This window comes from Perognathus longimembris, chromosome 8 (genome assembly GCF_023159225.1).
Source record: "Perognathus longimembris pacificus isolate PPM17 chromosome 8, ASM2315922v1, whole genome shotgun sequence".
Taxonomy (NCBI): Eukaryota; Metazoa; Chordata; class Mammalia; order Rodentia; family Heteromyidae; genus Perognathus; species Perognathus longimembris.
This window is the reverse complement of record NC_063168.1, coordinates 54,066,796-54,355,153: the sequence shown is the minus strand read 5'-3', so window position 1 is coordinate 54,355,153 and position 288,358 is coordinate 54,066,796. Positions and strand designations below refer to the sequence as shown.

Sequence of the window (288,358 nt, the reverse complement as noted above, 5' to 3'; positions counted from 1 at the left end):
ATGAACTGAGTTATGTTTCTTTGTGATTTGCGCATCTGGAGGTCTGTGTAGATCTTCCCTCCCTTCTGTGTAGGCGTGTCTACGGCAGCAGGTGCTGTCGCTGTGGCCCCGCCCACCAGTGCAGGGCACGCCTACCAGAGCGGGCGCTTTCGCCGGGGCCCCGCCCTCCTGTGCACTGTGAGTCCCCTACAACAGGCACTTTAGTGGGGTCTGCCTCCCAGAGCGAGCCCTGGGTTGTTGGGTTGTGCTTGCGCCCTCCCGCGAGTCCGTTGGGGGGGGAGGCAGTATGTGTGGGGCCCAGTGGGATCGACTGTCCGGGTGTGGCTTGGCCCCCTCAGACCTCACCTCCGCTGCGAGGAGGGGGAACGAGATCAGGCTCAGGTGACCCTGCTGGGCTGGTATTGCCCACCAGCGCCTGTGATTTTAGTTGTAAGAGTCCGCAAGGTCTAGGCGCCTCGGGTGGGGCTTGCCCCGCCGGCCGTCCCCGACCCCTGTTGGGAAGGGGACGGGGCCGGTTCTGCCAGTTCAGGAACCTTTGGGGGCTTGGGGCTGTTCCGCCCTTCCCCTGCTAGACTGGCTTCCCAGCGCCTGATGGGAGCTTCCCGCCTGATTTGGGGGTCCTTTGTTCCCACGGGAGTGGGGAGGGGGAGGGAGGGAGATATAGCTTCTTTGTCGGGCTTGGGTCTCCCGTTGGGGGAAGGGATTATGGGGGACTCACTTTTGCTGCTTTGTGTGTGTGTCCCGCGCAGCCGTTGGCCCTTCAGGGGTTGGCGAAGTGTCGTGGTGGCTTCCCCCGTTCCCTCTTTCTGCCGCGCTGGGTTCCCTTGTCCGAATCCGGTGTGGACCCGAACTTCTCGTCGCTGCCGGGTGTGTCTTGGTCCGCACCCTGCCTTGTGTCCGTGGGGTCTCCCACTATATGGATTCTGCGCTCCTGGCAACCTGTCTGCCAATCGCCGGGTTCCCCTTTCCCAGCCTGACCCTGTTTGGGCCAGGGTCGGCTGGTGGGGGGAGGGTGCCCCAATGAATCTCCGGCTCCGTGTAGGTTTTCGGTTCTTCTTTTTTGCTCCTTTTTGTTTTCCTGCGTTTCTCCACTGCTTCTGGATGCTGGTTTTGCTGGGTTCTTGGTGGAGTGTTGGGTGTTGGAGTTCCCAGCTCGCTATTCAGTTGGTGCGAGTCGGGGTGCCTCCCTATTGTTTCGGCGCCGTCTTTCTCCTAAAAAAAAAACCTCAGTTTCTAACACTTATAAGAGTCTACTCTGATTAAAAAAAAAAAAGTCTACTCTGTTCACACTAAATTCAGGGCTTTTAGGCCCTCAGTGGTGGCTCAGTGGCCTGATTTCTTCCATCTCCTGGCATCTCCTTCTCCACACATACCCCTGTTCCCATGGCAGGGGAAAGGAGCATTCAAGATTTCTATATCACAAATAAAGTACTTCCACATAGAAATGACCTGCATCTCAAAACAAAACTCTTTCTGCAAGGCAGGCAGAGTAATTCTTTCATGTTCTAAGAACTGGGTACCAGAAGTAAGTGAGCACTCGAAGTATCTAGATGCTAACTCTAAGTACATTCGCTCCCATCCTTTCCTACTCAGCAGAACTAACTCAGAATCGGGATTGTAAACATGGCACCAACCTTACCACCGCTGTCATACACTTCTGTCCCTTGATGATACACAATGAGCAATCTAAGAAAGGGAAGCAGCTTGGTTGTGAAGCTATCAAGCCACTAGAGCAGATGTCTTGATCATTCCTACGATTTTTTTCTAACAAGTATTATTCTTCTACTCCTCGTTGGAGGTAGATCAAATGCCTACTTGACATGACCAGTTATGTGTCTAGTATATATCCCAAACTAATATTTTTCCAAACCAAACATCTGATCTTAAAAGAAATCTGTTCTGTCTCATCTCAGCAGATGGCAACTTCATTTTTCCACTTGCTCTGACAAAAACCTTGTAGCCATTCTTCACACACTCTTTGTATCACATTCCATACCCAGTCCTTTAGGACATTCTTTTTAAACAAAATAAATCATTTTTATTATCTTTACATAGTTGTACCAAAGGGCTTCAATTCAACACATCAAAACTTGTGTCTAGGGTCCAATGATCAGTGTCATCCCTTCCATCTTTCTCCACTTCTCGCATCTATCTCATCCCCACCTGCATCCTCAAGTTGCCTACTTCCTTTTGCACATAGGTACACTGAGCCTTACAACTGCTTTTTCCCACCATCCCTCTCTCCATTCATCCTGCCACTCCTCTTAAACAGGACATTCTCTGGCTCTCACTTCAAAATATAGCTATGACTAACAAAATTTGATAGAGTCATCGTTTTGGTTTTTAGAGCTTTTTCCACAGGGAAAATTCCAAAATATATAATAATACATGACACAAGCAGCTCTACACTCTTGCTACTCCCCTGAGCAATCTTCAAAGCTCTTCCCCAGACCTCTTGGGCTGTTTTACTCCTTCTAGGACATGATCAAAGAACTAAGACATTTCATTACCACCCATAAGTCTCCATTTATCCTAACCTCTCAGTTTCTCTTCACAGAAAGTGTTCTTCCAAGCACAATGTTAAGAATGTTCACTGGAGAATTTCCCCACCTCAACTACCTGTCAGAATCCTTCTCAAAAGGGATGATAGGCCCAGAGCTTGTGGCTCATGCCTGTAATCCTAGCTACTCAGGAGGTTATGATCTGAGGATGGTAGTTTAAAGCCAGCCTGGGCAGGAAAGTCTGTGTGACTCTCATCTCTAATTAACTACCAGAAAACCAGAAGTGGTGCCCTAACTCAAAGTAGTAGAGAGCTAACCTTGAGCAAAATAGCTCAGTGACAGCACCCAGGCCCCAAATTCAAGCCCCATGACTGACACACACTCAAAACAAAACAAAACAAAAAAAGGAGGATGGTTATGGGAGGTTATAATCAATGTTGACATTCACCTATATGATAAGATAGCCCATCTATGAACAATCTGGTCTTGACAGACTGCCCATGAGACCTAGGTTTGAGCCAAGAGATTGGAGTTTGTGCAACTGTGGGTGGGTGGCATGGAAAGTGCAGCTTTTGTTCATGAGACTTATCTATACTGTCTACCCCTGTTCAAGACTACTGACACATTTGCTGCTTAGGTATCATAATAGATTACTGAGAAGTCCAACTTGGTGAATCCAAAAGTATCTAGCTTATGACAGGCATTTTTTTTTTTTTTTTTTGCCAGTCCTGGGGCTTGGTCTCAGGGTTTGAGCACTGTCCCTGGCTTCTTTTTGCTCAAGGCTAGCACTCTGCCACTTGAGCCACAGCGCCACTTCTGGCCATTTTCTATATATGTGGTGCTGGGGAATTGAACCCAGGGCCTCATGTACATGGGGCAAGCACTCTTGCCACTAGGCCATATCCCCAGCCCCATGACAGGCATTTCTGTATTCTCAATCTCCCCTGCTAAAGGAAGACGAGACCTCTTTTCCAAGAAATATAGTTCTCTTCTGCAGGTAACATGGGCTTGTTCCAGAGCCCTTTGCCTCTACTTGAAAATTCTTCCTGTTGGGAGCTTGGCTCAAACTTCAGTGAAGCATCTTTTTCTCCTATAGATACTCAAAGATTGCCAGAGTAATTATTATACTTACAGTCCAAGAATTCTAGCCAACTGGAAGTTCTCCCTACATGTCTTTGTGTATAAAATAAATATTATTATTTGTCACTCGTTCCTCATTGCCTCCCTGAAGTAACCCAACCCCCTTCCCCCAAATCCAAACACCAACTTTGGTTCCTCTACTTCTGAGTCAGTAAATTCTATCTTCCACTTTTATGCTTCTGTGGCTTCCATTCAGTATCACTGTCACTTTCCTCACCGTCATCATGTTCCTTGTTATTGATTATAACCTCCCAACTGGTCTCACTGCCACTGTTCAACTTTGTGTCCATCTTCTACATAACTGAGAGATAAGGTTTTCTGTGGTTCATCTCTATCACAGGATAAGGCTTTGCCAAAACTGTCAATGATAAAAGCCAAGTACAAGGACAAGATATGGTTGTACATCCCTGTAATTCCAGCTACTTGAGAAGTGGAGACAAAAGGATCAAAGTTCAAAGCCAGTCTGGGAAAAAGTGAGCCAGATTTTACCTCAGAAACAAACTGACCATGGTGGCAAATGGCTGCCGTTCCAGATGCTCAGGAGGTAGAGGTAAGAGGTACATGGTACAAGGCAAGTCCAAGCAAACATGTGTGAGATCCTCAATGAAAAACAATCTAAAAGCAAATGATAGGCGCATGGCTGGGGTGCTTGTCCAGCAAGTACAAGGACCTGAGTTACTCCTCAGCACCACAAAACAAAAAGTAAGTTAAATCCATCTAGAAAGCAACTCCATCTCCTCTATAGCCCATCTCTTACCTAGCACTATGTAAACTTCTATTGTTGTTTACAATTACTTCCTTTTGTAACCATGTTTCCTAAGAAGTGTGACTTGACTGTCGATATTCACCTTGCCCTTTCCTTCCTACTGCTTCTCTACATGCTCTGCTAGCTCCATGTGGGAAATAATTACCTCCCATCTCCAGGAGACAGCTTAGTGAGCTATGTGTTCAAATGGCCAGACTTTAGGGTCTAAGTATTGGCCATTTACTGACAAATTTTGTGATCTCTTTATGTTGTGGTTTCCTTGCATGGAAAAATTAAAGGGATGGGGGTAAGAGACTAATGTCCTCTAGTTCATAAGGTGTTTCTCTTTTTTTGCAAGAATTAAGATTATAAGAGCCTGGAATTCAGTTAGTAATTGCTATGTGTTGATTATTCACCCTCAGTGAAAATAATCTCTTCCCTCTCTCACACAGTAGTACAATGACCATTTTTCTCAGCTTTTCTAATCATTTATATCACACCTACCATGGTATATTTATTTCCATGGGCAGTCTATTGCCTCTAAAGAATACAAGCTTCCATTCACAGTTGTACATCCCGGCTCCATCAATTTGACATCTTTAGCATTATATTGAATATATAAACTGTTGGTTAAATTTAAGTGGGACAAGAAGGCTAAGATTATACACATCCCTGACACACCCTGTTAGAAGTTATCCTCATTGCCACATTCTGGAGGAAAAAAAAAAAAAAACAAACAGCATTTTCTAAAAATGTCTGCACATCCCATCCTTTCCTAGACTTTTGCATTGACTAATATTTCTCAATAAAAAAATGAGCTATTTGCACGAAGTAACAGTGACAGTGAATCATTCAAATGTTGCCATCAACCTCTCCTCAACTCCCCATATCCTGCACAACAAACGAGCCAAATATCAACCAAGAGGTTCCTGTGGTTGCCTTCTCCTATTTGTAATTTCTATCATGGGTTGCATCTCAAAAAAGGTACTTTTATTCTGCCTCCTATAATCTACATCTATGTGCAGGTTTAGTCTCACTCCTTTGCCATTGAAATCAAAGTCCCCAAGGTTATCAGCAACAGCTCATTTATTTGGGCATCCCCTGCAGTGCCTTGCATTGTGCCGAAAATAGTTTGGCTCAATACTATATATTTGAATTACTGAAAAAAAAAATCTTGATTTGTGCAGAGGCTGAACAGTGTTGAAATTGGATAAGAGTGTAGGAGGCACAACATTATGCAGAAAGAGAAGCAAATAACATAAAAGCAGTGTTGGGCCATCTATCAAGTAATTCAGCACTCAAAAGGCAAAGTTGTCCATCACTACAGCCGTGAAGAAACATGGACCTCAGTTGAAATGAATTCATTTTGATGATGTATCTGCCATTCATTCCATGTTTAACTTGGAGCACATTATTTAAGCTTTCTGAGTTTTTTAATCTCTTACTGTGAGAGAAAGGAGAAAGGAGTATCTATCGTGCAACCTTGAGACAAGACTTCAATGAGAAAACCTCTGTATGTGTATGTTTTGATATATGTGTGTATGTATATATTATAATATAATATGCTATTACATTAATATATTATATTATTTCTGTTATATGTTATATATGTATAATAACAATACACTATATTATATATATTACATATTATGTGCCTGATGATATGATAATGGTAGTTCTGACCAATAAGATTTAGTATGTAAAAAAGTAAGCAATGCAGTTGCTAGAAATAACCAAGATTGAATGAAATGGGACAAGATGCATCAACACAAGACACAATAAAAATGTGTCTTTGTGAATATGGGTAGATCTACAGTCTTCTAAGTTATTCAAAGCATTAAAGCTCTAGAATAGAATCAATTTTATCAAAACAATGCACAAAATAATTGAGCCAGCCAACACATGTTTCCCTTTTTCAGAGATGATTTGTTAAAATGCTCATAGCTCATATAAATTCCTTCATGGAAGAAAAATCCATCAAAGTGACATTGTAATCTATAACCACAGAGGGGAAGAGTGGAAAGAAGGGTGAATTTTCATTATGATTTAAAATCAAATGATTAAGGTTAACCTCAAGAATAGCCCCATGTTTCCAAGCAAATTAAGAGAACAAACTAGACATAGAGAACATTTGCTATTCTGCATGTTCTCTTCAATCTCTGCTATTCAATCTCTGCTAGTTTATCATTGGGTCCCTTGGTCAAGGAAAGTGGGATCCATCCCAAAGAAGAGTATTACCATATTACCACCATCACCACTCATCTACCTTGCCCAGTTCACTTCCATCACTACTCTCTCTCTCTCTCTCTGTATCAGACTGTGACTGTTGCTTCAGCAAATAGGAAAAGCTCTAGTGTTGTCATCAAAGAAGGACAACTATATCTAATGCATTGAAGGATATACCAGGAGTTTCACAAAAGGAAAAGTTGTTTCCTAGAAGATTTCAACAAAGATGGTGAGAAGAAACACTAGGCAAAACAATGATATGAATAAAGGAATGATGAAAGTAAGTTATGAACAGCTAACAGTAGCGGGCTTTTGTAACTGGAAGTGACCACATAGGCAATGTGTTATGGCAAAATAAATCATGAAATTGTAAGCCTATTTTATCCATAGATTTACACATGCCTTTGGCCAACTATCTCAAATAATAATAAGCAATTGGGAGCTGGTGGCACATGCCTATAATTCTAGATACTCAGGGGGCTGAGACTTGATAAGCATGGTTTGAAGCAAGTGTCAGGTACGTCTGTGAGATTCCTAACTCCAACTACCCAGTGAAAAGCCAGAAGTGGAGCTGTGGCTCAAGTGGTAGAGTGCCAGCTTTGAACAGAAAAGCTAAGAGACAGTGCCCGGGTCCTGAGTTCAAGCCCCAATGTCAGCACAAAATAATAGTAATAATAATAAAATAATCACTCAAAATAGTAACAAATAAATATATTAAAAGAAATTTCAAAACAAGCATTTTAAATTTCCATATACACATTGCACAGCTCAGTCATGGAGAAACTCTCAGTCAGTTCCATATTATGTGGTATTTAAATGATTATGTGACCTGTATTTTCTCTGCCCTTAATTTATATGAAAATCTAACTCCCTGAAAGCAAATGTGCTCAAAAAGCCAGGGAAAAGTTAATGTACTTAATTTAAAATAAAAGTCTGAGGTTTGTTGAAAGATGACATATCTGTTTTTTCAAATTATATTTCTATCATCTATAAGTAATTATACAAAGGAGTTACCATTCAACAGGCCAGCTAAGGACTACAAAGGAAGATAATCTATTTTTCATTGTTCACCCAATTTATGATGTTAAGAGAAAACCAATTAAGCCCCCATGGGACACTATATTTGTGGGGGTCTCCTTGGAATCATATGCCCGTGGATATCAAGGGGCTACTATAAATTCACAAAAGTGGAATTTTGAAGCCTAATAAGCTAGTTAGTCATGGTTATGCAGACAAACATTAACCATACATTTCCTTACATTGGTAAGATAGATACACCTGAAGAGTCTGTTGTTCCCTCCATTTCAAGCTTTCTTATCTAAATACTTTCCTCAGCTACAGCTTTTATATTTATCTTAGCAAGGCAGATGTTAGGATCTGCAAAACTCAGACCGGTTGGCTCATACCTGTAATCCTAGATCCTCAAAGGGCTAAGCTCTGAGGATTCAAGTTCAAAGCCAGCCTTGGCAGGAAAGTCTGTGAGACTTTTATCCCCAATTAACTACCAAGAAAACCAGAAATGGAGCTGTGGTTCAAAGTGATATAGCACTAGCCTTGAGCACAAAAGCTCAGGAACAGCACCCAGATCCTGAGTTCAAGCTGCAGGACCAGCCAAAAAAGGAAAACCCTGAGGATAATTATCTTACCCTAATGGATCCAACATTTTGCCAACTAAGTAGCCATCTGTCCACAGGCACATTGACATTACCTCTTCTCTTTCTCTAAGGGAGAATGCACCAAACTGCAAGTAGATGTACTTCCCCGAGGCCTAACAACATTCCACCACGCAGAAATTGAAAAGCAAAGTGAAAATGGTCAATATAAATGTATGTAACTTAATATGTACAAGTCCAGGTAGTTTGAAATACATATTAATTATGACAGAGAGATCGCCATTAAGATAACTTTTCAAATTACCAAAGCCTATTAGCATATAAAATAATGTTAGAAATGAGTATGTTTAAGAAAACCAAATGAAACTACATTCATTTAGTACTATCTCTATATGACTTTAGGCAAATGTTTATTCCAGAATGATGACTTAAAATACAAAGGTTTTATAAAAAAGAAATTATGTGCCCTTAATATATTTATTATTGGTATTCCAGTGATTCCTGAATTAGTGTATAAAACATGTTTATTCTATAAAAATCTTTTGTGCAATGATTTAAAGAAAATAAATAAATGTTTTCAATGTGTCTACTCTAAAATTCAAATATTCACTGATTAAATTTCATTAGATAGTCCAGCAGTCTCTATTTTATGAGATAATTAGAGACACAGCAAGACTTAACCAAGGGCAGAGTTTAAATTTTTGTTTAATATTACACAATACTGAATAGTCACTCTGTGTTAGGCACTAGCTGTGAGTGATCTCATTTAATGCTGCAAACATCACTGAAGTTGGTAATACTAAGGATCCATCTGACAAAAATTAGGGTACCTGGACACTTGGACATGGCTTTGCTTGCCCAAGGTAATATTATTAGCAAATGGCAAGCCAGGAAAATCATTTCCTGTCTCTCTGCATGCTCTATCAGACTTTGACAGAAAGGCTAAGCTATCCAGACATAACAGGATTTCAGGTAAATTGTGTGTGTCACCTAAAACTCATACCTTCCCCTTATATTACTCTTCAAGTATTGCACAATCTTAAATTGTCCCATTCATATATGACAGTGAATGACTTACAACACCAATTAAGGCAAAGAATTAGTTTATTGGTTTGGAATGTAAACAAAGTACTCATTAACTAGCAACTTTGGTGTTTAGTTGGCACATGGAATGCATTGCAAGATTACAGTTAGCTGGATTTCTTGGCTAAAAGCTGAATTAAATCTTTCAATTTTACCATTTATTAAAGCCTTCGAAACTTGGCTGTCTTTATTGGTGGCCATGTAGTGTCCTTGCATGAGATGATACAAACACATGGGGATCGTAGGACTGATAATACAGACTTACTCCTCCTTTGGAATAGGAATCTGGCCCTATTCCTGGACCACAGAAAATCTTGCCGATCTCTGTTGCAAATACCTGCTACTGATTACCAGTTTGGCCAGGCAAAAACCTACAACTGAAATTGCCCAATGCACACCTCCTTTTAGTGGTGGGTTAGTAATAACTTTTCTGCATTTGACTTCTCATTCCTTGATAAATTATTATCGAAAGCCACTAGATAGACGGCCTTTACATATGAAAATAAATATTTATTCTCAGCTATAGTCGTTGCTTCTCACTTTTGATTAAGTTCTCTTCTCACATCTGTTTTCAGACAAGGGTCAGCTTTAGAATTATAATACAAACACTTCACAGGGTTCCATTCCTCAGAGAAAAACAAAAATAAAGCCTGAGGGCTCCAATTAGCTGTATTAGAGTGCCTGGAAATAAGATCGCATTGCTGAAAAATGCCCTGAGATATTACTTTTTGAGTCAGAAGTATTAATATTTGAAATGAGAGACCTGTGCTATTCTCTTAAATATTCACTCCAATGAATTCTGGAAACTGATGTAGTCCAAACCCTGCAGCCTTTTTAGTTCTGACTGGCCTGTGTATTCTAACAGAGTAGAAATGACCAAAAGTGAGGAACAAACAGATGGAGGTTAAACTGTAACAAACTTTTAAGGCTCATAAGATTGTTTGCATTTAATAATTTCATCTGTCTCATCTATATCATTACTATTAAATTCAGTGCCAAAGAAATCAGCTACATCTAGGAACAGCTTTCATGGTCATTATAAAACGAAGACTTCGGCCCTGGAGAGGGAGAGGAGAAAAGAAAAAAAAATAGCCTCAAAAACCTGACAAACAAACCTTGGGTATTCCAAGCAGGAACATCCTTTTATTTCTGGACATAAGTATACACTGAGTGTTGAAGACAAGTTTCTCTTAGCTCACTGCCATTCATTGAGACCAAAGGCTGTGTTAGGTAACCCTATGAGTCCAATAGCAAACTCAATGAAGTACAGTGAAATGGGAACACTATCCCTTCCTCCTCACTTGGTAAAACCCTCTTCTTAACTTCAGAAATGCAAGCTGGTGAGTCTGTTGTGCTATGTCCCTTTCACATTCCCCTGTCCTTTGCTTGAGTAGAGATATAGTAGGCCCTCCTGGTTAGAAGATGGGATCCCCAGTTCTGATCTGCATTTAACAGTTCTGTCTTTTCTACATAAAATGCATATCATTACAGTAATAATATTTTTCACTATTGCTGTGAGCCAGACAATTTGCTAAATGTCTGGCTCAATAATAGTTAGCTATTACAATTACTAATTGTTATCATTCTTACTGTTATTCTCCTCACGTGTTGAAGTCAAAGTCCCTGGATTCAGCATCTGGATTAGAAAAAAAAGGAAAGATTGATCTAACATCATAAAGATAAGACACTTACGTTCTCTGGACTATGCCTCACTTCAATTACACTTCCTAAGAGTCCATTTACAGGGGCTGGGGATATAGCCTAGTGGCAAGAGTGCCTGCCTCGGATACACGAGGCCCTAGGTTCGATTCCCCGGCACCACATATGCAGAAAACGGCCAGAAGTGGCAGAGTGCTAGCCTTGAGCGGGAAGAAGCCAGGGACAGTGCTCAGGCCCTGAGTCCAAGGCCCAGGACTGGCCAAAAAAAAAAAAAAAGAGTCCATTTACAAGCATAGTTTATACAGAGATTCTGGTTCTCTGACTCAGGGGTATGATTTGACAATCTTGATGTTGACTTTCAGTCTATGTACAATGAGCACTACAGGTGTCTAATGGTGTCTGAGGCTTAGGAATACCGCTCTAGACGACAGTGCTCCCTCAAGCCACAACTGATCAGAATTTTCTTTCCACTCCATCAATTTCTTCCTTCTGCTTCCAAGACCACCCCATCCCTTACCTCCTTGAAAATTTAAGGCAAGGTGCAAATGATTTCTTAAAAAACTCTCAGTTCTGTCCATGTCAAGAGAGGTTGTTTTGCCACCATAATTCATGAGCTGTGATAATGAGAACTATGTTTACCACATAGTTCCCTTTATAAAGGAAGTGTACTGTTTTCATTTTACAGAGGAGGAAGCTAGAACACCAAGAAGTTAAACATTTTGTCCAAGATCACACTATGAAATACAGAAACAGCTTCATGTCTATAAGACAACAACAATGAGGCCTTTTCCACCATTCTAGTAGCTCTTCAAATTTTAATGGAGGTGTAGGATATGTCACCAGAAGAACTTTGTAAAGATCTGATTTTTCTGAGATCCCCTAAAAAGCAAAGATTTTGGTTCAATGGGCTTAACCAAGATCAGGAAACTTACACTGTGAATAAGCAGGCAGCCCATGTCCTTCTAATGCCGGAGGTCTGAGCTCGCATTTAGGAAGTACAACTCAGTAGCAATTTGTCTTTGATTTTTCAATCTCTTCAACCCTAGTGAATACAAAGAGGTTTCAATGAATCCCCAATTTTCCCTCCCGCAATGACTTCAGGTTGATTTTTAAAGGTATGGATAGAAGTTATATGATTAGCATTTGCTTTGGGAAAATCTTGACTCTAGTTATCTCCTCAAACAGCAGGAGATAAACAACCAAGGTCCTGTTGAGGTTATGTCTGTAGTAGAGATAAAAGAAGATTAATTGTTTGTAGGAGGGGGGATGGCTATTGCTTTTTTGTTTTCTGGATATGGTACATGGGTGACATACACTTCTTTTTACCTTACCTCAAAAGTAGAAATTGGGTTTAGGCTTATGAATAGAAGTCACAGACTTTCTCATTCTTTTCTTTACCCTAAAGTAACAACAACAACAAAAAAAAACACCTTTTAAACATCTGCAGGACAGATAAATAGAAAGGTGCTCACATTTGCAACACAGCACACAATAATATCAATAAGGAAATGTATGCATGGAACCAGAAACACAATGACTGCATTTAACCTCAAACATCAAACGGGTCTTAGTGTGATTCTGGTTGTACAGGCCGACAATGAACATTTGTTTCAGGCAAAGATCATTAGCTGTATTCCTACAAAGCACATACCCCACCCTTGACCCAGAGAAGACCCTGATCACAGTCGGTTAAATGATGAAAGAACTCAAGGTGTGATAGTGAGTCAAACTAAGAAGTGTTCAAAATACCCTATTCTAAAGCTCCCGCTTCTTTCCTCAGAAGCATCAAAGAGGGTCAGATGGGCCAGACAAGCAGGGAAAAGCAAGACTTCAGCCAAATATCGTAACTATTCTGTTCCTCATCTGTGAATTGAGGCTAATGGCTAGAGAGATGAGAAACACTGCCTCCCTCGTAGAGTTATTATTATACGAATTAAATAAGATCACTTTTATGGAGCTCTTACCACATTGCCTGGCACAGGACCTGGGGAGACACTCTAAAGAAAATGTTGCTATGGTTATTCCTCCAACAATAAGTAAGTTGGAAAGGGGGGTGGGGGGTGGGGGGGAAGCCACTAGGCACAGTAAAAAGAAAAGGGAAACTGTTAAATAGTGTTCTCCAGAAGTCTTTTAACAGTGGTGACATTGCTCACATTAGCAAAGTGCCTGCATTTAAAATAAATGGCTTCACAGTCTGACCCTATATAGAAGCAGTAGTCATTTACAGCAGAGGTAGCCTGGGGAGTACACCTTTCATTGATGTTTTGGGCAACAAATTTTACCTAAATACAAATGAGTTCACATCAGGCTCTTCTGAGGTGTCAATGTTCTCTGCTACAGGAAAGCAAAGAAAATCTGTTTGTGTTCTTTTTTGTAGCAAACACCCACTAATCGAAGGTAAAGGATTCTCTCTGGCCCTGCTTCCCTGATTAATGACCCAGCAATCTGCAATGACTGCAAAGCCAACATTCTCTCATTCTAAGAGAATCAGCTACCTCTCTGCCCAGGTGTTAAACGAATGCCTGCTTCCTGGAGGGCATGTGGTAATTAGCAGGACCAGCAGGTGTTTGCATTGCTGCTGTTACTGGTAGTTGCGCATATGTGTCAGGTCCCTGTTGGGGGGAGGAAGAGGGTGAACTAAATGATTCTCCCCAGCTCCAACAAGGTCAGCTTCTCCTAGGAAGAAAAGACAACCTTTCTGCTTCTGCATCAAGCACTATCCCTGCTCGTCCTCTTCAAACCTTCAGCCAAGTTGGTTTTGGCACTTTCTCCCACTCCCATTTAGAGAAACCTCTTTATAATGGATCTTACTAACAGCTCCCTTGAAATTTGCTGAGCTCTGGGCCTTTACTTATCTGATTTTCTGCAATGAAAATCTCTGTCCTGAGTCTTACCACATTCTCTCAGACCCTGCTCTGACTTTAAAGGAAATCTTCCATGAAGCTGATACCACTAAAGTATAATGCACACAGAAGTATTACTGGAAAAGTTTATCCCAGCCATCCCAGGGGACCATGAGGAGATAGTCACAGACAAGTGAAGAAGGCTTATAAGGTGTTTTATTAGTGGGGCCATATCTCCCACGGGAGAGGTAGCAAGTTGGCTTATGGAGTCTGCACCTTATTCAGGTGGTGGCTTATATAGCTCTGGGGCTAAAGAGGAAGTAGGTAGGTCTAAATGGTGAGTGGGAGTGGCCCATTATAGCTCTAGGGCAGGGAGTTCAGATATGGGTAGAGCTAGGGGCTAGTGGGAGGGACTGAGGACCTGAGGTGGGGGAAATACTAAGAAATCCTAGTCCCACATTAAAAATCTTCTCACAGAATATGTTCAGAGATCTGCTGGGGGAAGATTTGTACTATTTGCCAATTTCCATTGTATAAATACTTTTGTCAAGGCCAATGTAATGCTACCAGTGTGGCAGAGTTGGGAAAGACACACAGGATTGGTCCTTCAAACTGGAATCTGTAAGCCACAACATAGCCTGAACATTACATGATTCACGTGTAGTGGTTTCCTAAAAGAAAGTGTCATTACTACCAAGAAGTGAAGATTTAATGACTAGACTAGATTAGCTAAGAATTGTTTTAGGGGGGAAGAATCTTGTACGAACACTTAAGATTGCACTCCGGTTGGGTGTGGTGACTCACACCTAGAATCCCAGTATTTGGCAAGCAGAATGAGAAGACTCCAAGGTTAAGGTCAGCTTGGGCTACACTGTGAGAACCTGCCTCCAAACAAATTAAAAGATGAAAAATAAGAAATAAAAATGATTGAACTGGGGCTGGAGATATGGCCTAGTGGCAAGAGTGCTTGCCTCGTATACATGAGGCCCTGGGTTCAATTCCCCAGCACCACATATACAGAAAATGGCCAGAAGTGGCGCTGTGGCTCAAGTGGCAGAGTGCTAGCCTTGAGCAAAAAGAAGCCAGGGACAGTGCTCAGGCCCTGAGTCCAAGCCCCAGGACTGGCCAAAAAAAAAAAAAAGAAGAAATAAAAATGATTGAACTGGGGCTGGGAATATGGCCTAGTGGGAAGAGTGCTTGCCTCACATACATGAAGCCCTGGGTTCAATTCCCCAGCACCACATATATAGAAAACTGCCAGAAGTGGCGCTGTGGCTCAAGTGGCAGAGTGCTAGCCTTGAGCAAAAAGAAGCCAGGAACCGTGCTCAGGCCCTGAGTCCAAGCCCCAGGACTGGCAAAAAAAAAAAAAAAAAAATTGAACTGAGGATTCTACAAGATAAAAACAAACAAACAAATATTTATGCTTACTTTCTCTTCCTTCAAGGAATGCCCTAAAAACAACTAAAAGATAAACACTGCAAATGAGGGGGAGGGTGTGAAGAAAGGCATCAGAGGATGATAGATCCTAACAAATTTCTGTGACTCAGAACCAATAGTTCAGTGATAGACAGATAGATAGCACAGCCCAGAGGAAGCTGCCCCGGGAATCTTTGCAGAACAACTGGGTAGAGAGCTGATCCAGCCTGCCCAGTCTCCCTAAGGTTTGCTTCACTCCCTGGGAGGATAAGAATTGTGGAGTGAATGACATATGACTGAAAGTTATAAAGATATCATACACACAAAAAAAGTTGAATGGTATGCCTATTAATAGAAACACCTGGTCTCTTTTGGCTGACAGATGATTGGGTAAAGATAGAAGAGAGGGAATGCCAGCAAATCTGGGAAAGTTTGGAGTAATTCCAACAAGATCAAAGTCTTAGAGATACTATGCTGCGGACTCAGATTCATCACAAAGCACTGGGATATCTATCCAGTTATATCTGCATTGGGGAGTGAGTTTTCCAAATGGATATATAGCAGTCAGCAGCTGTGTTCATGTGCCTCTGAGCAAGAGTACCCTCAACATGTTATTGTTATACTGCACATTCGAACAGAAAAGAATGTTGGAGAAGATAATCAAGAGACTTCAGGGTCTACATAGTGTTTTGTGAAACACAAACTTTAGGCAGCAGATAGTGCTGCTCTCAGGTAAAAGGCTATGACCCTGAAGGACTTGCCCATTCAGCAAATGTTCTCATTTGAAAGATATCAATGTCCTGTGCATCTGTTAAACAAATACAGATGCACCTACTAAACAGGTACCAGTTCTCTGCTATATCTTATGAAGACAAAGAGATTGACAAGGTGAGGTTTGACTCCAACATGCTTCAATAGAGGAGACATGATAAAAATCTCCATGTAAACCAGGTGTCAGTGGCTCATGCCTATAATCCTAGCTATTCAGGAGGCTGAGATTTGAGGATCAAGATTTGAGTTAGCGTAGGCAGGAAAGTCTGTAAGGCTGCCATCTCCAATAAACTACTCAGAAAAAAAGCCAGATGTGATGCTGTGGCTCAAGTAGTAGAGCACTAGCCTTGAATACAACACCCAGGGAATTCAAGCCCTAGGACCAGCCAAAAAAGAAAAATCTCTGTGTGTAATTTTAAGTCTACAAGGGAGCCACGATGCCTGAAGAGAAGAAGAGGATGGCATGGTGGTACTTAAGAGAGATGAAATGTTTCCAGCTGGGGACAGACAGTAGGATGTTAGGATTGTCAGATAAAGAGATAAGATACCCTGCCAAATTTTATTTTCAGGCCAACCACAAATACTTCCTTTAACCTAAGTATACACATGACAGACATGAGAGATTAGTTTTGTAAGGCAGTGTAGGATACTGAATTTTTGTAGACATTGGAAGCAATATGTTCCGGGCAAAATGGGAACTACAGCTAGTTATTCTTTTTTTTCTGCTTAAAATATAGTGTTTTTCTCCACAGCACTTCTCAGAACATGGCATCAAGTGTGCTTGTTTATTGTTTATCTGCCCCCTTGTAGAGTTTTATAGCAGAAAAGGCTATTTTTGTTTAATGTTCTCTCCCTTGTTTCCAATCACGGATGGCAAAAAGTAGGTACTCAATCAATATATGTTGACTGAGTGAATGACAACAAATGAACAAGAAAATGTATGAAGAAAATTGGCAGGAATTGATTCATTTTTCTTTTTCTTGTGATTGACATTTAGTTGATGCTTGCTTTGGGTTTGTTGAACCGTAGCTCAAACCTGTAATCCTAGCTAAAATCTGAGGATCAAGGTTCAAAGTCAGCCCAGTAGGAAAAATCTATCTCCAATTAATCACCAAAAAAGCCAAAAATGGAGATGTGGCTTATGTGGCACTAGCCTTGAGCAAAAAAGCTTAGGGACAGCACCCAGGCCCTCAAGCCCCAGGACTGACACCAAAAAGAAGAGAAAAAAGAGGAAGAAGAAATTTGAGAATATTTACACAATCCCACTTCTACTATTGTATTCAAATTAAATGGGGACAGAAACAATACAACATAAAAAAACCTATAGGAACATAAAGAAATATAAACCTAATGGAGAATCATGTATATGCGAAACTTCTTTCATTTCTGTCATACCACTGACTGTCATAGTACTTGCAGCCACACTGTGGGAGTATGGACCTGAGTAGAAATGTTTTAGACATAGAGGAGGCAGAGCTTCTAGTCCTTCTGGGCCTCCAGAATAGTGAGATTCTTGGCTATGAGGCCCACTTTCCTCCAAAGGCCACATCTCACAAGGCAAATAGGATCAAATTAAAAATCGAAAATCAAGCAAAAGAGAAATCAAACAGCCTAGAATCCCACAGATGAGCTCTGCCAGTCATTGTCCAACCTTGCACATGTACTGCAGAGATAAGAAAGGAACCAAGTGCAGGGAGAGCATGTGTTCTGAGAGGAAATGATGATACATGAAGACAAAAAGCCAGAAAATGTTTCTGTATAGCACCTACAGGAGTCGGAGATTGTTGAAAGGTTTCTCAGAATGGAAAAGATGCTGTAAATTGTGGTCATGTTTCTTTCTCTCCATCTCAGGGAAAACATCCATAAAAAAGGAAAACTCCAACAAATAAATCCAGTCACTGTCCTTGGCAGCTGGTCTCTCATGTAACACACTTTCTGTCAGGTAAGAGCCCTGTGCCTGCGAATGTTAATTGACATGTCGATTTAAGATAGGAGAATCTCAGAAAGGAAGAACTTGATGGGCCTTGCACTAAACAACTACACTACTGCATCACTAAGACCCTTTATCACTTGGCTAATGTAGTAAGTGTAACCTTTAATGCTTCCTGAATGTACAGGTCAACAACAACAAAGTGGCAAGTATAGATCAAGCTCTGTTTCTTAAATGATAGTGCATTTGTGCCTCTAGCTTCCTGTTTCTCTGCTTCCTAGTGACATCTGAAGACCTTAATTTTCTGTTATTACACTGTCAGTCACTGTTCTGAGGTGCTCATAACACAGACTAACACTGTTAGGAAAAAGAAAAGAGAGAAAGGAAAAGGAAAAATTAAAAGGAAAAAAGAGGGAAAAGGGAAGAGAGGTGAGGGAGGAAGGAAAAGGAAGAGGAAGAAGAGAGGTGAAGTTTCTGTCAATGCTTTACTGTCTGTGTGTTAGGTGGCCCAAAGGTGTTGAATTGGAACAAAAGCACAAGGTAGTAGCTTGTACTTTGTCATTTTGATATTAAGCTACAGACTACAGTTAGGTCATTAGAGAGGATTTGGAATTGCTCTCAGGCTTCTTAACTCAAAAGATTATTTTGTGTTGTGTGTGTGTATGTGTGTGTGTGTGTGTGCGTGTGTGCGCGCATTGAGGAGTCAAGTCCTTCCATGGTGCTGAAAATGTGATAATGCTCATAATTACGTTAACCTGATTAGTGATAAAAATAAACACAATGACTCCAGTGTCATCCATGCCCATGGTAACCCAGGTGCATAGATATTAATCCAATGCTGCCATTAAAAAATGTTGATGTTGAGCTGGGAATGTGGCTTAGTGGTAGAGTGCTTGCCTAGCATGCCTGAAGCCCTAGGTTCGATTCCTCAGCACCACATAAACAGAAAAAGCCAGAAGTGGTGCTGTGGCTCAAGTGGTAGAGTGCTAGCCTTGAGCACAAAGAAGCCAAGGACAGTGCTCAGGCCTTGAGCTCAAGCCCCAGGACTGGCAAAAAAAAAAAAAAATGTTGATGCTAACACCATATGAAATAAGATGCATTAAAACCAATATATGGTATGTTTATTGCCTTCCCTTAGGTGCACTACCCAAAAGAAACTATGGTCTTTTGACTATGGCCTTCTGAGAACTAGGTGAATATGAAGGATTCTCCGGTCTGTCTTCTACTTATCAACTGAAGATTTTAATTCGTTATGATCTCATATCAGAACCATATAAACTCGCTGGTGATATTTTGTCTAACTCGGCATAAACTGAATCACTAGAGGCTGTTCACATTTAGTATTATTGTGGCTGTGGTTTGCGATTCAATATTTTCCTTATACGTTATGTAAACTCTTAAAACATAACCCTTGAAGCCTGCATTCAATCCCTAGCACAAAACAATAAATTAATTTAAAAAAGAAAACATATGTTCCAATAGCTTCAATTATAATACAAAGAAATTTTCCCAGCCTGGAACCGGTGGCTCATGCTTGTAAATCCTAGCTGCTGAGGAAGCTGAGTTCTGAGGATTCATGAAACAATTCTCTCCAATTAACCAGCAAAAAAAGCCAAAAATGGAGCTGTTGCTCTGGTGGCAGAGCTCTAGATATATGATATGTCATATATCATATGAGCTAGATATATGTTATATAATATATGTGCTATATAATATATAATATGTTATTTGACTATATAATATTATATAATTATTATTATATAATCTATACACTATACACACATAGGTATGTATATAGTATATAGATGTGTATAGTATAAAGGTGATGAACAGGGGGTTCATTACAAAAGTAAGGTGATGAGTGCATTTCTTTTTAAACACTATTACCAGGGCTGGGAATATGGCCTAGTGGCAAGAGTGCTTGCCTCGTATACATGAAGCCCTGGGTTCAATTCCCTAGCACCACATATATAGAAAACTGCCAGAAGTGGCGCTGTGACTCAAGTGGTAGAGTATAGAGTGCTAGTCTTGAGCCAAAAGAAGCCAGGGACAGTGCTCAGGCCCTGAGTGCAAGCCCAGGACTGGCAAAAAAAAAAAAAAAAAAAAAAACCCACACTATTACCCCCTCCATCATTTTATCCCACTTAACCACTCTCCACTCCCTCCCCCTAAAGTTTTAAAGATCATTTCCAACATAGTGTCTAGTGAGCATCATCGTTGCATTAGTCCATCCTCCTATTAATTCACACTCTTTTAATTGACCAGTTATTAATATCCTTATTAAGCTAACTCAAAATAAAGTAGCATTGATTTGGACACTCACACCAATCTGGAAATCCTGAGTGTTTAAGAATGCATAATTTGGGCTGGGGATATGGCCTAGTGGCAAGAGAGCTTGCCTCGTATACATGAGGCCCTGGGTTCGATTCCCCAGCACCACATATACAGAAAACAGCCAGAAGTGGCCCTGTGGCTCAAGTGTCAGAGTGCTAGCCTTGAGCAAAAAGGAAGCCAGGGACAGTGCTCAGGCCCTGAGTCCAAGGCCCAGGACTGGCCAAAAAAAAAAAAAAAAATGCATAATTTGGCCAACCATGGGTGCTGGTGGCTCATGCCTGAAATCCTACCTGCTCCAGAGGCTGAGATCTGAGGATTGTGTTTTGAAGCCAGCCTAGGTAGGAAAGTCTGTACTCCCCAATTAAACACCACAAAAGCTGGAAATGGAGTTGTGGCTCTAGTGGTAGAGCTCTTGCCTTGAGCTAAAAAGCTCAAGGACAACACCTAGCCCTTCAGTTCAAGTCCCATAACAGGCACACCTACACACACACACACACACACACACACACACACACACAGAGAGAAAAAAGAAGGCAAAGAACACACAGTTTATACTATTATCCCAAAGACTGTAAGACCCAACAACTTCCTGTCTAAACATCCCGTCTAAATATTCCTTTACGCTCAAAACGGGCAAAATTAACACACTGAACATGTATTGTGATATGCATGTAATATGATATGCATGTTATATGCATAATATGACACTTAACTAATTGAATACTGCTTGTGGTAAGGAAATAATAACTAAGTTCAGAAATATAATTGCTGCTGTATCAAATTATGCATAGTCACGATGTATATTATGCTCTTATTTTCAAGCAGCAAAAGGAAAAAGAGCCCCCAAACACAATTCTAAACAAACACATACACGATGCTATCCAAGTCTCTCTTCCAGTCCACATTCATTCCATGAAAACATGTATTTTCATATTGGAGCAGAAAATGGCTCTGAAAATTTCAAACCATACACTTCACATGAATTTTTGAAGCAAATTAAATAGACAGTGGTCTCTTTTTATGCTGATCTCCTCACCCCTCTAACAAAGTCTTACAACTCCTCTTTGTCACTCCAGCCCAATTCCTACCTCTTCTATGCTACTTTCACTGTCTGCTCATACACCCTCACATACATGCATACAGATCATACATGGATGTTTTATAGAGATTTCACTTGAGATCCAATTGCAATGTATGCCTTCCTCAGCATGCCTTTCTCAGTACCTTGAAGGGATCATAATAGGATTGTTTGTAAGTGTGTCTCCACTAGTTCATAAGCAAAAAAAAAAAGTATGCATTGAATGTATATATTATTAACTTGTATCTTTACTGTCTAGCACAATACCTGGCATGGGACTGACAAGCATTCAATAGACATTTGTTAAATTTGTTAAATAATTAATTTTAATTAAAATTGATGATAGTCTCATTTCTCATCTCTAGCAGAGAAAATGGATAGAATTGATCTGATACTTTCACACCTGACTTCATTAAGTCAGTCTATACTTCTATTTTATAGTTCTCAATTATTTTGGAATACTTTACTTGACATTACTTTGACCTAATCATGTATATTTTTATGGAAGTGATTACCTCTCATTTGATGGATGAACAGTGTGACATGAAGAAAGGAGGAACATATCATTATATGACCAAAGAACACAAATTACTGCCCAAAAGCATGGCTCAAACCCTGCCACCTACAGATTCATAAGCAGGTTACTGAAGTTTGCAAGACTTCAGTTTCTGATTTGTAAACTGAAGATAAAGATGGGTATGATTTGTATGAATCTGCTATTAACATGCAAAGCCCTGACATTGCACATAGTACAAGGTAGATGTCTACAAATCATAGCATAGAAAGTGCTTCTACATGAAAGTACTGTCTAAGCTATGGAGCACTATATATAAGTTTGAGTATTATACCCTCTTGGTACCTTTGTTTATAGATTTATCCTAATTGTAAACTGTAGATAACCTTCTAGGAAGAAGCTATGACAAAGCCCAATGCTATTGGTTTAGTAACTAAAGGCAGGAAAGCAGAAAAAGAAATACAACATAGGCCTGGTTGATTTGGGTTGTATTCATCATTCTTTGTGGATAAGCCAAAGTCTTCTCCCCTTTACCACCTAATTGAGTCTTATCATGATTAACTATGTTTTTCTACTCCTGAAATCCTGAGTAATTGCCAGCCTTTTTTTTTTTCAGGACTGGAGATGAAACCCAGGGTATTGGTATGTTATACAAATACTCTACCCCCTGAGCTTCATCTCCAGCACTCCAGTTCAAACAATGAGCATCACCTCCAATGGTGGGACTTCAACTGTGGCCTCTTCTTAAGTCTCTCTGGATCTGTTCCTTTCTCCTACATTTTTATTAGAGTCAATTACTTGCATGAGGGAGTTTGACTCTGATCTGTCTATATGTGCATTCGATATATCTTGATCAAACTCACCTTCAGTGTCGTTCTCCTTCAAATTCATGCTTTCCTGCCCAAACCAATCTTAACAAGTTCCATTATTTCATTTGCACGCTGGTACACAAAACAATTGGATCATATTCACTTTCCTTCATACTCTGTTTTCCTACACACACACACACACACACACACACACACACACACACCCCTAGCTACACCCCACAGAGGCCCTGTTTTGCATTCTTGTCATTCTTTTTTTCAAGTGTATGTTGTATTCAATTCTTCTCTTGTCAATTTTCAATCCTCCTCTTAGTCCATTAACATGTCTAAAACACAAAAACAAAGTTCCATATTCTGGATAACTTATAATCAACAAGATTTATCTGACAGTTCTGGATGCTAAGAAGCCAAGAATTTACGTACCAACAGATTCAGTGGCTAGGGAAGATCACTTTCTCATAGATGCCATCTTCCTTGTGTCTTCATATGGGGGAAGGACTATCTAACACCCTAGGGTGCCTTTTAATAATGATACTAATCCCATTCATGAATGCTTATACCTTAAATGCCTCCTGAAAGGCCCAATTCTTCTTATTATCACATTGAAGATGAAGTTTCAGCAAATGAATTTTGGGATAGACAGGATATTCAGACCATCCATCCTCCAAAGGTGAGAAGTGGTGTCAACACTGAACTGTAATGGAAGTGACACATATGACACCTTCCAATGCACACAATTCAAAGTCCAAACAACTGGCCAAAAAGGAATCATACTTTCGTATGGGAGTAAAAAATAGACATTGAAATTACATTAGGAACCCAGAAGACTCATTTTCTCAACTCTGTTTGCCTGATTCACTCATTCTTTTTTTTTTCATTTCTTTATTGTCAAAGTGATGTACAGAGGGGTTATAGTTTCATACATAAGGCAGTGAGTACATTTCTTATCCAGCTTCCCCCAGGTACATCTTCTACTTTCCCACCAAGGCTGTTTTCCCATAGACTTCAATTCTGGCCACACATAAAAACTAAAGTGGTTATGCACTTGTTCTCATCCACACTGGTGGGGAAAGAATGAGATAATATTATGTGGTGTAAATGTGGGAGCCAGGATTGCTTTTGTAGATGCATGGGTAGTTCTCAGGAATCATGATGATTATAGAAGAGGTCAGGTATACCTGCAGAGAGTATAGGTTTATACAAGATAAGGTATTTGAGTGTCCAGAGTATAGGCAATTACATGGTAACAGAATTTAATCAAATCAGGTCACGCGGGTTTTAATATCATTCAATACCACCCCTTTCCCCTGTCCAATGAGAGCTCAAGTTTAAAACCATCCATAATTTGCAAAACAGATGTTATTTGTCACAATTCTATTTAGTCTTCCCTGTCCATGAGACTCTTATCTCTGATTAACAACAAAAAAAACCAGAAGTGAAGCTGTTTCTCAAGTGGTAGAGCATTAACCTTGAGCACAAAAGCTCAGGGACAGTGCCCAGACCTAGTTTAAGCCCAGGACTGAAAATATATACACATAAATTCCTTTAATATGTATGTATGTATATGTATGTATATATAAACTTATTATATATTCATATATACTTATGTGTAAGACTATTATATAGAGAGATATGTATATTTATTCATATATATAGTTCATGTATATCTCTATATACATGTTTAAATGTGCACATATACAGACCCATATATAAATTCCTTAAATACACATATATTATATAAACATAATATATTTAATATATAACATATGTTTATATATTATATTATATGTATATAAAAGGAATTTGACGCCTCAGACTTATACTTACTCAAATCCTGATCTCATTATAGAACAGACAGAGGAAATTTCTCTTCAGTTTCTTATTATTCTTTGAGTATATCCTTGGTTCAGAGTCCTGTATTTTTTAGGTTCATCAGAAAATGAGACATAGAAAATAATAACCAAGGTAATGAATAAATCCTAAACCTATGAGGTTTTGAAAACTGGAAGTGTTTTCCTTGACTATATAAACAGAGTCATGATTAAGTATATTATGCATCTATTATAAAAAAAAAGCTAGTTTTTGTAACTATTCAAGAGGAAAATCATCTAAGATGATTTATAAGACGAAATGGCAAGAAGCAAAAGTTGATGTATGGCATTAGTTTGTTTTTTATTTTGAGATAGGGTCTCACTACTTACTGTGTTATAAAGGCTGGCCTCAAATTTCTAGAATAAGCTTCTTGAGTCAGTTGTACTCCAGGCATGAATCACCATGTGCAGCTATAGGCTTATTTACACACACACACACACACACACACACACACACACACACACACACTTTTTTTGTCTAGGAAGGCAGACTTCCTCTCTTTTGTTCATTGATTTAATTTCATTGTCTTAAGCATTGCTTGGTATGGTGGCCAGACACTAAGATGGCTCCTAATAATCCTCATTTCCCAACACTCACCTTTGTGCAGTATGCAATCCTCTCTGCTCCACCGTGGGTGGGGCCTGTGACTTGTTTCCAGTGAGCAGATTATGACAAAGGTGATATGATCTCACCCTTGTGATTAGATTAGATTTGCTTAGGTCGTGTTAAGGGAAAGTACATTGGAGCTAGAGATTCCTCTTTGGAGGCCTGACAAATCAAATGGCCTTGATGAAGAAACCCCTGTGTTAAGGCACTGGGAGCAGCCTCTAGGTCCAGGTGGTTCCTAGAATCCGAGATGTTCCTCAGCAAAAAGCACCACTCATAGAGCACAAGAAATAAATTCCGAGAGAAGAGTGGAAGATGCCAGGGAGCTGTTTCTGGTGTCGTAGCCAGGGCCAGTGCAGCGGCGCAGGCAAAGGGAGTGGGGAAAAGTAAATGAATATAAAATAAATTCCTCTTGGAACCTGAACCACTTAGAAGTGGATTTGTTTCTAGACAAGAATGTATGTAGCCTAGCTGACACTTTGATTACTCTCTTGTGAGATTCCGAGTATGGCACCCAGAAAAGTCAAGGGTGAGCTCCTGAGCCAAAAAGCCTGGGAGATCATACATGTGCTCTATGTGGGGCACAAATACAGTGGCATTTGTGAATAGTAATGGAGTAGGGGTTGGTGGAGTTAGGGCTACTACCAACATCTGCCTTGTTGAGTATACCTCCTTATAAAGAACTGCACACTGGAGATTTAATGTATCTAAAAAGGAATAATCAGTATTGTTGTTCTTATGTGTTTGGGGAGAAGAGGAAAGGGAAAATATAAAGACTAAAGTAAACATGACCGATTTCTTCTTTGCCTTTTTCCTTTAGAGCTATATTATTCAGGTATCAGAAAGAACCTTGTAACCAAAAATCTCTCTCTTTTTTTTTTTTTTTTTTTTTGGCCAGTCCTGGGGCTTGGACTCAGGGCCTGAGCACTGTCCCTGGCTTCTTTTTGCTCAAGGCTAGCACTCTGCCACTTGAGCCACACCACCACTTCTGGCCGTTTTCTGTATATGTGGTGCTGGGGAATTGAACCCAGGGCCTCATGTATACGAGGCAAGCACTCTTGCCACTAGGCCATATCCCCAGCCCACCAAAAATCTCTTTACCGCCAAATATTATGTTTTAGTGGCTAGCTTTGCCCAGTTTCAATAGGTGTCATCAAATCTGCTCATCTAACCCAGTTTTCTCATTTAACAATGCTGCACATTACGAGAGCTTGACCAAGTAATCTGAGTCTTTGTGTGTCATTTTCCTTATCTAATTCAGTGGCAATTTAACTGGATTCATCTTCTAAAACATAGTGTCACTTCATGCATCCCTCATCCCTTCTTGTGAAAGATGGAGAACACTGACCTCTTAGCTCCTTAATAAGGTAGCTTTTTAAAATGTTTTCTGTGTCCTACTCCTGTCCAATTTGATTGTCTTAACCAAGATCTGTTCATTCTTCCCTTTATTTTACTTACTTGGTTCTTTTGATAGTTAGGGGGTTTAGGTGCTGTCCCTGTGTTCTTTTGCTCAAGGCTAGTGCTCTACCACTTTGAGCCACAGCACCTCTTCCAGTTTCCTGGTGGTTAATTGGAGATAAGAATGTCAACGACTTCCCTGCCCAGGTTGATTTTAAACCATGATCCTTTCAGACCTCAGCCTCCTGAGTAGCTTACAGGCATAAGCCACCAGTGTCTTGTCCTTCTTCCCTTTATTAAGTGAAGCATATACTCTAAAATTCAGTCTTTAAAGAGATAAAGAGAAAATGTAACTTCAACTTAATATATTTATATAACTCAGTTTAATGTTCATGTACTGTAAGAAGCATCATGTAACAGATCTCTAAATGGCATGGTGTTTATTTACCTGATTTACATGACGCAGGGTAAGATTTGACTGTACAATCTTCACTCCTCATAGAAAGTACTCACTAACGAAATGTATATTTGAAGTATAAAAAATTCTGAGAGACAAAGCTTCAACTCATACCAGGAAGTTAATTCCAGTTCTTTTATAATTTGCTCCTTGAAAAGGGCTCAAAAATCTGAGAAGCCGGTCACTGTTGGTTCACAAGTGTAATCCTAGCTACTCAGGAGACAGCCCGGTAGAAGTCTTTGAGACTCTTATCTATAATTAGCCAGCAAAAAGCCAGAAGTGAAGTTATGGCTCAAGTAGTAGAGTGCCAGAATTGAGTGAAATGTCAAACAAGAACCAAGAACTCAAGGTCCTGTGTTCAAGCCCCAGTACCAGCATACTTACGCAAAGAGAGAGAGAAAGAGAGAGAGAGAGACGGAGGTAGGGGAGGGAGGGAAGGAAGGAAGGAAGGAAGGAAGGAAGGAAGGAAGGAAGGAAGGAAGGAAGGAAGGAAGGACCTAAGAAGATGCTACCTACTTGACCTGGTGTCACTTCATAGAGTGTGACTAATGAAAGCACATACATGCACAGAGAATAAAAGATAGAGTTCATGAAGTATATTTTCTTCATTCAAAAATGGCTTTTCTTTAGCTGTGAAATAAGCAGAAAGGAAGATGGACATGAGAAGTGGAAAACAAAAGGGTTTCTTTCAGATCCAAATAAGGGGTAGAGTTTCTCTGAGAAAGGTGAGGAAGGGGAAATCACAGTCAGTGGGTGCAGCATGTTTTCGGTATCCTGCAGCAAAGGAGAACAGCTTCACCAAGGAACCCAGTTCTTTCTTGGCTTTGCTCCTCCAAGCACAGGGATCTGTGCAGAGTGACACCTAGTGGCTGCCAGAACTCCCTTAGTAGAAAGCATGATGAAGACTGTGCACACGTGTGTCTGAGCATTTGTAAAGGAGCTTCTTCCAACATCTTCGTAAGTTGGGGAAAAAAAAATCAGGTTACCAATTAGGATTCATTCCAATACCACAGATTTATTGTCACATGCCCACTCATTGTCAAATCATAGAGAAAATTAATAGTTAATTTTGAGTAGTCCATAGTAATCACTGAGTGGGAAAGAACATTGATTATGATGTATGCCAGAAACGATTCTGTCTAAACCTAGAATCTGGAAAACACAGTATTAAATAAAACCACGGGATCCATATCAATATATTTCAAAGAACCAATAGCTTTTTGTAAATCGGCTCTTGCAGATGAATGTCAGAGTTTATCCTCAGGAATCCTTCCTTTACCTTTAACACTCGTGCTGAGTGGTTCCACTCAGTCACTCATCTCTACTCCCCGTCAGACTGAGGAAGTCAGAGACTGAGACATGAATAATATTCTGACGAAATCTAGCTTATCCTTGAGGTCTAGCCTAATCCAAAAAGCACTTATAGAATTTCTCTGTAGAGCAGTAAGAGAGTGGTTTATACTTCCTTTTACCAACAAAGTATGTTCTGAAGTACTATCCAGAAATTACGGATTCCAAGGTCTTCTAAGGTAATAAGTGAAATTAAAATAAGCAAAATGTAAGAAGGCATGGAGCGCCATGCCTTGTCTCAAATTTAACTCGTCTTATAAATTTCATTTCAAGGATCACAAAAATAGGACATAATAAATATGTCAGAGTTTGACCGCAAAAGCAGGTAATAGAGGATAAATTCTAGAAAATAACAACTAGTAGACAACCTTTGGGAGAGTTTATATTCTAGTGGAAACCTGGGACAAGGGTTTTCCTTAACTTCATAAAGTAAAGAAAGTTTAGCTGGCACTAAAGTTTACAGGTTCTTGGCCATGTTTTATTTGTGATTTGATATATTTCCTTCTTAATGGCTATTTTTTAGGTAGAAACCAGGGTTTCCAGCTACCAAAGAAACACATCAGAAGGATTTGAGTTCACTACTAGCCAAGGAAAAAAATAATGAGACCTCAACCCAACCAGTAAGCTGGTTGTAGTGGCATTCACAAACTGCCAAAACTGACTCAAGAATAAGTAGATGTCTGAGAAGACCTACACCAAGTAAAAGAGTGAAATGATGGTTTAATGTAAAAAATAATCTGGGCTTGGAATGTAGCTTAGTGGTAGAGTGCTTGCCCAGCATGCATTAAGCCCTGGATTGGATTCCTCACTATCAAATAAACAGAAAGAGCTGAAAGTGGCGCTGTGTCTCAAGTGGTAGGGTGCTAGCCTTGAACAAAAAAAGCTCAGAGACAGTGTCTAGGCCCTGAGTGTGAGCCCCAGGACTGGCAAAAATAAAAATTAAAAATAATACTCTTAACAGGATGAGACAGCTTCACTGGAGAATTCCATACATAAAAGAAAGATGAATATCAATCCTTCACAAACATTTCCAAAATTAAGAAGAAAGAATATTTCCTTTTTTATGGGGTCAGTATTATCCTGATTTCAAAACAGAAAACAATATTGCAAGAAAGGAAAACTACAGGTGTATGAATATAGTTACATAATTTCTCAGTAAAATGCTGGTGGCTCATGACAATAATCCTAGCAACTGAGGAGACTGAGATCTAAAGATAGAAGTTCGAAGCTAGCCCAGGCAGGAAACTCCCTGAGATTAGCTCCAATTTACCAACAAAAAGCTAGAAGTAAAGAAGTGACTCAAATAGTAGAGCACCAGCCCTGAGCACAAAAGCTAAGGGGTAGTCCCAAGGTCCTAAGTTCAAGCCCCAATACAGGCATGAACACACACACACACACACACACACACACACACACACACAACCAGCCACATATATAACATATAAAAAGTACTACAACCTAGTGAGTTGTGTCCCAAGAACATAAAGTTGATTCAATGTATCAAAGAAAACAACACATACCATATTAAGAAAATAAAAGCTACATGATCACTTCAATACATAGAAAAAAAAACATTTGACACAATCTCTCACGGTTTCATCAATTAAAATACTACAGATTAGGAATTTCTTCAACTGGATAAGGAGCATCTATGAACAACTCATAGCTAACGTTATACTCATGGGAAAAGACTGAACATTTCTCCAAACACAAAAATAAGACAAATATGCCCACTTCCTATCTTCTGTTTGGCAATCTACTGAAGCTTCTAGCTGGGGCAATTAAGCAAGAAAAAATAGTCATTTATATTGAAAAGGAAATAAAACTATGTCTATTTGTAAACAAAAATCAATGTCACAATTTGGTACACAGAAATCCCTGAGGAATCTACAAAAGAGAGGAAGGGAAGGGAGGCAAGGGGTGGCGGGGTGAGGAGGAGAGGAAAGAAAGGAAAAGGAGGTTGATTCAATGTATAAAAACAACAACCTATGCCATATAAACAAAATAATATGAGGATTGGGGAGAGAGGAGAAAGAGGGTGGGGAGGGGAGGAATAGAGAGGAGGGGAGGGGAAGGGATGGTAGAGGAGGGGAGGAGAGGAAAAGAGAAGAGAAGGCTTTAGGGCTAATTGAGAAATTCAGCAAGATTGCAGAATGCATGAACAACTTGCAAACGTCAACTGTATTCAAAACTAAAATTATGAAAGCAATTCCAGTTATAATAGCATTAAAAAACAATAAAATATCTAGGAATAAGTTCAGTGAAATATAAAGCTTGTTTTCTGAAAATGATAAAATATTGTTGAAATAAACTAAAGGCTAAAGAAATTGGGAGACATCCACGACCATGGCTTGGAAAAGTTTTATACTGCTAAGGTAGTGCTATTCCCCCCGTCCCCCAAATTTATAGATTAAATGGAATATCTATCAAAAATCCCAGATGATTTTCTTTCTGAATGACAAACTGATCATGAAGTTTGTATGAATACACAGCGACTCAGAAGAGCCAAACACATCTGAAGAACACAGCTGGAGAGCTGAACCTTCCTGGAAGGCTAAACTTTCATGATTTCAAAACTTATCACAGGGGCTGGGGATATGGCCTAGTGGCAAGAGTGCTTGCCTCGTATACATGAGGCCCTGGGTTCGATTCCCCAGCACCACATATACAGAAAATGGCTGGAAGGGGCGCTGTGGCTCAAGTGGCAGAGTGCTAGCCTTGAGCAAGAAGAAGCCAGGGACAGTGCTCAGGCCATGAGTCCAAGCCCCAGGACTGGCCAAAAAAAAAAAAAACTTATCACAAAAGTGTGAAACTCAGAGTATAATGGTAACATAAGGGCAGACATAAACATCCATGAATAGATTTGAGATCCCAGAAATAAACCCTACATTTTCTGTCAGTTCATTTGGAGGTAACTCTGTTGAGATAGAGAATAGATTGGCGGTTGTCAGGAACTAAAGGGAGGGAAATGAAGAATGACTACTAATAGTAATGGAGTTGCTTTTCGAGTAATAAAAATAGTGTGAAATTGCATCACAGTGATCGTTGTACAACTTTATATTCAAAACATGAATTCTACACCTTTAAAAATGAATGGATGAATATTTCAAACCATTTCTCCTACTTCTTGACATTTAGCAAAGTTTATCCTATTACATAATGACTTCTAACCATCTGCATTCCCATATGTAGATTGTATAAAGATTGAGGAAATGGCTCACCTTTGTGTCAAGCAAAATATTTGAACCTGGTGGAAATCAATAAGCCCTTTTTGAATAAATTGGTTTTCCCAACCCTTTGAGCTTTCTAACATTCACATTTCCCTGAGAGCCTTCAAGATGGCTTTGGTAGACTCCAAACTACAGATACAGTCTTGCCCACTTAACTTCTTTGAGATTCTCTGCTTTGCTTACCAAATGATTAGAACCAACTGCTTAGTTATGTCATTGCTGGTTTTCTTCTATTTCTTGTCTGAAGAGCTACTTTGCTTGCATGTTCATCAATTCCAGGTCTCCCAAGTCTCACCTGATCAATAATCTAATCTTTCCTTTCCCTCCCCCACCACCACCCACCACCCTCCCACCACTCCAGTCCTTCTTAATCCTGTCTTTCTACTTCTGGTTTCTAAATTTTTACCTTGATTCAAACAATATAAATTGGTCCATTCTTATGGTTTCCATGTTTATATTTACCTCCACCTTCTCCTTTGACAGTTATTCATTCAGCAAGTACATATCAAAAACCCAGAATATACCCTGTACTGTTCACGTTGCTCAGATGCCCTGATTACTTTCTGTTTATTCATTGATGTGGAAACGGAGTGTTTGTTTACTTACGCAACTGAAGGAATTTATGTCGCACAGGTAATAATGTGAGAGGAATTTGCTGTTTGTCTGTTCTAATACCTAGAGATAAACTAGCAGACTCCCTGATTAATAATTTCCATATCTGAAGGATCTCGGAAAATGAGTCAACTCCTTTTCATCTGCTATATGCACCAGTATTTTAATCAATGCCAATTTCAAATCCATTTTGCAATTTAAGCAAATTGCCATCTGTTGCTGGGGTTGTCCTACTTATGGCTTCCATGTAGCTGTTACTGTCACCCCTTAAGTCAATGAAAAGAAAAGGAACCAGGAAACAATGGAGCCATTACATCTTGCTTGTCTGTCAGTCACACACTATAACATTATAGGCAGCTCTCCAGAAAATGTGACCTCGTTTCTGGAACCCTCTTCAGTCCATCATATTCAAAAATACGTGACAATTTAACCAATTAAGGAATTTAAGAATCTGCACCTATCTCTTCTTAAACAGTGCAAGAAAACGCTTCAGTCCCATTTAGAAGGGACTAAGGCTGATGGCTTGTTACACAATGACAGCCTCTGTAATGAGGTTGTCGTCCCCCGGAATGACTGCCTGCTTGAGGACTGCAGCTCAGAGTCTCCAGCTGAAGCCTGATGGTCCCCCTTCAGAAGAATGCGTGTCTACTCACAGTGCCTTCTCTAGCCTGCACTCTTTCCCCATTTCACCTCAGACATAGTCTTCCTCTTTTTGTTCCCCCCAGCCCCTTTTTGCATCGAAGACTAACCAGAAAGAATTAAGTTAAATCTCACTCCATTTTTGTGGACAGCTGCCTGGTTGCTTAAGCTCTCAAATCATTCAGGAACTGGCCACCTTCCACCCACACAAATCTCTCTCTCTCTCTCTCTCTCTCTCTCTCTCTCTCTCTCTCTCTCTCTCTCTCTCTCTCTCTCTCTGCCACTCTCAATCTCTCTGTCTCTCCAATCTGAAAGTGAATGTCTCCATTGGAAGGTACAATATTTATTTTTTTTCACTGTATTTTTGTCTTTTCTTTCTTGGTACTGGGGATCCAAACCCAGTATGTTGCACTTCCTAGGCAAATGCTTTGCCACTGAGCTACCTCCCAGCCCAGGGTTCAATATTTTTAAGTCATATAACAAATCAGGTTATCGTGGGGCTGGAAATAGACTTAGAACCTGGATATGCTAAATGTAGCCCGTGGGCAGCACACCCCAGACCCTTGGAGATTCACGGAAATGCCAGCTGTTGGGGTGTGTTCTAGAACCTGACAGAATCAGAATCTTAGGGGGCTGAGTTTTGCAAAGCCCTCCCAATGATGCTGATGCAAAAATCAAGTTTCAGAAGCCTGGGTATGGTTATTGTCTGGTTCTTAATACTCTGCTCCCTTGCCTTAAGCCTATCTACCTCTTTCTCCCTTCCCCAAGGCATGAATTTCCGTTCCATTCGTTCTTGTCCCTGCCATGCTGTTTTTCTTAGATTAGGCCCTATTGACTGGCTGTACCAGACCCCACAGCAGGAAGCACATTCCTCCATTACTTTTCTGCACTGTCTGCCTGTGAGAGCTCTGTTCATGCTTTACCTTACCTTCTACCTATACTTGTGCTCTTCTCCTCTGACTACAAAGGTGGGGAGGGGGAAGAAAACAACACGTGAAAGCCTCCAGGGCACGTGGCCCATGAGCACATGTCGCCATCATCCCTCTGTGGCATCTCTCCCCTCCTGGTGCCCTTGATCTTCAAACTAAAGTTTCATCCAGATTTCTACTTTTCTGTTTCAGGTCCAAACTTGTTAGCATGACTGTCTAACTGACTGAAACTGAGTTTCATCCTGGAACTCCTCTTGCCCCCACCCCATCACACTTGTCTCAACCCATTTGTCAGCCTCACTTACCTGACAATTCACTTCCCAGATGTCTCAGGGCCTTTGCACCTGCTATTTATTTCCTCTACCTGGGTTGCTCTCCTTATTGTTCGCAAGGAGAATGGTAGATGTCTTTCAAGGCAGCTCATTTACCATCCAATTCTTAAGGTCCTGACACATCATCCAGGTTGAGTTATGTGCACTGTGCCCTGGGCATAACTGTTAACAACTCTCCCCTAGTAACCTGTCATATTGTGCTTGAATCATTGGCTTACACACATTCACAATCTAGAAGTTGGTGATAGGCAGAGATAATGTTGGGTCTTCCCTGAAATACCTAGAGTCTAGTATAGTTAGGAGCTCATAGTAGAAATTCAATCAATACTCTCAAATGAATGTTAAAGATTCTAAGCAGGCTTCACTAACCCCAGCTACTCAAAAGAGAGAGAGTAGAAGGATCACAGAGGCCAATCTGGGCAAAAAAGTTAGCAAGGTAGTATCTCAACAAGTTAGCCAGGTATGATGATACATGCCATAATCTCAGATAAGCAAGAGAATTAGGTAAGATTACAGGCTGAAAGTAGTCCTAGGCAGAAACATGAGCTTACCAGAAAAATAACCAAAGCAAAAGGTCTATAGACATAGCTTCAGTGGTAGAACTCCTTCCCAGTAAGTGCAAAGCTCTGAGTTCAAATCCCAATGCTGAAGAAAAGAATCACATTCTTAAGAAGTGTACCTCAAGAAATATATTATTGTAGAACAAGTCATTTTATATTGTAATAAGGAATCTTGCTTTATAAAAGTGCATGAGGGGGCTGGAAATATGGCTTAGTGGTAGAGTGCTTGCCTTGCATACATGAAGCCCTGGGTTCGATTCCTCAGCACCACATATATAGAAAAAGCCATAAGTAATGCTGTGGCTCAAGTGGCAGAGTGCTAGCCTTGAGCAGAAAGAAGCCAGGGACAGTGCTCAGGCCTAAGTTCAAGCCCCAGGACTGGCACAAAAAAAGAAAGAAAGACAGAGAGAAAGAGAGAAAGAGAGAAAGAAAGAGAAAGAGAGAGAAAGAAAGAGAGAAAGAGAGGAAGGAAGAAAGGAAGGAAGGAAGAAAGGGAGAAAGAAAGAAAGAAAGAAAGAAAGAAAGAAAGAAAGAAAGAAAGAAAGAAAGAAAGAGTGCATAAGGTATAACCCCCTTTCTAAACCAGATACTCATTTGGAAAGGAAGTAATTGTCAGACAGGAGCTAGTGGCTCACACCTGTAATCCTAGCTATTCAGAAAGCTGAATTCTGAGGATCACAGTTCAAAGCCAGCTCTGGAAGGAAAGTCTGTGAGACTTTTATCTCCAATTAACCCCCAGAAAACCAAAAGTGGTGGTGTGGCCCAAGTGGTAGAGCACTAGCCTTGAGCTGAAGAGCTCAGGGACAGCACCCAGGCCCAAAGTTTGAGAAGGAGGAGGGGGGGGGGAGGAGGAGGAAGAAGAGGGGGGAGGAGGAGGAGGAGGAAGGGGGGAGGAGGAAGAGGAGGAGGAGCAGATCTGCGGAATCCAGTTCAAAGCCAGCCTAGGCAGGAAAGCCCATCAGACTATTATCTCCAATTAACTACCAATAAAAAGCCAGAAGTGGAATTGTGGCTTAAGCAGTAAAATACAAGCCTTGAACATAAAAGCTCAGGGATAGCACACAGGCCCCAAGTTCAAACCCCAGGACTGGCGCATGCACGCGTGCTGGTGCACTCACACGCACACACACACAATTATAAAAGAAAAAAAAGTCCTGTAATAAAATACAATCCTAGGTTTTCTCTATAGTAGGCATTGTCATGTCTTAATATGAAACCATGACTAGTGTTTTTTGAGCATTTGTAGGCTCTAATGTCTTTCTAATTCAAGAAGTTTCTTGCTTCTTTGGGCACCTCAAGATATGTTTCATTCAAGTTTCAGATAGACTAGGATTTCTTAGAAAACCACAAGAGGGTTGTGAATTTGTGAGTATTCTGGATTTTAATTTTTAAAAAATCTTTATAAAGTTTAATTTTTAATACATGCTATAAATCTTGTAGCCCTCTATGAAAAGAGATACATCCTGAATAATTTAAAGTACTACTAAACTGAAGTTGTTTAAACAAAAATGTCATGTTTGTAAAATGTGGATGTGGTATTTTCACATGTAATATTACAACATCCAGCCAGCAAGCTTATGGTTGCTATCTGGTAGGTAGAGAATTGCTCAGAATCTTCATGACTAGCATTCTCTGGGTTGCACAGCATGTACTCTGAACAACCAGCCTCAATGGCCTTGATTTAAAGTAAAGAGTCTATCTTTCTTGATTTAAAGTAAGGAGTCTATCTTTCATCGAAGACAGCCTCTCCTCACTCTTGTTTGGGATTTCTTATACTAGTAGCTAAACTGAGGCTTCAAGTTAAACCAGGTGTATAAAACTGTTAAGCTTAAGAGAAATAGAATTTCTGAGGAGCAGGTAAGAGTATTCAAAAAAATTCCCTGTGTTTTATTTTTCTCCAGCATTTCTACCAATATCATCCCTTGGTTGTTTTCTCAGAGTTTCTAATTAGTATTATTGAAAAGAACGAATTTGATAAACCAGAGAAAAGTGGATAGCAAGCAAGGTTCTTAGAAACCTTCTAGGAAAGAAGTATTCTTATATAAATAAGCTAGATATCAAACCAAATTTTGAATATGATCTTATTTTCTCATTTTAGGTTATTTGTGTATATATGAATATATATATATATATATCAATCTGAACAGAGAGATAAAGATTTCATTTTGTGGTTATTGATCAATGGCTCTTGATTCTCCTGTGCTTACTATGTATTATCTATGCATCAAAAAAGCAATAAAATAATCATTTTAAAAACAAAACAAATGCAAAATGTTGATCTTAAAATGGAAACCCTAGAGTTATCTTTCCTAATATTAATTATGCCCACAGTGGGTTTGCATGATATCTGGGATCTTATCACACTGATAAAACTAACCAAAAACTTCTTAAACCGTTTGCACATTCATGTGCACATCCACGTGTATTCATGGCCAAGCCTGTCGTGGTTTTGGCCTTTACTCCATTCCCATTTATCACTTCAGGCCAGTTGGTATCATTTCCCTGGGCTTCTCAGCAATTGTGACATTTCCAATTCCATCTGCAGATTTAATTAACGTACTGCTTATGCAACTCTTCCACTGTGCTGATGACTAGAGACATAAAGCTGGACAGGGGCTGACTGCTGCACCACCTCCACACCTCCCTCAGCCGGACACCTCTGCCTGCTTCACCTACTTCCTGAGCCATGCTGATTGAAACTGATTTTGCAAGTAAAATCCACTCAGGCATTGCATCAAATGATTTATGAAGTCCACACAGCCGTGTGGTGTCCCATTAATCACAGACACTACAATAATCTATTTGTGTGCAGCAGTCCTCATAAATCGGAATAAAATAAATTCCACAAGCGCATCTTCAGCTTGTGCAACAGGGCACGTGGTGTTATTCAGGGCACCAGCCATATAATGCAATGTTAGCAGACTTGCAGATTCCTGAGCTTGGTCAAGCAAGTAAAAATATGCATTCATTTACCAACGCATGCCAAAGCTAAAGAAATTATTGCTTGTTCATCCACAGGGTGAGAAAATGTCTTTAGGACTCAGCCCTCAAAAAAAGTTTTTTATAGAAGCTGAGGTAAATAAACAGAACAAGTGAGGTACAGCCATAAAGATGAGAAGATGGTTTTGTTAACAAATTGACCAGAATTACACCTTCAGATAAAATACTGAGAACAGAAGTGCCTTTTGGAGTCTCTTGCTTCCAATGTTATGAAGGAATCATGGAAATTCTCTCTTGAAGTTGAACTGCGTTTTACGTAGCTAAAATGGATCTTCAGCACTGGAAGGTTTACTTCATTTCTGAACTGATTTCATTTCTTGAAAATGATATATAATTTTCTAAGGCTGCATCCAGTAAAGATTGTGAAAGAATGACCTGGCTAGATAATTAATAAGTTTTCCCCAAAATATAAGCAAAGATGTTGCTTGTGTCCTAATTATGAAAAAAAGATTTATTATAAGATAAAGACAATAATAGATATACACAGAAGAAAATAAAAATTGCATGAAATTCTAACATACAAAGACAGTAACTCTTCAAGTGTTGATGAATATTTTTTTCCAGAATTTTATTTATATGTGTGTGTTGGAGTGGAAAGATAGATCTAGAGATAAATGCAGATGTAAATAAAACAAGACATGGTAAGATTCTACTAGGATTATCATATTACTATATGCTTTTTAAAATTAATTTACTTCATTGTTTATTATAGAGGTGATGTACAGAGGGATTACAATCACATGAGTAAGGTAATGAGTATATTTCCTTTCGTAAAAGTTCTTCTGTTCCCTCCCTCTTTTCCATTCCCTCCCTCCCGCCTCCACCCACTTTCATCATGTCCAGTGAGGTCCACTGCTGCACTTTTTCATCCTTTTTCCCTTGAGTGCTGTACCTTCCCCCAACCCTCTCGAAGATATACACTTGAATATACCATACATAAGGAAAAGAAGACTCATCAAAAAATAAAAATATAAAGAAGAATAAAAGAGAAGATCTTATTTCCATATCTTGGAGTTCATATATGTATAATTTTATGTTTATACATAATTTTATGTTAGTATGAAAAGGCATGCCTTTGTGCTTCTTTTTCTTTCTTTTTTTTTTTTTTTTTGCCAATCCTGGGCCTTGGACTCAGGACCTGAGCACTGTCCCTGGTTTCTTTTTGCTTAAGGCTAGCGCTCTGCCACTTGAGCCACAGCACCACTTCTGGCCATTTTCTATATATGTGGTGCTGGGGAATCGAACCCAGGGCTTCATGTATATGAGGCAAGCACTCTTGCCACTAGGCCATATTCCCAGCCCCAACCTTTGTGTTTCTTATGCATATCCTCTTTGGATCTCATGATGTGCATCTACAATCCTGTATAATTTATCGTATCTCAGGGTATTTCAGATCTAATTTCTGCATATCAGAGAGAACATGTGCTGTTTGTCTCTCTGAGGTTTGTTTACCTTACTTAACATGATTTTTTTTCTAGTTCCATCATCCTTTTCCCTGAAAATGGCATGATATTATCCTTTTTAATGAGTGGGTAAAATTCCATTGTGTATAGGTATCCATGTTTTGACCCATTCATCTATTGTGGGACCTCTGGGTTGTCACCATATCTTAGCAATTGTGAATACTGAAGTAGTGAACACTGATGTGCAGGTGTCTTTAAGATCAATGGAACAGATTAGAAGACCCAGAAATAAAATCCACACTTACAGTTACCTGATATTTGATAAGGAAGCTAAAGACATACAGTGGGGAAAACAATGGCTTCTTTGATAATTGGTGTTGGGAAAACTTGGCAACCATATGCAGAAAACTAAAAGTGAATCCCTCTTTGTCACCATGTGCTAATATCAATTCAAATGTTGGACCTGGAACTTTGAAACCGATGCAAGAAAGAGTAGGAGAAACATTAGAACTTATAGGTATAGGCAAAAACTTCTTGAAAGGAGCCCCAGGGGCATATGAGAGAAGAGAGACTTGGCAAGTGGGATTACATCAAAATTAAAAGGTTCTGCACAGCTAAGGGCACTTATTAAACTAGAAAGACAGCCAACAGACTGGGAGAAGATCTTTACCAGCAATATATCAGACAAAGGCCTAATATTCAATATATTATATTCCTTTTAAAAAACAATAATATAAAGCTGGGCACAGGTGGCTCACACATGTAATGCTAGCTACTCAGGAGGCTGAGGTCTGAGGTGTTGGGGTCCAGCTGGACCCCAAAATGAGGATCTCAGTTCAAAGCTAGCCCAGGCAGAAAAGTCATTGAAACTCTTATCTCTAATCAGCTACTCAAAAAAAAAAAAAGCCAGAAGTGGCACTGTGGCTCAAGTGGTAAAGCACTAGCCTTGAGCACAAATAAGTTCAGGCCCAGAGTTCAAGCCCCAGGACCAGAAAAAAAAAATCTATAATATACTATAGATATATTTTTAAATAGAGTAACTATACAAATTTTCATAGACTGAGCATTGGTTCCTAGATATTTGTACATTTGTCCTTATTTCTTTCTTAGTAAAAACTATTCTTAGCCCACACTGATGGCTAGCTACTCAGGAGGCTGAGACGTGAGGATAGCGGTTCAAAGCTAGTCCAGGCAATAAAGTCCCTGACACTCTTATCTCCAATTTACCACCAGACAACAGGAATGTAAGCTGTAACTCAAAGTGTTAGACTGCTGGCTTTGAGCAAAAAAGCTCAGGGATAGGGCCCAGGCTCTGAGTTCAAGCTCCACCACTGACCTCGCCCCACCCCACCTGCCACCAAAACAACCTATTCTTAGAATAACCAATTCTTTTACAATAAAATATAGCTCTTAGGATAAACTCTTTCAAATTGTAGTTATCTGCTTTAAGGTATACATCCAGATACTATTTGCCATAGAGTGTCAAGCTTGTTTCCAGAAAAATATTTACCAAAGCATACTCCTCCATAATTCATGAAAGTGTTTCTTGTGCCCTACCTTACCAATCTGGGCATTGTTAATCTTATAAATGTTTTGGCAAACTAATAGATGAAAGATGTTTTCTCATGATGTGTGTGTGTGTGTGTGTGTGTGTGTGTGTGTGTGTGTGTGTGTATGCATGTGTGAGATGGTTCTTGGGCTTGAACTCAAGGCCTGGTTGCCATCTCTGAGCTTTTTTGCTCAAGGCTAGCACTCTACCACAGCTCCATTTCTAGCTTTTTGAAGGTAAGTGTTGGTTAGAGGACTTTCCTTCCTGGGGTAGCTTCAACCTCAATCCTCAGATCTCAGTCTCCTGGTTAGCAAGGATTACAGGTGTAAGCCACTGGCACTTGACCAAAAAACTATCTTTATATAAACTAAATTAATGGTGCTTGGTGCTTTTTAATCAAAAAGCAAGCTATGGTTCTATCTTTGTTTGTTTGTTTGTTTGTTTGTTTGTTTGTTTGTTTGGCCAGTCCTGGGCCTTGGACTCAGGACCTGAGCACTGTCCCTGGCTTCTTTTTGCTCAAGGCTAGCACTCTACCACTTGAGCCACAGTGCCACTTCTGGCCATTTTCTATGTATGTGGTGGTGGGGAATCAAACCCAGGGCTTCATGTATATGAGGCAAGCACTCTTGCCACTAGGCCATATTCCCAGCCCCCAAGCTATGGTTCTAATGAGCCAAATTTCCTTGTATATTTAAGATTGAACTGAAGGTCAGTCACAAAAATATTTTGAGAAATATCAACACTCTAAGGTGTTACAAATCTTAAAAAACAATATCCATCTGTTAATCAGATTTATTTGCTTTTTGGCAGTAGAATTGAGGTTTGAACTCAGGACCTTGCACTTGCTATGCAAGCACTCTACCACTTTAGCCACTCACCCAACCTTGATATACATTGTTTAAATAAAATATTATACTTCTTTAGGTTTGATTAAGTGTTGTACTCTTGAATCAGACAGCCTATCATAAAATTCTCATGCTCCCATTGATAACATATAATCTAACTAAGATATATTACTTAACTTTTTTGAACCTAAATTTCCTCATCTGTAAGACAATAGTAATGCCTGTCATATAGAGTTGCTGTGAAAGTAAGATACATATAAATGATTTAGAACAGAATTGGGAATCATATAAATAAATATTCAATAAATATCAATGACCAGCTTAAACCTAGATAGATTACCAGGTTTATTTTAAGGTATTTTTTTATTATTTTATCACCCTGTTTTCGGATAAGTTGCTATAATACTACACTTAGACTCCTCAAATGTAATGTTAGAAACTTAAAAGAAAAGCTCAGAATGAAAAGCAAACCAGAATGGATTTTTCTTTTGGTCTTTAATCCTTTGGTAGATTATAGAAAGGAACCAGGAGAGATTAAAAATGTTCAACTCTTCACAGAGGTCTGATAAGATTTAGTTAGATGAAGAGCAAAACATGAAAAAAACTAATGGAAAAGGAAAGTTTGGGGAGCCCAATTGCTCAGTAAGACTAAGCTGAACTTGAGCTTCTGACTGGGTAAATAAATACTACCCTATTCATCAGGAAGGGCATGCAAGCACCCTACAACCTAGCAAAGACCTTCTCATATGGAATGAGATGAACTGATCAGACTCAGAATACAATCAGTTGATCCTGGATAGAAAGCACAATAGTGTCGAGGCATAAAGATAACAAGACCTGGACCTGAATTCTGGCTCATATACATGGCCTATGTCATTTGGATTCTTTTTGTAATTTCTCTGAGCCTCAGTTCCTTTTCTGTAAAAAATATGTCTGGTCATAACTTACAATAAGATTGTCGTAAGGATTAGAAAAGATAAGATATCCAAAACATTTAACCATATATTCAACTCCATGTGCTCCACTAACGGTTACTAGGCAGCATTGTAAACATTAAAATATTTAATTAATTCTTAAAATATTTAAAAACTAATGTGTGGGCAGTGATCAATTGTCCAATGATCAAGTGGTAGAGATGCCTAGCTAATTGTGGTACCACCAAACAAAAGTACAAATGGCTTATACTCCCTCAAAAAAATGTTGATCTTAATAGATATTAGATATTACTATTTATATGTAAATTACTCAACTGAGAAAATATGGTTCTAAGGGAAAACTACCATCATTTTTAGGGAAGTTCCTAACATTGCAGCAAAACAAATAATGAAGTAGAAAGCCAGAAGGCATATTTAACCCATTATACTCAGGAACTCCTAGCCTAATTTGCAAATTCAGAGTCTGCTGTGGCACATTTTCTTTTGCACCACAGCGCACTACATCAGAGTTATGCTATGGTATCCTTCATTGTCCCTCTGTTACTCTGTCCTAATTTCAATTTTTCACTAAGTGTAAGATGACATCATTCATAAACAACAACACTATTTTTGTATAGTCATCCCTCACTATATAGCAGTTCACATACTACAGCTTCACCATAACATAGCTTTTAATATATATAATGTATATATATATATATATTTCTGTGTCACAGAGTTTTCACTATAGTATGGGATTTTCTTGTATATAGGTATTTATATAATATTTATGATTTTAATTATTTCTGCCTAAAATTTAAAAATATAAATTGAAATAAAATACAGTATGCACTGTAAACCACAGAGACAGCAACTGAACAACTATCAGAGAAACTGTGACATGTCATTCATTATTTTCAGAGTTGTTAGAATAATTTCAAATTGTGTCTTGGAATGATTGATATATGTATCATTCTAACAGTCTAATAAGGTTGTCTCTAAAAGCTCCAAAAATTCCCACATAGCAGAAATTTTGAACTTCACTATCCAGCCCAACCAAAGTATCCTTGTCTCATAACACTTTCTACTGAGTACCCAGTAGCCTCCAAGTTAACGTTTTCTTCTATTGCAAAGTCACAGGTGCTCTCTTCCTTCCTTCTTACTTACAAAGTACCTACTATGCTCCAAGCCTGATTGCAGGCACTTCACTATTCTCTTTGCTTAGAAAATCTCCCCCTCCTCCACCTTGCTCCACCTCATATGTTAAGTGACAAGATTTCCTTCAAGATCCAATCACCTAGATTGATGAAACAAGTTTTTTGAGACTCCCTTCAATTTTCTAGACTTCATTTGATAAACTTTTCATGCCCTATGTTGAAATTATTGACTTATCAGTTGCTTGTTCTAGGCTGAGGCGCCTTCAAGCACAAGGAAAGTGCCCTTTACGTTAGCAATCAGAGTAGCAATAAAGACAGCAGCATTCAAACTTTCTGGCTTCAAAGTCTCAATTTTCCCTATTGGAACTCCTACATTCAAAGTGAGAGGACAGGCAGGGAAAGTGTCAATTTCAGGAGAAAGCACAGACTGCTAGGAGCTAACTGACTGTAAGATGGAGTTCTTGTTGATCCTCACACAAGCCTAAATTCTACAACCATAGACTAGACCCTCTACTATCAAGCTTTTAATATAGCAAACATTCATTAAATATCTAGTTCTGTTACAGCTTAAAAAAAAACGTTCACCAAAAAGTGCCATCATTGCCTGGTGCCAGTGGCTCATATATGTAATCCCAGCTACTCAGGAAACTGAGATCTGAGGATCACAATTCAGCCAGTCCACATAGATAGATCCAAAAGGCTCTTATCTTCAATTAAACAAAAAAAATGTAGGCCATATAAGTATGGTTCAAGTGGTAGAGAGTCAGCCTTAAGAGAAAAGGTTGAAGAATCAGAACAAAATAAAAAATGCTATCATTAAGACTTATTGAATACAAATGAGGAAGGGGATAACAAATATGACAAGAAATGTATTCACTACCTTACATATGTAGCTGTAACCCCTCTGTGCATCACCTTGACAATAAAATTAAAACAAAGACTTATTGAATATCTACTATACACACAGAATCTTATAGCTGCTAATTTCCTAAGTGACTGATAAGTAAAATGAAACTCAGATTGCATACCTTATTCAAGCTCACGCAGACATTAGCAAATACAGTCAGAATTTGATCTCAGGTTGATCTGATGCCCAAGATCATGTTCTTTCCATTAGAGCATTTTATGACCCATAGCTCATCATCATTGAGGACATTCAGTTGGTCAATTGTTTGTCAAGTGAATAAAAAAGAATAGTTTTCCTCTTCAAACACCTGGATTGGCATTGTTGATTAGTTAATCTCCTTGGCAAACTCTAAATGGGAAACATGACATGATCTTTGGCAATAATCACCTCATGATGGAAAGATTTTTGGAATCCATTTCCTATATTGTTTCTCTATACAATTTCATGCTAATGAGCTCAGTATTCCACTTGTTCTTGCCAATCTCAGGCTACCAGTAATTCATATAGTCACAGTACATTGGCAGCTAGCTTTTGGTTAATGATCTTGTTGTAGTTTATGAACTTCAGTTTGAGCCTGGAAAAGCTGGTGGAGTACAATAGATATAACTCTATAAGATGACCAAGACACATTAATCTATCCAGGATACTTAATGATAAAGATTATGAGAAGATCTTGGAACCCAGCATCACTATAGTAAGATATTTTTTGTCTTCAAACAATCAATAAAAGGAGATACTATGTAGAGTTCATAATAAATCTTAAGATCATGGTTCAGTGAAACATAATACTGGTAGGAAAAGTGTCAAAGAGGAAAACACGTGTCGGTATTACAAAGGAAGTTTGAAGAGGAAGCAATAGATTCTGAAAGACTGGGGAGGGGGAAAAATGAGGGTTTGGAGGGCCTTTCTCTCCTTTAAGCACTAGGGTCTTATTTTCCCCCAATGAAGGATTGGAAGAGGCAGTCTGATAATGTAGACACTTAGGGAATAAAATTTGCTGCATATCATAAAACAAACAGCTATCCTCACACTTAAGTGGAAATTTTTCATATTACTTATTGTTTTCACTTATCTGTACTAATAAACTGCTAAAAATTTTCTTAGAATGTTATAATACTGAAAATATTTTCAAGATGGGGATTGGTAACCTAAGCAACTTTAGATTATTATTGTTATAGCAACAAACAAATACAATTTAGGAGTGCATGTCAAAATGGCATTTTGTCTGAAAACATACAAGAACAAAAAAGACAAGGTCCAAATAAACAGTTAATGTATTTTTATTTAAGCTAAAACATTATTTTAGGATAAACTGACTATGGTAACAAATAAGCCCCCAAATATCAGTGACTTGTCTTAGTAAGGATTTATTTCTCATTCTAATTAGACTCCATTGAGATTCAGTGAGGTTGTATGTATGGGAATTTCCTACCTGAAAACTGGTCATGAATCCTCATTCAATGGCAAAGCAGTTGTGAGATAGAGAGACTATGAATAGAACATCAGTATTCTAAGGAGTATTATCAACCCCAAGTTTCTATTAAAAGAGAGTGGTATCTACCAATGCCCACTTTCTTTGTTTTCCAACTTTGGATATTTTCTCTAGGACATGTTTTGGCTCTTTCAACACTGTCAATATTGCAAATCTTCCTTTAAGGATGAATTTGATAGCAATTATAAGAAGCAAACTAGAACTACTTCTGATGAATGCAGAAGATAGTTCACTTGTGTTGTAACTCGATAGTCACCTATGACAATAAGCCTCATATGTGAGGCTAACTTCATTAAGATACCAAGATACCAAAAGATGCCAAGAGATTCCAAAACAAGCATTAGAAGGATGGTTGAAGACTGGGACTTGATCATATTTCTTAACGTAGATACCATATAAATTTGAGGAAGAATGGCAATTTGGATCTATGAATCATCCAATTGTTGAGATTATGCAATAGAAAAGGAGATGAGTAGAGAAGTCAGAAGTAGATGGCATGTTGCAAGGGGAAATTCATTCTCCTCTTTGTATTATGTGGCTAGGTCCTCTCAATTTTCTTACACTTGCTTTTTCTCTTCTATTTATTGTTTTATTTTCATTCATTCATTCATTCACTCATTCATTCTCTCATTGATTTTGCTATATACCTCATCCTAGCCTCAAATTTGTGATCCTTCTTGCCGTGTGAAATCCGGGATTACAAACGTAGGCCATATAACCTGACTCCTACTCTTGTTTTTTGCTGGCTACCCATAAGAATTGTAGATCTCTGTCTCTTCAAATAGCTTCATCTTTGGGAGAAGGCTGTCTCAATAATTTGTCCAGTTTTAATAGTTTAGCTTTATGAAAAGCATTCCTTCTTAGTACAAAAATCCAATTGAGTATATATACTTTCTCTTGAAAAAACACAACACATAGTTTTCCAGATTAAGATCGGCACATTTGACCTGGCAAAGCATGTGGAAATACGTCACAGCTTTATGACACTGAAAATGTAAAACAAAAAAGATATGTTAGTATGGCATTAGTTTAACATAATGTGATATACATATCCAAGAGATGTTATTTAGCAGAAAAGGATGTACTTATTAATTCAAAAGTTTGATTATAATTCATGAAGCTAATTATGAACTACTTCCATAATGGTGAAAAAGCAATTCCGAAAAAAGATGTAAATCTCATTTTATATTTTATACTTTAAAGGGGGAAATGGGTTGTTAAAGATGTCTAACAAGTATTATCAGTGGTTATGTCTCAGTGATCAAATTACAGGGGTGGTGTTTCTCTCCCTCCTTACCTCCTTCTCTCCCTCCTTCCCTCCCTCCCTCCCTCCCTCCCTTCTTCCCTTCCTTCCTTCCTTCCTTCCTTCCTTCCTTCCTTCCTTCCTTCCTTCCTTCCTTCCTTCCTTCCTTCCTTTGTTATTTGTCTTCTTTCTTCCATTGTCATACAATCTTTGGATGTATGTTCTTATTTTTTTCCCCCAGTAACCATGTACAATACTTCTAAGGAGCATTTATTAGTTAGTAGTACTGAATAAGATGGATTCTATAGCTATACTCCTTGGGCATGAATGCTAATTTTTTCCTCTTTTTCACTTTTTTTTTGCGGGGGGGGGGGGGGAGGATGATTGTTTGTGGACTCGAACTCAGACCTGGATGCTGTCACTATGCTTTTTTCACTCGAGGCTAGCATTCTAACATTTTCACCCACAGCACCACTTCCGGTTTTCTGGTGGTTAATTGGAGATAAGAGTCTCGTGGACTTTCCTACCCAGGGTTGGCTTTGAATCATGATCTTCAGATCTCAGCCTCCTGAGTAGCTGGGATTACACTGGTGCCTAACCCCTAATCTTTCCTCTTAAAGAGGTGTGACATTGGGTATATTATTTAACCTTTCTGTGCCTCAGCACCCTGCCCCGTAAAATGCAAGTAATTCTAATACCTACTTCATTTGTTTACAGGGAGGATTAAGTAGAGATAATAACTAAGGTAACTAGCAAATATGAACATTAACAAACACCATAGAAATTTTCTTTATTCAGTAATTAGGAAAATAATAAACCTATTCTCATTTTTTAAAAATATTTATCACCATTTTAACTATTATATGCAAGCAACCAAAGAAAGTAAACTATTGTTATAATGTTAGCAATTTTACATAAGTATCACTAATAAAACAATAACAGTAAAAAGAAAGCAACTCACCATGGCTCAACTTGCTGTTCCAACAGGTTCCTATCATAGAGCAGGACTGAGTTTGAAACCTTACATTCATATGCACAGACTTCTATGCTTCAGATTCCTCAACTTTGAAATGAAAACAATAGAAGACCTTGGAAATAATATAAGACTTTGTACTGACACAGGTATTCTCTTAATTACAGTAACCCATATGATGAGTTTAGTATGCTGACTTGTAAAAATGTTAACTTACCATTTATTATTTCCATCATCACTCATTAATGCCCTTTAAAATAATTCTGAGATTCAAATAAGAATCAGAAAATATTACAAAGGCTAAAATCCCAAGATTTGACAGACTGCTAATGTAGAACCAACAGAAAATCTTAAGATGAAAAAAGAAAGGAAGTTCCTGATCAGACAGATGTCAAATAGCAATGGGTGCTATATATCAACTAGCAGTGATTCCTATGCAAGTACAAATAAATGTGAGGAGACATTCAATAACTAGGACTTAAAAAATTATAGTAGGAGAATGGCATATTATTCATATGTCAGGTTGGGATTCTTGTCTCCAGTTTACAGAGGGGAAAACAGATTCAGAATGGATATTTACTTAAACATGGCAGGGGTGGGGGAGGGAGTAAGAGGTGGGGGTGGGAGGCCTTAAAGTTGAACTTTATGGAGAAACTGTGTAATGTGCATAGATCTTGTTTGTGTCTTTGGAGCAGCTTCTGGAGACTATTAGAATGAGGACAAGAATTCCTTTAACAAATACGAGTTAGCTGACAATAACATAGTCCAAGAACAAGCCCGGGAGACAAAAGTAAAATGATTGACCTCCCCACCACAGGTCTGCCTACATCATTGAAGTAGCCTGAGTCTTTCAGTTAGAACTTGTATGTAGATGATTCCTACAGCTCTGAGGATAAGAAAGATGAAGGAAGGGGCCAGTTATTCTCGTTTCTTTGTGCATGTTTGTGTGTGTGTGTGTGTGTGTGATGAATATATATGCAATGTATTTTATGAGGCTTTTTCTCCTGTATAACTTAATTCTGATAACATATATATCCAACTCAGAAGGCAACTTACACATTTTTCTTTTCACTTCAGGAAAACACAAATTGCATACACATCCCAGTGAATAGGACTCCAGTGGGCAGGCTGGGGTAAACATTGTATCAGAAAGAAACCTTTAATACTGGCATTTGGTGCTGTCATTTTCACTTTATACAAGGCCTCCAACTGGGTGCTTTGATTTTCAGAACTTTTCAACAATTTGTCCATCCCCTCCCATCCAACCTGCCCAGTGACCAATAGAGGGCAGAATGCCTCTTTCTCTAGACCTCTATCAGGAGGATATTCTAATCTCCTTTCCTTATTTATTTTTTCCCCCCAGTTTGGAAGACACCTTCCTGCCCTAACCATCCTTTTCAAGTGCCTGTTTTACGGGGTTAGACAAAATATTCAAATGACCTTTTGTCTGTAACTCCTCTTGCTCCTTTGCAACACATTCATGTAGGCATGCATTCTAAATCCTGTGTCCTCCAATGAGCTGACATTTAACGGGGTCTAGAGCTACTTAAAGAACTATTTATGAAAACAAATGATAAATGTGACAAGCAAAAGTATTTTCAAAATGTTGTAGAACAGATAAGGGAACAAGTTCGAGAAGTCTTCCCAGACAGAAGCATGAAATCATATTCCTTGTATGGCTCAAATTCTGATATTTGCACATGCCTTTCAGGGTCCATGTAACCCTTCCCAGTCTTTTCGTTGTTGTGGGGAGGAGGGTTGCTGGGAATTGAACTTAAAGCCTCAAGCTTGTCTACCAGTTGAGCTATGCCTTAAGCCCTTTTTGCTTTTAGTTTTCAGGTAAGACCTTGGGCTTTGGCCCAGGGCTGGCCTCAGACTGTGGTCCTTTCTCTGCCTTCTGAGTAGCAGGAATATGCTACCATGGTTGGCTTCCTGGTCCACTTATTTTTTTTTTTTTTTACATTCAGTAGTTACTCAGACACCATAGCGAATATCCAAAGACTTATAACAAGCAAAACTCTTGCTTAAAATGAGCAGGTAGATGATGAACAAATAAATATTAACTCTTGTGTCAGGTGGAGAAAATTATGGGTAGGAAAAAAGCAGATTCAGATGGATTGGGTGCTTTGAAGTAGTACTTGCTACTTTTATGTGTAAGCTCAAGAAAAACCTATTAGGTGACATCTGAGCATGGACTTAAAGAAAGGGAATGTATGATGTGGTTTAATCAATGGAATGGGGATTCGGGCAGGGAGAAGAGCAAGTGCAGAGTGAGAATTAAATGTGCCTTAATGGCCCAGTTTACTTCCTTCCTTTTATCAGCCTGGGTTTACCCTACGTTTTTCTGTACTCTCAGTCTGATCTCAGAAGATGAGGGAATCTTGTTTGAGTTGGAGCCTAACGTCACTGTCTGGGCTTCTGATTACCTGATAGTCTCTGCTGGACCCCAGAGGAAAAAGCTTAACCTCCTAGCTCGCATACAGGTTTCTCACTTGCCACTAGTTACTGGCTTCAGGAAATCTTGTTTACTTCTGTGACTATTCATTTTTATGGTAAATAGCCACAAAACACACCTAACTTGATTCTTCTAAGTGGCTACATTCATTTTAGTCTGAAAATCTTTCTAGCTCCTCCTAAGTCTGACTTGTATCTTATCAAAGCCTTGTATCTATCACTCTCCAGGTGTGTCTTTGGAATCCTGGGAATGATGAATCGTGACCTCCGTATTGTCCCTTGCCCATGCTCAAATTGGCAGCACTCCTTAATTCTTCACATATTGCCTTCAAACACGAAAAATCACACACAACGAAGGCAAGACTTGGACAAGGATTATTCCGGCCTAAAAAAGAAAAAAATCTACAGTGGCCTTTGTGATTTCTCTTTTAATTCCATCACTTACCCTTGGCTTTTCCTGAGCCTATCATGTTATCGGCTACATTTTAATAGTGTCTTTATACTTGTATTTGAACAGAAATATAATTTCTTCTGCAAAAGTGGAAAGGGCCTTCTAACACAGGACAATGATGACAGCTTGTTGGCAGATTGCATAGTAAAGTGTTGGAGCCTTGTTTGGTTACAAGAAACCATCATATTTAGCACAGTAGTCTGTTTTATTATTTACCCTTGCTACTAGAAAACCTACTACGTTTTAAATGATTTTATCAATTGATATTAGAGAATGAGAGTGTGAGGTCTTGTGGAAGTCATCTGATCTGACCTTTCAAGCCACTGCAGAAACTCTCCATATCACTCCTGTAAGTTAGTCCTCCCAGTAACTCTTGGAGCCTCATCCATAGAAAGTGGTATACTCCCTCACCCTTTTCAATATTGAACAGCTTTCCTCCTATCCTCTCATAATCAATGATAACATAATTAATGGTCTCTTTCTTCAAGACAATAACATAGGATGGGAGGTATGTTTATAATTTTCTGATGCCAGTGATGGGGTAATATTCCATGGGTAACTGTGGCTTTTGGGTTGAAGATTAGCATGGTTACATGAAAATATGCATCACAAATACAAATTTGTTCCACAAACAGATTTCAAAGGTATCTTTGTTTCCTCTCTCCTTACACTGCTGCTATTAACTTCTAGTCCATTAGTCATGACTTTTAGGATCCACTTGGTTGCTTGCTGCCTTCCTGCATCCAAACAGAGGTGAGAGGGTGGACAGTCAAGCCCACTTCACAGATGCCAAAGGATCCGACTTCCCCCCACCCCCCATGTGGATCCAAGTCACTTTGTCAATTCATTAGCTCTACTTATCCTCTTGTGAATGGTGGCCCACTACCCAAACCATCCTTGTTCTTCCTACCTGATCACTGGGAGGGCCTTGGCTGAAAGCCACAGATGAAAACAAATCTCCACATGAATTTCCTCACTTGATTCATCATTCACCATGATCATCTTTATTAGTACATTCACATTATTATTATTATTTTAAAGGGAAGCCCACCAGTTTGCAGTGAGCTTGAAAACCAAAACAGTCAGAGAACATGAAGGCACCAGATCTACCGGGCTGGCCTCACAAGAAGACGCGTAGTGAACTGTATTGGGCCTCCAGGGAGAAAGGTTCGGCTGTGTTACTTTGCAGTCACCCCTTCCTATAACACAGCACCCCGGCCGGCATAGGGAGCAGAGCCACACAGTCTATAGTTCAAATGCGACTCATGCCACAGTCGTCCCCCAACAGTCCTCTCCCCCCCTCCAACCCATCCCACCGCCCCCCTCGGAATATTTACCGAGACCATTTAAAGCACTTAATTAATTCTCCAGCAGCCTCGCTGGAGACGTCTCGGGCTCCCTGAGACTCCATTACATAATATCTTTTACAAAGTCTATTCCCAGCTCGAGTTGGAAGATGGATTCTCATTCCACTTGGCGAAGGCTCCGCGCATTCGCTCCCCCTGGCCTTGGGGGGCCGCGGAAGGGGCGCGGTTTCCATCCAGCGGGTGCCCGGCTTGGGCGGCAGCGATCGCCCCGTCCCGGGAGCGCCTAGGAGAAGGTACGGGGCTGGGGGGTCCCCCATCAGTGTTGGAATTCAGTACTCCTCCCTCTTTCCCCCCCCCCCCAGGAGGTGCAGCGTTCTCGCCCTCGGCGTTCCTAGGCCGAGGGTGGACACTCGGGACGCCGCGACTCGGAGTGCTCGCGGTGCGCCCCAGGAGCCGATCCGCAGCGCGCCCGCGGGGCCGGGGCCCGAGCAGCCGGGGCCGGCTCCAAGCGCCCGGCTCTGAGAAGAAGAGGAGCCCGAGGAGGGGGGCAGCTGGAGGCGGAGGAGGAGGCGTGGAGGGAGGGAGGGCTCGGCGGGGAGGGCGCGAGCGGGGAGGGCGGGAGGGGGAGGGGCGGGGAGGGGGCCGGCCTGGCCCGGCCGGGGAGGGGGGGGTGTGTGCAGCCAATGAGCGGCGCGCAGCGCGGGGGGGGGGGCGAAGTCTGGGGGAGGAGGGAGGAGGGGAGGGCACAGCCCGAGCGGCGGCGGCTCCAGCCATAAACAAGCGCCCGGAGGAGCCGCGCAGGAGTGAGGCGAGCCGGGCGCGCGGAGCGGAGCGGAGCGGACGCGGCCGACCTTCTGCTGCTGCTGCGCCACCGCGCCCACTCGGTGGTTTCGGAGGCGGGCACCGGCCCGGAGGGAGGCTGTGGTGTTGCCGTCGTCGCCGCCACTGCCGCCGCGAGGCCGGCCGGCCGACCCGGACGAGGGAGGAGGAGAAGGGAGGAGGAGGCGCCGCCAGCCCCGGCCGGAGCTGAGCGCAGCCACCGCCGCCGCCGCCGCCAGAAGTTTGGGTTGAACCGGAGCTGCCGGGAGGAAACTTTTTTTTCCTCCCTCCCTCTCTTTCTCTCTCTCTCGCTCTCTCTCTTTTCCCCCTCCCTGCCTCCCGGGAGGAGGAGGAGGAGGAAGAGGAGGGGGAGCCACCGCTGCCGCTGGCGCCAACGCTAGTGGGCTCGGGGTCGGCTCGGCCCGCAGGAGGGGCGGGGGCCTCGCCCCGCGAGAGGAGGCGCGCCCCGGGGGCCCCGAGGGGGGCGGCGAGGACCGCGGGCTGCGGGTGCCCCGCGCAGGGGACGAGGGGACGGCTCCAGCCCCGCTCCCGGCCCGGCTGCGAGGAGGAGGAGGCGGCGGCGGCGGCCGCGCAGGAGGATGTACTTGGTGGCGGGGGGCAGGGGGCTGGCCGGCTGCGGGCACCTCCTGGTCTCGCTGCTGGTGCTGCTGCTGCTGCTGGCGCGCTCCGGCACCCGGGCGGTGGTCTGCCTGCCTTGCGACGAGTCCAAGTGCGAGGAGCCCCGCAACTGTCCGGGGAGCATCGTGCAGGGCGTCTGCAACTGCTGCTACATGTGCGCCCGCCAGAGGAACGAGACCTGCGGCGGCGCCTACGGGCTCTACGGAGCTTGCGACCGGGGGCTGCGCTGTGTCATCCGCCCCCCGCTCAATGGCCACTCCATCACCGAGTACGAAGTGGGCGTCTGCGAAGGTACGGCCACCCCTCCCCCGCCTCCTCCCCTGCCCTCACCCCCACGCCACCCCTCCTACCTGGCCCGCGCCGCCCCCTCGGCGCTGACTGCGCCCAACAAAGTTTGGCTGAGACCTCCCCGCCCGCCGCCCCCCCCCCCCCCCGCGCCTCGGAGCGGGGCTCAGCTGGAGGACCGGGGCCGCCCCCCGGGATGGTGCCAACCCCCTCCCCGCCCAGTAACCCCTGCGGGGTGATGCCCCCACCCCTAGTGCTCCTGCATCTTCGCTTCCTGTCCTCCCCGACCCCTAGCTGCTTCAGATGAGGTTGGATGTCACGGGGTGGGTGGGTGGGTGTGCAATCGCGCCCCTGGATCCCCGCTCTGACCCACACCCGGGTGACGGTACCAGCTTAAGCTGGTGGGGGTGGCCCGGCCCTCGCCCCCGAGCTAGGGGTGCGGTGGGCGGAGGGCACTGCAGAGGCGCGGGTCCCTCCCCGCATAGCGCAGTGTGGCACCGGGCGCCGTACCCCGGGCCGCCGCGGAGCGCTTTGCTGTCGGCCGGCCGGCCGGCCGGGACGTGCCTCCGGCTCACACTCCCCTTGTGTGCCTCTGATGATTTTTCCCTTGCGCTCTTCCTTCACTCCTACACCTCCTTCCTCCTCCTTCGCCTATAAATCAGTTTCAGCTCCGGAATCTGTCAGGCCAGGCGAAGTTACGTTGGGTGGTTACTCATTTATTTGCCTATTGTAAGCGGTCAAAGGCTTTTCCTCGGCTAGGAGGAAAGGGGGTGGGGTGGGGGTTGCACCTGGGAGTGCAAAGTTGTGGCTGACTATTGGAGACGCCACGTTAGAGCCGGTCTCCGCGTGTTTCCAGGCGTATGGCCGGTGGCACCTTTTTGTTTGTTTGACAGCCGGGGAGTCTGCTCTGCTGGCTTCTCCACCGCACCGCGTGCCTACACGGATAGAGAGGGAGAGATTGGATAGCGGAGTCTCCCTGATTGGAGGACTCCTGTGGATGCCTCTGGGCCTCCCTCCCAGCGCCTGCTGCCTCCACCCCGGGGTGGACCCCAAGCCACTTGGGGTCCAGAGAGAGAGAGAGAGGCAAGGAATTCTTTTTATTTGACTACTAGGCAGGACTCACTGAGCGCCAGTTAAAAGTGGGGCCCCTGCTCTGACTGATACTGGGCCAAGGATGTGGTTCTCACAGGGCTTGCTGGGGAGTGGTGAGGAGAGACAGATGCCCTTTGCCCTCACTACCCACAGACAGCACCTAGGAGACTGGGAGGGGTTTATTCTGGAGCATCCTTTGTGTGTGTATGTGTGTGCGTGTTGTGCGTGTTGTGCGTGGGGGATACTGAAAAGAAGGTAGCAGCCTGAGGATAAAAATGATTGTTTTTTTTAAAAAGGCTTCAGTGGTGTGACATTCTTTAAATACACTCGTATTTATTTTTACCTTGTAGTTGTTAGAGGTTTGGACTGTTGGAAAGCTGAGGGGACCTTTCTGGCTTGAAAGTTAGTGGAGGCAATTCTTCTGGGAGGGGAGGGGGCCCTTCACAGCTGCAGTCCTATGTAATGTGGACATTGTTAGAAGACCCTGTTTGCCTCAAACACAGAAGCAAGCCTCCCACCCCTGTGTGACGCCCTATTCTGTGACAATGGGCTTGTTTCTCCTATCAGGACAAATAAATGGCCATCACACTGACCCTGATACAGTTTTATGTGTTTGACTTCGGGAGTTGTGAATGACTTAGACTAAAGCGTCTTTGAACTTTACCACTTTGGAGCATAACTTGATCCAGCCTCCCATAAATCTGCAAAGAACAACCAGCAGGAGACAAGGTTAAAGGCAGTGGAATCTGCTGTGCTCCGAGGACTCTTGGAGGTTCTAGAGATTCTAAACCCTGTTTGTTTCCTCCTCGTGTGTTTCTGGAGAAGGAACTGTTCAGGAACATTTACAGTAATCAAGTGTTTTGGCAGCAACATTGCGTGTCACAGTATGGAGTTATTTTGGCAGTTTGTTGGTGAGCCTTTCATTCCTCTGGAATGATGCGATCCCTCATGGCTTCCTTTCTTCTGGTAACACCCGTGCACTTGGTGTTAGCTTTGAAAATGCTTGGAAAGTATTTCTTGACATGATTATATTTCAATTAATGTTCTCTAGAGATGCATTTTCTTTTAGTAGGCCTGTTTTCAGAAACCAAAATAGCATTCTCAAGGTACTTAAACATTTTATTTTTTAATTCTAAGAATTCTAAAAGCAGCAGTCAAGTTTCATTCTAGATCCATGAAAAAGGACAGTGCTTTCTGGCATGATAGAATGGTTGGATGTAGACAGATATTGTCAGCTTTGTGTCTAAAATTACAAACAATTTCACATTATTACATGATTTATGGAAAGCATATATGATTAGTGTGTAACCCTTTTTCTTTTTTAAGAATTAGAAGTCTTTAGGTGTCACTAATTATCTAGAAGGTGCTGACTTTGCCCGCTTATTTTTTTCCTGCTACTCTCTAAGAAAGTTCTCAATGGCCAGCATTTCTCAGTTTCCATTTTTATTCAGAAACTTATGTATGATTATCATAACTAATATGAATAGGAATTGGTATATTCATGTAAAACTCTTGTGCTGCAATTTTTGCACTAAAATGACCCCTACTGGTTGTATCTGTTAATGAAAAGTCTTGAAACTTTGGCTATACTGAGAACACATATTGCATGTTACAGAAATATTATCATGACTAATCTACCTGCTTTCAATGACAAGATTTGAACACATTATATCGCTGTTTGCCAACTTGAAGTGATGTTTACTCCCATGTTGGCTTTGTGTGTGGGTAAAGACAGGTTTTCAACAGCAGCTCACAAAATGAGTTAGATAAATCATGGATCAAAATAGACCTGTTTTACCACTGGCTCACATGGTAGGTTCTCAGTGATGAACAATCTTGGCCAGAGAAAGAACCCCAAAGGAAAAAAAAATAAATGGCTGAAAGCTAGGTAAAGTGAGGAGTTGTGTCCTGTGACTCATATGAGATGTGTACTTCGATTTCTTCACAGCAGAATGTAGATTGTTATTAAGTAATTTTGACTATGTGTGCAAACTCTGGAATGGAGCCAGGTACCTAAAGTTCCTTCTGTGCTTGCAGTCTTAAAAGGGGGCTTTTGGCCCCTGGGAGGGTACAGTCCCCTTCTGTCTCCATTGCCTTCTGCAGAACCTGCTTTCTTGGCTAGGCAGTCTGCCTGGGGTAGGGGTGGTGGGGAAGGCAGAAGAGAATCACCTAGAGGCCAAAGAAACAAGTTTGGCTTCTAACCCCAGGGGAAGCAATCTGGATGGGAGATCTCTTTGGGGGATTAGAGGTTTGGAAAACTAATGAAGTGAGATTGTCTAGAAAGAATGTTTTGATTGGACAGGGAGAACTGTATTTTGAACTAAAGGAATGAAGGCCAGTTTTTGAGGATTAGTATTTTATGCTTCTGGAAGGGGTGGGGCAAGGTGAAGAAACTTGACAGCCTTTTTGTCTGAGTAGAAGAAGGGCAAGTTGATATCTTGAATTTGACAATTTGTAAGGACAGAGTGATTAGGAGTCAGTGGACCCTCTTGAGTCCTCTCTGAGAACCTTGTTATACCTACTGCAGGTAGGTAAGTACCAACTTCCCCTTCCCACCTCCCCCCATGTGAATATTTACTCTGTGGCTTCAGTCTTTACAGAACTTAGTCTCCTCCCCCCCTTTTTTAAACCACTGCCATTTAAAAGCTCCTCTTTCAGAAAAGTCTTTTCCTTTTCTTTCCCCTCAGCTATTTTAGCTGTTTCTTCTCACCATTTTTCACAGGGCAGTGAAGAGAACTAACTCAGTATGTGTAGTGGATACTTGCAGCAAAGAACAGGATTTTTGTTTTAAAAACTGGCCATGAGCTCCAAGTTTCTTTGCTTATCCCTGGAGGACAGTCAGTGGAGGTGGTGGCCATAGGAAGATGTGTAGATCTGAGCTGAGGCCCCTTTGGAGTGGCTCCAGGAGGCCACCCAGTGTGGGGCCCTCCACATCAGTCGCTTGTGCATAGCCCATGTCTGTAGCCTGCTCTCCTTGGTCTCTTGGAGTTAAGATTTCATGAATTTTAGTTTTTCATCACTAAAGGTGAGGAAGAGCAAATTTAATGCTTTATACTAGAGTTAGAAAAGTTTAGCAGTCTACATCTGCAGACTTTGAATAATGGGGTTTTGAGTAATGGGTTTTCCTCTCCATCTCAAAAGTCTTTAGGTAGAGTGAACTCTACCAGAGAGAACACAAACACGGGGTATATAAAATTATGGGTATGAGAAGAGAAACTAAGGGGTATGTAAAATTATGGGTATGAGAAGAGAAACTAATACAAGTAAACAAGGAAGTAATTAGTTCCTCCCCTATGTAAATATTGACAAAACATGGGGAGACTAGCTATTCATTGCACTTGTACCAAAGATAGGATTCAGTCTCATAGAATCCTCATTGTTATTAAGGAGTCCTGTCACATAAAACACTTAGCAAAGGACAATGAGTTGCATACTTTATAGCAGAAAGGCAGAATAGCAAGCCTGGAGTAGTTTGCTCCCATTAACATGGTTATGGGTGAGCAGAAAACCTGTAAGAAATATTTTGTTAGTACAGTTTAAGCTTTCAGGTTAATTTTATAGGAAAAGTGAAAAAAATCCTAAAACTGGACCTTATATATATAGTGGTTTTAGTGATTTGGTACGGTTTCTGTGTTTTTCATAGCTTGAGTAGGGTCCAGTAGTCTGAATGAACAGCTTGAGACATAGGAGGCAAGCTAAGGGACTGAGAAAAAAGCTGGGCATGGTAGCATACCTGTAAACCCAACCTTCAGCAGAGCAGATTGAGTCAGGAAGGTGCAGAATAACTGAGTGGATGAAAGACTGATGGGAAAAAGGAAAAAAAAAATTCGAGTGCCTCCTAGATAATATATCATTCTTTGAAGAATAATATAAAACATTCTAGATATTAATTGTCAAATTCCTGGAAATGTTAGATATGTTTAGCAACTTCCAGGCATTGGTGCTGGCAGGAGAGGTAACTGTGCAGCCGTAGGATGTAAATACAGTATGTTGAAAGGTGAAGGTGAACCACGAGTTTCTGGAAGGTAAGTGTCCTTGATGAAACAGGTCCTCCAACACTGTGTTCCAGATGGCACACTTCACTTAGGATTTTGGATTGAGGCAGGTCAGTAAAGCTCGTTTAATTATTGGAAGAAGACAGGGTAGGCTAGCCAAGTAGGCATGAATAACACATTGAAAGCCTGCTGTCTTCAAGATCTAATTCTCCAAAGCTTGCATTTGCAAAGGTCTGACTACTTTTGCATAGAAATCAATCACTGGTTCATTGACTTTTTTTTTTTTTTTTCCAACTCTGTACAAGGCCTTCGGTTGGGGTTTGGGGTAGTTGGGATCCTGGGAACTCTCACAGGGACCAGAAAAATTTGACATAATCATGTAAGTTCAAGCCAAGCAGAAGTGATTTTTGTGAACCTGTGTATGATTAGTGGGCAGTGAAACATGCGAAATCTGTTCTAAGAACTGCAGGATCTGAGGAGAAAGTGGAAAAGGAGAATTTGAGTTTGAATGAGGCTTAAAAGTATGAGTAGAAGCTCAGTTTGGATAGGGAAAGGGGCCTTTCCATTCTTAGAGCCTGTGCGGCACCACGCAGATTGTTTCTTCATGTCTGAGGATGAGGCTGCATTCTTCACATGATTCACTGTGGCAAGTTTCCTTTTAAGAGTGTTTTTCTCTTTGTTCTAGCTTGTTCCCATAGGCACATGAGTGGGAAGTGAACTGGGCGGTGACTTGATGAGCACTTCTCACCTCCTCCTACTCTGCCACTTGCCTGGCCAGTACCTGGTCACCTCTCCAAACACCTCATACTTTCAGAGTTAACACTGACATTTTAAGTGTTCATCCTAAGTCCAATTGGGGATTAAAAGTAAAAAAAATCACAAAAACTCTGTTTTTCATTAGTTGCAAGTTAAGAGATCTTAGTTCCTTACCTCTCTCCGCCAACTCCAGTTAATTCCTTGTGTGAAATACCTATCCTTGGTAGGAGAGTGCAGTGAGACTTGGTCTCTGGGGTAGAGTCTGCACTCTTGTGTATATCATTTACTTATTCATAGAATGGGGTTAATAGTAGGGTAGGAACTGTATTGGTGGGGAGAACTAGGAAGTATGATTGGCTTGTGGAAAAGGCTTTCTGTCAGCAAGCCTCCTAACCAGAGTAAGTAAAACAACTTGATGTAGGCTTACTCCTTTGCTCTACATTATCCCGATCTTCCTGAGTTCTTGATTGTCAGTAGTGAAGAGTTAGAGTTTTTACAAAGAGGTGAATTGTTCAAGTTCCTCCCCCATTCAACCATAATCCAACACCACAAATGCATGAAGATAAACTTTAAGGCCTCTGAAATTGTTACCTTTCTTCCTTAACCCCTCTTTGTTATCTTGTTTATTTAAGTAGCTACTGCAAAATCTCCATGTCTGGGGTAAAATGTGGGCTCTGAAATGTTCTGTTATGGGGTGGGAATTGTAAATTTAACCACTTTCATTTTCATTTGGGGAGGAAGGAGGCCTAATCTCACTGTAATCAGTAATATCCAGTTTCCTTCCCATTATATTCTGGAAGATGTTGCAGCTAACTCTTGGAGGGCTCACTTTGGTGGTGACCACAGGGTTGGGCCTGCCCTGAGCTAAGGAAACAGCTTGCTCTGGCACAGCGCCACCTCCTCCCCAGGCCCACCTGCTGCAAAACCAAGCTCTAACCAGTCTAGTCCTTTGGAGCTTAACCGTGTATTCTCCCAGCTCAAGCTTGTTTTCCTGTTGAGCGACGAATTCTCCTTATGCTGACAAAAAGTTTATTGAGAGTGTCTGCTGTGGGTCTGGTCTCCGCTAAGAAGTAGTGACACCACTCGTGTAAAGGCGTTCACGCAGGCATGCGGAGTCTTGCTACTTAAAGTGTGGTCCTGGGCCATCAGCACTGGTGAGTGTCACCTAGAGTTTATGAGCTGTGCAGAATCACTCACCGCCTTTAGCCCAGGGCCTGCCTATTCTCAACCTGCTTATTGTTTATTTGTTTTCCTTAACCCAGGATAGCAACAAGTTAAGACCTGGCGGCTTCTCTCCCACTTGCTTTTCTCATTCCTCTTGTTCAGAATGTTCAAGGAAAAAGAAACTAGGCCTTGGGGCTAGACAAACTGTATGTTCAAATCTCAGCCCTGTAACTTCTTTTTAACCATGAAACTAAAATTGCTTAGTTTTTGTGGGCTTATTTTCTTGTGTGAAAATGGATGTCAGCTTTCTAGCAAGTACTATTGTGAAGATTAGAGATGGTGCATATGTTTATGTATGACTGCATAGATAATGTGTAAAAGAAATTTTATTGTATATACCTAGTTGCTAGTACTGTGTGTTTAGTACCAAATAAGCTTTTTCTAAAATATTTACTCCCGCTTCGCTTCCATTCCTTCTCGTTTTTCTTTGTTGGCTTTCCCCATATGTAAATTTAGAAATCTCCTTTGTGGACACACATAACTCTGGGGGGATTCTGGCCTCAGATGTTCGTCCCAGAGAAAAGAACTGGTACCCAGAACCAGCCATTCCTGGCTTGACCTAAGTGCAGTTGTAGTTAGTTCCCAGCCCCCTTGCAATTACTGCAGAACATGAACACTGATTGGTTTTGTGGCTCTGGGCCTTTTCAAAGAGCTATGCCAAAATTACATATATTTTTAAAAGGTGATATCTTAAGCTTGATGGGATATGATTTTCTGACAGTGAGGGCCAGAGCATATCTGGGGTGCTCTCCTCCTGCCCCCCCCCCCAGGGCAGTTTGTCTTTTCACAAGAGTATTGCAAGTTTACTATGGATTTGCTTTGTGTGTTCATTGGAAAGTGTGGTACAGCTCAGGGTGAAGCTGAAAAGGAGAACTGCTCTGAATTAAAATATCCTCTATTCTCAGTTCCTAGTGTAAGTGTGGTTTCACTGTACTGCTTATTCTTAACTGTGACGCCTTCCTTTACTTGGGGACTAGTATCGTTTTTATCCAGTTAATGTTGGCTGAGAATTCTGTGAGAAAGAACTTGGAGATAAAGTCCTTGGAACCAGTACATTCAAGCTGACTTTTCTTCTCAAAAGGCAAACCTTCTTTTCTTTTAATAGAAACTGTTTTTTTTAGGAGACACTCACTCCTTCAGCACCTGTCATTGTAGTAAGCTCTGTCTTCCTGTTAAGAATCTTGGTGTTCGAACAGGTAACCTGATGAGCAAACTGGGAAAATCTGCAAAAATAGTGCCAGGGTTTCTTTTACATATATATGTATGTATGTATGTGTATATATATGTTAATCAAACCCAAGTATTACAGACCTATGTGAATTATCCTAAGTGTATTCATCTGAGGAATATCTAAGGAAGAAATTAAGTGCTAACTATATTTTAGAATTTTGTCATTTTTACATTTCTAGTGTTTGAGAATTTAAAGCATCTACTTTGGGGGGGGAATTTTAGCTAAGTCTTCAATAATTAACTACTCTGGCTATCACAAGGTTAAAAAATAGATATAAGCTGTAACTAGAGATGAAGCCTGTCTTCTGTAGCATTTCAAAACAAAAACCATAAACAAACAACTCAGATTCAAAACAGAACGGAATTTCTGGCGAGGCAGGATGAAACCTGAGTCTGCTGAGCCTCATCTACTGGCGGTAACTTCTTATCCAAAGGCCATGAACAAACTGGTTCAAGCTGTGATAGAACAAAAAGCCATTCCCATGCTAGAGAATTGTAATCCTTCCTTTCAGGATTGCAGAGACTTGCCCAAATGAGGCAGAGCTGCCTTGAGATGTTCTACCTCAACTAGACTTTGTTGTTAGTTAGTCTGACCCCTTTGGACCTCATAACATGAAGTATCCCTATATGTAAGCTGTGAGATCGAAGGACAAGGCTCAGTGTAAAGACAAATGTCACTGCAATTGAGAACCTTGCTTAAACAAAATACAATTATTGAAATACAGGTTTAGGACTACATAGTTCAAATGAAGAAAAGGATTGAGTTTTAGGAACTGTTATCTTTAGAAATCAAAATAGGAGTATTGTTTTTTAACTATCCTGAAAAAGACTGGCCATGCTGTGTGCTTTTCAAAAGCAATGAGTTCCTATACTTCAGGCAAATTTTAGGAATACTTATTACCACTGTATATGACATAAAAATGAGAGACCTAATACATTTCTGAGCTTCAATCAGAAGAGTGTGAGTATGTTTGTTATGTCCTAGCTTGTCTTGTAATGGATTTTGAGTTGTGCAAAAAGGCAAATATCATCAGATACTTATGTGTGAGAATAACATTATAAAAGAGGGAGAAGAAAAGCCTCAGCCATGGTTTCTGGATCCCCCCTCCATCTCTTAAAGGCTCAGTGATTTAAATAAAATTCCCTCAGCAATCTCAGCTTCCTTTCACCTTAGTTTGTTTAAAGGAATTCAGTAGTTACCTACCTAAAGTCAGGGGAACTGAGTCAGATGGCATTGTTCTGACCTTCTCCAGTCATAAGATCTGTGTTTTTATGATTGAGAAATGCTGGGCAGAGATCAAGTATTGCCTGCGTTTACAGAGCCAAGGAAGAACTGGTGGTATCTTACCTGACACTTTGCCAGGTGCTGTGGACAGAAGGGCTTAGGAGTAAAGCCTAAGAATTCTATTATTGTTATGAATATTGGGAACAGTGGAGACTGCATTCCCATTATTATTGGGAAATCAATGACAGCTTTTACATGCTTGCCATCTGTTTAATGTATTAACTTTGGCCAGTCTGGATCCAAGGTAGACCTTCAGCCTCTCTTCCCTGTCAGAGCTGGCCTGCTGCCTTCATTCTTTCTCCTTTGCTTCATTAATTATTACAGCTATGAGGTAGGTAAGTGACACACTGCAAAGGGAGAAGCTTGAGCAAAGACAGGCCAAAACTTGCTCAGATTCCCATGCTCCTCTCTGCCTCTGACACTAAGAGAGAGTTGAGTAATTGCTCTTCTTCCTAATACTGCTGGGAGCAGCCAAATTCTCCGCATTCTTTTACCTTTGCTGCTGTTTTCACTTGCCAGGGAGTTTCCTTAAGGAGCAGGCTGAATTTAAAGAAATATAGCAGTAATAATGCATGAAAAAGGGGAAGGCAGTCACCGACTAAATGTGGCCCCTCAGTCCTGGGCCTCTAATTGGAAGGATGAAATGATTTGTCCCTGTAGGGAGCTTGGGGGGGGGAGGGCGCTGAGCCACCCACCAAGGAACTTTTTGCTTGTTTATGAGACAACAAATACTCACTGAATATGCTTTCAAGTACTAGCCTACTTTGGGGCTTGGAAAGTTGTTTCTTGAGACGTAAAGAAACTTCACTCTTCTCTCTGCGTATTGTTCAGCAACGGGATACAGTGAGGTTTGATGGCATGAACATGTGGTCCTAAAAGTTGATGTAATAGGTGTTACTCTAAAGAATGTGGCTGGCTTAGTACCAGCCAACTTGTTCTGCCTTGTGGACATGACATTTTTGCCAGGAGCACCCTTCCAGAATGAGGCACTGGTTAATTCCAGTCGAGAGCATTTATTTGTTTGTTAATAAATCTGCTGAATGTTAAATACCCCTCTTGGGTTATGTGACTTGAGAAAACTCTGTAGCTAATTATTATGTAGCTCTCTGCACAGACTCTCACCTAAGCCACCATCCCTACTTAATTTTTTGTGTTTTTTTAAAAGAATATTTTGCTTTTTACCCCCAAATGTATTGTTTTGTTTTCCGTCTATAATACAGTTAAATGTTTTATTCTACTGTGGCTTGCTTGCTCTTACTTTTCATTTTCTTTCTTTATTTAAAAAGGATATTGAAAGTTAAATCCTGTTCCGGATCTTATCATGTCTCTTCCAGGCTAGATTTCTGGATAGCTAATGGTAGTGGCTGTTTAAAATAGCCATTGAGGAGTGGGCGGGCAGTGTTACTTGACTAACCTGAGCTTTTGCCTAAGATAGGTTTTCCTGTATTCTTCTCTGGTATATAAATAGGTCTTTATTTGCTTTTTTTCCTGCTTGGTTGCTGCATATTTAGCTTTAGAACTTGGATGAGAGTCTGAATGCCTGGGTCCTAACACTTCTGCTTTGAAAGCAGCCAGGGAGAGCTGTATGTATTTGCATAAATATAAATACTCACTGGGAGAGTTTGTACTGCTGAAGTCCATTAGATACCTCCCTTTCCCACTTCTCTACAGGGTGAATTGCCCTCCTTCATTACCAAGTCCCTGCTGGGAACCCAGTGTAAACTGGATCCCAAGTGCTTTGAAAGCCTTTGGAAAGATGGGATCCAGCCATCTAACATTTGCCTCCACATTCTTCTCAGTATGTTTGCCATAGAGTCCTCCATCAATATATAACTTACTGTTATGGGTGCCAGGATCCTGCCCTGTGAAGACCCCTCCCAATAGTGGTGTCTGCAGTAACTGCTAAAGGATTCTGTCTAGTCGGGCAGTATTGACCAGCAGGTGAGATTAATTTATGTTGTGGAATGGAGGAATATAGGTCGGAAAGTGATAAAAGTTCATAGAACAAAGCTGGGCACTATGGCACATATCTGTATTTTTAGCTACTTACGAGGTTAAGATTGGAGGATTGTGGTTCCAAGCCAGCCTAGGCAGTAAAGTCCATGAGACTCTATCTCCAGTTTATCAGCAATAAACTAGAAGAGGAGCTGTGGCTCAAATAGCAGAACACCAAAAAACTAAATGGAGGTGTTTCTACTTCCCTGTTAAGGCCTATATAAATAAGCCCACTCCCAAATCCAGTCCCTTGCACAACCTCCAAACCACAGGAAGGTCTGTGCCCCTCACTGGCTATAAACAGTTCTTGCCTGTTGATAATCCAGTCTGGCCTATTCCTTTTTCATGCTCCTCCATTTTCCTAAAACCAGCCTTGAGTGAAAAAGCTAAAGGACAGTGCTTAGGACCTGAGTTTAAGCCCTAGTGATGGAGAGAAAAACAAGTTCATACAAGGATCTTGACAAGGTTGTGGGAGATCTTCTGTTCTTCTGGCCTAAATAGTGCCTGGGACAATAAAATATTTCCATAGCACCAGCCCTTGGACCCCTGGAATGTTAATGTTATAGTGTCTTTGAGAGGGCAGAAGCTGTAATAATGGCTTTTTTCAGTTTGTAGTTGACTTTGTGCTTTGAATATGACAGGTATTCCTGTATCACTTGTGTTTTCTGTTGCAGGAGACACAACAAAGAATATTCTGCATTGATTGCCAGTGTGCTATCAACATCTCCCCAGCTTGAGGCACGTTTAGTGTAGTCATTACTACTCTGTGGATCAACAAACCAAAACTGACTTCTTTTTTTTTTTTTTTTTTTGGCCAGTCCTGGGCCTTGGACTCAGGGCCTGAGCACTGTCCCTGGCTTCTTCCAGCTCAAGGCTAGCACTCTGCCACTTGAGCCACAGCGCCGCTTCTGGCCGTTTTCTGTATATGTGGTACTGGGGAATCGAACCTAGGGCCTCGTGTATATGAGGCAGGCACTCTTGCCACTAGGCTATATCCCCAGCCCCAAAACTGACTTCTTAATAAAGGTCATACGTTGTTATACTTATTACATCTGAAAAAAAGAACAGTTCTAATTAAAGTGTGCTTTGACTCTTAACTGCCCGTTAATTGGAATATCTATAACTAGGCAAGCAGAACTTAGGAATATTATTTACTTTGTTTCTTGGTGGTTGAGATAAGTTTCGTTATGTTTGTAACAATGTGGGATGACTATGGCAGGCTATTAAACATAGCTTTTTAAAAAACCTATAGGAAGTTTGGATGTGATAGCAGAAAGAAAAAGTTGAAATTTCAGGGTGAGAAATGGAAGACATCTGTAGGGAAATAAGCAAAATGAAAGAAGACAAAGTGTGTTTTTTTGTTTTTTAATAAGATCAAATTATTTTCAAAGACAATACTGGGAAAAGGTGAGCTCCCAGCAACCAAGTTTATTGACTATTCCGGAAATTATATTAGATACTTTGGAAAGAGAGAGGAAAAAGACTGTCTGCCAGCAGAGGTTGGAAAACTTGAGGAAGATAAAGTATTTACATCCAAAAGAAATATATAATTGCATCTGCATTTGGCTCTGAATATAGTCTGTGTATTCTATTTTTTAAATTGTGTGTGAATATGTAACCATATGCCCTCCAGTCAAAAATGCTTGGGCGATATTTCTTGAGAGAACGGAAAGGTAGAGGGTAGTAGGAACTAAAAAGAGAAGGAATAAGCAATGATTACTAGCAAAGGAACAACAGTAAACCATTTTTTCTAACTTTAGAGAGGGGGATGTATTTCATAGGCATGATTTTTCCAACTATTTCTAATCTTCATATAATAAGATTTTGACCATAGTAATTTGCATGCTGTTACTGAAAGCCCATAGGTAAAGGGAAAATTAGATTCCTAAATTCACGTTCTGATTACGCTGCTCCTAGAGTTTGAGGGTTTTTTTTTTTCCAACTTTATTTCAAGCTTATTTCAGACAAAGATTTGTAGTGAACTGAGGGAATTAGGAGATAATAAGTCAGCACACATCTCCTAATATCTAGCCCTACCAAAGGCTTGGAGGCAAAGTCAGCAACTGGAAAAATGGGTGTGGTGTCCACTTTCAGATTCCCCAAAGTTGTCTTTATAGTCTTTAAAATGTGTTTTCGTCCTTCAAGCCTTACACTTTATGCTGCTTCCTTTGTGAAGCCTTACTACTCCACCCAGGAAAAAGTAATGCCATCCCCTACCCCCAGTGCCCCATAAATAGCACTTTCTTCTCTTGTTATAGAGATTTCCTACTGTGTTAGAGTTCACATTTCTGTTTCACTGCCTCTTCGTTGTGATCTACTTGAGTGCCAGGATTGTGTGTTATTCTAGTGCTTGGCATACAGGAAGAACTCAATGAGCATTTGTTGACTAAATCTAGACTCAAGGTCATCCAAGATATTATACACAAACTTTTCCATCCGAACTGTTTGTTTTGCATTATGGAAACAGAAACAAGTGGTACTTGCTTATCTGTACAGAGATCCCAGTGAAAAATCCTGACAGGGCAGAAGGTAGTTGAACCTGGTTAACTCTGTCCACTTAGTCTTTTAGATTTTTTTGTAGCTTTTTCATGATTGACTAGTTTTAACAGAATGTATTTTGGTAAATATTTGAAGGTGATCTTCATTTCTGCATTTTCTTGCCAGCTTGTCACATAGGTGCCATCTCTTATCCCCTCATCCACCTGTAAGAGTCTTGCTTGTAGTGGTTGCTGGTAACCTTACAACCAGGCATCTGTTCCACTGATCAGTAATCAGGTGCTTGTAAGCAAAACTCATAACTCATAATCGTATTACTTTGTAAACATACTTCCAATGGTCATAGATTACTTGATGACAGTTAAGAGAGACTTTCAGATTCTTCAATCTAGGATGGTGTCTTAAACATACATGCTACTAATGTGGAGGGAATTTAATTTAACAAAGATGTAGTGAATGTTCAGTTTATGTTAATTGCAGTGAAGAATGTTACTCACTTCTCCTGATGGCCTCCAACTGTCCTAAGGAATTTCACTGAACCACAACCCCCCCTCAACCAGGAAATCTGAAGCCTTTCACCAGGATGGTGGAAGTGAGTGACTGAACAGTAAAAATGCCTCACAATAGTTTAAAGAGGAAGTGTACAGGAATGCAATATAAAGAATTTAGGAAAAGCGGAGTCCTATTTGGATTTGCTCCAAACCTTGTAATTTTAGGGACTGATGATTAGTGGCGGAAGTCCTGACTTTCTGCATTTAATAGCAAGGGAGTTGTTTTTCCTTTAACACCAGTCTTGAACTCTTTGTTTGTTTGTTTTTCTAAAGGTCTTAAAGTGCTTTACAAATGAAGACAGAATACAACCTAAAACGCTTACAATAGCTAATTAGCCTTGGAGTGATACAGTGGGGACTAAGCCTTTGAAATGCTAACAGAGAAAGGTTTAACAAGATAATGTATGGAGTCCTACATTCCTACAGAATTATTCCGTAGTTGTAGAATTAGGCAGCTCTGCTATCCTACCACCTAAGCAAAAGAACCCTGAAAACTTCGTTTTCTAGGTCTCTACTACATCATATTCGTCAACTTCCTCATGTTTAAGATGCTTATCTCTCCCTTGATGGAAATTGTTGATAATATTCAGGTCATGGGAGGTGTCTTTCCCATTTACTTGCTTTAAGATCATTTTGTTGGTGTTACAAAAGGTTTAGGAAAGAGAAGCTGGAAGCTGGAGTAGATGGCTAAGTTCACAGCTGTAGCGTTTTCATTGGTGCTTTAGTTGGCAATGGTTTCAAAGAAAGGTAATGTTTTGAACATGCACTGATGAATTTCCTATAACTCTTTACTATTTTTAACCTTTCTATGGCTTCCTTATTGTTGAAAGTTCCAAAATCATCTTGGGACTTAGGGTACACATATGCTTTCCCTTTGGGGGTTGCCCCCTTTAAGATTCGCTCATCAGGAAGAGTCTCTGAAATGAGATTCTGTAATTAACTCAAGGCATTGGTGAAGGACCCCAGCGCTGTTGTTGCTGCTGACTTTGCACATTTGTCCTCAGTCTTCAGCAAAAGAAATGAATGGAGATCTAGCACTGGGAAGCACACTTGAAGAGGGAGTGCCCAACAAACTGTAAGCCAAGGTAAACAGTCCTTGCAACTGAAAAACAGACTTCCTGGAAGGAGAGAACTGGAGAAGTGGTGTGAAGTACAACCAGCGAGTACCATTTCAGCCAGGTAGATAGCTGCTTGGCTGAGTCCTGAAAAGATTCCCTCAGAACTGTCTGGGGAGGGAGATGCCTTTGACTGGCCTGCTGCACCTACAGTTGGGCCAGAGGTGGCATTTGAGGAGAAGAAGTGATGTGTGTGTTGGAGACAACAAGCAGATGGGACTTTCTGAGGGGGTAACTTTCTGTAAGTTATCAGTTACATGGGGATGGAACCTGTGGAGCCTGTGGACTTGCAGCATGGTTGTGGGAAAGTGTCCCTGGGTCTGCATGTGTAGAAACAGATGTTCTCTGTCACTTACTCCAGTGGAAAAATGTGTCATCAGAGTAGACAAGTGCACGCATGTTACAGACATGGAAGTGCGCATGTTCTTAATACATATGTCCATGTCTGCAGCATGCACACGTGTGAAAAAGATTCCTCACAGGTTCTGAGCCTTGGCCTGAGATACTCTTTCTTCTTGTCTGTTCCACAATTGTACTGGGTTATTTTCCCTCTGCCCCCTAACTGGAGCTATTAGATTCTGTTAGTTCCAATAAAAAAAATAAGATTTGCCTGACTGTGGCCATCATTAAGTAATGTACAGAGATATATGTAGGTTATTTCTAGCAGTGTATATAAATCTGTGAGCTTGTTGTTCCTGTCTTGTCTTCTGCCATGACTGAGAGCCTCCCTAGGTTCGTACTTGCTGATGTGTTAACTCAGGCTCAATTTTTTTTTTTTTAAAGTAGAACATACATTGAATTCTTTGCTGCATTCACCATCTCTTCTCCTCTTCATTTGTCTACCCCCCTTTCCCTTTGACTCCACCCTTTCAAGTACCTTTCAGCTTCCTGGTATTTATTTTGTTGAACTTTGACTTTGGCCTTTCTAAGGAATTAAACTGTTTTGAATTCTCCCTTCAGTCTACCATATTTTAGTTAATACATTTATGTATATTTGGATACCACCCAAGGAAGGAGTAGGTTGGAGAGAGATATGTGAGTGTGTTGAAAGGGGTGACATTGATCAAAATGCATAATATTCATGGACTACTTTATTAAATGACAACTCCTTTGTACATCTACTTAATGATAATAAAAAATCGCTAAAAAGAAAAAACCCTAGGCCACCAAATTCCTTTTAACTTTTCCTACTAAAGCTTACTTTGTATATAAAAGGCCTTCTTGCAAAGAAAGATCCAAGAGCTATGAATGATCATTCAAAAAAAATTATCTAAATTCTTTCTTTGTGGTTCAGTTTTTGAATATTTTACATTTATTCATTTGTATATCCATTACTAGGTATGTGTGCTAACCATCTTTTTAAAGAAATAATTATGACAGCAATATATGAGTTTGGGAAATAGAGAAGGAAAGAGTGCTTTTGTTCCAAACAAAAATACATTTATTATTTTTATATGCATTCCTTCCTACTCTTCATATATATGTATGTATATATATACATACATGTATGTATATATGTATGTATATATATATACATACATATATATGTATGTATACACACACACATTTTCCCCCCTTAGCTTTTTTGTTCTAGCACTTGAGTCACAGTTCCACTTCTGGTTTTTTTTGTGTGTGTTTTGTTGTTGTTATTTTGGTGATGGATTGGATGTAAGAATCTCATGGACTTTCCTGTCTTGGCTGGCTTTTGAACCATGATCTCAGTCTTCTGAGTAGCTAAGATTACAAGCATGAGCCATGGGTACCTGGTTACTTTCCTGTTTCTTTCTGATGAGCATAATATCAACTGCATTCTCCTATATTGTTTCTTGGTCTGTCTCTTTCTCCCTTATTGTAATGTAAGTGGAGTAATGAAGATGCACAGATTAAAGCTGACCACCCCATTTCCTTTCCCTCTTTATTTCTAGGCTACATGAAAAGAAAGGTAAACTGAATAGAGAATTTCATGTTGTCTTAATAGAATTTTATTTTCCTGAGTGCCTAGATGCTCCAAGTAGATGACTTACTTCAGTTATGTCATCTCTCTCAACTAAGGACTGACCACTTCCCACTTCCGAGATTGCTCTTTTATGTGTAGTGTCAGGGCATGAGTGTGGGTCTTTGGATTGTTGTGTATTTGCTACCACCAGCTCTGCATTGACTCCTAAGAGCATGGAAATTCTGTAAAGTTGACTAATGATGTGTAGTTATCTGCAAATAACCCCACTGGGTAGAGACATTTTAATCCCACTGCTTCTTCCTTCTTTTGCAGCATATTATACTATTGCACATGTTTAGTGTGAAACATGAATATAATTAAATCCTAAATAGGGATGAGATATTAACTTCAGAATGAATTCTCAACCCTTATATTTTGCATATACCATATGCTGTTGTTTCAAGGATTTCATGTGAGGATTTAAAGCAGTTTTTTGTTTCTACCATTTTATAAGTCAAATCTGGAGGCCTTGAAGTTAATCTAATCTAGCAAGGCACCTGCGGAATGTGGCAAAACTCAGATCATTGTTAAGACAGAATCTGGTGAATCTTACCAGGAAAACAGACCTTTTTTCCCCATGTTATTGAATTTGAGTATTAGCTTTGTCATTATTGACTGTTTTTATAACTCAGTTTCTAGTTTCATATTCAACAAAAACATGGAGTTGTAATATTTCAGATTCATTTCTTCAATCTTTATTCAAAGGTAAAGTTTCTCAAAAGCATTTGCACAAAAAAGTATGCAAAATAACAACCAGTCTTCAGATGTATTTTGAACACATTTTGAGTGCTTTTTTATTATCAAAGGAAGAAAGAATTTATTGCCTCTTTAATGTTTATGGTTTCTGAATTATAAATTTTTGAGAAATGTATGCATGTTTGACATACTAATCAACGTATTTAGTTCATAAACTCACCATTTATCAGGCTCCTTGTTATTTGGAGAAAGAGCCTATTGAGACATTTTTCAGTGTATATTACTTTTATAAAAGGGGTTTCATTGTGCTGTTCCCCACATGCTTATTTTTACCCCCTATTACTTTTAACTGTTTAGACTTCTTCAAGCAATACTATATATGCACCCCTAGACTAGTTTTTGGAGGGGTCCTTGGGCCTGGACTTGGGGCCTTGAACTTGCTAGGCTAGGCTACTTTACTACTTGAGCTATTTATCAACCTCTTTTTTTTTTACTTTAGTTATATTTCAGACAGGGCCTCACACTTTTTGCCTGGACTAGCTTCAGATTGTGATCTAGGTATCATCTCTTCATGTTAACCTATGCCTTTTCCTGTAACAGATTATAAGTATGCTACACCACCACATCTGACTTTTTTGTTAACATGAGTCTTAGCAAAACTTTTTTCCCTGGGCTTCAACAGTGACCTTCCCAATGACTACTGGCTGAGTAAACTGGTATCCAGCCCCACTGGAATTTAGCAGTTACTTTTTTAAGGAATAGACTGACTGAAAGGAGCACACGTGTATGAAAGTACTTTGAAGGTGGAATAATACCAAGTTAAGCAGTTTAAATGTTGATATTTTGGGGAACTTTACTGAGTAAAATTTAGGAAAAAACATGAAATGTAATGGCCCCATTTCAATAACAGCACACAAATAATCCCACCAAAAATACGTATGCTGAAATCATATCTCCAAATGAAAAAAAAAAGGTATATGAAGAGGTTGATTATGGCTCTAGAAAGGTTTATAAAAGGGAAAAGGCTTGGGACTTTGCTGTGGCTTTAGCCCAGTGTAGGTTCTATAATTGCCGTTGACATACATCAGTTTATGAAACATCAATAGGGTATCTCTAGGACTATATTATAAATGTTTAAATAATTGATTCTTATTATCATTCTAAACAACAGTGTTTTGTTTTGAAAGACTTAATAATGTAGTTGTAATTGTATAAATCCGCTTCTAATGAGATCCATTGATGCTCTCCCTTGTTAGATGGAGGGATATACTGTGAGTAAGATACCTGTTGAGCAGTATAAGCTGTTTGGAGACTGATGATTGAATAGTAAGTTTTAATGTAGTATCTTTGGGCTCTACTTCTGGCTTACAGAACCTTGGAGCTTTGCCATCTGAGATGTTGGGGGTGGGGTGGGGAGCAGGAGCTCAGTTCTGAGAATTTATTCTCTGGGTTTATTTCTGGCTGTTGGACTATGAGACTGTAGGAGAAGGCATAAATATAGTTTGAGATTCCGGCCAGTGGTAAATGCTGGATAGATATATATATTTTTAATGGATTTGTTTTTCTTTATGGCTGCTTTACACTTTGACAAGCTCTTTTTTTTGGGGGGGTGGGGTTCAGTCATGGGGTCTGAACTGCAGGCCTGAGCACTATCCCTGAGCTCTTTTTGCTCAAGACTAGCACTCTATCACTTTGAGCCACAGGTCTATTTCCAATTCTCTGATGCTTAATTGGAGATAAGAGTCTAATGGACTTTCCTGTCTGTGCTGGCTTTGAACCACAATCTTCAGATCTCGGCTTCCTGAGTAGCTAAGGATTGCATGCATGAGCCACTGGCACCTGGCTTTAACAAACTTTTGGAATTGGTATTTCCAACTGGTGATCTCAGTGTCTGGATCTCCTCTTGCTATGGGTATCTCTGAAGTTTCTATCCGTGTACACCTCCAAACCATTCTCTTCCTTTTCTTTCTGTATTTGTATTTCAATACTCACTCAAATGACCTCCCCTGTAGTGAGAGTTGATTTTCCTTTTAAGTAAGGATCACCATGCTTCAGAAGTATGGAGGTGCAGGATTTGGGAATTTGTGGTTCTGTATCTGTGTGCCACTGACTTCAGAGAGCTAGGGCAGTGGTTCCTGAGGCCTGTCTTGTGTCTCTTGATGTGTTGATCACTGAGTTTTCCTGTTCAGAGTTTGAATTCCTTCTTTTCTTTGCCTCTATCCATGTTGTTCAGGAAGACCATTGACAGTTTGAATACTCTATTCCCTCTTCATTCTTCCCCCCTCTTCAGCCCTGCCCATAGGTGTTCTTTGGACACTCTTGAGCTAGTGACCACAGTTCTCATCACTGAAATTTGTCTGCCTTCAGGAGTAGCACTATTCTCACTTCCTGTGTATACTCCCCCAGGTAGAAAAATCACCACTTTACTCACCTCTGCAACTACTATACATTTCTTCTATCTGCCAGGGAGTGCCCAGGATACAGTTTCAAAGAAAGGAAAATAGTTAATGGAAATGGCTTCTGCAGGAAAAATCTATGTAGTAAATTCCTTAGGGAATAACCACATTTTATTTATGAGAGGTAAAAGTATGTCCTGATGGTAGTCAGCCTGTGATGTCAGTTCACAGCCTAGCTTGACCACATGCCTAGTATATGGCACATTGCCTTGGCCAAGCTACTCACCCTTGTTCATGCTTTTTAAATCTGTAAAATGGGAATCATAGTAGTATCTCATGTGGTTGTTATGAGGAATGACTAAGTTAACTCACTCCTGTAAAAGCATTCGAGTAGAGGCTCCATTCCACATAGTGAAGCTCTCAGTTGTCATAGTATCTTTGTACCTCAACATCAAACACTATGGTTTTTACATAATAGGTGTTCCTTAAATGTTTTGTTAGATATAATATTCAGACTGTGTGAAAGTGATTTCTTCTTTTCTTAATATAAAATATAAGTACTGTTTGGTTGTGGTTAAATGCTGTAGTCATGAAAATGACTAACTCCCTGGATCTGAGTTCCAGGTTCTGCATTAACAACATGATTTGTTTATTGGTTCTACTAACATACCAATCTGTGAGAAGTTCCTTTACATAGGCTGGTTCCTAAGATAATTGAAAACATGAAGCTGTTTCACGCGGGATCATAGCTTTCCAATGAATATTATTATTCAGACATTCACAACTCCCAGACATACACACGGACATACTAAAAAGATTCTTCCCTTTCTATATGGCCTTACTTTGTGTCCTACTCAATGTTTGCCATTATGGTGGAAGTTGAGTAGGTTGATAGCCTTAGAGTTTCCTTGTAGTATCCAAAATGGACTCATTATCCAGAATGGAACTGTATAGGGATTTTTTTTGGTCTGTTGTGGGACTGGATGCTGTCCCTGAACTCTTTTTGCTTAAGGCCAGTGCTCTACCACTTTGAGCTACAGCTTCACTTCCAGTTTTTTTTTTTTTTTTTTTTTGTGGTTAATTGGAGATAAAAGTTTCATGGACTAGTCTATTCAAGCTGGCTTTGAGCTGTGATTCTCATATCTCAGCCTCCTGAGTAGCTAGAATGATAGGCGTGAGTTACTGCCACTCTACAGGACTGTAGTTTTCTTCCTATCTGTGGTAGAAAGTGCTTGTGAGGATGTCTTGTTAATGATTTTCCTCTTAGATGGGGCACCACTGACATGATTTGTCATGGAGGTTGAAGTATTGAATTGGAGAGCAGTGCTCAAGAGTGGCACTGCTCTTTTCATACATAAGAAAGAGGGACTTGTTCTACAAATGGTCCAGATGAGATGATAAAGGAGTGCCATACTAATCATCTTGGAGGTGTCTGGGCCTTGCTCCTAGTGAAAACCACAGCTCTAACAGAAAGACAGTGAGTCAAGTTTTGTTGTTTTTTTAAGTTAAGAAAGTTCATTTAAAGGTTTTGTTGTTTTTCTTTTTTCTTTTTTTTCCATTGAAAGGTTTTTGTCCTGTGTTCTCTGGGTTGGAACAGTGATCCTAAGAACAAGAAATTTGATCCCCAGTACTTGGCATTTGCAGTTTGGAAAAAAAGTGATTAAAAATGATTATATCCTGAAATGGTGACTAGAACATGAACCCCACATCTAGTATCAGTGTTAGTTATTCTTAAACTATTAGTATAAAAAATGGTTCATGTAACCAGGTACTGGTGGCCCACACATGTAATCTTTTTTTTTTAATCACTTAAGATTTATTTCAAGGCCTGAAAACATTCAGATTAATCAGTCTGGAACTCCTATAATTCATGAACAGATCAACACAATGGAAAACTTTTGAAAACATCAATGACCCCTAAACATACTATGTGATTTACCAAAGCAATGGCTATGAGAATGCAAGGTGATAGGACAAAGAATGTGCCCGCAGTGATAACATATCAGCACACCATCCAGACTAAATATATACAAATTTGTGCTTACATTTTCCATGTCTGTGTTTAACTTTACTTCATAAGGCCTCTAGTGATTGAGGCTACCTTTCAAGTGGGATTTCTAATGTTATAATGATGTTTAGGGCTTGGGCTGGATGTAGCTCACAGATTATCTGCCTAGCATTCATAAGGCCATTCCCTACACCAAAGAAGGGGCAAAAGATACACATCTATGTGTATATGTGTGTACATATATATTTATGAATAAATGAAAAAGCCACAAACTGCATTCCAATTCCTTCAAAGAGGAAAAGAATCAAATGTATGCATCCCTCGATTACAGAAGTCACACCTGTAATCTTCACTATACTCTTGGAGACAGATCTGAGGATCGTGGTTTGAGGCCAGACTGGGCAGGAAAGCCTCTTGAGACTCTTACCTCCAGTAAACTATCCTCAAAAAGCTGAAAGTGGAGCTGTGACTCAAGTGGTAGAGTGCTAGCCTTGAACAAAAAGCCCCGGGGCAGCACCCCGACCCTGAGTTCAAGCCCTAAGACCAGCACAAAAAAAAAAAAAAAGGTTTATGTAATAGAATTGCAACAGTAAAGAATCCATTTGTCTATGAAGAAATTTAGAGCTTTAAGTACATACAGCTTGTTTAAATGAATGCCATTCCTGCTGTCCACTGTCATAGAAGGTCTTAGTTCCACAATATTTTTTTTTTAAACTGCCAGTTCTCTTGCCACTACGCCAAATCCCCAGCCCCAAAATCGAGAGACTAAGAACAAAAAGACGAACCATTCAAAAAGCAACATTTATAAACCATTTGGTATAAACCAACTGCACAACTCTTGGGGGGAGTAGGGGAGAAGGAAGGGGAAGGGGGGGAAATAAGGGAGGAGGTAACAAGTAGAACAAGAAATGTACTCCCTGCCTTTCATATGAATGTGTAACCCCGGCTGGGAATATGGCCTAGTGGCAAGAGTGCTTGCCTCCCATACATGAAGCCCTGGGTTCGATTCCCCAGCACCACATATATAGAAAATGGCCAGAAGTGGAGCTGTGGCTCAAGTGGCAGAGTGCTAGCCTTGAGCACAAAGAAGCCAGGGACAGTGCTCAGGCCCTGAGTCCAAGCCCAGGATTGGCCAAAAAAAAAAAAAAAAAAAAAAAAAATGAATGTGTAACCCCTCTGTATCACACTTTGACCATAATGAAAAAATTTGTTCAAAAAAAAAAAAACCTGCCAGTTCTTCCTCTGGTACCCACATTTCTAAGTAGAACAATAAATCCATTTCAGTGGAAATGGCTGCAATTTGATTATTGTGTGACGAGATTATTTCACTAATGGTCTGGAAGATTCATCATTTTATGAAAAGAGTAGAAGGGTATAAAGTTGATCGCCCTCCTTTTTTCTCATCTGTCTCACCCACATTGAAGCAGTCTACTTAGTAGTGGATCTTCATGAAAAGCTGTCATAGGTACCCATGGTCCATCTAATTACTTATGCTGTAGTTGCACTCTCAGCAATGATGAGAATGCAGCCGTGGACTGTCTAGGAAAATAGCCCATGGTGGCAGTGTGCAAATTTTTCTGAACCTGCGCAGTGAGCCGTTTTCTCATGAACTGTAGTATGTATGGGCAGAGAGGGAGAATCCAAATTCTAGTACATTCGTGATGATTCACCACACAGAAAGTGTATTCTCTCACTAAGTGTTAATAACTAAAAGGAAGATTGTTTGTTGAATCCCTGTCTGGCAGGAAGGAGGTGAGAGTCAGAAATTCTTTATATTTTTCTTTTTATCTTTTTTTTTTTTTGAGATAGAGCTGGCCCCCACCTCCATTGAGCTGGAGTTAAAGTATGTACCACCATACCTGGCCCCAATATGTATTTTTTGTCTTTTTGTTTGTTTTTTAGTAGCAAAAGCAATTACTTGTCATGAGCTAGGTCTGTTAGGATATCTTCTGGTAGGGTCAGATTAATTCTTTACCCATACGCTTAGGCTTTGTTCGGGAACTACTTGTTTAAAGCAGTACTTAGTTTTAAAAAAGGGAAAGTGAGAAATTTGGCTTTAGTATAGCTAGCTGATGGTGTTCCACCATTCTACTGTGTTGATGCAGACCTTAGCAAATGCTTTTATGACTTTGACTGCCACCTGAATGACAGCCTTTAGCAGGCTTCTCTTCACTCACTTGATCTGCCCAGTAGTTGGGGCCTGGTTTTTCTCTTTCCTTCCCTCCTGACATCCATTTCTATCACTCCAGGTACATTTTCCTGTACTCTTGTCTGCTTCCATCAGAGGACTTGACTGTCTTGGGAGAGAGTCCATGTGATACTAGACTGAAGTCTACTTACTTATCTGTTTATTTGACAGTTGAGTCTCAAACTCTTCATTCTTCCTCAGCCTCCCACTGTGGAGTTCCAATAAAGTGAACTCCATGAGGGGTCCTGCAAATGGATGTTCTCTCAGTTGCTCCTTTGGGTCCAGGTGGGGGTCATAATTGTCATGTGCTCTCATTCTGCAGCCCTTGGCTCCAGTGAGATGTCAACAGGGACACGTTCTAGAGGCCAATTTCATAAGCCTGGGTGGCTCAAACAGGACCATCTTGGAGGCCCATGAGACCAGGACTAGAGGAGTCTGGACTAGATTGCATAGCATTAAAACCCCATGGAGGGCTGGGGATATGGCCTAGTGGCAAGAGTGCCTGCCTCGGTTACACAAGGCCCTAGGTTCGATTCCCCAGCACCACATATACAGAAAACGGCCAGAAGCGGTGCTGTGGCTCAAGTGGCAGAGTGCTAGCCTTGAGCGGGAAGAAGCCAGGGACAGTGCTCAGGCCCTGAGTCCAAGGCCCAGGACTGGCAAAAAAAAAAAAAAACCATGGATTCAGAGACTTAAAAAAAAATTAAGTCTGGGGGACTGAACAAGATATAAAGTCTGGGTGATACTGAGCTCGAGTAGCGAAGAAATTCAGTATTGAAGCAGGGGAATTTTGTTTTGGAGGTTAAAGCTTGTGTGTCTTCTGAGTGGAAGTGTGTTTATTGGTCAAAAATAGATCAGACTTACAAAATGACTGAGGTGAAAGGACCATTACTGCACTAGGAATCAGAATTAGAGAATTAGAAGCTTATTCAGAAAGCTGAGTATAGACTAGCCCCTTCATTTTTGCAGACAGTGGCACTGAGACACATAAAAATCCATTTTGTGCTCTTTTTATTTTTTAAAAATTCTGCCAGGTCTGTAGTGATGGCTTTGCTTTTCTTGATCCAAACAGGCTGAATCGTTGTTTCCTTTTGCCTATTCTGGAGGGAAATCTTTGGATTTCGATTGCTCTGTTTGCCCTGGTGACTTGTCTAGAATTCAGAGCACAGTGGGCAGGCTCTACCCATGCTGAACTTTTCCCTCCCAGCTCCCCTGCCAGGCCTTCGGCCCCCTATGAAGGAATTCAGAGCCCTCCCCGTGGTGGTATGAAACCACTGGAATGTGGCACTCTGACCCTTCGCAGTTGAGTGTCCTCAATGGACCTGGCCTTGGAAACTGGAAGGGCTTGGGACTGGTGGGGGGCAAGGCCGTATGGCCTTAGAGTGGGATGGAGGGAAAGGAAGACCTGTGTGACCCACTCTCTACCAACTAACTCAGGAGGCTCCCACAGAGTAGACACTGGGTTGGCGCATAAAACATGCCCACAGGTGGTGCCTGGGCAGAACTGGGCTTGAACAGGTAAGCTGCCAGACTAAATGGAGTGAGGAAGAAGGGATTTGAGGGGAAGAAGAAAGGTGTGGACAGAAGTGCAAAAGGAATTTTTAGTGGGAGATGAAGCAAGGGATGGATGGTGGGTGGGTGGTTGGGTCGGGGGTCGGTGTGTGGATGGATGGATGAGAAGAAACATCCAGTGACTGGATTTAGCAGGTTCCTCACTATAGAAGCCAAATATATTAACAGGTGGAGAAGATCCTCTTTAAAAAGTTTACCCCATTTTTACTTTACAGTAGAGTTAGACCTCATTCAGTCTTGGCAAATAGAGCATTGAATTAGTGAAAGGTATGGATGGCGCTTGGATGTGAGGTCAGTTGTTGCTTGTATCTGTCCCTTTCTGTTTTCTGTCACTCATGAACCACACTAGGTCTCAGTTTCCTCCCTCAGAGGTTTTCAGGACAAGCTACAGGATAGTAAGGCTCCTACCAGCTCCTTGTCCCTCTACAGGACAGGTTCATTTTCCTGTGTCTTCCACTTCCTCTCACTTGAAGTCTGTTGGAAAACCAAGATAGAATGAAGTCTTCCACCTGCCTCATACAAACTATTCTGGACTTATGAGCAGATCATACTATTTCCAAACTGTACTGTAAGCCAGCTTTTTGTTAGAATTACTTTAAATTCCATGCTCTTGGGAATGGAGCAAAAATTATAGGCAGAGTCTGTTTCCTGAAACACCTGATCAAGAGGAATGACATTTTTTTTTCAAATTTTTATTATCAAACTGATGTACAGAGAGGTTACAGTTTCATACATTAGGCATTGGATACATTTCTTGTACTGTTTGTTACCTCGTCCCTCATATCCCCCCTTCCTCCTCCCCCTTTCCCTTTCCCCCCATGAGTTGTTCAGTTTACTTACACCAAACAGTTTTGCAAGTATTGCTTTTGTAGTTGTTTGTCTTTTTTTACCCTGTGTCTCTCAATTTTGGTATTGAGGAATGACATCTTACCTGAGGGATTGAGTTTATTTACAGCTAGAATCTTTGGGTTGACATGAACTCTTCCCAAGTTCAGGGTTGTCCTAAATGGTAGGTAGGTAGTTATCTTTGGTTAGACCACATCATGTCTGAAGCAAAGGTGATGATATGCCCTCACAGGACATGGTATAATGACCAAGGACTGATGGCCCTGTTCCTAACTAAAACTGTCTTGGTTATTAGGTTCATTCACGAAGTATATAAACCAGGTATTTGGCACCCCTTTCTCAACCTGGTTGGTATTAAAAGCTACAAGGTAAGGCCCAATGGGATATGACATGTACTGGAACAGCTGAGCAGCTATGCAATGTCCCTTCCAGCCTGTCTTGACAGCTGAGGAACATCCCTGAACTTGGAATTGCTGAACAATCAAGTTAAGGGATGCTTTGAGGGCTTGTAGTTAGGTTTAAAGCTACATGTTGCTGTATATACCTAGTCCTTTGTAAGCCTGTAATACAGTTATTTACAATCAGATAAGGATTCAACTAAAGTACTCTTTGGGATTGTTTTTGAATTTAGAATTTCATTTTAAATCCTAAACCCTCCTAGTTCTTGAAATGTGTATGGATCGTGTTGAAATATTTGATATTTTTCAATCTTCAGGGTAGGAGGCACAAATTCATGAATTTCCACAAATTTTAAGTCTTACTGGGACAATTTTCCCCTGATTTTTTTGTGCACTGTCAAGACCCAACTTTATATAGAATATGATTAGAGGAGCATGGTTTTGAAACACCCCCTGCATATATAATCACTGTATCATGTGAGCAAAAGGCTGAATGATTCACACATTTTATTTACAAAGGCTTTCCTATTTGAAGCATTTACATTTTCTTCTGTGTGTGTGTGTTTAGTGCATACATGTAATCTAAAGTGATTATGCAAACATACACAGAAATATATAAAATCCTTCTTTAACACTCCAGTGTTTCAAAATAGCTGAAAGTTATCTTCTTCCTGTATCCTAGAAGGTCTAAGTTACTATAAAGTTTTCTTTCACATTGTGAAAACATGTTAATATGAGCATATAGATAGTGAAGAAATTAAACAACCCTGACTCGAGATAAGGAGTTTACAGTTCTTTGTGGTGGCATTTTTATAATAATATAATAATGGTGGTATTGTTGTTGTTATTGTTATTTATTGTAGTGAGGTCCTGGGGCTTGAATTCAGGACCTGGGCACTCTCTCTGAGATTTTGTGCTCAAGGCTAGTAGTGCTTTCCCACTTTGTACCACAGCAGCTCCACTTCAGCTCTTTTGGAAGAGTCTCAGTGACTTTCCTACATGGTCTGGCTCAGATCTCAGCCTCCTGGGTAGCTAGGATTACAGGTGTGAGCCACCAGCTCCCGGCTTCTCAGTGATATTAATAAAGAATGTTACTATCTCAATGGTCAACTTAAATGGGTTTAACCATCCCTTAAACCTTTGAGGAATGGGTATTGCAATCCACTATGTGGCACTTACCTACCACAGCAGGGGTGGTGCTAGAAGTAAGGAAGGAAGGCAGTTTGTGCCCTGAGAAACAGAGTATAGCTGTGTGTAAAGAAATAGTTTCAGTGCATCAGGGTAGGTGGGGATTTAGGGTAGATAATACTGGAAAGGGAGGAGTAGACAGAAGATAAAGAATAAAGTGTGTGGGCCATAGACAAACCTGGGGGTTTGGAGAGATGCTACTGGTTGAGGGGACCAGTAGCAAGGGGATCAAGGTCCAGAGACTGCTGTGGAAGGTAACTGGAAGGTCAGCAGGGGATAGACACAAGCCTCAGCCTAATTTTTGTGGGGTCAGAGACAGCCCTAGCTTCACTTATTTTCAGTGTGCAGTCTGCCTGGATTCCTAAACAGCAGAGAAGTGATATAGAGCTTTAGGCCTGGTTTGTGCTGGCATCCCTGAGGCCTCCCAACTTAATTGCTGTTGACTTGGGGCTGGCCATCTCTTAGGTGTAGAGTCTACTATACTACATAAAAGGAAACTCAAGTTTTTTTTGAGAAATGTACGCATGTCTTTCAGACATGTTGGCTTTAAGAAAATCTTGGCCAGGCTGGGGATTTAGCTCAGTGGAAGAACGCCTGCCTGGCCAGCCGAAGGCCCCGAGTTTGGTCCTTGGCTCTGGGGGAAAAAAAAGAAAGAAAAAAATCTTGCCCTGTTATATTTGTTTATATTAGCTTATTTCATTTGCTTTTAAGGAATTGAGTTAATGTCATTTAAATCATAGTTTTCCCAAGATAGTAATGCTCACTTCTTGACATATATTAAAGGCAAGAGTCTTGTTTTTCACTGTCCCCTAATCTACATTTGCTTATTTCTGGAGAGTTTCGAGATGGATTTTAGGGATCTTTGTTTTTAAAGTCAGTGTTTCAGGCAGACCCTGTGGTACTGAGATTCCTAATTGTCCAGTCTTCACCATGGTTCATGTTGAATTTACAGCATTGTTGCCCTCATAATCAGATACTTTGAGAATACAGATCACACTTCCACTTAGGATGAATCTGGGTAACAGTAAGAAATCATATACTTAGGCACAAAACACTGTTCATTGAACATTACTAGCAAATTGGTCTTTGTGGCTGGGACCTGATAGCAAGAGATTTCTGTTGTGTGGGGGGCACAAGTAGGAAGAAACACTGATAAAACTTGTTTTACCCCCAAAGCAAAAAAGGTAAGTTTGGGATATTGTTTTTGTTTTGCAGTGGTAGGGACTGAACCCAGGGTTTTGCATATGCTAGGAAAGTACTCTACTACTGCCCCAAAGATTTGGGTGTTTAGTTCAAGATTGTTTAGGGAAGATATATCTTTGTAGAGCAGCATTGGATTCATGGTAAGGATCAGCTAGAAGTACAGTTGTAATATCATTCTTTCGCCTATTATATTCCACTTAGTGGTTGTTTTTGGTTTTGGGGTTTTTTTTGTGTTTTTTTTTTTGAGAATTTAGATAAATTATTAAGGTAAAAAAGTTCACAGCATGTTGAAGTTGATTTGTAAAAACATTCCTTACAGAACAATTGCTGACTGATTTCACCAAGTTATAATCCTGAGAGGATTCCTTAATGCTACTTTCAGATCATTACATCTTTTAAAAATCATTACTCCCCAGGAGTCTAGCTCTATGGGAAGGTATTGTTTGCTTTAACAAAGAAGCTCTTGTTTCCTGGAGAGTAGAAGAGTTGAGATGGTGTTTATATTATTGTGTTTTTTTTTTTTTGTTTTCCTGATGGTTCCAAAGATGTGCCTGCAGCTTGGTTTGTCTTGGCTGCAAAGTCTGTCTGCCTATCTCCAAGGTTAAAGGATGATCTTCAGTGGGCTTCGAGATCATATTTCCTGGAGATGAACCCCACAGAGTGAAAGTTAGTGGTGTTCCTGCCCTTCTTTTGTCCTGATGCTCAGGTCTTCAGCATTCACTAGAACTTGAATCTTTGCCCAGCAATCTCACTTCTCTTCGTCTTTAATTCCAGACAGCACCTGTCTGGTGATGGAATTTAGGCCTCCTTGACTCAGCTTCTCTTCTCAGCTAAACAAGTTAATCCCTGGGAAGCACTTAGTCCAGTCTCTTGACACATAGAAGATGCTCAATAAGTGTTAGCTGTTATCAGAAGATTTGTCTCAAAGGTTGAAATGTGTTTCCTAATCTTCGCTGACTATGCAGCTACTATGACAAGAAATTTATATCCTCCAAAGTGCTTATTTCTAGAGTACCTTGTTCATGTTCTTGTTGTTTGAAGTTCTGGTCACATTTCTTTCACTGTAGTGGTTTACACTTTTGGATGAGTGCAATTCCCATATCTCCCTTTCTGGGTTACACTTGGATATTTGACTAACAGATTTCTAGTTTTAGAAATACATTAATATTTATAAAACAGTATTGTGCATTATTCATTATACAAGTACCTTTCTAGCAAGAAGTGTTAGCTTGTGTGATATCATCTAATGTTGTGTTAGTCAAAAGCTACAGACAAGGAGATAAAATAGTTTGTTATTTATCTAAAATGTTTGAGACATATTCACTCACTCATTTGACATGTCATAAATATGGATATGAGGTATTGTTGGTTAATACACTGTTGATGTTAAAATTTTGTGTTAATACTTCAAAAGGAGGAAGACTGAGATCCAAAAATATTTCTGTTATTTCCAAATATCTGACATTCTTCTATACCAAATTCCCTTTTCAAACAGAAAAAAGTTGAACCTTACAGATTCATCTTGCTTTGTTCAAATGAGCACCTGCTTGTCTTATCCCTTGCTGTCTTTTTCAGGTCTCTATTTATTCCTTCTACAGATGGTTAGTTTACAAAGCTACTGTTTGCTGAACCCTACTATATAGTTAAGTGGCAAAGAGGAAAACTCTACCCCATCACAGACATCACAGAGGCCACTTTGTAGTAGAGAAAATTAGAGCAATTTCATCATACTGTCATAGAAAAATAATTTTTTAATAGATGTATCTTAGAAGTCCTGTGGAGGGGGGGCTGGGGATATAGCCTAGTGGCAAGAGTGCCTGCCTCGGATACACGAGGCCCTAGGTTCGATTCCCCAGCACCACATATACAGAAAACGGCCAGAAGCGGCGCTGTGGCTCAAGAGGGAGAGTGCTAGCCTTGAGCGGGAAGAAGCCAGGGACAGTGCTCAGGCCCTGAGTCCAAGGCCCAGGACTGGCCAAAAAAAAAAAAAAAAAAAAAAAAGAAGTCCTGTGGAGGAACTAACACATAATTCAGTCCTTATAGCTACATGAAACAGGGAGAGGAGTTTCTAAAGCTGATGGAAAGAAATTTTCTGAGTTAGTAGTAAAGCACCTCAATTTTTTTTTTTCCAATCCTGGGGCTTGAACTCAGGGCCTGGGCACTGTCCCTGGGCTTCTTTTTGCTAGCACTCTACTATTTGAGCCACGCACCACTTCCAGCTTTTTCTGTTTATGCTGAGGATGGAACCTAAGGCTTCATGTATGCTAGGCAAGCACTCTACCACTAAACCACATTCCCAGCCCTCGTAAAGTACCTCTATAGGGGATCAAGCACTAGAAAATCAAGTCATAACTGGCAGCCAAGGATAGCCTGTGAAAATACTGTGATGAATAGGTGAAATGAAAACCAATCATTGCTTCTCCATTTTTTCCTCAACCAAGTTTCATTAATCAAGCAGGCTAAACAGAGTTAGATGTTGAAATTGACTTTTGATGCTCAGAGGCACAGCATTACTTAACATCACTTCAACATGTGGCTGGAGAGAAGAACAGTCCAGCTCAATTCAGACATAGGACAGTAGAGAAGATTTTGAGGTTTTCTCTTTTTTAAAAAAAAAATTGGAATTCATTGTCAGAGCAGAGGAAATGTGAATTAAGTTCTGCTATAAAGTGCAAACTAATTGTAGCCAGAAAACATTTGAAATGAACATTTTTAAGTTCAGAAATATAACCATTTAATGATTTACTTGGAGTAACTTGGTAAAACCATTTTAGAGGAACTAATTGCAAAAAAAAATACATTTCTAAATAATGTGAATAATTGATAGTTCTTAAGGCTGTTAGACCATTTGTGACATGCCATAGTCTTTTAGAAGAACCAGTTGGGTTCTTTTATTTAAAATTCTGTTAACCACTGCTGTTGCATTTACTCTTTTATTTTTTATATTTTTCTTGTTTCTTTGGATTTTCTCTTTTCTGCCCAACTTCTTCAGTCAAATAGATTACTTAGCTCATTAATTTTTATTACTCCTGTGAAGTTTTCCTTTAAACAATGGCTTACTTGAGTCCAATCAGTACTGAAATGTGCCCCATTATTTATCATTTTTAAGTAGCTGATAAGTCTTCTAAATTCTTGACATTTAAAAATACTTTTTATTACAGAAGTTTCCAAATATATACTAATATACCAGCAGCAGTAGAGACTTGTGTGTGTGTACAAAGAGACTCAGGAACAGCGGCCAGGCTGAGCTGTGCATGCTACCTCCTTCTAGTGATGAACAGTTGGCACCTTGTATTAAATGCCTTGGACGGGGTATTTTACCTGGATTTTTATTATGCTTCCTTCAGCCATTTTTTTCTCTTGTTTCTGGAGGGCTAGGAAAATTACATTCACCTAGTTGGCATAATTCTGGCTAAAATGGTGACACTTCGTACTGTCAAGTTTTCCTTCCCGGTATCAGATGCATTAGCACTGGCTCAGTGTTTATTGCACAATGGATGCAAATGTCTCTTTGAAGAGTGTGTAATTGAAAGGAAAAAAAAAAAACCTAATGAAAAAATTTACATCAATACTTCATTTCTATCTATTAGTGTTATTGCGGAGGTGTGTGATGACTAGTATAAAAGGGATCATGCTAATCATTAATAAATGCTTTCTTTTTTTATTTAGTAAATTGGACTGGTACTGCTTGTTTTCATCTGACATTATGTGAATTGATGTTATTTGTTAAATGTTCAGGTTTTTTTTATCCATTCAAGTCTTCATTTAAGTGTGTGTGTGTGTGTGTGTGTGTGTGTGTGTGTCTGAGAGAGAGTAGTGCCATTGTTTTATCTAGCTTTGTCTACTCCAATGTGTAGTTACATTACACCTAACATGGTTTTACTTTGTGGAAGTGCCTGTGACACATATTTTTGCAACATAAGTCATCTCTGCCAACAACCATGAATTCACCCCTCCTGCTCTGCACAGATTACAGCACAGGAAGAGAGGGAGGCCTTTAGAACATCGGCCTTAAGCTCCAAGCAGAGAGAATGAAAGCCCACTGCATTAGATTCCTCCTAGAACAGAACTGAATGCCTGATAACAGCCAGCTGGGAGCTGGGGCTGTGGTGAGCAGCAATTTTACATTATGCTGGAGTTTCTAGGCTGGCATAAAAAGAGATACCAGTATTAGTTATTTGCATCTTACCATAGCCACAGGGATATGTGAACAGCTGAAGAATTAATTTGATATATATTCCCAGAAGCCTCTCCTCTGCCAACAGAATTCCATTACTGTGAGCTTCTGAGTGTGTATCCTGAATTTGTTTCTTGCTTTTTAATATCTGCTCTAGCGTATTTCTGGTAAGTGGATTGTTGCACAATGGCGTGCAGCTCTCCCTTGGTTTGGAGTAGACATTATTAACCTAAGCAGGTACAGATACAAGGTAGAAAAGGTAGGGCTCTGAATAAACAAATGCCTTCCACCTTCAGGAAGGCAGAGATTTCAGATGAACCCACAGTCCTCTGTCCAATATGTATAGCGTTCTATTCCAGGCTGGTACCAATTCAGACAGGAACAAACAGATGGAAGGATACTTTGATGGGCACAGAGTTTGAATCCTGGGCCAGTGAGGCCCATTTATACATGGCTGGTTCCAGGAGCACCTGGCTAGTGTGTGCCCTTTCTTCCCCAGCTGCTCTCAGACAGACCCTGTGTCTCTTCCTGTCTTTCTCCTCACTGTGCTTTCTCTTCTACATCAGGATGGAAACTTCTTTCTTAACTAGACCCTGCATTTACAATCTTTTATGTTAGATCAGGAGATAATTTAGAGATTCCAGGACAAGGGACTGAATTAGTAGCTATTTAGGCTTCAAGCTGAGAAAGTGTTTTTGCTTTGTCCTCACATGTTTGCCATTAAAGAAATAAGGAAATCCCTCAACTCACATTCTGCAAAACTGCTCGCTTCACTAAAAATAAGAGAGTGTTGGGAAAAACAGGGTTAGACCAGGTCACTCAAAACTCTTAAGAATCCAAATAAAATATACTGACACAGGTAAATTGAATCTAGCTTTTCCACCATAATCCCGAGCAGCTCAATCTCTGTTCATCCTCATACACTCAGCTCATTCTGCTGCATCTCAGGACAGGGGCCCAAAGATAATCACTTATGGAGATCAGGGTTTTTGTGTTTTTTTTTGTTTTTTTTTGTTTGTTTGTTTTTATTTTCTGGTCCTGGGCCTTAAATTCAGGGCCTGCGTGCTGTTCCTGAGTCTCTTTGTGCTCAAGGCTAGCTACCACTTGAGCCACACCACCACTTCTGGCCTTTTCTGAATAGTTAGATAAGAGTTGCATGGACTTTTCTTACCCTGGCTGGCTTCAAACTACCATTCTTAGGTCTCAGCTTCCTGAGCAGCCAGGATTACAAGTGTGGGCCACCGGCCACCAGCTGGAGATCAGTTTTATCAGAATTAAATTCAAGAATCATTTCATTCCCTGTTACACAGGGTGTTAACATCTCTAGCTTTTTTATTTGTATGTGAAACTTCCCTAGATTGTTTAAGATCGTGAAAATTTAAGCTAGTCGAGCATTCATTTTCTTTTTCTACTAAAGTATTTAAAAGAAAATCATTATCAGCTGCAGGTCTTCATCTCTTGCTAAGCCTTTTCCTTTAATTGTAAAGAAAAAACCAGACGTGCTTCTGAGATGTGTGTGTGTATGTATGTTACAGATTCCAGAATACTTTCTAGAACACAAAAATATTCTGGAAAAATCCAAGAAATGAACAGTTCAACTTATCCTTTATATACATACAGATACTATTTTCTCACTTACCAGTTACGTATTGGCCAAATCACTTTCAAGAGACCTTTATATTTTATTATTCAGAAGAAGAGTACCCCATATTTCCCAGACCAGTATTTGTGCTACTAGGGCTCACTTGTACCCAGAGGACGCTCAAGCTTTTTAGAACAGTACTTCTCAAAGTGTCGACTGAAGACTTCTGGGAGACTCCAGACTTTTGACACAGAAGGTCAAAATTGTTTCTATAACAGTGGGAATATTTTAGTGCCTTTTTCCTCCTATCACTTTGGTACCAGTGGTGCAGAAACAGTAAGTGGTAAGTGAACCTGCTGGCATCTTAATCTCAGTAGGGCTATGCCACCAAATTCTCATATATTCACCACCATGTACTGTGTGTGGTAAGAATTAAGTAATTAAAAATTTTTTAAAGCCGATTCCCATAAGAAGCAGTATGGGTTATTAATTCTGTTACATTTCAGCCAGTTGTTACGCATTTTGTTAATGCCCTGTGGGGTGAAGTCGGGAGTGCACAGGAAGTAATTGAAAGCCTTGTTTTCTGAGATGTCTTGAATAGAGATGATGGGTTAGCAGTTGAACATACCCGACTTTCCCCTGTAATAACCATGCATTTGGACATACATGGATTTAAGTGTGAAGTTATGACATGTACTGTGCTTTATATTAAGGGAACTCATAATATCCTGTCTTGTTGTCTTGTAGAACTTACAAACTTTAAAATTGATTGGCAGAAGTATTTTTCAGCCTGGGAGGCTGTATCTTACCACACATCTAGAGACTACCAGGGAAAAGACCCTACTTAATGTAGGAGGATATACTCCTGCTTTAAATTATTGCTTTTTAAAAATTTCTTTTTCTTTTGTTATTTTAAAGGTGATGTACAGAGGGGTTACCATTTTATACGTTAGTTAATGAGTACATTTCTGTCTGAACAATGTCCCCTCTAATTATTGCTTTTTTCTGTCATAGTCAGATGCCATGACAGAGAAAAGCAAAACCTTAATCCTTTGCTTTATAAAAATTTAAAAACAGAATTTTCCAACTACTATCCAGTACTTAGGTTGAATGTCCTTAATCCGAAAAGTGAAATGCTCTGATATCTAAACATTTTTGAGCATTGATGTAACATGAAATAAAAAAAAAAAGCTAAAAAGCTGAAATTTGAAACATTTCTGTACCAAGCATTGGGATAAGGAATAGTCAACCTGTCTTGGGTTTAGATTTACTCTGATTTAATAAGTGTGTGATTTAGTCGAATTTAATTCATTTTTTTCCAATCCATGTTGGTCCTCTGTTAAATTATTTTAAAGTATAATGTTCTGTAATAGAAAACTGTAAAAGCATTTGTCTCCAAAGCATGTTGTATTTGATCCTGTAAGAGAGTTGTTGCTAAGGGAACTACTCCCCAAGAAGAAAAACAAAGTATTGATCTGGAGGAGCCAGAGAATTGTTTTCCTCCCATGCAACGAAAGAGAATCAATCTTATTAGATGTTGCTGGCTTCATGCAGAGGCACTGCATGGATGGGCAGGGTGGTGATAGCATTCCCAGGGGAATAGTAATACCTGTGTATCGAGCCAGGGAGGTCATCCAGGGCAGTTGATTTTCAGTTCAGCATCTACTTTTGGGTAAGTGGGGAAAAGCATTTGGCAGTGAAAACAACTTGGCTCTGAAGATGAGTTTCTTGGAAGGACTGTTGATGGCAACCAGGTGATAAGAAGTTGCAGTCTTAAAGCTGAACTGGGAAAGAGACTGTTGACAGATGGCGCTCAGTGACAAATGCACCATTATGCCCAAGTGGATCTTTTAAAATGCGTACCTCACACAGTGCTTTAATGATGAGTTTTTAAAATAAGATTTGTATTATTTAAACATTCTTTGTATTACAGTTCCTTGTGATATTCCATATTCCATACATACTTTTTTTTTTTTTTTTTGCCAGTCCTGGGGCTTGGACTCAGGGCCTGAGCACTGTTTCTGGCTTCTTTTTGCTCAAGGATAACACTCTGCCACTTGAGCCACAGCGCCACTTCTGGCCGTTTTCTATATATGTGGTGCTGGGGAATCAAACCCAGGGTTTCATGTATACGAGGCAAGCAGAGTATGTATGTATGTATGTAGCTGGGATATGGCTTAGTGGCAAGAGTGCTTGCCATATCCCAGCTACATAAATTTTTTAAACAAGGCACTTTTTTTATTAAAAGGGAAAAGCACAGACAACAGTACCGACATAATAATAATGTGTGTCTGTATGTCTGTATCTGTGTGTGTGTATGATGCTATACTAAATGTTGGAGTTAAAGGAACCATGATTGGGTGAGACAGACTCTGGTCCTGCTTGTAAGGACTCTTAACTTTTGGGGAAGGTTGACTTAGATGAAACCATTACAGTAAGGGTCAAAAGGTCTGTGTAAATGTTTAAGGATGGAACAACTTATTCTCTAGAGGCAGCTGGAAAAACTCAACATTGTTCCAGGTCTTCAAGGACAAGCAGGAGCTATGAGAGGAAGGAGGTATTCAGAACTAACAGTACTTTGAGAACAGTGTGGTAGGTAGCAATTGTATGTCCTAAGGCTTACAGCATTAGAATGTGAGAGGGATTGGTAGAAGAGAAGCTTCTGGGAATAGGTACGTTCTCTTTTTAAAAAAATTATTTATTGTCAAAGTGATGGACAAAAGAGTTAAAGTTTCATATGTAAGGCAGTGAGTACATTTCTTATCAAACTTGTTACTTCCTTATTTTTCATTTTCTCCTACCTTCCCCCTCCCTAGTTCCCTATCCCCTTCAGAGTTGTACAGTTGTTATACAGCATATTGTCTTGTAACTATTGCTGTTGCATTGGTTCACCTTTTATCCTTTGTCTCTCCATTTTGATGTTCCCCTTCCCTTCTCTAGTTCCAATAAATGTATATATAATACCCAAGGTACCAACATCAGTTAGAGTGACATCAGAGGTAAAAACATGGGGAAGAAAGACAAAAGAAAAAAGTATAATTTCACATGGCATATTGAAAGTAACAACAACAATGATAAACTACTTATTTCCATAACTTGGAGTTCATTTCACTTAGCTTCATCTTGTTCATATGTACATAGCTATTGAGCTGTTGGGATTTGCTGGGATTATCCTAGGCATGTACTAATTATTACAAATGAGGAAAGCCATAGATAGAGTCTACGCTTCTTTGGGTCTGGCTCACTTCAATTACTATGATTTTTTTTCCCAAGTCTTTCCATTTCTTTACAAATGGGGCAATATCATTCTTCCTGATAGAAGCATAGAATTCCATTCCTGTTTTGGGGCCAATACCAAGCTGTTTTTATTACTATAGCTTTACTATAGAGTTTGAAGTTTGGTATTTATATTCCTCCAGCACTATTCTTCCTGCTTAGGATTGTTTTTGCTGAAATAGGCACATTCTTTTTGTGAAGAACCAAAAGCTGGCACATTTTTTTTTTAATGAGAGAATCACTGAATGGATTTGTTTTTTTGAAGATGATGATTACTGAAACTAGAGAATGAGGTGGAGGAAGAGGAAGGAAAACTAGTTTCAGGGATACTTACTCAGTGATACCTCAGTAGGGGGATAACTTCAGGAAGTTCCAGTTATAATGGGAGTGATACTTGTAGGAAAAAAGCAATAGTTTCTTTTTAAAAATTTGAAAATACTGCACATATTTGTAAAAACACCAATAAATGATTCTTCTCAGAAACATGAGAAAAAAGAGTTCTTGAGAAAACCAAGCAGTTTTCCAGTGATTCAATTATTACTTGAGTTTCTTAGAAGTTTTGAAATTACTAGGGTTGAACTATCTTTGAATTACAAATTACTATGTGCAGGCACAAGAAGTCCTTCATGACAAATTTAATTGAACTATCCTAAAACAGTTGGACTAGTAACAGTTATGTCAACAACTAAACACAGAAATTATAAATCATTTAGGTACACTGTACCATGTTGTCATGACTGAAGACAGATACCATCTTTTCTGTGTTCAGCTTATTCCTTTCAGAATACTTCAGTAATTTTAGTTATCTTGAAGATAGGAATATGCCTTTGTTTCTGTACATATTATAAACATGTTATTTCTGAGGACCAGATTCAGGCTAAGTAGGAAAGCAGAGTTTAAAACAGATCACTTGTACTTCTACTCAGACTTTGAAATCCAACAATAATCATTTTACCCAAAGCCAGGCTTTGATCATTATAAGTGAGCCTGATTTCTTGAAATCAAAAACAGAGATTTTTCAATTCTCCCTTCTCAACAATTGCCCCGAAGCACTTTATATTGTAATTAAAGTTCTTTTAAAGACTTCTGGGCAAAAAATTATTTCAGTGAGGGAGAGCAGTCTTGCCTATTTTGTGCATTGAACAGTGACACCAGAAGTAAACATTAGCACTATAAAAACCAAGGCTGTTTGTTTACACTGCCTTCTGTGACAACACCTCCCCTTGCTGGGGTTCTCCTTCAGGGCCTCACACCTGTAGGCTACAACAATGTCACTGAGGCACACCTCAGCCAAAAATCACATTCTTAGGATGGCTTGTATTCTTTCCTTAGTGTAACAGGTTTAAGATTTCTCAATTGAAAAAAAAAATTCTCTCCAGATGTCGTTATCAGAAACTTGTTTACTCTGTGGTTGTCAGTTCCCAGTTCAGGTGTGACAACCTGTCTTTTAAAGATAATGTTAAAAGGAGAGGGAAAAGCTTGTGCTGTGTCCCAGGGACCTATCTGTAAAGAGAAGTAGTCTAGTTTTCTCTTAAGAGATCTTTCAACTCTGAGGAATAGTACTAAGACTCAAGCCTGCTTCTTGTGTTATTCTTGGTTCCTGATTTTTAAATGTGGTTTATTTATTATGAGCACACAAATTGATCTCAGCTTCAGAATGCCATGACCCTCCACCCCTTACTCAGCCATTGCCCTTAGTGAGTGTTGAGGTTGTTGCTGTGTTTGTGGTTGGGAGTATTGACCTTAGTAATCCATCCTTAAATGCACTGGAGATCTCTTCTTTTGGATCTTCCTTGGCTCTTTGGGCAGTGTCTTGTTTTTAATGTGTTGGGTTTTGTTGTTGTTGTTGTTGTTTGTTGGTTTTTTTAGGGGCCTTGATGTAGTACATTGAAAACCTGTTTTAAACCCAAAGCTGGTCTCTGCAAGAGAAAATAGTAGCTTGATAATAATTTTGTAGATGAGCATATGTGACAAAATTTTTGTTGAATGTGGAAAAAAACAGACTGTTGTGTTTAAAATGACTTCTTTTGAGGAAATCTCAGCAGTAGTAGTAGTGGATTTTTATCATGAGCACACAACTGCATGCTTAGCTATGCAATGTCTTACACGTCTGTCTATGTTTTGGTCTCCTCATTGATTATCAGGCACTGAAGCTTATTCCTTTGTACCATTTTAGTCCAACTGTCTTTCACAAATTGAGGTGTCAAAATGTTAGATGTCATCATGAAAGCCCTACAGTTTTTACAATTTCAAGCAGGCCTTTGAATGAAGTAGCAAGCAAATGTTCTGTGGGTAATTGTTTTACAGATGAGAACTGGGATGATGACCAGCTGCTTGGTTTTGAACCATGCAATGAAAATCTTGTCTCTGGCTGCAATATAATCAATGGGAAATGTGAATGCGACACCATTCGAACCTGCAACAACCCCTTTGAGTTTCCAAGGAAGGATATGTGCCTTTCAGCTTTAAAGAGGATTGAAGGTAAGCATTTACTTTCTAACAGTTGATTTGAAAACTTGAGCATTATAGTCTGATTTTGAGCTGTGACCTGAGCCCACAAAGCTTGGAGGTTTTTAGAATCTTGAGTAAGATAGACCAAGTATATTCAGGTACGGATGTGATGTTGTCTGTGTGTTGCTCAGGAGCATGGGATGGTTGCTGTGGTAGCATGAGCAGTGTAGCTTGTGCCAGCCGGCCTGGGTCACCTCTGCATAATGGATGATTTCACAAGGGCTGCGCTTGAGAGCAGCATCTGTTGTCACTGTGTCCATTTTGCTTGACTGACCATAGGCTGATGCTTCTTGAGGAGTCTGCTAATTAAAAAGACTGCTCATCTAGCAAAATCAAGAGGCTTTCTTTAGAAGACTCAAGAGAAGAGTGAATTTATATTGAAGACTTAGGCTGATTTTGTCAGAGACAAGAATCACATAGGTCTAGGTAGCATTCTGAAACTATAGTAAAATAGTAAGAAAATTTTACTAATATGTCCTTTTATGCATACAACTTGAAAAAAGAGCTTGAAAACATGCTTCATAGCCATAGTAGTTCCAAGTAGAGTAACCAGAGCTTGTTACTATGGCTTAGAACCAATATTAATATGGCAAATGTCCTGAACTTGAGTGTCAAGCCATGTTCCAAAGCAGCATTAGCCCTACGTTCTTCTTGGAGAATGAGGAAATAAAGAGTACTGATGAAATATTCTTAAATATATATTTTACCTCTAAAATATTGGCATCCTAAGATGGAAAGGTTGGGAATATGGCCTAGAATACTAAGAATTCAAAAGTTACAAAAGTCAGGTTGATAGAGCAGTAGAGTAGCACTGATGTTCCTGAATATGCATCATTTATAAGTTCTATTAAATGGTAATAAAAATAAGTTTACAGTAACCTTTCAAATAACCTCATTCTTTATATTTAACCAATGCTGCTGAATCATTAAGAGGCAAAGAAGAGCTGAAGGAAGCCTGGTAATATGAGCTATTATATACTTTGCTACAATAGAACTAAAACTTGAAAGCTGAAAAGTCTTGGCTAACAGTTAATCGAGTCCTTGATTTAAACACTGGAAAACTGAGCTCCCACACAATGGATACATTGCAAGCCTTGACTAGCTGTGGCAGATATGCTCCTAGTCACACTGCAGTTCTAAGCCAAAGCACTCAGTATCTAATGCAGTTCTGTCCTTCAGCTACCTCTCACCCCATTCTCCAAGAATCTTTTGCCTACTTTAGTATTGGACCCAGGATATGGATGGTCACATGACTATTTAAGTGGTTAGTTTACCTATGCACACATATTTTGTCACTTTATATGAAATAATATAGCAGCATAGAATTATTAATTTTTTGCCATTCTCACATTTCACTAGCATTTTGTTCAAGTATTTCCAGTGCCTTACACTGGCTTTGGCTGTCACTGTTTTCATTCAGATCACTTTGCAGTCACTTAACACCATGCTCCTGAGCATACCTTTTTCACAGCCATCTATGTTGTTAAGTTGTGGCATGTCTTCAGTAGGATGCACCAGAAGTTATGCCTCCAAATATAGTTCATAGCCACATAAAAGTTGGACAGTAGCACTAATGGATTTTTAAACTTTGCCAAGTAAAGATGAACTTGGCTGATTTTTTTTTAAAAGAAGTGATTCTGAAAATCCTGTTTGTGATATTCCTATATCCAATTAAATTCTTTGTCATTTACATTTTTTATACTTGTTTTCTCATATGACCTCTATAACCTAAAAGTAAAATCGGTTGAGGTCATTTAAGGCTAAATGCTTTGTTATTCAAAAGAAGACATTCTGTAGTATGTGAATTTGGGGAGAAGTCAGGATTTGAGGAGCTCCCTTTTCTGAGAATAGTTTTGAAGGAAAAGTCCTACCTACATTCTAATATACATTGTATATAGGAAGAATAACTTATATCATACTTATGAATAATTAAGTCATTAATAGCAATGGCATATCTGGTGGTTGGAATACTACAGAAGTTTCATTGTTAACCTGAATTGTATGATCAAGTATTTCAGAAGACAGTCTGCACAATTTAATGTTAGGATAATATGAGCAATATGGACAAAGAAAGAATCTGATGTGGAAGTGTGAATTTGCATGATTTATATATAAGATACTTGGAAAGCTGATTTAAAAGAGCAGGGTTTTATGTTCGTAGGTAGTAGGAAATAAAGATGACCATATATAACTAGACTGTGCAATGGCTTAGCTTCATGGAAGTTTTTGAAGCCTGGTAGACAATATGAGGCTATGAGGAACCATTTCAGGTTTATGAGCAGAGAGAATCAGAACCTGGTGAAATCAGTGTTAGGTAGACTGGGCTTGGGGTGTGGGGTGGAGGGACTGTGCCCAGTGGATTAGCAGACGGAGATATTGCAGTCAGGAGGTTATAGAAGAGTTATCCTACTGGAATGGTAGCAGGGAAGACATCAAGGTAAGAGGGTTGTCTACCAGTTGGATGGAAGTATTGACAGTATCTGCTAGAAAATAAGAGAGGGATGAAAACAGAGCCAATCCTAGAATTTCTGACCAGAAATAGTAGAAAGGTTGATAGGGCAATTAATAGAAATAGGAAAACTCTTTTGAGATATTTTGTGATCAAATAAGACTGAAAATAAGGTGTTTGCTTCAGAAGACTGTCAAGCCAAGGGATGTTAAAAAATATGGAGATAGGGCTGGGGATATGGCCTAGTGGCAGGAGTGCTTGCCTCGTATACATGAGGCCCTGGGTTCAATTCCCCAGCACCACATATATAGAAAACTGCCAGAAGTGGCGCTGTGGCTCAAGTGGCAGAGTGCTAGCCTTGAGCAAAAAGAAGCCAGGGACAGTGCTCAGGCCCTGAGTCCAAGCCCCAGGACTGGCAAAAAAAAAAAAAAAAAAAAATATATATATATATATATACACACACACATATATACGTATATACGTATATACGTATATATATATGGAGATACTACATCATACTTGAATAATGATGAGAACAACCTGGCAGAAAGGGAGAAGAAGCCAGTATAGCAAAAAAAAAAAAAAAAAAAAAAGCAGTGATTGCAGGAGAAATGAGAAGATCAAAGTTGTTTCTTTTTTCTGGAGAAATATAGAAAGGTCATTGTCTGACCATGAGGTTGAAGAAGGACTGTAGAAAATTGAGGAGGAGAAGAAAATGTATAATAGATATTTCAGAAGAGAGGATGATAACTTGGCAAACATGGATGAGTTGCCTACAGTAGGTTGGGGTGGAAGGAAGGGACTGCCCACTTAACAGGTGTAAGTGGTTATAAGTTTAAAGAGAGATCAGCCAGCATGGGGGTGTGTGTCTTTCTCTAGCTCTAGGGCAGCACAGGTAGAATGGTAACTAGATTGCTTTTTTCTGGTAAGTGTGAAAGAGGAAAATAGGGAAGGAGAAAGAAGGGAAGGAGGAAAGGGTGATTGAAGGTTGTGCAAGAGAGTATATATGGTGGCCAACTGTACAGTCTCACTGGGAAGGACAAACACAGTGAGTAAGTGATGAGATCAGTGAGGGGAAGAACCTAATGGGGTGAAGAATTTCTGCAGATAGGTAGCTGAAGAAATGAGTAGGAATTTGGAGAATGGATACTGTGGGGCGGGGGTTAAGATTTTTATTAGTTGTAATGAGGCCCAAGAATGACTATGTCTGATATAATTTGCTGAGGAGAGCTGAAGAACAAGATCACAGGGGGTAGGAGTGACAGGGTGAGCCAGGATGAACCAGATACCAAGCAGGAACAGTCGTAGAGAAGAGGCAATGACTAAGAGGGTCCTGTAGGTGAACATAACAGCCTCTCATAGCTATTGATATAATCTCACGATAAATGCTTCATGTGAACAAGATTTACCTTTTGAAGGAGAAAAGAATGATCTTAAAGTAGTGTTGAGCACAAGAAGATACTTAGCCTAACCCTCAGGACTTAATGGAATGTTACAGGTACAGTTGTCTTCATTGAGTTGTCAGGCACTATCCAGGTTTTGGCTAGAGCAAGAAGGTAGACGTAGCATCCTGATGGGAGAGTGAAGAAAGAGGGGGTTTAGCTGAAGACAGACCTTCAGTTTTAGAAAGTAGAAAAGGATTTTCAGGTCACCAGAGATTTCAAGGATAAACATATGCTTATGTTTATACTCGTTCTGGTGGTGGTGGTGGTAGTGGGGTATATGTGTATGTGCACACATGCATGTGTGTATCAGTGTGCCACTCAGGTGTGAACACCTACTTGCTAGGTGAGTACTATTACCATCTGAGCCAGGTACCCCTGGCTAACCCTGGCTGGCCTCAAGCCACAGTCTTCCTAAACCCAAACTGGTGTGGTGGCATCTTATGGGAAAGTGAATATTTAGAACTAGACACAGATGCCTTTGGGGACTGATCCTTGAACAATTTATAGTATTAAGGTATGACGTGTTGCGGGGGAAGGGGGCCGAGAGGGGGAAGGTGCAGGAAAAGGTGTAATATGTTTAGCATAGAAAACATAGATCTATACTTTTGTATCTTTGGTAGTACTGAAAATGAAGTCTTTATATGGAAGCCATTGAAGGATATTACAAAATCATATTTATAGATTTATAGCTAATACTGAAAAATACTGGTTATTATAAAGTACTTGCATGTTATTTGTGTTTGTTTAAAAGTGAAAAAGGTTGATCCTGGTTTTACCAAGTTTGTCTTTTAACCTAAAATATTGCACCCTAAAATCAGCTGGTCAGAAATTTAATGGAAATAAGATATATGGATAGTCATCCATGAATAGTTTGTCAGAGTACCTAGCTTCAGCAGAGACAACTATAATTCATATTGGTCCCAGTGGATTCGAGAAATAGTTATGAAAACCACATTCAGTGAAGGATATGAAACATAGGACATTTACTTGTCCAGTGAGTGTTTAGGTGAGAAGTATGTAGTAATACCAACTATGTAGGAACACCAAAACAGCAAAAATACAGTAGGACCAGAATGTAGGGAGGGATAGGAGGAGGGAGAAGGGTCAGATTACCTGAGGCCTTGTGGACTACTACAGGGCACATGGATTTTGATGACTAAATGTGTAGTTATTAATGAATTATGAGCAAAGATGTAACGAGTTGTGCCTAAAAGACCAATATGCTGCAGAGGAGACTGGGGATAGAAAGATGCCAAAAGGGAACAGAGCCCACAGGTCTACAGGGTCCATGGTTCTTTTAGTAGTTGAGGTATAGGATAAAAGAGAGAAGCTGGAGATGAAGATAAATAAGTGGAGTTGAGGTATCATTTGAAAATAACAGAAGTTAATGTGAGTGGGGAAGGAATTGAAAATGAAGGAATACATTTAGATTTGGGGTTCTAAGCAATGTGCAATACCTTTTACTAGGGAAAGGAGAAGACTCAAGTTTTGTCTTGGGAACATCAAATTTGACACCACATAGAGCTAGCTGTTGTCACTTTGTATGCAAATCACTAAGTAGCATTTGAACATGGGTAGTTCCATGGCAAATGTGTTAAGGATTGCCAAGATATACCCCTGAGAAAGTTAGAACTTTCCAGAAAGAGGAACAACCTCATTAAGAGATGGTGAGGTAAAAGGAAATATGCAGTCCTACTGATTTCTCTCCTGGAGGAGACTAGCCAAACAAGTAACTATGTGAGGGTCATGAACTGTGTTCTTGAATGCATTTTTCAGCCCTTGTTTTACCATATATCACACGGATTTCTACAATGATACAGATTATGTAACATTCACTCCTGTTTGGAACTGCAAAAGGAGGAAGACAGTTGGATTTTTACAAATTCTTCCTTTGAGGGGCTAAGAGAGAATAAGAAAGAGTAAGAGAGGGAATGAATTGATTAAAGCACATTATGTGCATATGTGGAAATATCACTGTAATATTTGTACAACTAATATTGGTACGACTCCTGTATACAATTAATATATACAAAGAAAAAAAAGGAAATCCTTCTTTGTTTTAGGTTACAGCACTTAGAGATACTATGTTCAGTAGTATTTCGTTTGTGGCTAGACTGAGAAAAGATGGACAACTAAACACTGGGATGTGTTTACTATATCTCATTGTCTTATATAGAGGGAAGAAGTAAGAGCTTGTTCTACATCCATCTACAAGTTAGATAAGTCAAGTAAAGCTTGGTGGAGGAACTGGAAATTGAATCCAACTCAGAAATTTATTGGGTTGCTCAATCAAATGGAGAGTAGAAAAGCTGCCTTAAGTAGAAAAGAGAATAGAGAACGTGGTAGGAAAAAAAAGTCAAGGTGATCAAGTTAGTATGCTTTGATGGACAATGTTAATTGTCAGACTAAATGTTTGGGGTGATGATGGTACATCTGCCCAGTCTGGTGGTCAGGTGCTGTCACCAAATACTACAAGGGAGATGTCACCAAATACTACTAGCGGAGAGTGGATGGGTTATATACTAAGTTTGTTTTGCTGTGTTTGAGGTATCTATGGAGAATCAAGGGGAAGAGGAGAGTTACAGTTCTGGAACTCGAAAGTGATCTGAACTGGAGATAAGACTTGTGAGTCATACTCTCAGCGAGAGTATGGTGTCTTAATGACTTCTGAGTACATGGGTGTGAGGAAAGGACCATTTTTAGGAAGATTAATAGGACAACAACATGCAGTGTGGAGGGAGAAAGTAATTGGCAATGGTAGTACCCCAAAAGCAACATAAACGGATGCATTTGGGGAAGCTGGTGCAGGAACTGTTGAGTACTTGCTTAGGACCATAGGACAAAGTCTGAGGACTAGTACTGTTAGCCTAGTGAAGGTAGCTTCCTGCACAGTTGTGATGCTAGAAGTATAAAATGGAATATATAATGTTAACTGATGGTTAATTGATTGATGAACTAATACGTACTCTTGTTTATAAAATTTTTATAAGAGTTAATGAGTGTGAGAGCCCCCAGCAAACTCAGGCCTGGAATTAGCACTGGTTTGGAGCAAGAGCTCTAAAGTACTCAATAATTGGATAGGGAGTGAAGACACAGGGCTGTGGTCACAGACCCACAAGAGCCCTTCCCCTCAGCATTCTCCACAGGCACCCCCACAGGCTCCTTTCATGCTGGAGCTGCTCCAGTGGTTTATTTGTTCATGCATTGACTCCTTTGCTCACTTAGCAAGGTTTTATACACGGGCCATGTTCTATATCCAGTTTTCCAGTCTAACTTTGGTTTGTCTTCACCTGATGGACCATTCTCTGAATGGCTCTAAGGGTGCAGCCACATATATCATATCACATTTCAGATTGACTGAGGAAGTTTGCTTTTGAGTTTTTTTTTGAAGTTACATTACAAAGGTCCTAAATAATATTTGAAAACATCTATTCTAGATTCTTAGATAACATAAAATGCATGTCCTTAGCCAGAAGGTAAAGATGAGAAGTAATGTAACAGACTTGAGTTTATATGGGATTCTATATCTTGTTTTTTTCCCCCATGGCTAGAAACAAAAGGAAGTTTGATTTTATGTCTGATAGCTATGTTCTCTGAAGCTAAACACATTTTGACATGGAGACAAGGAGACAAATGAGTTCTGGTCTATAGCTTCTTTTCTTTCTTTAAATTTAAAAAAGTTTTGGACATTAACTGCTACTTATTCTGTATTTTTAAATTTACCCCTTTAGCTCTATCTAAGAAAATATATTTATCCGGAGAGTTTCTTATTTCACTTTTACTTTTTTCACATTTCCTTATTTCACACAAGGAAAGTATGAGTGCTGAGTTGTGTTCTTGTTTGTTACCTTTTTCTTGGTCTGGAGGCTGCCATGACAGCCTGTCCTGTGACTGCATCCAGTGTTCCTACTGGATGCCATCTGTAGTGTTGGTCAGTACACAGTGTAACTCCACTTCAAAGGAAATAGATTGTATACTTTCATAGAACTTTTTCTTTTAAAGGTTTTTATTAAATTATTTTTAAACACATGAGGTTAGGAAGACTGCTCATAGAGAACACATCCCATGAAAATGTGATCACATGAAGCTGGGCATATTAATTTAACTTAGATCCTACCTTAGCAGAATTGCACAGCCTCCTCTTCAACCATCAGCCATGCTTACTACTGTACATGCTTCAAGCTTGAGCCAGGATCCCACTGCTATCCCGTGACCTGAGTGCAGGGAAGACAGACCCCTGCTTTGTTCCCACACAGATTCTCAGGTAGGGAGGCCTGGGTGTCATGCAAGGACCAGGACCAAGCCTCCTAGGTGATATTGATTCACTAGGACTGGCCTAGGGCTACCTGTCTACATTTCCAGAAGACTGTGAGAGAATTTTTCATGCAGTACTTATGTGATTCCCTACACACCTATGTTTGTTTCTGCTACTTTTTCCATTGTCTTAAACAAATGATGTTCTGCAAATAGCTTTACCTCAAATATTAATCAAGACTAATGGCTTCAGATTCAATTAAAATTCTTTGCCAAGTAAATGTTAAAAGAAATTAAAATGCAGTTGAAGCTTTCATCTCAGATCTTGAGGGACAAATTCTAGTACTTCATTGGTGGGGAATTGATTAATTTTTCCAATAGTTGATCCTTTATATCAGTTTACCTATTTTACCTTGTAAACTGTAGAGACATAAACTTTTTGACAGTAGATGTTTTTGTGGGTGCTTATATTAACTCCTGCATGGTATTAAATGTCATTATCCCCAAATCATTCCTAATGTTGTATTGATTGAATCAGAAACAATTCAGTGTTACCATTAGTTGACAGGGTAAGAGATACTAAGAATAAATTATATATTCCCCCCAAATGTAGCTACTTAAGATACCAATTTACTAGAGTTAAACTTCTGGGGTTCTTAAAAACTTAACATTATTTCTCATGGAAATATGGTGGATACTGTCCATTTAATGAGTTTTATGAAGTTCAGGGGAAGCTTTTGGCCTTTGCAAGCTACTGTTAATATTCACATTGATGGTAGAATATGTACCCTACCCTCAAAACAATGTGTTTATTACAAAGCACAACAATCTGCATGACTTCACTGCTTTAGGACTTTCATTTATGAAAATTCTTAATTTTTAAATTAGTTTCTTTATCATTATTACTCTGCACAGATTCTCTTTTTCTTAAGCTTAGGTACATCCAAAAACAGTACTGAATAGTACTGGAGAATATATTATTTTAGCTCATGTAAATTGTTAACACACACACATTTTAAAAAAATCCAATTGGGCTGGGGATATAGCCTAGTGGCAAGAGTGCCTGCCTCGGATACACGAGGCCCTAGGTTCAATTCCCCAGCACCACATATACAGAAAACGGCCAGAAGCGGCGCTGTGGCTCAGGTGGCAGAGTGCTAGCCTTGAGTGGGAAGAAGCCAGGGACAGTGCTCAGGCCCTGAGTCCAAGGCCCAGGACTGGCCAAAAAAAAAAAAAAAAAAGAATCCAATTAACATTGCTTATCAACTTTAGAAACACTAGCCCTTCCCTTGGGCAAGTGAAAAAATACATTTGACCTCATTTTCCAGTTTGGTTAGGGACTTCATTACCATTAGCATCCCAGCTGATATTCCTTTTATCCAAGTGCCATTTATAGGTATTTGTTTATACATATTTAATTAAGATAGGCAGTTAGCGAACTTTAACTTTAAACCTTATTGCTATTCCACTTTTCTTTTTGTAAAGACAATCAGAAATTGATAACATAGTATGCCTTTCCTGTTTTGGAAATTCATATATATAAGCATATAAATATAAATGCATATAAATATATGCATTTATGTGTATACCTATATTTACATACAGATATATAAAGCAACTAAAATCTAAGTGTGTTTTATTTTAAATCACAGCAATGTCATGGGGAAAGGAATTATAGACCAACTTCTTTATAAGTAGTTTACATTTAAGTTGATGTTTGAATTGGTGTTTTAGACTTTCACATGATAGGTACAAAGTTTTTGGAGTATTGTCCTTAAATCATTGCTATTTTGATGTTTTGATAACTGGTACAAGGAAAATAAAAAAGGGCTACCAAAAGGCGGAAGCCAGTGTCAAATATCTGGGAAATAAAAACAGGAAGCTCAAGGAACTTGGCCTATGGCCAGATGGAAAGGAGTAGTTGGTTGATTACACCTGCATTTTAGCTATGGGAAGTCATACAATGTCCTTCTTATGGCCTTAATTTCTTGTGCCCATCAAAGAAAAAGAGTCACGATTAAGACATTGTATCTTATTGCCAAGGAAATGTGGGTGGATGGGTGGGTGGGTTTAGGAGAACATTTTATTCAGCCACATTGGGGCTAACAAAAAGGACTGGTAGAAAAAAAAAGCATGAAATTTTAAGTTGATATCTGAAGCAATGCTTTCTAGTATCTTAATATTGTTTCATTGATTCTCCCCTTTTCTCTGCTATAACATCTTGGGGGTTGATTTTTTTTTGGGGGGGGGTTGTATTTGTCTCATCGCTTTAACTCTTTAAATCTGTACTTTCAAGCCAACTATTCTATCCCAAGATGCACTTTGTCCAAATTCATGTGTAAGTCCTCTAGCCACTAATCTCATGCTAGTTCAAGGAGTACCAGCTATAATAGATGAGCATTTTTACTATACATCTGTGCTTTATCTTAAAATAAAATCCCATGCAGTTAATGTGCATTTAAGAAAGACATTGAGGGACCACAAAAATAAACAGACACCTGACAGTTCATCTAGAGAAATGGTGTTGTTTTTTTTTAAGCCAGGCTTAAAATTGTCTATTTCTACCTACTGGGACTGCTGAGTGGATAGATGTTGATCCAATGTCCTACTTTAGCAGGTTGAGGTTATACTGTTGGGTGGCCCTGAGCAGTCACTCACATGTTTGTGGTTTCTGTCTTGGCTGGAAGTGACCTCTCAGTTATTCCCAAGGCTCCATGTGCTCTATTCTTGCAGAGCTGCTGAGTTGCTGCCTGGTCCAGCTGTGTCCGGCTGAGACCTGGCCCTCACAAAGGGTTTTCCTGACATGAGTAAATGATCTAGAGTCTCAGCCCTCTGAGCTGCTTGCAAAAGGGGCTCTGATTGCATCCCAGCACAGGGACAAGTTCTTCAGAGAATTGGAACTGTCCTTTTTGTGTGGTGTGTGAGGTCTTCCACTTCCTGCAGCTGCCTCAGGTCTGGTTGTGGCATCAGCCTGAGGGTATATATCACGAAGAGTCCTCATTCCTGAGCTCCTGTGGGGAGCTCAGGTCATTCAAATGCTCACATGAGTATAATTAGTAGCCCATGGTCTGTTACTTGGGATTGTGGCTAACTCATATAAGCTAAAGAATTTATATTTGTTCATTCTATGAGGTAGAGGTTGGCAGGGGAAGGGAGTCTGTAAAAGAGTTTGCAAGCACAGTGACTTTAGCAAGAATCTGCATTCAGTTAAAAAAGTGATCATTTCAAATGTTCTTATACAGTGTTACATATTTAAGTAGGATTTGTTGGTAGATACAATGGATTTTCTTTTGTTTTCTGTTTTGTTTTTCCATTTCTCATTCTTGCCAGTACTGTGTATATCTACCAATGTCTTGATTAAGAGATCAGGTTCCAACTTTTTTTTCAAGGAAAAAGGAAAAGCAAAAATCTTTAAGGAGGCGGGTCTAAATGCACAATTTCACAAAAATATACCTCCAGACAAAGTTGCAGTTTCCTTCTGCTTTCAACTGAAGGCTAATAATAGAGCTAACCTTATGCGAAGAGAGGACCATGTTTGTCTTTCTTTTCTTTCTCTCATTTTTTTAGGGTGCCAGTTCTAGGGCTTGCACTCCAAGGCCTGGGCGCTATACCTGGGCTTCTTTTGCTCAAGACTAATAGTTCTACCACTTGGGCCACAGCACTACTTCTGGCCTTTTCTGAGTTGAAGATAAGGATCTCACAGATTTTCTTGCCTGGGCTGGCTTCGAACTGTGATCCTTGGATCTTAGCCTCCTCAATAGCTAGGATAACAGGTATAAGCCATCAAAGTCAGCCAGTCTTTTCTGTGGGCCCCCATTCTAGTATTTCACTTTTTTCTTGCCTCAAAAGTCCAGCTTCATTTTTGTCTCCTTACCATTCTCTCCTAAGGTCAAGTTAGGAAAAGATTTAGATCGCTTGTTGACTGAACTCGAGAATGTTCTCTTAGCCAACTTTCACAGTGTGAATAGCCATCATTCCTCTTAAAAGAATTGAAGTAGGAGAGATCTATTTACTTTTTTTAGTGTTTTGTTTTTGGCAGTACTGAGGTTTGAACTCAGGGCCTGCACTTACTAAGCAAGGATTCTACCATTTGAGCCACACCTTCAGCCCTTCTTGCTTTAGGTTATTTTTTTCAGATAGAGTATTGTTTTGTTCAGATGGCTTGAGACTGAACTCCTCCTACCTATGACTCTTGCATGGCTAGCAAGGAGTGAACCACAATGCCCAGCCAGGAGAGCACTGTGGAATGGATCGAGCATGAGTCTCATTTGTCTTCCTTGCCTTCTTCCTGCCTGCATCCTGGTTTACTACACAGGGTCTTTGTAGAGGCTCTTGCCCTAAGAGTCTAGGGCATGAAAAATGCCCACACAGGCAGGGATAATGGGGGTGGAGCAATCATATGCTGTTTGAATCTGCAGGAAGACATTCTTGGAGATACTAATAAAAAAAAAACCTAATTTTAATCAGTTGTAAGCCTTTTATAACATATGGGCATACTATACCTCTAGAACTTATACCTCTGACTTTGTCAAGTATATAACTTTCTTAAGAAAGGTATTTCAGACCACTAAAATTTAATACTTGAATGTTATCAAATTTAGAAATATCCTAATAATAAAATTTAACTCATTCTTTGGTGTCTACTGACTTTTACTAAGCTGCGTATCCTGGGGCACTTGGGAAATATCCTTTGAGACTTATGAGACTATTCTCTTAGTGGTGTATATTCTTTAAGATAAGGATAAAGGACTCACTTCAGTTGTTGATATGTCTGAAGCTTTGAGACATTCTCTTTTATAGAGTACCTTCCTGCTTTTGATTTGTGGACTCTATTGCTCAGTGTTTTTTTTTGCTCCAGGAGGAAGTGACAGCAGTAAGTGGTGCCTGTAAAGTTGGAAGAGGGAAGGGATTAACACAAGATGAATTAATGTTTGTGTGGATTTTCAGGGACTGGAATGTTCCTTCACATTGAGGATGTATTCTTTGTTTCTGGCTGACAACTTCCTAGTTTTCCAAGTGTAGGAAACCTCTTTTATTCTTTTCTCTGTCATTGATTTTTTTTTTTTTTAATTTCCCGAAAAGTAAGTAAAGTGCTTTCTCCTTATCAGTAGCCTTTCCTTTCCTGCTCCAATAACAAAAGAACAATACAGGAATTTAGTAATGTTTAAAATTGATACGGTAAATACTTCTTTTTTTTAATTCATGTATTTGCAGATAAAAATGCAAGTTCTGTGGACATAGAAGAAAGCTGTTTGTATAATGAGATAATATAACACAATATACATGTCAGGTTTCATCTGGTTTAGAAAGTGAAGATGTCATTTTTATAATGAAAAGATTAACATCTTTTATAAACTGTGTTCCCATGTTCTGCTTTGAGTGGAAAGTCCTGAAAATTAGAAAGATTGGTTGACTCCTATCAAGAAGACATCTTAAAGGTGTCTAGAATACATTCCAGTCTTGTTAATGTGTTTATATTATCTGAAAGGTTATCATTTACTATCCCCTTGCTCTGGCAGAAGAGAAAGTCCCATCTGCCTCACAGAGCAGTTATAAATATGCTTTTGTGGTCCTGGATGTGAAAGGATGCTTTTTCAGAGTTTTGCTGCAGCGTCTGTTCATAGCAGAGGAGTATTTAAAGTGGCTTCCCCCTGTGCCCTTAGAACTCTTGAGAAGGGAACTGGTAGGGTCCTGACTCACTCAGTTTTCTAAGTCATTTTCAGTTGTGTCAAACCCAGGCTCGGGTAACTAGTCAGGTTTCTAAATTTCCTAAATACCTTGCTTGTAATGCTTGAAGTGATGTTTATCTCTGCAAGTAGTAAGACGAAAATAAGATATTCCATTTATATGTGCTCATTGCCCTTTGGCATTCTGATTACTAATCACAGTGGAACCTGGTGAATGCTTTCTGATAGAGCCAACTTGTTTTTCTATTTGGTCAGGAATTTTTCAAATGAAATTATGCCGTGGTGGTGTTACACCTCAGTGCGACATACAACTCTCAAAAATGTTATCTATGTGTGCTCTCATGCCTCTTGATCTGGCTACATGTCTGCCTGGATGCAGTCCTTCTAACATTGTCCCTGGGGGTCCTTTGGTTTGTTTTTATTTTTTCACTCAAGGTTAACTCTGTACCACTTGAGCCACAGCTCTATGTCCAGCTTTTTTGGTAATTTACTGGAGATGAAAGTCTCATAGACTACCCTGCCTGGGCTGGATTCAAGCCATGACCCTTAGATCTCAGCCTCCTGAATAGCTGGAAGTGCAGGTGTGAGCTACCAGTGTTAGGCTCTGTGAGTCCTTTGAATATTACTAGAACTGACTAAATACGTATTTAATCACATATAAGTCCATAATGACTAAAAGGTAATTTTGGATACTAAGTTCAACCATAGGCTTGTCTTATTTATGCCAGTATTTATAGATCTCCACTTATCTGTGCACTAGTACATATGACAGTTCTTTTTTAAAATTATATTTTTATTATCTTTAAGCTGTTCTACAAAGGAGTTACCATTCAGTATATGAGGTTATGAATATAGTTCTTCTTGATCATTATCACCCCATGACAGTTCTTATAATGATGTTAAATTCTCTGGCTAAGAGTCTCTTGAAATTTTCACTCTTCCTTGATATAAATGGACCCCAACCTCTTGCCATGTAGACATATCAGTAGTTCTTTAAGCATTGGTGTGATGCTAAGCACATTATAAACACCATATAGGAACAAGCTGTGACTCTTCAAATAAATATTATTCAAACACCTTCCACTTTCATTTCCCTTATCACTGGAACGGCCACACCTAAGTTTGCTATTAAACTGTGTTGTCTGTCTGCTTCTCACACGCCAGGGAAGCTGACCCTGTTGAGTAGCAAAGGAAATATGAGAAATGAAGTTGGACACTGCCTTCCTTTTGTTGACATTTCTAGAGCAACAAGTCAGAAAGTTTGTGTTTTCTGGTAGGCAAGTGTGTGCTCCGGGTCATGATTAGATGGTATGTCTATTAGTAACCATGATGACTCCCAACAGAATTATTTAAAATATTCCAGTAAATAAACCAGAATTCTGGTAAACAAAAGAAGATTGACCGTTAACTCAGACTGCTTCACTTTTCTATATATGGAGTGAGACATCAGGGGACAAAGGTAAAGATGACGTGGGCTGGAGGAGGTCCCTTGATTAAAGATGTTCCGGTTTTCCCCAAGTAAAATCTTGTTTAAGAGAAGCGTCTGTATTTGATCATCTAAATATCTGCGGTGGGAGTTCCTTGCTGAAGTTTCTTTCCTGTTGAAGTGAAACCTTAGCTTTCTTTTTCTTTTTCTTTTTTTTTTTTTCTCCTTCTGTCTTAATGTCGTATTACAGTTCAGAGGGACTTTTAAACAAATCATACACTGACACTGATGCTTCAAGCCTTCTTGTCTGTGACTCAATCTATTAGCTTTTTTTGTCGAGATTTTTTTGCCCTCTCTTCACAAAATTCTTTTTGTTTCAATGTTTTGAAAACTGACTAATACAAGTCATCTTGCCAAACAAGGTAGGCTATTTGACAAGGATTTGCTTAACATAATGATTCTAATATGTGTCCCATGGGCTGAGGTTCTGTTTTCTATTACCAGAATGTTCATTTCACATCTTTATTAATCTGATATGAAGTACACTCCCTACAAAGAGAAATAAAACGATTGTATGTCATGTTGCTTACTGTTTCCGATAGCATAAAAAATAAATGAATATCCTTAGGAAATAAAAAAAGGTTCTAAAATTATAACACATGAGTATGTGTTGTAATTTAGGAAGGGATTAGGAGGTAGTAAATGTGAAATGGGTTTCAGAATGACTTCATTCACTCACTGGTGTTTCAGAGGGGCCGAGGCGGTCAGGGCAGTGAACCAATCTGCATTAATATCAAGCACTAGAAAATTCAATAAATCATGTTTGAAAAGTGATACCAGGATTTTCCTTGAATGTTGCTAAATAAATTCTGCTTGCTAAATGTCAGTTAAATGTGTGTTATTGGCATGCGTAAACTGAGGGGCCACAAAAATATCCACTTATGGCTTTAAAACCTTCAAGCCTTTAATGTTCTTTTGACCTTCAGTTAAAGGACATTGTCACATAGCAGAGGAAATGCCTCAAATTCTAGCATCTGGGTTTATTTCTTTATACTTTTTTGGCACAGTTACAGCAGTAGGGCTTTTCTTTCCTTGAATGTTTTTCACAGTACAGTCAACACAGGCTTTCCACACAAATAGGAAAGGACAGTCCCGGGGCCAAAAGCAATATGTTTCTGCTAGGCTCTGTGTGGCAGGATCTGACTGAATGGCTAGTTGTTTCAGAGGGAGGCCTGAACCCAAAAGTAAACAAACAGAATCCCACACAAACACAAATTTCATATAAAATTAGATACCTACACACATGCACATACATGTATTTCTGTATATTCAAAACTTAATGCAGGGCTGGGGATATAGCCTAGTGGCAAGAGTGCCTGCCTCGGATACACGAGGCCCTAGGTTCGATTCCCCAGCACCACATATACAGAAAACGGCCAGAAGCGGCGCTGTGGCTCAAGTGGCGGAGTGCTAGCCTTGAGCGGGAAGAAGCCAGGGACAGTGCTCAGGCCCTGAGTCCAAGGCCCAGGACTGGCCAAAAAAAAAAAAAAAAAAAAAAAAAAAAAAAAAAAAAAAACTTAATGCAGGGCTGGGAATATGGCCTAGTGGTAGAATGCTTTCCTCACTCACATGAAGCCCACATTAAGCCCCGGATTCGATTCCTCAGCACCATATGTATAGAAAAAGCCAGAAGTGGCACTGTGGCTCAAGTGGTAGAGTGCTGGCCTTGAGCAAAAACAAGCCAGGGATAGTGCTGAGGCCCTGAGTCCAAGCCCCAGGACTGGCAAAAACAAACAAACAAAAAAACCCAACACCCCCCCCCCCCCACAAAACTTAATGCAGTGAATGTTCTGTTTATTTTGGACCTTTGGGATACTCACTGTATTCAGGCTGTTTCATCATATTTAGTTTTTGGGTCATCACCTGGATGTTTCCACTGTCTGAAGATGTTTCTGCAAAGGGTTTCTTCTGTAGCAGCAAAAATAACTTAGTTTAATTGACGTTCTCATGACGTGTGTATGTTTTTTCAGGTGTGTTTTAACTTCAGCTCTAGTTATATTTTAGCCAGATTTGTCACTTATCACTACTAAAAGGCCACTTAAACTTGGAGAATGAAGCAGTGAGATCTGATTTTCCACTAATTACAGTAGTGATACAAAAACAGTAAACTAGAGACATTTCCACATTTTCCCAGCTTTGCACTCAGTGGATTTCAGTGTATGTGAAGTTTCCTTCAGACTATAAATGCTGTGAAGCAATCTCAGCTGAGTTGTGTGTTTTGGAGAAATCACAGTTGGTAGCATGTGCCCATCTCCACTGAAAAACTTAATGCTTTGGAATTACTGCTGTCTTTTTACGGGGTCTCGTGGGCCATTGATAGGGTTCTGACATGGAGAAGTTATGAAACAGTACTATTAGATATGATTGCTTTTACACTTCAAAGCAGGTTTTAAAAGTAGCCTTAAAATTATTTTCTCAAGTTAACTAACTCAAAAAAAGCTTGTTTTGTCTGAAGTTTATATGTACAGTTACATTGAAAAGGGTATGTACCCTTAGCCTGCACTTCCTGTATAGTTTTCCCTGATTTGTTCATTCACTCATTCCAAAGGCATTTACTGAGCAACTACAACTCTAACTCTCCAAGGGTAATCTGGATTCAAGGTGAATAAGACAAAGTTCTTTCAGTCTTATGGGAAATAAAGTCATATGGCTACTGCTGACTTAGGAGGTGCTGCTGGGATAGGATGGTTTAAGAGAGCCTCTTGCAGAGATGATGTTTAAGTTGGCCTGAAAGGGAGAAAGGAGTTAGCTATGCAAAGAGCCTGGAGAAGGACATTCTAGGCAGAGTGACCCACATGTTGAAGAATCACAGTGTGGGGGAAAGTTTCTGGTGGGCTGGGGGCTAACGGGTGTTTGGTGTTACTGTGGTCCATTGAGTAAAGGATGAGTAGGTGCCAGGAGGGGAAGTTGGAGAGGTAAGGAAGGATCAGTTGTGCAGGCTATTGGGTTTAAAAAAAAAAAGGTTGGATTTTATCTCTGGTGCACTTGGGAATTCATGAAAGAGTTTTAAGCCTCAGGTGGCACTGATAGGATGCACTTTTAAAGAAAATCATTTCTGGTTGTTGTGTGGAAAATGGATATTAGCTGGAGGATAGAGTGGAATCAGAAGGATTATCTGGGCACTGAAGGAGAGCCAGGAGAATGTCATGTCGCCAGGATGCTGGCTGGGGAGGTGGGAAGGAAAAACGGAGTAGATTCTGTGTCTCATTTAGAAATACAATTGAAAGGATCAAAATATTGAACCCGGGGACTTGGGGAAAGGATGGACTCCTGAGTGGCTCCCAGGTTTCTGTCTTGAACAGCTGGGCCCGTTTCCTGAGATGGAAAGACTAGAAACAGCGGAATGGAGTTACAATACCCCTTTAAAAATGCATCAGCCCTATCAGCTTTGAGGTGATTCATATCCTTTTCTTCATATGGTAACAATGATTGGAGGGACAGTTACTAGTGTGACTGGTGTCTGGAGTCCAGGAGTAAAACTGTGAAGATTCCACACTGGTGATTCTTGATTCCAGTTGCTCAGCGTTGACTTCCATTTCATCAGATTCCCCTGACTCTTTTCCAGAGGCTGTTTCTTTCCTAACCTTTTGAAAGTGCTTCTGTTTCTCCTCGTGGGATGTCAACAAAAATCATACCCCAATTTCCTTGTTTTCCCTTTAAAATGACTCACAGATTCTTTCACTAAGTTTTTGACAACATATATCAGCTGTGCCCAATATGTTTTTTTTTTTTTTTCAAACTAGTATCCCAGTAGAGCCAAGGCTAGCTGAGGAAAATACAGGCTGCTGTGTGTTGTTGCTACAGAGTGTGCAGACAGCCTCTGTGTAGGCTTCCCATGCTTTAATTGAGGATGTGTACATGAATGAGGTGGGGGCCTTGTTGATCTCCATGCTTGAGTCCTACATACCCGATTTTACTCTCCTGTGTGCCTGCCTTTTTCCCCCATGGAAGCAGAGACAATGTTTGTCACCTTGGGGCTAGTTAGTACATGATGCATGGAAAAAAAAATAATGGCTTGAAACTAAATGATAAAGTGTCATAAGACTAAAGCCCACATTGAACTACAACCTGGAAGCCTGTGAAGAGAGGAATAGCATGCAGCTAAGAATACAGTGTGCGACTACTTGAGAACATTTGGCAAAGAGATATTGTAAACAAATTGCAAGAAAGTATGCCGCAGAAGAAAATGTGTTCAGAATTTAGAACTGCTTCATGATCATGAATACTAAGTATCATTGATCTGATGAGGAGGAAAAGTATGGACTTTTTAGAGATTACTAGTCAGTAGAAAACAGAACAGTAACTAACACCTACTGTGTTTGTACTCTTGTCCTCAGAAAGGAAGAAACCTAACAAGTTTAGTATATCTTGACCTGTATTTGGTTTTAGTTATGCCTCATTTTGTCTAAGCTCACCCTTGCAACCCTGATCACATTTCTTTGCGGTATTACTGCTGCCAGTTTGGTTTTTTTTAAAGATACAAAGGGAAAAATCATACTTGGTGTATGTACTTGGAAAAGACCCTGGCACAGATCCTCCAGAAACCTAAGAGGAATTATTAGCCCTATCCAGACCAGTAGCTGACTGGCTCCGATTCTTTCTCCCATGAGCATTCCTGATTAATGGGAGAATCTGTTCTGTAGTCGAAAAGCCTCTTTCCTGAGCCCAGTCTGTCCTGGCTTCCGAGCACAACCAGCTGCACACTACAGCCACTGCCAGGGCTCTGTTTCTGATTCCACTCCGTAGCCCTGGGGTGGTGAATGGGGATGGGGTGGTGGGAAGAGCCTCCACGGCCATGTAGACATTTCATTTGATAACATCCAGAGCCCCCTCACTCAACTGCGGCAGCCTCCTCAGGAGCCTGTCCCGTTCCATGGTGAGGCTTCTTTCATTCTTTTCTCTTTTACTTTTATCCAGACCACTCTGCTCCTGTGTCTGGAGAGATTAATTTGGCTTTGTAACTTTCCTGACACTGCATTCTTCACCCTCTTTTCTCTCCCCCATGCTTCTCATCTCCTTTGTCTTTCATTCCTCTCTACCACTCTGTTTTTCTCCCCTTATCCCCAAATAACCGCATGTCTGCCTGTTTCTAGAAATAATTACCCACCCCAGTCTTTCTTTTTACTATAGAGCTTATGGAGTATATGGCAGCATTGGTAGCCTGCAGTGATAAAATATTGTAACAGGTCATATATGTTTAATTTCTGTTACTATCTCTCTCTCTGTCTGTGTGTCTCTCTCTCCCTCTCTCTCCTTCTCTCTCTTCCTTCTCCCTCCCCCCCCAACTCTTCTCACTCTTTTTTTCTTACTCTGTAGATTATTTTATTATTTCAGAGACTTCTTTTTCAGATGATTAGAATTTGGGATCTTTGTTCTTTGTTATGGCATTCAGAGCTAACGAATTATCAGTACTATGTAAGATCTTTAAAGCAATAATATAGAAAATTCAGAATAAATTGATTACAGGTGAATTTTAACCAAAAATTTTAATTAGTAAAAATTCAAATGTATAGAGTAAATACCTCAACCCTACCTCAAGATGCTCTTAGCTTTCTTGGAAAGATCCACATAAAAATCATTCACTAGTATAGGAAATCTGACGGAACAAATGCTTCAGTAATACAGAGGTCACAAAAGGCCACAAGAGCTGAGAGAGGAATACCATTATGACTGGGAAAATCAGGGATGATTTGTGCGTTTTATTTAAATCTTGTAAAATGGGCAAGATTTCAAGAGATGGAGAAGCACCAAGGGTATCCCAAACAAGTAGGGGTGGAGGGAGACCTAGAGTTCCAGAGTGTTGAGGAATGGAGGGTACACTCTACCTAGTAAACACTAACTACTTTCTAGAAGACTGTAGAAGAATTCATGTACAGGGCAGAATTGTAGCCTGAGGGCAGAGTGAGACCTTAAGAGTATATTTTTAGGGCTGGGAATGTGGCTTAGTGGTAGAGTGCTTGCCTAGCATGCATGAAACCTGGGTTCAATTCCCCAGTACCACATAAACAGAGATAGCCAGAAGTGGTAGAGTGTTAGCCTTGAGCAAAAGAAGCTCAGGGACAGTGCTCAAGTCCTGAGTTCAAGCCCCAGGACTGGCAAAAAAAAAAGTATATTTTTACTTGGTTAAATGTTAGAAATTTGATCATGTTGATAGGGTGGGGGAACGAATCAGTAGAGAAGAAGAAATAAAGGGTATAGGGCCAGGAGTATGAAGCAAACTACCTTCAGATCCTGCTTTCTTGGCTTTTTCTTTATCAACATTTATTCTTCCTTGTTACAGCTCCCTTGCTGTGCAGTGCAAAGGGTAGACAGGCTTGCTAACCAGGAATCAGACCCAGAGATAACATAAAGAGACAATCAGTAGAAAAATCATATTTCCATTATCTTGATTGAAAGTTTTGTTTTACTGGGTCTCAGTCTTGAGGCCTTCATGACTTCATGATCAAGGGCAACAGTTTACCTCTAGGAGCCTCCCTTGATTAAAATTAATCATGCCCAAGTCGACAGTCTACATTTTAAAGCTCCATAAAATCTAGACTCAATCCTTCCATTCTAATCCTTATTTATCCCATTACCCTCCACATTTCCCTTTCACTTGTCCACTAATTTTTAGCCTGGATTGTCCAGACACTATCTCCATGCTATGCATGAATGGCTATTGTAAGCATAAGCTTAAATAAATCTCCTAGCCATTCACTAAGGCAACTGAGTGTATATAATGGGTACTATGTTCAGCACATCTGAAATTTCTGGGATGTGGTTATATACTGCCTTAAGTTCAGTGATGAGATTAAAAAAACAAAACGAACTTGTGTTTTATATCAAAGTGCTTGTTCCTTTTAATTTATACTGAATTGGTGGCTTTTGGTGCTTTTTGATACAGTTGTCTTTATTTCAAATCTGTAAATTGGAATTTCATTTGATTCTGTGCTCTTAAACATTCCTCATTTCTGATTCTTTTTTTTTTTTTTTGGCCAGTCCTGGGCCTTGGACTCAGGGCCTGAGCACTGTCCCTGGCTTCTTCCCGCTCAAGGCTAGCACTCTGCCACTTGAGCCACAGCGCCGCTTCTGGCCGTTTTCTGTATATGTGGTGCTGGGGAATCGAACCTAGGGCCTCGTGTATCCGAGGCAGGCACTCTTGCCACTAGGCTATATCCCCAGCCCTCATTTCTGATTCTTATTGCCTTTGTAAAAGTTTTATTGTTTGCTGTCTGTGTTTCTTTGAGGCCTTGCTTTACATGTTCTTATTCTCTCTTGACTTCCTGCCATATTTCTTTATTTCACATTTTCACTTTCAGATCTTTTCATGGTCAAAATGTTCTCTTTCCTTGCTAGCAAACCAGGTTAGTTTGATTGATTTGTTTAGAAAAATAACTGTCTGAATGAGAGGGTAGGTCAGTAGTAGAGAGTTAGATTCCCAAGCTCTTCAAACAAGCAAAAATAAATAAAATCTCTGTAGAATAATAACTAACATGTACCAGAAGTCACAGATACTTGAGGTGGATTATTTTATTTACTTTTCATAAGAACTCTCTGTAAAGCAAGTTAAAGTGGTAAAAGAATTGCTCTGGGTTTCACAGCCTGGTAGAAGAATTAAAGCCCAGATGACCTTGTTCTGGAACTAATGTTCACAGCCAATTCTGTTGCTTTACTGTCACAATTGTTCAATCTGTGGAGATTAATGATCCCCAGTGATGTCACAGGCATGATGCTACTGGAGCCCTAGCAAAGACTCCCTTCTTCTTTCAGGTCTTAAATGTCCTTTGAGACATGTGAATGCCAATGCCTAGATCTTTCTTAGAAGCCAGGGAACTCCCAGAGCAGATGATGGAGATGATGGTAGAGATGGCGACCATGCCATGTTTCCTTTCTTTTGTGCGTGTGTGTATGGGTCTGTATTGAGGTTTAAACTCTGGGCCCCATGCTTGTTCCACTTTCTTGCTCATGGCTAGCACTCTACCCCTTAAACCATGACTCTAGTCAGCGGTTTGCTGCTTAATTGGAGAAAGAATCTTGTGGATTTTTGTGTACCAGTTGTCTTTGAACTGTGATTCCCCAGATTTCAGACTTCTCTCACTAGGTAGAATTTTTGGTATGAATCATCGTTAGCATCTTGCTAATGTATTATATACTTGCTTATCTATCTATTTTTGCCAGTACAGGTGTTTGAACTCTGGGACTCATACTTGCTTATTAGTTAGCTTGCTGCACTGGTACTCTGCCACTTGAGCCACACCTGCAGCCTGTTTTGCTCTGGTGTCCCTCCTGTCTGCATTGCCTCTTTCCATGTAGGCTGTTGGAGGTCTGGAAGCCTGTAGTGTTTTAACAGCAGTAGCTGAGAGCACCAAATGATCCACTCAGGAAATTTCATTGCCCTAGTGTTGTAAAAACTAATGTTTCCGTATAGGCTTTTGATCTTTGGAACTATGTAACTACTGTTAAATCCAAAGTTGTTTACAGAATTTTAATTTCAGTGGTATATGTTCTTACCTTGTAAAATTAGTACAGATATTTTCCAAAAATGTCTTTCATAGTTTTTTTCCTATTAAAATTTTGTTTTGAGGAACCAAACATTTAAGTGATACTTTGAAGAGACATTTGGACATTGTTAAAGAACTGTAACTAATGCTATCTTAAGTGTTTATCTTACTTTTGTTAGTAGCTATTGAAATTCACCTTCAAAAAACAAACATGCAGGGGCTGGGGATATGGCCTAGTGGCAAGAGTGCTTGCCTTGTATACTTGTATACATGAGGCCCTGGGTTTGATTCCCCAGCACCACATATTCAGAAAATGGCCAGAAGTGGCGCTGTGGCTCAAGTGGCAGAGTGCTAGCCTTGAGCAAAAAGAAGCCAGGGACAGTGCTCAGGCCCTGAGTCCAAGCCCCAGGACAGTCAAAAAAAAAAAAAAAAAAAAACATGTTTCTTAATGAGATAGTTTTGAAAAACCAATTTTTTTTTTTTTTTTTGCCAGTCCTGGGGCTTGAACTCAGTGCCTGAGCACTGTTCCTGGCTTCTTTTTGGTCAAGGCTAGCACTCTACCACTTGAGCCACAGCGCCACTTCTGGCTTTTTCTATATATGTAGTGCTGAGGAATTGAACCCAGGGCTTTATGTATATGAGGCAAGCACTTTACCACTAGGCCATATTCCCAGCCCCCCAATTTTTTGTGTGTGTGTGTGTTTTTTTTTTGTTGTCAGTGGCAGAGCTTGTACTCTGGGCCTGGCTCGTGTCCCTGAGCTCTTCAGCTCAAGGTTAGCACTCTATCACTTGAGCCACAGCGCCACTCAATTTTTATTTTTTATTTTTGCCAGTCCTGGGGCTTGAACTCAGGGCCTGAGCACTGTCTGTGGCATCTTTTTTTTGCTCAAGGCTAGCACTCTTACCACTTGAGCCACAGCATCACTTTTGGCCTTTTCTGTTTATGTGGTGCTGAGGAATCGAACCCAGGGCTTCAGGCATGCATGGCAAACACTGTGCCACTAAAATACATTCCCAACCATGAAAACCAATTTTTATTAGTCATTTTTCTAAAGATTACTAGATATGTGACTAATACTTTCTCTTCACTGAAAAACCTATTCTTTCCTACCCTTAGAAAAATAATCAGAAGTGACTTACATTTTAGTGAAATTACAAATAGTTTGCACTCCTTGATTCAAGGAACTACCAATGGGAAAAAAAGAATGTATAATAAATAAAGCATGCCTCACATTGAGATTCTTTAATGTGATTAGTGTTAATGTGAGCATTCCGTTACTACAACAAAATACCTGAGATATTCAACTTCTGAAAGGCTTGACTGACAGTTTTGGGAGTTGCAGTTCGTGATTGGATCTGTTGGTTTGGTTTTATGTAAAGGCAGCAGCATATCTGGTAAAACAGAACTTCTCATCTCTTGGCCAGGAAACAAAGAGAGGGAGGACCAGAGTCACACAATTCCCTCGAGGGGATCTAAGAATCTCCCACAATGCCCCACCTCTCAAAGACCCTACCCCCTCCCATGAAGGAAACCCTACGCTCTGGTTTTTTGATTTTTGGTTTTTGGTTTTTTCACTGTTGAGCTATGCTGTGTGTAGGCTGTTTCTCCTGCTACTCCCTTCCTCACTCCCTGCTTCCCTCTTTTCCTCCCTACCCCCTTTTAATTACATACAGTGTGTTTGTGGCACTTTTCTATTAAAAGTTTCTGGAAGTTGAATTTTTATTTTGGGAAATAGTCAAAACATATGGAATCCAGTCTGACTAATAACATAGGTAAGCACTTTGGGGAAGTCTATTTTCGCTAAAACATGAGCATGAGCCATTAGGCACCAAGAGCGATTTTTATCGTATGTCTTGTGGACTGGCTGTAAAAGAAAATGTCAAAATGAACATTACAGAAAACCATTGAAAAATTAATAGCTTCATAACTTCCCAAGGTAACTTTGAAGAACAATATGATTTGAATATATTTTTTAATATTTTTGCTTTTTAGGACCTTTGTCCCTTTAGTTTTCCATTCTATCTTATATGGCAAATACTGGAAATACTCTTGCATTCAAAAAGAACTTTAGGATACTGTAATAGCTCTTAGTTTTTCATTGGAACTTGAGTGAATGTAACTGTATAGGGCATATGCCTGTCCCAGTCAGTACAAGTTTCCATTAATACACAGCTGAATGGTTTGAAGAGCCATTCAAAGTCTTGAGTATTCAAGATTGTTGAATTCTGATAAGTGCATCTGAAAAGCTTTGCTCTCAGTAACTGCAGCGTTCATTTGAGAAGGAATTTCACTGCTTTCTTCCTCCGACTTGCCATTAGTGTAGGACAGATATTTACTATTGAAGGGAAGAGTATTATGATGTGATCCTGAAATAAAACTTTATAACCATGAGGCACAAGTCATCTTGGTGAAGTGAATGCCCCCCATTTTTCAGTGCCCATTTTTCTGGGGCCATCTCTGCTTCCCTGTCTCTTCATGTACTATTTAGGGCTGGCTGCCCTTCTCCAGACCTGTCTCCACTGGGCAGAGTTGGTTCCAGGTTGACATTGCTCTCTTGATAGATGCCTATCCACTGCCTTTGTTGGCATGCTGCCTCAGTTTCCTTATAACACAGAGGAGAGCTTGCAAATGCAAATACTACATGCATCATCCAACTTAAGCCTCTTTTACTGCCTTTCAAATGAGCTTTGCAGTGGGCTAGGAATATGGCCTAGTGGCAAGAGTGCTTGATTCGTATACATGAATCCCTGGGTTCGATTCCCCAACACCACATATATAGAAAAGAGCCAGAAGTGGAGCTGTGGCTCAAGTGGCAGAGTGCTAGCCTTGAGCAAAAAGAAGCCAGGGACAGTGCTCAGGCCCTGAGTCCAAACCCCAGGACTGGCAACTAAACAAAACAAAACAAAAAACAATCAAATGAGCTTTGGAGCATGTAGGCAGTTAGTTATACTTGGTGAAAACAATGTTGAGTAAGTGGGGAATGCCTCTGTTTGAGAGTACTTGGTGACTATGGACATGCCTTGCTGTTTAAATCAGAGGTTTGTTAATACTTTTGCATTCATGTCACTGTAGAGTACTCTTAAACTTACAACGAATTTAGGCAATTTCTTTCTAGAATTGAGCATTCATTGTACCTGTGGTAAGTAATACAGTGTTAGGAATGAAGCTTGAGTTGACTGGGTCTCCCAGAGCCACATGAGCACTTCTGATAGAGCATATCTCAAATTCTGGAAAATAATTTCCATGATGGATCTGAAGATGTGGTAAGTCCATAAAGTAAACTGTACCTTGAGAAACATCCTCTCCACTGCTGGTTAAGGTCTGTGTCTGTGTTGCTCCTTTCCTACAAAATCAGTGCCGTTGACATAGAGTAGAGTGCTGTTGTAACATGCAGCCCACTGTGTGCAGACATATCTAATGTCATCTTGTTGAAGATTTCAGACCTTTTGTGATTGTTGTATAGCTAACATAGGGAGTTGTGTGAACTTAATTATATGTGTTCATAGTTTGGGGTGGTCCTATCTGATTATTCTACTGAATTATTTGAGACCTTTGCATTGTACAGTGGATTTGGTTCTATGACATGAATTTAAAATATAAAATTTAAAAGTCAGCAACTAATAAGCATAGCCAACAATACTTTATTCTAAGCATTACTTTAGAAGTCTTGTCAACAAGTTAAGGAAGTAGAGACTTGTGCTTGTTTTCTACATGAGGAAACATCCTAGGAACAATCAGCTGAGATTACAGTGTATATGGCAGAATAAATGAGAGAGAGAGAGAGATGTTAGTAAAAGATGTAACTATTGGTTAAGTCCCTGAGTGGTCTAGGTATTACAGTAGACAATGAAGAAACTTAATAGGCCTAGATCTCATGGAAATCTCTCTGGTCATGGGTTATAAACATAGATAAGTAATAGTACAATATATACATTATGTACAATGCAAAATGACTCAGTAAACAGAGATGGGGAGGTATTTCCTAGGATATATGGCTTTTGCTTGAAGTTAAAAAAAAAAAATAAAAAGGAGAAAGCTCTTGAACAGGAGGGACTATGCATATACAGAGTGCCGGGATGTCTTCAGTGCTCAGTAACTGATGGGTAGGTTGTTACCAGAAATTTGGCCAATTGGACAAGTATGGAAGAAGAGCATAGTTGTACCTGATTGAAAGCCTAAGCTGATGAAGACTTGGGCTCTGTGGGTGTGGCACTGGCCATATGACCAGTTAGCAGCTTTGACCACTGATAGTTTGAATCTCCAATATGCTCACAGTACCATTCAGTTCTGTCTGTATTTCCAAGTCCTGATAAGAAATGTTCCTACTTCCCAGAAGGTGCCTCTGCAACTTTTATGAGACCTGGTTTCTTCTCTCTTTTGCCCGGTCGCCACTTTGTAAAACTTAATAACACATTGCCTTGGCACACCTCTTCCATTACTGTCTTATTATTCAATGTTACTTGTGTTTTCTGATCCTTAGAGTGTAGAAAATTTAGGACTTCTAACATCACATGAACATATAATGACAGACCCATGGCCAAGCCTAACTAAGCTGCTAACCAACAGCTCCTCCTATTCTCATGAGTCCAGTAGTGAGTATGAGGATAGAAACAGCCTTCCCTCAGTATGGAGGTGAGCCGTTGTCCTACACTCCATGTGCCAGGTAGCTGCCTGGCAACTTTTCTACATGAAAGAATGAGCTCATCTTTGCCCTATGAGTAATATAAAGACAATGTGGCTTGCAGCCTCAGAAAATAGCACATATGGGATTAAACATACAGACAGTATGTCCACTATTATTAGATGTGTTTATTCAGAAATAGTGTCAGAAGAGCAACTACCGGGCAGTTTTCTTGGTACGCATTTCCCTAGGAGCATTGGAAAGGTGGATGCTCATCACATCCTTTACTTACAACTCATCTGAACAATATCTCAATCATCTTTCTGTACCTCTTGACAGATTAAACTTGGAATTCTTCTTTTTAATAAGTCACAGTTATTTTCTACTATAAATCACTTAATATTTTTAAGTCAGCGAGGTCCCAAATTGCCCTTGGAATTGCCTACTGATCAATCCTTCTCTCACTCAAAAGCAGGTTTGTTGGTAACACCCCATTGTTACCTCTATTCTCCTAAAAGGGGAGCCTTCTGGTTGCATGCTGAAGTGGGAACCAGTAGAAGAGTTAATGGTTAGATTCCTGCTAAATATGAACAACCATGATTTATACAAGATTTATTGCACAGAAACCAGCACAGCGGCCCTGGCTACTCATTGATTTACCACTCATGAACTGAGTTATTCATGATGAAGCGGCCCAGGAGATCTGTGGCATGCAATGAGTTGTAATTTGAATCAGATGCGATGTGAAACAGCTGTGCAGGAGCAGATCACATACCCAGTAACAAGCCAACTATCAAGTTGTTCTTAGCTCATTGCTACATGTAGGAAGCCATGAATGGCTCAAAACCTTTTTCTTTATAAAAGCCAGCTCCTGGAGCTGGTGATAGGAATGAAGAATAGCAAGGTTCTGAAAGTGATGGGCCTGTTCCAGATAACTGATAAGTGGGACACATTTACAGCTTGTACTTGGTGGTAGGTTGAGCTTCTGAAATGCATATAGTACAGAGCAAGAGGAATAAGTAAAATTTCTGGAAATACCTCAGGGATCGCAGTGCAGATTGTGCTTAGTCGACAGTTGTAACCTATGGTATGATCACCAGGTAGAAGACTGGCAAAGGCCGGGGGCTGTGTGTCCTCTAGACATCTCAAGTTCACTGTGTGTCATTGCCTCCTTCTAGGAAGACAGGTTCGGAGGTTGACTGGGTATCTTCTCTGAATAGAGCCTTGGTCTTAAGGTCAAGGGAAGAATCTCTAATCTCTTGTTTAAGGCTTTAAGATCAGATAAAATTCCTAATATACATTAGTAGCTACTTACATCAAACATTATATTTCTATTAAAGTATGGCTAATGGATTCCCCCTCCCCCCAGAGATACCAGGGTTTGAACTCGGGGTCTTACACTTGTTAGGCAAGTACTTGGCCACTTGAAGCATACCCCCAGCCAGCCCTTTTTTTGTTTTTAGTTATTTTTCTGAAGAAGGTCTTAGGTTTTCAGTAAGTTTGTGTTTTTTGTTTGTTTGTTTTGTTTTTTTGTTCACTGCTGACCTCAGACTGAGATTCTTCTACTTAGTCCTCCTAGATAGCTGGGATACAGACAGGTACTAGCTTGTCCTGCTTGTTTACCAAGATAGCGTCTTGCCACCATTTTGCCAATATGACCTCAAATCACAGGCTGTCTATACACTGAGCCCTTGCTTATGGGATTTTCCTGGAAGAAACATGAATAGGGAAGATGGTGGAAAGTGCTTTCTTCTGGTAAAACTAGGAATTGGAGCAATAGTCAACCCAGAGCCTAGAGCTTGATGCTGCATAAAATTTTAGGGCGCAAGGAAACAGTCTGTTGAAAAAAAAAAATGCTTAGAATAGAAATTCCACATCTATCATCTGTTAAGCTCCTATTATCATTAAAGAAACCCCATGGAATTACCTCCTCACTTGACCAGCTGTATCTGCTCTCCTGGGAGGCTCTTTTTCTGTATGTGCTTTCCCCCTTCAAGGCAAAATTTGGTATTCTTGGTTATAACAAGCTTTGACATCAACCCTGAGTTTTCAAATGTGACTGTTCTTGAGGATAAAAATCACTGTGACTTGAAAACAAGAAGAGCATAGGAAAAAGAAAAAAAGAGGAAGAAATAGAGGAAACTGGTTCTGCCTTTTGCCGGGCCAAAAATCTGTATTGCTCCAAAAGACCCAGCAGACAGCTTCAGAGCTGACACTGTCAGACTTGGCCAGGAGAAGCTGTTCACAGCTCAGGCCCAGCCTAAGACTCAGGCACCAAAGGATAGCAGAGCCACACTGGCTTCCAGAGGGGAGAGAGCATCAAGTCCAGGTCTGGAACCATTCCATGCAGTGCACTGTGCCATCTGTAACGCTTCAGGACTCTACTTAGATTTCCCCAAAACTCTGTAGTCTCCTCAAGCTTCTTCTGCAGGGGCTGGAAATGCCACTGCAGGAAGTGTAGACAAACTTCCTGCGGATTAGGTTACTACCAAGGCGCCTGTAATGGGGATAAGTGTCATAAGAGCTGCCTTTTCTGGAGCCCTAGTGTGAAGACAAGGGTTGCAGACAGATTGCCTTTGTGCTCTGCTCGGCAGACCCGCCATTCCTAGCATATTTCTTTCCAAGTCTCATAGGCCAGGACACGGCTCTGCATGTCATATGCGGGTGGGAGCCTGTCAGCACCTGGCTGGTGGACAGCACCACGGCCTTCTTTGGCCTCTGCACTATAAAAATATTATTTATTTACTTATTTATGTACCTGCTTACCTTTTGTGGTCCTGGGGTTTGAACTCAGGGCCTTGTACTTGGTAGGTAGGGGTTCTGCCACTAAAGCCATACACCCAACCATTTTTACTTTAGTTTTGGGATAGAGTCTTGGGATTTTTGTCCATGGCCTACTTTAGACTCTGCTCCTCCATCTATATCTCTTGCATAACAAGCACACATCATCATACCTGATTGTATTTTGTTGAGATGGAGTTCCATGGACTTTTTTGAAGTTGGATTAACTAATTTTTTGTTGTTGTTGCTGTTGTTGCTAGTCCTGAGGCTTGAACTCAGGGCCTGTGCACTGTTCCTGGCTTCTTTTTGCTCAAGGTTAGCACTCTGCCACTTGAGCCACAGTGCCACTTCTGGCTTTTTCTATATATGTGGTGCTGAGGATCCCAGGGCTTCATGTATATGAGGCAAGCACTCTACCACTAGGCCATATTCCCAGCCCAATTCTAAGTAATTTTAAAGAAAGATATTTGGCTATGAGGGAGTGTGAAGGAGAAGATGGGGATGAGGATGGGCATGGCAGAATCCATGCAGGATTCCTCCAGGGAATGGCTTCTGGGCCATTTGTTGAGTGACTCTTGGAAAAGTCATTTGGCTTAAAAAATTGTTATTATAAAGATGATGCACAGAGGAGTTACAGTTATGTATGTCAGGTAATGAGTATTTTTCCTTTTGTACAAGGTCACTCCTTCATTTGGCTTTTCCAAACCAATGTTCTCTTCCTAAGTACCTAAGGATTCTAATACTTTCCTGTGGACAGATCATTCCTACATTTTTTAAATGCAAGAACTATTATATCAATTCCTTTGCTCTTTTATAATCAAATCTATAATTCTCCAGTTCATCTTTTTTTTAATGTCTCAATTGTAGGAAGGCTTAGATTCATTGAAAATTTTGAATTATAGAATATTGCAGTAGAGAAACCTTGGCTTTTTGCTCAGTTTTCATGTGAATGGAAAATCTAGATTCAGTGATGACTAAGGATTTCCTACATATCACTGTGTTTACTGAAATATTCAACTTGCTATGGTGTCTCTTTCATATGTTGGGTGACTATTAAAATGATTGTGAAGTAGAGATACTGTGTAAGAGTTTTCCAGGTTCTTATCTAACATAGATACAGAACTCTGCTAGGAAGCACATTGTATTGCTTATTTTTGAGTGTTCTCAAGTGACTCTTCAGAATACCTTATTTGCTTTCACTCTTAAGATGACAAAACATTTACATTGTTAAAACTTTATGTGAAACTTGAAACTCGCTGCCAAAGTTTCTAGTTGTCCCCATGTCAATTTTCTTCTTGCATAGATACATAATTTTAACTAGAGATTCAACCACCCAGAATAAGGACTGCATTTCCCAGACTCATTTGTAGGTAGGTATGGCCATGTCACCAAATTGTAGTATGCTAAGTGAGCTGAAGTTGTACATAGTATTGTTTTTTTACATCTTGCCACTTGCTGTTTTGCCATCTCCACTTGTCCCCTGCTTGGAAAACTATGGGCCAGGGATGCATGCTTGAAGAGGAAGAACAAAAAATTAAAGGTGCTTAGCAATTTTGTGGGGTCCTAGTCCCTATAGTGTGTGTGAAGTTACATTTGATGACAGTTGTGTTAATGCCACTTTTCAAAAATTCCCATTGGTAAGCGTTGATTCATTATGAATTGATTTGTCCTCTTTAAAGTCATTCTGGCTAGACTCATCTTTATGTCCTTCAACATACTTGGAAATGGAGTGAACCCTGTCCCTTGGAACAACATCAGTACTGGGCATGGAGTGTGTGATATTCATTTGGGCAGTATCTATGATGTCTTCTTTCCCTGGAAGACTAGCAGTATGCTTTCTCCCTCCATTGTGTACCTCTCTGAATCCTGTCTTTTTTTTTTTTCTGGTTGTCTGAATTCTGTCACAAAAGAAGATGACAGCCTCTAGTGGGTTGCTGTTCAGCTTAGAAGAGGATGAAATTGGGCATGGCCTTGGGTTGTTCAAATCCACCAAGCATGTCAGTGTCATACCTAGATCAGCTCGACCCTGTGGAAAGGCAGGCAGGCAAGATAGACAGAAAAGCACCTTTTCTTTCCTGGGAGGAGGAGAGTGGATGGGAAAGCTTACAAGGGGTCAGAGTTATCAAGCAGCTATTGGCTAAAGCTCCAATTTCCAAAGCATGATACCTGTGCAGCAGCATCAGGAACCTGTTCTTTGTTAGCCATGTTCAACCTCAGGACGACTCACCACAGACCACCTGTACTTGTAAATCTGGGGATGAAACTCAGCAATCTGCTTCAAAAGCTCTCCAGGCACATCCAAGTCTGAGAATCACAAGAGCTAGAAAGCCTGACATTGCTCATTACAATGGGGTGGGGTTGGGAGGCAGTCCAGGAGTTAGTTACAAAAGGTAAAGGAGCAGGTATGGATGAGTGAAGAAGGTGGGATTCTTGAGTTGTTTCTAAAGATGTCAGAACATAGTGAATGCCTTCTCTCTGCTAGCAGGAGCTACATGCTACCCCACTGTTCTTCACTATTTATGCAACAATCGTAATTCTGCCCAGCACTGGTGGCTCATGTCTCTAATCCTAGCTTCTCGGGAGCCTGAGATCTGAGGATAGCGGTTCAAAGCCAGCCTGGGCAGGAAAGTTTGTGAGACTCTTTTCTTAACCACCAGAAAACCGGAAGTAGTGCTGTAGCTGAGGTGGTAGAGCTGTGGCTCAAGTGGTAGAGTGCTAGCCTTGAGCCGAAGAGCTCCGGGACAGCGCCCAGGCCCAGAGTTCTAGCCTCATGACTGAAAAAAATAAGTAAAAACTAAAATAATAATAATAGTGATTCTTAAATTGCTGATATTTTTTTTTGTTTTCTTTCTTTCCTTTTCTTTTTCTTTTTTCTTTTGCACCAGTCCTTGGGAATGGACTCAGGGCCTGAGCACTGTCCCTGGCTTCTTTTTGCTCAAGACTAGCACCCGACCACTTGAGCCACAAAATTGCTGATTTTTTTTTTTTTTTTTTGCCCGTCCTGGGGCTTGGACTCTGGGCCTGAGCACTGTCCCTGGCTTCTTTTTGCTCAAGGCTAGCACTCTGCCACTTGAGCCACAGTGCCACTTCTGGCCATTTTCTGTATATGTGGTGCTGGGGAATCGAACTCAGGGCCTCATGTTTATGAGGCAGGCACTCTTGCCACTAGGCCATATCCCCAGCCCTGCTGATATTCTTTAAGTGAAAAACCCCTGCTAACTGTGATGCATGAATGAGGAGGCCTTTTCCATCTACCTCAGTTCTAAATACTCAGCCCTACCTCACCCGGAAGACAGCTTTGAGCCAAGAGCCAAGCCTTTGATGGCTTTGAAAGGAGGGGAAAAAAAAGTATAATTTCCATGTAAGGGCTACAAGGAATAAAAGTTCCTATTTAATAAATTATTTTTTGAAATGCCTTTTCCATTTTGGTAGTTGAAGTTTGAAAAAAATGTTTGGAGTACTATAATTATCATTTCTGGGAAAAAAATATACACATAGCAGTATTTTTGTTTTTGCTCCAGGTCAAGTTGTAGTTCAGGATGGAAAGTAAACACATCCCTTTGCTCAGCTGCAGATCACATACTTGTAGTCTTAGAGTGCCCTCTTGGCGGTCGCCGTGGACCGGGTTTATACGTTGGGTACACAAAGAACACAAAGACGGCATAGAAACACAGGTCTCTCAGGCTTGCCCCAATGCAAGTATGCTTGGGAAGTTTGTGAGGCCTTCAGGGAGTGAGTCATGGGTACTTTCTCACAGGGAGGGCCAAGCCAGGTGGTATGAATGTTGGGATCCTTGCCTTTTTTTTCTAGAGGTACTTAGTACCATTGTCAACCCTTTTGTCAGTTTGACCCGTTTGTAAACAGGACCACATCTATAGTTAGAATGTAAGAATGTCCAGGGAAAACTGCCTGTAAAAGGCAGTTCTTCACACAGAGAGCAGACTGTTCTTGCAAAAATTGTGTTTTTGAAGGAATTAGTACAGTCATCGAAGCTGACAGAGAAACTGGGCATGCTAAGATGAGCGTGTGGGGTAAGCATGCATGTGAGATCTGAACCTGTGGAGGGAGGATCTGTTTTTCATAATCCAGTTTACCTTGTCCTGTGAGGTATTAGGATTAAAACAAGAGGAAAAAGCACAAGGGCTTAAGAGTAGTTAGTGTATGGATGTGTGTATCTGCACACATGTATGCACATACATATGAAAATTTTAATATGCAAATGTAAATAGTACATACTTATCTAATATAAAAATACATAATCTGCTCTCCAAAACAATCATAGAGTAAGTATCCTTAGGCCCCAATGAGTGCATTATTATTCTGAAGTTCCATTAAATGAAGTGACTTTCTGAGGATCACACAGGGTTATAGTCTAGTGTGTGTGCATGTATGTGAGGTCTTTCTCAAGCTAGGCTCTTTTAGTAATTAAGATGATAACCACGAAGCTGTTGCCCAAAGCTACTACCTATTAAGCACTTACTGAGCCTGCATAGGGCTACTTTGAACATCTTTTATCTTGTTTAGCTCTTAAAACAACCCTGAAGAAACTCCAACCCACAAAGGTCAAAAAACTTGCCTCAGGTCACATAACTAGATATAGAAAAGCCAAGATTAGAACTTTGTCCTTCCTGGTTCTTAAAACTTTGCACAAAACAAGTAGCTACATGGACTCCTATATTAAAAAACAATTACAAGTAGCTAAAAGATAAAAGAAAAGTTGAGTAAATGGGTAGGATTAAGTAGATTTTCTTCAATAAAGTAGGAATTAAAAAGAGAAGGGGAGAAAGAAGGAGAAAAAAGTGGCCAACATGTTTTCATGAACATCTATTAATAATTTCAAGCACGAGGTTGTTTTCAGCATGCCTACACTCCCGTAAGAACTACCAGTTGGATAGCTGATGGTTTACCTTACTTTAACTTGTCATCAATAAGAACAGGATCATAGCAGCTCCTTCTACAGTGCTGCTTGTCCTTTTTCCACGCCACTCAGAGTCCTTCTTCTTCTTCTTTTCTTGATGGTTGTGGGGCTTGAACTCAGGGTCTTGGCACTGACCCTAAAAAAACCTCAAGGCTAGCACTCTACCACTTTGAACCACAGAACCACTCTTGGTTTTTTTGGTTTTTTTTTTTTTGTTGTTTTTGTTTTTGTTTTTTGGTTTTTTTGGTGGTGGCTAATTGAAGATAAGAGTCTCATAGACTTTCCTGCTCAGGCTAGCTTCAAACTGTGATCCTCTGATCTTAGCCTCCTGAGTAGCTAGAATTACAAGAGCTACCAGCACCTGGCAGGTCTCAGGTTTTGCAAGACTGATTGGCTGCTCCTTCAGTTAAGCAAGCATTTATTGGTCTTCCTTGGATGGATTGAGGTCAGAGCCTCCTCATTGGTTGAGGAGGACGTGCTCCTAGACACTGGTTGTTTGGCCACTGAGGTACCCACTCTGCTGTCCATGCTCTATCATCTGCAATATCTGACACTTTATTGACCTCTTTTCAAATGAGTGTGAAGATTTCAAGGAAATAAGTTACAGCACCCATTTCTCAATAAGGGACAGAAGGAGTTTCTCCCAAAGTCACAGTCTCCTCCAGAAAAATCTAAGTATTGTTGTAGTTATTTGTCATTTGCTCTAGTGCTTTTGATTCGTTTTTATTTTTGGAGGGGGGCACTAGTATTTATGACAAGTGAGGGTGCTCATTTTGAAACCAACCTTTTAATTCTTTGTACATTTACCATCCTCAGGCTTCATTTTTATTGCCAGATTTTAAGAAGCAATCATTAACATTTTGAGATTTGTTATAATGTGTAAGCATACAAATATAATCGTCTGATTACAAATCCTTCAGGAAATAAATTGAATAAATATGCTTTCCTAGTGTGAATGAGCAGATGATCAAATAAAATATCTCTGGACTTAAGTTTTCAGTAAACATTTGTAAATTATGTTTAAAATTCAGGAGGATGCATACAGGCCACATTTGGTATTTAACTACTGTCCCTTCCTTCAGTCCTTATTGGAGCACATCTCATTTTCTTAATCTTCCGGGAAGATTCCAGGGATTGCCTAAGAATTACAACAGTGGGTCAGGTTTGACTTTGCATTATAGTTGTACGTGGTATGGTGTACGTGGAGCTTCTGGAGTTTTGTTTTCCTACTCAGAGACAGGATGAAGAAACATTGTTCTACCAAGGAGAATCTTAAACCATAGTATGTATGAGTCATTCTGAGGGGTTCTTCAAGTACACATTGCTTCATATACATGTATGACGCTCAGGGCCTGTGGTGGTAGATGGGAATCCCTGGAGGGTTGAGTGATTCTTTGCCACTGGCCACTAGTGATTTGCCAGGGTGCTTGATTATGTCCATGAAAGCAAAGGTGAACGTCATTGTAAAGATCTCAGTTTGCTCCATCTGGTGCTTCCAAGTATGAATGACACAATGGAATTACCCCAGGAAATGTTGAAATACGTATGGATGCCCAGTATTCAAATTTAATAAGTTTGAAGTAGGATGCTGATAGTGGTATTTTTAAAGCTTTTTAAGTGATTTTAATGGGTAGCTAGGGTGAGAACCACTGGATTAATGTATCTCACATGTTACAGTCTTACAGATCATTTACTACTTTCCCCTTTATATTTGGCCAGTTTATATTCCACTGTGATGCAAATGAACTTTATTAGGCAATTGAAAACACTTTAATATGGAATATTAAGAAACCACTAAGAAAAGGCTCCTACATAAGTTCTATAACCTTGATTCAGTAAAAGAAAAGGCTGAGAAAGTACAGTGGGGGTTTCTGAAGGAGCTGAAATATGAAATATTTCTAGGACTGTATCAACAAGCCTAATTTTTCCCCTTGGGGTTATGATTGTGTGGAACACGTCTCCACGGCAAAGCTTGCCAAAAAAGGTTATGATAAAATCATGGAATGTGAATGAAAGGAATTTGCAATGTTACTTTAAAGGAGTCAGTCTCTAAATTTAAAAACATAGGGATGACATATGTAACAATTTAGAAATTTTCAGAACAAAATAATGCTAAATATAAGAAAGCTCCTCCTTTATCTTGTGATGTCCCTACGACCAAGGAGCAAAAGAAAGTTCAGCCAACAAGAAAGTGATGGAGACTGACCAAAGACCCTGAACCTCTTTGTCTTTGCAGATTCATTTGTACTCTGTATTTGAGCAAACAGGAAGCCATTGTTTAAACCTACAGTACCTGGCTAGCTGACTAGGAAAATTGAGGCTTCTTTTGCATTGGAATTATGGACTGTTGGGGAAATTGTGAAATTAGGCACCTCTGTCACTTGCTTTGCAGCCTTGAAGTATCTTTGTCTCTTTGGGTCTGTCTCCTCACCTGTCAAGCAGAGATGAAAATGTAATCTCTTCTTCAACCTAAGCACAAAGATGGGTTAGAATGAGTACTATTAGCAGGCTGTACTTACAAGAGGCCTTCAATTAGTATAGATTTCTTTCATTTCTGTAGCATGACTGTGAGAAGTGAGTCCTTAAAAAGTGACATTATCATTCAGCTTGATAAAAAAAATATATATATATATATATATATATGTGTGTGTGTGTGTGTGTGTGTGTGTGACATTATCCATCAAAGGATTTTCCTTGTGCGGTTTCTGCTGATAATTTCTGCTGTTAGTTGATAATTGTGAGGTATAGGCTCTCTCTTGCCTTAGACCGCGCCCCCCCCCCCCCCCCCCTTATTTTTGCCCATCCTGGTGCTTGGACTCATGGCATGAGTACTGACCCTGGCTTCTTTTTTTTTTTTTTTTTTTTTTTTTTTGCTCAAGGCTAGCACTCTGCCACTTGAGCCACAGCACCACTTCTGGCCTTTGTTATTTATATATGTGGTGCTGAGGAATCAAACCCAGGACTCATGTATAGGAGCCAAGCACTCTTGCCACTAGGCCATATTCCCAGCCCAAGACCCCTTTTTCCTATTTCTGGAATGTTCTCACCCTGTTATTTGTGTCCTCCTCTCTTTTTTTTTTACTTCTCTATTTAGATGTTGTATCCTCAGAGAAACTTCTAACCCCTGGCTGATGCAGTTTCTTCACGTCACTGGTTATGCTTCCGATCTTTTAGCACCAGCTAATACTATCCTGGGCAGTTCTTTTTTTAACTTTCTGTGTCTCCTGGAATTCTACCTCCAGAAAAACAAGGACTTTGTTTCATTCCCTGCTCCAAGCCCTACAACCTAGGATGTTGGCACATTGAAGTAATTCAGATAATGTTTGTAAAGTGAATGAGTGAAAGAGAGGGAGGTGTCATGCACTATTTCAACTGGTACTCCTGGGAATATGGCCTAGTGGTGGAGTGCTTGCCTCATATACATGAGGCCCTGGGTTCGATTCCTCAGCACCACGTATATAGAAAGAGCCAGAAGTAGAGCTGTGGTTCAAGTGGCAGAGTGCTAGCCTTGAGCCAAAAGAAGCCAGTGACAGTGCTCAGGCCCTGAGTTCAAGCCCCAGGACTGGCAAACAACAACAACAGCAACAACAAACCCCAAATATACCATCAACTGGTACTACTGCCCTACCATGTGGCAGTATGTGGCAGTACCTATTACCACCCAGATCAACTCCACAACAGCTCCAGATCTTTAGATTAGGGTTAAACCACATCAGGCTATGGTAGCAAAAGTCACAGGCTGTTCTGTTGACTTTGTACTTCTTTAAATTCTGTGATAACAAATCTAATCCAAATCTGAGATCCCTGGAAATTTCTCTGAAGTAGTTGGAACTCCTAAGGATCATCTCAGAATGGTTGTATGCTCTGCATATATGTGCCCCAGTGAGAGGAAACACAGAGAAAACTAGGATAGGTTTTGGAAGAGGATAGAGGACCCAACAACATAAACTTTGCAGTTGACTTTTAAATTTTTAGTTGAATATTTTATGCTGCTTGTTTTCCAGTAATATGTGTACAACATGTCTTCTGTTATCCTAAGTGACCATTTCAAGAAATTTTTAAATAGATGGACAACTATAAATAGATGGGTGTCATGTGTGGGACTCAACTAATTTAAATGGAAATAAGTAATTTTTGGTGCCATTTATTTAAATCTATTTAAGCTAAACACTGTTGGAAGTATTTGCTGCTGGTATATCATGATTGAACTTTCTTTGTTGACCTCTGGGAAGGTCTGGAAATAGCCATGATACAGTCCCATAGATTGAAATATGTAGGACTGATTAAGGTTGTCTTTGTCATTGTGAAGTTGCTTGATACTAAGTATCCCTATCAATATTTTAAGGCCTAGCCTCTTAAAGGAAGATTATCAATATTGTGAAATAAGCTTATTTTTCTAACTATAACCGAAGCAATATTTATCCAAAGTATTAAATTCTTTTGGAAGTCATTCTTCATTTTAGTGTTTTTATATGTGAGGCAAGTTTTTGTTGTGTGTTTTTTTTTTGAGTGTGTGTGTATGTGTGAGTGTGTGCATGTACATGTGCATGTGTGCACCAGTTACAGTGTTGCCAGGCAACCAGATATAAAAGCTTGTTAATTAAGTTAAGTATTATATATAGACTTGTTAGACACCATGGGGAAAGAGTGTGGATAGACTTCAAGTAGATAGAATTTAAAATCTCAAAAGTAATATTATAAAAGCCCTATAATTGGTGGAAAATTTGTGGTGTGGCTATATTTTTTCTTGTTTTAGCCATAAGAAAGAGGAATAGAGACAGATAAATAAAATTTTCTGATAGACTTTATGCATTAGAAGTAAGCTGAAAAAGAGAAAGTAAGTATTAGAAAGACAATTCCTTACAAAAAAAATCAAAGAAAGGTTGGACAAGTGGGATTGTATGAAACTGCAGAGCTTCTGCATGGGAAAGGACATAAATAGCAAGATAAATAGAAAGCACAAATTGGGAGAAGATCTTCACTGGCCATACAACCAATAGGGGCCTCATATCTAAAATATATTTATAACTCAAACAATTAAATCCCCCCAAAACAAATCCTCAAAGAAACAACCACCCTATTAATAAGTGGGCTAAAGACTTAAAGAGAGACTTCTCTGAAGAGGAAATAAGAATGGCCAATAGACACATGAAGAAACGATGAAGATCTTTGGCCATAAAAGAAGTGCAAACCAAAATAACATTGAGATTCCACCCCACCCCAGTTAGAATGGCCTTTATTTTAAAAAAAAAAAAATCTAATAATGAGGTTGGGGATGTGGCTTAGCAGTAGAGTGTTTGCCTAGCATGCATGGAGTCCTGGGTTCTATTCCTCAGCACCACATAAACAGAAAAAGCTGGAAGTGGTGCTGTGGCTCAAGAGGTACAGTGCTAGCTTTGAGCAAAAAGAAGCCAGGGGCAGTGCTCAAGCTCTGAGTCCAAGCCCCAGGACTGGAAAAAAATAAAAAAATCTAATAACAACAGATTCTGGCAGGAATGTGACCAAAAGGGAAAGCTACTACACTGTTGGTGGGAGTGTAAATTTGTTCAACCACACTGGAAAGCAGTATGGAAGTTCCTCAAAAAACTAAACATGAGCGCCCTATGATCCAGTAATCTCACTTCTGGGCATTTACCCAAATGACCACAAACAATGCCATAGTAAAGCTACCAGCACAACCATGCTCATTGCAGCATTATTTACCATAGCTAAGATACAGAACCAACTTAGATGTCCCTCAAAAAAATGTGGCATAGATACACAGTGGAATTCTGTGCTTCCATCAGAAAGAATGGCATTGCCTCATTCTTAAGGAGATTGAAAGACTTGGGAAAAAATCATATTAAGGGAAGTAAGCCAGGCCCAAAGAAACATAGATTCCTTGGTTTCCCTCATTTGTTATAATTAGTATATGTCTAGGCTAGTCCTAGAAGAGGATTACAATAGCTCTCAAGAGCTATGTATATATGATCATATAAGATGATGCTAAGCAAAATGAACTCCAATATGGAAACCAGAGGTTTTTCATTGTTGTTGATGTTTTTAATGTACTACATGAAGCCATTTCTTTGTTCTTTGGGGGTTTTCCCCCTATGGTTTCACCCCTGATGTCACTGCAACTGATGTTGATACCATTGGTATTGTATATATGTTTATGTGAATTAGTGAAGGGAAGGGGAGCAACAAAGTAGTGAGACAGATATCAAAGGATGAACCAATGCAACAGCGATATTCACGAGGCAATATGTTGTAAATGAACTGTACAACTTGTGGGGAGGGAAAGTGTGAGAAACATGAGGGAGGGGGTGACAAGTTTGACAAAAAATGTACTCACCTCCTTACCTATGCAACTGTAACCCTCTGTATATCACCTTGGCAATAAAGTTAAATTTTTGAAAAAACACAATTCCTGATGCTGTGGTAGCCATGTTGAGTATAAGCCTGGATGCAGTGAGCAAAAGTTCTCAGTAATCTATTGGAAGAAGGGAAAAAGAAAAGCAAAGGACAGCTACAAAATAAGAACACTATAGAGTTTAGAAATCTAAATTGTCATGCATTTAGAATTTGGTCATAAGGCAATATATACGCACATGGGTGCTAAAAACAAAACATTAAAAAACATTTCAAGAAATTAGTAAAAGTTGAAGATTGTAGCATACAGCCAGTGGCAACAAATCAGTAAAACTCTAAAGGAAATCCTTTTGAAATATCCCTGTACAGAAAACTTAGTAGCACATTCCCAAGATTTCAAAGGCAAAATCCATGTTGAATTATAGATCATTTTGAAAATAACTTACAATGAGAACATTGTGTATAAAAATTGGAATATAGTCAAAGTAGTATTTAAAGCATTAAGATAATTTAATGTTACTTTTTAAAGAAAAAATGAGAAATAGAAGTAAGCTAAGTATTAACATTAAAATACCACAACAAAACTAAAAAATATGGGAAAGGCAAAGAAGAAATTGGAAACCCTAAACAAAGATTTGTACACATGGTACAAAAAGAAACCCTGGTCAGTAAAGTCTGAAGTGAATTTGAAATTCTAGATGAACTTTTTACTTTTTACTAAAAATTCATGTTGTAAAGATGGTTATAAGAGGTAGTTCACCTGAGTATTCTAGTACCTGAAGAGGACTTTCCTCCTTAAGAACTGTACTGAGTAGAGCTAGTTGCACAAGTGGGTTGTGTAAAGCATTAGAGAATAAAAAAACTTGTGTTTGTAAAAAATGCTTACAGCAGAAAAAGAGGTAGAATACTGAAAACAACTTGTTGGGAGAGTTTCTATAACTCTGAAACTAAAACCAAGACTGAGACAGAGAATGTGTGTGTCAGAGTCAGACAGACAAGACAGGGAAAAAGAGAGACAGAGAGAAGGGGAGGGAGAGAGAACTACTAAAGTTTATAAATCTAACTATCTAAAAATACTAGAAAGTCAAAGTGAGCAAACTCTTTAAAAGCAGAATTTATTCTAAAAACACAGGCATGGTTGAACATCCAGATTACATTAATTATAACGAAAAGTCTGTATGATCCTCTTGAGAGCAGTTGGAAAAACATTTGACAAGATTTAACCATAGTTCTGAACATTCTTAGATCCGTCTAAACTCTAAAACTCTTATATACTAATTATAACAAATGAGGGAAACTAAGGAATCTATAGTGCCCTTATAGTTCAGTTTGTCAGTGGTAGGCTGCCCTGTCCCACTATGTCACAAATGTAGATCTTAAAATCTCTCATGGCTTGAACTGCAAATCATACGTTTAAGAGGTGGCAATGTTAAGAGTGTTAAAAGGAATAGAGTTGGATAACCAACAAGAACTAATATGTTGGTTTTCAGTGGAAGCATTTGTTTGAAAAGTCTGATGATACATTCTGAATAATTGTAAAATAACAAAATTATAGAATGTGATGCAGAGTAAGTTAATTACAGAAGATTGTCAAATGTAGGAACCAAGTGCTATTTGCAGCTAAGTTCTTAATTATGAAACAATGTGTATGTGTTTGCCAGATAACCAGTCTGCCTACTGAGTGAACTTTTACAAACTCCAACTAATATAATCCCCATAGTCAAACTCACCTCAGCTCCTTGATTTGTTCTACCCCATAGAGAAGAATTTCTCTTCCTCGTGTCCTCTTCTCAAGGTAGTTCCTTGTAATATGAAAGTGGCATAGTTAGAGTCTCCTAAGACTGGCGATAACTGAGCCCAGACAAAGTAGAATTTAAGCTTTGTGAGTTCCAGGTGGCTCTCAGTGGGAAAAGGATGGATAAGAGAGAGCAGGAGTCTGGCTAAGTTAAATAACTTTAACAGAAACCACAGTCTGGTCAGGAAATAAGTTGAATACAGAGAAGTGAATTAAGAGAGAAAGAAAGGCAAGGCCAAGATTGAATATCATCAACACTAGTGAATGTCTAGGACAGGAGGCATGTTAGCACAGAGGAGTATAAATGGAGTTTGATGGACCATCACATCATCACATCATTACTGGCTGTGTGATCTCAGACAATTACCTTGACCTTTCTCAACTTTAGTTTCATAATCCATAAAATTGGAATGAAAGAATAACTCACTTTGTGGGAGGGCTTATTGTGACCTTAGCACATAGCACCTGTGTTAATGAAGTTTGCTCAGAGGATGGAGCCTGTCTTACCTTCCACTCTGCTTTAAAAGCTGCTTATTAGATATTGGCTCATTGACAGTGGCTAGAAGATAGGCCAGAGGCAATGAAGTAGTAGTCTCTCCAAAAATCATAGGATAAGTGGTAGAAGACAAGTCACATGGCCATTAGAGTCTAGACTCATCTCATCTCTGCCTTCAACACATCCGCTGCCCAGCTGTGGTAAACAGTACATTCATCTGATTTTTTTTCTTAGTTTTCTGTCCAAAGGCCTTTTTGATCTCCTTCACATCTCACCTTCCCCAAATGTTCTTTGCTGTTGCCTCAAATTTATAAGTGCTGTGATTCCAAGAGTGTGCCTATTTTTCTGAAACATTCCTCCTTCTCCTACATAACCAAAGATCCTACTTAAAATGGCTTGAGGACCCTTGACTAAACATATCCTCCTGTTATCTGTCTAACCTTTTCCCATCGAATCTTTCACTGGCTCTGCTCATCCACACTGGCCTCCCCTTCTTCTGTCTGGGACACAAACTTGTCTAGCTCTTTCTCTGCTAGGAAGAACTCTTCACTTGTCTCCTGGCTCCATCCCTCTTTAAAGTCTCCTTAGCTCCTCCATAATGCCCATTCTGTCCTAATTATAACTGTCCTTCTTTCTCACCAGAGTTCTAGCTCCCTCTTATTCTCTTCTGCCCCTCCCCTCAAGTACTCATCACCTTTAGTTCTGTATAATTTATTTTCTTATTACTTCTCTGTCCCCCATTAACCTGTATGAGGGCAGGGTTTTTGTTTTCTCTCTTTACTAACTTGTGCTGAGCTGATGGAAGAACTGATGCTCAATAAATGTTTGTGAATGAACTTCTTATTATAACTGTGGAGTGTGACTAACCTCTGATTAGTATGTTTCAGTTAGGCAAGAAGTAGTTATACTAAGAAGATAGCCAGTAAGTGAAAGATATAACTGAGTTAGAAAAATGACTGGAGGAATGGAGCAGGCTTAGTTTTGGAAAGAGGTTTATTCTTGTAATACCAAGACATAGCGGTGTGGCATACACTTGAAATCCCATCTACTTAGGAAGCAAAGAAAGAAGGATCTTGATTCAAGGCCAGCCCTAGCAGAGTTAAAATCACAGTGCAAGGTTATCCCTGGCAAAACCAAGCTATGCCTGTTGGTGCACACAGAGGTAAAAGGATCATAGTCTAAAGCTGGCCAAAGCAAAAATATCAGACTATCTGAAAAACTAACAGTGAAAGGGTTGAGATAAGGCTTGAGGCCCCAAGTTCAAACTCCAGCACCCCCAGACAGAGAGAAGAAGGGAGGCACAGGTTATAATTTTATCCTTGAGCTTACACAGGTCACTTGAACCTTTGCCAGTAGTTCTTTACCTACAAAATTAGAAGACTTAAACTAATGTGACATCTTGGGTCTTATCCTACTTTCTTATTCTGTTACTGGACTTTAAGAAAGACAAGTGCCCCAGCCCTACATGACATTGCTCTCACCTAACACCTTCTGAACTTCCCTGCCTCAAAGATCATGGAATACATGATCTTTGTACATGGATCTTGTCTTCAAGGACCTTAGGTTTTTTTTAAAGTGTATACTAAGAACTAAGTTATAGACTGGAGCTGGAGAAGCTAAAGCTTTGCTACCCTGTCCTAAAATTGGATACTCACCCTACTTTCCCCATCTTTAAGGTGTTTCAGCAGAGCATAATAGAGAAAGGATGGTGGGGTCCATCTGCTAGAGATGTAGAAGCATACACCTTGTTTGTAGGGAGCTATATGTGAATTCCGCTCATCATAGGAATACATGGTCCTAAATTCATCTCATTGAAACTTAAGAATTTGGAGGCAACATTCTTCCATGTTTACTGCTAAGCATGGTCTTCAGTCCCTGCAGTTGCCAGAATTTATTAGTATGTCTCTATTTAAGTATATACTATTTTCAAAGAACAATCCCTAAAACTCTTGAGTTCAGAAATGTGTCCGTTCATGCCTCCGTCTAATTTTTGAGATTCTTCCGTGCCATGCATAGATTTTCTCTTTGCCTCTCTTCACTCTGGGCATGGCACTAAACAATGTGTTCAACATGAGTAGGATGATTGAGAAAAAGGGAAGTTGAGGCTCACTGTTGAGAGAGATTTTCATGATTGAACTGCCTGAAGATTTTCACTAGATTTCTTCCTCTACCCTGGTCGTTAGGGAGTAGGTAGACCCTCAGGGTCATCTGTGCTTCTGACAAAAGTGCCCCCATTGCCCTGGGCACAAGCTAAATTCTTTCTCTCCCATTTAGAAGAGAAGCCAGATTGCTCCAAGGCCCGCTGTGAAGTCCAGTTCTCTCCACGTTGTCCTGAAGATTCCGTTCTGATCGAGGGCTATGCTCCTCCAGGGGAGTGCTGCCCCTTGCCCAGCCGCTGCGTGTGTGACCCTGCAGGCTGTCTGCGCAAAGTCTGCCAGCCAGGATACCTGAACATTCTAGTGTCAAAAGCCTCAGGCAAGCCGGGAGAGTGCTGTGACCTCTATGAGTGCAAACCAGGTACGCGTGAGCTCTGTCTCAGCAGCCTCGCCCCTTTGCATCAGAAGGTAGCAGGGTGCTCCTCAGCCTCCTTGGCCTCTTCTTTCCCACAGAGGTGGGCATCGCCACCAGTAAACTTTGAGTCTGACACTTAGGCTTTCTTACAAGAGATTAAAAGGCTAATTCCCTGGCGCATGAGTGCCTTCAGGGAAACCACAGTTCCTTGTCTCTTTCTTCTGTCTTTTTTTCTTTCGGAGTTTGCTTGCAGGGGAAGGTGGGTTAAGCTTATGGTACCACCGCTACCTGCTTTGTTCCCCTAGAGATGGATGGAGCCTGCATTTGTAGGTGTATCTGTTACTTGAAAGTACTACATTGAAAAGCAATTGTACATAAAACAGAAAAAACAAAACTAGTTTTAGGTAAGAAATGTACCTCACCATGTCACCAGTTTAACAAGGAAATAACCCAAATCGTTCCCAGTTCTCCCCATCTTTTACTTCATAGCATGTGCTAGGTTATCTTTGAGTGTTTACTCACCTTCTTTGCCAGTATTAGATTTGTTGTCATGTCTCAGCTGTTTCTTGCTTTGTATGATTTCTAACATCCTTGCTCTTGTGGAAGCATTTCTAATATGGTCTAGGTTGTAGCGATTTCCACTTTACAAGTTTCTAACAATTGGTCAAAGTTTTCCATTTAAATAAAAAATCATTACTACTTTATTTTTACTGCTAGGTAAATGCTTCAAGCAAAGCAATCCCTTGTCCATCTGAAACTGCTGTCAGGACTGCCTCTCTGGCCACTTGGCCACCATCCATGTAACCACTGTTGCTCGTCTTCATCTTAACTCTTCCATGTCTCGTCCCCCCTCTTACACAGAAAATTGGGGACATATTACAGTTCTATAGCACTGAGTGACATAAAAATACCAGCACTTGGACTGAGTTTCTGGAAAGCTGGGAAGCTTTAGAAAGTAGTCGAGAGTCATTGTTTCATTTGGGGACTCAAAATGCAAGTAAATGTCACAGTAAACAGTGCCTCTCTGTTTGCCCCTTTCAGTTTTCAGTGTGGACTGCAGCACTGTGGAGTGCCCCCCTGTCCAGCAGGCCGTGTGCCCCCTGGACAGCTACGAAACCCAAGTACGACTCACAGCGGATGGCTGCTGCACTCTGCCAGCAAGGTCGGTTTGTCATCGCTTCATCCCATTTCTTCTCTGTCTTGCCTATTACCTTCATCTAAGTACAGTATAATGCAGGCAGCTGATTTGTCCTTGGGAAACCTAATACTTCTGTTTCTCTGGTGAAATCACTGAACTGTTACCATTACTTGGTATTTACAGATGTGTTTCCTTAGATCAGAGCCAGGTGTCATCAGGTGAAGTCATTAATCCTTATAGATTATTCCTGTAAGGGTGCTTGTGTACTTGTGAAGGCTGGGAACAAGACAAACAAAGCTGCCCCTTGTACCTAGCTAAGGAGGTAGTGATGTGTCTGTCACTAGTGGACACGTCATTTGATCCTCTGCAGTAAATCTTACAGGTGCTTAAGCAGTATGTCCGGTGTGTGGTGAAACATTACACACATTCATAGAGCTACTCTCCAGGAACCTTCAACATCTAGAATCACACATCTACCCAGATCCATTTCTTACCAAGGCAAAAAAGGCACCTGCATTTGTATAATGTTTTCAGAAGTAACAAACGTATCTCTTTCTGGCTTGGTGAGAGTAAAGTTGGTAACATTTCAATGAGCGCCACTAGGTTTTGTCCTTGACAGCCTGCAAAAGTATCACTGTGGAGCTAGCTGGTCCTTAGTACTTTGCTTTGGGGTACACTATTTTAGAAACATAACTTGAAGTCTGCTCCCCTTCTCTGTCCTCCTATCCTCTTCTCTTCCATGACTTCCCCACTACTTCTTTTGCAAGTCACTATGTTATCTCTATGAGAAAGTAATCATATTTCTTTCAACTTTACTTTTACACATGATATCCAGCTAAAACTCTACCTTCCTTAACTTCATTTCTATCCTCTTCTCCTCCAGTCCTAGGCCTAAAGACAGGCACTTCTGGCTTTGTTGTTTGAGTAGTTGTGATGAGAGAAATGGTTTGATAAGCTGGGAATACATGAGGTCAATAGTTAAAGTAAGTGTGTTAGTCATACTTTGATTGCTGTGATAAAATACCTAAGCGAAACAAAGTAAGGGAGGAAGGATTGATTTATTTTGGCTCTTGGTTTCAGAGGTATCATGTCCATCCTTGGGGGTGAGGGCTAGGGAGGGCATGGCAGGGAAGAGCAGCTCTTGTCATCACAGTGACCAAAAATGAGAGGGGGAAGGAGGAATTACTTAATCTCCTTGTTAATCATCTCTAGAAATCACCAAATCCACCCCCCCCCACACACACTCAGAGGTGTGCTTTACTAATCTCCTAGGCATCTCAGTCTAATCAAGTTGACAATCAAGATTAACCATCATAGTAAGTTTCAAGGTGTTTTTTTTTTTGTCTGTAATTAGAGTAGACATCCAGAGTTTGTTCTGATAATTAACTTTTTTTCCTTTCTTTTCTTGAGAGACATTGGGTCTTTTGTGGATTAGCCTTTTGTTCTGTCAGAAACCTAAGATTCTCTCAAACATATCCTTTATACTCTGTCGTAGAACCATGCAAAGATTGTTGTGAAGATAATGTGCTAAAGTGATGCCAGAGCCTTCTTATGACATTGGAATATAATAATTTATGGGAAAGGGGTAATATATTGTGCACACAAATAAGGCATCACTAATCATTGGAGGAGAAAAATGGAGCATTGCTGAGGGTAACAGATGTCCCTTTAAGGTCTTCATTTAAAAAAAAAAAAGAAGAAGAAGAAGAAAGAAAGAAAAGGAAAGGTGGTAAATTGTATTGGAGAACCTAATTAATCAAAGCTAAGCCAGTTGTTAGCAAGTAGTTCTTGAGTGAGGAAAAGGATCAGCTCATTATTATAGAAGTGATTTAGCACATCTGCATATGGGAGATGAAGTAGGCTATTGTTCAGCCCCTCTGGGGGTTCCAAATGGGTAGTAGCTATAAGTAAACCTACTGAATCTCACAAGTAGTGATGCTGACTGATAATGACTATGTCTTGATGAAGACTGAGCTCCATGGTGCCGGATAGATGGTTTTCCATTTGGATGGCCATCTACCAGTAATGCTTAAAAGAAATGTAATGTTGGAAAGAAAAGTGAGTTAGATGCCTTCTATTTTATCCTCAATCATCTGTAAGACTAGTAAAGGGGAATCTTAGGATGGTGATTATCAGCATAATTTTTGACTTAGGCATTCAACTGAAGAATGCTTAAAGGTAAATGTGCCTCTAATGATGAAATTGGAAACATGGAAAAGGAAATCATTCAAAGCTCCACTGTAAATGATTTGCAGAGAAACTATAGGTTCTCACAGCTCTTTAGTTTCCTGTATTTCAGATAGTCAGTGACCCGTACTGGTCCCTTGCCCTTGCTATACATGCAGCCTTTGTTCCTGCCTGATCAGGCCCACTCCCCAAGCTTTCTCATGCTCTGGACCTTTGCATTTGCAGCTGCCTCTTTCCGGGTAACTTCCTTCCACCTAGACAGCTTCTGCCCTCTTTTACCATCACAGCTCCTTCTCTTTGAGGTGTTTGTAGTCTTCAGTCCTAACTTAGGTGTCCTTCATAAAGTATGTATAGCCTCTACTACCTAGATGTAATATGGTCATCTGGTACTTATTGAGGATGGAAGGAAGGAAGGAAGGAAGGAAGGAAGGAAGGAAGGAAGGAAGGAAGGAAGGAAGGAAGGAAGGAAGGAATTGATGAACAGCCGACTCTTAGCCAAGAAGTTTACATGTTAAAGAAAAAAATATGAATGAGAATGTTTTGTTTCTGTTATCCTCCTGCCATTAATTGGTGGTACTGTTCCTCATCTCACTTTAAAGCTATTACACTCCTCCCCCAGGCCCTTTCTTTTTATGGCCTGGGTACACAGGCCATAAAGAACCCCTCGGTTGAGCACTGTGCTCCATGTGACCAGCAGAAGTTGTCTTTTGCTCTCCATTCCACCTTTTCTAATATTGTTCATCCTGCAGGACTCCAATTAAGTTCCACTTTATCCACGTCATCTTCATGCTTCAACTAACACCTACCCTACCCCCTGAGAACTTCTGACATATCATTTTCTATTTTAGCAATTAATCATATATTTCCTTATACTATTAATCGTTACACACCTATAGTCTTATCTCACCAGCTAAATGATTCAGCAATATGTCTTCTTTTCCTCTGTACTGCATTAATATTGAATGAGTTGGTAAATTCTGAACATGCTCAGGTTGTGGCTTAAAGCTGTTTATCCAAGCTTAACCTATTTAGTGGGTTTCCACTTATTAAGGAAGATGAGAGAGAAGTCATATTTGGATAAGAAGAAAATCTCAAACAATTGTGGAAATAAAAATAAGAAACCCTAATATGTAGCAATAGTGGTAGTATTTTAAGAGGGAAAAACCTGTATAACTTTATTCTTCTCTGTGAGCTATGTGAAATGTTCATTCTTTAAGAGCTTGGTTTTAGGCATAATAAAAACCTGTTGTGATTATTGACATTTACCTACATAAAAAGAACACTGCTAAGAACCTAGAGTTGTTGGAATTTAAAGTTGATTATTGGACAATTCTGGGTAGAAGGAGGCTCAGTTATGACAGAATAAGCTAAAATATTTGAAACTTCAGATCTGAGAATTAGCCTTTTGTAGAAGTAGCAATCTCTTTTTGAAAGAATTTGTTATATTTTCTAAGACTAGGAAAAGAATTCACCTTCTGTTCTCTCCTCAACAAGACTGTATCACTCATCCATGCCCCTAGCTGCTTATTTCTCTCTGACCTCTTGCTTAGTTTCTGAATTTTGTCTTGAGTTACGTGTTTCAACTTTACTTATTCATCATTCCTCACTCATGAAACATGAACTGAGTCCTTACAAGTGGCACACTCTAGATGTTCTTATCGTGTCTGGAAATCACTTTCCACTTCCACCCCTGATAAGTACTACTTTTCCCTCCTACTCTTGACCTTTCTAAGAGCAGATTATTCCTTTTTGTCATGAAGCATCTCTGCCTTTTCTTAATGGCCCATCCTTGACTTTGGGCTCTTCTGTGTCTAGTCCCCTGAGCCTCTTCCTGTAGAGACAAAATTTTCGTATGTGATACACTTTTGGCCATTATTAATTTCCTAGTCAATCTGGTTGAGAGTTCCTGGCACCCTGTCATGTTTTTTTCATCTTTTTCTATTGGTATCATGACCTGTCAGCTACTGGCAGCTCTTCATACCTTTTGGGAAAGGTGGAAAGGGATAAGAATTGGTGACTCTGGGCCTTATATGGTCTCTGCCCAGTAACAAAAGGGAAAATGGGAACTATTAGTGAGTCTATGGACGTGTGTGTGTGTGTGTGTGTGTGTGTGTGTGTAAATAAATGCTGGCATGCATAGAGAAATTGAAGTCATATACATTGATACAAGAGATATGGGGAGGAAGATAAACAAGAAAATCTTTAAGCAGTATGTAACATACAATAATAGCGCCAACATTTAAATATGCAATGTGCCTTGCTATTTGCAGAACATTTTCATTCTTGTTTTTATTTTATCATTTTTAACTGCATGAGGTATTAATAGATAGGAAAATGGAGGTGGAAAGAATAAGTTATTTGTGAAAAATCACAGGTGTTCCTAGCTATAGGGGTGGAACAGGGTCTAAGGCTTCAGTCTGTGTTCTTTGAAAGCCTGTGCTCTTTTGGCTACAGTATTTTAAAGTAATGTTCCATTGATTTTATATCCACAAAATAAATCAGCAAATATGAATTTATATCTCCCTGACATATTTATGCAAATTAACAATATATACCTGTTACAATTATTTCTTGCTTTATAACAAGCCACCTCTAAAAGTAGTCCTCGAAAACAACAAACATTTTATTTCTCACAGTTCTGTGTGTTGATTGTGAAGTTTCTGTGGTCAACTGGCTGGTCACTGCATCTGGACATCACTCACATGTGGGGAGCGCAGCTGGGCTAGCCAGAAGGGCCTTTCCCTTCTCATCTGGTGATGGAGCAAGAAAAGTAATGAAGCCTTAGAGACCAGGAATTAGAAATCACACATCCCCTTTTGCCACATTCTGTTAGTCAAAGCGAGTTACAGGCTGAGACTTTATCTAAAAGATAGGAGGGCAGGTACTACTTCTTAACAGAAGAAACTGCAAATAGTTTGAAAATATTTTTCATCCACCACGGTATACATTTAAGCATAACAAGTGCCATTTAGATTTTATTTTCTGATTGCAGAACATTGATAGAGTACTACAGGTGCATGGCCCTTTCCCAAAGATTGATCTTCTGACCCTGGAGCCAGGTCTTCAGGTGTGACTTAGACAATCTTACAGTTAAGTTCCCTGGCCCCTAAACACCAGCCTCTGCTTTCTTCCCTGCTTGCCCATTGGTAGCTCTGCTGGGAGTAGATATGTGAGCAGACTGCCTCTGAGTATCACTTAACAGACCATCATTCTATCTCCTGTCATCTGAGCATCACTTAGCAGACCATCATTCTACCTCCTGTCATCTAGGAATATTGTGACCACCTGGTTAAACTGGATTTAATGCTATTTTGGGGGATGGGAATGCTAGATCTGACTGATAAAACTAGATGAAGTTTTAAAATAAAAACAAAACTTTGATAGATGATGCTTAGAAAATATAATGGTTAATCTTACTTGAGAGTGGAGGGTAGATCTACATGAGCTATAGATCTATTTGTCCATGTGCTCTGTTACCTATCACAAAGCCCAAACCACAACCCAGATAGGCTATTTCACAACATCACAACTTTTCCCCACATTCCTCATTCTTTGCTATCTGGAATTTTATACTCTTTGTTTTCCCTCAGTCATTGTTTATGGTATTAAAAAACTTAAAATAGGGCTCTTCTTGGTGTTTCAAACTTGCTCCAGGCTCCTTTTCCAGAACAGAGATCCACAACATTTATTATGTCCTGATTTTTTATTTCTGAGACACCATACCAGAAATCCTATTTTATTTTCAAATCAAAATTATAAATATAAAATTTATAATATAAATTATATAAATATATAAAATTATAAAATTTTATAAAAAGCATTTTAAAAATGCTTTTCTTTAAGGTATTTTTTGGATTATATTAGTAAAAATGACAATCAAATGTGAGTTCTATTTTCACCAAAAAATTTAGTAGATATAATAAGCATAAACTTCTCAATAGACTTCAGAGGAAGTGTTGATGAACCTGAGGTTTTCTAATTTCATAGATGAAGCACATGGAACTGAAAGGACCCTGCCCAATGCAGAGGTAGAGCCAGGCTGGATGAGCACAAACCAGTAGACCACTGCTTCTGAGGTCCTGAACTAGTCCTCCCAATCTTACCACTCAGAAAACCTGACTTTCCATGTTATCATTGTGTGTGAGCAAATGTGTATGTAAGTCACTTGGTAGCTAGAAAATACTAATCTCCACTTTGCTCAAAATGGATGTTAAAAGTGTTGTAATCCATGAATGAATTTGTCTGAATTGGGGTTATCTCCTCACACATTATGTGGGTCTACTATCTTATCTGAGAAGGGAGGAGATCAGGAGTGATTCCATGATCTTAAAAGTAACTTCTACCTCTCAATTCTTGGAGTGGGAGTAAAGGGGGCGGAGAGGGGGAGTTTTTTAGAAATTCTATGGGACTAACAGATGAGTAGCATGACAGCAAAGGGACCCCTTCTCTGAAGTCATAAAAACATGGTACCTTTTTCATTCTCTTAAGAAAAATACTGAGAAAATGCAAAGTGATATTAGTAACTATACTAAACTAATGATTGAAGTCAAGGTAATCAGAACTGGTTGGGTTGTGAAATCCGGGTGAAGACCTACAAAAGATTTTAGTCATGGTAGTAATAACTGGTTAGATGCGAAAGCCAGGTGATAATCAGTAAAATCAATTGCCTGTTGTATTGATGGCTTCCTGACTGTTACTACATATAGGTTTTCACATCAATGGATAGATCATACCTTCCTAGTAGGAGAAAAGAATATCCAGCTAATGGTAAAGCTACCTGATCAGGATTTACTCTGTAAAATGGCTTTCTAAGGGATTGTGGCTATCTCTGCCTATCAGCCTGTAGGTGGGAGGTAGTGTGTTCATGGTCTTATATGCCCCTTGTTTCCCTGCATGAACTACATCAACCACACATAGGTGTTCATGGCTGCTCCCTGGCCCCAGGACCATATTCACACTCTCATCTATGGTCACGACATCATTTTCCCTGAGGTTCAGATAATTTGCCCATTTTCCCTGTCACTCTCACCTCCTCCATATTCTTATTGCCTTTTACCTATACTTCATTCTTAATCATATAGCACATGCACACAAACACACACACACACACACACACACACACACACACACACACACACACGAAAACCACATCCTGTCATGTCAAAATAACTCCAAACACTGTAACTCTGGGTAGGAAAATAAGATGAAAGGAGGAATGATAATCCCAATCTGTTTGGAAGCTACACCACACTTACCACCATGACTAGAAGAAGGTCATAGAATGCCTTAATTTTGACAGTAACATCTAGATATTTGTCCTTAGCTGCTTCAGTTCCGAAGTCTCAATCCTGGATGGTTTGTATTCCCAGTAAGCACACTGTTTCTTGTGAAGAGATGGAGATTTTAAAAGGAAACTTTCTGGAGTTCCAAAATTCACAGCCTAAAGCTGACTCATTCCAGATGAGGCCAGCAGAATGGAATCCTTGGCAGGTTCTCCCTTCCCTTCAGAAGCACTCAAGATAATTCAGAATTAATCTGTCCACATAGCTTCAGTGAGTGAAAACAGGTACAGATTTAAAATACTCAGGTCTGTTTGAATAGTTTATCGAATCCTCATTGAGGACCTCATAGAAGACAGATCATTGGGCTTGGTGTGTGAAGTGTGGAGATGAGTAAAAGGATGTCCTAGGCTTGAAAGATCTCAACAGATTGTAAGTATCACCCACCAATGCCAGTTGGAGGAACGCTTCTGACCTTTGGAAGACAGCACACAGAGTATAACTTGCCATCAAGGGAAAAAAAAGTTGAAAAAGAAAGTTAATAGACCTGCTTTTTTTTTTTTTTTGCCAGTCCTGGGCCTTGGACTCAGGGCCTGAGCACTGTCCCTGGCTTCTTCCCGCTCAAGGCTAGCACTCTGCCGCTTGAGCCACAGCACCGCTTCTGGCCGTTTTCTGTATATGTGGTGCTGGGGAACCAAACCTAGGGCCTCGTGTATCCGAGGCAGGCACTCTTGCCACTAGGCCATATCCCCAGCCCCAATAGACCTGCTTTTAACCAAAAAAGAAAGAAAACTGAATTTTAAATAATTTTAAATTTCGTCCAGAATATACCAGTTTTATGTCCAAAACTAGAAATGAGTGACCTCAAAAAGCACATACATAAAGAGAACAGCAGATAATAGTTTTCTAATTCCACCTTGTTTGCCTGCAGTTTCAATTCTTGAATCACCCAATTCCCTTCCTACTGAGAAATCAGTGTGTTTTCTTATTCCTTGCTCAGTAACATCTGTCCACCTCTGTGCTGTAAGTTCTTATTAAGAGTTATCAGCATCATTTAGTGTTTTGTTTGCTAAAGTACTTAAACTTGGGTAGTTGAGCTCTCCAGAGTTCCTTTAGGAGGTCTTGAGTCCCAGCCTTTAGTAGAGTGTTAGGGGTAGGAGGGGTGAGTTAGGGACTGTCAACGTAGGGTGTCATCAACTCAGCAGGAAAATACAGTCAATTCAGACCCTCCCTCGGGTGGTTTGGAGTGACTAGGTTCATGCTCTGAGCTCGGGCATTGCTCTTCTTTCTCTTCTTTGAAACAGTGTTAAGATCTTTAGATTTTCAGAGTAGTCTTTGTTACAAACCCTTGTGCTTTTAACATTATGCTAGGTAGTTCAAGCTCACCAGTGGAAATTGTCCCTGAAAATGAGGCTTCCAAAGAACTTTACCAAACTGAGTCTTGTCATGAATTACCATGTCCGTCTCTCTCAAAAAATATAGCATTGTAGAAGTGTGTTTATTTATTTATTATGATTGGTCTATTAGTAGACTATTTTACCTGTCATTTTTTTTAGTTGCTCTCTTTAATTTGAACAATTTCCCTAGCTGCTTATTGGAGATAAACTTATATACTACGCACAATATGTATTTGCATATTTAAAATGGTCTCAATTTTTGATGTGTTATCATGGTAGCATTTTCTTTGTTTTTAAACACATGCAGAGAAAATTTGGAAATATATTTGAAGCGGTTCTTTCTCAACTAAGAAAAGAACATCTATTCTTCTGCCCTCTGTCACAGTAATTTTTGGCCCAAAAGAACAAGTCAACTCATGACAAAAAGCCAGAGTCTATATTAAACTCTGATGTTTTAAAAACAAAATAATTGTAGGAATTCCATGTTATTATTGGACCTATCCCCAGACTGAAGAAAATATGCTTTCCTAGAAGTAAAACCCTTACCCATTGGAAATGTGCTTTTCCCCCCAGTTGAGTGCTTGATTTGTCAATAATGCAATTCAGATGTTGAATCCAGTGCTTCCTGAACTAAGGCCTATTTCTTCTGTGTTTCCTCATGAATTTGACCCACTATCTAGTCTTGTTTGGTATTTACTTTAGTCTCCAAAGCAAGTAAGGCTATCTGTCACTCAGTGACTTATACTTTGGTCTGAGTTGTCATAGACATCAGAAGACCTTGTACTTGGCCCTCTGACTCATACTGACAGAAGGTAGCTGAATTCCATAACATGTTCAAAGAAGCTTGAAAGAAGAATTCCATCATGGATAATAACGAACTTGAGAGCTTTCCTCACCCCTCCTCATTTGTCATATCAGCATGTTGATAGGATAATGGACAATTCTGCACACACGCTTTGTTGCATCATTGAGACTTGCTAAAAGCAAATCGAAAGTGTTTAAATCATACCTCTTTAAGAAATATGGAAAGCAACCTGAATAGAACATATTTGTTCTTCAACTGCACCTTTATGTTAGATATAATTGATATCCTCATCACTGTCCGCAGAGGTTCAGGATTATATTTATTTGCCCAGTGGATATGTAACTACTTGACTAGAACTCTGGTGGGCGAGATGGCTGATTTCTCTTGGATTTTGTCAGTCTCTTGTGGATGCTCCACATAAATAGGGGCATTGTAAATTATTCTTCCCTGAATTTGATCATATTTGGTGAATCATGAATTCTTAGGGAATCTTAGGATTATTTTAAGGCATTACAGTACTCCCCACTTACTCTCAGTAAATAAGCCACAGAACCGTAGTAAACACTTCAGGTAGTACCAAATCCTATATGTACTATGGTTTTTTCCCTATGCATGTCTGATAAATAGTAATCTAAAAATTAGACAGAGTAAGAGATCAACAATAATAATAAAATAGAGTAATTGTTATATACTATGATAAAGGTTTTGTGATGGGTTATTCCTGGAATTTCTCCCTGACCATGGGTAGAGAAAATTGTGGAAAGTGAAGCCTTGATGAAAGGGAGTCTAGTGTACAGTGTATGCCCTTTCAGGCCAAGGATCCAACATCTATGCATCCTCCATGGTGTCTAGCACAGGAAAATAATAATCTGTTTAATTATATTATGTAGACAGCCAAGCAAAGTGCCAGTTTTAAAATTCTGTAGTATGACTGGTTTGTTCAGGGAACAAATATTTTTCAGTGTTTGTCATGTGCCAAGCACTGGGCTACTTGGCAGGAATAAAATGTAGTCAGGGTGTCAAGAGGTATACACTCCTACAGGTAGAAGTCATTTTGGTTTCAACTGTCATATGTTTTTGAAGTCTATGTGTATAGTATAACAAAAGCTTACATGGCAAAGATACTAATTCCTACTTGGGAAACTCAGATTTGACTTTTGAGCTGAGTCTTTGAGAATGAGTCAGAGTTTGCCAAATGGAGAAAGAGGAAAAGGCCCTCTAGGCTATTATAGTCATTGATTTTTTACTTTTTAATGTGTCCTGCAGCTTCCAATAGTACTAATCCCACCTGTCTTTATGATTCAATTACAATGGAGTGGTTTTTTTTTTCCTTAAGAAAACCACCCATTGCAAGACTATCACTTGTTTAAAATGTGTTAAGACTTTCTCATGTCATATAAGCAAAGCTGCTGCTTAGAATGGTATGCAATTGAGGGTCCTCCATCCTACACTTGGCACTGATAACAAGAGGCTGACAGTTGACCATCCACATGGATCCAAGTGGATGCACAGTTGAAGTCATCTGCTTCAGCACCAGCTCAGGACACCTGCAAGGAGTGTGAGCGAGCAGCAGCACAGGCAGTATAGGCTGAGCTCAGGTTTTCAAACACAAGGTGTCTTCGGATGTTGTCAGTGTCCGTTCATGTCCTATGGAGTGGACTGTATGATCTATATCCCATTGTCCTCTCATGTGTGTTTCTGTATCTTACACCTAACTAAACTAAACTTCCTAAACTGAAGCCAGGGCCTTCTACATCCCAAACCACACCCAGCACAGTGTTTGCTGCACGTACACTCTCAGCAAATAGTTACAAAACAATGACATGTTCATAAGCAAGCTGTTTCCCTTTTTCCAACCCATCATTTGCTAAAGCACTTGGCAATCTCAGGCTGTGAAATGGAAATAATTTATGTTCCTCTGTTAAAACTTTTTTACATCCAAGCCCAGTCCTCTTTTACAGGATGTTCTATGCCAGTTTTCCTGTTTTCTCTTCTAGCTGGTCCATCAAGGAAAGCAAACACTGAATTCTTCCCTTCATCCCCAAAGAAATGGAGTCAGAGAGCCCTTGGTTCCTCTGATGGGTCACTTTTGATATTCCCAGGTGAATTGTTGAGCTGGACTGTTAGGCTGGAGTGGTAGAGGATGCCTGCCAGGTCCCAGCCCTAATATTTTCAACAGTGATCCAGAGATTCTTTTCAGGCCTCTGGTTAGCCTGGTGCCAAGACTAAGTCCCTTCAGAATTTCCCCAACTCTCTTCCCAGGCATTTCAAGTTGGTGGTTTGCAGAAAACACCATTACCCTCTTCTCACTATACCTATGATGTTTATTTTCCTACAATTCAGTACAATAAGCATATCATCCTTGAGAGGCAGGTCCTGTAGTTGTCTGTCCCTTGATAAAGAAAGCCAGAAAGAGAGAAGTATGATGACTTTATCAAGGCTATACTGAGGAATTCATTAATTACTAATATTAGGAAATGCAAACAAAGATTACCTAATCAACCTAAATTTATACCTCCTGCATGGAAGCATATCCTTCAACTCCTCCTTGGGGTGGGGCATGGGGGCGGGGGAGAATGAACAAAGCATGACAACCCTGAAAAGGCGAGGGCTTTTCCTCTTGTGTCTAAAGCAAAAGTGCAGTTTTCCTTTAGGAAAGGTAAGGATGTGCAGGTTCTGGTTGAGCCCAGGCCAGAATGGCCACTGGGTTGTAGGGCCATGCTGGCAGTGGCTGAAGCATCTGTTTTTGGAGCTCTTGGGTCATAGGATTGCAAGGAATCCAGGCAGGGGTTAACTGGAGAAGGGTAGAAGGAGTGATGCAGGGGTCATGTGCAGTGTAGTACCTCTCTTAGGGAGAGACATGAGTATTTGAGGCTGAGGTGCTTCGACAGGGAACTGTACTGTGTTTCACTAAGTGTAGTTGTACCCTCCCATGAGGCCCTTTTTCTTTTTGAATTTTTTTAAATTTATACATTCCTGGAAAGAGGTTAGAAATTTAATCAGTGAGAGAAGAGTGAATTTAATTAAAATAGGAACTACTTTTTATAGAGTAGAATTGTTTTTTATATGTCATAATTTCTACTTTACAAGCTGTTTCACTCATACCGTGTATGGAATCCTAGAGGTACAAATGTTTTGCCATTTTAATGTGTTTGGGTTTTTTTTCAAGGGCGGGAGACCTTCTCCTACCCATACCCAGTAGTTTTGATTTGAAGACTGCTGTCTCTCCTGAAGGGCTCAGGCACTCTGTACAGATGTGGAATAAAGCCAGTACTACAACGAATCTTTCCCAGAGAGCCTTACTGACTTGTTTTCCTTCCAGGATGTGGGCAAAGATAAGCGTCTGTTGGGGAAGATGAGGAATCTGATTGTTTGCTACTTCCGAATTTCCTCCTCTGAAGAGGGATCTTATTGTAGGGGATGTTAAAATAACATTTGCCCTCTGTGTTCTGGCTCCCACCCCAGGGTACATTCCAGGAGACCTCCTGTTCTTTGAGGAGGCAGCAGACAACTCCCCTTTCCACAGCTCCACCAGCAGCCCCTACAGTTTAGCATCCTTTAGAGATTTAAAAAGAGAAGGAAAAGGGGAAAAAATGGGTTCTTCAACTTATTTTTGAAAGATCTCTGGCACACCTCACAATGGGTCCCTACCATATTATTTCTTCTGCATTTAGTGTCTCCCTTTATAGGAAAAAATACTAATATGTAATTATTTTACCTCAGGAAAATGAAAAGTGACTGAGCTTAATGTAGGGGTGGATAGCCCCTACATGTTGAATTGTATCAAAAGGTTGCGGTGCTCACAGTGGTGGGTGAGTGGAAAGGGATGAGGAGGTACAGAGAGAATGACATACTCCAAGGACTGGGTACAGGCCAGTGAGAAGCTGTCAAGGAGGCTTAGCTGGGATTAGATCACAGCAATGATGAGGATGAGAACAGAATCATAGAATTTTTATAGTCAAAAGAACATTTATTACAAGCCAATCCTCTCACTTTATGGATGAGAAAACCAAGAATTGAAATAAGAGTTTGCTAGTGGCTAAACATTTTTCTTGTTAGATGATGGTATTGTTAAATCTGAAAAGAACCAGAATATGGATGATGGTATTGGATAAATAAGTAGTTGTCCTTTCCTTCCCTCAGTTCAGTATTCTCATTCTTAAGAAACAGAATTCAGGATGGAAAGGAGACTGTGTAAATGATTAAGGGCATGTGCTAACAAGCATCATCCTCATTCAAGTGTTAAAAACAAGTCATGTTTGGTTTTCTGCAGTGGAAAGTATAAATTAAACTAGACTCCGACCCACCATATCCAGCACAAGGGTCTCAGGAAGTGGGTTATAGATTCCTCTGGTGAGGTGTGACATGACCAGTCCTACAGTCCTGCCCCAGAGTGGCAGAAACATAGCACTCGGGTATGGTACCTTAGAATCTGCACTGTAACAACTTCCATAGTCTTTGATTCCACATAGAAATATTGAAAAATACTACACCTATCTCAAATGTATAAATATAATAAATTAAAACAATGCATTCTCTTAATCTTGGCTTACTAGCCATGTGGAGGGGCTTGTTTCACATTTTTGTTTGGATCTCTGTATTGTTGATTTTCTTCATTCATAAGACAAATAAGGAACCAGTATGGTTTTTGTTTTTTTTTTTGGCCAGTCCTGGGCCTTGGACTCAGGGCCTGAGCACTGTCCCTGGCTTCCTTTTGCTCAAGGCTAGCACTCTGCCACTTGAGCCACAGCGCCACTTCTGGCCGTTTTCTGTATATGTGGTGCTGGGGAATCGAACCCAGGGCCTCATGTATATGAGGCAAGCTCTCTTGCCACTAGGCCATATCCCCAGCCCCACCAGTATGGTTTTGATTGAGTATAATGAGCAGATATATTCTGGGAGTCAGGTACCGCTGTATATTGTTGAAGGTCAGAATAGGTAAAAATATTTTTTTACTTTTTATTTATTTATTGCCAGTCCTGGAGCATGGACTCAGGGCCTGAGCACTGCCCCTGGCTTCTTTTTGCTCAAGGCCAGCACTCTACTGCGTGAGCCACAGCGCCACTTCCAACTTTTTCTATATGTGGCGGTGAGGAATCGAACCAAGGGCTTCATGCATGCAAGGCAAGCACTCTACCACTAAGCCATATTCCCAGCCCTTTAAATTTTTTTGATCAGAGAAATTTTTGTAGGGTAAGTATTGTTCAGGAATGTGAAGGATATCCTAGGGATGAAAGGAAGGCAAGGATTTGAAGCTGGATCTTACCTTGGCAAGGTGACCATATGGTGAGTAGGTTCAGACAATGGCATATCACCATTGCTGGTGGAGTGGAAATGTATAGAATACCCAATGGAATATGCAATCTAAAAGATAGGTAGAGGTTAGGCTGTGAGCAGAATCCAGCAAGTGGTGCCAGGAGAAGGACTTTGGCCTTTTGGCCTGCCTGGGATTATCTGTGTAGTCCAGGAAGCAAAATATAAGAAGGGAAAGAAAGAGTAACTCCTTTGAGCCTGCAGACACAGCAGCCTAGAGCCTTCTAAGGAGGTGAGTGCCCTCTAGGGGTTTGAATGATTTCTGAGTGCTGTTCCTTATCACACTCAGTGGCTCAAGGGCTCACCAAGTTAAATCCATTACCTACTTGAGAAAGAAGAAAAAGCTTAAGCAAGTTCTACCTGGCTGCGGCTGTGATTACATTATGGTGACATTTATTAATATGGTGCTTTGCTTGATCATTATTTTAATACTGAGGATAACATTAGAGGCTTGATTTTTTTTTCTGGCAAATTGCAAATACAGGCTGCTTCTTGCTTGAATTGTAAAAAGGCCGTTAACATTTTTTATTGTAATATTCCATTTATATGAACTGTCCAGAGTAGGTAGGCCACTGGAGATAGTATGTAAGTTAGTGGTTGCAGGAGTTGGAAGAAATGATGGGGTAGCTGTTAGTGGGTGCAGAATTTCTTTTTGAGGTGACAAAAATGTTCTGAATGTAGATACAAGTATAAGTTGCGCAACTCTACACATATAAAACCACCAGACTGTACACTTCAAAGGTGTCAATTTTTACAGTAGGTAAATACATCTCAATAAAGCTTTTTTGTTTCTTAAAGTCCTCAGCAGTCCGTTCAAAGTGCATGCATATAGTTCTATCTAGAGGGGGCTGACGGAGCTCCCACCCCAGGGCACGTTCTGAGGGAATGTGCCGAATCTCTGCCTCTGACTCTAACTTATCATTATCCCACGTCATCCTTTTCTTCCTCTCCAGTTCTGTTCCTTTAAAGAAGTGTTTATGTAATGATTATATGTGATGAATGCAAAAAGAACTTGTGGCCAGATGAACACTATAGACACCCAAAGCAGAAAGAGAAAAGGGCCACAGACAAGTAGCTGCTCAGGATTCAGAGAAGGCGCTGTTATCTGAAACGACAACTGGATACGTGCATCAAACAAGAAATGTCCAGGATTCAGTAGAGTGAGCAATGCAAACATAGCAAAGTGAGGACTTGCCCGAGAAACAGACTATAACAAAAGGAAAATGAAGGGAAATACTAGGGGAGAGAATTAGGAAAAGATACATGGACTTCAGAGTATTGAGAGGTAGAGACACTGAGAAATGAAATGAGAAGATTGTTGACCATGAATACAGGAACTAAGTGAATGCAGGAACTAAGCCTTAGGCTGGCTGTGCCATGCATTGTGTAAAGGAAGGGCTATTTAGAGCTAGAAATTGGGGAAGAGTAAAGTAAATGATGATATCAACCTATGTAAAAGGCTTTTTATCTCATGTCTCTCCATATCTTCTGCTCTTAATCCATCTATTTTTCTCTTTTCACTTGCCCACTTGGGAGTAAAGGAAAAAATTAGGATTGGGGATGGGGGGACAAGAATAAAAATGAAGAAAAGGTGGTGAGGACAAGATACAGTCAGCATGCTTCAGTTGTTTCATATTTTCTTTTGTGTCTCAGAAAAGAATCTCATTTCATTTCATGGAAGACACAGAGTATAGGAAACCCCATTTAACTTTATCCCTGTCTTGCTAGCCATCAGGATAGAGAATAATACTTAGCTAGCTCCAAGGTAAGTAAACTAGGGAATCTTGAATAATCTTATAGGAGAAAATTTTTTAACTGCATTATGTCACACAGTTTGTAAAGATAATAAATTTCCTGGGCAATATGGGCCTTTTGGTATCTGACAGAGGAAGTGTATGGCTTTGTTTGTCAGCAGATAATTCATGTGAGTTTAGGTTGTGTTGAACCATATGAAATTGCTGTTTGACCATTTCCAACCAACCAAAAATGGCAGCTTTGTAAGGCTTCAGGCTAATAAATAGCTGCCCAACAGATAATCTGCCTTAAGGCTAGATTTCTGTCTTTTGTGGTTTCTTTCTACACTTTGAGGTTCCCAGGAAGCTATCAGAATTTGGAAGATGATAGTGGATCGGGGGATGAACACGGTGGGGAGAAATAGACAAGAGGACTGGAGCTGGGAACAGCTTGCTAATAAAAATCCTTGGCCCTTTATCACCTGTCAGTCATTCCAGTTTTAGCAGTAAAAACTGAGCACATAGATATTCCTGTTCTATGTAGGTTCTTAAATGTTGGGAAATATGTCAGGTGTAGGGCAGACTTAGTAGTGTGTTTCAGTGTAATGTTATTTCCAGCAACTCAGCAGAAAGTAGATAGCCTAGAAGTTCACATGTGTGCTTAGGAAAAAAGATGATTGAAGTGTTGGATATATAGAAAGAGATATTTTTGGTCACATGTTAAATTCGAATGATTCTCTGGAGCACATCCACAGACAAGGATGTGATTCTAGGAGATGTGTAAGAAACATTAGTCACCTGTACTCAACAGGTGCTTTTACTCTATAGCCACGTCTAGGTCCTAACATCAAGGTGTGAGCTCTCAGTTCTCTCCCTCACAGTCACCTATGAACACTGAGTTCATTGCACAGTATCAAGTGCACTAGATATAAGCCATATAGTACGGTAATACCACAGTGACATGAGTACATGCTTAAAACTACAGTGGCTAGACACATAAGCAGGGAATGTAGAATAACCTTAGCTTCACACCCAGCTCACAGTACAAATCCCTAGAAAGTAATTGTCCTGGAGGAAAACAATCTATGAATTGAATTGAGAGCTCCCAATTTACCTTGCACAAAACAGGCAGACAGTTTACTTTAAACTCTAGGTGAAATACCATTATAGCAAGACCTCTATTATTTAATAACTTCTCCCCAGCATTCAGTATTACCATCACCCCATGTGGAAGAATCTAAAAAGGGTTAGAGTAGATAAAAGGTTGTCAGTCAGACGTTTACAGTGGCTTTTAGTCTTCAGTGCAGTTTTCAAGTTCCTCTCTTTTCTAGTTCCACAGTTAACTGTAAATGTCATTAAATCTCTGGTTCTGATTATTGAAGTACTTGAAAAACTACAAGCATATTTTAACTTAAAAATCTGAAGAACAATAGGAGAACAAACCAATCAGGCAACCAAGAAGGAAATGTAACAGAATAAATGAATATGCTAATAGTTCTTCCCTGCTGGGGACTATTGTATCCTGATCTTGACCCTCACTGTCCAGGAATACTCACACTTCTGCTAAGATGTCTCTTTGGAGGTTGGGATGCTCTTCTTTTGCACTTGTCAGTTGGGAACACCCTCCATCATCCTCTCCACTCTGACCCCTACTTCTTTCACCCTAGAGTCCCAGGACAAAAGTATAGATTTTCCTCTCTGCTATTACATTCCCATGCCCACATGTGGCTGCCCTGAGCATCTAATTTCTTAACTCTTACTTTATTGCAGAAAAGAAGACATTTTGGCGTCATCTTACTTTACCTGTCTTCTATTGAGATTTTTATGTTTATGTAGATTTCATAGCAGAGTTGAAGTTAAGAGGGAGAGCCAACCTGGTTAGATTGCAGTTCATTGAATATTTTATTCACTTATGTAAAAATAAATGTGCACATGATAGCTTACAGATCCAAAAACATAAAGCCTTTTTTACTTCAAGGTAATTGTAACAAAGTTCACTGACTAGAGCTTATAGCTTCTATTTGTAAAGAACCTCTCAGCTTTCAGTCTCAATTTTCTGTTGTACACAATAATAAATTAAAGATTGCTCATGATGATGGTACTCCTATGAACAGTCATACTAGCATGAATAAACAAAAGTTAATAATTTAATCCTTGCATAAGAAGTCCTAAAAATCTCTAGAAAACACTTACACATCACTAGCAATAAAGCTGCAACATGGGGTCACTTAAGGAGCTCTCATTGCGTATTAACCCCAGTGAGTTTCTTTGATTTGCTAATATAACGTATGCATTTGATGATGGCCCTGAGTCATCTTGAAAACATCTGTTACACTCAATACCAGTCTGATTAAGTAAGAAATGAAGTGATAATGCATTTTAGAAATGTGTCTGTCAGGGCTGGGGATATAGCCTAGTGGCAAGAGTGCCTGCCTCGGATACACGAGGCCCTAGGTTCGATTCCCCAGCACCACATATACAGAAAATGGCCAGAAGTGGCGCTGTGGCTCAAGTGGCAGAGTGCTAGCCTTGAGCGGGAAGAAGCCAGGGACAGTGCTCAGGCCCTGAGTCCAAGGCCCAGGACTGGCCAAAAAAAAAAAGAAATGTGTCTGTCAAAACGATTATAGTAAAACTCTTTTAGAGTATATATAAAGTTGATGAGCCGTATTTACTTAGAAAGCAAATGATCTTAGGACCCTTTGCTCTTCCCATGACCCCATATCACTAGGTTATGAGGCTGGATCATATAGGTCAGGTACTTGCCACTGCCAGTTTGTTTGTGGTCTCCCGACTTCTATGTTGTTGTTTATTCATGGGGTTTTCCTTCCCTTTTCTTTGGTTTCAGATGCGAGTGTCTCTCTGGCTTATGTGGTTTCCCCATGTGTGAGGTGGGATCCACTCCCCGCATAGTCTCTCGTGGAGATGGGACACCTGGAAAGTGCTGTGATGTCTTTGAATGTGTTAATGGTACGTGCGGTTTCTCTTGTTCTCAGAGCGTGTACATTTGTGCAGCAACAGGAGGAGGAGGGGAGGGCCCATGGTAGATGTCGCTTCCATTTACAGAGCAGGAACATACTCAGAGACTTGGTGAATGTCACTTAATAAGAAGGTTTGCTTGACTCCACTGTGCAGTGAATAATAAAGTTGGGATGAGAAGCATTGTCCTGGCAAAGAGAATTTGGGAATGCAGTAACAGGCTGCATGTATTTTACACCCTGCTGGTTTCAGAATTCCAGAAGTTAGAGGATTTCAGAAAAGGTATGAAGGAGCTTGATATCCTAGTCTTCTTATGTCATTCAGTACTTGCCCCATTGCTGTCAGAGGGAATCTTAACTGAAAACCTCTTGGGAGTTACCACGAGTTGAGATAGAAAAGGCATTGTTCATCCACTATAGTGTACTTAAAGAGAATTTCTTTGACCCATGTTTTAGTCATTGGTATTGGTATGCTTTAGGCTTAATCCTTGTATCTCCCCACACACACACACACCACCACAAAGGATTCTTCTATTACAGGGTTCCTCCAAACAGCATCTACTTCTCTCTTTCACTCTTCACAAGAGAGTTGGTGCTTGGTGACTTGATGCTTAAGTTTAGCTGCCAGAAGGACAGAAAACCCAAATAAATCATGCTCCTCCTCTAGAATTTTTAAGACTCTCATCCCCTAAAAAAAAAAAATAAGAAAAAAATGGAAACAAGTACATTCACAAAGATGGAGATGGGTTTAGGCAAATACAGCAAAAATGTAGAAGCATTAGTATTAACTACTACCTCTAAAATTTCAACCTGCAGAAAGTTTCCCACGTTCCAGGTCCCTCTCCCACAAAAGAAGTCATGACAGTTGAGTCCCCTTGGATATGTCCTTGGATTTTTAATCCAGTGGTCATTTGTTGTATTGCTTGGTTCACTTTGGAAAAGCTTTGTGGTTAAGATAAAACACAGACCAGAAAATTGGTTTATTCCATTACTAGCTGGGTAACTGAGAAGTTTCCTTGGTCTCTCGGAACCTCAGTTCTGTGTGTATAGTGAGTAGTAGTAATTGAGATTTATATGAAGCATGTGGAATTGTGCTTCAAGTACAAATCGTCTTTCTTATTTGGTGTGCCTACCTTCTCTTCACATCCCACAGAAACTGTTCTGGGCATCTGTCTTGGGGCTCAAGACACAAGAGTTGAGCATCTGGTGTACAAACTTTATCAATACAAGCTCACAGGGAGGGGGACAGTAAAAAGTCTGTGTGCTTGAATCTCTCCTTGGAGCTTCTTTCTCATCACTCTTAACCACACAACTAACAGTGCTGGCTGTTAAATGCCAGCCAGGGGACAAGGCAGACCTTTTCTCTCAGGCCTTGCTACAATGTCATTTATTATAGGTGATATTCTGTGAATGCTTAACTTTTACAATCTTTCTGTGAATACTTAACTCGAATCATAATTCGTATACCACTTGGGACAGAAATTCTCATGCCCAGGGTCTTACCCTGGGCTCCAGCACCTCTGATGTGCTTCCTTCCACTGCTCAACTTAATGCAAATGCTTTGCAATCTCTTCTGATGTGAGGTGCTAAAGGATGGGAGTCTTTCACTTTCCTTCTTGTCTGTGGGTATTAGCATACCATGTGCCTTATAGAGAACACCCAGATTTTCTTGTGTGAGCATACCATCTTGCTTTCCTTGAGTAGTGGCTCTTAAAATATCAGCTAATAGAAGAGTTACTTCAAGGAAATTCTCTTTTGCTGCTCTACATGTTGATCTAAAGACATTTGTCTCCTGGAAATATCACCTATATTAATAAAATTTGCTCTTGTATTCTCTGATGCTCTTATTTTCTCTTTTTGCTTCTTGATTCTAGAAACCCAGGTGTTGTACCTTTATATCATGGCATTAATTTTATCTCTCTCTCCAGTCTGAACGTTGCTAATAGCTGTACCCCTTTTCAATGACTTTGAAATCTGCTCTTGGTTAGTAGCCAACTACAAGAATGGGATTTACCATCTGCCATGAGAAAACATGGAGATAGAACATTGAGATAGAAACTGTGTTTCTTGTAAGTGCTTCTTTCCTACTACCATAAACTTGTTTGGTGATCTTTGTTTCATTTCTTGTCTTGCTATAAAGAAAGTATCTTTTACTATATTACTCATTTGGTTACAGAAGACTACACACTATAATACCATGAGAAATTATAATCTCATAGAATATTTTAAAGGATAGCTTATTTCAAATTCTGTACTTATTTTGAGATATAGATACATATGTGTATGTACACATGTTATACTCTGTGTGTGTGTGTGTGTTTATCATCCAGTGACCTAGAAATACCTTGGCTCATGTCATAGGTCACCATTAGAAGATACTGTATATCAGAGATTATCATTACTTAGAAAAGCAAAGGCCTGTTTTGTGTTTATATGTAGAAAGAATGCTTATCCACAAGGATTTGAGGCAGCTTTACAGTGAGAGCAGATTCAATAATGCATTGGTTAAATATTAATTAGAAAAGAGAAGCATGGCCATCAGGTTATCAATAAAGGCCTAGAGTGAAGGCTAAACAGTGCCCACACATGTGTAAGCTGAAGTTTCTCTGTAGTTACCAGAGTGTGACATCAGATTTGAGCCCCACTTACCTACCAGCAAAGTGAAAAAACACAAAGGCTCAGACATGTAGTTTTTATTTTCAGAGGTAAATGTTTGATGGACAAGGTGTTACACACCTGCCCAGGGGACATTTCTCACATGCAAACGAAAACATGAAAGCACTGAGTGGTGGCTAGATCATGTATTCAATTGCTGTAACATGGCAGATGCATATTCCAGTCACCCATAGTGGTTCTCAACAAAAAACAAAAGGAAAATATTACAGTGCAGCTCAGTGAGAACAATTTCAAGAGGTTAGGTTGGCATCCACGCCTGCACATCTAGAGCACTCTTTTATTTGAGAACTCCCCACGTGGTGGGGTAGAACCAAGGGCCCCAGTTCAAGAAGTGCTTAATAGTAATATCAGCAGCATCATGTACAGAAACTGAAATTAGACAGCACCACTCCATTCTAAGCTGCCATCATATTCTGTAGGGTTGTCTTATTTTTTGAAGATAAACATTAAAATGTAAGGTTTAAAAATACTTGCAGGTAGGTAGGACGTGTGTGTGTGTGTGTGTGTGTGTGTGTGTGTGTGTGTGTGTGTGTGTGTGTTTGATTTGTAACTAAGCCTTACAGACAGGTACAACCCAGAACTCATTGTTGAGTATGAGATTTTTTTGGTACATGTATGAAGGAATATAATTCCTACAATAGTTGGCAATGTAGGGGGTTGTTAACTCACACAGGTTGGCTGTGAGACTAAAGTTACTATAAAAGCTTTAAAAAATAAAACTATACTTGCAGAACTCAGTAATTCTAGAGTGGATGAATAGAAGGGAGAATACCAGCTGTGATGTTACTTCTTTCTGTGGTTTGCTTTGGTTTTGTTTTGGTCAAACAGTTTGGATCAGTTCATGAAAGTTTATGTAACTAGATTCCTAAGGAAATTTTGTGTGTTTGTCCTATTTTAATGAGGAGAGGGTCAATCCTTTTCATTTTATAGAACAAAAACCAAAGAAGTAGAGAAAAACATCTCTCCAAAACAAGTGAGCCCTTGGTGGGCTAATACTTGTGGGGTGTGGTTGAATAAGAATTCTGTTGTGTAAAAACCAGAGGCACAGGTGTGTTATGGTGAAAAGGTGGGCAGTCCTATAACTGTTTTGAGAAACGCTTCTACTTCTGCTCCAGCCCACAAACAAATGTATTCTCAGCAGCCAGCTGTTACTACATGTGGCTTCTACTTCTAAAGGGGCATGTCTGCTCCATTTAGTCCTAAAACCTCCTGTTGTCTTACTGTGACCAACCTCTTTGCTGTATTGTTTTACTGTGACCCACCTCTCTCATTCCTGGAGGCATTTTGGAGTTGAAGTAAAAAAAAATGCAAAATGTTCTAGAAACATGAGCAGTTGTCCCTTGTGTATAAGCACAAACATCTAAGTAAGATAGAATATTTGGTTTGAATGACATAGTCAGTCACTGACTTCCAGCATAACTTAGTTGTAAAATATTCCCCAAGTGAGTAAGTGAATGACTAAAATTATGTTGTGAGTTGTAACTACCAGAAATGGAGCACTTAAGAGTAGCAGTGCAGGGCTGGGAATATGGCTGAGTGGTAGAGTGCTTGCCTAGCATGCTCAAAGCCCTGGGTTTGATTCCTCAGCACCACATAAATGGAAAAGGCCAGAAGTGGCCCTATGGTTCAAGAGGTAGAGTATTAGCTTTGAGCAAAAAGAAGCCAGAGACAGTGTCCAGGCCCTGAGTTCAAGCTCCAGGACTGGCAAAAACAAAACACAAAAGATATGGACAGGTTTGGGCCAAGAAAACCCAGACATGCCTCCTGTTCATAAGAAAACTAATAAGAAAGACATCTGTTCAGAACTCCCTGTCTTTACAGCAGCCTACAAGGCACAAAGTCTACTGATACAGAAATGGAGACAATCTAGCACTTGGAAAGAATGTTCTCTTCAATTTGTACTTACTGAGCACCCCTGGTGTTCCCAAGGCCTTATTAAACTAATGTTTAAGAAAACCCTTTGTAATCCCTTCTGTGTATTGTTCCCTTTCCTTTATCCTGAAGTGGTGTTTGCTAGGTAATACTGGGGCATATATCCCCCAAGTCACCAGGATCCCTCCTACCCTGTCTTTGTATTCATTTCAGTGGACTACTGCCTTATTGTCAGAGGTTCCCACCTATCATACCTTGTCTCTCTGCTGGCTTCTGGCTCTCTGACCATGTGCTTGCCATCCAGCTCACCCCAATGATGAAATGAGACCAGTAGCAATGCATGAGCTGGTATGAGCTGTCTCTTAATGAGAAGCTGAAGGGGGAAAAAAAAAACCAAAACAGCAGAAATACAGCAAGTTAGGATTTCTTTTCATTTTCACTTTTAATGTGAAGTTCTACCTATTGGTCTTTTCCTTTGCTCAAATTGTGTGTGTGTGTCTGTCTGTCTATCTGTAGTTTTCTCTCACCATCTGCCAATCAGAATCTGGCAGGAATTAAAGTTTGCTAATAGTCTATATCATAAGTATCTTTTTTCAAGAGTGTTCTAGAAAAGACAGTGAAGTAGGAAGAGAAGTACAAATTGCAATGTAAATCATATCTGCATAATACTTTTCCCCATCCACTTAAATCAGGTACTTGGATAGGTAGTAGAGGTCTCTGCACCATTCTGAGATTTACATTTGTCTGTCCTCAGCAGCTGAAGCATTAATTGGCCATTTGTCCTCAAAGACCACGGCTAGTTTCTTCACTATGCTAAAAGAGCCTTTGCATATTTTTCAAGTGTCCTTATAAATTTCTCTCCACATCTGGGATTTCATTGTGTTATGATTTTTTTTCTTATCCTGAAAGATTGCATTTTCCAGTCTGTAATTTGTTGATACTCCATCTTTCTAAATTCCATTCCCTTACTCCTGTGCTTAGCCAATGAATCCCACCTGTCCTGTCTTCTCGTTGGGTCCATCTTCTCTCCTGTCAGTTTCTGTGCAATCCTCCATAAGAAAAGTCTGCCTGCAGCAGCTTTAGGCATCACCAGGATCTGCAAATCTCCTACTTCAGATCTTGCAGTGGGGTTTGTGACTCGGTCTTCGATTGTAGCTGTTGGTGATTAATTCAACTATATAATTAACATTAGTTAGTTTGTAGAATCATTTCTTTTTCAGTTTGAATGCATATTTAGTTTGAGTATGGTATTCACCTTATTCACAGCATTTAGGGTGACATTTAAGAAATGTTTTGAGGACCAGGGAAAGGAAGATGTGAATATTACATTCAGCTTTGCCCACCTGCGTGAGCAGAGTACATCAGCTAGGGAGAACTTTCTTCAGCTTGGGATGACTTTCTAAAAGCAGCTTCATCAAGACATATACCATATAATTCACCAACTTCTAATTGTACAAATCACTGGATTTAGTGTATCTACAGGGTTATGTGGGTAGTACCACCATCCACCTTATAACATTCTCACAAACCTTCCAAAGAATTTCTGAAACCCATTTTATGCCTCTGTCAGAAAGAATGACATTGTTCCATTTGTAAGGAAATGGAAGGACTTGGAAAAAGTTATACTAAGTGAAGTGAGCCAGACCCAAAGAAACATGGACTCTATGGCCTCCCTTATTGGGAATAATTAGTACAGGTTTAGGCAAGTCATAGCAGAGCATCACAAGGCCCAATAGCTATACCCTTATGAACACATAAGATGATGCTAAGTGAAATGAACTCCATGTTATGGAAACAATTGTTATATCACAGTTGTAACTACTTTCAACGTCCTATATGTATGTGTAGTTTCTATTATTGATGATGTTCTTGTATCACCTTCCTGTGGTTGTACCTACACTACCTCTGTAATCTTATCTGAGTATATTGGAAACTGTGTTTACTGGTATTGGAAGTAGGAAATTCAAAGGGAATACCAAATTTGAGAGACACAGGGTAAAAAAAGAGAAACAACTACAAAAGCAATACTTGCAAAACTGTTTGGTGTAAGTGAACTGAACACCTCCGGGGGGGGGAGGGAAAGGGGGGGAGGAAGGAGGGCATGAGGGACAAGGTAACAAACAGTACAAGAAATGTATCCAATGCCTAACGTATGAAACTGTAACCTCTCTGTACATCAGTTTGATAATAAAAATTTGAAAAAAAAAAAGAATTTCTGAAACCCATTAGCACTCACTCTTTGCTAGGCCAGGCAGTCACTAATCTACTCCCTATCTCTGTAGATGTACGTTAAGTAGTGTAATAATGGCCTTGTGACTGGTTTCTTTTAGTTATCTTAACATTCTCAAGACTCATTCATATTGTAACATATAACAGAACTTTATTAGTTTTTGGACAATAACAATATAAACAGTGTCATTAAGTAGTGTATGGTCAGTCTTCACAGTATAGGTGTTACACTTTTTTATTATAAATCTGTTCTAAATATGTTACTGAGAATGGCTTGATTTTTAGCTTCCTCATATGAAGAAACAATTATTTTTATTTAAACAGTTTGTATCCTAATATTATTGAACTTGTAAATAAGTTCTGATGATTTGTTCCTCTCTTTCTGTTTTGTTGTTGTTGTTGTTGTTGTTGTTGTTGTTGGTTTGTTTTTTGTTTTTGCTGATCCTGGGACGTAAACTCTGGTTTGGGCACTGTCCCTGAGCTTCTACTCAAGTCTAGTGCTCTATCACTTGAGCCAAAGTGCCACTTCTGGCTTTCTCAGTAGTTTATTGGAGATAAGAGTGTCATGGACTTTTGTTACGTGGGCTGGCTTTGAACCGTGATACTCAAATCTCCGCCTGCTGAGTAGATAGGATTACAGGAGTGAGCTACCAGTGCCCAGTTAGGTTCTGATTATTTCTTAGTAGATTCTCTAGAATTGCTTTGTTTACAACATTATGTTATCTATTTCTAGAGATAGTTGTATTCCTTCATGAGGCTAGAGTATGGTATGTTAGTATTAAGACTTGAACTCAGGAGCATTTTTACTCATGGCTGGTGCTCTATCACTTGAGTTGCACCAAACAGGACCCAACTCCTAATAGTCTGTTCACCTGTAAACTCATCCTGGAAGAGTCCATTAATGAAAATAGTGCCCACTTGGTTCAATAACTTCTCAGTAGCACCCCAAGCTGAGAGCCTGGCTTTCAGTACTTTAGGGGCCACTTCTTCTCCAAACCATAAAAAGGCTATTTATAAGTTCCTTCCTATTCCTTTCAGTTGAACATTTTTATCATGTAAGTATTCGATTTTTTTTAGATGATTGTTCTGTATCACTTGAGAGTTTGATTTTTATAGTTTACTCCATTGATGTGTCATCATTTCTGGACACTAAACCAACCTTTGCATTCTTGGAATAGGATAAATGCCATTTAATCATGGAATATAATCCATGTAGTATGCTAGTAGTTTCTTTGAGAATTTTTGCATCTGTACTTGTTGTTGAGATTAAATTAGATGATATGTATTAAAGGCTAAGTACTATGCAAGTTACAGATAATAAACCAGGTAGAGAAAATATTGAACCTACCAATGAGTGGCACATTAAAAAAGCCAAGTTAAAATTTGTAAGGCAGAATAAAAATATCTCAGTGGAGTCAGGATCAATGATTTGAAATAGACAATGATTTGACAAAAAAAATGTAGTCTTTTTTTTTTTTTGGCCAGTCCTTGGCCTTGGACTCAGGGCCTGAGCACCATCCCTGGCTTCTTCCCGCTCAAGGCTAGCACTCTGCCACCTGAGCCACAGTGCCCCTTCTGGCCATTTTCCATATATGTGGTGCTGGGGAATCGAACCGAGAGCTTCATGTGTAGGAGGCAAGCACTCTTGCCACTAGAAAAATGTAGTTTTTTAAAAGCATGTGCAAGATAGTGTTTCATGGTCATAAAGTTCTCCTCTTTGGGCATGGGAAGTACTAAGTGTAGATTTTGCTCAGGAAAATTTCAGTTCCTTCATATGAGAAGGATTACATTGTATTTATTTTATCTTACTTTGCTTTATTGTTTCTCTGACAAAGTGAAGTTGATGTTACTAAATTTCTATTGGATAATAACTTCCTTTTATCTGTTAGAACTTCTATAGGCTATATTGGTAAAACATAAAGGATGTCACTCAAAAATGACTTTATATATCATTGTTCTCATTTCTTTCAGAAACGAAGCCATCTTGTGTGTTCAACAGTGTGGAGTACTATGACGGAGACATGTTTAGAATGGACAACTGTCGGTTCTGTCGCTGCCAAGGGGGTGTCTCTATCTGCTTCACTGCTCAGTGCGGGGAGTTGAACTGCGAGAGATATTACGTGCCCGAAGGGGAATGCTGTCCAGTGTGTGAAGGTAAGAAAAGGTCCTAACTGAGGATAATTGTATCTGTATATAGTCCTTTTATTTCATATTTACCTAAATCAGTCATACTCAAAATTAGAGGATTATGTAAGAAGGTCCTTTTTAATGACATCATGGCCTCTCTTGAAGAATGTTGGTAATGTCAGGCAGAGTGTGTGAAAATACTTCCCTTGGGCATACAGAGTGGGGGTCCCTTGTTTCCACAAGTTAATATGAGATTTCCCAGAATTGTTTTCTTTTCCTCCTCTGTAGCTGGTGCACTTCCTTAGCAAATCCTTAGACCCTGACATTGAAATTCATCACCTGCTCTCTATAGACTGCCCAGATGGGATAAGATGGCCTTTGTCACCCTTAGGCCTAGCCATTCAGCTGAGAAAGGAACCAATCCAACCTCCATACCCCTATTTGGGATCAGTACCTGCCTACCACTCTTCCTCCTTTGAACTTCTGTGGTAGTCAGAGTAGGTTTGCAAGTTGTGTGGTAGTAACACCAGCTCCAGGAGTGGGTAGGTGGATATGGCCCTGAGTTATCAAGTACAACTCTCTGGGGCTAAACTGTTTTATTGTGTGCTCATCTATTGATAGGAAATACTGTTCTGTGATCCTCTGGCAGGCTCGATCTTCCCATTTCAGATAGTCATAAATAACTAACATTTCAGTACAGTACCCCCAAATATCACTTGCTGTAACCACCCATGAAGGATTAAGAACTAAAGTTCAGAAAAGTCACTTTACAAGGAAATCAGGAATATGCTTCCTGGGCTGACAGATACTCAAATTCTGAACACACAGGACCTCCCCAAAATGAAAGTCTTGAGAGCACTGTTTCCTTTTGTGTTGTTGTTTTGTTGTTGTTGTTGTTGTTGTTGTTTTCCCTGATTGGGTTGCAGCTCTTCAGGCAGAAGACCCCATGTTTGTCTTAAGCTTGCTCTCTGTACACAAAACAGGAGAACAGTGACTTTCCTGGTTTCCTGGAATCATTTCCTTTAACATTTTGAGTCACATTTACAATGTTGAAGACCTAAAATGTTTAATGTATAAAAACTCCATTCCTAAAACAGAATAGTCATTCCTAATAAGAACAATGAGTCGTTTCCTTTCTTAGAAATAGTTTAGATGACAAAAGAGAAAAGTATTTACTTTTTAGATGTCATTGAGAAAATTTGAAAGATTACCTCAAACTTTTAGCCCTCCCAATTGACTTCTTTAGCTACTCCTAGTTTGTAATAGCACTGGGGAACTAAACCCAGTTGACTACGTGAAAACAGAGATGAACCATCGTGTAGTAGCCATAGGAAGGGCTCTGAGCATGGATCTAGTTTTGTCTCACTTTACAGAATTCAGATTCAGGCCCAAAGTAGAAATGAAGTGAGTAATTCACTAAGTCTTACTGAGATGAAGTCTAATGGCCACTTCCCCGCAGGTAGAGTGCCTTATGAAAGTGGTGACTTCATTATTTTAAATTTTGACCTTTTATCTTCTATTTGATGCCTCTATCTTCTTAGAATAAAGACCACACTTTAAGCTATCTAATTGAATCCAATTTTTATGTATTTCTGTGAAAGAAAATAGAAAATTTTATCTAACTCTCATTATAGGGATTCCTGGGGATTTTGTATGTAGTATTTATATTCTTTTAATCATTACAGAAAATACATTTTTACAATAGCCTTAGGCTAATTCTGTATCCTAGCCTTGGCTTAAGCTTAGCTGCCAAGTTTATGGAGGAAAAATGGCCTATGCTTACAAAAGAGTGCCATCCATCACACTTGGGACCCAGCAAAAGCCTGCTGAGCTCCCTTTTTTCCCCATGTGAATCTGGCTGATTAGTCTCAGAAGTAACAGCATCACTCTTAGGTTTCTTTCTGTGGTAAGGGTGGTAAAATTGAGGAGTAATAAGCAAGAAATCGGCAGAACCTAACATGGATCAATGTTATCTGAATACTAACACACAGCTCTGTCCCCCAACCTTTTTAGCTTTTTGGAGTGACAATATAGATCCTCCCCCCTCACTACAAAGTGTCATAATGGCAAGGTACAAAATCCAGCAGGACAGCTGCTTTTTGCATGTAGCAGAAGGGACTCCTTGTATGACCCCTAGCTTCTGTGGACCACAGAGTAGTAATTGTTGATGAACCAAACCTAGGAAGAGAAATATCTCTTGGTGCACAATCTTACTCTGCACTTCCATTTTCATTTAGATCCAGTGTATCCTTTCAACAATCCTGCTGGCTGCTATGCCAATGGCCAGATCCGAGCCCATGGAGACCGATGGCGGGAAGATGACTGCACATTCTGCCAGTGCATCAATGGAGAGCCCAACTGCGTGGCCACAGCCTGTGGGCAGAGCTGCATGCACCCTGTGAAAGTGCCCGGGGAGTGTTGCCCTGTGTGTGAAGGTAAACGTCGTACTTTTAATGAATCTCTGGCAAAGGTCTCCCGTTGGAGAAACTTCTGCCAGTATGTTCTTGTTTGTTTCTTATTTCCTCAGGCACAATGTCTGCTTCATGCTATTACCAGTTGCAAATGAATTTATTATACAGCCCACATTCATCATTTGGGGGTAATGTTGGAAATATCAAGTGGGAATAGTGTGGTCTTTATTTTACCATTCATTGTGCATATGCTTACCTGAATATATTGCATATTAATTGAAGTCACAGCAAGCCTAGTTAATATCCAAAGGTTATCATAAGCAGATAAAATTGGAAATAAGATTCATGACTCCGAAATAGTGTGTCCAACCTGGGATGCCTTTCTATGCTGAAGTCCTGACAACTAGGAAAAAAAAAAAATGCTTAGGACCATCAGTGGTAGTTCACACTGTCTAGTGAGTGCCTCATTCTGAGCATACTCTCTGCTTTTAAATAGGATTGATCATGGCTGTGGATTCTCACTTCTGCCAATGGTTTACTTTTATTTCTTGGTTACCTATATTTGCTACATCTTTTCCTATTCAGTGATGAGAAGCTGAAATATCTTAGGCTTCATTTTCTTTGCCAGCTGTTGTTCCAGTGCATTTCCTCCAACCTGGGAAGTTCCCCCCACACACACTTACTCATGTCTTAATCTATCTGTATCTGTAGCTATAGACAAGAGATTGAGTGTTTATATTGATGGATCCAATAGAGAGTATCATCATTAAGAAGCATATTTGAATAATGAAAAGCATATTTGAATGAAGGCCAAAAATTGATCCATGTTGAAGGTGGATCCTTATAGAATTTTTAAAAACAGTAAGAACCCAATTGGTTTTACAATGTCTTTTAATATCAAGATATCTTGAAGGCAGGCACTGGTAGCTCATACCTGTAATCCTAGCTACTCAAGAGGCCTGAAATCTGAGGATTGGAGTTCAAAGCTAGCCTAGGCAAATGAAGCCAAAAGCCTCTTTAGGTTCCAGTTAACCAGCAAAAAGCTGGAAGTGGAGGCACAGCTTAAGTGATTGAGTGACAGCCATGAACATAAAAGCCCTAAATTTAATCCCTAGTAGCAGCACACCACCACCCCTAAAAAGTCTTCTGCTTCCACCTAAGTTTTAGTAAATTCAGACTTCAAAGTTTGCTGGCTAGAGCCAGGTTCTGGTGGCTCACACCTGTAATCCTAGCTACTCAGGAGGCTGAGATCTGAGGATCACAGTTCAAAGAAAGCAGGAAAGTCCATGAGACTCTTATCTCCAGGAAAAAGCCAGAAGTGGAGCTGTTGCTCAAGTGGTAGAGCGCTCTCTAGCCTTGAGTACAAAGAGGCTCAAGGACAGTGCCCTAGGCCCTGAGTTCAAATCCCAGGACCATCAAAAAACAAAAACAAGAACCCCAGAACCTTTTTCTTATAGAAGTAAATGAAGGGACATCTTAAGCATTCATCTTTTGTATCCATTAGTATACCGATCATGGTAAGTAGAAATGTAAATATGTATATGTAATTGTTTTAGTGTTACCTCATGTAAATGTTTGGATGGGGAGTGGGCCTTAGTTTGGTCACTTAGTGTTGGGCTCCATAACTTGTACATGGAGTTGTAATCTACTGCTTGGCTGCTTGAGAAAAGAGTAACAGGTAGAGTAAACCAGTAATTACATTAAAAAAAAATTACAGAACCTCTTGTAGTCCTAGAAAAGCAAAAATCAATAAGAAACAGCTTTAACCTCAAACAATGTATTCAGGTTAAGTTTTAAATTAAACCAAGAAAAAAGTGAGTGTTCCTATTGGGGTATTCTTTACTCTTGGTACAGTTTTTGTTTAATTTTCACAATATCGTGCTAAAGGCCTTGCTAACCTGTCTTAGAGATGGACAAAGTAAGCTTTATATTTAATGATGTATTAACCCCTAAATTGCCATTATGTGACCTAACTGGGATAAACTGAAGTCTATCAGACCCAACCACATTTTCACTTGGCTTCTCCTTTTCTCAAATGTCATCTCCACTTATTCCTGAATTCTGTTTCTAGTTCCCTTAGTAATCTCTGTTCATCTCTGGCATTTGGCTCTGTTGGAGAGAGAGACAGGAGTGGCATGGTAGGGGAGAAACTCATTTGCAGTTGGAAAATTACTCCAGGTGTTTTAGATGTGATCACCCACCTACCTTCTTCACCCCAAGTTTGCTTACTGCAGGCAAAGGATGCCCCGAAGATAGCTCCTGAGTGTGCTTCTCTAGCTACCTGTCTCCCTCTACAGAACAGCATCTTTGTTATTTCATCTAAGATCCTGCTGGTCCCTTTCTTCTCTATTTTATGCTTGTAGTACTTACTTCTCTACATCAAAACTTCCAGAAGATTCCACATTCTAGTTCTCGGAGAACTAATTAACCTTGTTTTTCTCATTTTTGTTTCTACCATAGTTGAGTAGGGAGTTTCAGATAAGGTGTCACTTGCTCTCCAGTACCTCATTTTTAAAATGCACTAGGGGGCTGGGGATATGGCCTAGTGGCAAGAGTGCTTGCCTCGTATACATGAGGCCCTGGGTTCAATTCCCCAGCACCACATATACAGAAAACGGCCAGAAGCGGCGCTGTGGCTCAAGTGGCAGAGTGCTAGCCTTGAGCAAAAAGAAGCCAGGGACAGTGCTCAGGCCCTGAGTCCAAGCCCCAGGACTGGCCAAAAAAAAAAAAAAAAAAGAAGTAAAATGCACTAGGGACAGAAAGATTCTTTGGTACAAAATTTTTTTTAAAAGTGCAAATTTTAAGGTAATGTTTCTAAAAGTTTATTGTTAATCATCATAAACTTACAAAGCAATATCAGATGAGTGGGTCTAACTGTGTAGTGTCCAAGAAAGTCTGAGGAACCATTTGAAAATATTCTCAGCAGCCATTAAGTAGCATACTTAAAGATAATTTCAAGGGGCTGGGGATATAGCCTAGTGGCAAGAGTGCCTGCCTCGGATACACGAGGCCCTAGGTTCGATTCCCCAGCACCACATATACAGAAAACAGCCAGAAGCGGCGCTGTGGCTCAAGTGGCGAAGTGCTAGCCTTGAGCGGGAAGAAGCCAGGGACAGTGCTCAGGCCCTGAGTCCAAGGCCCAGGACTGGCCAAAAAAAAAAAAAGATTAAAAAAAAAAAAAAAAGATAATTTCAAGGCAGGCAAAGGATTATATGCACAGAGGTAAAGTAAGGTGTTAAGTGAATAATGAGTAAACAATCATCCAAAATTATTAAGGAAGAAACAGAAGCTCTGCTGTTTATGCAGTTAAGACACAGTAAATTCCTCTGCACTCAATTGCATAACAAGTGTTAGCCCTACCCCTGTTAGCTCATCTGGGTCTGAAATTAGAAAAGAGGACCCCACACTAGGAAAATAGTTTTAAATTCTTTCTAAATAACTTACTGCGTCACCAAATAAGGCATGTTAGGACCTACAGGAAGAAAGAACCTTGTTGTGGCTGCCCTTGTTATGGAAGATATGTGCTTTCCACATCAGATTCAGCTCCATTTTCATTTTGCATAATGTGCCTGGTGACTCCCAAAGGACTAGGAACATGAACCTGGGGACCCTTAAAGACAACGGTGTTACTTGACAGCTAACTTGATTCACAAGTACCTAAGTGCTTTTTAAGGTGGCACTGAAGTACTCTCATATGGAAGTTTTAGCAAGTTTTTGTCAACATACAGTTCAAGTATAAAGATAAGCCATTCTTGTCGGAGTCTGTAACTGTATTGTCATGTTTTGCTGTGCTGGCATTTTTCTACATCCCATCATGTTCATCCGTCTCGTTATCTTTATTTTTAGACTCATAACAAGCTAGGGGTAGAATTATGTGGAGTGGTGTGTAATGTTTGCAATTTATTTAAGTGTACAAATGAAAGAATAGCTTTTTAAAAACTAAAATCATGTACACTACCTCCGAGGCAAACAGTGCTACACCCCAGAAAGTAGCTGTGGCCTCCCTGGAGTAAGGAATGTACCATATCCTTTTGAATTCCTCAAATGTCAGCCACATATAAATGGATGCCCAAGGGTTCCCTGAATAAATAACAGGTGAGGATAGGAAAGACAGAATAGGGTATGAAATCACAACCCTGGCTGCAGACCTCCTTAGCTGAGACAAGCCCTGATACGCTCAAAAATCGGACAGCCATTGTGACCCTGACTGGTTGAAGAACAGATAATGTGAAAATGCTGTGTTGAAACACACACACACACACACACACACACACACACATTTGGGAGCTGGGAATGTGGCTTAGTAGTAGAGTGCTTGCCTTGCATGCATGAGCCCTGAGTTCGATTCCTCAGCACCACATAAATAGAAAACTAGGAAACTGAAAGAGAATACTAAAATCAAGAGACACGGGGTAAAAAAGACAAACGACTACAAAAGCAATACTTGCAAAACTGTTTGGTGTAAATGAACTGAACAAGTCTTGGGGGGAATGAGAAAGGGGGAGGCGAGAGGGGGGAATGAGGGAGGAGGTAACACACAATAAAAGAAATGTATCCAATGCCTAATGTATGAAACTGTAACCTCTCTGTACATAAGTTTGAAAATAAAAATAAAATAAAATAGAAAAAAAAGAAAAGAAAAAGCCAGAGGTGACACTGTGGCTCAAGTGGCAGAGTGCTAGCCTTGAGCAAAAAGAAGCCAAGGACAGTGCGCAGGCCCTGAGTTCAAGCCCCAAGACTGGCAAAAACAAAACACAAAAGATATGGACAGGTATGGGGCCTACTTAGTTGTGGCATTTGATAGAAAAGATAAGCATTTCATCACGACTTAAAAGTATCAGTATCACACTTGACCTGATGTCTTATCTTGACTGGAGCTGGACCCTGCTCAGGTGACCACTGTGACCTGAGTATTCTTCACACTAGATTCAATAAACAGATTCCTACAGGGAAGAGTTGGAGATTTTTTTGATGTATGGGATTTTGGAACCAACACCAGAATATATCCCTTGTGTTATTTTAAAAGGTAGGACTCAAAATTATGCTTCAGTCCCCATCAATTAATAACATGCTTGGAATTTGGTGAATAGGTAGTTTTTTTTCTATGACTTCTACTTGTCTGAAACCAAAGCAAAATCCATTTTCTATCTCAGAGAGGATGTCCAAAGCTATTTATAATTTTCAAAAGATGCATGATTAGAATATGACGGTTCATCTCGTCATTCTACTTCAGTATTAAAAAGTAAATGAAACAAACTTTTTCCACTGTGAGTTAAAGCAGTGTTGTTTCAGAACCATTACCAGATACTAAACTTAATTTCAGGCAGGCCTCATAAGTCACTTCACCTAGACTTAATCAACTCCTGAAGTGAAGGAGTAAGATTCACTGCATGGATTCTTTCTAATTCTGTGTACTCAGGGTAGAATGTGATTAAGCCAGAAAGTCAACCTCTTTTCCTGCCGCCTGGCTTTCTTGAAATTCCCTATTTACTTGGGGAACCTTAGTCCTACCTGGAACTGGGGTAAAGATTAGGTATTTGGTAGGTCTTGACCTAAGTGGATTTTGAGCCACTTCAATTCAGTATCAGCTCACCTAAGAAATGGCATGCTGTGAACTGTCAAAGCTACTCCCTCTCTCATCCTCAATCCTTTTTTTTTTTTGGTCTAATCTGGGCCTAGGCTCTGTCCCTGGGGAGCTCTTCAGCTCTCTCAGCCCTCTATCTTTTGAGCCACAGAGCCACTTCCACTTTTCTGGTGGTTAATTGGAGATAAGAGTCTCACAGAGACTTTTCTGCCAATGCTGGCTTTGAACCTTGATCCTCAGATCTCAGCCTCCTGTAGCTAGCTTCCTGAGTAGCTAGCTTCCTGAGTAGCTAGGATTGTAGGCATGAGCCACCAGTACCCAGCTCATCAATCCTAATGTTATAGAAGCATTGTATTCTTTCAGATAAATGTTTATGGCATAGTTTGAGTCAAAATGCCCTCCATGTGAGATTTTATTGGGCTGCCAGAAAATTCTGTACCAGGCACATATCTGGGTGGGAATTCCTTGAAACAACAACAACAAAACAAAAAAAAAATGTTTCCACCCCTGCCCTGCCCATGATGCTTCCTCTCTGAACAGTATCTCAAATGATTAAGCTACTGCTTCTGTGGCAAGGAGTCAAACATAGTTTGGCTGACCCTGGAGAGGCAGTGAAGTTAAAGACACTACAGGGTCACATGTTATTAACATTCTGTTACATTACGGGGATCAAAACTCAGTTTATGGGTGGTAATGCTTCAGTGCAGATACTATGCTATTCTTAGTAAGCCAAGAATAATAAAATATTCGTAATATCCTCAAGACTGCTAGGCATGCTAGTTTGTCTTTTAACTCTTAACTGTCCTGGAAACTAGTTCCATAAATGGAAATTAAAATATCAAAACCACAGTCTCTTTTCTTCTTGCCCAAATAGGGTCATACATTGAGTACCAAATGCATATCAAATGACCATGAGTTGACCTACGTCTTTAGCTATTAGAAATTTATCAATGATAAATGTTCTGGTACTTTTGTTTTTCCTCTGATCATCTGAAGTGCCTCTAGATACTCAAAATTAAATTAGGAGGGTATAGCTAAAATGAATGTAAAGGCATATCTAATGAATGACTTTTAGTTAGCTTCACCACTTGTATTAGTAGCTACACAGGTGTGAATATGCACATTGTAGGATTGGTTTAGTAGGGGAGTAGTTTTTGTTCTTGCTTTTAGCTACAAGTTCTGCCAGTTCCTCAGGTGTGTTTGCCTGTGTTAGAAATGCCAAGCACAACATACTTTATTTCTTTGGTAAAACCATCAAGCCAATCAGAGTTTTGAAACTAAAAATGAAGAGGTTGGCTTTAAACTCTTTAATTTACTGGATGGACAAACTGCTTACAGCCTTAACCATTTGTCTAGCACTGATTCTGAAGCCCACATGTAGGCTCAGAAAACTCAGAAGCAGAAAAGTTTCTAAGGGTCCCAGCTGTTGAGTACTTCACTATTGAAGTAGCATTCAGGGAATGGGTGGGATCCTCTTTATTTCCTGTGCTGTCCACCTCTCATACCTAGAAGGGTATTACTGCTGGGAGTCTCCTGATTTTCCTACCAGTATAATAATTGCATCTAATAGATCACACTTGGGCCTGCTAATTTTCATCTAATCAACAGAGGCAGGAAAACAGTCAGGAATGCCAACTATGTGAATAAAAAATATTTAGTCATTCTTGAAATGATAGGAATGTTTTTCCAACCAGCTTAAATAAACACAATCTCTTTTGAGACTGTGTTAAACTTTTTGGATAAGAGACAGCTCTTAGGCAACCAAACAGAAGTTAATGAAGGTTATTAAAAGACATGCCCTTCAGAAAAGGCTTGCAAAACTGTGAAAGAAAGATTCCGTCTTCTTTACAGTAAAGCCACTGATAAGTAGCAGAACAGGTTTCCTTTTAGCTTTTGTCAGCAAAATAAGGTGTAACATTTTTAACTAGTAATCATTTTCCAACTTGGAAGCCATTCTGCTTTACTTACTAATGGCAGTATTAAGCTGCGTTATTTTAAAATCCTCGTCTCCATCTTCTTGCGCTGTTCACCGTGTTCCCAGCACACCTGTATGTAAAGTGCCCAGTGGTGCCATCCTTGAGAAGAACATTGGTTTATTCTCACCAAAACTGTAAGGTCTGACTATACAATGACATTACAAATTCAGATGAGGTGCGGTCCCTTCAAAAATAGTTGCATGGGAAAATTTTATATGAGGTCCAGAAATACAGTATCATTCACAATATTTTGAGGCTTTTCTTTGGAAACTGTCTTTAGAAATCACCTCACATTCTTTGGAGTATCTTTGGCTTTATAAAGCTTTATAAAGTTTGCTAGACTCTAGGAAATAGCATCATTCATACTTTAAGTCTGGCAAAAAAAAAAAAAGGACAAGTGATCTAGCAGGGTTAAACTGTTTAGGAAAAGCAACAAGTGACCATAAAATAAAGGCTTTTTTCTTTTACTTCTATGACATAGTAATTTTGCCCAAAAGCAACCTTGAAGACAAGTTTCAAATCGAATTTTAGCATCACTGTATGCACAAGCATATAGCCACCCAAAGTGAGTGCTTTTATTAAAAACACTTATTTATGAAAGTATAACTCCTGATGGTGTTTTTAATACCATTTCACCTACTGTGTAATATTTTTATAACCACTAGTAACTGTAGGTGTATATTGAGAGTTCATATAACAACATTTTTGTGAAATTGCAAATGTTCCATTCAAACACATTTTCAAATGAGTTAAGACTAAAATAAATACTCCTACAAGTAACTTTAAAAATATACTTCATATTTTATACACTTTCTTAAAAGTATATAAATGATTTAATATTCTTTAATTTAAGTGTCTTAGTTTTCTAATTCTACTTCAGATTTACCATTTTACAGTTTCCTGGCATGGTTTTAAATGGACTTTTTAAGAACAAATTGACTTTGCATTATTTAGTGCATGGGGGCCAGCATGAAGATAGCAGTCCCAGGAAATCATTGCAAAAGCCCTATAATAGGACTGTTTTCTGTGCTGGATATTCAGTCATCAAAAGTAAAATGCCATGCAAGTGTACAAAATGTTTATTGCAATACTACTGTAAAACAGTAATGCAGAATGGAGGACAACAAATGTTTCTCGTTAAAAACCATTCCCTGCCTCAGTGTACATGGACCATCACCACGTGTGCATGGTGGCTGCTGCAGTAGAGGAACAGCACCATTCCCATGGCTCTGTCTGAGATTCTCAGATGCCCCCTGCTGTAGTTTCCAACGTGTACAAGGACCCAGCAGTGCCAGGTCCTGGCACAGTGATAGGAGTACCAATTAATCTAAATTTGAGCAAAGATGAGCAATGCTGAACATTTAGCACACTTTTTTGTCATTTGCTAAAGGGCACAAGAGATACCATTTTGCCTGCTTTTACACTTTCTTTCATTTTAAGTTGATTATTTACAGTTGGACCAAATTGTTAGTTACTGTTTATGTCTGTTGCTTATGATTTACCTATCAAGTTTATTTTGGTGTGTGTGTGTGTGTGTGTGTGTGTTTGCACCTGTGAGATTAGTTGGATTTATGAGGCTGTTTGAAACAGAGCCCTGTTCAAGTATCCAGACTAGGAGAGGCCACAGACTTAAAACTAAGTGCCAGTTAGAAATGAGATTCAGGTCAAGGCTTCAACCCCTATTTTATACTGTAGTAAGACAAAACTAAGCATCTCTGAGCAAAAATCCTAAGGCCAAAAAGTACTTGGTTCTTTTGAACTCTGAGAGTCAAGTACCATTCCAGATTTGCTGAAACAACTTAGGAGATGATTGTATAAGCCACTCTAACCCCAGTCTCAGACCTCCTAGATTGGGTTCTGAATACTGACCTCATCCTGGGTGCATCTTACTCTTTTCTACTTAGAGTATACCTGGGTACTTCCTGAAAAATCATTCATTCATAATATATTGTCTGCTTTGGCTCTAGTGTGGCATCACATGAGGTTTATGTTCATTTGTGTGTACAGGACCCACTTGCTCCCTATTTATGTGCCTTGCATTGTCATGAAGCTGCCCATGGCATGACTATCAGTGGGAAGGCCAGAGAGCCATGTTCTTTTTCACCCTAATTGGACAGCTATTGCTTTGCGTATCAGCTCACTTTTAAAACAATTCAGGGAGGCTGTATTTGTTAGGGAAGCTAAAATATATTCAGAGATAATAAGCTGTCAGCTTGGGATGGTCTCAGGCCTTGGATATTCAGAGGGCTCAGCAAGCTAAGATCTTTTCAAAACCATGAATCTGTCATCCTTTCTGGGAACCAAGTTTAAAAAAAATTCCATGAATATTTTATGCCAGATGAATTTAAGAGAGGGGGAGAGGGGAGACTCCACAGTCACGGAACAGATGAGAACATTATTTTTCAGTGACACACCCCCAGTGTTATTGTTATGAAACTACTGATTGAACTTCCTTTTATTATTAACATAAATTATGAGATCACGGCATACTGAAACTAAGATTTGCTGATCAAACAGTTTTTAGACATGGGCATTCTGTATCCCATTTTAAATTGAGAATCAAAGAACTACTGGCAGAGATACCAAAAATAGTGTAAGTACACTGTGATGAGTTTGCTTTTATTCCTAAAAATATAGTAAGGTACCCATCAAGAGAGCAAAAACAAGATCAACCAGGCACATACCCAGTCATTGTTTCAGCTCACATTGGATAAGCTGTTGACTAAGAGCTTTCTCTTGTCTTGGAGCAACCATAGACACAGTCAGAATGTCAAACAATGATCTCAGACTGCCACTCAGCAAAGGTGAAAGGCTTCAGTGGCTGGTCACTAACATGGTCCAAAGCTTACCAGACCATGTGAAAAGATGTCACAGGCTAGCTCACATCCCAGATGCAACTCATGTTTTCAGTGCAGACAGAAATTATGCTGAAATCACAACAGACAAGTTTAGAATGTGGAATCATTGTACTGTTTATTAGTTGGACACTTGAGGCCCTTGAAAGGGCTTGTAATTCATTAATAAGCCATTATCTGAAACTAATTCTAGCTCAGAGCAAGGAGGATTAACATTACAATAGTTGTAGTAACTAGTGTTCTTTATAACCCTTTGAGTGTTTCTCCACTTTATAGGAATATCTTAAGGTAGGAATACTGAGCATTCCTCTCTTGTAAGAAGTCCAGAGATAGTGGGAGAACAGGCACCCAACCTAAGTTTTCTGACTCCAAATCAAAGAACCTGGCATTCTTTCTCTTTAGACCACTACTGTGAAAAGGGAAAGAATGAGGAAATGAGGTGATAAGTATGAAAGTACTTGATCATATTCAGAAGCCATTCTTGGTCTTTGCTCCATTCTTACTGTTGAGACCCAGTCATGGTTGCTCTGGTCTCTGGGGCAGTTAGTTTGTTTAGTTACTTGTTTTGGGACTTGAACTCAGTTTTTTTTTCCTGAACCTGGGCTTCAAATTTTGACCTTGATGTTTTGATCTCAGGTAAAGCTGACTCTTTCTGCTTCCAGTTATTTGTGGTTGTTTCCTGCTGTTATCTAGGAACATCACTCAGTACAGCTCTGACCGGCTCTCCCCAGCTTTCTCCATCTTCTCTGACTGGTCTCTGGAAAGCTTTTTCAGATCCAACCAAACCCTTACTCAGATACAACCTGAGTCCATTCAAGCCCTTACCATGCAAATATCAGTGGTCTAACTCGGCCCCTATCCTTGGACTAGTCAGGTTCTGGGTTACCGTCACCAACACTTAAGCATTCTGGTCTGGAATCCTCCCTTTTCTCTCTGATTGCTGCCAGTCTTTGCTTAATCAAGCAGTAAATTTGCTGAGCAGTCAACAAAAGTGTCCATACTTGGATACAGTAGGAGCTCCTGAGTTGTTCTAGCCCAACTTTTTTTTTTTCCCCATCCCTTGGAGCCATCAAGGGATTTGGCAGTCCCAAAAGTGAATTCTCCCACAACTGAAATTTGGGGGTGATGACTTTATATTGAGAATGTGGATGGATGAGAAGTCTTCTACAATGCTTTGGTTATTTCTGTGCATTCTTAAGCCAAAGATAAAGATCGTAGTTTAGCCCATCCCAGGAGCCAGAGCGTTAGCACTGAATATTTCATTTTGAACCACTGAGTTTGAGGGGATTTCCATTCCATTTTCCATGTTGCAAGTACCAACCTCACAGCAACCCTTAGATCTAGCTTGCTGCCTCAGTGGAATTCATTTATTGACTACCCTACAATACTGTTGCAGTAATGAGGACCCTAAGGAACTTAATATTTAAGCCTCAAAGTAGAACATCAGAATTTCAGCCTTTTCAAGACAATATAACTAGGGGCCCTTTGTCAAATAACGTGCCCGTGAACTTGCAAATATTGTGCTAGAAACTGAGGTTATAGACAGAAACAATGAATTTAGAGCATTGTTCCTAAAATGAGGACCCAACCCCTGACAGTGCAACCTACCATCCTGAGTAAAAATGACATGTCTTCAGTTAAGAAGCACCAAAGTATATCTCACTGAAAATGAACACTAAAATAATATAAGATAGAAGACAAATATAAAAGGCCTACATTATTCTTGGAATCCAGTTACAGTTCTGTGAGTTTGTCTCAAGCTACATTCTTGGGAAAAGATAACCCACACTATATAAGAGCTTTTTAAAATTTGTCCTTGCGGTCATTTAATAATAATCGCATAATCATACAACTGTCTTTTCCTATTAAATGTGAAATTGGTAAAGGAAGAAAAATAGATCCAACAGCCAAGATTCCTTGGAAAAACACATACATAGTTAATAAATAAAATCTAAAATAAATGTATGGTTGTTACTCTACCTGACCACAAAATAATACAGATCTTGGGAACATTTTCACACCATTCATTTTAAAATAAAACAAAGAAAGTACTCTGAGATAAGTACTGTAGAAATTTTAAGGTTGTAGGTGCTGTTATGAGAAATACACACTAAGGGGGGAATGGATATTTTAATGTGTAGTGGTCTAAAGAATTTGAAAACTCCAACTGTAGATCTTTTTTCCATGACTTAATGAGGCTCTTAAGTATACACACAGTATGGAAATTCCCACTTCCAGATTAGGGAATTTTTGTATCCTCGCCTTCCTTTTCTTCTTGTCTCTCTACATTAATAGAGTTTTCCTTCTAGCTTCATTTGGGAAATTTTGGGCTTTGCTATGCTTTTCTTCCCAGGCTGCAATTATGTTGACGACTTGGTGATTTATTTGAATGGTGTTCTAACTGGTTATGGGTCAAGTTTGAAAAGCAACTGTGGTAACAGAATGACATATGAAGATACAGTAAAACAGATAAGCTATCTCCTTCAATTCTGTCCTGACCAGCCTTATCTTTAGTTTTATGGCACCGGACTGGCTGAAGGAGTCTTGATATATTTAGCCAATTGAGCCACCATATAAAGTGAGTGCAGTTTTGGAATTTTCCCACTCAGTGGATATTCACATGGCTTAACTACCTCTACCCCTAGTGTCCCCCCCCCCCCGCCCCAAAAGCCCCATAACTTAACAAAGAGAATGCCCAAATTAAGTCTAAAAAGAGAACATAATTGCTCATTTTTGTCTCTTACAATCAAATAATCAGCCTTGGGAATTTACAGAGAAGAGCTATGTAAAAAATGCAAAGCATGATTTAAACCCAAAAGGAGAAGTAATAAGTGAAATGCAAGACAGATAAGGATTACCTTCATTTATCATATTGACCCTACTTGAATTTTTTTTCACTCATAAGACATGTAAGAATGTACCTACCCTTAAAAAGTATTTTTTCCAGAAATTTTCCTATAATCAAGCTTTTTAAAAAAAAAAAATTCCAGTAAGACTTTTTTACACTACTATGGGTGTGTGAGTATGCCTAGGAATCAAGGGCTGGCTCAATCACTACTGCTCACAGCCAGGCCCTCCAGCCCTCAGCTCACCCAGAGCACAGCACTGAAGAGGCAGTGCTTCTGGATACAGTAAAAATCTGGAACCGTTTCATGAGCTCTGAGAGAAGTAATGCTATAGCTGACCTAAGAAGGCTGGCTCTGCATGCATCCCCAGATGTACATTTCCAAAATTGCCACCCATATTCGAGAACTGCTAATTAATTGGCTGTAGCCTTCCCCAGGATTGCTAATCGGAAAGTTCTTCCTTCATTTCTCCATAGAGATTGTTAGTATTCTTTATGAGAGAGAACCTGCTCCTAGTAATCAAGATAATGAGAAGAACCAGGTATGGATCTACTCACCAGTAGCTCAAAAGAATCATACAAATTAGAAATCAAGTTAAAAGCACCTCTTAACACTTTTCAGATGCAAATTATCATAGTGAATGCACGTTTTTACTATAAAATATGTTCTTTTTATAAAATACGTTCTTTTTGTTCTGTTCATGTGATAAGACTAAGTGACTTTACAAGGCGAGCACTTTACCACTAGGCCATATTCCCAACCCCCTAAGCGACTTTAAATCATCAAAGATTACATTTGAGTTTTAATTTCTTACTTCTCTGACTGCTTTTTGGATACTGTAACATAAAAGATTATAACAAAAACAGAAGTAGATCCAACTACTTAACACATTTGTAACATCTGAATAATATGTTATTTTATGATCAGTTGTGATGGCCTTGGAGTTAGTTAGAATCATGATTTTCATTTTAACTTTGTTTTCTTGATTAAATTCCTAATGATCACAATGTCTCAATTTCCCTGTTAGTAAAATTGCTTTTAAGGAAAAAACTTTTATCTATCTGTAAATTGGTATTCATTTTCAGAAACTTAGCATCTGAGGCTCTCTAATTCTTGAAAATTGTCAATGTTTTGCTGAAAATATGTTTTCTAGTAAGGAGATGTGGAGCTTCCTAAGACATAACAAAAACATCCCCAAGTTTTCAATAAATGTATTTAAGGAAGAGCCAGTATGTGTTTATCTTATCACAGTGTTATCAGAGGTTACCTAGGGATGAAAATTGATGGCTGAACAGCTGCACCCCTGACACATTTCCAGAGGTTCTTGTACAAATGGCTTTTCTGGACAGTGTGTGGTTCTTACTCTTTAAAATCATTCAGAAAGGGAATAACAAAATGGTGAGACGGAGGATAAAGTGTGAACCAGTGCAACAGCAAGACTCACAAGACACCATGTTGGAAATGAACTTTATAACTTGCAGGGGGGAGGGGAGGAGAGAGGGGAAGTAGGAGAAAAACAAGTGAGAGGGTAACACTGTTCAACAAGAAATGTACTCATTACCTTACTTATGTAACTATAGGCCCTCTATACATTATCAACTTTACAATTTAATAAAATTAAATTTAAAAATAAACAGAAGTATTCAGGGAAACCAAAGGTTGAAACAAGTCATTGGCTCCCCCTCAGGTACAGAGTAGGAAACAGCAAGCTGGATGTAGACATAACAAACACCCATTTTTGTTCTTTATTGCTTCTAGGCTCAGAAACTATTTCTAGAATTCTCCTCCACAAAGAAGCTGATCCAGGGTTCCCTTTAGAAATAGTTATAGCCAAAGACAATGAATTCCTGCTGTTTCAAGCCTTCTTCCTTTGGAGGACATTAAGGTATTTCTTTAATTCCTCAGCTCATTCAATACAAGATGAGATGGAATTTCAGGGTGATCCCTTCAGCACTGCTTCATTGAATTTCCCTCATAAAACCCTACCTTATGCAAGCATTTCCTAATTTCTCCCACACGAAAAGATTTTTTTTAACCATTTCTCTTTTTTGAAGGAAGTCTCCTAATGTGTCTCTGCCCAACTCGTTAAAGGGGACACATTTTGAGTGTTTGTTTTCTCCAACCAACAGATATTATATATTCCGATGCCTTAAAAGTCAACTCAGGGGGCTGGGGATATAGCCTAGTGGCAAGAGTGCCTGCCTCGGATACACCAGGCCCTAGGTTCGATTCCCCAGCACCACATATACAGAAAACGGCCAGAAGCGGCGCTGTGGCTCAAGTGGCAGAGTGCTAGCCTTGAGCGGGAAGAAGCCAGGGACAGTGCTCAGGCCCTGAGTCCAAGGCCCAGGCCAAAAAACCAAACAAACAACAACAAAAAAAAAGTCAACTCAGCCTCTGTTCAACCAAAATCTGGGCACCAAACTTGCCAAGGGCAGAGTATCCCCACCATCAAAGGCATGTTCTCTCTCACATAACGTTAGTGCCATACCCCATGTAATATGGATTGAAGTGAGAATCTTCAGGTCTTCAAGATAAGACCCAGCAGATGCTGTCAAAATGCAAAGCACTGGTGTACAGACTAGAGAAAAGTACAGAATAATAACCATTCCTGATCAACGAAAAGACAGGATGCTGTAATTTGGAGACAAGCAGCATGCATGGGTCACATATTTTATTAAGACGTCCTCAGTGACCAACCACATTGCTATATCGCGATTCTGGTTTGTTTTTTCCAGGCTCGTCTTTTCCCATTGATAACTTTCTTGAATTAAAATCTATGTTTAAAATTTCACCATCTCTTTGCCATTATTCTTTCAGGACTACAGATGTGATGTTGATTGAAAATACTTTCATTCTAGAAGGGTGTCAAATATGTGTCACTTTGGAATTCATTACTCAGAATAAGGAATTAAATTTCAATTTTCTTATAGCACATTTTGCTCAAAAAACTATTCTGATGTTAGTAATAGGACTGGTTCTAAGGTTACATATAAATACATTGGAGAGAAAGCAGACTCTCAGCTCTGTTTTATACCATATTTTTGTAGATCATTTATACTTATATGTTTGGCCATGCCTACTCTAATAACAGCCTTACACAGACAGTGAGCACTCAAATGTTGGGAGAATAATGAAAAGCAGTAAGTTAGAATGTAGAACATAGGAGTTGAGATAACTTGTTTTAGAGACAGCTAGTTGTTTGTGAATGTGTCCATTGTGTATCAACACTTACTCTAGGGACTGGAGAAGCGTAAAAGCATCAAGAACTCAAGACACATGTGTATACCCCAAAGCCTTATTTCCAGGGTATATCTGATTGGGGAAAAGATTGATATCTGCTAAATGTAATAAAATGAAGCACCAAATATAAAATGCCTTTTAGAAATTAGACTACTTTTTATATAGTTACTATATGTCACAGAGAATGTTATTAGATTCACTCTGGAAATATAGATGGGAAATTGAATAGGTTCAGAATAAATGGACAGCTTTTACAAATAAATGATTTGTTGTGTTTTTCTGTGTTTTAGTGTTAAATATTGAGGATGTCAGACTTTGCAATGTAAATACTTTCCACTATCTTCTATCTAATAAAGTTCATAAATGAATAGGAAACATGTTAATTTTAGAGGCATAAAATGATGTATCTTTCATGCTACCACATTAGTCTGAGGGCATCCATTGTTTTACCTAAAATACTTGTTTTTACCTAAAATACTTTTTTACTATTCATTGTTTTACCTAAAATATTTATGATGTACATTTTAAGACCAGCACATACCAATAGTACTTCTACATATTTTATTTTTGTTTGGTCAGCTGAACAAAAGCTATCATGTTACTTGTTGAAGAGAAGCATATTGTCTGGCTGTGTTAGGCATACATCTGTGACTGGAGCCTTTCAGATAAAACAAAGGACTCCTCAAGTCAGTACTTTTGTGTTCTGACTTTTAAACAACCCAGTCCATTATTTTTTTTTACTTTCTGTCCTTAAATTCACAATCCTAATCCAGTACCTTCATCATAATAGATACAAAAATATAGATACAAAAATATAGATACAAAAATACAAATACCAATATTGAGGGAAAATTATCATTTAGAAGTATCATTTTGATAAGGTTGGACAACTCATTTTCCTAGACTCAATGAAAATAAAATTAAATATTTCTCTATAATGCTATGCTTTTTGATATCAGTTTAATCTCCCCAAATACTTTTTTAAGTAACATGTTTTCTGAAGGCAAAAGTTTCTGTGAACTTCACCTCTGAAATGTCAGTAGGAATACAATGTTCCAGTCTGTGTAAATGCACAGAATATCTTTTCTCATAGGCTGAACACCAAGGCAGTGAAAGTGGAGATGGAATCCATCTTGGTCTAAGAACTCTAGAACATAGAACTTCTTCCTCATGGGATAATCCCCTCTCTGGTTTGCTAAGAGCTGGTATATGTTTTCTCTTTTTCTCTTATTTGTGGTTAGAATGATTCTGGCAGAACACTGGGCAGTCTTGTGGCTGAGTGCTGGAAGAGAACCATTAGTTGGGATAGATAGTAAGAGGAGTGACAAAAAAACCTATTCAACTTTGAAAACTGAATGTTTACACTGAAGAATATGTAAGAAAGAAGCAAGACTGGATCTAATTCAATATGTCCTAAAAGATTTCTTCAGTGTTTATAGTCATCTATCAAAAGCGTATCAGAAAAAAAGAAAAAAGAAAAAGCGAATCAGTCATTAAGGAAATTAGAAATTTTGTTGCAGTGGAAAGTTTATTTAGAAATGACAAGAAAGATGTTCTGTAAACTCGGTGATGTAATAGACAAGAAAACATGCATGTTTTTACTGGGAGCATGCTGCTCAGAGCATCTCCTACCTGGTATAAATGCAATCACTGTTCCCTTTTAGTAGGTGGATAAAAACATAGGACTCTTCATTTGAGCAGGAGCAACTAAATTGAAGCACTTGTTTTGTTCTGTATTCCATGGTAACAGGAAATGAAACTTGAGAAGATAGTGTGGACTAATGGATAGAGTGTTAGACAGGAGGTCAGGAACCTCTCTTCTATTCTGTTCCCAGACTGCTACTGGTTGCTATGTAAAACTTAGATAAGCCACTTGTCCTCTCTGCCCCTCATAGTTTCCATCTATGAATATATAGGTAGAGACATACAGTACTTGATTTCCTCACAATTATTGTCAGGAAATATATTGAGATATTTTGAGAAACAGCTTACTTTGAAGAGGTTCTTAAGTAGTCTTTTGGTTGAAAATACATCAATGTCTCTGTTTTCTTTTGGCAACACTCTTTCCACAACTGGGCGTTATGTAAATGGTCCCTCATCAATGCACCACACCATTAAATAGGTGTTGCATGGCACAGAAGTTGAGTGGAACTCTGGTTTTGAATCTTGGGTCCACTATTCACTACTGCTGTGACTGTGAGCAAATCAACATATTTTATTCCTTCCCTGGTACATGGGGATGATGATTACTTGAGTGGAGGGACGTGAAGCTTCAAGGCAATCATGTTCAAAACTATAAACAACATATAAACACACACACAATATGCTTTGTGTGTATGGTCACTATTATTGCTCAGAACTATTCTTTATTGTAAGAGTGTGACAAGGAAGGTCAAGTATCCCCTCTGGCCTTATTTTTTTTTTTCCTTGCCTCTCTTCCCAGCATGGCTCCTTATCCTTTCTTCTAAATGCTTGTTTCTTATTCTACCACTCCCATAAGTCTCTGGGCCCTGAAGATAAGCTTTAGTCACTATTATCCCTTATATTATCTATTGTAAATGAGAAGACTGTCACATAAAAGGTTAAAGAAATCCAGGTGTTTTAAACTATTCTTAAAAATATTTCTGCTTATTAATTTGAAAAAATAGACTCACAGATTTCAGAAATATTACAGAATAAATGTGAGACAGTTGACAGTATACAACTGTGTCTTGATTACTTAGAAAACACCAGTAATAAACTTAAATGGAGTATTGTTTAACCTTCTTTGTCCGTTTTCTGTATGGTGATCAGCAGAAAGGCATTATAATATGAGGGTACCATGAGTTGATCAAGTATGAAATGGAGTGGCCAGGACTGTAATTTCAGTGGTTGGGCACTTGCCTCACATAGAACTAAAGCCCTATATTCTTTCCTCAGCACCAAAAGAAAAATAAAGGATGCATATTTTCTAAAATCTGAATAAAAAGATTTCAGTTGCAGGGATTCATGACATCACAAGATTCTCAAAGTTTAGGATTTTATGAAAACTATTGATTCGATTTTTGTAACTTTCTGTATGTAGTGTGAGGTTTCAAAGATTGAAAAGCATCTGAGAGGTAATCATATGTTTCATTGATTTTCTTTCCCCTCTTTATTATTAGAACCAACCTACATCACAATTGATCCACCTGCGTGTGGGGAGCTAGCAAACTGCACTCTGATGGAGAAGGACTGCATTTATGGCTTCAAGCTTGATCACAATGGTTGTCGAATTTGTCAGTGCAAAAATAGTGAGTAGAAAGGATGGTTGCGTTTTTTTTCCTCCTCCCTGAGGCTTAATATGATCTTGTCAAAGCATATTATGTGATTGAACATCTTTTTCACTCCTGTTCAGACATTCCCTTGACAGCATGAATGTATCATACTTAGTGCAAACAATACATATAGTCATTTGCAAGGGAAAGAGCTGCCCCTTTATTCTGGTTCTCATCTTTGTTTAATTGTGGTCCTTGACTTCCAGCGGCTTCAGGGGTGCAGGCATGAGTAGCTTGAGAGAGCATCCCCTGACTACACAGCTGGCTCTAGAGCATTGTGTCTAGGTTATCCAGTGGCCTCAGGTCCTGTTTCACATATGGTAGCCAGAATCCTTAAAATAAGCTTGCTTTACTTTATTGGCCCCAGCACTGCCTACAAGTAGATTCCAGCCATGTCTCTAGGCCATGACCTCTGAAACTAGATTAAATATTTTACATTTCTCCTGGGGGAGGGATGTGTCCTACATGTTTGGAACTATCTTTGAATTCTCCTAATTCTTCTGCCAGAACAAATGCCTAATGTCCCCTCCACCATTTCTCAAATGACATGGTCTCTAGAATTGACAGTGCTCATTTCCAGCTTCTGATACATAGTACATCCTTGGGACTTATGTAAAATGACCTCAGGTCTGATCATGAAGAATGAGACTGCTGTTTTATATAGAGCTTTAGCTTTTTGTTTTGTACCATGTTGGGTAAGACTGAGTTTATAAGCACCTAGCATCATGAGTTCTTTCTTTGCAGCTGTCAGATGATTCTCATTTGTTTGTGTATTTAAATATTAGCATTTAAAAATTATATTAGAGTCAGGGCAAATATAACAAGAAATTATGCTAATAGTTTTAAGCTACTTTCCAACTAGTTAGAATATTTTTTGTTTTTGATACTATTTTATTATGCCTCTCGGTTTGTGATAAACAATTACTACTTCTGTGTCCTCATCTAAAGTGAATTAAAATTCATTGTACAGAAACAAGGGGAGATCCCTGGAATGCTGGTCACTGTTCTGACCTTCCAGTAGTATTACACTAAAGAGAATCTTCCTAGCCATTCTAGAGGTAGTGATCAGAGGATCACTGTTCACAGACAGCCTGAGCAAAAAGTTAACAATAACCTATCCCAACCAATAAAAGGTGAAGTGTGGTTGTGTGTGCCCATCATTCCAGCTACATACACAAGAAGCATAAACTGAAAGATTTCAGCCTAACCTCCTGGGCATAAATGCATGATTCTATTTGAAAAATAAACAACAGGATCTAAAGGGCTAGGAATGTGCCTTAGTGATAGAGTGCTTACCTAGCCCTGGGTTCGATTCCTCAGTATCACATAAACAGCAAAAGCCAGAGGTGCCGCTATGGCCGAAGTGGTAGAGTGCTAGCCTTAAGCGAAAAGAAGCTCAGGGACAATGCCCAGGCCCTGAGATCAAGTCCCAGGACTGGCCAAAAACAAAAAACAAAAAAGAATCTCAAGATGTGATGCAAGTGGATAGGACATCTGCCTAGCAAGCACAAAACCCCAAATTCAAACAAAGAAGATAGAAAATAGGAGTTGAAGCCGGATACCAGTCTCTCAGGCCTGTAATCCTAGCTGTTCAGGAGGCTGAGATCTGAGGATAGAAGTTCAAAGCCAGTCCCAGCAGAAAAGTCTGTAAGAATCTTATCTCCAATAAACTGCTCAAAAAAAAAAAAAAAAACTGTAAGTAGCACTGTGGCTCAAGTGGTAGAGCACTAGCCTTTAGCACAAAGAGGCTCAGAGACAGCACCTAGGCCCTGAGTTCAAGCCCCAGGACAGGCAGAAAAAAAAAAAAAAAAAAAAGAAAATAGTAGTTGAGTACTTCTGTGCTCTCTGTTCCATATTACCATTGTTCTCTCTGTGCAATGGAGTCAGTGCTACAGGAGAGTTTTTTACAGTGTAAACTTGTAGCAATTGCCATCTTTAAGTTTCTAGCAAGCTTCCACACTTGTAAGACAGTCCTGTCTAACTGCACTTGATTCTATATAGTTTCTGTTTGACATCTGTCTGCCTCTTAGGCTTCCCCTAGGAAAGCCAAGTTTGCTGGAGAATTTTTGGCAGCCAAATTTGCTTAAATAAGTTGCCAACCTTGCTTTTTTAACACCAAGATCATTGGTAGTGTGTCATAGTGTTTATATTTCAATCCTTTCAATACCTCTTGAGTAACACATTGTTTTCTAATTGTGGGATCCTACCTACATTTTTCCTGAACTTCCAACAAGTCTAAAGATATGGATTGTATTGTGCCCAATCACTCCAGTCACCTCCTTCAGCTGGGCTTTGCTATCACAGAATTTCAGCCATTTGGTCATTCTGGCCTCCTAAGACTTCTGCCACTTCATGAGGCACTTTCACCATTAAATCTGAAGAAGTTTTCCTCATTTTCCACTGAAGCACATCAGAAGATATCACTGACCTTTTGCAGACTGAGACTGTTAGGAAGCCTTTTTGTTTGTTCTCGTGTGGTTTGGTTTTGTTTTGTGCTGGTCCTGGGGCTTGAGTCAGGTCCTGGGCACTGTCCTTGAGCTTCTTTGCTCAAGATTAGCCCTCTACTACTTGAGCCACAGCTCCACTTCTAGCTTCTGGCTATTAATTGGAGATAGAATCTCATGGACATTTCCTGCCTGGACTTGCTTCAAACCAAGATCTTCAGATCTCAGACTCCTGAGTAGCTAGGATTATAGGTATGAGACATCCATACCCACCTGGTGCCTTGCTTTTGAGTTACTAATGCATTTTTACTCTTTAAATGGAATTTCCGTATATACTTTCTTCAGAAAATCACATCAGTCTCATATTTATGAAAAAATATAGAGAGATCAACATTGGATTTTGTCAGTTTTTATTTTCTGTATATAGATCTTTATTAGTCATTCATTCTTTGCGGCTTTTACCCATCTGTAGAAATATCTAACTTCTTTCTTTTCTCTAACTCCCTTTATTCTTTTACCACTTGTGTGTTCTGGAAACAGTGTTGGAAGTCTGAGCCACAGAGCTGACTAAAATGCAAGATGTACTCTAAGAAAAAAATACCTAATACATGAAACCCAAATGGAATGTCGCTTTTTAAGCCTAGTAGTGTAACTTACAAAGTAAGTCCTGCTAAGAGGAAGTTTCAGTCTTCCAAGGGAGTTTAGGATTTCGTTCACATCGAGGAGGGAAGTCACTGCCTTTCCAGAGCATTCTGCATCTGCAGACAGTGCCAAGTGAAATGGCATGGTCCCTGAGGGGTCAATGATGCCTTTGGATTAGATGCTTTTCTGCATCCTCTCCTCCCATATAGTCCCATCATTTCATTCCTCATGATTCTGAAATGCTTGACATGGGTCAGTCTTGCCATCTCACTTGCTGCCACCCTGTATCTAAAACTGTAAGAGTGAGTTAGAATTAGTAGGCTTGTGTATGTCATACAGAAGTCTAGATTCTTCACCCAGTCCTATGAGCCATACTGGTTATGTGATGTTTGAAAGCCATATCAGATCCAGCCAGGTTACTGGGTCCTCAGATTCTTGGGATCACAAACTGTTCTCTCAGGCTCTGCCATCAGTTTGACTGAGGATCTAATCCTAAGGTTTAGCGCAAGCTGCTTTACTTCTCTGGGCCTTCATGTCCTCATCTGTAGAAGACAGATAATAGTACCTGATGAATGGGTTTTTCTGAGGACTGAGGGTTGAATGAGTGAATGCAAAGCTAGCTTCACTGCTGAACATGTGGTGATTGTTTATTCTGCACGCCAGCTGTTTTATAACATCCTTTCCTGAGCCAGCCCAAGCTAGCTGATGAGAAAAGCCCCCAGCTTCCCGCCTCTTTGTTGCTGCACCATCCTGTCCCCAGCTCTTCCTGTCAACACCAACAACCTGCCTTTTGCCTTTTCATTTTAACACTCAAAATTGTTGAGGGCCTACTATATGCTAAGCACTATCGAAATACCAAGAAGATAAAAGTGTCTTTACCATTGACTAATGTTGGAAATAGTTTAATATGGTATAATGATACTGTCTTTTCTCCCTGGTTTTGGTGAAAAAGAAAATTCCTCATAGTCAAGTGGGGCACAGTAAATTCTTTGTTCCATTGCTGTGGCTTGATAAGTATTCGTCTTGCCCAAAATTCTACATTCTATCAAAACCTTTTCTTAATGAAGTAGTCCTAATCGTTCCTACCTAAGTTTTCTCTTAAGGACCTAATTCCCAGTGCAATCAAGATTTCTTAAAGCCATCAACAAATAATATTTTTGGTTTTTTGTTTACTCATTCTTTGTCACATCTAGAGTTTGTTGAGTACCTACTGTAGGCTAAGTTATATATAGAGATACCAAGAAGATAAAAAGGTCTCTCCCATTAACTAATATTAGTAAAGGTTAATATGGCATAATGATACTGTCTGCTATATCATAGACAATCACACTAAAATTAAAAGCCCTACAGAGACTTGTCCTTCAAATGTATATAGAAAGCAGAGATGGGCTAATGTGTTAGTTTTCCATTGCTGTGACAAAATGTCTAAAGTGAACAAATTATAAGAGGAAAGGTTCATTTTGGCTCATAGTTTCAGGTCATTGGGGCTTGGTCCTATTACTCTGAGCATGTGGCTAGGCAGTACATTGTGGAAAGAGTGCATGGCTAGAGGAGATAGTTACCTCACAGTGGCCCTGAAGCAAAGGAGACAGGAAAGGCTGGGGTCCCCAGATCCCTTCCAAGGGGATGCCCCCCAATCACTTAACTTCTTTCTACTAGGCCTCATCTCCTAAAGGTTTCACCACTTCCCAATAGCCCTGCAGGTGGTGACCAGGATTTTACATGTGGACTATCCCAAGCCACAATACAGAAATAGGCTTGATACAGATTTAGTTTTTATTAAGTTTAGACTTGAATGATGATGCAGCAGCCTTTTTTTGTGTGGAGTCAGGGGTCAGCACTAGGTTTGAACTCAGGGCCATATGCTTGCCAGACAGGCACTATCCTGTTTAGCTACACCTCCTAGTTATTTTTGAGATACGGCTTTGGTTGCTGTTACGGCAGGCACCTGGGTTGCAATCTGCCTAGTTTTGGCTTCCCAGTCATAGCTGGAAGACAAGCGTATGCTGCCACATCTAGTTTCTTCTGTTATGATGTATTCTTTAAAAAAAAAAAAAAAAAGATGTATTCTTGTGACTGATACAGATGTTTTGGCCCTGGCTAGAATGGTGATCCTCCCAATCTCAACCTCGAATTGTAATCTTCCCTTTCTTAGCCTCCTACATAACTAAGGATTACAGTCATAAACCACTGGTACTCACTGTGGCAGCTATTGTGGATTTTTGTTGTTGTTGTTGTTGTTAATTTAAGGTGAGTAAAGAACATTCTAGATTGAAGACTTTGGAAAGGGTTTGTTTTTATAGAACCAGAAAAATAAAGGCACAAATTTGCTCAGCATTCAAAGTTTCAAGGAATTTATTCCCCAAGAATGCTGACTCCAGGAAGTTCTACAAATGTTTTTAATTCATCTCTTTCCCAACTAGTCTATTTGGTGTCATGGCTTAAAATTTCTCATGATAGAAAAGAAATAAAGGAGTTTCACAGCTTATATCTCTGTGTCAAAGAGAGAAACATGGCTATGAAAATCTTCTCCCTTGTTCATTATTCCTTAGTAATGACAGTTGAAATATAATGCCCTTCCTTCCAACTCATAATTATAAATTTTAAATAAGCCACTTAGAATTTCTCTGTTGAGGATGCAGATAATATTCAGTTGCTTCTCGGGGTGATACAGTCCCACGAGGGCATATTAAGTAAGTGTAATGAAAGCTTTATGATCATGACAAAGTAAAAAATTATGCTGTAAGTCACATTTTCATTTTTAAGTGATAGTAAATTAAATATGCAAGTATTGCCAGCTAACATTCACAGAAGTTGCTGCCTTAAAATATTTATGTAAAACATGGACCTATTTAACCTATTAATTGTAGTTAAGGTTTGATTTCAGGTTATAAGATTTGGCAATAAAAGAGACAAATTGTGTTCTGATTTCTTTAGTGGCATATATGCATGACTTAAATGATAATATGGTATTTAAGCTTAAAGGATGTCCAAATAAAATAAAAATTCCTTTGTCCACCCAACAGTAATAGTCTCCACTTCCCTCTTACACATTCCCTGCCCAGCACCACTTAAACATTAGCTACATTTTGCCATTGCCCTATCAGCTTTCTTAAATTGATTTTCTTTAAATTGGCTGTTCTTTCCAATTCAGCATTTAATTCAGACAGGTCCCAACTCGCTTTATTTATAGCATCAAGCATGCTTTTCCTTACCCTAACATTCTTATTCCCTTTATTTTTATGTAAGCTCTGTATGACCTTTTAAAATCATTTTATGAAACTTCTTTCTGTTGAGCTAATGTCCTCAATAGGTCCTTTAGATAGTTACTATTGCTTCTTTCTCTCTTCTGCTAAAATAATGTAATAACTGACTAGCACAGGACAGCTAAGCATCACTCCAGATTTTGCTACAGGGTATGGTATGAATATTTCAGATAGTGGTTACTCACACATTAGTAATAGTATTTCTTCTCCAAAATGTATCTAAATGTAACTAAGTATCCAAATACCTTGCTATCTGCTAGCAAATAGGAGAAAAGATAACCAAAGGAGCAGTGAGTATTTTTCTATCATGTTGTAACAGATTTATTAACAGAGAAGGTTAGAAATCCCTTGTGCTACATAGATTGTGTGGTGTTATATGATACTGTCTAACCCACAAGAGTAATTTTATGTAAGCATTCTAGCACATGGCATTATCTGTGATGACATGCATTAGAAATAAGATATATATCAAAATTGGAGTTTAAAGTTTATAATTTGCACATTTTAACATTAATGGCCATCGGTTTGAGGCAACTAAAGGATTCATGGAAAAACTGCATTTACTAATTATTAATAATTTCACCCCACTCCACTGAAGGCCTACCAGATCTGATGGGGCTTCAGAAATATATTTCTCAAAGTTGAAATTTATTTTGTGTATTAGTACCAAAACATGAAGTAACAGTCTATCCTTGTTAACCCTGTCCAGTGCTATGGCAGAAATGAGAAATTTAAATCTGTGGGATACTGGAAGATTGAAGGAAGGAAAGTATGAAGCAACAATATGCTCTGGTCTGTTTGCCTTTGGGGGGGAAAAAAAAAACACCCTCCATATGTCTTCACAGGGGAGGAGCTATGCTCAAGCCTTATGCGAGGCTGTACCTTGGACTGTCCCTTCGGTTTCCTAACTGATGCCCACAACTGTGAGCTCTGTCAGTGTCGCCCACGACCCAGGAAGTGCAGACCCATAATCTGTGACAAGCATTGTCCACTTGGATATCTGTACGTATTTCCTCATTCAGAAAACCTGTGATTATGTGTAACTTGTTGAAATGTTCCCACCCTTTTTGTTGGCCGTTGGTATGTTTGTGAATGAGTCAATGATGTTTTGAGTGTTGGTTATTCTTAGGTAATACAGAGAACAGAAAAAGGATTGTGTCTCCAAAGATGGGAATCAAGTTTATCCTTAACATCCTTGGAGTTTCCTTGGAGATGGGGCTCCTGATGGAATTTTTCAATATTCTTTGTTGTCATACCCCCATAAGAATCAATATTATTCCATGGAGGAAATAGACACTTCACATTCATTGCTTTCTGCCTTTACAGCAAGTTGACTCCCGGAGGACGTGGGGGCAGGGGTGGGGATCACCTTCCAGAATCTTTTAACATTCTTCCCTTTGTTCTCTTCCATTTCATTCTTTGTTTTTCTAATTTGATATATTTGTATCAAATTATAAGACACTTAGATCCATTATCTTCTGCCTATCTTCTTTCAGTCATTATTTTAACTCTTGATTTTGATTGGGTTGGTTTTTTTAACTGTATTTTTTTTTTTTTTGTCTTTTCTTTTTTGGTATTGGGGATTGAACCCAGGACATTGCACTTGCTAGGCAAGTGCTTTGCCACTGAGCTACATCCCAGCCCAACTCTTGCTTTTGAAAAACTACCTTGGGGGTAGATTTTATTTATGCAAATTAAATTGGGAACCTTATTCAAAATTTGTCATCACCTTTTCAGTCCTAAACTGTGAGGAAGATACCAGTAAATACACCGTTATTTTATCATTTATCTACTAATGTAAAATGTAATCATTATTACCATAGTATCTCCTGATTAAAATCATAGTTAAGAATCAAGGCTATATTCAATTCCAATCTTGGAGAATTGTAGGTTTCCCTTGGTTTTCCTGATGGTAAGCACATGTGGGACGAACCCCATTGATACTGTTGTACAATGAGTGTTGTACTGGCTAGAAATTGTTTCACTAAAGCTGCTAAAAAATGAAATGAGAGTGTTAGGATGAAACTGTCTGCCAGTATGGGGGTGAATCCTTGCCTTATGATTGCTCACAATAGGGATGGATGGATACATGCATGTGTAGAGGAGTAGATAATGAATAGCAAGTCAGTCAAGCCTTGGTAGAATTTGAAAGCGATGTAGTAATATGACTTAAGTATGGCTAACTCATTTAATTTATTCTTATTATGTTGGAATAAATAAATAGTCCTTAACATTTGGTACTTCTTTCACTTAGTTTGTTACTTGGACAATTATTGTCATGTGTCAAAGGTCTCCCTTATAAGACTATCATCTTTTTTTTTTTTTGCCAGTCCTGGGCCTTGAACTCAGGGCCTGAGCACTGTGCCTGGCTTCTTTTTGCTCAAGGCTAGCACTCTGCCACTTGAGCCACAGTGCCACTTCCGGCTTTTTCTGTATATGTGGTGCTGAAGAATCCAGGGCTTCATGCATACTAAGCAAGCACTTTTGCCCCTAGGCCATATTCCCAGACCAAGCCCCTTATTTACCGACATGGAGAAAAAAATGGAAATTTGTTTCATTTGGCCTCTATATGTGGCACTTAGTGTTGCTTGTGATGAAACATGAACATATCTAGAGTAATCCTGAGGCTCGGAAACAAGTTAGAGCCAAGCGTTCAAGAGAGATAGTGGGCCTGAGAATCCCAAGTCCTGCACTGTGTACAGAGGAAACGTAGAGTATATGGGCTCCTACAGTATCAGCCTTTGTAGAGAAAATAAGGAATTCTTGTTAAGAACTTTCTGTCCAGATAATCTCCACATAAATTACTGTGGCTTTTAAATAAAGAGCATTCTTTTTTTTTTTTTTTTTTTTTTTTTGCCAGTCCTGGGCTTGGACTCAGGGCCTAAGCACTGTCCCTGGCTTCTTTTTGCTCAAGGCTAGCACTCTGCCACTTGAGCCACAGTGCCACTTCTGGCCATTTTCTATATATGTGGTGCTGGGGAATCTAACCCAGGGCTTCATGTATATGAGGCAAGCATGCTTGCCATTAGGCCATATTCCCAGCCCAAAGAGCATTCTTAGTTGTTTGTTTGATTGATATTCTTGGCATTTTAGCTTACAAAAGGGAAAAACTGTTTCTCATGGGCAGAGGAATTAAAAACTGATATTCTTTGTGGATATGAGACCTAATGAAGTCAATACTGGACATTGATTGAGTTTGTAAGACTGTTATTCTTTGTCAACATTTATGGATCTCTCAGGTCTATGGATCCTTACATTCTCCTGTCTTCTGTAAGCTCAGGAGATAATTCGTTAGAATGTTTACTTTTGTCTAGACTCTCTCAGAGTCTGTGAGGAAACCTGCAGCCCCAACGAAAGGACTTTGGTCCCTAATTTCTAACCTTGACCTGTGATAGGTCCTTCCCCTTCCTGTTCCTGGAGTTGTGATTCATCTTTTGTATTGTGGTACCACTTTTCCTAATTAAATCAGTGATCATATCATTGTAATTCTGACAGCCATATCCCAAGAGCACAAAAGTGCTTGGGCAGTTCTAAACCTTAGTCAAGGGTAGTCAGTGGTCATCAGCACAGGGAGTTGACTACACCCCAGGAGTTTTGAGAGGAGTCAAGCCATTCCACTTAAATGGTGATATCATTTTGTTGACCCTTAATCTGAGTTCTTGGGCATCATTTGAGACTTTTTTATTTTTCTGACCCCTGGCATAATTTTAATTACCCAGGAAGAATAAGCATGGCTGTGACATCTGTCGATGTAAGAAATGTCCAGAACTTCCGTGCAGTAAAATCTGCCCCTTGGGCTTTCAGCAAGACAGTCATGGCTGTCTTATCTGCAAGTGCAGAGGTAAGTATGAGCATGTGGCCCTCCCCCTCACATAGCCTGGGGGAAACAAAGAACAGAGGGATATCCTGCAGATGAAACAGTTTAAGTGATTGCTGCTATTCTGACACAACTGTCACCTTGTATGTGGCTCTCCCAAAGGACTCCCTTTTCCTTTCATCTTAATGGAATTACAGGGCTCAGCACAGAATTTAAAGCAAGCATCTGATGGATAAGCACACTGCCAAATTAATCACTTCTAAGCTTTTCACTTTCACTAGTCTCAGGAATTTTAGCCTAAAACTAGCTTATCTCAGCTTCATAAGCTGGAGGCCACTCTCTTATGAAGTGGGATTGATGTAAGTGATAAGGTAGACTTCATTTTGGTGCCTCTAAGAATCTGCTCCTATATTTTCCTGGAAAAGAATTTACCATGAATATGTAGAAGCTAAGAAGCACATGCCATTCCTGAGCTGACTGTGAGCATTGCAATGTCTGGGAATCCCAACTGCCTGAGACTTCCTGGTCTGGTTATAGTCTTCAAACCATTGTGTGTATGCCACTTGGGCCTTTGCCTCATCCCCACCTCCCACTCTAGTTTATAGATGTCAACAGGATACCAAGACTAATCAACAATAAAAAGTCCCTACAATGTGTTCAATGTCTTTTCAGAGTTGGACAATTACCAATTTAGTGGTGGTTTTGAAGGGATCAGAATAAACAAAAATCTAGTCAGTTGCTAAGACATATCTACTAGTTGTCAGGGGCCCAGGATTTCCCCATCAGAGGAAGCTTCTAGAGTAACATTTTTCAATATACAAACGTGTAGCATCCATTACTAAAGCCAGTGCTTGTTTCTTGTCTAAAATGCAATGAGTGTGAAAAAAGGGAAAAGTAACAATTCTCCCAATAGGAGAGCGGAAGGGAAACATTTATAGGCTTTTTTCTTTGGTCTTTTTTTTTTTTCTTTCAAAATTGAGAGCCTGTTGACTTGAGTTCTTTCCCTGAGCATTTCTTACGTGACTGACTGTCCTTGTAAACATAATTTTGGTGGCTATGTTGCATTCCATGTAAGGACACTACAGGCTGTTTCTCCTGTGCTGTAGCTGCTTCTTTACCAGGCTGCCTTCTGTCTGTCCAGAGGTCCTTGCTTCAGCCGGGCCACCCCCTGTCCTGTCAGGCACATGTCTGTCAATGGATGGCCATCATCATAAAAATGAGGAAAGCTGGCATGATGGGTGCCGGGAGTGCTACTGTCACAATGGACGGGAAATGTGTGCCCTGATCACCTGCCCGGTGCCTGCCTGTGGCAACCCCACCATTCATCCTGGACAGTGCTGCCCGTCATGTGCAGGTAAAAGCTGAAGTTGGCCGTCCTTGGTGGGCTCCAAATGCACAAGGCTTTGAGTGGCCTCATACATACCTGTGACTCGGGGGCGGGGAAATGCAGGGTTTATCCCGGGACACTTTTTTAGCCCTCATTGTGAACAGCCAAGTACTATCAATGATTAGCCCAAGATCAGAGTAAATTCTTAATCAGTAGAGCGGTTTACCTGATTTTGAGTTGCTTAAGTGGTTATGTGGATCTTTGAATGACTTTAAGTAGTTGTACAAAGCAGTTTATGAGTACAATGCGTCCAGATCAGTGTCACTGTTTTCAACATTCTCACCCACCCATCCCTCCCACCCCTTCCCTCATTCTTCTTAATTTCGTAGGATATACACTGAATTTTTGACTGCATTATTTTTAATAAATGAGCATGTGATACGGTTGCCAAATGCAAATATTTTGAATACCATAAGTTCTAAACATTTAAAGTTATAGTATCAGTAATTAAGGTAAGTTACTTGAAGAACAGAAGAGATTTTTAATTCATGGGGATATGAATTTTAGTTGCCAATGACAGTAATTATTATCATAATACTTCATTTAGTACTTTTTATCTCAGGAGCACAAGACAGTTCTATGTCTTCTCTTCTCCCTGCAGGCCATTTTGAGGTACAAAAGAATACATGTAGGCAGTGTTTTATTTGGAAATCACATCAAAATATCAGTTCTCATACCCAAAGTAATAGCCAGAATGCTAGGGAGAAGCAAAGTGTCCTCATTTTCACATCAGATTTCTTTTGATGTTTCAAGTCATGGTTACTTTTGTTCTGGTGCTTTATGGCCTGTATCTCCTTGTGGATGACTCTCTTGTTGGGAGCTTGAAGCCTGCTTCTTTTGCAGAAAGACAGGACTAAGCCTACATGGGATGGTAGCTCCTGCATTGCCTCCCATGGAGACAACAGGAAAAAGAGACATATGAAGTTCCTTTTAGCTCTGAGAGATTCGGCACACGTTAGTAACTGCACCATCAAACTAAAAGGCAGCTCCCATATCCTCCTAGATAGGGGACAGATTACTAGAAAAACAAGCCAAGAATAAATGGCTGTTTTGTTTCCCCAAAGTTCAGTTCGGTGTGCAACTCTTCTTTTTTATGTAATTTTCTACTTTAACGTGAAAAACTGCTTTGTCCAGTGGATCAGATGGTAAATGAGCAGCTGAATGGTACAGAAGTCTATAAAGACCTCTTTGAGGACAGAAATAGCATTTGTTGCCAAAGGATCCATGCTTTAATGATTTCAGGTGGGCCTGCTTAAAGAGGGAGCCTGCACCTGACTCTTTACATGAGCGCATTGAGTCCGAGTAGTCATATGGGTAGAAATGAAGACTCCTCTCAGAATAAATGATTGACTGAAGAACCGAAAGTCATTGAGATCAGAAGAATATTTACTACAAAGATATAGGAAGTTATTACATACATTACCATTACATTTTATTGTTATTTTCTGGATATACATATACAAAAACATAGATGTGTTGAAAGATTTATACCTATAGTCTTTTTTTTTAAACCTATCTGTCTATTTACACCTATAATCTTTAGTAGATTGCCACATGTGGTTTCTTCTAGTAGAGACCCTAGAGCCATTGTGCTCATGGACCCCTACTATAAGGAATAGTTTCTCCCCTCGCCTATTCAGGATCAGCCAACAGGTATTTTTCTGGAATGAATAAGCAGCTACTGAACTCTCCTAAGAGAACAGTCACCCATGAAAGTGGCTTACCCTCTTCCTTTCTTACCCTCTTCCTTTTTCTTTCCTCTCAAGCCTCTCCAGCCCCTTAATATTTTGCCTTAGGCACATAGTAACAAAGAGATTATGGAGATAGGACTATCTAGGCCACCCATCAATGCATCAACATTTAAACTGGTGGCAAACGTCAGTTCTCTGTAAAAACCCTTTCTAAATGCATTAGGAGCAGCCTTTCTCCAATGTTAGTTTATTGGTGCTCTCTGGGACAAACTTTTTCTTTCCCTATAAATGACAGCAAGTGCAATTTCATCATCTTGCCTACTTAATTGCTATTCAGTTACTTTTCTCTCTGCTGTTCGTATACTGTAAAATTTGGTATGGTTGCTTGTGAAATGTAAGCATTGGCTCATAGTGGTTTTCTGGAGGCACCTCCACTGGGGTAAAGTTCTAATCCTTCCTAGTTCTCTGAAAAATCATTCCTTTAACTGGAAAGCAGCCTACAATACTTTATCCCATTAGTATTGTTGACCCAATTGCTTTGAAAGTAACCCCAGAACACTCCTAGATGATTTCAGCTCTGAGCACCTCTGCACAGATGGGGTCGTTCTCATGGGGCCCAGGCCTGAGCCAGCAGTGATGTCTCCAGACTATTTCTCATCAGGATTTAGCACTGTCAACACCTCCTTGAACTGCTTATTGTATTTGGACTACAGGAATAATGTTAATGTCTTCATACTTCTCATTTCCTCAGCACAACTTCAGGGCAACTCCCAGTACCTCTACAGACATTTCAACATTAAATTCTCTCTCTATCATTATCATCTCACCAAGGGACCAAAACCACCTCTCCTCTGGGGGAAGAAATCATAGTTATCATCAGCCTCTCGGCATTTCCCTCTCTGGATGATGATATCGCCCAACAAATGTTTAGTCTCAGGTGAGGGTTTTCAGACTGTTGATTCCAGGGGAGCATTCCTACTCTATGTGCTGGCCGCCTGCTGAGATGAGGTGTGGCCTGTTGACAGCAGACCCTATTTTCCAGTGTAAAAGTGCTCAGGAGCCCAGAGATAATGGAATGGATAGGGAATACATCATTTGGAAGTCTCATTTAATCTGGAGACATCCATTATTCAAACAACTACAAGGTGTGAGTTCTAGGCCCTTGACCATGCTAAACACTCTGAGCTCTCAGTTTCCTCCTGTGTAAAATTGGGTAACAGAACCCACCTCGTAAAGTTGATGTTATGAAGAAATGAAATGAATAAGTGGGAAGTGGTTAGTATGGAAACAATTGGACTATAACAAATATTAAGTAAGTGAACGATCTTTATTCTAACCAACTCCTGCCCATTCTCAGGAATGAGGGTCTCTTTCCTGTAATATAATTCTCATTGAATTCTCTCATGACTACTGATAGGCTTGAGCCACTTGAACCTTACTTCCTGAGATTAGCTCTTCTGCCATTGTTTTCCTGTTTCTGTGCATGGAATATTTTTCTTCTCTTCACTGTTTATTCTCTTGATAAGGTTAGAGTGAGATAACTCTTCAGACAATTCCACTTTTCTTTCCCTTAAAACAAACAGCACCAGTTTCTTCAAGAGTTAGAAAGACTGAAAGTGAATAATATTTTGTGTTTTGATCTTCTCTCATTCCCCAGATGATTTTGTGGTGCAGAAACCAGAGCTTAGCACTCCTTCCATTTGCCACGCACCTGGAGGAGAGTACTTTGTAGAAGGAGAAACATGGAACATTGACTCCTGCACCCAGTGTACCTGCCACAGCAGCCGGGTGCTGTGTGAGACCGAAGTGTGCCCACCACTGCTGTGCCAAAACCCCTCGCGCACTCAGGACTTCTGCTGCCCACAGTGTCCAGGTAACCAGCATGGTGTATGGGACAAGCTCTGTTGGAGAAGGACACAGCGCTGGGCATTGTAATTCTTTTTTTTTTTTTTTTTTTTTGGCCAGTCCTGGGCCTTGAACTCAGGGCCTGAGCACTGTCCCTGGCTTCTTTTTGCTCAAGGCTAGCACTCTGCCACTTGAGCCACAGCGCCGCTTCTGGCCATTTTCTGTATATGTGGTGCTGGGGAATCGAACCTAGGGCCTCGTGTATCCGAGGCAGGCACTCTTGCTACTAGGCTATATCCCCAGCCCTGGGCATTGTAATTCTGACCAGCAGGTCAGGGTGAGCTTCACATGGGAGAATGCCAATCCCTGAAACCTGGGCAGAAATGGTCTGCCAGCCTGTTCCCCAAATTCATTCCTATCAACCACATATGTATGCAATCAGTATTGCTAACACCTGAGATGACTTTGAAAAGCAAGACATTACTTTTTTGCCCTTTAAGCCTACATCTCAGACTCGGGGAATATGGGAATTAATAATATTAATTATACTTAATAATTAATGAGATGGTTAATCATCTTATTAACCACATGATAAATAAGATCTATGAGCATTATATGATAAGCACTCTCCATGTTAGTCTCAGCCTGTAACAGGTAAATATGTGCTCATGTAAGAAGTGGTGTTAATGAAAATTTGTCAAGATTTTAACCATGAGTTACTGATTCTATAAAATAGTAAATTCTAGTAAGCTGTAGGAATATGTGGCTTTTTATGCAAACACTTCATTTGCTATGTAAAATTACCAACTTGGCAGAACAACTCGCTTTACTTTGATGTTGCTTAGTTCAGTATACTGATCACTGGCATTGTGAACATACACTGTTTTTCTTTTTTCTTTTTTGTGCCAAGTCCTAGGGCTTGAACTCAGAGCCTGGACACTGTCCCTGAGCTTTTGTGCTCAAGGCTTTAGTGGTTAATTGGAGGTAAGAGTCTCACAGACTTCCTGCCCAGAGCAGCTAAGATTACAGGTATGAGCCACAAGTACCTAGCTGAACATATGCTCTTAAAGCAATTTGCTTGGTAAAATATAAACCCTCATGTTTAATTACTTCTCAGTGTCTTGGATTATCTACTTAGCTCTCCCAAATCCTGCACTCTAGTGTCCAAATCTCTGAGAGTTCATGTTGATAGTGGTTTTTGAATTGTGCCAGGTGAACATGTAGCCATATTGTTTTCTCACATTGCAGCCAACATGTTATTCTAGTACAAGAGCTTTGATGTAATCAGCAGCCACCTTAATCTGATAAGCTTAATAATTCATGTGACATCTTTTGTAGCATAAGAAATAAGTTCCTATGTGTTAAGATTTTTAGGATATGTGTGACCTAGTCCCACTAGAGTGTTTTGTTTTATTTTTACCATCTCTGTCTTACCCAAATCCAGTCTCTGCTGTTATTTCTCTGTTGATAGAGAACTGTGGCTGGCTAGACAAATGTGGCTCATACTTATAATCCTAAACTATTCCGGTGGCTAGGATCTGAGGATCAAAGTCCAAAACCAGACCGGAAAAACAAATCTGAGAGACTCTTATCTCCATTTAACCAGCAGAAAGCCCACACTGCAGACATGGGTTAAATGGTAGAACACCAGCCTGTGGCAGGGTTGAGGGAGGTGGCAGTTCCTAGTAGAAACCATTGGAGTGATCTCTTCACTGGGACAGGGAACTTACATCCATTTAGTTGTTCGTCTAATGTAGAATATCTAAATTGATCCCATAGGATCCTGAGGTTGATGAGAACAGGAACAACTTCTGTGCTGTGGAGCAGTAATACAATGGAAGAGTCAAATACTCACAGTGTGTTCTACTTATGTAACTAACAGTAAGAGTGAGAGGAGTGCTTTGAGAAGGAGGAAGACACTTCTGCAGGACTAGAAGTATTGCCTAGATTCACAGATGGGAAACCTAATTGGATTTAGAGATTTTGCCTGGGAGAGAAGGAGAACTTGTCGGTCATGACAGGGCATCTCAAACTAAGCACACATGTGCAGAGCCCTGCAGGTTCCGACTGAGTAAGGTACCATTTTCTGAGTGCCCTTTCTGTGGTCTGAACAAGTACCCCATCCTGTGCCTGGCTCTACTATCTTATCTGTAAAATTAGATATGGGTCTAAGAAGCTTGGAGGTAGATGTAAAGGCTGTTCTAAAACATACAGCTATGAGAAGGAACACAGCAGAGGGTAGTGGTAGCAGCATACCTGCCCTCTGGAGAGGAGCAAAAGGTTTTCTAAAAATACCCTCAAGACATAACTGATGTCACCCCTACTGCAACTGCAAAGGAGACTGGGAAATTAGCAGAAAGGATCACCCTTTCCAAGTTCTGGGATCCCCTCAAAGAAAATCAAGACTTTGTTAAGCTAAGGAAGAAAGGGCAGAGCAGCTGCTGTATAGGTAACTAATAATCTTGGTAACAGATCTCTTTTGATCTTTGTTATTCTGTTTTAGAACTCAAAGCTCTGCCCAAATCAGAGTCGTGATTCATGACTGAGTTGTTGATTTTTTGAAGGAGACACTCAGAGCTTTGGTGATTAGGACTACTGGAGGTACTCGCTATTGTGCACAGTTGCTGACCTGTTTGTTCATTTTTTCCAGATGAACCTCTTCGGCCTTCTTCACCCCATAATGAGAGTGTGCCTAGTTACTGCAGAAATGATGAAGGGGATATATTTCTGGCAGCTGAGTCCTGGAAGCCTGACGTTTGTACCAGCTGCGTGTGCATGGACAGCGTAATTAGCTGTTACTCTGAGTCTTGTCCTTCCGTGTCCTGTGAAAAACCTGTTTTGAGAAAAGGCCAGTGTTGTCCCTACTGCCTAGGTAAGACCAAGGAAAAGCACATCTCATCTCTAGCCATGGCTTCTACATTATCATTGACAGCCATTTGCCTAGATCTGTTCATTTTTAAGTGGGTTGTTTTTTTTCTGGTTGACATGTCACCGAGACTCAATGAAGGAAAAGATGTGCTGCCAAGATAGAATGTGTTAAGAATAAAGAGATGTTCTCGTGGGATGGAATGGCATGGGAGATGGCACTGTTGTGTTCCATTGGGATCCTTTGTTGATTGAGGAATTTCAATATAGAACTCTCTTTTTCTGATTGTTTTCAATGATTGATTTTCCCACCATTTTCCGTATTTGAGTCCACTTAATATATAAAACTCATTGCTGTCATGAGATCAACTAAATATAAAATATTAATTTCCCAGTTTTTCCTGTCTCGTAAAATTTAATTGATCCTATTTAAGCTGCATGGTTGTCCATGTTGATGGCCTAGGCACACAGTGAAGCTTGAATATGTGACAGCGCCCTCTCCTTGTGACTCATGGTGATACAGTTTGTAGGCAGAGGACATATGTATATTATAGCCCCTAATATCCATTCCAAACTGGTCCTGTGGACATGAGCCAGATGCTGTTCTGGGACCAGAAGGCAAGGCTGAGACAGCTGGCAGCTCTAATCAAGGACAGTCCCTGCTCCCAAGGCTCTCACTCTTTATTGCTTTTGCATCCAGTAAAGCTAATAAAGTCAACTGAAAGACAGGCCCATCTCAATCCAATAGTGAACCTGTAATCGGAGTCCTAAATGAAAAATTACGTCAGTTTGTATTAATTTTAGGTAGTGTGCATTTGTTACTGGTTTTGCATGCTTTCTAGACACAGTTTTATTGTAAATATGTGGAGTGCTACCTAGGGTAGAGATCGAGCCATGGGCCTTTGTGGCAGATTAAAATACAAATCTGTTCTTGGGAATTTTGGAATTTTATAGAATTAGGTTTCTCAGTAATGTAAGTGAAGAATATTAAAAATTATGTTTGGGATGTTGGATTCTCTCCTTTAGCAATATCCATATAATTTATTTTTCAAACTGTGACACTTTTGAAAGTGAAATGGAGGCTATTAATGATTATGATAGCCCAGCAACCTAAGACCAGGAGTGTCTATGACACCAGGACATATGGTAGCTCTTAGTGATTACAACATTGGCTTCTCTGCACTGTCCATAAGCTTAATAAAGCTTCTAAAAAAGAAGCCAAAAATAGATCAAGGCATGCATCCAACTTATTCGTGCCTCTTTTCCCAAGGGTTGACCAAATTTTTTTAAGATAATGGCACCGTATGAGGTTATACTTAAATGAAAGATGAGTTGTGTCTAGTACCTTAGGTAAGCTGTTAGTTCAGGCTGAGGAGAGGGGAATATCACTAGCATCGCTTTATGTACATGTCAGGACTTCAATAACAAAAAATGTATAAACCAACCAGGAGTGCTTGCTTAGCTCATCCTTGTGAAACTAGTGCCCAGGAGACTCAGAATTTAACATTACCTTCAGAGGAAAAATCTAACAACAAATCTCAGTGATGAAGATTCTCAGTTTCTTTTGTTGAGCTAAAATTCCTGTTATGTCTTCCTGCTTAATTGGCAATTTTGAAACTAGTAAAATTTTCAAGTAATAAGTCTGTTTCCATGTGCTAATATTAGATCGTTTCTCTTTCTTACAAAAACCAACTTAAATTCAGAATCTGAATCAAAGTATTTTATTGTCATTTGCTTTGTATTCCTGGATCATTTAAACTATACATTCTCCTTTAGTGTAGGAAAGACCAATTTGACTCAATTTGTAATTTTTTACTTTAGATTGTAAGCACTTTCACTGAATTGTGGTTACTGTGAGCTTGTAATGATAAGGTAGAAATTTTGTGTTCCATCTCCCTCCATGACTGCCTCCCACAGTGGTGTATGTGTAATTATATGTGTGAACCTTCTTAGGATAAACTCGTGACTTATCTTCAGGAACTACATTGGAAAGATTTAACATATGCTAAGCAGTAACTGTGTTGTATTCACCCAGTCATCTCACTGGGGCATACTGTTGGTTGTATCATTGAAATGATTATTAAGCCTCTTCTGCCTACATCATGCATATTTTCTAAATAGTGTTGTTAGATGTTTACACCCCTACATGGCCTTGCTGTGTCCTAAAGATTAGTTCATAACTGCCACAATCCTGTGACTCGTCAGTGTGTTTGGGGACCTATCCGTTCCTGACTTCCTTTCCTCCCGGTGCCTCTTTAAGGATGCCAAGCCTGAGCAAGGCTGGCAACCCGAAAGACACTTAACAGCTATGCCACTGTGGCAGACCTTCATCACCTTTTTTTTTTTTTTGCCAGTCCTGGGTCTTGAACTCAGGGCCTGAGCACTGTCCCTGGCTTCCTTTTGCTCAAGACTAGCACTCTGCCACTTGAGCCACAGCACCACTTCTGGCCATTTTCTATATATGTGGTGCTGGGAAATCGAACCCAGGGCTTCAAGCACTCTTGCCACTAGGCCATATTCCCAGCCCCCTTCATCACCCTTCCATGGTCACTTAGCAAAGGAAGAGAGGAAATGTGTCATTGTGTGTGGCTTGTGTGGTAAAGCACCTCATTGGTTTCTTAGAGGGCATTGAGGGCCAGTGCTTCCGTTGCGGGCTTTGTCAGTCCCAGCCCAGATCAACTTTCCCAGTTCTCAACCCAGACGAGATGCACCTCACTACTGACTGCACAGATTGCCTCCCCATACATACCTTGTGGCACTCACCTAACGGTGGCTGCAGGTGCTCTCCTCAGGTGAACCACCCTAATGACACAGCCTAAGAACTTCACACCTGTCATGAAGCTGACTGCTGAACTGACTTCTCTTTTAGAGATCCAATCTAAAGACTGCTTGTTTTCACCTTGTGATATGCCTTCTTTTATACCATAGAGAGACAGAAACCAGTGATCCTACTAAAAGTAGTCCTCTAATTACTAGTGTTTGTGTTCCTTTCTGCTAAATTATCAAGTCACTAATGTGCAATAATAATGCTCTCCTTTGATGTGTGAAGGCCTCATATTATGTGTGCTAATTTAATAGGATGTGTAATACAGACATAATTAATAGGATTGATGATTAATTTTGAAAAATGAACAGCTTTGTCTAATTGCTGATAATACCCATCATTAGAGAATTCATCCTTCTACGAAAGAAAGTAAGTAGTAATTATCCAATCATTTTAATGGAGCACCTTAATTGATTTTCTAATGTTTTGTATTCTGGCTTCTTACAATTTCCATACAAGTTTAAGCTTATATTTTCATAGGTTGTTTTTTTTATAAGTGTAAAGATAACATAAGAAGGAATCAGATAGAGGAAAGTTCTGCAGGCTTTTGTAATTCATGATAGCAGATGTGATATGTGCTTCTGAATAGCAGAACTCTATGATGACATGCTTCACCATGCAACTGAGATAGGGATGGTACAGAGAATCCCTCAGCCATATTACCAGCCACATGCACCACCCCTCCCTCAATCCTTTAAAGTCATTTCAGTGTTTGAATGAGGTCTTTTTTCCATGACTACCCAGGGGATGGCCAACAAGTCAACCAGCAACCATTCTATCACCAGCACTCACTGTGTCTTGGGATTGTACACTCTCTCCCTGCCAACCCCATATGGAGGCCTGAGCTATGAGCAGTGTCGGCAACAGGGTCATGGGCTTTCCCACGGAACCCTTGCAACCAGGGCGGGCTCTGTCCTTCCTCTTCAGCTAGTATACCAAAAAAGCACCACTTCAATAGCAGAGTCCTTTCTTAGTCTTATTTATGGAACTTCCAGGTCCATACTGCAGCTCCATCACACCTTTTCTTTTTTAATTTTTATTGTCAAGGTGATGTACAGAGCACTTACAGTTGCATAATAAGGTAGTGAGTACATTTGTTGTCATACTTGTTACATTCTCCCTCATTTTTCTCTCACCTTCCCTTCCTCCCAGCCTGCTAGTTGTACAGTTCCTTTCCAACATATTGTCTTATGAGTATCCCTATTGCACTGGTTGGTCCTTTATTCTTTGTCTCACCCTTCTGATTTTCCTTTCCCTAGTTCAAATAAATATATATACAATACCCAATGTACCAGAATCATGTACAGTAACAACAGGGGATAAGCCATGTAGGAAATTCACATAGTACATTCAAGATAACAACAACAATAAAAGCCTCTTGTTTCCATATCTTGGAGTTCATTTTGTTTAGCCTCATCTTATATAGTCATATGTACAAAGCTCTTGAGCTATTGTGGTCCTCTGCTAGAACTATCCTAGACATTTTTATGTTTATTTAGTAATTATTTGGTTTTGGGGACATAGTGTAAAGTCACTGACCAAAACATGTAGAAATACCATTTGAAAAGATGTTTGTTATTTTACAGACACGAGCTCTGCTCTTTAGGTGTTTTTTTTCTTTTTCCTCCTATCATCCACATATCAGTGAGACCATGTGCCTTTGTTCTGTGTTCTAGGCTTGTGTTGCTCAACATTCTTTGTTCAAGATCTGTCCATTTCCCTACGAATGCCATTATTTTACCATTTGTAATCACTATAGAATTCCATTGTATACAGGTACCACATTTTTTGGGGATCCATTCATCTGTATTGGGGCATCTGGGTTGTTTCCATATCTTGGCTATTGTGAATTGTGCAGTGATAAACATGGATGTACAGATGTCCTTGTGGTATCCTGGATCCTGTTGTTCTGGATAGATGCCTAGGAGTGGTAGGTATGGCTGGGTCATAAGGTATGTCTATGCTGAGTTTTTTGAGGAACCTCCATACTGTTCTCCAGAATGGTTATACTGATTTACACTCCCACCAGCAGTGGATAAGAGTTCCTCTTTCCCCGCATCCCCTCCAGCATTTGTTGTTGCCTGAGTTCAGAGTATAGGCCATTGTAACTGGAGTGAGGTAGTATCTCAGGGATGCTTTTATTTGCATTTCCTTTATTGCCAGAGATGTTGAACATTTCCTCATATGTTTCTTTACCATTTTTATTTCTTCTTCTGTGAAGTCTCTCTTTAGCTCCTTTGCCCATTTAATAATTGGTTTACTGGGCTTGGAAGGGGTTAGTTTCTTGTCCATCACATCTCTTGACTTTGGGAAGTAAGATGCCCACATGTGCCCTTGATCCAGCTGATCTAAGAGAACGGGACCAATTTTGAGTCAACAGCTCTGTGCTGCCTAAGCCAAAAATGTTACTCAGTACATAGAAGATCGTCTTGAAAATTATGATTGGGCAAGGACTTTATTGTAACTACAAGTTATTTTAGGAGATATTTGAAATAGGTGTTTTCAGTCTTCTTTGTTGGCTGGAAATCCCTGAGCCAATGTATCTTCTTTATTTAAAAAGTTTTTGCTTAGGGGCTGGTGGCTTGTGCCTATAATCCTAGTTCCTCAGGAAGCTAATGGTGGTTCAGAGTCAGCCCAAGCAGGAAAGTCTGTGAGACTCTTATCTGGTTAATTATCAAAAAGCCAGAAGTAGAGCTGTGGCTCAAGTGACAGAGCAAAAAAGCTAAGGAACAGTTTCATATATTCAGAACCTGCGTTCATGCCCCAGTACTAGTGTGAACATGTGTGTGTGCATATAGCTAAGATAGTCTGATTACATGACTTTGTTTTAAAATGTCTTTTATTTTTCTTTTGTCCTGGACTGTCAGCTTGGAGTCAGGGCCTGGGCACACTCTGTGCTTAAGGTTAGCACTCTACCAGATGAGCCACAGAGCCATTTCCGGCTTTTTTTCTGTGTATGTGGTACTGAGGAATTGAACCCAGGGCTTCATGCATGGTAGGCAAGCACTCTACCACTAAGCCACATTCCTAGCCCAGGACTCTTATCTTATGTTTACTTTGAGAAGCTGGTCCATCTGAGGCGTCCTTGAATTATTGATCATGGATGAGCCGCTGTGGTTTCTGGATGCCAGGTACTTGCTATAGGCCATTCTGCAAGGGGAGGGTATGCACAGGCTTGTCACCGCTAGTGCTAAAGAGATTTAAAGGAAAGGAAAGCAATGTGATACGTTGTTTAGAGGCCCTGAGAATGAAAACATTCTGGTTGTCATACACAGCACTAACTTTGGAACCGTTCTAAAGTTATCACAGCAAAAATAAACAGTTCAAGTCAGTTTGTTTAGGTCTTGTCCTGCACCCTAGGAAGCGTCTCTTCCTGCTTCTCCCATAAGCAGCTTTCTCGTCCCCCTTCAGTGTCCTTCAGTGGTGAAAACAGATTCCTGTTGAAGCAGTTGACTCCTAGTGGCCCTCTGTTCTGCCTCTTCTCAGCTCGAGTTCCTGCTCCACATCCTCGCAGTGTAAGGCTGGCACTAGTGTTTTGAGTCTGCCAACAATCTGCTTATTTCTGTCTTGGAAGCCAAACCTGATTATCTGTTTCCCAGTGGTAGGGAGAGACATCTCTTTCACAGGAGGGTCCATCTGATGAAGACCTGGAAAATGCTAGTGTAATACAGGAAGAAACATCTGCAATACAGACTCAGATAGTTTGGGAAGCCCAGGGGCTTCCACCTCAGGGTCTTTCTAATGAGATACTGTGCTCTGACTTTCACACAGACAGCTTCCCTTCAGTCCTAAAGAAAATTAGATTCATATTTCCTTCGTATTTGAGCCGGTTTGATCTTTCTTTGCTCCCACCTGCCTTTTAGACTACATTTAGTTATTTCAAAAAATGATTTTGGTGTATTATCTTCAAGGACCTATAGATATGACTCTTGCTGTAGGCCTTGCTATGAAAAAGACTACATTAAAGTAGAAAATGGAATGCTTCCTTGAACTTCTGGCTGTGAACTGCTTACTTAACCCATAAGATATGCTAACTTTAATTAAAGGATTACATTGGTTTTCCCCTCCCTCCCCCCAAGAAATCCCATCCTCATGGCAGGCAGTGGGAATCAACCAAAAGCCACTATATTTACTAACTTGAAGAGATTTCTATTCATGGAATCCAGGAAAAAAAAATTACCGTTTTTCTGTTAATTGGGAATGCCAGTATTCCAATATATTGAAGGAATGTGAAAGACTCTTTCAATCATTTTAAATAGGCTTAAGACTTTCCCTATAGATGGAACTAAAGTAACGCAAATGGGCTTCTAAGAAAGAGCCTTTCTGGCCAGTCAGCTTACGCAGCCAGCAGCATAAGGCCTTGTAAAGAGGTAAGAGTGAGCCTACAAGATAATGGATGAAGATCCAATGTTTTCTTTATTAAAATCATTAAGCATTCTTTGTACTTTTTAAGCCAAGAACCTTCCATTATTTGCCAGCAGAGTTACTGTATCTTAGGCCTCTGCCTTACTTTGAATCGTATGGCATTATGAACTCCCTCTTCACACTCTCCTCTGTCATGTCCCCTGAGCCAGTGTGCTGGGGAGTCTCTACACACTTTTCACAGACTTGTTTGTTATCTGCTCGGATTTCTGCTTCTTGAAACTTCCAGTTAAGCCCCCTCTTTATGTTAAGAGAGGACAGGGAGAGGAAGAAAGAAAGACAGGAAGAAAAAGAGAAAAGAAATGAAACTAGTTTCCCAAACAGGGTGTTCGTGTTTCAGGTATTCTCCAAAAGTGGAGCTGGTACCAGCATGTGCTCAACTTTCAATGTAAAAATGAAAGTGACATCACAGAGCAGGGATTGGAGATAAGATAGTACGTGTTATCTTTTTCCTTTGTGGGTTGGAAGAGGACTGTTGTAATGTGCTACTACTGGTATGAAGTAACACTTAAAATATATTTTCTCTCCACTTGGCCAAGTCAGCTGTGTCATTGGCAATACTTAGCTGTCTTTCCTACTTTCTTTTCTGAATCTTAGGTTACCCATGCTGTCCATGGTACCTACTTGGACCCGAATGATTCCACTAAGTTTTCTGTAAAGACCTCAGATTTTAAGAATCTACAGTGAGGTGGGATGCTAGGAGCCTGCACTTGGTACATATTGCCATCTTTGGCATTCAAATCCAACGTGGATATGAACTCAAAAAGCTGGTGGGATGCTCTGAATCCAGGAGAATGTTCCTGAGAGTAGAATCTTGGATTGTCTTACTCTTCTAACCCCAGGGTTAGGAGGGAGGTGTAGGAGTCAGGCTCCAGTCTCACTATGTAGGAGGAACACATGGTCCACTGTAGGACTGTGTTGGATTAATTTGTAGTAGGCTTATTCTGAGAGCAAGAGCTGCATTTAGCTTCTGGGCCATTAGGATCCCAGAGTAAATTACTGTTCCGAACTCTGAATAGTACGCAGGAGATTTGAAAAGAACTGATGCAGTTTCTAAAGCTGCCTAACTTCCTCCCAGGAACTCACTCCCACAGCATGACCATGACCACCAGAACAGAATTAGAACCTGAACTCAGTCCCAGCACGTTGGCTCCAAGGCTGAAATTGAAACGCCAACTGTATAGTATAGGGCAGAGTAAATTAGGGGTCCTGTATCCTTCCCTAGAGTAGAGGGAGAACACTGTGGAGACGCTCCCTTCTCAGGGCCTTGGGTGTATTTGGCATCTAGGTTATTTGCACAAGTACGTGTGTCCACAGCACTGACTCTGAGACTAAATTGGATCTTGATAGAGGAAGGAAACAACATTGCTACATTTCCACAACTGTTAATTAGCTTTATGGTACAGAATAGCTCCAGAGTAAAAACAAGTCCAATCCCCACACCTTCTTAAAGAATCTTATCTTGAAAGGAGATTTGAACAGTTGAAGAAGTCAGGTGGGGGAGTGATATTAGAGCCTCGTCACCCTCCCCCCGCCCCTTCCATATTAAGTAGAGTACAGAGAAAAGCCCATGCTGAATTTTTCAGCTCTATTATCAAAAGACATTGCCTATTTCTATTTTGAATATAATGAGACAAGGTAAAATTGCTCATATTTGAATCCAGAAAAGAGAGGACGAGTACCTGAGCAATCAAGAGTTTCACAGCCCCACTGGCGGAGGGGCCCCAGCTTCCTGACACATACAATGTTGATTGTGGTTGCAGAGGCAAATCTTTATCTTGGAAAAGGCCAAACATTATTTTGAGCTGAATCCCAGGGGTAAATTAGAGGTCAGGGCTGAAGAAACAAAACACCAAGGCTGATCTAAACCAAGGTGTGACCAAGAAGTACATGTTCCCAAAACTGACCCTGGAAGCCCTAGCGAAAGGAAAACCCCAGAGGCCCATGAAGCGTCGGCAGTAAGGAAGGAACATCATCAGCATGCAGTTCAAGCCCATGCAAGGGCACCACACAAAGGAATCTCCCTTGTTTGGGCATGGAATTCCTTATGCGTTTGTTTTCAAAATGAAAGCTTTAATAATAGGGTCATGCCTTGCATGTCCCTTGGAACATACTTGTCTAATCATTTTCCTCTGGGAGTAAGGAAAGTCATGAGGGAGAGGGAGACTTTCAGTGGAGACTTTCCAAGGAAGTCCCTAAGTCCTCAATAACCACTGTACTCCCTCCATCCCTTGTTAGGACTGTGCAGACATACATGCGGTCCATTGAAAGAAATGTTCATTTCCATTTCACTAAGTTGTAATAACTTTTGTTTGTGTGACTCTGATACATGCCCAGAAAGTTCTCTTCCCTTAGATCACCTTGGGGGAAGGCGGAGGCTGTCAGGCTACCATTTTGATTCCCACCCTCACCCTGACACTTCCTGGCCATGACCTTGGGGGCATATAACTTCATTGCCATGTTTCAGTTTTCTGTGGAATTGAAATAATATCCTGTCCAATGAGCTATGAATAAATATGAAATGTTTAGCATGTCACCCAGGCAGATAGGCAGCCATTCAGTAAGTAGAAGTTATGAGTGATACTGGGTTTTAAAGAATAAAACACAGTGTCATTGTCAGCATAAGCAAACCAGTTGGATTAATGTAGTAGTCAAAATTTAAATGGTCCAACCCAGTCAATGGGCAAAAGTAAACTGAGTATTTTTAGTTGGATAGTCCTAGTCTCAGTTTCTCTATTCCTCTTCAGACAGTGCTCAGAATGTTACTGTTTGTGTTGTTTTGTTGGGGTTTTTTGTTTTGTTTTGTTTTGTTTTGAATGATTTCTTCTCAGGTTGTGCTGGTTGTCCCCCTCTCCCCCAAAGGCTATGGTACTTTCCTGATTTATTAGGTAGAACTTCTTATTGTTCCTAACGATGTCTAAAGCCTTCTGGCAGAGCTTGCTCAGATTAACTCCAATGTGTCATGAAAAGAGCAAGTATACCTAGTGAAGTGCCCAAGCACGTAGGAAATGGGGATGCCAAGATCCAGCTATCAACCAAAACTTACTCTGTACTATCAGGCTTCTGTTGATATTATTGGCCTTTCAGGGGACACTTAAGTCAAACTCAAAAACTGCTTCTATGAAACCTTATAACTAAAATCTGATCTGATCTGGGCCAGGTAGCAGCCACCCTGGTAAAGATGAGCCCAAAGGCTTTTCCAAAGCAAGTGTCCTCCATTTACTTCATGTGAAAATGTAGTAAAGTAGTGATCCATCCTTGTATTAAGAATGAATGTGATGTGATTTCAACTGGGTTTGAAGAAACAAAATTTGCTGTTATAAAATATATTGCTACTAGGCCTCAAACTAGAGGTTAAGCAAAGCAGCCTTATAGAGCAACAGGAAAGGAATGGTTCTCTGGTGTCATCTCTAACAAGGAGCTCCTCATGGATTCACATCTGGGGCATGTTGGGGGGCCCTGCTGGCCTAGAGCAGCGCACCCTGACTCACTCCATGCTGGACATTAGGCCCAGCTCAGCCCTCACTGGTCACTGCAAGTTGTATGTCACCAGAAAGTTTTTCTAGAGAGCCTCAAGCACATCAGAGGCAAGATGAGGAGGCTCCTCCCAGAGTCACCATCTGACAGTGGACTGACATTGGCCTGCATGCCCTGCTCAGCCAGTATCACAATATTTTAAACCCAGCTCACATTAACAAGGTTTCTACCACTTTCTTACTGCCCCAGAGCCAGGGTCAGGGTTTTCTTAGCACTGATAATAATAAAAATTTGTTAAATGTCTGAATTGCCCTTGTAACATTTAACACAGAATTGGCATTTTTAACATCTTGACCTAATTTTGAAATATAATTTTGACCTTACCAATATTAGTAGTGTTAATTAAATATCCTCAGATTTGATGAATGTCTTTCAAAGACCCTAAGAAAATAGAGGCCAATGCTTGGCCTTGAGTTGTATACCATTCTTACAGAGTCTTCAGCCTTTTTCTGTGTCTTTCCTCTTGTCCTGTCTCCTCTTCTTTGGAAGATCACTAGCGAAGGTGCACAGAGGGAGGGGGCAGAGAGTGATGGCTGAGTTGGAACCAAGAGTTTAATCTCTAAATCTCCTCTCACAATAATGGGTTACTCACAGTTTGTTCAGTGATAATTGGCCCCTTGTAGAGCTATTACCAGGTTTATGTAAAATGTAATCAGTAATATTGCTTTGTAAAGGAATCTTTCCCTTTCCTACTGAATTCTCTGCACAACAGACTCTAGATGTGATGGCCAAATGAGTTTCCTGGATGAAATATTGGCTGGAGGTTGAATTAGTGCAACTTACAGGCAGCATTTCTGCCTCACTAAGTGACTATACAGACAATTTAACACATTCATTTTGAATAGGTTAGTAACACTGCCTCCTAAACTCTGTTTTAGCAAAAATGAGTGTCATGGGTTTGGCTTGTGAAGCTTACATTCAGTACACCAGAAAACTTTGTAGAGAACATTTGCAAATGTAGTGAAGTATATATAATTTTAATAGATAATGAAAAATGAATATCTGGTGACAGAACTTCCTACCATTACTCATTGTCCCCTGTTGAACCTTAACAGCAATAATGAGAGACAAGTATTGAGAAATAGACATTATACATTATAACACCTGACCTAAGTTTCTTCCTATGGTCAAACATTCTGGGTTCTGACCGTTTCGTCTGGCTCAGTCAACATTGTCCCCACAAAACACCTTATAAGAGAATGCTGGGCTCTGGTAACAATACATTTCTAAGGAACTTGCTTCTGGACTTACAGTTTTGTGTTCACTGGCGGCCAGTGGTGCATGGAGCTGCCTTTAGAATCTGAGCATAAAGTTTTCCTGCCTCAGTAGGATTGTATAGCCACTGGCCTGCCCACGATGTTGGGGTTTCTCCATGGACTGGCCCATTTCTGCCTTGGTGCTGGAACTGCTGGTCACTTGGGTTCACTCAGAAACTCAGAGCCCTGTTCTTGCGCTCCAGAAGAAAAAGAATGGGCTGTGAAATGTGATCACTCATGAACAAATTAGTCTGAGAAAGGAATTTTCAAGGAAAAAGGTTGGCAAAGGGAAATGGGGATGGGAGAAACAACAACAAGCAGAATGTTTAAGCTCTGAATTCCATACTCTCCAGGAAAATAACCCTAATAATGTGGTTTTTTTATTCCTCAACTAAGCTTTTGAAAAGAAAAAAATGAAGTAAAATAGTTTCTGGAATGGAAGTGTCCACAATGGAGAGAGGGAAACCCACACCGTATCCCTGGAAAATGAAGGAAATAGTTCTCTCAGGGCAGCTTCCCCTGCTCTAGCCACCCCCCCCCAACACACACCCCCCACTTCCCCAGGGAGCGGTGTGTGTGTGACAGAGGAAACCTACCTGTTCCTGGAATGTTGCCACTGTGGGTGCTGGCCACTCCCCTGACTGTACATCAGTGTACAGACTGTACATGTGTCTCCGTATATATACTTAGCTGGACCTTTATCTCCTATCTCTTTCTTAAATGGCAGTCTGGTGGGACTCTCCTGTGGGTAGCATTCCCCGATGGTTGTGCACCACTTGCATTAGTTAGTCTGGTTCTTGATCAGGTTCAGGCCACAAAGGAAGATTCCACAGGTTCTCTAAGGAAAGTGGCAATGGCATGAGAGGAAACAGCACCAGATTCTAGAATGCCTAAAGCACAGTGTGATTCTACCAACCTATTCTGGTCTGCTTTCCAAGCAGATGATGAGCTATTGGATGTTGACACCTCAAGCAACTCCACCATGTGTTGTTTGTTTGTTTTTTCACTAGAAGATACAATTCCAAAGAAGGTGGTATGTCACTTCAGTGGGAAGGCCTACGCCGATGAAGAGCGCTGGGACATTGACAGCTGCACCCACTGCTACTGCCTCCAGGGCCAGACCCTCTGCTCCACCGTCAGCTGCCCACCTCTGCCCTGTGTTGAACCCATCAACGTGGAAGGAAGTTGCTGCCCAATGTGTCCAGGTATCTCAGTCACTGTCCTTCTAATGTCTAGCTGTAACATTGACTTAGGATAAAATTCAAGCAGAAGCTGAGCTTGCTTACCCACCCACAAGTCCTTCTGGGCCAAGTAGTGTGAACCAGTTTAAAATCCTCCAACACAGAGACTCTGGGGTCCAGTTAAGTGAGAGCGGATTGGCTAGAATTGGTATGTTCTACTGATTTGCACTCTTCACATTGTGTGGCAGTTTACCACATCAGAATAGCCACATGCCTCACGACACCTTACCCTATCTACAGAGGCAGTTTTGGTGCATTGGTAGAGCAGAAAGAGGTCCCAGAGCATCTCAGGAGAGAATATGGTATTCTATGAGAGCATGGCAGAACCCAATGGAAGGAAGCACTGCATTTAAAGAGTGCAGTTCTGATTTATTCTTCAGTTACTTCTCCAGTTTTTGTCCTCAGCCCTACCCTCACATGCAGCTGCTCTCAAGCCCTTAGCTCCATTGTTCATCTCTGCCCACGTGGAACATAACCACTGAGCACACCCACTCTTCATGTCATCTGTGTCATTCAATATTGTTGTTTCTAACCTAAGCCCCTCACAGCTGCCCAGATCAACCCCCAATGTCTTCTAGTTTCTGTGCCTGCTTCTCCTGCCAAAATGGCTCCTTTATTCTCTGTCCCTAACCCCAGAAAAAAGTGGCCTTAGAGGGTGTCACAGAGGAAAAGATTTAAACTAGACCTAGGAAATCAGGTGGACTCTCTTGGCTGGGGTAAAGAGGAGTTGGGAGTGGTGAAGGCTAATGCCTCTGGAGCAGTAAACTCTAGTGGCTGTATCTTGCACATGGAAGTAGCTGAATCGTTCATGAATTCTAGTGAAGAGGGAACAGCATGCTGCTTAAAACGATGCCCAAATGCACACAGATAAATCAGCAGGTGCCTCCTGTGCTCTCTGTTGCAATTCATCCTGATCAGATACAGTTTGATATACAAAAAGAAAAGAATGGTTGTTTTGGTAACTACTATTTTTTTAATGGTGTTGAAAAAGATTATACGCCCTAAGTATATTTTATGCAAGGACTGATACCTCTTGTGGAAACAGCTCTGCACTAAGGAGCCCTGCACATGCTGCAGACCCTCCTGGAACAACTCAAGAGTCCACAGCACAGGGCACCAGCCTGCTGCAGGCCGCTGCTGCAGCTCTGCTGCTGAGCTTCAGGCTGCCAGGGAGGAGGCTCAGGAGCCATGGTGCAGGTGAAGGGTGCCCAGAACAGCACTGCCACACCGCGCCACCCCGTGCAGCTCAAGTGTTTGGGTGCCCTGCTTGACTCGGAAATGCATGGCAGTGGACATAGGGCAGGTTTTCCCCATGTCCTCTGCCCCGGAAGGCTTGCTGGCTTCAGAGTTAGCACTCACCAAGACACAGGAGTTGCAAAAACACTTAGCCACTCATCTCACCCAGGAAAAAAAATGAGGTAGAACTGAGCTGGTCCCAGTTCTGGGGCCTCTGCAGAAGCAAGCTGTTGACACTCACAGATTTGCTGGGTGTGAACTGAGATTCAGCTTTCCACCGAGCCCTCAAGATCAGAGTCACAAGGAAGGGCAAGGCTTCAAGGGGCCCCGGGCAGTAGCGCCTGTGGAGAGGTTGTGCGCTGAAAGATGTCCTCTAAACGTTTTTCTTCCCAAATTCATCTAGGAGACTCACTGCACACATCAGGCTTTCTTTAATAGGTAGGATAAATGCCATTCCTACCAGTGCACACATTCCAGAATCAGCCAGTCCACACCTGCCAAATCAGGGCCTGTGGGATCACGCAGTTTATTATAAACTCTTCAGTAACTCTGATAGGATATTTTTTTATTGAGAGTTGTTTGTACCCAGTCTCTTCCTCCTGCAGATTCTTTTCAGTAAATTCAGTTCTTAATTCTAGAATTTGCAGGGGCTTTACTTACTCTCTGGAAACGGTAATCATTCCTTGTAAGAAATCAGAGGGTTAGGAAAGTGAAGCTAAAGCAACTTTATCCTTAGAGGCAACAGGAAGGCTCCTGCTGTGGAATCATAGAACCGTATTGGGATGTAGTTACTAGGGGCACAGTCTTGATTCCTTACAGGATCTGAGTGGAAGTCCCTGGCTGGATGCCTTGTTAGCGCACAATGGACGCCTAATGGGCCTGCTTGTCTGTTCCACCTTCTCTCATGGCTCACATCCATCTCAAGGCTCTTCTTAAAGCCCAGTAATTTGGGGAGAGAAAACAATCACTCTCATCAGAGAAGATTATTGATCCCGTTTTAACCTGTATTCCACACATTTTATTTTAGTCTTTAGGACAGAATGAGTATTTAGGATTATAAATGTCAAATGACCTCTTTTAAAACATCAGTTAATCACAGGACAAGATTCTAGCTAAGAGGAAATAAATGAGTGTTACATTTATTAAAAATAGAGACTCTCAAGAATTACATCTTGGCTGGGGATATGGCCTAGTGGCAAGAGCGCTTGCCTCACATACATGAAGCCCTGGGTTCGATTCCCCAGCACCACATATACAGAAAATGGCCAGAAGTGGCGCTGTGACTCCAGTGGCAGAGTGCTAGCCTTGAGCAAAAAGAAGCCAAGGGACAGTGCTCAGGCCCTGAGTCCAAGGCCCAGGACTGGCAAAAAAAAAAAAAAGAATTACATCTTTTCTTTAAAATCTAGGGCTAGCTGTTGTCAACTAGATGAAGTATAGATATAAAAGTATATTTGTAGTTTCTGAAAAAAGCTCTGAATTTGCCTCCCAGCCTACCCTACCTAATTAAGATGGTTTTGTTTGATGTTGTATCTTGTGATCAGATGCCCATATGATCAAGCTAGATACTGTAAATACAATCACTAAAGATTAAATTCTGGTCTAAATAGGTCCCTGGGAAACATGATGGACATATGAGACCTTAACTCAGGCAGCTCTCATGAAGTCTGTGTGCATTCATTCCCTGTAGGGAAATGGCCAAGAAATGCATTGGCAGAGTAGATGTGCTTTAACTTTTCAAATTCTGCTGACATTTTGTAGAAGTGAGTTCAACCCTGACAGTTAAGGAGAAAAATTAGTATAGTATTTTGCCCATGCAGGGTAAAAGAAACCATTTCATTTTAGCTTGTATACATCATTTCATCAGTTTTCACAAAGCCAACACTATTTGACATTAAAAAAAAACTTTTAAGATGTTATAAGAAATATTTCCCACCACTTAACAAAGTCAGTGACTCTGTAGCATTCATGATGGATGAACATTTGAAAGTGGAACTTTCATGTCTCAGGAAATAAGAGTGTTCAAAGTTCCGTTTGAATTGAGGACATAAAATCCCAAAGTAAGATGGCAGCATTTCCATCGTATCTTATACAAAATGCTTCCTTCTAGAAATGTATGTCCCAGAGCCAACCAATATTCCCATTGAGAAGAAGAATTACCGTGGGGAGATTGACCTGGAGGTTCCAGCTTGGCCCACCCCAAGTGAAAATGACATCATCCACCTCCCTAGAGGTAAGCAGTGAAGTCATGTGAGGTCTCTTCAATCTCCTGTATGGCCTGCTTCATTTTGTCCTATTCTTAACACACCCCCCACACCCATTTGTAAGTGCATTCCATTTAAACAAATTCAAATAACTACCCTGGGGAAGCCTGACTTAGCCTGTGCACCTTAAACGCTGCAGCTCAACACTGCCTCCTATTGAATCCAAGCACATTTTCAGAATCATTGCTGTACAATTTCTTTATTTCTTCTGGAAGAAGCAATATTCATTGCTGAGAAATTAATGGTCTGTTAGTTTAGAAATTCTAAATGCTACTCTTGAGTCAAGCCAGATGACCAGAGAGCCAAATTCCTAGACTCAAAAGAGTTTTGGCTTGTATGCTTGCTCTGACTGAATGTGCTGTAGCAGGCTGCTCACACTTGTTCAGCGGGTCAGTATCAGTATCTGCCGTGTGCCTGGCACTGTTCAAGTTGCTGGTCTCCAGTCATGAGAACAGCCTTATTTCATGGTATCCCTATTTAACGTCCCTGAAGAGATAGTGTCGGTAGCAAGAAATTTTATGATTTCTCTCAAATGACTTAACAAGAAAATCATTGTGAATCTTCTTGATTACATTTGTTTCTTCTTTGGCTGCTAGAAAGTCAAAGCCACCTTTTACAACTTGCTTTTATTTTAACATCGCAACATAAACTGAAAGGCTAAATTTTATAAGCAGACCTCAGCTGCAGCTTCATTTTCTTCTCATCAAGCCTCTCCTGAATTTGATTTTAATGTTTCCTAAAATCACCCACTAATCCTTTGGAATATGGGAGGATGAGGAGACATTCCTATTCATTATGTATTTGAAACCTAAACTCATCAATAAAATGTTACTTTGTCATTTTTCTTGGTGCTGCTAAATGTGTTCCTTTTCCCTTCCTATAAAGTATTACCATCTGTACTGGCTAGAATGAGTAGGATTATTCTCTTCCAGTGCCTCCCCTCGCCCACCGAATACACAGAAGCACATAACAAAAACTGTCTAAGCTGTAAGCCTTGGACTGTATTCATATCACAAAGCTCCATTACTTCTTGAGCTGATTCTTCAGAAACATTTAAGATCAACTCCTTTTGATTCAGTGTATCCTATATCTTTCACTAAATTACCTTTGATGCATTTAGGAGACTTGACATTGAATGGGTTATTTGAAACATGAAAGTAAGGAAACTCCAAGGAGTGCTGGTTAATTCTATCTCTGTCTGCAACATTCATTTTAAGAATGTTATTTTAAAGAACAGAAGGATATTCATTCATGAAAGCAAAATAAAATAATCCCCTCCCCCGGCCATATAATTAACCAAGGAGGGAAATATGGACATAGTGAGGTTTATCAACACATTTATACAGAGTAAGACATTTTGGCTTAAAACTCAGCAAACAAGAATATCAGCCAAAAGACAAAAGCTCCTAATTAAGAATTCTGGTTTTGTTTTTGATCCAGTCCTTCTTAGCTGTTACACCAGGAAGTGGGTAAGATGTTTTGTCTTAATCTACTCATTGCAATTAAGCAGGGAGCAAAGGTAGTGTTCCACCTTCAAAATCTAAGGCTATATATGCTTCCTGTAAGCAAAATAATTTTACTGTTTGTCACAAAGTACTTTTAAATTAGTCTAAATTTAATCCTTTAAAACTCTACAGTGCTGGGATTGGTGGCTTCAAGCCTGTGAGTCTACCTATTTGGAGGTAGGGAAGAGGAGATCACTGTTTTGTTTGAGGCCAGCCTAGACATAAATAAATTCAGTAGTCACAACCAATGGTTGGGCATGATGACACAAGGAAGCACCAATAGGATCAGTCCAGGCCAACCTTGTCATAAAACAAGACCCTATCTCAAAAAATAACATCAAAATGACAGGTTAGAGGGCCTCAAATGGTAGAACACCTACCTAGAAAGTATGAGGGCCTGTACCTATCCCCCCTAAAAAAAAAAAGAAATTTAAAGCAGTATTATCCTCTTGACTAGCTAAAGACAGTATCATCTTGCCCAATTAGTAACATTTTTTTCCTCTTGATTAATTCCTGAACACTTTATCCCCTAACAGTTCTTTAGATCTACCTTAGACCTTAATCATGTTTTTAGTCCAAAGAACTAAGACGCATAAAACCAAGGTGCTGATCTCTATTTGCAATGCAATTAAAATAATGCCTAAAAATTCTGGTTTAAGTAATGTTTTTTAATTTTTTTTCTTCTCCTAGATATGGGTCACCTCCAGGTAGATTACAGAGATAAGAGGCTGCACCCAGGCAAAGATGCGTCACTGGACTCCATTGTCTCAGTTGTGGTGCCCATAATAATATGTCTCTCCATTATAATAGCACTCCTGTTCATCAACCAGAAGAAACAGTGGGTACCACTACTGTGCTGGTACCGAACACCAACTAAGGTACAGTTCTAGGAAAGTCTCTAGAATGATGAAATTAGGACCCCACCCCCCTCGACACACACATTTCCAATCCTAATACCTTTTATAGTTGTCAGTTTTTACTTTGCTGTTCACAGCCTTAAATGTATATCAGTCTCTAGGAACCAAATACATAGTACTTGTCCTAGACTGGGTTGATGAGAGGATCAGTTATCCATCATCCACTAGTTAATGAATTCTGACCTCATAGACCAACTTCCGGATGTACCTTAAAGCTTTCAAAATGAACAAATACCTCTGTATCAACTCCAAAATCACTGTTTTCCATAAAACAGAATGTGATACCTTGCATTTCTCACTCATCTGAGAATCAGGAGAGAAGTCACAAAGGTGGGGGGAGGGCGGTCATTCTTAAAAGAGGGCAACAAGAACACTGAAAGATAAGGATGTTCAGAAGCGCTCAGGGCAGGGGGATGTGCCCAAGGCAAGCACAAAGGGAAGAAGTAGCTCAGGATGAAGAGCCCAGGGCAGCACTAGAGAAAAGTCAAGGCAGACTTCGTATGGTGGGGGGGGAATATGTATTTTCTTATACAAAGAGCTTACTTTAGCTATTTTAATGGGAAAAAAATATTAAGGGAGATAAATTATAATTCCTTCCAACTCCAGTCGCTTAACTTTGCAAACTAATAGTATCCCAAATAACTAGTTAACTGGTTTATGAACAATAGTTAACTTTTCTGTATAAATTGTCACTGTGGTTATCTTGCTTCTGAATTTCTGTTGGAAAATATGCATGGGACACAGCCTCTATACTGAGCACCTGGCTGGGTCAAGCAAACAGTGCTGAGCAAGACCAAATTCAAGCCTAGTACCCCTCCAATATCCTGACCATCAGCACATTGTGATACTATTGCCCCGCCTGACTTAGGTCCTGGGTATTGGTTTATTGGGGTTATGTAAGGCATCTAACTCTTCATCCGTTTCCCCTCTCGCTACATAGCCTTCTTCCTTGAATAATCAGCTGGTTTCTGTGGACAGCAAGAAAGGAACCCGCGTCCAGGTGGACGGCTCCCAGAGAATGCTAAGAATTGCTGAACCAGATGCGAGATTCAGTGGCTTCTACAGCATGCAAAAACAGAACCATCTACAGGCAGACAATTTCTACCAAACAGTGTGAAGACAGGCAAACAGGGAGGAGGCTGTAAAACAGAAAATGACAAAATCTGCTCTTAAACGTAAACTAGAATTTGTGCACTTGCTTAGTGGATTGTATTGGATTGTGACTTGATATGCAGCGCTAAGAACTCACTGGGATGGGCTCTGTCTACAGCAATGTGCAGAACAAGCATTCCCAAATTTCCTCAAGATAACTGACCAAGCGTTTTCTTAGAACCAAAGTTTTTAAAGTTGCTAAGGTATACTTGCTTGTAAAATAGCTGTAGAGATATTTTGGGGGTGGGGACAGTGAGTTTGGTTGGGAAAATGGGTGGGAGGGTAGTGTTGGGAAGAAAAGTTGGTCAGCTTGGCTCGGGGGGAGAAATCCAGTAAAATAAAAGCAGTTTATGGCCTAGAGGATATTTTTTTTTTCCTGTTGCTCTGAAGACTGCACTACTCGCTGCAAACCTTGGGCCTGAATGAGCAGGAAACAAAAAAAGGCCTTGCCATCCAGCTGCTGTAAACCACCTTAGAACCACCAGAACTCTGATAGCCATCCCAGGTCTAAAGCCACAAGTTTTTCTATACAGTCACAACTGCACAGGCAGTGAGGAAGCCAGGGAAATGCGATAGCCACATTTCTCTAACGCGGGTTATTAAGGATCTATACAGTTATACTTTTTGCTGCTTTTTGTTTTCTTCCAAGCCAATCAGCCAGTTCCTAGCAGAGACAGCAAATGAACAAGAGCTAAGCCATTTCTTGATGTGAGCACTGGAGCTTTTCTTACAAAGTGGCAGGAAGAAGGGAGCATGGAGGACACCAGGCATTTCCAGGGCTGTATTCATTGTTTCTCGTTGCTTTGTTCTGTTATGTTGTTGGTTGTTCATAGTTTTGTGTTGAAGCTCTAGGTTTAAAAAAAAAAAAAAAGACTGGGGATTTCTTTTTTCCTTATATACTGATTCTACAGAATAGAAACTACTTCATTTTAATTGTATATTATTCAAGCACCTTTGTTGAAGCTCAAAAAAAAATTATGCCTCTTTAAACTTTAGCAATTATAGGAATATTTATGTAACTATCTTATGCTTCAAAGAACAAAAGTATTTGTGTGCATGTGTATATAATATATATACATATATATTTATACACATACAATTTATGTTTTCCTGTTGAATGTATTTTTATGAGATTTTAACAAGAACAAAGGCAGATAAACAGGCATTCCGTATCAGTGCTTTTGATCACTTAACAGATTTTTTGAATAACACAGAATCTCATTCTACCTGCAGTCTAATTGGAAAGAAAAACATCTGCGTGAGCGTGTGCGTGTGCGTGTGCGTGTGTGTGTGTATCTCAAGCAGCCAGCATCACACCTGCTATGGAGAGGATATTCCTTAATTAAAATCTTCCTTATTTGGATTTGCTTTCAGTTGGTTTTCAATTTGCTTACTGGCCAGAGACATTGATGGCAATTTTTATCTGCATCACTAATCAGCTCCTGGATTTTTTTTTTCAAACATCTGTTTGAAACAACTACTGGAATATTGTCCACATTAAGCTGGAAGTTTGTTGTAGTTTGCCTCAGATATAACTGACTGTATACTATAGTGTTAACTTTTCAAACAGCTCTTAGCACTTTTATACTAATGACCCATTTGTGCATTGATTTTTTTTCTTTTAAAAATGCTTGTTGTGAAAGACACAGATACCCAGTATGCTTAATGTGAAAAGAAAATGTGTTCTGTTTTGTAAAGGAACTTTCAAGTATTGTTGTAAATACTTGGACAGAGGTTGCTGAACTTTAAAAAAAATTAATTTATTATTATAATGACCTAATTTATTAATCTGAAGATTAACCATTTTTTTGTCTTAGAATATCAAAAAGAAAACAAGAAAAAGGTGTTCTAGCTGTTTGCATCAAAGAAAAAAGATTTATTATCAAGGGGCAATATTTTTTATCTATTTCCAAAATAAATTTGTTAATGATACGATGTTACCAAAATAGATTTACATCAGCCTGGTTAGTATAAAATTTTGTTGACAATTAATCCATTCCTGGCATAAAAAGTCTTTATCAAAAAAATTGTAAATGCTTGCTTTTTGTTTTTACAATCACGGCCATATGAAAATACTAACAGGATATAGGACAAGGTGTAAATTTTTTATTATTATTTTAAAGATATGATTTATCCTGAGTGCTGTATCTATTACTCTTTTACTTTGGTTCCTGTTGTGCTCTTGTAAAAGAAAAACAAATATAATTTCCTGAAGAATAAAATAGATATATGGCACTTGGAGTGCACCATAGTTCTAGTTTGCTTTTGTTTTCTTTAAAAAGGAAAGTTGTAAGGGGTAATTTGCAACTTGGTTCTTGGAAGCAAATAAACACCCTGAGTTTGAAAAATCACACACTTTGGAAAAGACTTCTTATTTGGGATCAGAAAGATGAATGGTCCTTTCAAGGTCAGGCCAACACACTTATGGCAAAACAAAGAAGTCCCATGTCTATCTCAACAGGTGGCCCTTCTTCTCCAAGGAATCTGGGCAAAAGTGCCAAATTTACTGTGCTTAGAGAGACCAGAAACCTACCTGCTGTCCATCACCAACACAGGCTGACCATTTCTTACCCAACATACTTGGATCAGAAGTGTTTCAGACACTGGACTTTTTCCCCACAGTCCTGAGGCTTGAACTCAGGGCCGAGGTACTGTCCCTGAGCTTCTTTTGCTCAGGGCTAGGCTAGCACACTACCTCTTGAACCCAGGGCTTCATGCATGCTAGGCAAACACTCTACCATTAATACCATATTTCTGGCCCCAGACACTGGATTTCTTATAGTTTGGAACTATTTGCCTATACACAATGAGATTGGACCCACGTGTACATCATACATACATAGTCTGATGGAAATTTACACCATTTTGTTAGTGTACACCTCCTCTTCCTCACCCATCACACAAGATCAGGTATGCAATTTTCTATCTGTACCATCATGGTGATGCTCCAAATCTTGGATTTCCATATTAGGGATTTTCACCCTGTATCAAAACTACCTCACGAGGCACAAAGAGGCCTGCTGAGAAATCCCCCAATAGCTTACTGGTAAAGAACCCAAGAAAATGATGAAATAAATTAAAATGAGACTTTGAGAACTGATAGGGAAAAGTATAATTTTCATATGATTTAGAAGCATCAACTAAAATGAGCTATAAACAGACCAATCTGCTGAAGAAACAGTTCCCCCAAGATGTTGTTACACTCACTCTCTGTCCTTTAAAGCTACATTTCTTTAATATTTTAAGGCAATGTTTTTATACATTCAGATCAAATTAAATCAACATTACTGTCAGTATACCACATGAGCTCGAGGGGAAGTAGCAGATAAATTCCATATATCACTATCAAAGAAGACATTAACAAAATAAAACAATCTCAAGTTCTACATACCCCTGGAGAACAGGCTGATACCCAAATTGAAGACAGACCTGCTGCATCTCTTGCTAAGTGGAGGAAGTCGTGTGGGCAGTACGCTCACAGATGCTGAAGAAGAAATGTAAAAGCCACTGAAGACTCTACATTCACATGAGAGAGAAGGCTGTCCCAACTCTGGACTCAGCCCTACACAACTGCAGAAAGCGACCATTCCACAGTAGTTTGGCATCATCTCTCCCTTTCCCATCCTGAGATTGCTAATCAGGGCTTGCCTATCTCCTGTGCTACAGTGGTGGATTGCACAGAAATAAGTAAAAAATCTAGCTCTGTGAGGGGCACACAAAATGCAACAAAAACTCAATGCTCTTCAGTATATATTATTTTTACATTTATTAAACATCAACTTGATTGAATCTGGTAAAAGTGTTCATGATGAGTATAGCATCCATGGGCTGGTGTTTCTAGAGTTATACACTAGGAAAGCACACGGGCACAAATTAACACCAGTTATTAACAAGCAGTTTCTTCACACCTTAAAGGACACCAACTCCTTCCAAGGCCCACACACTCACAGACCAGGGAACAGACAGTGACACATCAGAAGGTAACAAGATTCTAAAGTGACAACCAAAATGGCTAAGAATGTGAATGTAAAACAAGCAGCACACCACAACACCAGGCCTCAAGAATCTCCACATCCATCAGAGCAGAAGTGATGCATGTTGGGGCGTTGCTGCTTCCAAACAGCCGGAGTTGTTAAGTTTCAGTCTCTCTGGACAACACTGGTAGGTAATATGTATACTGACAATTCTCATAAAAATGCACACTGCTTCCTGCCACTGGAGGATAGCTGTAGTATAAAATCTCTCAGTGCTTTAGCTCTTCAGTGCAGGTTAGATGTAGAAAACCATAAAAGCTCAAATGGGATATATTGTCAGTTAACAAAATATATAACTGTGCACAATTAACTCTACTGGAACAATGTAGAGAAGAGTTTGTTAGGAGTGAGTTTATCCATCTCTAGAATTCAACAGTGTGCCATAGTACTCTTGGTTCTATGTAAAGAATTAGTAAAGTGTTCATCTGTTAATACTGAATCCCAAACCCAAGTTCAAGCGTGTTGGGTTTCCAATAGCAGGAAGATTATGTAGCAAGTCTTCGGAATTGTGCTGCAGGAAATTGAGCTCGCAGTTCATAAGAAGGAAAGCTGCTCCTGAAGCCACGTAGCTCTATGTAGGACACAGAACTAAAAGAAGAAGAAACCTTTGAGGTGGAAATGTATTTGTTATCTGCATAGATTTTATACCAAATGGCACATAGGCATTTTATATACACCTTACATGTATATAAATTACATGATGAGAACTGAATGTCAACATAAGGATCTACAATAGAAAAAAACATGTTTATAGATTTTAAGAAGATATACCCAGACGACACATTTACACCAAATGAAATATACATAATTTATATACACTTAAGGTATATGTAAAATATATATAAATATATATAAAATATACACCTTAAGTGTATATAAATTATGTCCCAAGAACTGAAGGTTAATGCAAGAATCTAAAATAGAAAAAAATGTTTAAGGATTTTAAGAAGATATACCCAGCAGTAAGTTCTCTCAAGACACATTAATTAGAATTTCCCAGAAATGAGACACCAAAAGTCCATGTCTCTTTTAGGATAACACTTAGCAATATAAGCCTAGAACAGCCCTACACCATGAGGCTTGTAACAGCACAACCCCCTGACGATGTCAAAGAAGGGCATGAGACCCTGCACACAATTTCATCACTGTCTGGGACCCCTGGCTCGCAGCAGCCAGGCCTGGCCTTTGGTAGCTAAAGGGAGGGTGGCAGCGGGCCACAGTGGGACAATGAAGCTGGTATGGGAAGATGCAGTAGCCACACAGCACCTGGCTTATCTTTCTCAGGACACCAGGGGCCACTTCACCTTTCACTTCTGACTTTCCTTTGCATTAGAACTAAGGCAGCAGCCAGATCAAGCTCATCTGTGTTTAAACTATGACAAGACGAGCCAGACAGGGGAAGGAAGGTCTCCTATTGACCAGTAACCTCTGCCCAGGCTCTTGATTACTGGTGCCAAGGAAGAGGGATAGTTGACAGGCTGTGAATTTTCACAGGATGGGTGGAAAAGAGCACCTGAAATTTCTCCCCATCAGGACCCCCCCCCCATCTGTTACATTCCCCTCTTCATTTTCACAATGGCAGAGTCACACCAATGGAGTCTGAGTGGCAGCTTCTTTTCCTCCCATGTTCACAACACAGAAACAAGAGCACAATGCATGCATGCAAACAGCGCCTCAGAAGCAGGAACAGTATGGACAGAACTGGGCTTACAGATGGCAGCTGGAGCACTAGGTACTCAACTAGATGGGTGCTTCTCGCTAAGACATGTGACATAGGCTCACAATTGCAGCTCTATTCTGAGTCAAGAATGAAAATTCCCTTCCCCCAGAGCACTGCTCCCTGGGTCATAACATTCTTCCACGTAGACAAATACTAAGATAACTTATTTCTGGCCCTTCTGGCAGCACCCTAGGGACCCACTATAAATAAAAAATAAGACATGGTTCTTTGTGTTCGTCTCATTCCTGTTCAACATCTAAAAGAACAAACCTCAGAATAATCCAGCTTTCTCATATCAATGCTAGCACAACATAAAAGCAAACAAAGATGTCAGGTATAACAAAACATTTCATAATTTAACAGGGAGAAAAGGCCATCTATCAGAAAAAGTGTATTTAAACTGGCATTAATTTTCTTTTTTTCTACCCATGTAAACTCCTCACTAATGGCTGGCTCCTGTTTTTATATCCATAGTAAGTCTCTCCGAAGTAATAGATGATTCACTTTGAGCCCCTTCCCTTTTTATGAAGCTATGGTTGACAAAAAAAAAAAAAAGGCCACTCTGAAATACAGAAAGCCCCAAAAATGCTATGTTCAGCTAACTGATGGAGAAGAGAAGCCCTAAGAGGGAAAACATTACTGGGGAAAAGTTTGCTCTCCAAATCCAGCCAAACACCATAAGATGTATTTTGTGGTGCTCCAAACTCTCCTCCGGGGATAACTAATGATGTTTCTCACAATCACTGGTCAGTATTAGTTTTGTTGGAAACTGAGTTCAGTTCTTCAGTCCCCACTTTACCATCCAGATTTTTGCTCTTTTTAGTCATACTCCCATTCAATGTGACCTTGATCCTGTTCCTAAGATACATAGCTCATTTTTCACTATCCCCAAATGGTAGAAGTCACTCTTTTCATTTTCCCCTTCCCTTTGCCCACAACACAACTCATTCTGTGTTCATCTCCCTACTGTTAACTGTTTGACTGTTTTGTCCTTCATTGGTCCTCTATGCCCTTGGCTTTCTACTTTCTAAGATCACCGAAAGCTCTTCTCAAGCCGCCCCTTGGTCCATGCCCAGTGTGCACGTAGCTACAGCAATGTCTTCATTCATTCTCCTCTACTGCCTCGCTCAGTGTATAGAACTCAGATGTGGACATTATTTCCAATGCAGGATCTCCAAGGAAAGATAAATTTTATATAGCCCCATGTGGGTAGCATATATTCTGTTCATTAAGATGAATAAAGCTGTGCATTCATAAGGTACTTCTTAATCTGTTAGCAACACGATATATTTACTGACTAATCAAAACTTCCCAACCATTGCACGTGTACCTTTCTAAAACTCACCTTTCAGTATGTAGTCAGTCAATAAGCTTGGAACTTTTTCACTGTCCTCCTTCATAGCACGAAGAACTAAAAAAGTAAGAAAAAGAAGACAAAAGGCAGCAATTTAAAATTCAAATGAAAAGTATTTAACTTCAAATAATGTAGTATCAGTGATATGACAACTGATTCATACATATTAAAGATTATTTTCTAGATAAGGAAATACACTAAATTAGGCTCAAGTTCAGCTGAGTAAGTCCTGAGAGTTATTTCTAGGTCATGCCTAAGCACTGGAGACAGGGAGAAGGAAGTGGGCCATTTTCATGGTGTCTCCACTTTGTCACAATAAGTACTGTGAGGTGAGTTACCGGAATGTAGACTTCGAAGAACTCTGGATTTGGAGGATCTAGGTGCTGTCAATCTCACAAATGGGAGAAACTCCTGGATAAGTGGAAAGCTAGCTATATACTCCAAGGAGCACATCTGCCAGATGTCTTGGGAATCTTTAAGAAAAGACTAAATGAAGACGGGATTTCCATGATTGGCACCCAGCATCTGTCATGCTCTCTACTTCTCCCTGAGTAGGTTCCTCCCTAGGAAGCCTTTCTCTTCTCTTTCCCTCCTCTGCCTCTCTTCTCTTTCCCCTCTCCTCTCTTTCTTCTCTCTCTGTCCCTTCTCTTCCATCATCTCTCCCCTCTCCCCCCCTCCTTCCCTCCTTTAAGACCTTTCTGTATATTTGGCAATCAAAACCATGCCTTGTCCACGTTGGTCAAGCAACAACCAAACTACACTGTGTCCCCTATGTCAGGCTGACAATCTTATATTTCACAGTAAAACAAAACAGCCATCGACATGTTTGTAAAATGTTTTGAGACTGTGTTGATAGAGAGAAATTCACAAGTTTGAACTAAAACTGTGAATGTCAATTCAGACTTCCTCCAGGGGATACTAGTACATGATAATTCCCCTAACTATTATTATTATCGCACCTCCAATCCCATTCTTGTAGCTTTTATTTAAAAGGCTGCACATCCATAAATAGGCTTTCATTTGGCAACATCTTACATGGCTGTAGCAAAGGCTTCAGATTGGCCCCCAATTTTTTACAGGGTAATTTTTTTTAACATTTCAAAAGAAAGTTCTTTCTTCCATCTGCTGTCTTCATAACAATATTGTCATCATAACCGTCTTAGCCTGGACATTCATTCATCCCAACAAGTGCAAAGGTTCTCCACTGGGTCGATCTGTGACTGTTAGAATCAGCCTGCAAACACTCTGGTGAGGGAACTGCAATGACTGATTTGTCTTTGAGAAGCTATGACTTGCCCCAAATCAAAGGTAATTTATTTATTACGAGATAAATTGAGCAAATATTTTAACATAGTTTTTCAATATGATCAAGAGAAGATAAAGGACATCTCAAAAATAGCAAGGATGAAACCAGAATCCTACTCTCATGTTTTGGCTACGCTAAGATGTACTCAATAGAAATGTACATTTAGATCTCATACATTATTTTAAAAGGAAAGTTTCTCAAAGGTGGATTTCTTTGTTTTATTTTTTTTATTTTGTTTTTTGCCAGTCCTGGTCCTTGAACTCAGGGCCTGAGCACTATCTCTGGCTTCTTTTTGCTCAAGGCTAGTACTCTGCCACTTGAGCCACAGTGCCACTTCTGGCCTTTTCTATATATGTGGTGCTGAGGAATTGAACCCAGGGCTTCATGTATACGAGGCAAGCACTTTTACCACTAGACCATATTCCCAGCCCCTTCTTTGCTTTATTTATTAAAACATCCTAAGTGCTCCGGGATACAGCAGACCTTTACCAAATACTATCTGGATGAATGCAAGTTCTTCAGACATCACTATCAATTTATATTCTACTTATACCTACTACCTTGGGTTCATTTATAAAAAAGCAGCATGTTTGCCAGAAATCTCTTCTATTTAGTTACTGACAGTCATACTGACATATAGTCTACACCATTTTATTCATTAGCAAATGAATAAAATTGACAATTGAAAAGTCCAGTTCCTGCTCTTCCAAAAATTTAGCTCATAAATATTTCAAAAAGAGAGGAGAAATTACAAGTCAACACTAGAATTAGTGTATATTTGATGTTATAGCCATTTCGGGCCTCACTGGCACCAGAATAAAGGATGATGCCCATCATTTACCACCCTACATTGACAGAACAACAAGAGCAACACAAAATCAGCAATCCCAAGTAAGGCATTTAGAGCCAGCTAAAGTGCATCAGGTAACACATGTTGTCTTTGCTCACTTTTTGTTAAGATCTGAAGATCTTCAACAGATGGTGGTCCATTTTTTTTCTCGTAAGGAATGACTGTGGTCAAATACTGCCGTTAAAAAAAAAAAAAGAAGAAGAAAAAGACACCATTTAAATAGGAATTTAATTTGCCTGCAAGAAAAAAACAAACTGTGAAACATGACTAATTTGGTAGTGAAAACACGGGTATGGTTAGATTAAGAGCATGCTACTCTTTCAGCTAAAGCTCATTTTTCTGTTGTATACCAGTCATATGCCAGCATAAATAACCACTGGTTTGCATTCCAATTACTGAAACTTTCACAAATAAGTTGTCAGGGTGATGTGCACAAGGTGTTCATTTTGAAAGCAAAGTCTTATCTAATATTTCCTTGCATATTTTAAGCATATTTTTAAGATGGTAATTAATCTAACAACATAGCTTAACAACTTAGAAATAATTTTCAACACCCAAATAATCCTGTTATCAGGCCATTCTAATTGAGCATAACTGTCAATACAAGTAACATACAGCTCCTTCCAGAAGCTAACCAAGAAAAACTGAACATATCAGAAGCATATCTTATTACTGTACACTATGGTATAAGCAGTTATAAATGTTGTTAGAGATTAAATGAGATGAGAAAAGCAAAAGGAGACGATAGCCTAAGAGGGAAATGAACAATAAAAGTTTTTGTTTAAACTTGAGACAATTTGCCTAGTTTACTACCTGTAAAGGTTCTCAGTAGATTAAGACCTGAAATTCCATCCAATTTTCCCATTTCTCCTATTCTGACTATAAAGAAAGCTAGTAGGTTGTACTTTGATTCTCTTAGTCCTGCTCATTAGCCCCAGGGACTGAGTTTCAGCTCTATTCCTAATGCTTACTGAGTGATCTTATCCAAATCATAATTAGAAAAAAAGAGAAAAAAAGGATAAAGCAACATGCTTGATAACTACTAGACTTCTAGATCCAGAAAAGTAGCAGCAGTGTAGCTATATTCAACCTTGAAGGAGCAGGATATTCCACCATGTTCCTAGAAGACGTCTTCAAGGTAAGGCTCATTGGTAGAACCAAATATGTTTCTTTGTAATGAACACCCAGAAGAGCTAGAAACGTGCTGCCTGGTCCTTCGCCCTCAGTGCATGTAGCAAGCAGGGGAGAGAAACACCGGGAACTGTGGGCTATGCTTCCAGCCTTCCCAACATACTCCCATGTGGCCATTAGTTTGGAAGTCATTTTTCCATCTTGAAGTGAGAGGTAACTGATACAGAATAACCAAAATCAAACCATCTTCTTACAGAGCCTCCTTGGGAGCTATAAGAGTCAGTGCTTACCTGCTCTATTTAGCAACCAGTACCTCCTTGAATAACACACAAAAACTTTCCATAAGCACTCAAAGTTTCTGACTCTGGATAAACTGCATATCCTTAATCTTCACTTAGGACCTAAGTTAGCCCTCAAACCAAAAGAAATCTAATTTTTAAGATCTTTTTTGAAGTACAATTTTCAAATAGAGAAAGGTAATTTTCTTTTTTTTCTTTTCTTTTCTTTTTTTTTTTTTTTTTTTTGGCCAGTCCTGGGGCTTGGACTCAGGGCCTGAGTACTGTCCCTGGCTTCTTTTTGCTCAAAGCTAGCACTCTGCCACTTAAGCCACAGCACCACTTCTGGCCGTTTTCTGTATATGTGGTGCTGGGGAATCGAACCCAGGGCCTCATGTATACGAGGCAGGCACTCTTGCCACCAGGCCATATCCCCAGCCCGAGAAAGGTAATTTTAAGCACACCTACTAACATAGATGTGTTCACGTCAGACTGCGCAGTCATATCACATACAATTTTGTGTCAGTGGTAACAGACACAAAGTTGGCTGACAATATTCTACATCATAAAAAAACATGAATTGCAACTAAAAGAGGTTAGCTATATTCTATGTACTTTTAACCTAAAAACCTAATCTCAAAGATACTAATGCTTGACTTTTTTTCCCTAAAATGAGACCTTATTTCTTAGATTTGTAGAATTAGAGTAGTATTAAACCAGATCAGTTATTTTCACAATCAGATCTTTCTATACATGCAATTCAATATGTTAATATCTGTTTGTTTTTCAAAGTAGGCATGAGAAATAACATGTTTTATGAATGTGTTTAGTCTATTGTCCAATTTGGAAAGGAAAATTGTGTTATCAAGACATTCAATTTTCATTTCTCTCTTTTAAGCAGTGGTCTTGGTAAATCAGTAGAAGTGCCAGTTGTAAGGATCCTCACATGCACGGACTATGAAAAAGCAGAGAATGAGGGAGAAAGGAGAACAGAGCACCTGTTTGTCTCCACCAGAATTTCCAAAGGTGTGGCGAAGGCCATGCTGAATGACATGTGAGATCCCTTCCATGCTGAAGCGCTAGTGGCAGCCATTTAGAGCGGGGAAGAAAAGGACAGAGAAGTTCAAAGACTATTAGTAAGAATGCACCCCGATGACACACACCCAAGAGGCAAGCAGTTAGAAAACACCACCACTACCCCTTCAGACAAGGCAGACACAATCAGGCTCATTTTTAGTGTTTTCATTTTCAGTCGTGTACAAACCAAATGCAGATACAATCATTTTATGTTACTACTCATGAAGATCTTTCCTGGTGTAACTGAAAGATTGGTTCCAATGTAAACCTTACCAGTTGTACATTTTTTTTTTTTTGCACCATTTTGTGCTTGAACTCGGCCTGGCCCATGTTCCTGACCTTTTTTGCTCAAGGCCAACAGTCTAGCAACTTGAGCCATGGCTCCACTTCCTGCTTTTTGGTGGTTAACTGAAACTCATTGTCTCACACACATTCCACCCTCAAATCTCAGCTAAGATTGCAGGTGTGAGCCACACATGCCCAGTTTACCATGTAATGTTTGAGATACCTTTTGATATTGTTTAACCTGGTTTTTTTCCAAGTTTGAAAATTCAGTACTAGCAGTATGCCTATTTTCAGCCCAAGTTTGTAAGTTTCAGACACCAATTTGGAGAATATTAACCTCACACTTGGGAAGTAAAAATGCTAGTATACTGGAGAGTGACTCATTGCTCCCCACGCCCTCTGCAGACACCTGCCAGTGCCTTCATGAAGACAATGGACATTGGGCAATATCTGGCCTGTCCTGGGGAGCAGATGAGATCCTATTTGCCAGTTGAGCCCCCAAACACTTCAGCCAAGATTTTCTACCTCCGTATCTAGGGAACGATTCTAACTGCTTTCTCCCAGCAACAACCAAGACTTCCTAGAATTCATTGGACTGAAAAGAGAATATTCTTTTCCTGAACTACTTATCTTGATTTGTAACCAGACTACAATGTCATCAGGCACAGTGAAAGAGTCCTGTGGCACCTCGGTGGCAGCTGAGTCAAAGGCTTTAGAGGGATTCTTGCCACATGACAAATGGGGGAAGGCATCCTGAAAAGGAAGTTGCTGCCTGATTCACTAGACATTTCCTTTCCCTGGAACTTTATGGGAGAAAGTTGAACAAGTAAACACGCTGAAGGAGTCAACATTCAGAATACAGTACAAGGCTCTAAGAAGCAGAGGCAGTGGTCTCTGTCCTCAAGAAATGTATGTGTTCATCAAAGGGTTCTCAAAGAGTGGTCTAGGAACATTCTGGAAGATTCCTGAAATGCCCACAGGGGCCCATGAGCTCCAAGTTATGTTCTTAATACTACTAAGATGTAATTTGTTTTTGTCACTGCCAATCTTTCAACTTCTGATGACATATTCCAAATGGCAGGTTAAATGCAGAAACAGATGTGGGAGTATAATTTTCTTCAATTAAGCCAGACATCGATAAGACTGACAAAAAAAAAAAAATGCCCAGCAATGGCATTTTTCTCACCTGTATCTTTGGAGTCATTTGGATAAAAATTTACTATTTAGGGGGCTGGGGATATGACCTAGTGGCAAGAGTGTTTGCCTCGTATACATGAGGCCCTGGGTTCAATTCCCCAGCACCACATATACAGAAAACGGCCAGAAGTGGCACTGTGGCTCAAGTGGCAGAGTGCTAGCCTTGAGCAAGAAGAGGCCAGGGACAGTGCTCAGGCCCAGGACTGGCAAAAAATAAAAAATAAAAAAATTTACTCTTTATATAATGATCAATGAATTTATTTGGGGTAATTTTTCATGCATGTATGCTAGTCGTGGGGCTTGAACTCAGGGCCAGGGATATGCCACTAGAGCCCAGTTGATCTGGGGCATTTTTAATGAACCAATTGTGTGTGTGTCTGTGTGTGTGTGTGTTGTGTGTGTGTGCCAAAACCAGGTCTTGAACACAGGACCCAATGCTCTTCCATGGCTTTTTCACTCAATCTACCACTTGCGCCATACCTCTACTTCTGGCTTTTTGCTGTTAAAACGAGAAAGAAGAGTCTCACGCTTTTTCTGCTTGGGCTGGCGTGGGGCCTTGCTATTCAGATCTCTAGGATTACAGGCATGAGCCATCAGCAGCTAGCTATGAATTTTAGTGTAAGCAGTCTTACTTTCTAATACAGTAAATATTAATCAATATTATGTACATAAAGATATCTGAGGTCCCCAATATATTTTAACAGTGTAACAAAGTCCAGACAACACAAAGCTGAGAAATGCCAAGGCTTAATCCTTGATGGGGCTTACTGTGTGCTCCTGGAAATCAGAGTCATACACTTAACCATCTGTGGGAGCCCATAAACTACTCCCCTCCTCCTACACCACCCTCCTACCCCTTGTCCATCTCAGATCCAGTTCTGCATACCATCTTCTTTTGGCAAGAATAAAATGTCTAGTCAAGATCATTTGACCACTCTGCACTGTGCTGAAAACTTAACTATTACCTTAAACGAAAAAAGGTCAGTTTTACAAGAAAAACCTACAGATAACTACTTTCATAGCTTTTTTCACATTCTAGTATACAATTTGTTCACACTTCTGACACAGATTATCCAATGAGATAGGCTCCAGTATCTGCAATAAAAATTAGTTACCATTTGCAAAACAACCAAGTCAGTTCCTTTTATAAAAACCCTATCCAATTTGAAAGATAACAAAGAAAAAACAAACTAAATTTATTTTCCAGTCTCAATTATCTGGCTTCATTGTCTATGGATGTGTTAAAGTTGGACATACATTTGGAAAATCAAGCAGGGTGAAGTTCTAGAATTCACATATTAAGACAATAAAAAAATCCACTTTACATTTGGAGAGCACAATCTAAAAACACTAGCTTTATTTTCCCATGAAAAGGTAACACTGGAAAGAAGAGAAGGGAGGGAGGGAGAAAGGAAGGGAAAGAGAAAGTACTATTTTCATTGACTGAAATATTCTGGTGGGGGCAAAGCAGGCCTGCTCAGGAATTGCTACACTAAAGTACACTGGATGGTTGGTCTTCTCAATTCTCACTCCATTGGAAGTATGTATGCCCATGGTTGACTGAAATTTACTTTGCAAACATGTAAATGTTTGTCTAATAGAAGTAGAAAAATAAAAGATAATACACACACACACACACACAAACACACACACAAACACACACACACACACACACACACACACACACACACAAAAACACTTGAGACAAGATCTATGCTGCCCAGGCTGACTTCATAACTCCTGAACTTAAGTCATCCTCCTGCCTCAGTTTCCTAATGAGCTGGGGCACACCACCATGCTCAGCCAATCAAAATGGAGGTCTTGAGATTTTTGTTGTTGTTGTTGTTGCTGTTGCTGTCTGGGTTTCTTTTTTTTTTTTTTTTTTTTCGTTTGAGACATTGTCTCACCCTATTGCCCAGGCTCGCCTAGAACTTATATTCCTCCTTTTTCAGCCTTCCAAGTACTAGGATCACAGGTGTACAAAAATCACACCTGGCTCAAGTTCTTTTTAATGGAAGCTATGGGGCACAAGACCAAAGAAAAACAGAAAGAGAAGAAAAGGCTTGGTTAATTTTTTTCATAAATTCAATTCAGTTCTCCAGATCTTTGAGGATAGAAATAAGGTCAAATCAGATACTTCTTTTATGTCCACAAAACACAAATGAGTCCTCGGTAAACCTGAGGTAGCTGATGGATACTCGGTGAGTTAAACTGCAAGCACTATCCATATGGGTGAACTACTTGTAGATTTTTCTGTAAAACCAGGACTCACACTTGAGTCAAAGTATTTGGAGTGATAAACATTTTAAGTCAACTTAGACGGGAAAATGGTGGACTAGAAATCTGCGATCTGGATTCTCCTAGCTCTGACAATCACTCATGTCTGACATGAGCGAAGTCCTCATCCACCTGGAGCCTCGTCATGAAGGACTTCTTATTTACAACCCTACAACCTATAAATTACCTTAACCAAAAAGAACCAGCCTGCTGACACAGAGTGGTCCACTCCAATGGCTTCATTTCTCTAAATGAGAGAATGAATACGTTTTGAAGAAATCTGTCTCTGACAGGGATCTGCACAGGGCTGGCCCATAGCAAGCACTTGTAAATACTTGCTGAGCTAAAGTTCTAACACACATAACACCAGACCCAAGAGTCCTAAAGCTTGGGAGTCTTTTTCTCCAGATCATGAGGCTTTGAGACTTCTTAAAGGAGAAAAGAAAAAGCCAATCTATGTGGAAACAGAATGGTGTAATCCTAGGACATAAAGTCGCTGGTCAACAGAGAAAACTGTAACTGAGTTCTGGAAAAGACTACTGAAGAATCTAGTTTAGGAAATCAAAAGGAGAGGGCTGGGAATATGGCCTAGTGGCAAGAGTGCTTGCCTCCTACACATGAAGCTCTTGGTTCAATTCCCCAGCACCACATATATGGAAAACGACCAGAAGGGGCGCTGTGGTTCAGGTGGCAGAGCGCTAGCCTTGAGCAGGAAGAAGCCAGGGACAGTGCTCAGGCCCTGAGTCCAATGCCCAGGACTGGCCAAAAAAACAAAAAAATCAAAAGGAGATTAATAAAGACAAAATGAGTCTGATGATATAGTTTATGAAACCAAGATGTGACCAAGGGCTAAAACTCATACAATAGCAGGGAAGAAAACTGAAGATCAATAAATAAGGGAATAAAGAAAAGACAGTGGCCATGGGAGTAGCAATGGGAGAAAAGTTTTGTAGAGCACACAGTGGATTCTGCTTTACAATTGTTCTGTAAATTCCAAAAAGAAATACACCTTTAAGAAGATAAAACCACAGGGGAAGATTAGATTTACTTTTTTAGTAAACATCACCTTATTCAGAAATGCAATATTTACAACCTTGAGAACAGATGCAGTGTTATTAGGTACTTACGGTACTTAACTGGGCCAGAGGGAAGGTTTTTCCCTGTACGTAAATTTTATAGGAGGAAAGAAAGGGGATGGAGAGGGGCGGGGGTGTCTTAACACAGACATCTCAAGAAGACCCCAACAACTAAATCTCAAGGCTATAAATGTGGAATAAAATGAAAAACCCTGATACATTTTAATTAAAGTAAACCATTAATATTAATTAATCCTCTCTCCATTTAACCTACAATTCCCATAGATGAACAGGGAATTCAAATGACCAACTCAAAGTGAATAACTGGTGAAGAGCTGACTCTAAAGCTGTTTTATTTTAGTGTGTGTGTGTGTGTGTGTGTGTGTGTGTGTGTGTGTCTATGTGTCTATGTGTCTGTGTGCTGGTGCTGGTGCTGGTGCTGGTGCTTGAATTCAGGGCTTATTGCTCTTGCTTCACTTTTTCATTTAAGACTGAAGCTCTACCATTTGAGCCACAACTCCACTTCCATACTTTTGCTGGTTAGTTGGAGATGTAAGAGTCACACAGACTTTCCTGTCCAGGCTGGCTTCAAACTGTGATCCTCAGATGTCAGCCTCCAGAATGGCTAGGATTACAGAGTAAGACACCAGTACCAGACTAAAGTTATTTTAAATCTATCTGTCCATTTCTCACTCCATCTTTAGAAGGGAGGTAATAGTTATATAAAGTGCCCTTGCCCAAGTGGAAATTTTGATGTGAGTCTATTTGTAAGCAGGAAAATGATTAAGCATTGCAGAATTTACCTTTTGTTGCCCTTGCTACAGACACATGCCAAAGGAATGTGGCAAGACCAGGCACAGGAAGGGGTTACTGGACACAAGGACTTCAACCACACTATTTACACTTGCAACCCTCACAACGGCCTCATGATCATTTCCTTCCTGGCATGAGGATGTATAAAAGCCTCAACATCAGTCATTCTTGGGAAACCGTTCTCAGATAAAACTGGGAGCAACAAAGTATAAACAAGATATAAAAGACCTTTAAAAAAATCCATAAAAGTCTAAAAGACAAAGAAACTGGCCAAGATCTCTGAGCCCATGTACAACACCACACACCCCTGTAGAAAAATCCAAGCCGGGTTCCTGGACCAGTTCTCTGCTCTACCCTATCCGCCCCACCCCCACCCCAGTACACACTGCATCTATGATCAAGGCCAGCATTTACTCATACATGAAATGGCAATAAATATAAACATTCTAAATGTGTTGTAGGATAAGATGAACTAACTCATGGAAAATACTTACGCATACTGCTCAGCAAATATCAATATATTTTTTTAAGTCTGGGCTATATTACCCTAAAGAGGGGCTATAATAACATTTTAGATATCCCTCCAAAGAGAAATAACCACATCCTTTCTACTTTGCTCCAAACCAGGAAAAAAAAAAGTATATCAAGTTCTTCAACCATAAATTAAACTGTCACTGAGAAATATTAAATTCCTGATTATAGGCCCTACCTTAAGAGACTGTCACTGACTATAAATATCAACCAAAAACCCAGAAAAACAAGTAACAATTTTCAAGGTCTTCCTGAACAATAAAAAGAATTAGATAACATGCTGCATCTCTAAAAGCAACAAGTATCAGATACCATGTTGAATTTGCTCATTCTTCTCCTGAAATCAAAACCAGCAACTCGTTCCATGAACCACATATTTATCAGCTCAATGAATTTCAAGGAAAAAAGAAAGAAAGAAAGAAAAACTGAGGACAAAAAAAAGAAAAGCAAAACCTAAAACTAACAAGGAAGCCCGACGAAAGAAAAAAATTGAGGACAAAGAAAAGCAAAGCAAAACTTAAAACTAACAAGGAAGCCCGACAAGTGCTACTACCAGAGTTTGCTATAAACCTCCTCTGGGCCTAGGGTAGAGTGCTTGCCTTGCATACATGAAGCCCTGGGTTCAACCTCAGCACCACATATATAGAAAAAAACAGACATGGCACTGTGGCTCAAGTGGTAGAGTGCTAACCTTGAGCAAAATGAAGCCAGGAACAGTGCTCAGGCCCTGAGCTCAAGCCCCATGACTGGCAAAACAAAAAGCAAAAACAAAAAAGAAAACCCCCTCTGAACTGACTGGCAGAAATGTCTTGCCAGAGCAGCTTTAAAAATCTCAATATCAAAGCTCAGTGTCAGGAAAAAGGTTAGGAAAAGAAATTAAGTCATGCTTTTCATCTACTTACGACTTATTCTTGTCACCTCTTACTCCACTGATATTCTTTATACTCAAAAAGTTCAAAAGAAAGTGAAATGAAAACAGTAATAATTCTTCATAAGTCACACAATCACCTGATGATGTTCAAATATTAATCTATTGAAAAATACTTTTAATTTTTGGTAAAGTAAAATTCCTAAAATCATCAAAACTGAAAACATGAGAGTATTACAAAACAAAAAGCAAGAGTAACATGCAAAATAGTTACAAGGCCAGAATATCCAAGCTAAGGTAATAGGAATTACTTGATGTGAAACTAATTCCTAATTTTGACACTGCAAGCCAAGTAATTTTAGTGTGAATCATAAAGCAGGTATTAAAATGAATTCTACCAAAAATACATTCACGAATATGTGCATGGCGAATATGTACATAGTAGTAAATTAGTATCAGGGGTACTTTTCTATGTAAAAAGGAAACAGAATAGATTGACTATTAGTAATATTAGGAGATAGGTCACCAAGACAAAACAATGCATATAGACAAAATACAAAGAAAATATATATAAGAACAAATATCTACCATCTAAGCCCTAGTACAAACATCTATCATCTAAGTCCTAGTTCTCCCCTTCTTTAAGCAATTATTTCTCTAGGCTCAACAGTGATAAGTCAGGGTGATGATTCTTCTCAGAACCGAGTGTCTAGTTTTCTCTAGTCACCAATAGCTAACATCCCAAGAGTTTTCAGGGTAGACTTGGTCAAGCAGGCTGTACATATTCGGTTGATGGTGAATGTTTAAGATTCTAAATTCTCTCTTAAAAGTTCAACATGATTACAGCAAACAAAAAAATATTGATTCCTAATTTTCTTAACTACAGACTTAGGAAGAGCAACCTCACTTAATTCTTGGGGACTTCCTTTTTCTTCCATATAAGAATACTAAGGTATGATACTAAGCAGGCAAACCAACACTGATGTCTTTGAAATGCCAGGCAGTCCTAGGGAACAGGCAAGATATTTCAACTTGCTGTTGTACTCAAGAGAACTGCCTCCAGAACCTAAATGACTTGTGAATATTTTTTATATAAAAAGTCTTTTCTTCCCTTACCCACCCCCCCAAAAATCCTAGAAATCCCCAAATTAAAGTCTTCTAAGACTCAATCTCTGTTTGTGACAGGAGGTACTTTGCAAATATAAATTAGCCATTGAGGAATGTCCCCTATATCAGAGGAGATTTGAGCAAAAGATTGATTGCAATGAAGTGTGGCAATGAACTATCAGAAGTATGTAAACCTCACAATTAAATATGACAAATTACTCAGACACAAAAAGCAACTCATCAAATAATACAAATGGTCAATAGATCCAACCACTGTTGGCCTAGCAAAAATATACACTGAGAATCTAATAATGCCCATTCCTCTTGGGAACCGTGGGGAAATAGTCACTCTTCTACTATCAATGGGTTACATTTCTTCTGAACAATCTGAAGAGCTGGTCATTTAAACCCAATATTCTTTGCCTTAGAAATTCAGTGAGTAGATGAGTAAACTAGTTTCATTAACCAAAAATAAGTTTAAAAAAAAAAGTTCAGCTTTGGGAAAACGGTAACTTTGGTAAAAATTTCTGATTCCTACAAAGTAGCAGGAGGGCATGGATGAAAATTCACATACACTGAGAATGCATTCTATGCTAGCCTTGTATACATTATTTCACTTAACCCCTCCCAAACTCAAAGGTGTCTGTAGCCATTGGCAGGACCAGGATTCAAACACAGCACTTCACTCCTAATCAGTGCTCTGTTCTGCCTCATGGCGGTGGTATCTAGCAGAAAGGATGGGGGAAGAAATACTGATTTGCATGCTGATCCTTCCTTCATCCCCACATTCATCCAACAAGAATGTCTTAGCTTGCTCATGTTAGTCTTAATGACACCAAGAAAATAAAGTTAAATTTCTTTTCCTTAAAAAGTCATAAAAGATAGCATGAATTAAAAAAAAAAGAGGCAGCAGATAAGGGGGTTCAATTAAGGAAAGTGTAGCAGAATATAAAGGAAACTAAAGAGCCAAAATAGTATAAAGAAATGCAAATGCAACTGTCTCTATGCTGATATAAACAACCTTCTAACTCCTTTGCCTTCTTCAAGCAATGCAAAACGAAACAAGGAAACATCAAAGTGAAATGTGTTGACGATCTTCACATTAAACAAAATAAGGCAGACTAAGAAAGACAAACATCACATATTCTGTCTCATGTTGTATTAAGATGAAAATTTTAATGATATGAGCATAAAATAAGGTAGGTGGTAGTCAGTAGGAATTCAGATAGGAAAAGAAAGGGAGAATGAGAGTTATATATCTAAGGACATCAAAAACATGTAATAAGAGAATCGTGAAACCCATTAAAATTGTTTCAAAATGGGAGAGGAATAAGAAATAGTAATAGAATACATGCATGTATTGAAATATCTAGATGAAATGTGTTACACAATTTATGCATGTTGATAAATAAAAATAGCATATAAAATAATAAAAAGACTTGTTTAAACTGAAAAAAAAAAAGAAAACAAGGAAACATCAAGTCTCTGCTATCTTGAATCAGGTTTCCCCAATGGATCTACTCCTCGCCCATTCCTCTAAGCCAAGAGCCGGAAAGGGGGCAGCCAGCATCCTTTGCGGGTCGTGAGGAGCTGTGGTACAATTGTGGCCTCCCTCTCTAAACTAGCTCCCCATTGGCAACACCACTATCTTGGTCTTCCTCACAGCATTTCTTATTTCTTTCTTTCTTTTTTTTTTTTTTTTGGTCAGTCGTGGGGCTTGAACTCAGGGCCTGGGAGCTGCTGTCCCTGAGCCTCTTGGTGCTCAAGGCTAGCACTCAACTACTTGAGCCACAGTGCCACTTCCCCTCATTCCATTTCTTGATACCTGACTTTAAATCAGCCATTCATCCTTTTGCTTATCAATTGTCTGAATCCCTCCTACGAATTTAGGCTCCGTGAGGAGCCTAAGCCTTGTCTGTTGTATCCGTCACCCCCATCATGATCAGTGACAGAAGTGAGGAAGGTATTTTACACACATTTGCTGAATGAATGAATACTGGTATATCCCATAGATGACATTACTCTGATTTTAAAATTAAAACTCAAGCCAAAGATAACAAGTCACTTTCACAAGACACTGAATATTTCCTTAAATATTTAATGTACTCTCACTTTGAATGGCATTCTCTAATGTTCTAAATGGCAGCCCTAAATCACTTTTTTTAAAGCAGCAGCAAATGTTTGAAACAAAACATGTCTCTAAAACTAACACATAAAGAGCTTAACTCCACTGTCTACTCAGCCAGATGCCCAGCATCACTAGACCAAAGAGAATAAGCTGGCAATTATGGCCAAGTGTTATACCAACTACAAATTGATGTATTATTGTAATGAAACACTGAAGAAAAAAATGGAAGAAAACTATTCCATTTTCAGGGAAAGCGCTTAAGTTCTACTATCTCAAAAGTTTCTGCCATTGTCAGAAAAGAAAATGGAACAATATTAGAAAAACAGGTAACACAGGGCATCTATAAGATCACCATTTTTTAAAGTTAGTATCACTGACTCAGAGATCAGGCCCCGTCAGAACCGTAGTAAAATGTCTGGGAACCCGTACCTCCAGCCATCTGTACTATCTATCTAATGAAGAGTTTTTTTGAGTCACCTGACACTACCTTCCAAATCCCAGGTTTCAGGCTGTTTATATGACAGATGGGATGGTCATTCTCTGGCATTTTAAGCTAAAAATAGATGCAGGAAACAAGTACCAGAAGCTAAGCCATGCCATTACTGTCCTGATTAACATTTTTGACATAAATAGTAGATCGACTCATAAAGCAACTTCACTAATTTAAATATTGGGGAGGGGGGGGGAATGTACTTTTCTATGACTTTAAGGCAAGACTAATGAACATTCAAAAGCAGCCCACACTGTCATGCCAAACCCATTTCTCAATACAAACAGCATGTAAAGTTACACATGCTAACCCTGTTTATTTGGGAATTACAAAAAGAAGTCTTTAAACTTAACCCCTCTAGGGGTAAATTTGTTTTCTTCATCCAAGTGTTTACTCTAATAAATGGAGGGTTTACATGTAATCCCAAGCATCAGATAGACAAAAATTACCAACAAGGCTGACTTTTTCACAAAGCAGTTTTGTTTACTCCTGGTAGTATAATAGGGCAATTTAAAGGGTGCAGTTTTTTTTAAACAACTTTAGATACAAATGCAAAATATTGTCTTTGATCTTTTTTTTTTTTTTTGCCAGTCCTGGAGCTTGAACTCAGGGCCTGAGCAGTGTGCCTAATTCTTTTTGCTCAAGTCTAGCACTTTACCACGAGAGCCACAGCACCACTTCCGGCTTTTTCTATATATGTGGTGCTGAGGAATCAAACCCAGAGCTTCATGTATACAAGGCAAGCACTCTACCATTAGACCATATTCCCAGCCCCTGTCTTTGATCTTTTAAAGTAAATTTTCCAGAACTGCATACTCAAACTAATATTAAAAGTACTGTGTTTTTCTCACTAGACATGACTTTCTAACCAACACTACCATTTCTCAAAAATGAAATCGAACTGAGCATTTTTCTAGTCTTTTTATAAGGTCTGTCCTTTCTAACTTTGTACAAATGGCCATTTCACTAGGAAAATATTAACTTATTCATAGGTTGATAACAGTGTCATGAAGTGAGTGACACGGTACATATTTCTCGTATTTACTGCTTATCGGTAGCCCAGTAACTCAAACTGTATTCTCTTTCCCGGGGTCCATCAGCAACTGTCAACAAGATATATTTCTCTGGTAAACTGTTTTCTTTCTTTTTTGTGCTGGTCCCGGGGCTCAGGACCTGAGTACTGTCCCTAAGCTTTTATTCTCAAGGCCAGCTCTATACCACTTGTGCCATAGCTCTACTTCTGTGGGGTTTTTTTGGTAGTTACTTGGAGATATAAGTCTCAAAGAGTTTCCTGCCCCAGCTGGCTCTGAACCCTGATCCTGATAACTCAGCCTCCTGAGTAGCTAGGATTATAGGAGCTCATGAGTCACTGACACCCAGACCTGTAAATATTCTTTAAAGAAAAAAATCCATCTTGAAGCTGGTGGCTCACGCCTGTAGTCCTAGCTACTCAGGAGGCTGAGATCTGAGGATAGAGTGAGACTCTTCTCTCACCACGTGGGACTCTTATCTCCAATTACCCACCAGCAAACCAAAAGTGGTGCTGTAGGCTGTGGCTCAAGTAGTAGAGCTGCTAGCCTTGAGCTGAAGAGCTCAGGGACAGCACCCAGGCCCAGAGTTCAAGCCCCACAACAGATAAAAAAATCATCATCATCAAAAAGAAAATTTATGTTATTGTAAACCACAATAGCCAGTTTGGGATACATATTATCATGTTATCAATGTCATGAATTTTTTTTAAAACTTTGTCCCCTATAAAATGGATCCCTTTGTCCAATCATTATGCTACAAAAATAAAACCAATCTTTTTCCATGTGCAGTCAAGGTAGGAAGTTATATATATGGCCTCGACTGATTACACACAAGTGAAGGAGACAGATGATCAATAAGGATATGTATCTCACATGACTGGTAGTTAATGTTCATGATAAAGTTTAATTGAGTGAAATCAGGACCACTCAAGAAAAGTGACAAAACATAAAATTAAACACTTTATATAAAGATTCAAAGTTCCAAACAGATAATCTTGTTTTATCACTCAGTAATAATCTGGTCTGCCAAATACTTAGCCAAAAGGTTGACAGCACTCAACCTCTACTAATAAGATATTAACTAACAAAAGCAGTATGAGCCCTTCCCAACTCTGCTGATAAATCAAGAGACACTGGCTAGAAATCAGCCTGAGCTTTTAAGATTTGCACAATTCTGCCACTCCTAAATGGACCCTTTTTTCAACTTCTTATTCCACAATCTAACATATTAAACATAAATAAGAAGCCATACAAAAGTCCACCATCCAAATGTAAGTAACCACTATTAACATTTTGATGTAGGGAGAAACCATCACTCACTAAAGCTTCTTTTCCTTAAGACAGTCTTCCCTCCTAAACATTTGGTACTGGCTCTTTTGAACAACCATTAAAAGCAAGAAACACCTTTCTGAAAAAGCTAAGCATCGTGCATGAAGGAGTCGTCCCTGTTGCACTCTGGTGAGTGGCATAGCTCACACTCAGGTGTGAGCTGCCCCAGCTGGGACTGGCCAGGTGTGCAGGGACTACCTGCTTCTAATCCTTGGTGCCTCGCAAAGCACCTCACTTACTGTGCCCGGCATGGGACTTCTCTCATTCTTCCCATTCTGAGAGCTGCTATTTTTGAGCTTCTTCTTCTTCTTGGCTGTTTCTTTGTGCTCTTTCTGTTTATTTTGCACTTCTATCAGGACAGAAATAAAGCTGTTTTTCACTTCCTTTTCAAATTCCAGTTCATCTCGCAAGGCCAACTGCTGCACAAGCTCCTCGGAGAACTCCTTGATGGCCGTCTCGATTTCCTCCAGGAGTTCATTCAGCTCAGAGACAGACAGCCTCTTCACTCCTGCAACCACAACCATATACTAAGACAAAAGCACAGCAGGAAGTATGACACCAAAAAGCAAACTCATATTCTTAGCAATCAGAACTCTAAACCTTATGGGGCACAGGTCTGAGTCAGAGGTAAGAGGGCAAGGTCACTTCTCAGCTGGCTAAGATTAAAGTGGGATGAGCTTTTGTGCTTGGGTAAATCAAGTATGCCAGCAACACTGAGAAAGGTTGGACAAAGAAAAGAACAAACACCAAGGGCAGAGAGAAGAGTAGAAACTACTAGCTGATGGGTGGTGTGTACAGCACAGGATTCTAAGACATTTCTGAAGAGAAACGTTATGGATTTGATAGAATTAAACTAAATACATGTTCAAACATGTATGTCCCGATTTGGGGATCATCTTGGAGATGAGAAAGATGGTGAAGGGGAACAATGTTCCCTGAAACCCCATGGAAGAGATAAAACATTGCCAAAGTACTAACGCCTCCACTCACCTCACCACATGACTATGTGACACGGAGATATGTCTTTGGGGTCTAGAGGGCACACACCTTTAATCTCAACTACTCAGGGAGAAGGGATGGAAGGATTTGAGCATTGAGGCCAGCCTAGGCAAAAAGTTGAGACCCCCCCATCTGAAAAATAAGCCTGAGGTCCCTGTTAGGTAAGAGGCAGATGCAGGAGGATCAAATTCTGATCAAAGTCCCAAACTAAGACCGCAAGAGGGCTGTGAATGTGGCTTAGTGGTAGGGTGGTTGCCTAGCGTCCATGGAACCCTGGGTGCAATTCCTCAGCACCACATAAACAGAAAAGGCCTGAAGTGGCGCTGTGGCTCAAGTGGTAGAGAGCTAGCCTTGAGCAAAAGAAGCTCAGGGACAGTGCCCAGGCTCTGAGTTCAAGCCCCAGGACTGGCCAAGACATAAAAATAAAAAATAAAATCCACGAGATCCTGCCTGAAAAATAATCTAAAGCAAAAAGGGTGTGTGTGGCCCCAGTGGTAAAACTCCTGCCTAGTAAGCACAAGGCTCCAAGTTCAAATTCTAGTTCTGCTTAAAAAAAAAATCTTTCAAGACGCAATTAATTGAAATACATGCCCCCCTAATCTAATGTGAATACATCCTTAGAAAGTGGGAATAGGATGGAGGAGCCACAGAGGGATCACAAGCAGACCACTGGCAAGCAAAGGAGAGGAGTCGCCTGGAACCACCCTTGTCAACACCTTGATCCTTGTACTACAGCCTCCAGAACTGTGAGAATATCCATTCCCCCCCCCCCACACACACACACAATCCTCGTTGAGTCACCCTGTCTGGGCGACTGTCACTGCAGCCCTAGCAAACTATTATATACTTTTGTGTCTTGTCAGCTATCAGGATTATGTCTTAGAATCACACTAAACCCCTATCTACAGCCAGGGGCATGGTCAAATCAGACCTGCCAAAGGGATGCAGTCTGTCAAACATTTCAGATGTGGAAATGAAACCACATATCCTAATCGTTCCATAAACATAGACAGAAGTGAGGGACACACAGAGGAAACAAAACAAGACCTTTTCCTGGGCCACTCCAGGAGGCAGGCAGCCCTGTGCAGGGCCTAGACACAGGGACTAGACACAGGCTCAACCACCAGCCTCAGAATATGCTCAGGCTGGTTACACTTATTTGGAAATGTTTCATGCCAAGCAACTATACAATTTCCCATGTCTATTATTCCCATTCAAACACAATTTTCATTCTTCCTGTGGTGCTAGAGATTGAACCCACGGCTCTGTATGTCCTAGACAAGTATTATACCAACCAATGAGGTCCGAGTCCATTTGTTTTTTTGAGATAAGATCTCACTACCTTTTCATGGGCTGGGCTCCAACTCATGATCCTCCAGCCACGCTTGCAGAGTAGCTAGGATTACAGGTGTGTCCGGCCACACCCAGCCCCAAAGGCTTCACAGAAGACAACTCTTGATAAAAATAGGAATTGTTTTCAATAAATATCTATTGAGTATCTTGTTTGTTGTAAACTAAACTGTGTCTTTTCAATAATTCATGTTGAAATCCTAACTCCTAGTACCTCAGAATATACAAATATTTGAAGGCAGAGTATTTACAAAGGTGGCTAAATTAAAATAAAGTATCAGGTTGGTCTCAAATCCAGTATGACCCATATTCTCATAGGAGGAGGAAATTTGGACACAGATACATTGTAGAAACAATGTTACATGAAGACAGCAAATTTGAACCCAGGGCCTTGTACATACTAGATAAGTGAAGCAAGTCCCAATCCATTTGTTTGTTTGCCAGTCCTGGGGCTTGGACTCAGGGCCTGAGCACTGTCCCTGGCTTCTTTTTGCTCAAGGCTAGCACTCTGCCACTTGAGCCACAGCGCCACTCCAGGCGGTTTTCTGTATATGTGGTGCTGGGGGATCAAACCCAGGGCTTCATGTATAGGAGGCAAGCACTCTTGCCACTAGGCCATATTCCCAGCCCCCATTTGTTTGTTTTGATGAGATAAGGCAACAGGAGAGGTCCTGGAAGAAACCAAACCTGCTGACAACTTAATGTTGGACTTCTAGCAGCCAGAATTAACAGAAAGCAAATTTCAGCTGCCCAGTCTGCAGTACTTCCTTACAGAAGTCTAGCAAAGTCATACAGGGTATGAAAGGGAACACAACACAAATATTGAGCGACAATATAGACATGTCCAGAGTTCTGTACTACCAGAGGGCTGAGGAAGAGCACACCACTAACTCTGGGACAAACAAAGCTTTGCGGAGATAGATAAGGAGCACAGATATAAGGAGGGCCTCTTACTCTCTTCATAACTGCTTGTACTAGACCTCTTAAGAGTTTGAATCTCCTGGGAGAGCATTGAGAGGTGGTCTGATTGGGTAGGGGTTTCATCATCCTCTGGGTCCGGGGATTCCTGCATCATTTCTTCAATTTCTTCAATAACCTTGTGAAACAGATACACTACCATTAACCAAACATAGAGAAGGAAAGGTCTATGTCCAATATAGCACATACAAGGCTACTCCAGGAGAAGTACATTAAATCCCTATTAACCAACAGTGTGTGAACAAGCCAAGTTTTTGACTCAAGGAGGGAGTGAGCTTTACCTAAAAGAAAAAAAAAATCTTTCAAAAACAAACCTACCTTGTTTTCTAAGCCTGGCACTCCTTCTTCCCAGCCTAGAATAATGCAACCACAAATACGACTAAAGAGCACCAAGATGGTATTTTTAACGTACATTTTCAATGTGCTCCTTCCAACCTTGCCATAAAGTATCTCCTTACTGACCTCTTCTCTCCAGCTAAAAATAGGATGTGATAGAATCCACAGGCTAAGTAGCACGGAACATTTTAGTTCAGGAAGAAGTTCTGGTATCCCATTTGGACAATACAAGAGAGGTAAGGGGACCAGTCAGGAATAACATTCATTTTTTTTTCCTGTCAAACCTAACAGGTCCTTCTAATGTGTGCTAGTGATTGTGAACCACAGTTTTACAGAAGCTAATTAATTTGTACACAAATATATTAGAGTTTGCTCCTATTTGGGTAAATCTAAAAACACAGTAGGAAATTCACAATAACCTTTAATAATCCTCCCTCAGAAATTTGTTGGATTTGTTAACAATGTCTAAAGTGAAAGTCTTTCCAATTCACAAAATCTCTTCTTGTTCAGATGATGTACTTTTCTTTCTCCAATGGAAAAGTTAACTGATAAGTCTATTTACCTACACAGTCCAAGACATGCAAGTAAATTCTGCGCAAGTAAATTCTGCACAAGCGTCATTTACTGGCACAGTGAGCGATGGCCGTCAGCTCCAGGATGCATTTCCCGGTGTGAACTCCTCTGTACCTGGTCTGCAGTGAACAGGGGCTCCTCGTTCACACAGGAGACGATAATCGAGTGCATATCCAACTGTTCTCGCAGCTCCTCTTCATCTGAGGTGTCAAAGAGCAAACCTTCACTTATCTGGAAGCAAACAGACCCAAGAATGTGACCAGAGCCATGTCAGCACGCCGGGGTAACAGAGGCGGTAAGGAAAGCACAGGCTGAGTTCTCTCTTGCAAGGGAGAAGTGACTAGCCAGGGCGGGCCCTGAGTGACACACTCAGCCCCAAGCAGCAATGAGAGCCGTGTAGACAGACAGATGCTAAGAGGCTGTGTACATCCCTTGGCCTGCTATAGATACATACTACTTTCCAGGAGAAATAGCTATAAAAGTGCTAGAAGGGGGGAGGGATGAAAGAGGTGACACTGATCAAGATGCACTGCACTCATAATTTGATGTAGTGAACAAGTCAGATTTGTACTTTGCACAAATGCTTAAAATGTGTACAAATGCTTAAAATTTAAAATTGTTCTAGAGGAGCTAAAACCCATATAGGAAAGAAAATAGTACTGATTCGCAGGAAAACAGAATGAATAAATAGAAGAAAATGAAGTTTGGCAATGAATGCTACTACATAATTAACAAACCAGTATAGGCTAAAATCTACTGAAACATAAGCAGAAGTACCTGTGAGTTACTTTCTAATATTCAGAAGAAAAGATAAGTGATCAGCTCCCTGGGAGCTGCACTTACTTTCCAGTTAAATATTTCCCCTCTAGTTTCCAAAAGCATCTTTACTCCTAATAGTGCTAGAAGGATTCCAATCATCTCGCCAGCACGGGGCTGTGTGCCCAGGAGACGGCCGTGTCAATCACATCAAAGGACGCCCTTGACTTCTAGCTCCCACTGGTCACAGCACCCTGCAGACCCTGGGAGTCTGCAAGGGGAGAAGGACATTTCTGAGCACTTCTGCTGTCCCTTCCCTGCCAGACTGCCATTTGTCAGTGCTGGCTCTTTACCAAAGGCCACAGCTCCTCCTCGGAAACAGACTTCTCCTTCATAGCTAATCTGTCCAGGTTCTAGAAATGTCTTCCCTCTTCTTGCCAACACTGCTAAAATATGACTGGCTGCTGCCATCCCTGTGATACTGCACCAGAATGAGTTGATTTCCTTTAATCCTGGTTAGAGGATAGTACCGGCACTAATTGTAAAGCCTGGGGGAAATTTCAACAAATTAAATTATCTACCTATCTAACATTTATTCCTCTTTCACGACATGAATGTTTTGATGAACACAGAACTGGAAATAGAACTCGACTCTCGAAAAGAATGACCACACCCTGAGTTCTTGAAAAACAAATGGGCCACAGGACATGCAAGAAGAAATCATGTCATTCTATTACATTTTGTATCATGAAAGTAACATAGTGTTTACACTGTATAATATTACAGATGGAACAAATTTAATCCTAAAATTGAAAGCCTAAAATTCCCAAGTACAAAATGGTTCAAAATCTGCAACTTTTGGAGTATCACCTTGAAACATCAAGTGGGAAATTCCATGTGTGACATCAAGGGATGGATTGTACTCAAAATGCAGGTATACTAAAAGCAGTATATACAACCTCCATCAGGCCATGTATGTAAGATGTACAGACTTAAATTGGATTCTGTCTCCAAGATAATTTTGTCATAAACATCTAAATATTCCCAAAATCCCAAAAGAGCCCCCAATCCTAAACATTTGTGGTCCCAAAGCATTTCAGATTAAGAGATACTCAACCTATATATAAATATATTATATTTAGTCTAATGGAAATACTAACTTTTCTCTGGGAAATTATTTGATTGACTAGTTCAAACGATATAACTACAATTGAGGAAATAGCAAGATGAATATAGGTAGGTTCCTACTGCTTCCCTAGTTCCTGAAATGGAAGCATTCTCTGTTTTAAGGGCAAACTCGGAGCCCAGAGTGTAAGAAACCTGCAGGAGAGGAGGGTGGCATGCTGACTTCCTAAAAGGAGACTGGAGAGAGCAGCACAGCACTGCAGGCCCCTGTAGCAGCATGGTAAAGACATGTCCTCATTCTACCTCTCACAGTATTACTCTATCTTCTGCTCACTCAGCCCACAGAAGGCCAAGCCATGGCCTTTGACACAAAGGATTTCAGAAAATGGTGGGGGGAAGTAGAGGGGGAGCAGTAGATAAGAGCTTTCAGAGGAAAAGAGCTATTACCTTAGAAGAATCTAATTCCAAATGTCATTTGAATTCTCGCCAGCAACAATAGATGCTAGAAAACAATCAATTTGTAATTTCCATGTTAAAATGAATTATACCCTGGAATCTAATATCCAGATAGCTTAACAACAAAGTGGGAGCTAAATAAAGAGAAAGTCATTTTCAGACATGCAAATAGTCAAGGAATTTACCTCTTCTCCACACTTTCTCAGAAAGAATGCAGCAGGAAAATGAACAAGGAAGACAGAGTCTAACAGGAGAAAGAAATGAAGGGAATTCTTGTAATGATGGAGGAAGTAAAAATTCCAGAAAGGTTGAAAGGTAGGCCAGACAGTGACCAGTTCAGACTAGAGCTGTCACTTTGCGAGACACGGCAAAGCACAAGAAAGGGGATTGACAGATTAGTTACTGTAATCCACTTACTGAAATGAACATGATGGCTCTTTTGAGGCTGAATTGGTAAACTAAATATAATCTAAAAAACCAACAAAGGGGAGTGACAATCACAATAAGGAAGAATAAAAAATTGAGTCAATATGGTCTGGTGACACACACCTATAATCTCAGCAAAGGGAGGCTAAACCATAAGGATTATGAGTTCAAGGCCAGCTTGGGCCTGACAACAAAAACTTGTCTATACTCAGGAGACTCAGATCTGGAGGTGACAGAAAAACTTGCTGGACTCCATTTCTAAAATAAAGATGCCTAAATCAGAGCTGGAGGCATGGCACAAGTGGGAGAACATCAGACAATACAAAGCCCTTAGTTCATATCCCAGTACTGCCTTAAAAAAACAAAATAAAAATAAGTAAAATGTTGGTCTAGGCCTACAAGAAGCAGAGAGAAGACAATCAGAAGTAGAAGGCTAGCCAGTACAGTCCCTGTACTGAACACAAACAAAATAAAATTATATTGAGAGGCAATTTAATTGTGAATGGGTCAACAGTATGCATATCAATAATCAATACAAATGATCAACTTAACCCAAAGAGTCTAATGTGATTAAAGTAGGGAAAGAAGGTAGAGAAAAATGTGTGTGAGGGTCAAAAGGGTACATGAGTGCTAAACCTTTGTCCTCTGTGTAGAGGGTCAAAATTGCAAGGTAAAAATCAGTGTAGTCGGTTGTCAGCTAGGCAGCAGCTACAGCAGCTGGAAGTGGCTGCTTGGTGAAACCAGAAATTAAGGTTGAAGGAAGAGGGCAGAGGCTGCCTTTCCTTCTTGTACTACAGTCCTAGCTTGCTTTTTATAAATAACACCAGTTATTTCTTTTATAATTTAATATTGAATAAGAAAAGTGAAAAGTCAAGATACTAGGCTCTTCATGAGAGGATGACTTATTTTTAAGAATCAAAAGTGACAATGTGGGGTTGGGGATATGGCCTAGCGGCAAGAGTGCCTGCCTCGGATACACGAGGCCCTAGGTTCGATTCCCCAGCACCACATATACAGAAAATGGCCAGAAGCGGCACTGTGGCTCAAGTGGCAGAGTGCTAGCCTTGAGCGGGAAGAAGCCAGGGACAGTGCTCAGGCCCTGAGTCCAAGGCCCAGGACTGGCCAAAAAAAAAAAAAAAAAAAAAAATGACAATGTGATCACAGGGGCTTGTGGGCCCTAAACAGTTAATGTTATTGGTCCTTACACTCCAAACTCACCTGCCCCATGGCACAGTTATAAACAGTATAGTTTCATTTTTCCCCTTGTAGCTTATACATAAATCAGATTTTAATTTTAAAATTACTATCTGCGAGCACTTTATCATCTTAACTCTTTTCTTAAACTATAAAAATGTATTTGAAAAACACCTCTTTCCAGACACCAGTGGTTCATGCTTGTAATCCTAGCCACTCAGGAGGCTGAGATCTGAGGATCACAGTTCAAAACCAACCAGGGAGGAAAATTGGTCAGACTCTTCTCTCCAACCAACCAGCCAAACGCTAAAATAGAGCTCTAGCTCAAGTGGTAGAGCACCAGTCTTGACTGAAAAAGCTAAGGGATAGCTCATGGGCCTGGAATTCAAGCCCTATGCACAAAAATAAAATAAACATAAAGTCTCTCCCCTGGATGAAATGCATATAGAAAGAGTAAAAAAATGAGCAGGAGATGTTTCTTGCCAAAATAAAGTACAAGTATTCTATCATACACACACACACACACACGTTTCAAGAAAAGCTTCCGATTTAAAAGAGGTCTTAAGAGAGTCAGGTGCCAGTAGCTCATGCCTGTAATCCTAGCTACTCAGGAAGCTGAGATCTGAGGATTAGAATTCAAAATAAGCCCAGGCAGAAAGTCCATGAGACTCTTATCTCCAATTACCACCAGAAAACCAAAAGCGGCATTATGGCTCAAAGTGGTAGAGTGCTAACCTTGAATGGGAAAGCTCAGTGAGAGAACCCAGGTCCTGAGTTCAAGCCCCACAACCAACCCCCCCCCACACACACACACATACACACACACACACACACACACACACACACTTAGAATAAATTTCCGTGACAACAGAAATAATGGCCCAGATCTTCTTTCCTAAGAGAGTGTCAAGCCCATTTCCCACAGAGAGGGCAGATGCTAAGGGCTGGAATCTCTTTGGGGCTTTGAAAACTAACCTTGTCTGTCATGGGGATTATTATCTACTCTCCCATTAGCCATCAATATGATACCTTTGTGCCAAGAAGACCCATCACGCCTCTCCATGCCAGGAATAGATGCAGAGTTGGTGGCACTATTTCCTTGTATAAAACTACAGATACAGTACAGAAAACAATAGGTCCAATAAGGACCTGGAGCATGCCAGAGTCCTTACTTTACAAAAGAGCCATCAAATTGAGAAATGTGCATTTCAATCTTCAAAGAAAGAAAATTAAAAATGAAGTCTAGCAAACTATGAGAGGCCTAAACATTTGTTTCAACTTAATACAAAAATAATAATATATCTCTTCTCCAATCATCAAGGAAACAATTCCCCTGCTTTACAACTGAGATAAAGTGAAGAATGCTTCTAAAAGTTAAATTTTACATAACTTAGACATGGAAAGAATACAATGCCCAAAGGACAATGATAAGTTTCCCAAGGTAAAAACTTTTAAAACTTGGGGCTGGGGGGGCTGGGGATATAGCCTAGTGGCAAGAGTGCCTGCCTCGGATACAGGAGGCCCTAGGTTCAATTCCCCAGCACCACATATACAGAAAACGGCCAGAAGCGGCGCTGTGGCTCAAGTGGCAGAGTGCTAGCCTTGAGCGGGAAGAAGCCAGGGACAGTGCTCAGGCCCTGAGTCCAAGGCCCAGGACTGGCCAAAAAAAAAAAAAACTTGGGGCTGGGGATATGGCCTAGTGGCAAGAGTGCTTGCCTCGTTCGATTCCCCAGCACCACATAGATAGAAAATGGCCAGAAGTGGCGCTGTGGCTCAAGTGGCAGAGTGCTAGCCTTGAGTATAAAGAAACCAGGGACACTGCTCAGGCCATGAGTCCAAGGCCCAGGACTGGCAAAAAAAAAAAAAAAAAAAAAACCTTATTTATCATCCAATAGTGGAGACTTGGATACTTTTTATATAATCCTTTTTACCATTTGCTCTTTGGGAACTCATGCTATAATTCTTTCTTTTTTTTTTTTTTTGGCCAGTCCTGGGGCTTGGACTCAGGGCCTGAGCACTGTCCCTGGCTTCTTTTTGCTCAAGGCTAGCACTCTGCCACTTGAGCCACAGCGCCACTTCTGGCCGTTTTTCTGTATATGTGGTGCTGGGAAATTGAACCCAGGGCCTCATGTATACAAGGCAAGCACTCTTGCCACTAGGCCATATCCCCAGCCCTATAATTCTTTCTGAGAAAGTTCTAATCTCATTTATTCATCAATACAATAGTCACATCAGGGTAGATATGATGATTGATTAACTGACAAATAGACAGAGGACTGGTTGTTTATTTTAATCTTCTAAATTTTTCCAGATAAAGTTTTCAATCACTACTAGTACTAAACACTAAGTCTTTGCTAATCATTGCCAGGCTACAGTATTACTCTGGCATTGAAAATAACATTCAAAGGGCAGGAAGATGGGAAACACTTCCCCTTCCCAAGACACAATCAAACAATACAAGATTTACATTTTATTCAGTGAAACTGGATTAGAATGCCCTATTCATGCAGCTAATGTGCTTCTCTCTGATACTATGAAAGGAACTCTTTTATGCTATTTGTAATATGTCAAACAAAAAAAAAAGACTCATGGACCAATCAAGGTTGGATTCAGCACAATTTTCAATATAGGCAAAAAGAAAAAACATCTCAAAAAGACTTTTATCTCTGACTTTAATATAAGGTTATCCATTCATTGACTCACTCAACAAATAAACTCAGTACAGGCCAAGTTCCAGGCACAGTGGTAATTAATAAAAAGACAACAAATACAAAGATACCTGCAAGGAACTCACAGTCTGATGGACAGATCCGGAAACATGATTAATATGAGGACACAGTAATGACTCTACACAAAGACAAAATGCTGTGGGGATCTGCTCCCATGAGACAACAGGGCTGTTAAACAGCCAGCCCTTCCAAAATGTCATCATTTCCCAGGCAGAACAGTTCCTTTTCCTTCCGTAAAGGATTTAGGCCATAGCTGAGTGACCATCTGGCAGAAATGATGTAGGTGGGGACTCCCCCCACAAGGGAGAAGCTGGATTAAGTGTTCTTTACAGCCCCTTCCAATTCGAAAATTGCATAATTCCATAAGATCAACAAAGGCTAAATAGTTATAAGAAGCTTCAGAGAGAGAGAGGTGGGAACTGAGTAAAACCCCAATGATAGCTATGACCTCTAAGAGAAGACAAGCAAATGTGCACCAGGTCAATCTGCAAGGCTTATCCGAGTTAATAACTGAAACCAACAGTGAAGACATCACATCTACAGCAAAACTGGGGAATACAGTCAGAATTCTAGAGGTTACTGGAAAATCAAAACAGCATGCTTCTCCAAGGCATGTATTTAAGAAAGTCATTTTCACAAAACACTAGCAATACTATTTAAAATACTGACAGCCCTACTATATTATTCTCCCAATAATCACACAATTAACTTTGATGAAATATAGAGCATTCCAGAAGATCTGTCAGGAGTTTACACTGCTATTTGATAACGAATTTAGTCTGGCCCTGAAACTTATAGTTTGGCTGCACGCCTCATCTGTGTTAAACAAATTTAATACTCCAATCTTCCACTTCAAGTCAATCCCTTCCCTTTTCTAGCTCCCAAGCCATCCTATCACTGTGTTCCCACTTCTTACTCAAAGCATCTTCCCCTGATAGTACGAGAACAGCTACGGGCACCACCAGCGGAATAACTGCGCCAAGAACACACATTAAAATGTTAAGCAGCGAAAGTTCTTGTCATACTTCCCCAACATTCAGAGGAATCTACAATCTTCTGACATGTTATTATTCTAGCAAGTCATAAAGTTCGACAAGAAGCTACCTTCACGTTGATATTCCAATACTCAACAAATTAACCAAAGTCTAGGGCTGTAAGGTTTATTAAAGTAGGTAGCTGATAAAAGAGAGCACTACTTAGTATTCTGGCAGGAGAGAAAAGTTTATTCCCAAAATGCTGACCTGTGTCAGAGATGATGCATGGCTGGAGAGAAGGGCTGAACCACAGCCTGGCCCTGCCTTATCTACGGCAGGGGTGGGAGGTAAGGCCAGGTGGACTGAATGTTACCTCAGAGAAGGGGGAGGTAACTGCCTCCAGGTGTGCCAGTTACCTAGGTAAGCCAGTACTGGGCGCAGACTTAAACATGCAGAGGGCATCTGCATGGAGTAAACCTTACAAGGATCACAACTCAACTGAGGGTTCTCAGTATATTAAAATTATATATGCAGTAAGAGATGGTTGATCATTAGTGTTCACCAATCTCCACAATGATGAAGACAGGTGCTGGCTACATAATCAAGATGGCAAGACCTAGCTCAATGAATGTGTGTTATAACCTATCAGTATCAGTCCTGTAGAAACTACAGGCTGAAATCCTAACTTACCCCTTTTTCTGAGAGATTCAAAGTAAGCAAATGCAAGGTCCGGGTATGGGATGATTTCCAGTCTACAGGCATTACATTTCCGTAATTGTCTGTCAGAGCATTCCAAATCCTTAAAAAAGAAGAAAACTACAATGAGTAACAGCAGTCTACATGTCTCCTATTAATATTTATTACATCAAATATCAAAGCAAAAAGTATAAGGCACATCGTTTCATAGGGGAAAATAAATACCAACAAAGCATTCTCCTAAATAAGACTAAAAATAATATATGAAGAAAATTCTACAGCTAGAAATTATATGAAAGTCATACAATTGGACCGACAAGAAGTGCTGAGGGAAAGTGAAGTGTCTCAAAGTAGTATCAGTCACTAACACTTCCATCAAGTTACATGGTGGAGAAAATTCATCAGAGCAATTCACATGGTTTAATCCCTAAAATCCACATTAGAAGTAGGAAACATTATTATCCTCATTTTACAGACTAGAAGACAGAAGCATGAAGAAGTCAGACCATATTTCCAGGCATTACAGTGATTATTTTTCTTTGGTAACTTCCAAAAACAGGGAACATACTATAAGGTGAATAATCTCTCTCTAACAAAAAAGTTTGCTGCCTTCTCTGGAGAAAAGATTCCATCTCAATGTGAGAACAGAATTTAGTATCTAATGTGTAACAAAATAGGCTAAGAACTAAGACTGATGGAATGAGCCTGGAATTAGAGTTCACATAAAATGCACATAAGTTATATCCAATGCAGTTATTTTACCTTGGCGAGGTGCTAGGGTGAAATGAAAAGGGCATTTGAGACAGGATTGAAGAAATGGACTCTCATCTGCATGAATCCCTTTGGTCAAGTCCCTTAACTTCTGTGGATATGAGATGCCCCACCATAAAATCTGACAGGAAGCAGGCATTCTCTCCTGCTCCACTACTCCAAGCATTCATTCAAATAAGCTGCTCCAAGCCACACCAGGGATATCAAACTCCTATGTCATGACTGAAATTCAAGTTTCAGTACCAAAGAAATAATCAGCATAGTAAACCAGTGTGTTTCATGAGGAGAGTTCCAAAATACAAGTAAGATAAAATGAAATTAGAGTAAGTAAAAACCACTCCTTTTATTTTTTTTTGGGGGGGGGGGCCAGGCATGGGGCTTGACCTCAGGGCCTGAGCACTGTCCCTGGCTTCTTTTTGCCCAAGGCTAGCACTCTACCACTTGAGCTACTGGCTTTTTCTGTATGTATGGTGTTGAGGAATTGAACCCAGTGCTTCATGAGTGCTAGGCAAGCACTCTACTACTAGGCATGTTCCCAGCCCCCACCCCCCCCCATTTTCTTTATTTCCTAGAAAAATACACAAGATGTTGCATTATTTAAAATCCTAACACTGCCTTATCTCCGTGTAAATCATTAAATAACTGGGGAGGCCTTTTGTCAAAGTAAACTAGGATATACCAAAAAAAATTCCTATTGGGGGCATAAATATAAGAATGCAAACTTAAAGATGGAGGAAAACATACTTGATCTAATGGACAGGGATTTGGTGCTAAAGAGCAGAAGCAGTAAACGACAGCTATCACCCCCAAGGGATATTTGGCTACCACAAATATATTAGTTTTAATGAAAATGTGGACGGACCCAGAAAGCTCTTGAAAACCAGGTTTGAGATGTAACTCGGTTGGTAGAGCACTAGCCAGTGAGCGAAAGCAGTGGCAGGTACAGAGTTCAAGTCCTGATCTAGAACAAGAAAGGAAGGAAGGGAGGGAGGGAGGAAAAGAGGGAGGGGAAAGGAAAGAAATTCTAACTATTCAGGGGCTGAGATCTAAGGATTGTAGTTCAAAGCCAGCCCAGGCAAAACAGTCTCCATGTGACTCTTATCTCCAATTAACCACTCAAAAACCAGATGTGGCACTGTGGCTCAAAGTGGTAGAGCACTAGCCTTGAGCAAAAGAGCTCAGGGACAGTGCCCAGGGCCTGAGTTTAAGGTCATGACTCACAGACAAAAAGAAAACAAAAACCAGGTTTTACTCAGAAAATTTCCCACGCGCATGGTCCATTCCTATTCTCCTCTACTGGAATCTGATCTCCCCTAAGACCAATGAGCTAGAATGAGAGGCAAAACCTCTGGATTGCTACTTGCTGTGTTTCTAACTCAAGCTTTCTGGGGTTAAAAAGAAAAAAAAATATTTTCAAATACTGAGGAATTGATGATATACCTGACCCTAGTAAAATATTCTAGCCTGTGAGGACAGTCTTCAGTTTGGGAGCTTCCTTCTGTTTGTTGGCTCCACCTTGAATGAGGCTATCACACAAGAACAGTGGAATAAACACATAATCTGTGAGTGTGGATGAGTTTGATCTTCCAAGAAAACGGACAATTAATAATCCCTATCTCTACCAACGTCAAAACAACTGTAGTTAGAGGAACACAGGGCCAGCTTTAGTGAAAGATTTCTAGAATTCTTAGTCAAGACATATGAACTGGCTTCCATCTTATCAGAAAGTATTGCCACAAGCCATAAACAATGGACAGAACAGCACTTTTCAAGGTCAAAGTCCTGCCATCACTGAATCTTGCGCAAAACCCTCTTAACCTAACGCGTCACTAGGTAAGTAGAATCCACATTTACCAAAAGGAAAACTGGGATTCACTGAAGCTAAGTAAAGTACTTGAAGGCAAGACAGTGTTTGAATAAAAGAAATCTCAACTCTTACTAGCAAAAAGGCATTGAAATAGATTCTACCAGGGGCTGGGAATATGGCCTAGTGGCAAGAGTGCTTGCCTCCTATACATGAAGCCCTGGTTTCGATTCCCAGCACCACATATATAGAAAACAGCCAGAAGTGGCACTGTGGCTCAAGTGGCAGAGTGCTAGCCTTGAGCAAAGAGAAGCCAGGGACAGTGCTCAGGCCCTGAGTCCAAGGCCCAGGACTGGCAAAAAAAAAAAAGGACAATGACAGTGATGATCAGCCCCAGTTCATTGAAAGATTTGTTATGCACCCCCAAATCACCAACATTCCATCTACTAAAAACTATTATTAAGAGCAATAAGATATTCTAAACTTTACAACCTAAGTGTTAAGCAAACGCTAAATAAACTAGCAAAAAGTCCAGGTAGCTGGGCACTGGTGGCTCACACCTGTAATCCTAGCTATTCAGGAGGCTGAGATATGAGGATCATCCATTCAGAGCCAGGTGAGCAGAAAAGTCCCCCAAAGACTCTTATCTCCAATTAACCACTCAAAAACCAGAAGTGGCTCTGGGCTCAAGTGGTAGAGCGCTAGCCTTGAATACACAGAGGCTCAGGGTCAGCACCCAGGCCCTTAGTTCAAGCCCCACAACCAACAATAAATAAATAAACGTCCAGGCAAAGCAAAATTAGGAGCCCTTAATTATCTATGTACAATACATTTGTCTATCTTAAGTAACTTACTCTTAGAAATGTAACTTAAAATCCAGAATGTGCCCTAAGTCTTAAATTATACTGAATATATAAATCTACACCTATATTTGCTACTGACTACATTCTTGGCTCTGTACATAAAATCTGTACTCATAAACATTTCCTCTTCTTCACCTAGGCTCCACCTCACCTACTCTCCATACTACAGAGGAACCAAGAAAAGGAGCCAAGTTGATAGGCACCCTTTCCACACACACAATCCCCAACACCCTCTTTTCAAGCTCCCTCCCTTATTTCCTGATAAGTATCCTAATTCACAGAGGAAAGAAGACCAGCAAAAGGGGAGCCCCTTTTTTGTGCCCGTGAACCCTTGCAATTCTCAAAATGAATTCCTCCTTCCAGCCTCTGGTCTCTCCATTTCTTTGGTGCTATTGAAACCCATCTTAACAGTCACCCCTGGCAACTACTCCATTCATTTCACCTTCCGCCTCTCCTGGGGTTCCACTCTACCTACAAGTACAACTTTGCTCAAGTTTCCGGGCTCTTCAACTCCTGTTACCAGGTTTTGGAGTAAAACTACGCAACAGCATTAACAACCTTTATGTAACCAATGATAACCAGGGCCCCAGGTGGTCAGTCAGCCCAAGTCCCTGTGCACCTTTCAATAGTGAACCTAACCACTCAGGTGATTCTGTGATCGCTATTTGTTGACGCATCAGCTTCTGGGCCACGGGATGAGATCCATGCCACTAAAAACCAAGAGCCTTGCACTCCTGTCTCTGCAGAGGTCCACACTCCACCTGGGTTGGATTCGTGTGGCACAGTCGAGGCCTCCACAACGCCTTGCCTGGAGCCTCTCTCCGCACAGGCTACATCCTGGCCCTGGTCTCCCATATGTGCAGCAGGATTCGATTTTGCATGCGGCTTTCCCTTTCAAGTCCGCCCCGACTGTCCCCCCAGCCGCCCCTCAGAAACCAGCATCTCTTCCAGCCTTCATCAACACGTGCACGCACGTGTTTGCAGACCCAGGTCCCCTCCCCGCTGAGCCCTATTTGAGAGGGGCCGTGTCAGTCACGATGGCATTCCCAATGCGAAGCGGGGCAGGCACTCGGCGGGCGCTTCGATAACACGGGATAGGAAGGAATGAGGGGCACCTTCGCGTGCCCCAGGAGGGATGGGTGGGTTCTCACCCAGGGCTCCACCGGAGATTCCGGGTAAACCAAGTCAGGGTTTGGGGGGAGGGCGGGGCGAGGCCGCTCCCGCTCCGCGTGGCGGGCGGTGGGGGATTTAAACCCCCCTGCCGCGCGCGGGGACCCCGGAGCCCAGGCCCGGGCGGGGCGGGACGGGGAGGGGACCCGCGTCCGCGGAGGCGGAAGGAGGGCGCGGGGCGGAGTCTGCGGAGAGCCCCGCCGGGCTGCGGGCCCGGGCCGGGGCGGGGACCGGAGCCCCGGGCAGCTCCCGCCCGCCCCGCCGGGCCCCCGGCACTCACTCGTCCCCCTGCAGGAGGCTGCGCTCCGTGATGGGCCGCACGGCCGCCCTCGGGGGCTCGGCGCCGGGACCCGAGGGGCGGAAACACAGGCTCAGCTTCTCCTCCAGGCTGCTGGCCAGCGCCGAGAAGCCATCGCCGTCCCCGTCCGGCCCGGCCCCAGCCTCGGGGCTCGCGTTACAGTTCTCCTGGTCCAGGAGGCTCCCGGCTGGCTCCTGGAACTCATAGAAATCCTGCCAGTCCCCGTCCGCCGCCATCGCGCCGGGTGCCGCCGCGCGCCCCGCCCCGCAGGCCGGCCGGCCCCGCCCCGCTCCGCCCCTGCGCCGGGCTCCGCCCCGGGAGCCCCGCCCCGCCGCGGCCCCGCCCCCTCGGGCCCGCCCTGCGCGAGGCCACGCCTCCTGCCCACGCCCCGCCCCCATCCCACTGCTCTGGTCCCCAGGCTAAGCCTGTATCTGAGTCTGGTCTTTTCTTGTCATCTTTGAATGACTCCTGGGTAACCACAGGAAGGAACTTAACCGGACTGAGTCACTTCCTATGTTTTCTACAATTTAGGTATCACTTTCTTCTTAGCTTCCCTGCTAAGAAGACTTCCTAAAACTTGAAGCCTAGAGTCAGATTACCCCTAAAGGCATTTGTCCCAGAGCCACTCTCTCCCGGTAACTGGCTAGCTAAAGTAACGCCCAGGGTTTCTGGGAGATATTTATGAGGTACGTAAATTCCACACATATTTCATCTCTTGCACGTGACAGACCCTGGGGCACATGCCAAGATGAATAATTACATGAGATAATATTCACAAAGCACTTAGAAAATGCCTCACCATTTCTCTACGTGTATATTACATAACTGATACGCGGACGCACCCTACAAGGATTTACAATGAAGACCCACAGGGAGACAAACACTCACTGGAAATCCTCTCTGCTCTGCATCTCTCACATTAGTGGTATTTTACCAAGTTGTGAAGAAAATAAGTATAAGGAAGTGCGGGTAAGGAGAAGGCATAAGTGCTCAAAAGTGGATAGAATCGCTATCTTTGGCCTAGTGGATATTAGGTGGCGGCTGGTGAAGAATCTCCCAAGACAGGAGTACAGGAGGCACAAAGATTCATTAGGACATGGGTACAAGAGACACAAAAGTCAGGCAGAGGCTGAAGGGTCAGCAGCAGGGTTTTATGGCTTGGCTAGGCTTTTGATTGGCTACTCCCCTTTGCAGAACCAGTTGATTGGCTGTCTCTTGCACTATGATTTAAATTTCACATTGACTAGAAACAGCTTGAGCACTTAGTGTGTACCATCTGACCCATTTCCCATTCCATGTGGGCCTTGGGATTTCTCTGTCCACCTTATCACCTTAAATAGGATTTCCTCCACAAATGAGTTCTTGTTTTGCCAATCCGAACTTATTAATTAAAAATATTACATATAAAAATATTTTTCCCAATATACTTTGTCCTCTTGACAGTATGGAAATTTATCCTTAAGATTACATGTTAGATAATACCAAAATTTCCTTATGTACTTTTCCAATGGATTTTGTCTTCTATTTTAGTGACTTATCCCAGACGAAACAAATTTGTGATTGAGCCTTAAAAAACTGTCGATAACTACCTTAAAAGAAATATTGTTCCTTATTTCTTTGAAACCGAAATGGAGCAGATGATAAATTCTACCTTGCCAAAAGCTAAAACTAATTGTCAGTGTTTAATAGCTTTTAGGTTGATTAGAAAATATGCTAATTCAGCTGATAATCACGTCTGAACATTACTCAAAAGTGATTATCTAAAGTATCAAATAACTGTTCTTCTCTATATATCTGAAGAAACATGCAACATTTTGAGCACATATTGAGTTGTTTCAAACTCTCCAATTTATGTATGCAACTACTGCAAAATTATTTTCTTTTCCCTTGAGTCATATTTCCACTTGTTTGCACAGCTTATATATGTATGAGTGGAAATGAAAATTACTGATAGAGTCCAAATGTAATATTCTCAGGGTTTCTTTATGTTTTTTAAATAAATTGTCACTGGGTTAACTCTAGTTATCTCAGAACTTTATTTGAGCCAAATTTTCCTCACAGGAATTTTTTACCTTTAATTAAATACAAATTACTTGTTATCACCTCAAACATTACAAATACTCCACTTCAAAAACAAAGGATACATCACTCTTCTTAGTTAATTTATATTTATTTGTACCCACATAGTGATTTTTGGCACATAACATATGTTAAAATTATTTTTACTTATTTTACTGTTTTTGTGTGTGCCAGTCCATGGGCTTGAACTCAAAGCATGGACACTATCCCTGAGCTGTTTTGTTCAAGGCTAACACTGTACCACTGAAGCCACAGTCTTCTGGCTTTTTGGTAGTCAATTAAAGATAAGAATCTCACAAGCCTTCTTGCCTGGGCTGCCTAGGTGTGAGCCACCAGTGCCTGGCTTTGCCACTCTATTGAAATCAGACTAGAAAAGACACAACAACAAAAACAACCATAGTGTGAAATAAAATGTTACTTGGTGCTTTTGTAGATTTTAAATACAGCTTGGACCTTGCTGGAGGCCCCACCCTCTCTGGCCCAGAATGACTCTTGTAATCTGTAGCTAAGGAAGCCACAAAGCAGTGAGCCTGTGTCTGGCCAAGTACTCAGCCTTTAGAACCTGCCATCTGCCTGCCTACATGTGTGGACTGCTGGGTGAGCCAGAGATCTGCTCCCATGCCCTTTGACATACTTGATCCCCACAATGACTATACAGAGAGGCAAATGGTTGAGCAGGGCCCTAAAGCATGGAGATGCGCACCCTAGAAACTGCCAGCTGTGCTAACAGGACTGAGACCTAAATTTAGACTCTCTGAATCACAAAGCTTCCATAGCCATTTCCTCTGCAAACAGAGGTGAAATGAGGGATGGATCTGAACAACTGAGATGACCAGGCAGAGAAACTATGATCTTTAGTTTTTTACTCAGCCAGGGCAGAGCTCAGAGCTCTGATCACCTCCCCCATTCTCTGTCACATTTAGGAATCATCCCAAGGCTTAGAGACTTGCTGTCCCTGGAGGCACAAACTGGCGTGGGGATAGAACAAATGTGAACTTTCTTGGCCCACAAACTATAGAGCTCCCTGTGGCAGAAAGGAGCTTATTTTGTATGGAGGCCTCCAGCATACGAAGAAGGAAATTCTCTGTGCAAAAGAAACCCCTATGGTAAAGGCAACCGACCCTTCTAAAAGGAACTTCAGGTAGTTTAGCTGGATTGGAACCTTGTTGGGAATCTGGCCTAGCACCCTGAGCACTAGATGAAGGCGTGGCTGCTGAGCCAAACCATCCAGTCCAAGGATGAGAAGGAGCAGCTATGCACAGCCTCTACACTATCCTGCCTGACATGAGGATTATCTCAGATGCAGGATGACCAAAACTTGCAACAAATGACTTGGCTTCAGGTGCATAAATCTCAGTGTAGCAACTTGAGTAATAAAGAAAATTAAAGTAGTATGTCCAATGCACGGGTCAGTCAGCAATCAAGGGCTTGGTGACAGTAAAGGAGATGAGATATCCAACAATGAACTCAAAAGAATAACAATAAGAATAATCAATGAAATCTTAAAAGTCATGTATAAACACTTTAAGAAAATCAAAGAGGACAAAAGTAAACTCCAACATTGTGATATACAAGAAGGAAATCAAGGGCTGGGAATATGGCCTAGTGGCAAGAGCACTTGCTTCGTATACTTGAAGCCCTGGGTTCGATTCCCCAGCACCACATATATAGAAAACGGTCAGAAGTGGTGCTGTGGATCAAGTGGCAGAGTGCTAGCCTTGAGCAAAAAGAAGCCAGGGACAGTGCTCAGGCCCTGAGTCCAAGGCCCAGGACTGGCAAAAAAAAAAGAAGAAGGAAATCAATTTTTAAAAAGATAAAAATTGAAATAAAAATCAAATAGAAATACTAGGAGTGATCATCTCAACAACCCAAGTAAAAATATTCATTGAATAATAGCAGTATGAAACAAGTTGAAAACAGATTATCAGAGGTGAAAGGTAAAACAGGATAGATACCTCTGAAAATGACAGGAATAAATACTAAGAAAATATGAACAGTACTTGCAAGACCTCTGGGATACTATTAAAAGAAGAATAAGAAGTATAGAAGAATAAGAGAAATAACCTGAGTGCATAGAAAACACTAACAAAATAACAGAAAACATCTCCAAAGGTTTGACAAATGGGTTCACTCCGGTAGAGGAGGTTTTCAAAACACTAAGCAAGCAAGAGCAAAAAAAGAAACACGGCTGCACACATTGCAATTAAAACATGGAAGTACACATAACAAACAATATTTAAAGCTGCAAAAGAGAATCAGTAAGTCATGCATAAATACAAACCTATCAGAATAACTGATGTGTTTCGATGGAAATTCTAAAAGCAAAGAGGATATGGAATGATATATTCCAAACCCTGAAAAAAAAAACTGTCAACCTAAATTACTGCACACAACAAAGCTGTCCTCATAAATGAGGGAGAAATAAAATTCTTCCATGGAAAACACAAACTAAAGGAATTCCTGGCCACTACTACACCAGAAGACATTAAAAAATAGCAGACTTAAATTTTAATACATACAAAAGAGGAAGAAATGAAATAAAATGACATATCCTCAGGAATGAGACACGGGTATATACTCCCCTACTCTTATTCAATAGAGTACTGGAATTCCTAGAAAAAGCTGCAAGGAAAAGATAAAAGAATGGTTCTTCTGGAGATGAAAGGAGTCAAATTGCACCTATTTGCAGTTGGTAGGATGTTCTGCTCCCCTTTCCACCCCTATGAGAGGGCTTCCCAAGAACCAGAGAGTAGGCAGAGCTTCCAGGTGGGTTAAACAGTGTCTTTTTTGCCATCTAAATGCTTCCTTAGATGAAGCTCCTGGAATGGGATCCCATACGTGTTCTTAGGAAATCCTGAAGTCTGCCCTCTGCAATTGGAGAGCACTGGACAGAGTTAAGAACCAGGGCTAATTTTTTTCTAGAGAATTCTGAAGGTGAGAGCCTGCAGGTGCCTGCACAAGAGAGAGGACAAGCAAAGAGAGCAGTGAACACCATTTGTCAAGAAAGGATGGATTTCCCCGCTCTCAGGAAGTCAAATGGACACTCCAAGCTTTAGCTGGACATGAGCCATCTTGATAGAGACCACCAAAAGAAGTTATCAAGGGTGAGACCACCTCAGTTTAGGAAAAAGAAAGAAGGGGTAGTGATTGAGACCAAGAGAACCCAAGTGGGTTCCCAAGTCAAATCTGAGCAGGCGTGGAGAGATGAGCACAGATACAAGGCACGAGTTGCTGTCTTAAGCCTAGAAATAAGACTAAGCTTTCCCTTCACTACAGTTTAGCAAGGTCAGCCCTTTGGACATGCTAACTCTGTAATATTTGATAACATTTAGCTCTACCCACCTTGGATAGACTCAGTGCCAGCTCATCTGTTCTCATCAGTGTTAAATAGCTGCCACCTCCTACTTAGCCCATGCACAAAATCCTCCCCTTTTCTTTAAGAAACAATGGCAGTGCTCACCCAAATAATTATCATCTTACGCAAATAAGTGCTTAAGGAGATTGTTATACCAATGCAATCAACCCTAACGAAGATCCTTTGGCAAGGCAATCAATTAACACTTGAAACACCAACAGCAATCAATGTCAACAAAAGTAAATATCAAGTGAAAACAAATATTAGAGGAGAGTACAGATGCCGACCAAATGGGAAGTCCTCCAAAATGCCAGGCTGCATGCAATGTGGGTTCATGGCAATTGTATACATAGGGCAGAGATTAAGGGGAAACATGCCTCAAGTCTTTTGCCCCATCATAAATTTCTGGAGGATTGAGGGCATTCTCCACTGGAAATCCCAGGGGACTAATGACACCAGTTCTGAAGTTAAGGCTTTTGCAGGGAAAGTACATTTTTTTTCACTGTGAAATGTTTCAACGTGTGTCAGTTCATGTGTCATTCCTATCTCAATGTATATAGCACTTTGACAAGAACCTTTCTTTGCTGAATTTAATACCAATATATTATCACTTAGCCAGCCAATAATGTTTTAGAAGTATTCATTTCCTCTCTTGTGTTATCAAGTTTACTTTATCATAAACCTCAAGCTCTCAGTCCTCTCATATGAATGCTAGGGCAGTATACCCATGGAAATTGTTTTGCTTTTTGGCCAGCCCTGAGGGCTTGGGACTCAGGGCCTGAGCACTGTCCCAGGCTTCTTTTTGCTCAAGGCTAGCACTCTACCATTTGAGGCACAGGGCCACTTCCGGCTTTTTCTGTTTATGTGGTGCTGAGGAATTGAACAGAGGGCTTCAAGCATTCTAGGCAAGCACTCTACCACTAAGCCACATTCTCAGCCCCACCCACAGAAATTGTTATAGCAAGGGAAATGATAGATCAGAAGACTGATTTCTGATTTCTGATAAGATTTCAGATCTTGGTTGGATAATCTTCTAGGGATCAGATAGAACAGCTCAAACTAAAAAACAACTGCAGTCATTTCCTCTGTTGTTAGCACCTGAGAAATGATAGAAGTGGAAACATCTTTTCAATTCTCTCAGTTGAAATCCAAAATAAACACGTGTGGCTGGAACAAAGAAGAGACCATTCCATGTCTGCTATAATGGTTGGCATCCTAACTAAGAATGATTTCTCAAGTAGAATTTGGCTATTTCTATGAATTGTTTTGAAGATTGATTTGTTTCTGTTTGTTCTATAACAGTAATATTAAAACCTCATAGGCAAAGGGTGACATGAGCTAATAACTTTGCTTTTAATACACCACGAAGCAACATTGATTTTTATATGCATTTAATAATAAATGTTAAATGACCCTGGAAGCAGAGACTCATCTCTGGTGTCCAATAAAATAAATAAAATTCAGTACTTAGAAATTAAATTCTTTAAGCAAAGATCTGCTATAAGGAAATATGGTATTTACATCTTTCAAAATTTCAGAGGAGTAAAGAAAGATTACCAGATCACTAAATTCCATTATGTTTTTATAACTTCTATTAATATTTCATTTTCAAATGATGATGGCTATGCATACATCAAACAATTTTTGAAAAACCTAATTTATTTTTATTGGTTTCATCGAATAATGATATTTTTACTTTTAATCTTGGAGTTTTGAATTAATCTCTTGAGTTTCTCAGATCACAGAAAGTTCTTTTTCATGTTTGGTGTTTGCATTATTATAGTGATTGTTTTGAGAATTTAAAAATACCTGCCTTAATAATTAATTAAAAAATACCTGCCTTAAAATAAATATGGGATAAGATATATCACTAGATTTTTTTTTTTTTTTTTTTTGCCAGTCCTGGGCCTTGGACTCAGGGCCTGAGCACTGTCCCTGGCTTCTTCCCACTCAAGGCTAGCACTCTGCCACTTGAGCCACAGCGCCGCTTCTGACCGTTTTCTGTATATGTGGTGCTGGGGAATCGAACCTAGGGCCTCGTGTATCCGAGGCAGGCACTCTTGCCACTAGGCTATATCCCCAACCCCTAGATTTTTTTTTTTTTTTTTTTTTTTTTTTTTTTTTTGCCAGTCCCGGGGCTCAAACTCAGAGCCTGGGCACTGTCCCTGAGCTTCTTTTGCTCAAGGCTACTATTCTACCCTTGAGCCATAGCACCACTTGAAGTTTTTTCTGTTTAGTTGGTACTAAGGAATGGAACCCAAGACTTCATGCACACTAGGTAAGCCTTCTACCACTAAGCTACATTCCCAGCCCACCACATGATTTTTAAAAAGCTGTATTCACTCATTGGCCAAATAGCCTTCAACTATTATTCCTTTCTCGAACTCCCTGTGTACCACCTAATTTTCCTACACTCCTTTGTTTTGTTTTGTTTTTGTTTTTGTTTTTGTTTTTGGCCAGTCCTGGGCCTTGGACTCAGGGCCTGAGCACCATCCCTGGCGTCTTCCTGCTCAAGGCTAGCACTCTGCCACCTGAGCCACAGCGCCCCTTCTGGCCGTTTTCCATATATGTGGTGCTGGGGAATGGAACCTAGAGCTTCATGTGTAGGAGGCAAGCACTCTTGCCACTAGGCCATATTCCCAGCCCCTCCTACACTCCTTTGAATGTTTCTATTCAGATTGTCTCTTTCCCCATCTTCAACAGCTTTAGTTAGTACAGTGTAGTCTATTTCTCCATTCTTTCACCCCTTGCTTGTCCCCAATGACTTTCTCCACTCCATAGATCTTTTCCATGAGACTTGGACTGAAGCCAAGGCTGCGCTTAGGACTGCCTTTCTCAGTCACTCCAGTGTTCCCACTCAACCACAAAGGTACTTAAAATGCTTCCATCTAACTAGTCTTTTCTGACCTACTCAGGCCAGATCTTAAAGAATGACAAAGGCACCTATTACTCACAAAACAACTTCCAATTTCTCCCTAGAGTTATATCCCAGGATCAGGCTGAACCAAGCCTCCCCAACCAGTTCAGTCAGGATGACAGATCCAAGAAATGGAAGGCCTGCAACTGAACCTGTTGCTGGAATTGGATCTGCCTAGGGAGGAAGAACGCAGGACCTGCAGCAATGCTTGGGGTGATACCCAAGTTATTAGCACCATAAAGTATTCATAAGACAGTGATGGCCTGACAGTATGGGCTCTAGTTCACACAGTTCTCTATCCTCACAACTGAGCAAAGCTTGGTGGTAAGACTTCTGGAAATGGCAGTACCCAGAGACTCAGCTAGTCTTGCAAACAGCTGCATCACCGCAGGTCTTGACGGGAGGCCTGGATCTGGTGCAATCTAGTCCAATCTAGTACCTTCCAATATCAACAGTGGGAAACGAAAATGCAGTAAATATTTAACTGGCTCTCTTACTACTGTGGCCTACTTTTGAAATCTGAGCCTTTGGAGAGAAAAAAAGAGATGAAGAAGGAAAGGTAAGAAGAAGAAAGCAAGAAAAGGAATGAAGGAGGGAAGAAAAGAGAGAAGGGAGGGAAGGAGGAAAGGAAAGAGAGAGGAAGGGACAGAGGGAGGAAGGAAAGGAGGAAGAGAAGGAGGGAGGTAGAGAGGAAGGGAAGGAGGGAAGGAGAGAGGGAAGGGACATAATAGAGTCTGTCAATTCACTGGCTTACTCTGAATATCAGGAGGTGGAAGAACATTTAAAAGGATTGTAGAGTGCAGAGATGTGTGTTGTTGGTTTTTTTCTCTAGGAGATTTAGCTTCATGACTGTCTTAGTTTATATTTTGCTGTTATAACAAAATACCTGATACTGGGCAATTTTTTGAAGAACATTTAGGCTATGGGAAGACAGGTTAAGGATCAAAAATCTATGTTCAAAGGACAGCATGAAAAGTCACGATGGACCTGAGAGCTGAAATATAAAGCTCCAGTGTATGCATTAACAACACAATATTATAATAGTACTCCTGTAAAGGTTTTAAAGGAAAAACTTCAGGAAAGCAAAAAGATTTATGTGCAAGGGCATTTGCAAGGATACACTCCTTGGAAACCTTTGCCGCATCTGGTTGTCTTTCCTTCCCTGGCCCCCTTGTGGTTGGGTGAGGCCTTGCAACTCGATCTAACCAATGAATTCAGGGTGTGTGCCACTTCCAGGATGCATTTAATTGCCAATATGACTCTCTTCAGAGCTATCTTTTCCCTCTGGCACAGTGACCAATGCCATTTGAGATGTCAGCTGTTAGCAAGACTTGATTCCTCTATGCAGATGTCTGTTGCTAACCCCATACGTAAGTGAAAAATAAATCTCTGTTATTTTAAACCACCAAGATCTGGAGTTGTTTGTTTTAACAACATGGACTAGCCAACTCTCTGACTTACACACTGAAGGACTTAGGAAAGTAAACAATGATAAACAACCAATGTGTTCTTTAACATGGGAAAACGAAATGAATCATTTTGCATACATCTGATGAATTGTGTTCTTAGAAACAAACACAAAAAATGTCGCTGAAGAATACGTAATGAGACAGCAAAGTCCTCACTATGGAAAATTAAATGCTAAGAGAGCATTATACAAAACACATTACATGAGATCTGTACATGAACTAATATAAAAAGTGCCTTGCACAGTAAGTGCTCAGTGATGTTAGTTGTGAATGTATAATCAGAAAGATATCAATGATGAACCACACACGTTCGCTGCATTCTGGGCTGGGCTGGTCCTAAGCACTGGCTTATGCTGACTTGGAGCTGTGGGTCAGGCAATGTTGTGAGCTGTCATGACACCAGTGGGCCTCACCAGCCAGCATCGCACCTGGACTTCTCCCGTGCTCTACAGCGTGAGATGCTGTGGCTTTCCAGCTAAATGATTGCTCCAGAACCCACTGGGCCTCGCCGGCAGGAGTCTTGGAAATGAAAAGTTGCAGGCAGGAATATGGCGAGTGCTGCTGACTCATACCTCCTGACTGACTTGTCCTGTGAGCTTTGTCCTTTGCTAGAGATGCCCTGGCATCTGATGCAGATAAAATATAGAGGAATCAAGTCCTGTGGAGCAAGTGCTGAGAATCAGTTGGGCACAAAAGCCAGAAGATAACTCTTGTTTTGTTTTTTTCATACCTCAGGAAGGGTGACATAATAGTTTCCCCTCCCCCTCAAAAGCAATCAACTACCCTGGTAACCAATTGTAGTCAGCTTCATAATCTGTGTGTGTGTGTGTGTGTGTGTGTGTGTGCACGTAAGTATGTGTGAGTGTGTGTGCATGTGAGTATGTGTGAGTGTGTGTGTGTGTGTGTATGATACTGGGACTGAACTCAGATCCTCATATTTGCTAGGCTAGCATTCTGTCTCTTAATTTACATCCAAACCTTTTGTTTTTAGTTTGTTTTTCAAATGGAATCTAACACTAACTTTGTTGGGCTGGCACTGGACCGTGATTCTCCTATCTCTATTTCCTAATCAGTTGGGATTACAGGTATGTATCACCATGCCTGGCCCTGGAACCCACTTTCGAGTAGATGGCTCACTTTTTCCTTTACCTTCCCTTGGCTTGGTGGGATTGTGCTCCCAAATGTTAAGGTACATCTCAGGCCATCTTCCGTGGAATGATTCCACGTATTAGAGGAATACTTCTGTTCTCCCATAGCTCGCATTGAAACACACAACCATGTGTCCCTCCAAGTTCACCCTGGATTACTTCCAGGAAGAAGTAGAGGTGAGGGGCTGGGAACATGGCCTAGTGGCAAGAGTGCTTGCCTCCTATACATGAAGCCCTGGCTTCGATTCCCCAGCACCACATATATAGAAAACGGCCAGAAGTGGCATTGTGGCTCAAGTGGCAGAGTGCTAGCCTTGAGCAAAAAGAAGCCAGGGACAGTGCTCAGGCCCTGAGTCCAAGGCCCAGGACTGGCAAAAGAAAAAAAAAAGGAGTAGAGGTGAGGGTATGACATGGTCAGAACACACAAGGAAGATTCTCATTCCAGAATTGATCAAATCTTAGCAAAGCTGTCAAATTTGAGATAACTTTTGATGGCTTTAGAAACCCTAAGGAAAAAGTAGAATTGACAACAGACATGACATTCATTTTCAAGCATGGGTAGTTTTGCTTTAGCTTTGCTATGGGAGATTTCCATCACAAAGTGCTGCCAGTATTAAACAAATACTTTCTTCTTACATCTGACCTAACTCCTTGCCACCCATTCACCTACTTGTACCTGGAGAATGCAGGTATTTCCTTCTGTAGTTGATTTCTGACTTACCTGATCCTATAAAAGCTCAGAAACAGCAAACAGCCAAGTCCCCTTGGCTTGGGGTTGTGCTTTGGTCTCTGTAGGGACATTCCTATCTTGGCCTGTCCCTGCTCTGGACTGGAGCCTTCTCTGGTAGTAGAGCCAGGTCCCTGACATGTGGGTGTCCTGTTACCTGTGAGCCACCTGCTTGTTGCCTCTTGGCCTGCCTTTACTTCCTGACAACTGAGCTTCTGCGGGTAACTCTTGCCCTTCAGGTATTGACCCTTGGCCCATGGCAGATGTTCTTAGACTTGACTTCTTGCCCTGACTTCCCAGACCTGTACATGTGATCCAAGCAGTGTGTGTGTGTGTGTGTTGTGTGTGTGTGTGTGTGTGTGTGTGTGTGTGTCGGTCCTGGGGCTTGAATTTGGGGTCTGGGTGCTTGCTGTCCCTGAGCTTTCTTGCTCAAAGCTTACACTCGATAGCTTGAGCCACTGCTGTACTTCTAGGGGAGGGGTTGGTAGTTAATTGGAGATCAGTCTTACAGACTGTTGTGCTCGAACTGACTTTGAACTTCAATCCTGAGATCTCAGTGTCTTGAGTAGCTAGGAATGCAGGCATGAGCCACCAGCACCTAGCTTCAGCACTCATTTTTAGTCTCCTCACAGCTTTCTTTTGCCAACATTACAAAGCAAATATTAAAAAAATGTTAAAAGTCTAATGTCCAATGGCCTTATACTTGAAGAAAGCAGAGCCAAAAAGAATTATTCACAATGGAAGTTAAAAGGGGGCTCCTGCATGAGAACAAATACTCTTTATAGAAATAGGAATACTTTACTGAACACCAACTATGTGTCAGTCTAGGAGTTTTAGAACTATTACTTACCTCATTTAATCATCAAAACAATCCTATGGCAG

At 40.2% G+C, this 288,358-nt stretch overlaps 2 protein-coding genes across 5 annotated transcripts; one reads left to right on the top strand and one right to left on the bottom strand.

The window, feature by feature from the left end:
- The first annotated feature begins 52,919 nt into the window (after positions 1-52,919).
- Positions 52,920-235,655, top strand: Crim1 (cysteine rich transmembrane BMP regulator 1). Of its 3 annotated transcripts, XM_048353134.1 has the most exons (18): positions 52,920-52,931; positions 53,342-54,109; positions 95,676-95,849; positions 142,918-143,160; positions 144,196-144,316; positions 163,852-163,973; positions 172,730-172,912; positions 175,123-175,320; positions 194,944-195,072; positions 202,294-202,450; positions 205,168-205,289; positions 206,407-206,619; positions 210,001-210,216; positions 212,839-213,060; positions 226,103-226,297; positions 229,677-229,799; positions 232,026-232,213; positions 233,193-235,655. In XM_048353134.1, exons 2-18 carry the CDS (start codon positions 53,779-53,781, stop codon positions 233,367-233,369), a joined length of 3,114 nt encoding a protein of 1,037 aa, XP_048209091.1. In that variant the 5' UTR covers positions 52,920-52,931; positions 53,342-53,778; the 3' UTR covers positions 233,370-235,655. The 3 variants fall into 3 exon arrangements, with proteins under 3 accessions (XP_048209091.1, XP_048209093.1, XP_048209092.1); XM_048353136.1 differs by lacking the exons at positions 52,920-52,931; positions 142,918-143,160 and having other exon boundaries at positions 53,188-54,109; XM_048353135.1 differs by lacking the exons at positions 52,920-52,931; positions 206,407-206,619 and having other exon boundaries at positions 53,188-54,109.
- A 1,496-nt stretch (positions 235,656-237,151) lies between these two features.
- Positions 237,152-276,070, bottom strand: Fez2 (fasciculation and elongation protein zeta 2). Of its 2 annotated transcripts, XM_048353137.1 has the most exons (9): positions 275,764-276,070; positions 270,870-270,978; positions 262,634-262,750; positions 261,587-261,728; positions 258,523-258,791; positions 245,073-245,153; positions 242,767-242,842; positions 240,504-240,569; positions 237,152-238,026 (listed from the first exon to the last, which is right to left on the bottom strand). In XM_048353137.1, the coding sequence occupies exons 1-9, from the start codon at positions 276,015-276,017 to the stop codon at positions 238,010-238,012; spliced, it is 1,131 nt and encodes a 376-aa protein (XP_048209094.1). In that variant the 5' UTR covers positions 276,018-276,070; the 3' UTR covers positions 237,152-238,009. The 2 variants fall into 2 exon arrangements, with proteins under 2 accessions (XP_048209094.1, XP_048209095.1); XM_048353138.1 differs by lacking the exon at positions 245,073-245,153 and having other exon boundaries at positions 275,764-276,048.
- Between the last annotated feature and the right edge of the window lie 12,288 nt (positions 276,071-288,358).

Coding starts and splice junctions, on each gene's coding strand:
- Fez2 (XM_048353137.1), bottom strand. CDS start 276,017: ATGGCGGCGGACGGGGACTGGCAGGATTTCTATGAGTTCCAGGAGCCA. Junction 262,751..270,869: donor TGAATCTCTCAGAAAAAGGG/GTAAGTTAGGAT, acceptor GTTTGCTTCCAG/ATAAGTGAAGGTTTGCTCTT. Junction 240,570..242,766: donor TCTTCAGATCTTAACAAAAA/GTGAGCAAAGAC, acceptor TTACTTTTTTAG/TTCTTCGTGCTATGAAGGAG.
- Crim1 (XM_048353134.1), top strand. CDS start 53,779: ATGTACTTGGTGGCGGGGGGCAGGGGGCTGGCCGGCTGCGGGCACCTC. Junction 175,321..194,943: donor GTGTTGCCCTGTGTGTGAAG/GTAAACGTCGTA, acceptor CTTTATTATTAG/AACCAACCTACATCACAATT. Junction 213,061..226,102: donor GTGTTGTCCCTACTGCCTAG/GTAAGACCAAGG, acceptor TTTTTTCACTAG/AAGATACAATTCCAAAGAAG.